Consider the following 208,799-nt stretch of genomic DNA (forward strand, 5'->3'; position numbering starts at 1 on the left):
AGAGATTGTTGCACGTCTTAAGTCTTCATTAGCAGCATGACTGAAAGTCTCTCTCCTACAGGCATGAATGATTTATCCTGGCCAGGGCATCCATATCCACCCTGCTGTTTCACCCCCTCATCAATCATGCACTCCCACACAACATTATTAATTGCTTCATAATTTAGTGGGCTTTGTATGTTGATGACTTAATGTACGTTTGAAGGAATAAGAGTGCTGTATCTCAGCAGAGAACAGAGAAGGACGCATAGACTCTTACTGGAGCTCTGTTCTGCTGGCTGGTTCTTCCTTGTTATTAAATGAGGTGCATTTTATTCATTTTCCACTCTGTTTCTCTAGTTCAGAAGTTCTGTTTATGTCTAAAAAATCACTTTAACAAGGAGTCTTAAATATCCTCATGTGTTTTCTTCTATAAAACTTGGAAAACGTATGGAGTAACATGCAGCATCTCAACTTTCACTGGACATCATTGACTCACATTGGAACCATTTCTGCTTATTTGGAATTTCTTAGCAGTTTGATCAAATACATTCACAAATCATCTGATAGAAAATGGCTAGAGCTATTTTTCTTTCTTTGATTTCTTTGGTCCTTTGGAATGTAAAGTTGCATTTACAAGCTAAAATGTGAACAACATGTTCCTGTTATCCAGCAATTAATAATAAAATTATGGAGAGGAGTGTTACAATCTGGCGTATAGCCAAATGGTGAGTTCACATATTTTCCCATATTTTTTTAGTGCTCTCTGCACTGAAGGATGCTTCACCATTATTTAAACGAGTTATCTATAGTAAATTATTGCTGACATACTGAATAAGCTGCCCTTAGAACATCATAAAATGAACTATAGCTAAATATTGTGCATGTTGGTCAGAAAGTCTGTTCTGTTCATGTGGGCAGCTTTGGCCAGAATAAGCTGCAAAGTAAACCAACCTTTACGCCAAAATAGAAAGTTTGGCTCTGCAAGATGTTTAGTATGTATTACATTTCTCACACTTGTTTATCTGTGATTCAAACAAAGATTTAAAACTAAACAAAAGAGTCACTTAGCAGCCCTCAATAAAAACACTAAAAAACTTTGGACAAACAAAAATCACAAGAGACAAGAGTTGCAGAATATCCATGCATTTTCAATGATATTTTGTGTGAATAAAACAGGTACTGCATCCGCAGCTTTTTTTAATTACAAATTTATTGCAAATATAGAAATAGATCTTTTGTACAGAATTTGTGGTGAAGATGTAGGATATAATTACCAGCAAAATAAATGTAAGTAAACCATTTCAGAGGCTTTTTTTTCTCACATCAAAGAAATTGTGTCCTTTTTTAAGGTCCATTCCTTAGATAGAAAGAGATGCAAAGAAATATACAGCTGATCTCTCATTGTGGATGAGGCTCTTTAAAATTGCTGAAATTCATTTACAATTCTGTTTAATCCTGTAGCTGAAGGCTCAACTACTTATGATGTCTGGTATCAAACTGTTAGAAAGCTCACTCACAGTTGGAGATGTTTTGTGTGTTGCCGTGGAAAAGCTTTGGTTTCCACTTCAAAAAAAAAAATCAATCGAATAACTATTTTTTTCTCTCACATTTAGGCCTTTTTCAGAATCTTTCTAGCCTCGACCAATAAAATGCTATATTATTTGTGCATGCATAATGTTCTAACAGGACAGTGAACTGAAGAGCCATTGGCAGGAGTTCAGACATAATTAGCTTGGTGTTGTGGTTTGGCTCAAGACATGCCGTTGTGGCTTCACTGCCTTAAATAATCAATGCAGGCCTCTTTCTTCAGTCAGGCCAAATAGAAAATGGCATCTCTTACAGCCTTCAGAGACTCCAGCGTCCCGAACAGACCAGCCCCTATCTAAGTACCTCTCTTTCACTGCCCATAGACTATTCCACCCACTGACTTCTCTAAAATGCTGAAACATTTATTCGCTGATGTTTACTTCATCATTGATCCAATGAGCAGCCGTGCACGGGAGAATGTTTTTCTCCAGCAGAGGCGAGGGGCTACAGTGGGACACCTGCAAGGTTAATGTAGTGGATGTGCCATATACTCTCATTTATTGATCTGGAGTCTGTTAGGTGGAACTGAGTTCTGCAGAGGATGAATTGACCCAGCTAGGATCTCGCTTTTCTTTTTCATTGCAGATCGAAATAACCATAAGAGATAAAGATCTTATTTTGGCACTAAACAAGACAGACCAATACATTCTTTTTTTCTTTTTTTTTTTTATGGCAGAATACAAAGCTTTCCCATGGCATTGTTTCAGGCACCTTTTTTTCTTGGTTTAAAACTGTATTTCAGGGACAGTTCAGCATCACTGAGATATGAATAAACCTCAGTGCCTCAAAATGATGGCAAGTTCTGACAACATTTCAATGCCTAATTTTTGCTTCATTTGCAACATATATCCACTCAGTGTACACAACAATATAATTCATCTCTTTGAAAAATACAGGAAATCATGCAAACATAACACTTTGTTTCTTTTTCTGCCACTTTCTCTGGTCTCAGATTGAATCAGATCTGGATAACGTGGATCACTTCATTAACCCAGTCCAAAGCTATACAACATGTTACCCTAAGATCACCCACCCCGATCTCCCACCCTGAAAAATAGTAATAACAATTACAACTACAACTTCAGTGATGAAAAAAATAAATAAAATAACATCTTTTTACAAAGTTTGAAATTCACAAATATAGCTATTTGTCTACTATTCACCTCCTGTTTTTTTGGAATATGAAATCATATTTGTGAAAGGAGGGCTACTAAAGCAAAAGAGAATAAAAGGAGATGCAAGCTAATAATTGTCATAAATATTCCTGAGCCATATTTTGGGACAGGTGAAGGCTCAAAGATGCTCAAGAAAACAGAGACAGACCCGCCAAACTCATGCCAACATCATGTGAGGAGATTATTATACTGGAGGATTAAAACAAAACAAAATTAAACACAAAAGGCCATTGTCACCATTTTGAACATTTTACCCTCAGGTTTGGCAAAACAGTTTTTGAGGCATTATTTGAGTATTCAGATTGACTGTAAAAATAATCAAATGAATGACAGAGAAGACCCAAATACCACCCCTCCAAACCACCCACTTTATAAAGAGCCAAAGTCCGACTGCAAGACACATACAGTGAATCCTCAGCAATTTATACATAAAAAACACTCTAAGATGTGCATTCTGTTCATTAGTGCCTAAATCCCTTCCATGCTGAAACATTTTAGACTTTAAACTAACATAAGGATGTACTGTTACACTAACACTACTGCTAGACTACAGCCAGCAAAACAAACTAAGTTTAAGTGCACCTTTAAATATATGGATTCATTAAGTGTCCTCTGTTCTTCTCCACAGCAATGCTCTAGAGATATCTTGATATGTTGGCCTGTAGACAGAGAGTGAGACTACAGAGGGAATGAGTGAAAGAAAGGACATCAAGCTGGTGGAGTCTGAAGTTAATTGAGAAGTGAGTGATGGAGAGGGATGAAAGAGTACCCAGGATTAACTGGTGTGATCTCCTATTGTGAATCGCTGGGAAAATCCAAGTTAGCTCCTTTAACATTCCCACATGTATTTTTAAACATTTCCCACGATTTCTGAGAGGAGAGTGTGAAGCTGAAAGGATAGTTAACCCGAAAATGACAGTTCTGTCATTATTTGCTTTCCAAAATGGGGACAACGTTATTTTTTTCTGTGGAACAACAACAAATAAGTTGTATTTATAAAAAATAATCTTCATACAGCTTTTTCCTTAGTGACCACCGCTGGTTTCTTTTTTTTCTTTTTTGTTAGGTGAACTATCCCTTTGGAATGAACCAATAAACATTTGTTACCCTGGACCACAAGACCAGTCATAAGGCTCAATTTCTTGAAATTGTGATATATACACAATCTGAAAGCTGAATAAATAAGTTTTCCTTTGATGTATAGTTTGTTAGGATCAGACAATATTTGGTCGAGGAAAACTGAGAAAATCGCCTTTGAAGTTGTTCATATGAAGACCTTACCAATGCATATTACTAATCAAAAATTAGGTTTTGATATATTTACGGTAGGAAAAGTACAAAATATCTTAATGGAACATGATCTTTACTAAATATCCTAATGATTTTTGGCATTAAAATAAAAATTTGATCCATACAATGTTTTTTTTTTTTTGATATTCCTAAAAATATATCCCAGCCATTTAAAACTGGTTTGGTGGCCCAGGGTCACATTTGGATTTAAATCTGTTAAAGGCAATTCAGACCATCTAATCATCTAAGGTAGGCTTTCCCCACTTCATAACATTACAGTTTGGGAATGTTGTTTATTCATTCATTATCAGGTTGATGCAGCTTGCATTCTCTGATTCTCTCTACTCTCAAAGTACTCCTACACACTTGCTGCATCATCTTCACTCCTGATTTACTGTCTCCTCCTGATCCTGAGTCTTTTCCATCATCATACATTCTCTGACTCACTTTGATGAGCTCGTTCAGATTTAACCCCCTCTCTCCTGCACTTGCTTCATCACTCAACACACGCTTTCGTCTCTTTCAATCACAGTTTAATATAAAGATTTATTTCTTAATTTTTTCTTATTTCTCAAAGCCCCTGGGCTGTGTGTTTGAGAAGCACAGAAACTGGCCCTTTTATTGTCTCCTCTAGTTCGAAACAATTGCGGTTATCCAACTTGAAGCCTGTCTCTCACAATCCTGCTGTTTTCTACCTCACCGTCAAAACAGAATTCAGAGAACATTTGAGAGAAAAGAACAAGCAATTGGAAAATATCAGAGGGAAAACATGCCAGTGTGGAGCTCTTCTGCACAAAGAGGGAGAATAGACTTAAAAGCTTCATAAAAGAGGCACAATTATCCTGACTCCAGAGACCCTCGGAGTGATTTTCTCTAAGCTTCTTTTGAGCATGAACAAAGATGGGCAAAGCCAACGAGTAGGACCTTCAAAGACACCTCAGAACATGTTGACTGCATGTAGTCCTTTTTGGATTTAAGAGGCAATAATAAGCTTGACAAACAATATTTGGTCCTGAGAAATTATTAAGTCAGTTAAATATGAATGCTATTCTTGTAAAAACAAGTAATTGAATTTAAATGTGTTCAATACAAATTGAGAACAATACACATAAGTGAAGAGTTTGGACCTTAGTTTCAAAATAATTAATAAATAATGGGGATTTATGTCAGAATTAGTTAATAACCTCCAAAAGTTTCACCTCTGTCACTCTTGCAATTCAAAGGCTGTTTCACGAGTCCGAGGAGAGGGCTCTGAGATTGGTAATTGTTCCCGAACCTGATTACCTCTGCATCCTCCTCCCGAAATTTGTTAATAAATCATCACTAAAAAGAAAGGAGGTTGGAGTGAAAATCTTGTTTCAAAGCATTAAATCATATCTCTTTAGCTCTCTTCAAGCCAATCTCCTTCTGTAGTGTCTAACACTAAGAGGAAGCTAAAGAGCTTAGAAAAGTAAAAACTGCTGTGGAAGAGTAATCCACTTTACGCTCAATGTAATAATACTAAAATATGACAATGATTAATGTCAAAGTATTTTCTACTCTTAGTACAACCAACTTCCTTAACACAACTCTTGTCAGAGGGCCTACAGAAAGAACATATTAATATAAAAATATGACACTTTGACCGAACATAAATTAAGCCACACTTTTAAATATCCTATGCCATGTGATACTGACTGGTTATAGGTAACAGAATACCGAAAAAAAAAAAAAACAGCCTACAGTCCACTACAGATCACTATTTCGTTCAACCAGAGCTGGTATCAACAATAGTCAACGTGGCTTTCCTGGTCAAAACAGGTTATTCAGGAACTTCTGAACGTTGAATTGTTAACAAAATCTAAATTTTTACAGCAAAGCAAACATGGAGCAGGAATATAATAATACTTTAGCACCGGACTGAGAAGAAGAGACATACACATGCATTATTAAACTCCTCCAAAAACAGCGGTAGTGAAACTCTGACCCCCAACTATCCACTACGATCATTTCAGCATAAAGAAAGTGGCACTGCCATGAAATGACTATCTTTGCCTGTTAGTTCTGTGGTAGGGTGGTAAACAAACGTTGTTTGGCTGAACTGGGTAATTATGCATGACTCGTCAAGTCAAAAGTTAAAGGCCAAGTGAAAAAATAAAGAAAGAATGAATTAAATCATGAAATAGCATATGAATGGAGGTCTGATATAAAAATGTGATTTGGTGGAGGGAGACCTTAACTTGAAATAATTGAATTGTCAGTTTGTCCTGAACGAATGGGGGAAATGTTCAAGGGAGCTGAGGGAATGTTCAAGCTTGAGCAAATTGAAAAGGGAACACCACAATCTTACTCCCCAGCAAAGCATGATAAGAAAAAACAGTAAGCACACATTTTCTAAAACAAATAATACATAACAGAAAAATCTTATAGATGCCATGCCAATTGTATTATTACTTCCCTTCAAAGTTTTTTTTTCTTTCTTTTTTGTTGCTTTCTTTTTTTTTCTTTGTCAATGAGGGGAGGCACAATAAAAAAACATATCTAAAAACATAAAGCTGGGCATCAATTTTTACTGTTATAAAAATGAACAGTCATTTAAGATTGAGTGTTCATTGTTAGTTCCTTAATACCAGTCCAAGTGGTTTTAAAATCAGGTTCATAAAGTGAGGAAAATGTCACAGTAAGCCTCCGGTAGCAGTCCTTCATTGGTCCATTTCAGTTGCCAGAGAACAGTTTGTTCGGTTAAGGTCCAACTTTTCTCTCTGCAATGTCTTAAGCACACAAGTAGTGCCCTAATAATCCACATTATAGCTGCTGCTGTCCCTTCTTCTGTAAACCATTAAGCATCCTGTAAAATCCTTGAACACATTTTTTTTTAAAGCCACCAAAAACAGACAACCAAAGAGACATTCTGCCTGAGTGTATGTCCAATGTTGGCAGGTATCTGTTACATATTTACAATGAAAAAAACTTAATCGAGAGAAATGGTAAGAAAGATGAAGAAAGATGGTATATGAACATTTATTTACAATGAGCCCCTTATTAAATAAAGGGATATATTATGATTTACAGAAATGGCTCTTTATGTGGTACTACATCAAATAATGGAACCTTTTACTGAAGGCACAGAAACACCTGATGCTGAAAATGGGGGCAAAATAAAGAGGTTTGCTGGCTAATGCTAACCCCCATATGAGCTGTCTGCATTTTGTTTCAATTTAATAAATCTAATTTTCAAACTGGACATCTCAGACATGTTTCACCAGAAGTGATGTCAAGTTAAGTGCCTGTTACTTGTTAATTTGAAATAAATAAAAAAAGTAAGCACCTTCATGTTGTAACAAACACATATAACACAAAGTGTCAAGTTTACTATGCTCTTTCCCATGCAATTATAATCAATCATGACTGCGGCCTTTAAGCTCTAAAAAGAATGCAAAAGCATAAAATTATAATGAAAGTGGTTTATATTACTTGAATGCTACATACAAAGCCTTCTGAGGACACACAATAGCTTTGAGAAACACGCTTTCTTTTGCGTCCTTTTTGAAATTTGTGAGCTCAGTCCGCATTCATTGTACAGTATATGTACGGAAAAGAATATGGGAAACAGTTCAAAATGTCACCTCTTGTGTTTTGCAGAAGAAAGATAGTCATACAGTTTTGAAACAACACAAAGCTGAATAGAGAATTTTTATGTTTAGGTGAAACTATCCCTTTAAGCAATGTATTTAGTCCTAAATATTGTAAAAACTTAATTTTCTGTAAAGTTGCTTTGCTACAATTTGTATCATAAAAAGTGCTATACAAATAAACTTAAACTGAATTGAACATTTAGAGTGGGGTGGGGGTATAATTATAATACACTGAGTAAACCCAATTCATTTCATGTGCCTGCTGGATATCTCATATTTCATACTTGAGAATATGTTGTAAACGGATGTACATTTTCCCACAGAGCCACCAATCAAATGTTTTGGTTTATTGGTCCATGAAACTGTAGGCTGAACTTGGTTGCTGAGAAAAGAAGCAAGAGTGATCTCTTTTAATCAAATTGGAGGTCTTGGATGCTTACCCTTGCACACTAAAGGATATAGCCTGGCTAATTGCTAATTAGTTAGTCTAATCTAACTGGACATTATTAAAATAATTGCTGACAGAGATAAAGTGGGAAGAGCTGTAATCAACATTGAAACCAAAAGTTAGTAAGCGATAACAAGAGCATAAAATATTTGTTCATTAAAATAAATTATTTGTATTTTTTCTATAATTTATTAAATCAATTATTGCTACTTGTTATGTTGTCATAATTTCAGTATCAGCATCATGGATAATAATTACCCCAATAAATAAATTAATGAAAAAAAAAAAAAAAGCCTGGAGAAACATGTCATATAAAGCATCAGTTTAAAAGTGTCACAACAGGGTCTAGGTTAGTTTGCCTGTTGATTGCTCAGCTGGCAGCAACAGGCTTCCAAAAGCCAATTAATGGACTAAACAAATTGACCTTAGGGCAGAGGAACAGAATACATAAACCTCTACTGCCAACAGCCACTTTGTGCTCATGCTGTGATACAGGTGACAAGGTAACCTCTGATAAAGAAATGCTAATAATAATGCATCAGTGATGAGAGAGGTACAGAGCTATGTCTGTTTAATCTCAAACACAGATTTTCACATTTTCCACAGACGCTAGTAAATATACAGTATTTTCTCTAGCACTCATTGCACTATTTATGTCATCCTGCTCAGCACAGCAAGCAGCTGCCATACAGGGAGTATTTTCTGTTTCATTTTTTTTATCTTTTCCTTCACTCCATTCCTTTATTTTCTCACATGAGTAGTGCTATTGAAATGTAAATTTGGTTGCCCTGTGTATAGTCTCTAAAATATGGAAGGGGTAAACTGCTTTTGACAGGTTTGTAGAAAATGAGTGCATTATTTTGTTCTACTAAAACACACACTCATACACATTCCCACCTAACAAATGAATGAGATGGCCTTTTTTTTTTTTTTTTTTTTTTAAGTGGGAGGATAAACAGAGATTCTGTCTCAAGCTGAATGAGGACTCAGGTTACAAAGGTCTCACCATATGAATGATGAACACACTGATGAATGCTGAGTAAAATACAATTATTTCAATTATTGACAAATGATAAGCCCATCTGCCCTTTTTTACTGAGTACGACAATTGTCACCCTCTCAGATAATATCTCTGAATGTTATCTTATGTGTATATTGTATCCTTAGGCTCTTTTACTCTCTTTTTGGCCCACTGTACAAAAACAGATTAAAGTAACTTGTCCTCAAACCCTGACAAACTTGGCTACGCTTTGCACATTGCAGCCTTTACCCGATTTCTTTACTACAGTCGCTCTCTCCTGGTTTATCAGGCAGTGAAGGAGACTTGCGCTGTGTTTCCACGCAGTCGCATAGATTACAGCTTTTGCTGTGCTGACACACCCTTCCAGTAGTCAAGGATGTCATGCAAGTCCTCCCCCTTGGCAAACTGGACCTTTTTGCGCAAGGCATTTCCAGCTGTTACATAACAGGACTCCTCATGTGGACCCTTTCTGTGGGGACGGAAGCGCTCCCAGATGCGCAAGGTGCTTTCAGAAGAGTACTCTGGACTCGAGGAGTAGCCAGAGTAATTGTGGTGGCGGGGAGAGAGTTGAGAGTAGGAAGCAGCGTCTCTCTTGGTGCGTGACAGAGGCTTGAGAAAAGAGACCCTTTGGGCTGGGGAGTCATGAGAGCCCTCATAGTAAAGGGCAGGGACTGAGTGACGATGTTCTGCACAGTGGTAGTCTGGGTGCACCTCCAGGTGCTGCTGAATGCCCATCCCATCTAAAGTACCACCATCAATGCTACAACCACCACCACCACTACCTACTAAAGGGAGCCTCTCCAGGGGCTCACCACACCCCAATGGGCTGCCCTTGTCTGGATACTGGCAAGGATCTGGGCTGTGGGGTTCTGGAACATCTAGGCTGTAAACCCGACCTTTCCCACTGGAAGGGCGGCAGTGCCTCTTGGAAGAAGAGACAATGACAGCTGCATCGGCACTCATCTGTCTTTGTATGGGCCTAACTGCAGAAGCTGGGGGAGGTGGACGGTATGGTGGTGACACAAAGCCACCCCCTGTGATCCCAGGTCTCTCTGACAGAGGAGCTGTGAAGGGACGAGGGGGTGGAGGAGGAATTTTTGGGGAAGGAAAGACTTGGCAAGTATCATTGACACTAGTAGAAATGGGAATCAATCCTCTGGTCAGAGAGGAGGTAGAGGTAGGTGGGGGTGAGGTTGGACCACTTGCTGTGGTGGAAACAGATGTTGCAACAGAGTCCAGCTTAAGTGCATCAATGCAGTTGTTAATTATCTGGTTGACCTTGTCAACCTCCATTGCAATTGTTGAAATCTCAGATGCCGATCCACGGCCATCATCATCTGAATCGTCACACAGGTCACTTCCATCATCTCCACTGAGATCTTCCTCCCGAACACCATGTAACATAGCTCCATCTCTCCCCCTTTCGTCTCCTCCTACAGAGGTCCTAATATCCATATAGTTGCCCTTAGTGGCCATGGCCTCGGAGAAGGCAGATGCCATCTTTTCTACTTGAGGAATGGAGGACAGACGTGAGGAACTAGTGTTAGCGGAACCATGGCCAAGCATGGCAGAGCTGGATGAGGAGGACATGGGTAATTTGCCATGGTGATGCTGATGGTGGCTTTGCTCATGAAGTTTCTGGATAGCTGTGGGGTCATTTGCAACTGCCGCTGCCACCTCTGGTCCATATCGCATTTCCAGAATGGTCTTCTTCACACAAATGGATTTTTCTTTCTCTTCTTTTCTGCGACGTCTTCGCAAGCAGTAGTAGATAAACCCGAGAATAATGAGCATTCCAAAGAGGCAACCAACAATGGTCATGATGTAGTGGGTGGTCGTGGAGGGTGGAGGCATCAAATCATCTGGATTTGGAGCTCTGGTAGAAAAGTATAAACAAGTGTGGTTGTAGCGCTGTGAATTGCGTATTGATGCCACGCAGAAAGTGTAGTTGGTGTTTGGTTTGAGCTTGTTAAGGGTGATCATTTCCTTTTTATTCTTCAAGTTCCTCACAACTGACACAAAGCTCTGATTGTACTGTACCAGGATGTACATCTTGCTGTATGGCTTTGGAATCTGGATAAGAAGGGACGCAGAAGAAAGAGACACATGATGCAGTTTGATGCTGGGACTAAATGCATTCTCAGATGAGGAGGAAGTTGTGGGCTGGTGGTATGGTCCAAAGTGTTCAAACATGTCAGGACCCATGCCTGAAGAATCAGGATCAGGTGGAAGAGATGTCATTCCTGGAATCCGCACCCCATCCCGGCACACAGAGGAAAGAATGTAGCGAGCACTCCGTCCGTGCCCAGCCACAGGACTCAGCAATGGATAGCCAAACAACTCCCGTGGGGTCTCGCATTGAAGTCGATCATAGGTGTGTGTGACATTGTTGAAGGCCTCTAACCAGGTGAGGAAACTATAGAGCTCACAGCCGCAGTGGAAAGGGTTTCCCGCAAGCTCACATCCCATGAGCCTGCCCAACACAGTGAAAGTAGAGGGGTCTAGTCGGGCTAGCTTGTTCGATGACAGGTCGAGGTTGCTTAGGCTGGGGCACTCCCAGAATGCATTGGTGGCAATGACTTCTATGAGATTGTGCTGCAAGAAAAGACATTGCATGCGTCCCAGACCTCGCAACATACCTTCAGTCAGGTTGGTTAACTTGTTATATCCAAGCTGCAAAACCTGTAGATTTGCTTGGCTTGCAAAAGCACCATCTTCGATGTATGAGATCTCATTCTTGGTGAGGTTGAGGTCAGTCAGATTTGTGAAGCGACTCAAGGAGGTGAAAAAAATAGCTTTGATCTTGTTCTCATTAAGTCGCAAGTCATGTACTGTGTTGTTGATGTGCTGTGGGATTGTCTCATATGGTGGCTGGTTCTGGCTGCAAATGGCCAACCACACATAACCTTTATCCCCCTCGATGAGCCAGCAGTCACCTCTGACCAATGATGGTGGGCATAAGAGCATAAAAAAGGGAAGGAAAAGGACGGTGGTACAGGAAGGACTGAAGGCCGTCAATACACTCATCATGATGGGAGTGGAGAGGAAGGGGATGTTTTAAAATAAAGGAAAACAAGGTTAGATTCTTATGGGAGTTTTCTGTTGAGAGTAAAAAAATATCTTTCACAAATGCAAAAACAAATGGATTTCCTTTTGGGCTGTCAAAGCTGTTGACTTGTCATGGTTTCTTGCAGAGTCCCCATATTTGCTCATATCCAGTATAGCACAGTTAGTGCCTGATACATTTTTCACACCAATCTTGACATGAAGGACAATTGCTGAAATCTTCCCTGATGAATCTGTAAAATAAAACAAAGACAATACATATGAGCTTAATTTACAAGGAAAATATAAAAGTATAAAACATCAAAAGTCTACAAATACAAAATTGTATAATATTGTATTTAATCTTATGTAAAATCAAACAACAAACACAAACAAATAAATAAATAAAAATATTCAACGTAACTTTAAAAAAAAAAATCTACACACGATTTATAAAATCAAATTTGAAAACAATTAATTTGGTTATCACAAAATACTAAAAAAATAGTTTTTTGCTTTTTTTTTGGGGGGGGGGGGGGGGTTAAGTGTAAATCTTAAAAGTTTCTATTATCAAGGCAATAACTAAGAACTAACTAACTAAAAAAATGCAAGAATTATGCGAACACGTGAAATTGTTATCACATGTAATTGGCATGTTATGGAATTTAACTATGTCAATTAAGTGAAAGGAGATGGAAAGCTGTGATGTCTACACTTTCCTGAATAATTTACAAGGTCAATTCTTTCTTTTATGAAGATAGTGGAAAAATGTATAACAAAAAGGTTTGTTGTATATGCAAACATATATACTGTACATGGATATATGTACCTATATAGTTATATGTATGCACGTATATATGTGCATATATTTACATATGTACATATAATATAGGAAAACGGCCAATTGTATATATGTCACATATATTAAAAACCTATATCAAAACCTATATTAATGTTTATAACGTTTATTTCATGTGGGATGCTTTAGTTCAAACATTTAATTGGTCCATATTTTCATTATAGCTAATGATGAGATAGCACAAGCGATTAAACAAGTTGGCACAAATTCATGAATTTGTGTATATGTGCTTAGTTGTTGCAGGAATCTCTTGTACAAAATCAGAAACACTCCCTATATAAAACCAGGGAGACCCACTTCCATTTGGACCATTTCCCAACAAATCATTAATTAGATGTAAGAACAAATAGTGCCCTACCCTTGGATTTAATCGTCTAAATCATTAGAACAGAAGTAAATGAGCCATGCACTGGCTTTCAAGAATAGGGCTCATTCATCTCACCCTGCCACCTATCAGTCAGGCCTCCATACAGACAGCGAGAGGGGATCATGATATGACAAACGTCATTAATCATCCACCCATGCTTCCCATTTCAGGAGTACTGTATGTCATAGAAGAAAAGGTATGTATAGAAATAGGGGATTAAAATGCTTTTGCACTGTGCCAGGAGCCATCCTCCTCTGAACGCTATGGAAAATGGAACACATACTGTATGCACAGACTCCAATCTGCCCCTCAATCCAGATGAGCCTAACAGTAGCTTTAATTCTTATGTTCTAGCCACGAGTACAATCGGTAAACACTCAAGTTACAGTTACAAGAATATAATTTAATCCTAAAATTATATATCATCTGGAAAGAAATGCATGGTTTCTCTCAGACAACAATCTACAGTGGCCTCAAGTATTAGCTCTATGTTATAAAAACGTTTGTAGCAAGTCCTAGTTACGAATCTATCTCCACTATGAAGGCCAAGGTTGTTAAACCCTTCTTTGACACAGATAAAATTCCCTCTTTTTCTTCTACTACTTTCCGTCATTGCATTTTCTCTCAGTCTCTTTATCTTTTGCACCCGCTATGTTTCATCATTTCTTACTGTCGCTCAGTTAATTGTACAAAAGCAAATTTTGCTAAAACTGAATGAAAATGTTTGCTAATCTGCATTGAAACGTGCCCTGAGAGTAATTAGAGATCATCTGCTATTGTTTTTAGATCACTACCGAATCCCACACTGCAAAATATGAATGAAACAAGAACAATGACAGTTTCAGTGAAACATGCAATCACAAACAAGTCCTATTAAGAGGCTACCAGGCAACATTTGCAGTCTGATCATGCCTAAATCGTGATGCCCCTCCACCTTATCTCAGTGTTCCTCTCACTTTCTTCCTCAGCCCACCAGAGATGTGATCTGGTTTGGTGCTCCACATAGTGAGGCCCAAAGGAAGCTTTAATTAGGGCTGGGCCTAAGGCAAGGGGGTGCATCCCGATGAGAGAGCAGTCTGTATGTGTGAGAGCGAGACCAGCTAAAATAAATGAAGAATTATAACAACCTCAGTGGGATAGAAATCGTTTGTTTGTTTTGTGACTCAATACCTTTACACCATGAGATATCGACCGATTGTACACAAAGCGTTTGCTCGCCTGCTCTCATTAATTTGGTACAGTCGTCAGAGCTACATACAGATTGGCACCTGGTCTAAACTTGGAATGTGCTCTCGTTATGATTGCCCATTAGCAATTGGTGTCTCTCCAAGACTATTACCTAATTAGTTATGATGATATTCCTCTAAATCTAAATGACATCTGTGTACACAGAAAGGGGCCTACATTTACAGTAAGCACAGGTAAATAAATTTGATATCGGCAGTGTTTAAGTATATTAAGTTTCTCTTTACCCCCCTTAATCTTTCCGTCTGCCAACCTATTCTTTTAGTAAATCCTAACAGGTCCTGAGTGGGAGGTTTGCTACATGAAAGTGTAAGAAGTCTCATTTCGGATTGGTGTGTATGTGACCATATGTCCCATGATCACATGTGATATTATAAGACATACCAATACACAAGAGCGTTTAATAATTTGTGCACTACGTAGGCGCAGAACAACACACATTGCCACAGTTCTGCTTTGTGTGGTGGTATTGGCTAAATCTGAAATCCCCAGAGAACATCTATATTAACATGCATTATGTACTTGTGGCAGACAATCTGGCAGTCGCACTATATGTTTCAGATGTGTTTTAACTTTTCCAAAGACTCAAGTGCAAATATCTTTTGTTTTAAAGAACATGTATATGAGAAATATAGGGTGAGAAATGTGAGGAGGAGGAGGAGAAGAGAAGCAAAGAAAACAAGAGCTTATTTAAAGATTTGGCAATGGTTTATGCTTCATGAGGTCTGTAGCGTTGGTGGAAGAGTATCTCTAGATGACTTCTAAGAGTTGGAGAAGGGTTACGGCACCGTAACTCTGATGGAGCCTCCTCCTCATTGCTGCTGACTAGAATGGCACTGAGACCAGCTGTTATATGGACAGCACATCACCATGGTCTCAATGTCTCCACTGACAGGTATCTGGGACAGTGTTGACACTGATGCAAGGGAGCAGGCTGGCCATGCTTTGCCGTATTTGGAGGAAATGTCAGGCAGTGCAAAGTGATGTGAGGCAATGTGAGGTGGTGAAAAGTGATATGAGTCGATTTGAAGCAGCATGAGGCGGTACTTTGCGAGGTGATCTGAAGCAATATGAGCTGATACGGAGCAGTTTAAACAATGTCAGGTGGCGTAACTTTTGCACAGTCTAAAGAAATGTTAGGCACATATATGTTCACATGCACTTTAAATCAGACTAAAGCAATAATTTATCCTGTAACTAAATGTCCTGTATTTAGTCAGACAGAAATCGTACCTGTCTGTTTTTTAAAGAAGAAAAAGAAAAACCTATAATGTAATTGACCTAGACCTACATAATGCAATTGTATTTCAGTTTTAGACTGAATTTATTCATATATATTATATATATATATATATATATATATATATATATATATATATATATACATATACAGAGTTGGCCTTTGCAGAGTGCAATTGCTCTGAAAGACAGGCTAAATTGAAAACATATTTCATTTAATCCTTTCAATGTGAAAAACAATTAGATGCAGACTGAAGCTCATCTTCACAAAAACCTTCTATAACTCTATTACTACCATGCATATAAACATTGTGAAACTAATAAAAGTAAGTTTAAAGCAATGTGAAGCAGTGTGGCTTGATACAAGCCTTTTTGAAGCAATGTGAGGTGATGAGAAGCAGTTTGAAGCAAAGTAAGGGTTATAGAGAAATAATGTAAGGTGGTATGAAGCAATGCGAGGCAACTTGAGGAAGAGAAACATGATGTGAGACAGTCTGAATCAATCGATGTGAGGCATGTAAGGTGATCTGAGATTGTGAGAGGTGGCTTGATTCATCAGGTTTGTTTGTCTGCTGTGAGCCCAGAGCTCAGCCAATACTGCTTAACATCTGCAGCAGGAGCCATGCCAAGCCTCTAACAAACCCACAGGGAGCATATGTTTGTATACCACACACCTGTTGTTGCAGCAGCATCACACAACATCACAGCACTTAGACTTTAGAAATGTCTGTGTATAGACACATGCACACACTGTGTTTAGTCCATGGGGATGATTAGTAGTCATTATGAGATTGGCACCTGTATGGGAAAGTAACAGTATGTAGGAAAAAGATGTGCGTGATAAGTCTGTGCTAGTGGGTTTTATGAGTGGGGTAAGATGTGTCAGTGAGTAAACTGTACATTTTAATTGTCAAATGTCAAAAACGTATCTAGAGCTACACAGTCCATGATGCATTGTTAATGGCATGATTTAAATTATGTCAAAATTTAACTGTGCCTTAATTAAAAAGGTTATCTTGAAAAAAAAAATGTAGGTGTATTTATTCATTTATTTTTTAACCTCTATTTTCATGCCTTTAGCACAACTTAGGACTGTCTATCCAAAGATTCTGTCATCATAAAGAAGATATTTTGAAGAATGTTGGTCTCTAAACAGCTTTGGTTCCAAATGACTTCCAATGTATACTTGTCTGTACAATGGAAGTCACATGGAACCAAATGGAACCATAACTGTTTTTATGTTCCACAAAAGAAATAGGTCTCACCAGTTTGGAATGTCTTGTATGTGTAAATTATGACATAATTTATGGGTGAACTATGCCTTTAAGTAAAAATGGCACAGCTTACCCACACTCCCTTAATCTGAGAAAGACAAGTTCAGTAGGCTGACCGCCACCCCGTGACCACGAGTCGCTCAGTTAATGCTTGTACCTTCCCCAGAGACAAAGTGAAGGACAGACTGAGAAACAGCCAAGAAAGTGAGTCTGAGAGTGTGAAAAGCTGCCCAGCCTCTGATCTGTGAGTGAGGTTCAGACTGTGTAAGTCAACTTCATCCTTCCCGCGGGGAGTGCGTTCTGTTCAAGACTTAACGTGCTAACAGGCAACACTTTGATAAACAGACACAACCCTTTTCTTTGGCTTTGTCAGTGGCACATATACTACTGGAAACACTCTCGCATACCAACATATACACAAGGCCTCCCGCAGTAACATGGCGAGGCACAATGCGGATCTTTCCAGCAGGGAGGTCTGTGCTCTCTTCTCCAATTAGAGCAGATCGATCCCTGTAAATTGTGACTTTGTATGGTCCACTGCAACTTGATTATGTTTGGCCCCTATTTAGTGTGCATGTATATATGTGTGATTGTAAAAAAAAAAAAACAAGTAGTTTCTTTTAGAAATCCTGGCCCACACGCAGTGGTTTTTCTGCCCTGAGAAAGTGTTCATATAATCGTGAAAGGTTTTACTTTTTAAGCTGTAGTTGAGGACATTCTGTGCATGATTCTTTAATATGAATGCTGCTCAAAAGCAAGGGAAACTTTCTCTTTGTGAAATCTACCATTCCTGGAGCTCAAAAAGTACTGCATTGTGTTTACCACATCAAGATCAAACTTTTAATTCCCAGACATTAACTCTTAAAATGTATAACTTAAATACAACATAAAATGCTTTGGATAAAAGTTTATGTCACATAGATGTAAATGTGGGGGTTTAGCTGACTGATGGCTTTCAAGTTTCATCGGAATTCAAAGGTCTGATTCATCTCTCCAGGCTAAACTAGACTCAAAAGAGTTGATCTTGAATGTAGTATTTGGATCTTTCATAATTAAAGTGCAAAAGTAACCACCCAGAAGTTTTGGAGCTAGGAGTATTCCTAAAAAAATAATAAAAATTATTTAAAGTTTTAAGCTTTTAAAAAGTTTTAAGAGACACAATTTCATCCTATGCAATACGTTATAGAAGTGGGTGGTCATTCTATGTTCATCTTGATTTTTTTTGCCATGATCCTCTGACTGGTGAATGTTTATATTTCAGGATTCATGTGCATGTAGTTCATTATCTGGAATTTTTTTTAATATACATATGTATATATATATATATAAAATTGCATGATGCCCCTGGCTGAAATGAAGTTACACTTCTACACTTGATCATCTGTGGCTGCAGTCAACATGCATGGCTAACCAAGCAGACAGATGCAGCTGAGCACTAAACCATGTCTATCTCCCACAGTGCGGGGCTGTTCATGGGACAGCCACCCATTCTGTTGAGACAGCCCCTTCTGTGGAGAGGTTTGGTCTAGCAGGGGAATCCAGACACCAGGGATCAGACCAGGGCAGCACTTTCTGCCCCACGGGAGAGGAGGAAGAGAGCGGATAAGGGAAGGAAATGAGGTCTACATGCCCCATCATGCCTCACTAAAGGACGGAGCTGTGTGACCCAGTTCCCAGTGTCTCAGGTGTCCACAGAGAGAGAGAGAGAGAGAGAGAGAGACGAGGAATGTCCCAAATCCTGCATTTAACCACACCAGAGAGTATTTAGCATACATTCCTGCCCTTCACTTACACTTCATGACACATATGCCGTGTGCTCCTGTCTGTAACTTTACTGTCTAACACACAGTGACTCATGCTTCACACACTAACTCACAGCTTTCAGATCTTAAACTTTGCATTTCTTGTCTGTAGGGTAGTATTTAACTTTTCATGAACTGATAAAACCTGAAACAAAGTACTTATACTGAAGTAGTTTGGTTTATATAATTCATCCCATAGGGTAAGACTAACAGCAATTCTTTTACATTTCAAACCCTTTTTTTATTGCAACTATTGAATAATGGCGCACATTTAATGCCAATTTCATTGAAAATCTCTGTCTTGAAAGTCTGAGTCGTGGCCTAGGGGTCAGGTGCTAATGTGGGTGCTGCGGTTCAGGTTAAACACACATAATTTGCTGATACAGCTGACCCCGTCATTTTTTGTTGTATTTGTCAATAAAAGTGGAAAAAGACTTCAATTCAAACTGTTACTGTTAAGAGTAGCATGATGCTTCAGGTTTAATTCTGAAGGAGTGTAAGGTAGAGTAATGTATAATTCATAATTGAACCAGGCCAGAAACAGAGCCAATTTCAAAATGATATGTATACAATTAGGAGTAAATATGTGTGTATTTTAAAAGAAAAATATTATTTGCAAATAGTTCAAATGCATTCTGTTTATTTTACTACTATATGCCCTTTTTATCCACTTACTCAAAAAACATCCATTCAATGTTTAAGACACAGTTGCTTTGCAGCAATGCAGTATCAAAATACAGTACAAGTGACCGAGTGGATTTACCATCTCCAGCCACCTATTTTATTATGTCTTGCTCTTGGGTTTATCAAATAGTAATGTAATTTATTATTTTGTAACAGGAATCTTTGCTTTCCGAGAAGCATCTGACTCATGCCAGGAATGCAGTAACAGCAATTGCTTGCTCATTTAAATAGTCTTAAAAATCAAAGTTCATATCTACTATCTTACTGTTTTACATTTTGTATTATTTGTACTTTTTACATTCACACACTATTATCTCACTGAATTGTAACACAGACTCCAGTGTTTTCATTGTCAATACCGATCTCTCTTCTGCATCAAACCATGCTCACCCCAGCTTATTCTTCCTGTTAATATTTAACAGATTATTTTGGCTGTATAATGTGGCTTTTTCTGGAAAAAAAAAAGATTATTTTATGATTATTATTTTATTTTAGGAAGATAATTTTATGTTCCACCTTTACCTTTGTCAATGTGATAGCAACACTGCAGTGATATCTCAAAGCTCCGACTGAATACTCATAAATGAAAAGATGAGCATAATGCTGAACAAATAAGAGTGAGAAAGACAGAGATTACTCCCTCGGCAGTGGCTATGATAATGTATTCTTAATTGTAGAAATGCAGCCCTCCACTTTATAAATGTATTAAATAGGAATGAGCAGAGATTGATCGTAACAAGATAAGTTCAGTAGGATGTCCAAGCTGATCAAGTTTTTAGTCCAGATGCAATTTCTTAGTTGTTGCTAGTTTTGTTTGGCATGTCACATCCTGTACATTTGATGGTCAAAGCAGCTTGGACACTAAATTTCTCCTTTTGGTTTCCACAGAAGAAAGCAAGTCAAATGGGTTTGGAACAAGTCAGTGATGACAGATTTTTCCTTTTTATGGGAACTATCCCTTTAGTTGAGATGCACAAGAAGACTCTGGGGCGTACCGTTCAGCACAGTTTGAGCTGAAAGTAGCCGCCTATGTCCATATGTACATTCCCTGAGAGCATACATGGCATTTTCTCCTAAATCTGCTTGTGTGTCTCTAAGGGTTTGTGTGCTGATATCTTTAACTGTGTGTACCTGCGTGGTTGGATTGGCTTGTCTTGTTAGCCGTGGAGGGGTATGACAGGGTTAGGACATGCAGCTGCCTTGCTGTCTGAGGCTCTGCCGCAGAAAAGGAGACTATATGTCACTGTCAGGACAGCCTCATATGGTGCTGCCAACCAAACATGCGACATATCCATAAAAAAAACATCCAAACCATTATAAACCTCACATCAGACACTCTTTATGACTAAAAGATCATAGTGTGAATGTTACTGTACTGCAGTGCACCAGTGCACCATGATAGCTGATGCTTTTAAATCATTGTATATACAGTATGTGTAAACTACACGGATAATTATACACATCGCATTGTCTTTAAGGGAGGCTTGTCAAGTGAATATCCTGCAATTAAAAGTATGTATGCTATTAAAAAAAAAAAGATCATGTAAATGAGCACTTGCATTGAAAACAGGACCATGAATTAAACTTTATAATGCAGCTCACAGAGGCCTTGTTGTTTCTTTAAGTCTTATTTTTAACATACTCAGAAGTCTCAGATGTAGCACCGTCCATTTATCCTAGTACAATATTTGATGTATTGGATAGTAATCATTACATTTAATAAAATACAAAATCAGTGACAAAAACCTGCATGCAACTTTGTACATATAACTTGGTTACAGTGCTTTTTTTAATATATATATATATATATATATATATATATATATATATATATATATATATATATATATATATATATATATATATATATATATATATATATATATATATATATATATATATATATATATTATTATTTATATATATTACAGTATTTTACTTACATTTTAATAATTCATTAAGTCATTTTAATATTTTTATATTTGTTAAGCTTACTTTTTTTTCAGGTTTAGAAATTCTACTATTTACACTTGCTTCAGTCAGTTGCCAATGCCACATTTTTTAATTTTCTTTGAAAATTTGTTCTAATATTTATCTATTAATATGCATTTTATTTATTTCTCATTTTAATAGTTCAATTAACAAAAACAAAAACCTTTTTGCATATAAATAATTTGAAATGTTTCAGCAGAGATTAGCTGATGATGTTATTTGAACTAAGGAGAACGTTTATATAGTGTGAAGTACTAAAAAGGCACTGATGATAAGGATTTCTGTGTGGCTTTAGCCATTTGGGTCAGAATGGTTCCTAAAAGAGCCCAAAGGCTCATAGCTGATTAAATTTGCTGAAAAGTGCTGTGAAAATCTATTATTTTAATAACAGCTCTCTCCTGGTGCACAGTTACACCTGCTCAAAGTGGACTGAATTCCTGCAGGAATGGCCATTAGACAGACAGGTTAAAACGCAATATCTTTTATAAGTCATATAATGTTCCAGAGAATTAAAAGGAAAGAAGCTGAGTTCTTAGAAGTTGCAAGAGAGAGAGATTCCATTATCATTCTTTATGATTATTATTGTTCTTTCTTGCATTTTTCATTATTTACTGTTCTTCACTCTTTTCAATCTTTTGTCTGCAGCTAATCTGTTTCAGCTTCGGCAATACAAATTGAATTGTGGGCGATAGAGAGAGAAAGAGTGAGAGAGGCAGTTTGAATGATAGACGAAAGATGATGGAACCCCCACCCATCATCCTTTGCTTCACTAAGTGATTACTGACCAAGAATGCTAATGAGGAACGAAAGGGTGAGTCACCGCTCTTGTCTACTAAAGCACACAAATATGAGATAACACGCACACTCACTAATACACTCACATGCTGGGATTGCTGACAGGTTCCCCCTACACTGCTGAAATATTGGGAAAGCTATGAGGAAGCACAGTCATTTGTCATGATTCGAGTCAGTTCGGTAGCTCGTAGTCAATATACCGCAGTGCGGCCAAATACATATGTTATTTGTGATTTCATTAATATTATATACACTACTGTTCAAAAGTTTGGGTTGGTAAGATTTTTTTAAATAAGTCACCAAGGCTGCATTAACTTCAAAAATATGTTTAAAATAGTAATATTGAGTAATAAAATAACTGTTCTGCTTTAACATAATTAAAAATGGAATTTATTCTTGTGATGCAAAGCTGAATTTTCAGCAGCCAATACTTCATAACTTAAATCCTACATGATCCTTCAGAAATCAATCTAATATGCTCATTTGGTGCTCAAGGAACATTTCAATGTATAAAACAGTTGCTGCTTACTACTACTTCTGTTGAAAATGTGATCTTTTTTTTTTTCACTAGGATTCTTTGATAAATAGAATGTTCAGAAGAACAGTGTTTATTTGAAAATTTTACGTTTTTTTTTTTTTGCAACATTGTAACAAGTCTGCATCATCACATTTGACTATTTTAATGTGTCCTTGCAGAATAAAAGTACTACTTTTTATTTTATTTTTTTATTTTAAGAAAAGTCCTACTGTCTTCAAACTTTTGCATGGTAGTGTGTAACACATAATTACACAATACTTTTAAAAAGTTTGGGGTTGTAAAGATTTATATAATATAAGATACACATGCACATACATGTAAAGTGCAAAAGAGGTCCACAGTACACTAAAACTGCTTGATGTGATTTCATTAATAACCTTCCAAAAAAGTCTCTGCCTTTGATTCGGTGTTTGTCAGGTCTACTTGTTTTTTATGTGTGTTGCTCAAGCTCCTGTTGTAGATTATTCCCAGTGTTTCCTTAATTAATTGAAGACTTTTAAACATTTCCTCGTGCCTCCAGGATGCTCCCTGAACAGTGAAGAATGACAGAAGGCCCGACCAAAACAGTTACCTCCGTGCTACCTGAACAACGTAGCATGACAATAATTTTAATATCTGGTCACCAATACCATGACAAATGTATACTGTAATGAACATCAAAACTATTAAAATATCCTAATAATCTGAACTTGAACTGATTCATGGCTTTCTTTACAGCAGAAATGAGAAAATCTTTACAGCATTGTCACATTTTTTTTTATATCTCTGGAACATAATTTGGTTGTGAAAGCGTGAAAATGTTTCCTCTCTCTGTCTGTTTTTAAGCTCCTTTTATTTATTTTTCTCTCTGCATGGGCATCTGCATCTTAAGAACCCTCTTCTTATTTTTCCTTAATCCATTTCTCCTTCTCCATTCTTTCTTTTCTCTCTTTCTCTGAAAGCACATGGCATACTCTGATAATGATGGCTCTTATTAATTCTCGTTTCTGCGGTGTATCAGAAAGGCACTGTTCCAGAGGGAGAGCTGAGATGTGCTTTGACTTTGATAGATTGTCGGCTATTAGTGGGTGGGTCCCAGCATGCTGTCCGCATCCATGACACGCAAACACACACACACGCCGCTACTTGCCACAGAGGACCAAGCCAATGGCACACTCGCACAGTGGGGGAATACCTCACTAATCTGTCTGCCATGCATTCCAATCTGACTGAGAGTGTAGTGAGCAGCCTAATGCTGCCTGCTCCTCACTTGAGTGAATATTTGTGTGCTCTGCATAGCTTGATAGCAGAGCCACAATATCTAATGGCGTATTGAAAATGTATGATGACATTCACTGATGAAAAAGCGCATTACATAACAGAAACCAAAAACTCACTTACCTTTGCCAAGTGAGCAATGATGTTTTGACTGATTTATTTGGTTATTTTGGTCCTTTTAAATTCAATATCTCAGAGATTACATGAAGCCATCTGGCCATTATTGCAAAATAGCCCTGGCGGGATGATTATGTTGACCTGAAGCTTATTACCTTCCAAATAAATGGACGAATTAAAATTATTTTATGATGTATTATATTTTATCATTAGAAAAAATTAATCACAGATTGACAGAGAGACAAGAGAAGCATTAAACAAGCACTGCTATGCAGGAAAACACTTACTCTGGACGGCGGTCAATTATACAGTCATTATGTAACAGACTATGTACAGTCTGCTGGTCATTATTGATACATTATTTATTTGATACTCACCAAATAAATATGCAGACTTGGAAATATTGAGTTGAAACTATTTTTTTAACCCAATCTTATATTTACATGATCTTAAAATGTAACATATATATATATATATATATATATATATATATATATATATATATATATATATAAATATATATATATATATATATAGTCCCCACCACAATGTACAAAACAATCTGCCTAGAAACAAGATGAACACTGCAGCATTATTACAATAATATTAATATTGAAGACCATTTTCATGAATCAAATATTCCAGAAAGCTGTGTGATACTTGATTCTGATTGGTCAAATACAGGTAAGTCAGGGTTTATTTTAGTGCCTGTACATTTTCCCTTTGATAATAAAAATAAATGTTACTTGAGCAGCAAGTTATAATAATTGCTGAAGGATCATGTGACACTGAACACTGGACTAAAAATTCAGCTTTGACATCACAAGAATAAATAACTTTCTAAAATATTATAAAACAAAAAAGAATGTTTTTGCTGCATTTCCTATCAAATAATACAGTCTTGGGGAACACAGGAGATATCTCACCATCCCCGAACTTTTGAACATACTTGACCACAGAATGCTGTGACTGACCAATCTGAATCATGTATTATAAAGAGCCATTTAATAATGTGCAGTTATATGGATTATTATTAATAAAATAATAAATATCTAAATAAAATAATAAAATGTTGATATAAACAGTTCTTAAATATGTCTGAAGCTCTCTAAAGAGAGGAGTGTCTCTCAGAATAAGTTATGGGATCAGGTGTGCGTTGTGGGCCAACTGGGTACAGCAGTACTGCCATGAGAGCAGATTGGCCTCTGAACAGATTGAGAGAGAACAAGAGAGGGTGATTAAAACAGACAGACAGAGTGAGTGAGAAAGAAGAAAAGAATGATTAAACGAGATAGAGAGGTTGAGATTTGTAGTCAACGTGTGTGGGTGGGAGATGAGAAGTCTGTAAGAAGTATTTTCTGTCTAACTGGACATGACAGACAGGGAAATGCTCCTCACTACCATGAGGCCACAGTCACTAATCAGAGCAACACAGCCGAGGTCAAAGATATAGCCAGCTTTACATGATCAAACCATAGTGGGAAACTTACACAGTGTTACAGGAGAGAGAATGAAGGTGACATCCTTCAGTAAAAAAAAAACGCAACAAATACGACTACGGTTTGTGACAGACTCAAAAAAGCCCTAAAATGGTCTAAACTTTGTCAGCACAAGGACCCCTTTGACCACAGTAGAGACCTATGATCCGTGATGTATAAAATTGCATAAGCGTTCTAATCCTGGTCTAAAATAACAAAATAAAATTTTAATAGAATGCGTTTAATTACTTTTACATGATGCTCAAAAGTTTGGGGTAAGATTTTTTTATACTTCTTCAGAATCAGAATCAGAATCAGAATCAGAATGAACTTTATTGCCAGGTATGTTTACACATAGGAGGAATTTGTTTTCATGACATAAGCTCAGCGAAGGAATGACAGCAACAGAAGAAAAAACTAGGCGAAAAATACAAATACTGTAAGTAGGTAAGGAATAACAATATACAAAATGACAATTGTATGTGCAGGTATATTAGAATAGGCAGTTTTGTAAGTACAGGTATATTGTGTGCAAAATGATGCATTATTACTTCTTTAGCAATGATGCATTAAAATTATCAAAACATTTATATATTTTACAAAAAATACATTTAAAATAAATGCTTTTCTTTTGAACTTTGTAGTCATTATAGTATCCTGAAAAAAATTATCACTATTTCCACAAATATATTTAACATTATTATATTCTTATTGTCACAGAGTCACCAGCAACACCAGATCCTTCAGCTCAAACCCACTCGTTCACAATCGACAGAATTTTGATGCATTTCACCTGTCTCCACTCATCAAATCATAGTATAAAGCCACCAACCCATCACCATCTCAGTGTGGAACCTTGAACCTGGCTGAACATTACCACCACATGAAGCCGTTCCTCCAGGAGTTGAGAGAGCACCATCTGTACCACAAACTGGAGAAGTGTGAGTTCCACTGTGACATCATCCAGTTCCTCGGTTTCATCATCGACCATCATGGCATTTTCAAGGACCAGAGGAAAGTTGTCAGAGATTGGCCTCAACCTACCACCATCTAGTAACTCAAAAATTCCTGAATTTTGCCAATTTCTACTGCCGATTCATCACTAACATCAGCCAAATCTATGCATCCCTCACCTCACTCCTCAGTCTCTGTCTCTGTCCTGGATGCTTGATAACATCAATGCTTTCCATCAGCTCAAGGAAACCTTTTGCACCATTCCTACCCTGGCACATCCTGATCCTCAACCCCCTTTTGTCATTGAAGTAGATGCTTCTACATTTGGAGTTGGAGCAGTCCTGTCTAAACGGCATGGAGAGCCTCCCATCATCCATCCATATGCTTTCTACTCAAAAAAGCTATCCCCAGCAGAGCAAAACTATAACATTGGAAACCAGGTGCTCTTAGCCTTTCAAGCTTGCCCTAAAGGAGTGGCAACACTGGCTGGAAAAAGCCAACCACCCATTTGAGGTAATCACTGATCATCATTATCTGGAATATTTTTGCAATGCTAAACAATTCAATCCCAGACAAACTTGTTGTGCATTATTCTTCACTCGATTCAACTTTACAGTAACTTACCAGGCCGGATGTAAGTACCAAAAATCAGATGCACTCTCCCATCTCCATCACCTTGAAGACTATAACTCTCCACCAGAATTCATAATCCCTCCAGCCATCATTATGAGTCCTATCCAGTGGTCCTTCAATAATCAGATCTTGGAAGCCACTCATTCTGAATCTGCTCTGCCAGAGGTCCAGGAGGAAAGGTTTATGTACCATCGTCCCTATGGCTGTCCCTTCTGGACCTTCATTCGTCTCCAGGCTCTGGACACCCAGGCAGCCAGCAAACCCTCTTGCTCCTCCAAAATTGCTACTAGTGGACCAACTCTGGAAGTCTTATGTCAAGAGCTGGTCAATCTGTGGCATCTCCAAGACTCCCCAACACCTACCACAAGGAAAACTGGTTCTACTGCCCATCCCTCGCCGGACCTCGTTGTCGACTGTGACTGATCTACCTCCATCCAGCTCCCATACATGCATTCTGGAGGATGTAGACAAAAAGCATGCAAACTCATACCTCTGAAAGGACTACCCACTGCCTTTGAGACTGAAGAACTACTCTTTCAACATATCTTCCATAACTTTGGACTACCCAAAAACATCATGTTAGACTGTGGTCTATAGTTCAGTTTCTGGTGAACCTTCTTCCAACTCCTCAGAATTTTCATCAGTTTATTATCTGGATCTCATCCCCAAACCATTGGCCAGACTGAGCACAAAATCCAAGAGATCGGGAGATACCGGAGATCCTATTACCATGATCATTAGCACAGCTGTAGCCATTTCCTACCCTGGGCCAAGTATGTACAGAATTCACTATGGCAAAGCCACATTATAAATAATTAAAATAATAATTATTATTAAAATAATAGTTAATCTTTCCAGTGCATGCTCGATTTCCAGCCGCTCCTGTTTCCCTGGTCAGGTGAGCCACCGGATATGCCAGCTGTGAACCATTGGATCCAGGGGAGCAAGAGGGTCTGGGACTCAGCACATGTTCAGTTCAGAGACAGAAAAGCCAGGAAGATGCCCGCCTCTCCAATAGCTTCCCACCAGGGACATTCATCCCTGCTACATAGGTCCCTTCACAATCAGGAGGCAGATCACTTCTGCATAGCACTAGGGCTGCAACTAACGATTATTTTGATAATCGATTAATCTGTCGATTATTTTTACGATTAATCGATTAATCGGTTTATGTACTTATATTTTAGTTTTTTCAATTTTTTCCCCAAGGAAATTATTAATAAAGGGTCTTTATCATTCAGCATAGATTTTTAAGAGATTTTAACCATTTTGCATTGTCATATCCTCATCAAAAATATACCTGGAGTTGTTTTATTATGTTAGTAATCCTTTGTCGAACTCTTCTGCAATCAAAACACTGACCCATACTCTAGCAAAATTCACAAGGAGATTTCAAATATTGTTTTCACCATGGCAGTCCTTAGAGCTCCTAAAGTAGTTTAACATCCCAAACAAAGCTTAAGGAATCTTTGAGAAAATATTTTCACGAAGTATATGGATAAAACAGAATAAAATTGCAGTGCATTGTATTTTATTATTTACTGGGAAAAAGCTTTATAGCTTATGCTGTGAAATTGTAAACAATCCTTCGAAAAAAAAGTGCCAATGGCATGAAACCTGAATGGAACTCACAATTTAAAGTAAAATCCATCAGAAGGTTGTCCAGAAAAAAAAAAAATTGGGACACACACAAAAAACCTGCTGTGTGAAAAAGAGCAGTGAATACTTTGAAAAGAAGTGCATTTTAAATATACTCAAACATTTACCTCTCTCATTCAGTCATAATTAGGCTGCAAGTCTGAATTATGAACTGGTAAACGACAAACTGATCACATAACATGTTTGTAAAGCTTTAAATGTTAACTGTTAAAAAGCAATGTTATCAGCTTTTACGACTAAACATTTGCAAACAACCTTGTACTGGAGAATCTGCACAAATAAAATTCTTAGGGGCCGTTCACATATCGCACCTGAAAACGCTAGTCGCGCCGCTTTCTCCTTCTTTCCAAAGCGCTCGGGCAGAAGCGCCCCTGAGGCGTCTGTCTTTGCTAAGCAACCATGACGTGCTCTCTCCATGACGTGCCCTCTCCATGAAGACCCGGAAATTTCAGCAAAGGATAAATGGATGCGGTGTGGACGCGCCTGGAAAAACGGGCGCATCGCACCGCGTGCGTGTCGCGACCGCGTCGCTTCCATTATGAGAGTGCATACTGCGCGCCTACATAGGAAATAACGAACTTGAGCACGCAAAAGACACGATATATGAACGGCCCCTTAAACAGTTCAGTAGTGCAGAGTTTACAGGTTACTCTTCATTTTGAAGGCTCAAAGTAAAGTACTCCCACTTCCCGCTGAATGCTGCAGAGACGCTGTTCGGGAAGCACGTGACATAAAACGAGGCCAGCTATTGGCTATTCGCTACTTCACCTGCTGTACTGGCTGAGTAAAACCTCCGGTGGCTCATTACTGCCACACTTTGGTCACCACAGATTTGAAATATGCACGAAATGAGCCGCTTATGGCAAATAAAATTTATTTAGCGACGAATCGATTACTAAATTAGTTGACAACTATTTTAATAATCGATTTTAATCGATTAAATCGATTCGTTGTTTCAGCTCTACATAGCACCTACCTTTTATGTTTCCTTTTACTAACCCTTTGGATCTGGCGAGCCTGATGTAACTCCTCCAGAGATTGCCAATGAACAACTCCTTTATCGAGTCAGCGCCACCTTGGACTCCCAGTGACGAGGCGGCCGCCTGGAGTATTTTGTGGATTGAGAAGGATACGTCCCTCAGGAGAGATTGTGTTTGCATGTGATGACATCCTAAATACTGCCCTATTGACTTAGTACCACGCTCTTCATCCTGATATTTCTGCACTCAGGGGCCATGGCAATCCTCATCGCCACATTGTGCAGGCATCTGGAGCTGCCCTTGGAGGGGGGTGTGCTTTCACAGAGTCACCAAACAATGCCAGATCATTCTGCTCCACTCACTAATTCACAATCCCCAGAATTCTGATGTCCTTCACCTGTTTGCACTCATCAATTCTACCGCCAACCCATCACCATCCTAGTGTCTGGTCTTGTTGTTCACTAGAATGCTTCAATTTAGCTGTCTTCTACTTAATTTTTAACTTTTAATTTGACTAAATACAGTATATTTTAATGTGGGAAGTAAATTTTAACTGCAGCTTTGGTTAAATATAGCTTAATACTGTACTTTTATCACATATTCATTTTTTTCACAAATGTCTAAAATTAAACATAATTGGTGGATCACTACAGTACAGCTACGGACCCCCATTGGTTGTGGACCCACTATTTTATAGATATTGAGTAAACTGCCTTCAGTATTCATAACCTTCTTTTTAGTTGTACGGTGCGTTTAAATGCATCTGCAGCATATATCTGAGGCGAAAGCCCAGTCAGCTGAATTTGAGCTTGATTCAGAGTGCAGGAAAACAGCTTGCCATGTGTTTCTGCTCTGCAGTCTCATATCATAGAATTGTTTCTGCTGTTTTTTTCAGGGGTGATGGTAGAAAACCTGCTAATAAACTAGGGCACTAACTGTCTTCAGGCAAAGAGGGGAAAACGAAGAAAAGAAAACAGATAGAGAAAGGGGAAAAGAAGAAAGGGAGCTAGAAAATAGAAACCAAACAAGATAATGTAATGGAATTTAAGTGAGCTACATACCGTTTATTAAAGTACAGCTTTAGTGAGACATAAAACATAGACTATTCCTTTTATTCCTGTTGACTAAATGTCAATGCTTATATTTCAACACAGATTTTTCAGTAACCACAATCATCTACAGTCATTCCCAAATCCATCAATTGCTTTGCTTATTATGAAATGTGACTAAATCAACAAATAACTATCCTCCATTGGAGCAAAAGTTTAGTTTCCTAAAGTCATTTGAGTATAATATGACTAAAAGCAAAGGCAGACGCTTGTGCACTTGTAGTGTACTTCAAATCCTAACCAAATATTTTAAAACTAAAACTGTGCTTGCAGATCCCACATGGAAAAAAACAGAGCTAGTACAAAACAAAAAATATGAGCTAGGCATTATGTATGACAGTCAAAAATTAGATATGAGCTAAAAAATGACCAGATCCTGCCATTAGCTATATAGAAGACATATCTTGTATGTATAGGGCTAATATGTGGATACGAAGAAGCAATACAGGAGACCTATATTTCCTGTATATGCACATATGTGCACCTCAATTTTGCCTATATGTGGCATATATATGCATATATGCAGCATATATATATATATATTATCATATGTGCATTTATGCAGCATATATATATATTATCATATATGTGCATATATGCAGCATATATGTGCATATACACTGCATATAGGTTTCATATATGCACATTTATCCACATATAGGTTCTTTCCGTGTGGGATGATATCATATTAATAAAATAAAAGGCCACTTGAGTACATTTTAGAGGAAAAAACTTTAATGACTGTTTCTTAACACACTTAACTACAAAAACAATAAAGATTCGCTCAAAAGTCAGAAAATTACTTTTTTTTTTTTTTTATAACTGTCAATCAGAGGTGTTGTCATCATATTGTACGTTGCTATGGGTTTGGTGATTTTTGCTTGATAGACTGATATTTCACAGTCTGTTCAGAAACCTAGAATATATGGTTCTTTCAGTGAATGCCTATGGACCGATGGTCAATTATTATTTATTTATTTATTTATTTATTTTTATCAATAATCAAAGCTAGTGTGTCAATTTAAAAATATACACACACACACAAATTTGGTTTTGTCACATACTTGGAAATTTCCAATCTGGCAACACAAACAGCTTTCGCGCGTTGGCTGGCACTGAGCCAGACATGGACGCGCTCAGCGCTTGTCATATATCACAATTAATATGCAGTGTTTTCAACAACATAATGTTTATTTTAGGTTTCATACATTTAAATATACATAATCACTAGTAAAATAATACATTGGTAGTTTGTAAAATACACACTGATGTCTATGGAAGCAGCAAAAACTATCTAATCAAATGTAATTTGCAGACGTGTTTTATTCATATATCAGACAGACATAGCAGAACAATAAAGTTTACTCTATTCTTCGTCCAGTTCAACAGCCACTTGTATTTCGGGAGAAACTGGGGAATGCAAGTGCTGTACGTTAAATCCGGCTGACAGGACTCTAGACTGCAGCGCTTATCTCTTTATAGATCAAGATAATTTATAAAGGTTTTTAAACGAAGAATCGGAATATCAGATAGTTGACATGGTAAGCAAGTTTGTGAATATATTTTAATAAAAAATAAATAAATAAAACTAAATAAAACGAATACCAATTCATCTGTTAGTGGCTGCGGTGTGTCACGTGACAATCATGATGCGTCGCCATGGAAACAAGGGGTCAGTTAAAATATTTGTAATTTACGCGTGTAAGGGTTGATTTAAAAATATCTATATATTTTCTAACTAAATAACAATAGCCCAAGTTTAGTAAACATTTTTTATTGAGACTATAAAAAATAATTCTGCATCTATTTTTTTAGGTGTGCCAGCTGCCACTGTGGGTGGCACAGTGGCTAAGCCACTGGTGTAAAAAAGGAAGATAGAAAGGAAAAGAAGGGAGAATGTAAGAGTAGGAAGAGCTATGAGAAGACAACAGGCTCTTATCAGGTTGTTGGCATTGTGCGTGCAGAGTCATGAGCTGAATTACTGAAAATCATGCCTAGACTGCCATGATTGGCCTAGAAAAATTAGAATTCATCCGCTGAGGTCATTTTTGATGATTACTGTAAAGCAAACAGCTGTTCTTTTGGCTTGATGAGAGCTAATAGTATTTGATGACCACATGCACACACATAATCACACGCACACCTCTGGACAAGCATGGTTGGTGTCAACTTACGCCTCACTTTAACATTTATCATGAGACATAAAGACCATAGATGTGGAGTGAGAGGCCAACAGATGTAGATAAAAATAAATAAATAATAATTAATAAAAATAAATAAATAAATAAATAAGTTAAATTCATTTTATTTTAACTTAATTGAGAACTGTATATTAAGCCAAATTAGAATGATTCTCCAACACACACTTATAAACAAACATCACTCTACTTACTTTTATTCTGCATTACCAATAAATAAATAAAAAAAAGAAATAAAGAAAGAAATGTTACTCTGGTGCAGTTCATTATTTTAAAAGTGTGTAATTTTTTATACAATCGTATAAATATAAGTTTAAAAACATTTATGTTATAAACATAATGGGAAATACTGCTGTTAAACACATGCATGATAAAATTCAAAGATTGTAGAGAATGTGATGCACTTCTCCAAACTGAGATACAAACATCAGCAAAATAACATTACTATCATAGAGCAATGTTGCCCCATATAAGACTACTCTGGAATAACACTGATTCATATCAAAGATCAAAAACTGTTAACTAAAGACAGACCACAACCTGCAAATTTCTTTGCTAGTTTTACTCGGACAATTTGGCAAATTTTATGATTGTCTGCTTACCCCCAGTGCATCCAAAATGTACAGTAGGTGACTTTTTTTCTTCAGGAGAACACAAACAGAGATTTTTAACAGAAACCACTGCAGTCTGTCAGTCTTATAATGTCAGTGGATGGAAATCACGTCTTTGAGAGTCATAAAACATGCACAAACAAAACCAAATGAAACCCTTTGGCTCGTGATTATACATTGATGTGTAAAGACACAAAACTGGACGCTTGACAATCCTAATTGAGATTGTAGATAGAGTGTCAATGGTCCATTTGAGAGATAGGTGGCGGTAATGCACTTCCAAGTCTTCAATCTGCCGTAAAGCAAGAAGAAGAAGATGCAAACCCACTCATGACAGTTCAGACATTGCGGTGAAAATCAGAGGTAAAAAACAATATAAATACTGTTCAGTTTCATACACCCACCAATTGTTTTGTGTCTTTACACATCAATGTATCATCATTGGTTTTGTCTGTGTATGTTTTATAACTCTCAAAGTCGTGATTTCCATCCACTTGCATTTTAAGACTGACTGTAACTTTTTGAGTTAAAAATCTCTGTTTGTGTTCTACTGAAGAAACAAAGTCACATACATCTTGGATGCCCTGGGGTTAAGCAGATAAACAGCAATGTTAATTTTAGGGGAACTATCCCTTTAATGTATAATGTTTTTTTCCCCCAACTTAATTACGTATTGATACCATCCTGAAATTCATGTTTATTTAACTTTTGTCGTTCATGCTAATTTTACACACTGACTGAAAAGGTCAGCGCAGCTTTGTCACTCGCTGAGACAGACAGCTGCAAGATAATAGCAGGAATCAAGTGAGACGTCAGGGTGAGCTCAGCAAGACAGTACAACCCCATCCATCTGCCCTGATCGTGAGCTGTAGTATGAGCCGCACAACCCCATAATCAACAATATCTGCAATAAAACCTGCAGAGCTACAGCTACACCCTGACATTAAGTTTACAGTATCCAGGAATCGGTTTATTTCCCAACATGAGAGTTTAAATAACTTTGTGAGCAGAGTGTGTTAGGTCATGTGCAGTTTGTCGTGATTGAGGTGAGGGATAAAGCGAGACCTTTTCAAAACCCTGACACAGTGGGTGCAGTTTCTCATAAACTATCAAACAAACAAATTAAGCAAACAGACATGCACATGTATACCACAGGAACACTCTTACTTACATTCCCTCGATCTTATTCCACTAGTAACACAAAGTCTCTTTTTCATCCTATAAGAGACCCCACAGACTATTGATCTGATGGTAAACACTGACAAACCTGCAGCACAGTTAATCGCTTTCTGAGCGCTGTAGAAAAGCTTGTGAAAGCAAATTCTCACAAATATAGTAAAACATGTCAAAGGAAAAAAACTACTTACAGAGACATCAGATAGTGGTGCTCAACAGGCCTATTCGACTACGTCACCACTAATTATATAGTGTGACACTAAAGAGGATATTCTTCACACAGGCAGTTCAAATAAATGAACTAGAAGCCAGAGTACAAATGGTTGACACCTTATTATTAAAATATTATTAAAATTAAACAATACAATCTTTTAATATTCTAATACAACCATGCAAACAAACAAGGGAACAAAAACTGCAAGAGAAAAAACAAACAACAGCTAACAATCGTTGGACAAAAGAAGTTCACCTTAACCTGTGACTAACATTAGACAAAGGATAGCCAGAAAAATTTAAGCACACGCACATCAATCAAATCGTAAAGATAGAACCGCCCATACAGAGATACACCAACCAATCAAATAAAAGATTTACACAATAGTGAACAAAAGCATGAAGTATTAACAAATTAACTGTTTATAAATATATTAAAATATACATACTTCTAAACACACTTCTAAATGAGCAAAAATAAATAAACAAATAAGCAAAATAACAAAACAAGCTAATAATCTCTACATTTAATGGAAATAGAAAACAGTGGCCTCTGAGCTATATACTGTATGTGAGTGCTCAAATGTCTCATAATGATAATACAGTTAACCAAATCAAAACAAACTATAAAAACATCCTGTGCATGTGTTTACAAATCACAGATTGTCAGCACTAGAAGATTCCTAAAGGGAGATGGTTTAATTTTACAAACACCACTTTGTCAAAACTCGTAAGACTTTAAAAGTCATCTGCCCTATTACCTGACCTACCCACTAGGTACAGTATCCTCATTCCGGTTACACAGAAATCACAGAAATCATGTTTGCTTCAAATCTGATGTCAATGTCAATAGGTTTCTATAAAGATTTTTTGTTATATGAAAATATGTTATATATATATATATATACAAGAATACATTGCTTTCTTTAAATATCTTTAAAATAAAATAAAAAATCTATATTATATTTTTTTCCAAAATATTATTGTTTTTACTGTATTTATGGTCTAATAAATGCAACCATCATTTTCACTACAAAGAGCAATATTTGCATTTGGTTTCCAAGGCAACAAATAAATAATAAGCATGCTTGCGATGAAACTAGAGACACAAACTATGTGATGAAAAAGGAAAATCAATGTAAATACTGCTTGAACAGAATATTTCATTTTCAACAATCTGTAATTCTGCCAAATTTTGCAAAGAGTATGAAAACATTATGTAATGTATCATTATTAATGCTAATCATTCTTTCTATGATAGTTCCTCACTAATATATCTATAACTGTCTGAGTGTGTAGATCAGATTTTGCCTACATTGTGCGGACCACAATATGAATATACCACCCACATGCTACATCTTTAACCTTTAGATAATCTCTCCATCCAATAGCAGTAGAGACGAACTGTTCACTAACAAAGCCCCTCCTACTTCTGCATATGCTTCTTCCCATTAACAAACAAGCAATAAGATCCTTGCTTACAATGCACCATACAAATTAGAATGAGCACAGTCAATGTGAAATCCTCAACCAGAACAGCATGTTCTTACCAACCATCTTAATAAACAGTATTATGTATTGAGTATGATGCCAGACAGTGAACATCCATCCTGCAAACACCTCCCACACAACTGCCCCCCAATCCTATTCAGTGCCACCATGAAGCCAAGCACTGCAGCCATTACCACCAACAGCAGGAATCATAGTCACTGGATTAGGGACCATGATCATCTGCTAGATTGCTTTAGATTAGGGGTGCATGATAAATGTCGGCCGATAATTAATGCGCATCTCGTCGGTAAAGCCGGTTCTCTAAACAGCAATAAATTCCATCAGGTTCGTTATTTCCCATAGAGCAGCTGTTACTACACAAAGCTATATTGTTAATTGACAAGCTGCGCAAATCCACGTTTATTATGACCATTGATTTGCGCATCTTGTCAGTTAACAACGGCTTATTAGGGAACTGGCTTTACTGACGAGATGTGCATCAATTATCGGCCGATATTTATCGTGCACCCCTACTTTAGATACAGCCATTTGAAGTCCTTCATCACTTTATGCTCTACATGTCGCATTACTGCAGCAATCCGCTTGTGGAAACACACATGGGTTTTGTTTTGTACACTCCTGTCAAAGGAGGGGAGGAGCATTGTGGATTGGAGGCGGATCTCAGAGGAAGGAACGAGGGAGGGAGGGAGGGGCCTGTGGTAAATGTGTGAATGTGATTGGCAACTTAAGTATAGCAGTGGAATGTTCAATACGTGCTATGCAGAAAAGACTCTAAGTAACGAAAAACCTCTCTCTGTTTCTCTCCGACTAGCAAAACCACTGCCTTCTGGTGCATCATCTGAAGTGTAATAAAAAAAAATACTTGGAGGTGACATCTGATTCCCACGCTGCTTGAGGAGAAGAGCTGCATGCTGTGTGTGGACATCCAAATGCTTGAAGCAATGCACACAATAAGAGGTGGTCAGAATTTTCTAAATCATAACGTAAAAAAAAAAAAAAAAAAAAAAAAGAACAGCCTGAGGTGGTTTGCTGGTCTTTTCTGGTTTTCACAGTTGTCCCTGTTAAGCCACATTTTGCTTGTTTAACAGGTTTGCCAGTTTGTCTCTCCACATTACAAACTCCCCCCATTTTATCATATGCCAGGCAAAATTTTTTTCGTAACATAGGAAATAAGGTAAAAATAACAAGCACTTTAGCAACCACTTATGGCCTCCATTTAAGATCAAACAACTGCCCTTAAAGCCCCAGTGAAAGGTGAGATAAAAACTCCCGATGAACATAACACATTTTATTTCAAACAATTAAAAAAATATATCATTAAATTCTTAGTATTCATAAAACAGTTGACAAATAGTATGCAAATAACCTACTACATCCATAAAATAACAACAAACAAAATTACGGTCGGTCAGGAATGTGATCAGCCAATCATACTAGATTTACAGTAAAATATACTGTCAGTTTAAAAGAACACATTTCAGATGTGGTGTCCATGATAGGCTACTTCAACCTTACTGATGACGTGGTGGGTGTAAGAAAGACAAAAAAAGGCATTTTAAATTCAGAGACTTTAGTGCTAACAAAGGCTTTACACTACAAAACTGGCATATCACTGCAGAGCCAAAGAGATTGAGAGAGCAACGAGGTAGAAAGGAGGGACTACAGAAAAGAAGGCAAAAGTTTCCTGTGGACATGGTGGAGGAGAGATTGCTGTTTGCTGCTGCGCGATAAAACATACACCTCAGAGGGATAAGCCTCGCTTAATCTCCTCGTCTGCCATTTTTCAATTACAGGAGGCTGCAGCCAGGGAGGTTTGGTAGAGGAGAAGAGAGGATTACAAGGATATTTGGTCTCTTATATTGAAGGGAAAAAAACTAACTGAGGCCTCCTGCAATGGGGGGAGGTGGGACTCAGTGGACAAGTGTGCGAGGTAGAGATTTGTAGTGCTCACACACAGAGTTGCTTTACTTATCCTGGAGTTAATGTGAGTCTAGTCTAGTGTCTCCATCATAGTGCCAGTGCTCTGGGGAATATGCCAGCGAGAGCGAGGTAAGACAGGGATAACAAAAGATACAATAGCTCATCAAACTAGTTGGCAGGGTTAAGAACCACAGGAGCAGTGAGAGACACGCAGATGTGAGGCATACAGGATGTTTGGGGGCATCCACAAGCACACACACTCAGAATGCAATTACGAACGGCCTACCGACTGAGCGAAGATGTTTTTTAGCGATCCCCTGTGGATTTCGATTGCTGTACAAGGATATGCGTTTATAGTGGTCATGAATTAAACATTTTAATACACATTCAGATCGCCGTGCGGAGAGCTGTGTGTGTGGTTTCATTCCATCTGGCTACTTCCATTGGATACATTCCAACAGCAGAACACGCTGTGGATTTAAGCATGCGAGTTTCAGGTCTGAAAAATTTAAATGTGGTTCGTGGAAATGATTTGCAGCCCCCACAAACAGAAAGGCCTAAGTTAAAGTCTGCTGCAAGCTTCAAAGTGAGCAAACAGTAGATGTGTACTTACATGTATGCATGAATGTAGATTTTGGTATAGATGGTGAAGACAATAGTAATCGCAGCTGACAGAATATTGACTTAAGGCTCGTTCAGACTGTCAGTCCAAATTCGATATTTGTTTATATTCGATTAGAATCCAATCTAAATGACTGCCTGTCCAATATGGTCTCGCAACTGCTCAATTCCAATCTGTGTGTCCAAGGCACTCTTTAGTTTTACTAAATTTACTCAACATGATGTTGTGTTGGTATGTCTGCACAAAAAACAACAGATGTTGCCATCACGATGAATTTTAACAAGGGGTAACAATACTACGCGTCGTGAGGCAGCAGCATAAAAGTAGGAAGCTGCATGCGTGGCTTTTTTCTGCACTGCAATCTCTGCCGGCCTCAAAACTCTAGGCGGTGGGTAGACTAGCAGTATATTGTCATTTTTTGCTTATCTTGCTATTTGCAACCACACAACCTTGTTTCAAGGAGGTTCAACATGTTTTCTAGAAACAATTGTTTGATTTGTTTATTTTTTTATGTTTTGGAAGAACATGAAAAATCTATGCAAAATCCGATCTGAGCAGTCAGACTGAAACGAATTTCCAGAAATTTCAACACACATATGATTGTAGCTTGAAACAGATTTGCAAAAACTGGATTTCATGCAGATTGTTGCTGTTCAAACTATCTAAATATGATCTGATTTCATTCAGATTTGCACAATAATCAGTCTGAACAAGTCTGAACAAGGCTAAAATGTAATATATTTTAGCTATTAAATTCAATATAAATGTAGTTTCTAATACAAGTGTCAATATAGTGCATGGTGGCCAACTTCAAGATGGCATTAAAGGAGGTTGATAAAACAACAAATCATGACAGCATTATCTAAGCTCCACAGGCAAAAGCACAAGACATCTCTGACATTTCTTAAAAATCTCCATGTTCCACAGAAGACAGAAAGTTTGCAGGCTTACAATGACATAAGGGTAAACGATGACAAATCATTTTTTTGATGAATTATCCCTTTAAAGAGTGAAACAGTGATTGGCTTAACAACAATAATATCTACAGTCTAGATTTGACATTGCATGCTTCTGGGGAGTCCTGCGCAAGCCAAGTAACTGCCATTAAGATGACTGAGAATGCTTATGGATAGCTTTCCCCAAGTATTACCGACATCCGAGTCCTTAAATCTAAGCTGGCTGAGTGTCTTTGATTCTAAGTTGTTGTTGTTTTTTTGTGCATTTTAGAGCTTCAAAATGATGACTTTTACATTGAACATAATTTTACAATATCAAATTGATTTGTGAAGTCAATCATTTAAGATTATCTTAGGCTCATGACATCAAGAGTGAAGCCAAAACCTCTATTAGAATGGTCTCTTTCAGTTAAGTTTCTCAGCAGTCAGATATAGTGACAACCCACATAACGTATTTAAACCGATTGGTGAAACAAACCTTGAATAAACAAAGAGTACAGGATTCGTAGCTGTGCATCTGTACAGTTTGACTGATGTTTACCAAGCCCACACCCTTGCTCATGCGGTGGCTGAGTCAGACGGCGCTGTGCACGTCTGCAGGTGTACAGTACATCTGTGTATTTATGAGGCACTGCTCAGTATGAGAGTTTGTGTGAGGCGGCACAGAGCACCTATCTGGAGGGCTTCCAAAAGCAGGTTTGGATACTAAAGAGCACTCAATCCTCTGGCCACATTCATAAGAACATCTATTTGATTCATCACTGAGAATAACTCCCCATATCTCACTCTAATGCTCTCTCTCTCTCCCATTACGGCTCTCTTTCATTCAGCTCAGGACCTCAGATTCCCTCTACTTGTTCATACTGATCTCTCGCCGACTGCACACTTTATGTTTAGCAGGGATTTCTCATAAAGCACACACATACTCTACACACACAAAGTGTTTTATAATAAGTTGATGATATTTTCATCCTTTTAAAGGGATAGTTAACCCAAAAATTAAAATTCGGTAATAGTTCTTTCACCTTTATGTTGTTCTATACTTTATTTTGTGAACCAATATTGGTAACGAAATAAAACAGACCATTGACTTTAATTGTATGGATAATACTTCAGATATTATTTACCCAAAAATATTTTCTGTTTTCCACAGTTTTGGGTCATCTTGAAGATTAGTGTTGTTATTGTTAACTGAAACTATTAAAATTGTTTTTGGTAACTGAAATAAATCTGAAATAAATTAAATATTGATATTACATGAAAAACTTAAATAACTAAATAAAAAAAGACTAAATAAAAGTCCATATTGCAGGTTAGAAACCCAGTGAGTCAATGTATATAAAAAATAATGTAGGAACTAAAAAGTAATGTAGGAACTAGATTTAGTTTAAAATATGCTACTTGAGGCATCTGGAGACATCTCTCTTAACTCTCTAGTTTTAGTTTAAGTACTGAAATTACAAAAACTAAAACTTAAAAATTAATCTTTATACAGAAGTTTGAAAAAATAATACAAATTAAAAGGATAAAAAATAAAATAAAAAACAAAAAGGATATAATTTAGTGGGCCCTATCATACATCTTGCGCAATGCAATGCAAGGCACAGCACAAGTGTGTTTGCTAGTTTCAGTTCAGCGCCGTTTGCATTTTCCCGTCCAGCGCCATGTTGTTTAATAAGCAAATGCATTTGTGCCCATTTGTGTGCCCATGGGCGGGCTGGTCTAAAAAAAGAGGTGTGTTCAGGCGCATTGCTGGCGCATTGCTATTTTAAGGAGCTGAAAATAGACTGCGCCATGGATCAACTCAAACCTGGTCTAAAGTCTAAAGTCAATGGCGCAATATTTTTTTTTGTTATTTAAAGAGCGTGTTGGTAGAAAATGCGCCTCCAGGTGGGTCCACAGTGAATGTTGACTTTGATTATTACACACTGGGATGTGCATCACACAAACATGCCAAATATTAAAAACAAAAGGATTACAGTATAAAAGAATATTATTGTGTAGGCTACATAAATATAAAAATGTAATGATGGATAGTCATTGCGTGTATTAGAATTATGTTACCTATTTGCAAAGACTATTACTACTTATAATGATGAATTAATTTCTACTCCATCCCACGCCTTCTTCACCTTGGGAAGCTTTAACTTTAGCATTAATGCACGCTTTAACTTTGCGCACGAGCAAATCGGTTTCTTCACTTGGCTTTTCCTCCAACAAATTCCGTCATGTATATAGCATCTCGCTCTTAAAGGGAATGGGAAATGACACTCTGATTGGTTTATTGAACGTTACGCCCATTACTTATTAAGAGAATAGTGACAACCCATTCCAAAAATGCGCCCTGGCTCACGGACCGTTTTTCTGGCGTTAAAATAGTAAAAGTGGATTTGGATATGCCTATGCATATGCAGCTGAATGTAGCAAGTGAGCTGCATGTTCAGTCCACTTCCAATGAACTCTGCATTTAAGTAAACCGATTTTTTGCTTAGTGGCCAAATCAAAAGAGACCACACCCAAGACTCTTGTCAATATATATAGATCAGGTCACCAATGTCTGACGATCCAGCAGGAATCCAAAACAAATAAAAGTTTAATAACTACTAAAAATTCCTAACTCTAATAATAAGCAACACTTCCCTTAGCAAACATCACTAATAAGGCTTCCACAGAACATGGCCATATGATGAGCCAAATATAACCATGTTAGGAGAATAAGAGCGAGAGGGAGGAGACTGAGAGTTTGTGACTTGCTGAAATAATGATCATAAGCCACCCGTGCTCCTAAGATGAAGTCAAGTAAAGGCATTGCTTTAGAAATAAATTATATATCGCTTTTTACTCTTCTCTGAGGATCAGACTTTCTTTCCTTCTCCCTCTTCTGATCCCAACTGCTGACCAAGAGGGCTGTGGCAGTAATGAGGCCAGAGACAGCAGATGAAACGATGATCATCGTCTTCAGAGCTTGTTTCTGACATGTGAGGAATCATTAAAGCACAGTGTCGGCAGGCTGCCTGTGATCACAAGACAAGCCATTCTTTCTTTCTGTCTTTCTCCCTCTTTTGCCATTTCTAGTCCTCTATTTATTCCTCCCCCATCACTTTCCATTCTTCTGCACAGTTTAATGTGTACTTCATGAGTAAGGGGTGGATTTCACATGTAAAGCATTTGTGCAGCACAAATGTACAGTGTACAAATTTCATAATGCCATATTCATTAATTGCTGTATATTTTATTCTGAAAAATGCATTTAGTAACAAATACCAGACAATACAATATAAAATGACAAAAACTGTCAAAATGTTAACTTACACCAACAATAATGTAAATATATTTCAGCTTAAACATATTAAATTATGTTTTATGGAGTTGTGTATTTACCTTGCTTTACTGTACAAAGTAAATACAACTTCCTGTGAGGTTTCTGACTTCAAATAAATAAATAAATACTAAATAGTTCAGGTTCATCTGTGTATTTGCTTCAATGTCTGTGCAAGTCTTACCTTTATGTAGTGAATATAGCTTATTCCATCTCGTATAAACATTAAGGGTGAGTAAATTAAAACGTCTCTAGGTTACATATGTAACCCTAGTTCTACGAGGGAACGAGACGCTATATCAAATACGCTTTGGGAAATGCGCTTAGCATGAGCGACTCTGAATATCGTGTGTAATCAGTCCAACGGAAGAGCGTGACGTCACAGGCGGGGTGACGTAAGCGACCAGGAAGCTATAAAAGCACGTGCCCACAGCTGGCGTCAGCTTCGAGTACCAGCGAACGCCGGCAGGGGTGCCGGGGGTATGGCTCCGAGACGCAGCGTCTCGTTCCCTCGAGGAACTAGGGTTACATACGTAACCTAGAGTTGTTCCTCTTCAGCCTTGGCTCCTGACAGCAGGGGAGGACCAGAGGACTCATAGGTGGCATTTATAACCTTGACTATCCAATGACTAATAGTCTGCTTAGAAGCAGAAGAACCCCTCTTGGGGAAATCTGTAGCATACAAGCAATTGGTCAGTTTTTCTCCACAGGGCAGCTCTGTGGACGTATAAGTCCAGCGCTCGAACTGGACACGTACAATTTAGCTTTGCTTGGTGGGGCTCCCCGAAGGGAGGAGGACAGAAGGCCTGCAGCACTACAGGTCATGGTGTAACAGAAGGAACCTTGGGAACGTATCCCGCTCGCGGGTATATGAATGCTTTGGTCATACCAGGTGCAAACTCAAGATAAGTGGGGGCCACAGAGAGGGCCTGAAGATCTCCTACTCTCCGCAGTGAAGTGATAGCCAACAGAAAGGAGGTTTTAAGTGTAAGATGTCTGTCTGAAATATCTTGAATGGGTTCAAACGGGGGTTTACATATTGCCTCTAACACCACAACCAAGTCCCACGGGGGAATACGGGACCGTACTGGAGGTCTCAGCCTCAGCGCATCGCGGAGGAAACGTGTAACTAGTGGGTGTCTTCCCAGAGACTGGCCATCGAGAAGGGTGTGGTAGGCCGCAATGGCCACCACGTAAACCTTCAGTGTGGAGTGGGTCAACCCTGCAGAGAGCCTGGCCTGTAGAAACTCCAGAACTGTACCAACTGGGCAGTTTGCTGGGTCTAGCTGGCGGTCTCTGCACCAGGAGGTGAAGAGATTCCACCTCAGGGCGTAAAGTTTCCTCGTTGAGGGAGCTCTGGATTGGAGGAGGGTCTCAACAACCTCTGTTGAGAGACCAGCTGCTAGCACATGTGCCCCCTCAGGGGCCACACCCTCAGCTTCCACAACTCCGGGCGAGGGTGAATTATCGTGCCCTGCGCCTGTGAGAGTAGGTCTGTCCTGATCGGTATCTCCCATGGAGAACCGTCGAGGAGCGAGACCAGGTCTGCAAACCATACTCGGCCCGGCCAGAATGGGGCTACTAATAACAGACGGACCCCGTCCTGGCGTACTCTCGCCAGAACTTCTGGGAGCAGAGCAATAGGGGGGAAGGCGTACAGACGAAGCCTCGGCCAGGTCTGTACCATAGCGTCCAGTCCCAGAGGAGCTGGATAAACTAGAGAGAACCAAAGGGGACATTGTGATGTCTCTTGAGTCGCAAAAGGTCTACTTGAGACCTGCCAAATACTCTTCATATCTGCTTCACCACCTCTGGGTGAAGCCTTCATTCCCCGGGCCTCGCCCCCTGCCTCGACAGTATGTCTGCTCCCATTTTTAGTTTCCCAGGAATATGTACTGCTTTTAATGAGAGGAGTTTGTTCTGGGACCACACCAGGACCTGGTGCGCCAGCTTGTACAAAGGGTGCGAACACAGACCTCCCTGGTGGTTGATGTAAGAGACCACCAATGTGTTGTTGGTGCGCACCAACACATGGTGACCCCTTAGGTCTGGGAGGAAGTGCTTCAGTGCACGATAAACTGCTAGCATTTCTAGATAATTGATATGCCATGTTAGATGGTGACCGCTCCACAGACCACGGGCAGGGTGGCCACTCATGACTGCACCCCAGCCGGTGAGAGATGCGTCCGTCGCTAGTATTACACGGCGACAAGGAGCTCCCAGCACCGGGCCCTGATTCAAGAAGCAAGGTTTCTTCCACATGTCTAAGGCACGGAGGCAGCGCTGCGTGACCTTGATAGTGCGAAGTAGATTGCCTCTCGGGGAAAATCCCTTGGTCTTGAGCCACCACTGTAGGGTTCTCATGTACAGCAGGCCAAGAGGTATCACGTTGGACACAGCTGCCATCAGACCCAACAATCTCTGAAATTGTTCGACAGCAAGTGACTGGCCTTTTCTGACTCTCTCGACTGAGATGAGGATTGACTCGATACGAGCAGTGGACAATCATGCCTTCATCGCGGTTGAATCCCATACTACGCCTATATAGGTGGTTCTCTGAACTGGAGAAAGTACACTCTTCTTGGCGTTCAGTCTCAAACCCAGCTCCCCCATGTGTGCGAGAATGACATCTCGATGCCGAGCCACAACCTGCTCTGACTGAGCTAAAATGAACCAATCGTCGATGTAGTTGAGAATGCGGATGCCCTGCATGAGCAGGGGAACCAGAGCCGCTTCTACACATTTTGTGAACGTGCGGGGTGAGAGTGCAAGGCCGAAGGGAAATACTCGATATTGGTAAGCTTCGCCCCCGAAAGCGAACCTCAGAAACTTCCTGTGTTGTGGAAGGATGGATATGTGGAAGTATGCATCTTTGAGATCTATTGTGACAAACCAGTCCTCCGACCTGATCTGAGCTACAACATGCTTGATTGTGAGCATTTTGAACTTCAATCTCATAACTGAACGATTTAAGACCTTCAAGTCTATAATCGGACGCAACCCCCCATCCTTCTTTGGAACTATGAAATACCAGCTGTAAAATCCGGACTCCCAGTTTTGAGGAGGGACCACCTCGATGGCCCCCTTCTCTAATAGGGTTTTCACTTCCTGTTCCATAACCAGACCCTAACTGGGGCCGACTATCGTCGGGATGACCACGTTGAATATGGGCGGCGCAGAGCCGAACTGAATATGGTAGCCTTTTTCTACTGTGTGCAGGACTCATTGAGATACATTTGGCAGTAGTTTCCACGCTGCTAAATAATCTACTAATGGAATCAGTCTCTCAAGACTGACTTCTGGTGAAAGAGGCCCCCGAAGGGGCGGCGAGCGTCTCAGCCCCGCTACGCGCATGGGAGGAAGATAATGAGTGGAGGGAGAGATCAGCGGTCCTTCTTAACTCAGATATATCATGTGACTTGATCTCCTCTCCCTCGTCTAGCTCTTTAAGCAGGTCAGCTTGGTACGCCTGTAACACTGCCATGGTGTGCAGACACGCACCAGCCTGACCTGCAGCCGCATACCCTTTGCCCACCAAAGCCGATGTTGTTCTGAGTGGCTTTGAGGGCAATGCCAGGGCCTTCAGAGACGATGCCGCACCGGGGGACAGATAGCTCGCGAGCTTCTGTTCCACCCGGGGCATCGCTCTATAGCCGTGCTCTCCCATCCCCACCACATTGCCATAATAGTCAGATGAAGGGATGTAGAGGCGGGCCGAGAATGGGCGTTTCCATGACCTGGCGATCTCATCATGCAGGTCGGGAAAGAATGGAAGGCCCCGGCTGGGAAGTGGCTGACTCAGGCGCAAGAAGCTTTCATCGAGCTTGCTTTGCTGTGGTTTGGTCGTATTTTCGGCGGGCCACTCAATGCTTAATTTAGCCACCGCATATTACAGCAAATGGGGTGGCGAATCCCTGTCGACCGACTCCACATTGACCTCCTCTGAGGAAGAGAGGCGGAGCGTCGATACCTCTCCCTGGGTGGAAGAAACCGCAGAGCGTGCTTCCGACTCCAGGGATTGGGCGCCGGATCTGGTAGAAGTGGAAGGAGATAGGGACTGGCATGTCTCCATTCCCTCCACCAAATCCACTTGTGAACCCCACGAGTGCAGCCATCGTTCTGCCTCGGCAGAACACACAACCTATAACGTGATTTGGAATTGCCTTCGCTATGCTTTGATTTCGCCTTGCTCTTAGGCATGTCTAGGAGCTCTAACTGGACAGACAACAGTAAATAAGACTCACAAGACAAACAAGTGACATTCACACTCAGAGCGCTTGCTGAAAGACGCGAAGCTGACGCCAGCTGCGCGGCACGTGCTTTTATAGCTTCCTGGTCGCTTATGTCACCCCGCCTGTGACGTCACGCTCTTCTATTGGACTGATTTCACACGATATTCAGAGTAGCTCATGCTAAGCGCATTCCCCAAAGCATATTTGACGCAGCTCGAGTTCGCCAGAAAGTCTTATCACAATTTTGCACACAACGGTTTTTAATAAACGAGCCGAATCGAGTTGAGAGTTCATCTGTCAAATCTTAATTAACTGACAGTGGCTATGAATGTTCAGATATCAAATCTTGTGGGGATAGACAGTAAACAGATCTAAAACCTTCATACACAGTTCACATGTCCCTCACTGAGTTTCCAGAACCCATCATGGAAAAATACAATACACAAGGCAAAAGAGAGGCACAACAGACATCTAGTTCTCCAACACTGTTCTTGTCACAGAGCAACAATGCGCTACTACAGAATAAGGGTGTAGTTGCAGATTTGTGTTGATTACAACAAACCCTGGTGCAGTTTCTCTTTAAGTGTGGTTTATTTTTAAGAAGTGTGAATAAAGGCATTCGTACGTTTGCACCAATCAGGTTGACTGTGACCCCCTGAAAAGGTCAGTGTCGGTTCACATCCAAATTAATTCTGGTGCAGTTTGACTGAAAAATATGAATGCAACAAAGACCAATGACATTTAAACAAACCAAAAACATTCAAAAGTATAATTTTCTATTACATTACTTACATGCAATACTGTATATATTGTATATACAGTATCTATTACAGTTACTAAAGGGATAGTTCTCCCAAAAATAAATATTACCCCATGATTAACTCACCAATAAGCCATCCTATGGGTATATGACTTTCTTCTTTCAGACGAATACAGTCAGAGTTATATAATAAAATGCCCTGGCTCTTCCAAGCTTTATAATGGCAATGAATGGTGGTTAATATTTTGAAGCCAAAAAGAATTGCATCCATCCATCATAAAAAGTACTCCACACGGCTCCAGGGTGTTAACAAAGGCCTTCTGAAGCGAAGTATTATGTTTATGTAAGAAAAATATACACATTTAATAATAACAATAATAATTCCTTACATTCATATATTTAGATATGTTGTCTTTTTGTATCAATTATGGCAAAACAACTGCAATAAAATTACATAAAAGGCTACCGTTCGTTTTGAAAACAACTGATGAAACTAATAAATTAAGGTATGATTGTATTAACTTAATGCGTAATGTTTTTAAGTTTGACACGAGGCAGTTCTACACACAATGCTCGTTGGATGCGGTGACATCAAATGGTGCATCTCACTGAAGTCGGGGTTGATCGATCTGACTTAAGGTAAGCTGCCAGATATTTAACTTAAGCTTTCTAGATGTTATTTCCAAGGAGGTGGGAAAAATCTGAATTTCGAGTTGCCTGGAATGCAACATTATGCTACACCTATACGTCACATACCATCCGCCGGAGGCTAGTCTTTGTGTCCTATGTATCATTGTTTCATTTTTGTGCCACGTAATGTGCTAAAAATGCTGATCAAGATGACTTTAAACTTGCTCTCCAAATTCAGTACTGCACATGTGTGAGAGGAAATTAGCACTCCAAACAGGTCTGACACTAGTGTTCTGCTTCTGTGTGAACACACTGAAAAGGAGCCAACAGATTTAAAGGCAGAAGAAGTAGCTACATGAAAATAGAGATGATGATAAAGAGGAAGAACATATAGAACAGATACTAAACAAAAGGTAATGTTATTTTATAAAGAAAACGTAGTTCCACTTAACACTTAAAAAAGAATGAGAAAACAGCTGGGAAAAAAACAGGCCATGTTTGTGTTTTTGCCATCTGTTAAATTTTCTGTCTCAGAAATCTCAGGAAGCTTTCATTACATTTCAAACCCTCCCAGCCTCTGCCTCTCAAGTGCGTCTCTATGAACTGATGTTTTAGTATGCAGCAGGAGAAGTGGGCGTCCTCCGCCCTTCAGAAGTGGAGCGTGTGGAGCACTCTTCTTTAAATAATAGTGCTAAGACCCTGCTGGGTTCTGCACCGCATGAGGCACAAGATCAGAGCAACGAGGAAGTCATATTAGACGTTTGCTGTGCTGTCTAAACCCTATTCCATTTCTCTACCTGTACCTCTCCCCCAATATTAGTTTTCTTTGCTTCCTTCTTTTGACCTTTTTTATTGCTGCCTATCTCGTTCTCTCCCTCGCTTCTGTCCCCTCATTCCTCTGCTCTTTGAAATGTTAATTCTGTCATCAGGTCTCTTGCTTAATTGGCTGCCTCCTTGTTTTAATTAGGTGTGTATGACTTGAACTAACAAGAAGCCCCTAGACTGCAGTGTGCTCTTTGTGTGTGTACTGTATGTATGTTTGTGTGGGAGCACAAAATGGGTCAGAGTGACATCATGCATTTCCTGTTTTCAGGTCCCTGTATTATGTGTCTGGCACTTGCGTAAGGTACATCTCTCATGTTGTCGTAGTGGTGGCACGAGTTTCTTACGGCTGTGCTGTTGTTTCCACAGAAGCTAATCTGAGTGTATGGCTGAGCTGACGGTCATGAAACTGGACTGAACAGGATCAGGATGCTGCCATTTAAAAGTGAGGACCTGACCTGAAGTAAACTTCATCATACTTTTAAAAGATGCACTTATTATAGAAATAGTGCACTTTAAAACCATATAAGTGAACTCTGAATGTAATGTTTGTGGACATTTAATTGCATTTTAATTGCAATTTAATGAAAAGGCACTTTAGTTTAAAATTATATTCATTCAGTAAGATGAACTTTAGAGTGCTTTATGAACCTCTTACTTTTATCTTTATATGCATTTCATAATTACTAACATTGTCTTTGAAATATGGTTAAAAGTGTACTTCCAAAGGTACTGACAAGCATTTATGGTACTCTTAACAGTTATATGATTTCTATTAAAACTTTTCATATACTGTACAGTGTGTCATGTTTTTAAATATATTTACAGTTACTACAGATTTGTAATGATGAAATTGACATTCTGTATATTTAAATGTAATACTGAATTACACAGTAAAGTTAAAAACATAATCACAGTATGATTATAAGCACAGTTTAATAAAAAATACTTCTAAGATTTGAAGTACACTACAAGTGCACATTCAGTTCAGTTAAGCACACTTCTTTTTCTCAAGGTTATACCGTATTTTTCGGACTATAAGTCGCCGCTGAGTATAAGTCGCATCAGTCCAAAAATACGTCTTGATGAGGAAAAAAAACATATAAGTTGCACTGGACTATAAGTCGCATTTATTTAGAATTAAGAGAAAACATTACCGTATATAGCCACGAGAGGGCGCTCTATTCAGTGTATTCAGTGTACATCTCGCGGCTGGAGACTGTATTGTTTTGTCAAATTAATTTTGATAAATAAGTCGCACCTGACTATAAGTCGCAGGACCATCCAAACTATGAAAAAAAGTGTGACTTATAGTCCGGAAAATATGGTATGCCTTTCTACAAAGTCCTTCTGGTGCAACTTGAGGTGTCACTGTTTAAACCGAAAACATTTGATTACCAGACCAATCTTTAACCACTATTCCAAAAGCTGTATGCATTTTTTTTTTTTATGTAAAAATTTTGTACAAATGACACCATAAGCGCTCTCCTGTGACAATTCATATTTCAGTGGTATTTACAAAAACTGCAAATGGCTTTTGTTAAATGTCCCATATTGGTTGGTTGGATGTATAAATAAATTTGCCTTTAAGTCGTTCTCAGAGAAATGTTTTCTGCATGGTTGCCCCCTGAAATGTCAAAACTTGTGAATGCTCAGACAGATAAGATCAGGTGTCTCATTACAGAGAGAAAATGCTGTTTTGCCAGTCTGTTTTTCACCAAAAATATTGCTTAAAAGCAGAAAAAAAGCCACTGTTAATAAAAATGATAAATTATAAATGGTATATTATTTGTGTACAGCAATACAATACATCCAAGAGCTATAAAGACACAAAGAGTGAATAATTGTGGAAATGATGGGAACTGAGTGATCTGGAGGGAGTGTGAGCGAGAGATCGGCAGGAGGTAGAACTGCTAGAACATGGCACAGATATGCCCATCACATGACAGAAAGAGAGAAAAAGACAGATCTGAGAGTGGAGGAGTGAGAGATCGCAGAAAGAGTGTCAGCTTTACGACTTCTAATAACTAATGCATTAATAAGTGTTTCTGGAGTGACCATATACATCCAGTTGTCAAAGATGATTTATGAAGATCATACATTAGTGATTTGTTCACATCATGTGCTGTACCTTCTATCTGTCACATCAGGCTGGAAATACTAACAGTTTTTCTTATGAACTTGTATGATGTATACTGTATGTTGAGTGTGTGATACGTGGAGAATAGGTTGTTGTTGTTGTTTTTTTTATCTAGCGAGCTGTGCCATTATGTAAGTTGACCTATCTTTTTTATAATCAGATCAGTGCACACACAAAATAATCCAGGAACAACTGAAAAAGCAATGCAGAATTCACTCAGCCAAAGAAGAACAAGGAAGAAAGCAGGAAAATCACCAGACCCGCTGGTGAAAATGTGCAGAGGATGAGAGGTTACTGAAGTTCATGCCTTAGGATGTCTGCGTTCATCTAAGATGCATATTTCATGCTTTGTCAAGCTGTTTATGGCTGCTTGTGGCTCACTTTTTCTTCCATCTCTGTCTTTATTTCTCTCTCTCTCTCTCTTTCTCCCTGCTCTTTATCTTCTTTAATGAGGGCATGGGGGGAAATATACATTCTCAGTTCACACAACTTAACCACAAAACATCACAAAATTTTTAAGCAGCATTAGAAAACTGCGATATTCTGTGATGAACAAACTGCATTTGCTGACTGTATAAAATTCTGCAGTATAAAGCATTTTAAATTAGCTGACAGCTGAGTATTTGCAGATACACCGAAAGACAGAGGACATGGAGGTGTGTAACATGACTTTAAAAAGCTGTGTGAGACTGCGAGGCTATGTACTTTATGAATCAGACGATGCACAGGGTAATGCATTTAAATCTTCTTAGTTGGAAATGTATGGCATAACTGTTCAGATTGTATAGGATTCTGCAGGGTTCTTTGAGGTTATCTTTCTCTTGCTCATAGTCGGCCTGTGGGGCCCTAGGTAAGATTTAGAAAAATCACTATAATCAGAATCATAGAACCAATGTAACATGATTAGAAGTTTTTATCAAGCACTAAAATAATCATAATAAAAAATACAACTCAGAATTAAATTAATAAATGTGTGTGTGTGTGTGTGTGTGTGTGTGTGTGTGTGTGTGTGTGTGTATATATATATAATCTCAGTTCATTTGAATTCTATATTTGAATTCTTCCCTGAATTTTAATTCAAATTGCAATTCTGCATCCTGTTTGTTACCTCAACACAACCTCGATTCAAATGTTGGAATTCAGTAGGAATTTATAAAGCAATTCTTGATTCAATTCTGAATGCAGCACATCCCTGATGTTCAGATCTATGCTTATAAATGATTTACTGCAACAGACTTTGCAAAAAGGGCAAATTATACATTTCTTGTGTTTTCACTCTGCAAGTCAGTGTCGTTTTAAATCTGTGCCGTCAATCATTTATTATAGTGGGAACTGGGAAGGATATAGTCACGACACACCACGCTCTTAGTGTTCATTAAGTGTCCTTGCATTGAAAATGATCATCTACTTATTTTTTTATAAACCATCTGACTGGGCTTTTTATATCTCGCTATGTGTCTCATGCTTTTCATTAAACAAAAATTACTGTGCAAAATGATTCTACTGTCCAAATAATAACACACTACACACTGTATATCTACATACAGTACTTCCAAAACAAAATATGCTTTGAATCACAGTGTGAGTGCTCGTTTCGTACCGTATGACTCCTGCTGTTTGATGTCATAAATCATTGCAAAAGGGAGTGTGAAAAGGGCAGAGGTCAAATTATGGTTCGTAGCCACAAATCTTTAAAATTGTAGTCATCAGTGCACATGATGATCAGGAAAAGAAACACGTCATGTGATTTGGAGTGAATGAATGACCTGTGAATTAATCACAATTAATATCTTTACTATCCTAAAATACTATCTCAGTGAAGTGTGTCATGTACCAATTCTCTTGTCCAGAGCTCGCTTTATAAAGTCAGTTCTACATTCACTGACTCATCAGCCCACTTGTGTTTTGACTCAGGGGTCCACAGGTCTACCGAAACCATTTAGTCAGCCTTGGTTTGCCTAATAGAGTCATTTGTTGAGCGGTGAGGTCATGCAAAAGAGGCTGTTTCATGAGAGCTATAGGGGCTCCACAAATGCTCCCCTGTGTAGTTGGCACAGTGCTCTCGGAAACAAAAGCTCAACACAGCTACCATCCACCTTCAGGCCTCAGATGTTCTCCATTAATAAGCAGAAAAGCTCTCTGGTCCTTCACTTCATAAAGGGACAGCCAGTAATCACCACAGAGTTTGGAGCTCTTAATGAAACACCAGAACACACATTTCCCAGACCCTGATATTAATTACCACCTCAGCTATGGAAAGACAGTCTGTTTCCACATCTCACAAGTGCTCTCACCTCAAGATCAATCTCAGCGTGTGGCTAAGACTCTGTCATTTCAGAGTGCTCACTTAGAGCTCAACTCACCTGATTCATTCTGGTTTCAACATGAGAGATCATCTCATACTGAGAACAGATTCTGTCACGTTTACATTAGTTCGCCGTGAGTTTATTTTTTATTTTTGACATGCACTGTAGAGAATATGGTGTAGATTCTAATGTAATGTATGACGACAGACATGTAACCATAAAATTAAAGATCAGGTTGAAATTTAGTCCCTTTAAGGGCACTGAAATGTAAGGTACTGTAATGAAAGAGAAACACAAAAATGTTTTCAAATCTGATAATAATAATAAGAAATGTTTCTTGAGTAGCAAATTACAATGACTTCCGAAGGGTCGTGTGACACTGAAGATTGTCATGATGCTGAAAATTCAGCTTTGATATTACACTAATGATTTACATTTTAAAACATATTATAACAGACATCAGTTATTTTAAATTGTGACATTTCACAATATGAATGTTTTTATTGCATTTCTGATTGAATAGAGGCAGCCCCGGTGATCATAAGAGAACAGTAGTTAATAATTTTATTTTAGCAGATATATGCATTTAATACATTCATTTTCAATCTGGAAAATGTAAAGCCAAAACTGTATAATTCTCATTCCAACAAATGCTCAGTAGAATGAGAATGTTCCCCTAAAGTAAAAAAAAAAAAAAAATACTTGTCTCTAACAAGCAACAGCACTTGCCCATCATGTGTCTATTGTAAACTAAAAGCTGCTGGTCACCTGAATAAAGGTGTATTCAGTCTTTTTTGTAGATGTTGTGGTAATTTGGCAGCCACGCTGGAATGACACCTAGTGGTGTGGATGAAACATCACACATAGCCAATGGTAATAGAAACACACCATTCACAGTTAAATCATAATTAATATAATCAGCAAGCAAAAGTGTCTGGTGAGAAGAGGGTTACAGAGCGTACTGACTAGATCTGACTTGCGATCTTAAAGATTTATTTCAATATTACTACTTAAAAACCACCTTGTGCTGTCGCAACTTTCTATGAGCTAAATTACAGTTACGAAACAAGCAGTTCAAATGGCTGGCTCCCATTCTGTATATCTGGCAAGCAGTGCTGTACTCATTAAATATATGTTGGGAGAGAATAAGCAGTTTGTGTGTGTAAATCAGCCGCTGTAGAATGAGCTGTACAGTGCTAATGGAGAATGTTGGCCTGTGGAGCTGAGTAAACACGTGGCTATTTTTAAAACACAGGCTCTGGATCAGCAACAGTGGCAGACAACAACTCATAACACCGCATGCATAAAGTACACATCATTCATTATGTGCTCCATTAAAAGAAAGCACAGTGTGGTGCTGTGTTCTGTGTGTTGAATCTGCAGTGAAAATTACATTTCCTGTATAGGATGAATAAAGTATCAATCAATCAATAATTATTTTTTTTTACAGTCAGAACTGTATTCAAGAGTTAATTTGGATACATGTAAGCTGTATGAACATATCTAAATGACAACTCTGAAAAAAAAAGCACAAAAAGCTTCTGTCAATGTTCATACATTCACACTATCATTACACTTTTAACAGTTTTTCACCACATACTGCTTCTTAAAGCTGCGGTAGGGAACTTTTGACGCTCTAAGCGATTAATAAACAGAACTGCTTGCGTCTTGTGGAAGAACATCGTAGCCGGAACTACTTCTCTCTGTTTATGTCTATGAAGAATCACAAAGGTACTGGGTTACTCCGCCGCGGTACCCCCGAAGCAATCTAAAATAGTCCGAATATAAACACTCATTATAGGTGCACCATAGTGATTCAGGACAGGCCAAAAACACGGTTTGGAAAATGGATTCATGGTGTACTCGCTTATTAAATACATTTTTCTACATTTTGAACACAAACAAAGTTACTGACCGCAGCTCTGATTGGTTGTTTTCTTGCCTGGAGCGGTCTGTAACTGCAAATGGCAATAGGACCACTGGGAGGAGCCAGAGGAGCTTGATTTTTTTCACAGATTATCTGTCTCATATTCTACTGTCAGGACACAATGACAGGTTTAATAAATATGTAAAAAATTGTTTTTTTTTACAAAACTTCCCTACAGCACCTTTAAAGAGGATCAAAAAAAAAAAAAAATCTGAATCCTCAAAGATGCAATTTAAAGTCTTCATATTTACTATCGTTACCTGTCACTATGTTTACAGCGATTACTCAAGGCTATCCAAAGAAGAGGATTAACTTTGATTACTCATTCATACAGACAGCATTCGATCTGCTCCTATCTTCTATTGTATGTACAAGGCAAATTCACAGCCACACCTGTCAATCCCAAACACTGACAAAGCCTTTCAAACCTCTTCCCTCACATTCATTTACACCAGAATGCGTGTAATATAGGCTTTTGGGTCCTTTCGACCTTCGCTTCTCTACCTGTCATTTCAATTGAATTACAAAACCCTTCCTTCTTGCAAGCTTGTCACTTAGCATGTGGAACAGCTGAGAGCATGAAGAGCACAGTTTACACGCACCTCTGATGATATGTGTGTGCTTGTGCACTTTACTTGCCATCGAGTCTCTAAGGACTGATTGATTTTTACAAAATAAGTGTCTATAAGCACCTGCTCAGTCACTTTTGGCCCTCTAATCTACAACATGTGTATCAGTGCGTCTAACATCTTTCACAATAGCATCAATCACAGCAGAAACTGCTGTTTACTCTGTCTGTCACACTGATATGTGATCTGTACAAACTCTCAGGAGAGATTTTCACCAGTCGTTTCGTTGCTAAGCCATGTGCTGTGTAATATAACGTCCTCCCCCACCATCTAAAACCTTTCTTAAATGCAAAGCCATCTGCTCGTGGATTCGAGAATAACACAGGACCAAGGGTACACATGTGAGGATAAAGAATTAATGTTTTTCTTCTGACAGTTCTTTGTAGCTCAAAACCAAAGCTTCGGATTAATCTTCCGCATCGACACAGAGAGACGGCACATGTTGCAACACTTCACATCAGTGGATGGAGATGCACACGTCAAAGTACCACACATCCACCAGATCTGAGAGGGTTTGTGGAATATGACAAGAAATTATGTAATACACACATACATACTTTTAATGAATATACTATACAGCATCATTCAAAAGTTCGGGGGCTTTCAAATGCTTTAATGTTTTTGAACAAGTCTCTTATGTTTACTAAGGCTGTGTTTATAAAAAAAAAAAAAAAAAAAGTAAAATCATACTATTGTGAAATTTATTTTAAATAACTGTTTTCTAGTTTCATATATTTTCATGTATACTCTGAAAATAAATGCTTCAAGAGGTTTTTTTTTTCCAGTATTTTGCAGTGGTGGTCAGTAACGGAGTAGCTTTACTTTGTTACTGTACTTAAGTCAATTTTTCAAGTATCTGTACTTTACTGGAGTAGTTTTATTTTTAGTTGCTTTTACTTCACTACATTCAAAAGCATAAGATCGTACTTTTTACTTCACTACATTTCAGAAAACATATAGTTACTCCTTATATCACATGCTCTGAGATGCATAAGTGGTTTCTGATTCAAGAACAAACTGATTTTTTTCAATGAACCTTTTAAAACGGTTCACAAATCGCACCAAACGATTCATTCAAGAACTATAATGATCCGACTGCAGCTGTTCTAAAGTCGACAACTCACTGATTCGAATGAAACATTTAGTGCGAGTCTCCAGTGAACTGAATTCACAAGTACGAAAAAGTACGTGCCTGCATCTGATGGTGTTAAAAGTAAGTTATTAATGTCGAAATGTAGGATTAATTATTGTAACTGAAAATCATATTTAGGTCAAAACTGTCAGTTGTTTGTGAACTAAATCTGCTGTAAAGAGAGAGATCTATTTAAGCCCACTGAAATGCTTGAATGCAGACATATCAATCAGTGTCTCTATGTTTTAAGTAAAAAAATAAAAAATAAATAACAGATTAAACAAAGATATAAATGTTTATTCATAATGCTAACTGTCTAGCTAACAAGCTTGCAGGTGCTTAATTTAGGTTTTTTTTTTTTTTTTTTTAATAAAGTCCAAATATTTTTATTCAACCACTTGTGATGCCCTCTGGGGGCGTTTGGGCAGGGGTGTTTTTACACCACAGACAAGGTTTGAGAAGGAAAAAAATAATTATGAAAATATAATTATATTTTCCTTAACATGTTCTTCCTAACTTCAGGCCTTATTCTCATGTCATATATAACTGTGAAGTTCTGCAAAACAACAAACTTTAAAACACTTTTTTCTTAGTGGTGAAAATCAGATGGTCAACTCTGTTTTCTCTCAGGTACATCACAGTGTAAGCTTCACAGTGAACATTATTCTCTTCAACGTAGTCCATATCAACAACAAAATATATATCTTGACTCCATATAGTGGTTATTTTGGGAGAATCCCAGGTATTTTCAGTAGTAGGATTATAAAAAAATGTGATAATATAAAATTAAATTAAGTAGCCTCCTTGCTCCTCTCTTGCAAAATCTATCGTTTTGTACTTTTTTACTTAAGTACATAAAAAATCTAGTACTTTTGTACTTTGACTTGAGAAAAATAGCAAAACTTTTACTTTTACTGGAGTAATATTTTATTATATACTTTTACTCAAGTAGGCCTACTTGTGTATTTTGTACGTTACGTGTGCACAACTGCGAGCATGAGCACAAGCAATAAGTTGCTGACTGTAGTTCACTTAACAGCCACAGCTATTGCTAATAACATGGGTTTCTTAATTCTACATACAGTCCCTTGAAACAAATACATTTAATGTGACTATTGGGAAATACGTGTTTGCACAGTCTTTTATAGGCAACAGAAAACTAATTCAATAATTGGCCTTAGCTACAGTAAATAACACCACATAGACTCAGGGTTCAACAAGGTCTACATAAATGACATCACACCTACAGCAGCACCAGTTAAAACCACCCTCACCCACACTTATATTGATTATGAATGGCACACAATATCACACATAGCCTATATACTATATTAATAGCACAAGTCACACAGGACCACTACAAGACTTTAACTACACATTTTTTATATGAACACCAATTAGTAAATGAGTTTTGTTTTCATTTGATTTACTAAAAAGAACCAGATAAGAGTCATTTGCAGTAGCTGCGCTGCATATTTTTTGATTCACTAAAAAGAACCAAACTACATTTGACATAATATTTCATGCTGTAAACCCAGTTTCAGTATTCCAGTGCTGCAAAATAATTATTGTAAGAATCTCTGCAAAGTACTTAATGCATCTGTGAAATAATGCATGTGTGAGAACTGTTAATGGAACTATAAGAATATGAATGGTTTCACAGATCCCAACCCTAAATTAGACTTGTTCAAAACTTTTATGTCTGCTATGAGAGAGCAGACTCTTAACAGTCTCACCTTCAGTACTCACAGCTCATTTTTGAGTGACTGGTTGGCCATTATGGATAAAATTATCTGGGTACAATCTAGCAGGCACACGTCAAATAGCCACATTGACAGTCTTACTGTGACTGATTCTGTGTGAGTGAAATGAAAGCGCTTCTCCTTCTGTAAGACAGCTATATTCTCTCCAAATGGCTCTAGCTAGCAAACCAATCTCTATCGTCTATATTACCAAGTCAGATTCATAGACTGCTTTCAATCTACTCTAAATCCTTTTTTCTTTTTTTCTTTTTTTCTTTTTTTTGCTTGCATGTGACATAGACCTGATTATACTTGACCAGTGTGAACATAAAAATCCAATCTTTTAAAATACAGTTTGGGCTACTTTCTTATGTTTTGCTAACTGTGACCCTAAAAATCCAGTATATGAAGCTTTTTAGTTACAGAGATAATAGAATGTGAATTACTTTGTATCTTTGAAATTAAAACACAGTTTTTAGCAACGTTCCCCCAAACAGCCCCAACTAACCTAACGCTGTCTGTTAATGCTTTGCCTTGATATTTTTATTTTATTTTTTTTTTCACCAATTAATTTTTTATAATGCACAGATCATTTACTGATGTATATATTAGTTTCAACCCACCACTTATTAATAGCTGGCAAGGAAAATGGAGAATACACATAATAATAGAAAACAGACATGAGTCAGCCTGAAATGAACTGAGCGAGCACAAATGCATATGTAACATGGAAGTAGCCAGATATAGACTCAGTACTGATGTCAGCAGAGAACCATGGGGACGTTTTTAACATGACTACACAATATAGAACCATTAAGATAAAGAAAAAACAAGAGCTGCAACTATGTACCAATCAAAGTCCATCTACCTCACTGGCTTGAGACGGGCCTGTGATCAATACTTTCATTAGAACGCTCAATTGCTGTCTTTTGTCTCTTAAGAAAGAGCATAGAATGACCAAAATTGGTTCATCCTTCCTCTAGAAATCTTTAAGTACATCTTATAAAAAAAAAAAAAAAAAAGTGATTTGACTAAAAACCATTTCAATGCAAGTTGCACAGCAGTTTCATTTATTTTTCTTGTCAGGCCCCTTCCAACCACAGCAACTTATCAGAATGATGTTGAATGTTGCTTCTAAAGCATTGTGTAATTAAAGAATTAACTGTCAGTCATGAATGAGACAGATTCATTTAAAATGTGTCTCTGATAGTGGCGCAGTACAATAGATGGTTCTGTTGCCAGAGCTGACTGACTGGAGCAGGTTGGACTGAATATTTTCAGTGAAATTAGGCTTTTCAGACAAACACACAGGCTTTTCCCAGAACACATCCTGTAGAGCAGAAGGATCAAACCTATTTAAATATTAGAGATGGTCAAAGTGCACCATAATGCTCCTATAATAAGGTCAACGATAGAGACGCGATACGATTTAGCTGAAACGATCTCACCACACGTTGTGACACGCATTAGCTCTCACTGAGAGACAATATCACAGATGATGCACGTGTCCACATCTAAATGAGATAAATCAGACACACATGCATATATAATATTTGACAATATGACTGTTTTTACTGTATTTTTGATACAGTTTGTTGAGCTTCTTTCAAAAAAACCCCAAATGATATATACAGTATGTGCAAAGAAGCGAGTTGAGTGCATATATGTCCAAAGAAAGTGCACGTATCATTCTCACTGATGGAAACCCGTCTCCAGCTGTGTTCCAGGAGGCAGGGAGGGAGGGATAGAGGGCTGTAACAGTAGAGCGGCAGCTCTTGTCGATGTGAATAGAGCAGGGCAGGGCAGGGCAGGGGTGGAAACAGCACTTTTAAGCACTGTTGTCAGCCAGTAATAATAGAGTTCCTGAGTTAATCGCTGTTGGTGGAGAGGCTGCCATTATGTTCTTCTCAACAGTACAGTCCTTACTCACATGACACGCTGAACCACACATAGACATTCATTCTCACTCATTGTGTTTGTGTGCCTTCCCTAAAGGTCCTGGCTTAATGCGCTCCACATAACCGACCTTTACTGTCAACAGAGTGTCACAGCAGTCATTACAGAATAGCCATACACACATTCACCTCTCATGGGCCAAGGAGAGACACTTCACGCAGTATAAGTTTTCCCCTGCGGTGATACAGCCAGAGGGAAGATCAGCAGATGATCCTCTTATTAAACATTTATTTCTACACATTTAACCTTCTCCATTTTTTGCATGAAGGTATTTGCAATACAAAAATCCAGAACAAGTGTCATGCCCCTGAAGCATGTAAAAAAAAAAAAAAAAAAAAAAATCATTTTAGAACTTCCCAACAGCAACAAAATTCTGTATTGTTTCCTTTATTTGATTTATCTACAAGGATTCCTGAAAAAAAACCCTTAGGAAAAATAAAAAAAATATGGCAGAAATGAAACTATTTTTGTAGCAGACTTTATATAAACACACACACACTATATTTTCTTTCTGCAAGTATTTGTTATGAGGGAAACAAGAAAGCACAGTGTGTGATTTGTGGACTTGCGCCATAATGGTCTTCATTATAGGACTGAGGGGGTAAAGATGGTCACAGCTGAGCTCCAGTGGTCCAGACTCATTAAAGCCTCTCGCTGCCATTGAGCTGACTGCGGAAAGCTTGATTGAACAGGACCTTTTTCAAGGTAGCAAAGCAAGGCTATTTAACCATTTCATTGAGTTAAAGAGGGCAGAAATCATCTGTGGGACTCTTAAAAACCACTGTAGACTTCCTAGACCGAGCTAAATGAAAAATACAAGTCTTGAGTGACTGAATTTGAAAACAAGAGGGGGCAGCTATCGCTCTTTATGCTGAGTGTGTGTTGATGTGTGTGAATAAGAGAGAGGGAAAGACATGACAGGGTCCATCATCATTTACAAAAAATCAAACCTGTCAGCCTGGGGCAGGTCTGATGCAAACGGATGGAACAAATGCTTTTGCAGTGAATTTGCACAGAGACCGTATTTCACATGTACTGTTTAGCAAGGTTGTCTAGAAGCTGTTAAACAATCAATACACAAGAAAGGGACAAAAACTGCATCACGTCTACAAGTATAGTGAAACTATACCAGTTCTCACCTGCTTTCCTTCCTTTGACGCTCCGTGGTTTATTGTGTATGAGACTGTGGCGGTGTCGTGTTCTTGTGCAGTGGATCAGGTGTGATGGTCGTACCAGGTCTGCAGACGTCACGTATAAGCGACCCTGATGCTGCAGTATTTAAGCCTGGGTTGAAATCCACTTGTCGCAGGGAACGGGCTGGGGACCGATGAGCTCCGAGCTGTAGATAAGGGATAATGGGAGAGGGAGAGACAGTTAAAGAGCTGCTGCAACTTCTGAATAATGTTGTTTGCGATGCTGCAAAACCCACTTGGATTTCTTAATTAGCCTGAATCTAAATAAAGTGGCAGGCTTGGCATAGTCTGTCACTTAATGCATCAGGCAGAGACATCAGAGAAAGAGAGAGAAAGAAAGGAGCAGAACTGCTGACAGGCAGAGCAGGAGCGATGAAAGAGTGTAGGGAGTATGAAACTACATGGGGAAGCTGAGGAAAGACAGACTTTTGACTTTTAGCACTCTTTCATTCTATACTTAGAACTAGACTAAGCGTTATGAGCCACCAACTATTATTATTATTTGATCTCAAACAAATATATACTTCATATAGTTTTTATATGAAAAAAATTGCTCATAATAAATGAGTGCAGTTAACTTCATCCAAAGTTAACATTAAGAAGCTTCAAAGAGTTTCAAAGAACCCCTGTTGCATTAGAGGAACAAGTTACAGAAAATGTAAATTTGCAGAAAATGTGTATTTTTTTATTTATTTTTTGGCCTCTGGCTAAAATATGAGTCCTCAATCCATAATACTGTTTTCTCCAGTGAAAACGTCATCTCATTTGAATCAGGAGATTAAAATATAGAAAAAAAACAGGCAACATTTAAAAGAGAAAAAAATTATAAACAAATATGTTGCTGGATTTTGATGTGAGAGGATAAAAACATGAGAAGACGCCTGTGTTAGACAAAAAAATAAATAAATAAAAATGAGGTACAAAACAACCAAGTTACACAATCAACATTACCAGCTACAAGACTCATTTCAGCAAAGTGAGAGAACAGAAAGACAGAGGAGCACTGGAGTACTTTGTAGAGAGAGAATGAAAGATAAGTGCGGTGGAATGAGCCTGGGGAGATCAGTGCATCGCCTGCCTGCTAGATGCAGTAATTTAGCAAACAAAAGTTCTGGCACTGCTATTGGAGAGGGATGGTGGGAGAGACAGGAATGATGGGGAAGATCTTTCCATCAATCACACACCCAAATCAATGATTCAGGCAACCGCGAGTGGAGTCAGAGGAGATGGAAAGATTCAGAGGAGGTGGAGGTAGATGTGGAATGAAAAAGAAAGAAGCAAGATAGAAACTTATCGGTGAACATTTGAGTATTTCTTAGGTTCATTAACTTTATTCAGGTAATGTTCTATTAAATTAATACTTGATTCTGTTTTTAGCCCTGGGTGAAAGGGTGAAATAGATTGTAAACAGATTCAAAATTCCAGACTCACCCATACTGACTAATAATGTTAAAAATCATTCCAGATGAAAAAAACGTATCAGCTATAAATGCATCAAAGTGTCGTTGCCTGCTGAGACAGTGGGTGGCAGCCAGACCAACAAAAATCTAAAGAGATGTCTGATAAGTCATTTATTTTATTGTATATATGACTTTCTTAATTACACTTTTTTTTTAAATGCACTTGGTAATAATGACACATTAAATGTTTTACTATAATTTTCTGTAGTGTGTTATTCAATATTACACATATTTTAAATGCACTAATTGCAACTTCAGCATTATTCATGTGTGTTTACAAATATATTTAAATATTTAAATGACATGAAATTGCATATAAAGTATATTTAATTTACCATGCATGCTGATCAGTACATTCAGCAGTACTTTAAAAATATTTCAAAAACAACAGAAATAATTATGACATTACAGATGAAAATGTACTTTACTCCTAATTAAGTGGGCCAAATAAACACCATAAATTTTAGCTAATTGCATATAATATACATTTAAACTATAATGCATTTTCATGTAATTGCAGTGCAGTTAAGTGCTTGAAAACATTACATTTAGTTTAGACTTAAGTATATTATTTCTGTAACAATTATTTTTTTTATCCTAAAGTGTACTTCTTTTCCGCACGACACGTTCGTTTTGTTTGAACAGCTCTCAAATCAAAGTTTTCAAGTATTTAAATATGATATAAAAACCAAGCACTGGCATAAACTTCTGTTGTAATACTTTTTTGTCATGATGAAACTTGACTGTCTCTGATCACCACTCACTTTCACTGTATGGTAAAGAGAAGAGCGATCATTGTTAATAACATGCTTTGTGTTTACCAAAAGATTTAGAATGTCATGACGGTGAGTGAACAACAGATTGTCACATTTTGAATGAGCCGTCCCTTTAACAATGACGCCAATACAGCACTGTTGACTGACAAGGTCCACGGCAGACATGACTTGAGGAAGGTAAATGGAGGGAGAGATAGAATCAAACCACAGTGAAGGAGGAGGAGTAAAATAAGGCAGAGGTTGTGTAGGAGGATCGCTCTCTATTATGCTGTTGTCCCTGGCAACAGCCACTCTCTCTCTCTCTTCTCTCTCTCTCTCTCTCTCTTCATCTTTCTCTTCCACACCTCCTCTTCCTCCAGCCTCTTCTGTACACCGTTAGCCTTTTCTGTTTCTGGTCTCAACCTCCCTCACTCTTTCTGCCTCGATCGCTCATGGCCTGCTGCTAATACGCCATATTTGCCTGTTCTGTTTCAACGCCATCATGTTCATTTCTGTCTTAATTCACTCTCTCACTCTCTCTTGGTCCGTGAGTGCAGTGAGTTAATGAGTTCTCAGTTGTCTCACAGTGGCACTGAAGGGAGGAGAGATTGTCAGTCAGTCTGTGCATCTCTAACACACTAATCCCTGAATTTATCTGCACAGACATGTGCACTGGCACAGCATACCATGCACTCTTTCTCTTTCTCTCACACATACACATGAATATTCGCCCCACACATCTATATTATATCGCCACTGACACTCTATCACGGTAAATAAATGTGCGAGATGCCTCTCAGCCAAGGTCTCAGTGATAAACAATAATACACTTGGTAAAATGTAGACAATAACAGCCAGAAAAGAGCTCTAGGAATGATTGGCAGTGTTAAAGGTGTCCGTTATTATAGGGATTTGACTTCCTGTCCGAGTCCTGTTCTGTATCTTGGCCCTCCGCTAGCCAAAAGCAGAATAACTTCAGTCGCACTGTGATTTCCAGATGAATCAAATCTCGGACCAGTGCACAGGTGTGGTTCTTTTCCAACTTTGTTTTGGCTTCTGACTTCTGTCTGGTACCCTGCGGCCCCCTTCAATTTCTGTCGCATTCTCCATTTTGTCCTCTCTGTCCTCAGGGATGTACTTTGAGAGTGAAATGTTGAATTTTCAGCAACGGTGCATGGATTCAAATACAGATCACCATGCTTTAAAGCATCTTGGTGTTAAAATGACCATACATAGAGAGTTCATCTGCAGTACAGTGTATTAGATATTGCTTTTGGCTGGGATGATGAACAGATCAAAGAGCTCTTTATACAAATGGTCAAGCTGAGGATGTAGATTGTGCTCTTTGTCAGCCTGAGATTGTAATTTCACACATGCTACCTTATATACAGACCTAAAAGTGGACCTTTTGTCAGGGTCTCAGAAGAAACATGACCTGCATGTTGAAAGACTCAGAAGGTCCAGATTCCCTCAAGGGAAACTCATTATTCATAGTAATTATGTAATTAATCTAATCAGCCCCATTTCTCCATCTCAGATCAATGGCTATTGATAATGTCTCAGTCAGCCCGAGGTGTTACTATCATCACACCACCCTCTGCAGTCTCAAACACAATGCTTTTAAGTCTAAGTGTTCCTCGTGTGCTTCTGTTTCGGCTCAATCTTACAAGAACCTTCTGTTGACATTTCAGCTGTTTAAACAAAAAAAAAACAAAAAAAAAGCAACAAAAGTACAATATTTGTATTTATACTATTAGGGGTAAATTATAAAATGTTTATCAGGGGTGGGTAAGTGGAAATTATTGTGAACTTGAACATCATTAATATTATTATTTATTTATTTTTTACATGAGACATGCCATATTTTACAATAAATCACGTTTACATCCTAATGGTGATTAATTTTAATCCGAGCCCAAATTAATTACCAATATTAAAATTTTATATTATTTTGTCTAATTAAAATAAAATAAATCAAATGCTAAAATTATAACCCAAAATTATAACCCACAGTACACATATGGATTTTCATGTTGAGATTTGCTAAAAAGTGCATCTAAATGTGTTATTAAATTAATACTATCATGATAAATATTAAAATTGAGCATTAAATTATCTCTAGATGATAATCTAAATGTAAAAATATGGGAAATGAGCACAGTTTAATATCCAATATCGGTCAATACTAGAAATATTAACAGCAAAATAAATGCTCACCACTTCCACATATGGCGTAAAACAAGACTAATGGTTGTTGATCACACCGAATGGCTTCTCTGTGGTGTCTCATCCGTTTCTATTTCTCTGTAAAATGAGGAACAGAGTTTCTGACTCAACACTAATGGGCTATTATTGTCCAAATTCTCAGCAGAACAAAATGAAATTGCAATAAGTCACTATGTTCATACTTCAGCTAATGACTACTGCCTCCTGTAAGCATCACTCACAGCTGCAGTTAAAGTGATTGATGTGCCCTATGTATATTTAAATGTTACAACACAGCTGTTATTTTAACTTGTTCACCCTGCTCACAAACACAAAAACCAGCAGGCTGCAGCAATCAGTTCAGCAATGCAGACACATAATGTTGAAGTATTTTTTTACATTCATGTGAAGTAGCCATTGTAAACACTATAAGCTATGAGTCAAAAACATAAAAACAAACATTGTACATTTATTTAAATGTTTAATGTATTTAGCTTAGTGCTGCTAGCCTTAGATAAAATGAATTGAGAGAATATTTTAAATGGATTTAATGTGGGGGAAGAAGCCCCTCTCTGTAACTATGTTCCTGTAATTTACTTGTCATTATGAAACATTCAATTTCAGTAAATTTATTCAAATTACATTGCCAAGATCCACAACTTTACCAGTTTAATTTATGGCATTTTTTTCAGGAAGATCAACGTAATCTCAGCACACCTGAAACAACGGTAGGTAGGAACAAAATACAAAAAAATTGTTGAATCAAAAAAAAGTAACGATAGCAAATATTGATAGTGTGTGGGTTTGTTACTTATTTTTTCAGGAAAAGAAAATTATTAGGATTAATTTGGCCTTAAGATAAAATGTTCCGTAAATGGCAGATGCCCCCGGGGGCTTCTTGTCCCAGGTACTTTCATGTTTTAAATTTTTGTGCCATTACAACTCAAATGTTAATTGTTTGCATTTGATTCCCATAAGAGTGTATTGGGTGATGCATAATGATCCCTTACATGTTAAACATATATGTAAATGTGTTACAGTTTATCAGTATACCGTGACTTAGTGGTTAGAAAGTTTTACTCCTAACCCTAAGGTTGTGGGTTCGAGTCTCGGGCCGGCAATACCACGACTTAGGTGCCCTTGAGCAAGGCACTGAACCCCCAACTGCTCCCCGGGTGCCACAGCATGAATGGCTGGCCACTGCTCCAGGTGTGTGTTCACGGTGTGTGTGTTCACTGCTGTGTGTGTGCACTTTGGATTGGTTTAATACAGAGCACGAATTCTGAGTATAGGTCATCATACTTGGCTGAATGCTACGTCACTTTCACTTTTGTATATGGACAGTATATGTTCTCAAAAGGATCATATGATGTGATTTCTTTGTCTCTGGAGTGTTAAAAGCTGTTTGTGCATACAGAAGATCCGTAAAGTCTTGTTTCGCAAATAGGTGAAAGCAGAATGCAGTTCAAAAAAAAGAGAGAGAAAGCGGGAGAGAGCGAGACTGCTGAAATGCTGAGGGAAAGCAGGAGGATGTTTGTATAGCAGCAGTCAAACTGTGATCTGTGAGAATGGTATTTTTCCATCTGCTAGGTGAGAGCAGGACATCCAAGTCATCAGGTGTCTTAAAAAAACACACACACATACATACCATCACTATGTCACATTTGAATTGTTCCAGTACACAGGGCGATGTGCCAAATGTTTATAGTCATTATCTATTCATCAAGTTTTGCACCCAGGACACAATCTGTTCCCTTTCTGCTCTGAGGGTGACTCATTAACTACCTGCAGTATTAACCCTGCATGCGCCCTGATACATAATGAGGTGCAGGAGGAGACTTAAAGAAGAACAATGAAGAATTTCACTCGTTATTAGACATTAAGGAGGTGCATCACACGGATGTATGTCTATGTTTGTGAGCCAACATTTAACATTGCATTATGAAATACACCAGTGAGCCAAAATATTATGACTAAATGTCTAATATGATGTACGTCCTACTTGTGCTGCCAAAACAACACTGATCCAAGTCATGGACTCTGAAGTTGTCCTGTGGTATCTGGCATCAAGACATTGACAGTAGATGTACTCAAGTTGAGAGTTTGAGGTTCTTTCCATCCCCATTATTCCTGAACAGTGTGTGTATTATCCTGCTGAAAGTGGCCACTGCCATCAGGGAACACCACTGCCATGAAGGTCGTACCTGGTTTGGAGTGAGGTTTAGGTAAATGACATGTCAATCTGACGTCCACATGAATGCCCGGAAACAGGGTTTCCCAGCAGAACATTGCCCATAGCATCACAGTCTTCCCATAAGTGTATCCTGATGCCATTACATCCCCAAGTAATTGCGATGTAACAAAAAAAGGACTCATCAGTCCACACAACCTTCTTTAATTTCTCCAAGGTCCAGTTTCATTGCTTGTGTGCCATTCTAGGAGCTTTGTGGACAGGGATCATCAGGGATCACTCATGACAGTCTGCACCTACACAGGCCCATCATTATAATATAATATAATATAAATCCAATAAGACCATATATAATATAAATGAGCCTTGGACGCCCTACAAACTATCACCAATTTGTGGTTTGTGCCTCTTCGGACCACTGTTGTAGGTTCTTATAAATGCTGACCAGGAGTACCCCTTAAGTCTCGATGTTTCAGAGATGGTCAGACAATTTGGCCATCGTCAGACTCACTAAAAACTTCATTTCTGCTCATTTCTCCTGCACCAATGGACTGACTGCATGAATTGATTTTCCGTTTACTATTTAAATTACCCAGTCCTTCACATGGAACATTGTTATGGTATGATAAAAATTTTCACTACCTTTATGTGTTCATAATATTTTGCCTCATCAAGTGTGAGCAATATCACACGGATAAACGTGAGATATTGCTGAATATCAGCATGGCTGTGATTCAGCTGTAGATAAGAGCATTGTGCAGATATAAAGCCATATCTCATGGCTATGAGTGTGATATTGCGTTTATACAACAATTCTATGGCAAGAGTGTATAAATATAAGAAACAACACAGGTGTCTTTAAAAAGCACTCTTTTATGTGGAACTACTTCCTTTCGCCATGGATTCCAATCGCAGTTTGACAGTTTAACAGCTGAGCTCAAGTCTCTGTTACTAATTTGAGAACGTGACTTTAGAACTAGTAACGAAGGAAGTTGAGTTGCTTCATTAAAAGCTTATTGTATTACTGTATTAAAAACAGTGTAATGTGTGGAGTACAGTATTATGAGAAAGATGGACTGAGCGAGTGTGATTACCTGCAGCTGGCACAGAATTAATTCTTAAGCCCAATCTCATCTTCATAGTAAAACATTTGCTTGAGTTTCTGCTGAGGAAAGCGTTATATTTGTCGTACTGTCTTTTCATCTGTTAAGGGTGATCTCCGATGACAGTGCTGCTCACTGCATTTGTTGGCTGTGTCTCACTGTTGTAGAAAGTAAAAAGAACTTTCTTGTTTACAACAGCGTTTCAGGGTCTTTCAATATAAAATTCTGTACTGCTGACTCATAAAAACTGTGTCTTGTTGCAATCTACAGACGGAACAATGTGAATAAAATCACCATCAAGAAAACACACACCATTTTCCAATATTAAATACTACAATTATTTACTACTATTATTAATTATATCTCATGTTTAACAACTGTAGAGCCAGCTACATATTCCAGAAGATCTGGCTGACGTGAGGCTGATGAAACACAGGGCAACGTTTTGAGCAATTGTGCTGGGCCACTTTTTTTGGCCAATGTTGCTTGGCCACTTTTCCATTGAGAATGGGTATCAAATTTGGTTGTGGGTCGTGGGCCCTGTGTCTCACCTGGTTGCCCGTTGAAGGCAACATTGACCAAAGTTTCCTGGCAACATTGCTCAAAATGTTGCCCCATGTATCGTCAGCCTGGGGCTGCTCTCGGCAGGTTCATGAGCGCTGAATGGCCACTGATGCCCTGGAGCCCACATCTCCGATAACTTTGAAGCTAATTTTCAAATAGACTTTATCTTTATTATCAAACCGCATATTTGAAGTCCAGACAAGTACATTCTCTCCTAAACAACTCTTAAAACCACATTCTATGACACAAAAGCAGTATTATTTTTTAAATTATAGTAGATTTGGGCATCCTTCATCACACTCGCTGTGAGAAATACCGCAAACAGAGTGAAACAAATGGTGAAACAGTTGGAGTTCTGTTATCATTTCATTATTACATGGCTCTAGAATACTTGATTCTGATTGGTCAGTTGTGACATTTCAAGGTGTGTTATCACATACATATCACACTCTTATCAGCTAATCAGAATTGAGATTTAATATATATATATATATATATATATATATATATATATATATATATATATATATATATATATATATATATATTTATATATATTAAGAGTTTCTATAAATATAAATAATGAACACAATGACCCAGTACTGAACAGTTCCAAATCACAAGTGTCAAAAACATCTACTTTTTTAAAATAAAAATTGTTGTTAGTTATTTAGAAAGCACTGTTCCCTCAAATGTTCTGAACGCCTTTCAAACAGGACTTTTACATTGTATAAATAAATGAAATTACAATTTTATATCACAAAATGATACGCATGCATATGTTGGAAGAACACATTAACATTCAACTTAAATTATTGTCATATAATTCAAGTCATATAATTCAAACATAGAAAATGGTACAAAGGCAGATACGAATCTGGGTGTCCCTCCATGCAAATCATTGCTCTGGATAACTGTGTGTAGATGACTCAACATCCTGGCCAGTGAATAAACAGAAGCACATGGCACGCAAGTGAAGTGAGGAAAATTGGTTCTCAGATGTTCTCAATCTTTAGACGGGGACCACAGGATCTCATACATCCTCTTTTGGAATTTAAGAATTGCCCAGAAATCCATCAGTTTGACCCCTTTTAAATTACTCTTTGGCACAGACAGCTTTCAGGATTCCCTGCCAAGGAGGTTTGGAAACAATAATCATAATTTCTCTGCCACTCCATTATGTAGGCCATGAGGAAACTGATCAGCTCAGCATTTCACCATATGCTAGAAGTCATGTGTGTGAGCTTCATCCTGACCGCAGAGTGTTTGTGCTATACAGTATTGTGTGGAATGCAACATTTTCTTGGCCAAAAAAATGTGTTACAGCAATGTCAACTTGTTTATAAAGTGGATAAAGGCAGATTCCCAACTTTGCTTAGGACTCATGACACCATGAAGATGTGTGAACAACTTGCTCCACACCAGGAACACGAGGACAAAATTTCTTTACACAACTAATGCTTATTGGTTAATATCCTCATTTTCTCATATAAAGTGCAGAAAGAGCTTCAAAGGGCTAGACACACTGCCAAATTTCCCATATACTCAATGGATGAGTCAGATTCATGACTGAGCACTAGTTGTTCTTAAATTCTCAATGACAAGGAGCATCCTGTGGTTTTAATCAACCAAGAACTGGCATCTCTTAAACTCTCAAAATGTCTCTTTGTAGACCAATTATTCAAAGTTTAAGGAGGAAAGTCACCTATTCTTAAGCGGTTTTATTACCTGGGTCTTTTCTTCAATTCATCGCCTTTGGAGCTTTGAACCCCCTCCCAAAAATAAATATATTTATACATATTGTAAATGATCTTGTATGCAAAGCTGAATTTTCAGCAGTCATTTATCCAGTCTTCAATGTCACAGGATTCTTTAATGAAGAAAGTTCTATAGAACAGCATTTATTTGAAATAGATAACTTTTGTGAAATTGTAAATGTCTTTACTGTTGATTAGTTTATGTGTCCTTGCCTAATAAATATGTTCATTTTTAAATTAAAAAATAAAATAAAAATACTGACCACAAACTGACTTTTGAATGGTAGTGTAATTTTTTACATTAATAGAGTTAATGTGTTCCTTCTTGTGATGCCATAAGAGAGATAGTCTATTGGAGGAGGAAAAAAACCTCTTGATACAAGACACCAACAAAACAGGCCTCTCTAAAGAGATAATCTCCAAACAAAACATAAAACATAAAATTAATTAATGAATCATTATTAATACATCCAGTTTTTGTAACAAAATTATATTAACATTAACATTAGATAACACAGACCTTTTGAGTGCCAATCAGAATCACTCTCAGTGCTGGTGCCACTGCACCCTGGGCAGGTGATAAAGAGTGACACATGGCTCATAGGCAGAGTGGGGAAACTGGCATCCAGCTGTTTTCAAACTCATGTCAACAACTGTGGAGTGCACAATGACCTCTCACTGCATTTGAGAATCACAAGGATCTCCAGGCTTCAAGCAGCAAAAAACTTTGTCATTTACTTTATACTTAGCTGAAATAAAACTGAAAAATGTATATTCTTCATCTGCTTTCTTCATGATGCTTAGCCATTTCCAGAGGTGGGTAGTAACGAGTTACATTTACTTGAGTAATTTTTTGGTGTAACTAATACTTTTTGGAGTATATTTAAAGATGGGTACTTTTATTCTTACTTGAGTAAATTTTAGGGGGAAATCTGTACTTTTACTTGTGGGCGACGCTCCTCTTGTTACTTTATCTTAATGCAATAAATGTTATAACTGCTTCAGTTTATTCCAAACGCGCCGTCTACTTTTCTCTGGGCAATGAGCGATGCCCATTCGCGAATGATTCCTTCTTTTGAGTCATATCTGTTCAAAGGCTTGATCAAACCAATTGGCAAACGAGTGAATTGGTTCATGAATCAGTTTGAATGATTCGTTCAGTTCCCTGCTGCAGGTGCTTAGCGTCTGTAGCGGTTCACTCAGAGTTGTAGCGTTTAAGAATATCAGCAGCGTTGAAAACTTGAATTGAAAGCAAATCTGCAAAGGCTATTGCTTGCGATGGAGATCCTTATTAGATGAACGCGTGTGCTGTCTACTGTTTAACAGGTAATAACTTGGCTACATTTGATTACAGTACACGATACCACTGTGACATTAGTTTGTTGTATGTGTGGCTTATAACAGAGGGGAGTCAAGTTGAATGCAGCTTCCAAAAGACAAAAAATAGACGATAAAGATTTTATTAATTTTAATACAATCACACCGGTGCGAGTACGTTCAGCAAGTCATATCATCCGCTGCTAAATTCAGATCTGTGATCGCTTGCTGGCGCTGAGCCAGAGATAGATGCGTGTTTACAGCACTGCTCATTATAACCAATCAGACAAGATTATGTTGAGCTTTTGAATGCAATGGCCAATCAGAGGCATTCAGATGAGTCATCACTAAAATGCCGGTGCTTCCTTCACTCTCGCTGACTGGAGACCTCTTTCCGGCGAATTCTCTCGTCAGAAACAACAAAGTGCAGATGTGTGTATGAATCTATAATTAAGATATTGATTTCACAGTGTTAACAGTTTCAGTGATTTTAATGGGAGTTTCTGAGAGTGATTGAACTCTAGACTGTCAGTGAAAATGATCTTTGATAATGCAAATGTTATTTGCTCTCTTTCTGAACAATGAAAGATTAGTAGCAATTTTTATATCACCTTTCAATGTTAAATTCACATTTAATATAAAGTCAGTCGTATTAAAAATATGTTATGGCATGACACCTATATCTGTTACTTAAGTAAATAGACAGGGTTTTATAATAAATTACATAATTAGGCTACTTTGACCATCACATATTATCATTATTAACATTCTATGAAATGTGAGAATCGAGATATTTCATTATATAGTTAATGTGTCTGGGAATGTCTCTAATAAAAAAAAAAAGCTTAATAATAATTTGCCAATATGCTGTAGTGGCTGCTGCTTGTCACATGACGACTCCCATATGCCTAGACACAATTAATTATGATATTTCCACAATATTTACGCTTGCAGAAATATACTTCTGTGAGCAGACAGTAGAAGATCTGTCAATGTGCATTTGGTTCATTATGTTCAGATGTTCAGTAACTTAACGGTCTCTTCTCTGTGTCAGAGGTTATTTATACATATATAATACATACTTTAAAATATAATTTATTTTGTGATGCAAATCCGAATTTTCATCAGCTGTTACTCCAGTTTTCAGAGTTATGATCCTTCAAAATATAATTCTAATATATTGATTTATTACCAGTGCTGGAAACAGTTTTGGCACTTAATATTTTTTTGGAACCTGTGACATTTTGTTTAGGATTATTTGATGTATAGAAAGATAAAAAGAACATCATTGATAGTAAATCAGCATATTGGAATATATATTCTACTTTTAGCATTTCGTCTTGATTTTCTAAAACAAGCTATTATATAAATAGTGGTTGAATTTATGATGAACTAGCACCACTTTTTAAATTTTATTTCAAATTTAAATGCGCAATGAAACATCTTTTTATTTTTGTGGGTTGAAATCAAGGGTTCAGTGTGGCAGTCACTCTTGAGATGAATGGAAATTCTAGTGGATCGATTTAATAAGTAATCCACATTTTGACCACATTTACATTTTTTACAGTGATTGGTTAGATTCTCTGTTGATTTTTACATTGATTTGTTAACTTTAATATAGTGAAGGAAACTGAAAATCACTCTTACCTTGTCCTAACTCTCTACTCCATCTTTTCTTCTTTTTCATTGTCCCCAGGCACTCAGACGCCTCCATGCATGCGGTCATGTGGCACTCTGGGGTGTTAGTGAGTCAGTAGGGCGTGAACTGCTTTGAACAGGCTGCATCTCTCTCTCTCTTTCTTTCTCGCATGCCCTCCATCCCTCTTTCCTGATGATTTAACTCAGCTCTGAAACTGTGCGCCTCTCCCTCCATCTCAGTTCGTCTCTTTCTCTCCCTTCTTTGTCCATTTGTGCCATCTGTTTTTAAAGCCTTACACTAACCCACCACTAGGAATTAATAAGCGTTACATAACCAGGCCACACTTGCTAATTAAACTACTGTAAACCAGTTATAGCATTTACAAACCATCATTTCAAGCTAAAACTTCTTGAAAAAGACTCAACACAGTTTTTAATACAAGCCCTAAGTACTTTCAACATGGAAACATCTCTAAAACAAGTACTGTATTTGCAGGCTTCTTCTTCCTTCATAAACCTCAACAAAGGTAAGCCAGATCAATGTAACCTAGTGTGCATATTGCACAACAGCGCCTACTATATCAACCCATGCACAGCCTCCTCCTGCTCCCTGCTTCTGCATTTGTATAGTTGGACCACAGTGTGTTACAATCTCAACACTGCAATAATCCCATTTTGCACAGTCATCACAACTGTTGCCATTGTAACCCCTGCGAGCAGCAGAGCATGACAGCATGCGCTTATAAGAACCTTTCTTTCAATGCTCAATCTCCCTCGACCAGACTGAATACTCCTGGCTGCCCAGCGCTGGCTCGCCTGTGATAATCAAGCAGTGCAGGGAGGTAATATGGGAGTGAAGAAGGATGACCAGACTGTGAACAGGGTGTAAAGAGACTGAGGTGTATAGATATTAAAAGGAAATCAGTCTTTGAAAAGGAGTTTAATTAAATTTACATTTCTGGTCTGTGCATTGCTTGGCAGTACACAAAGCTTGATGTTTTTAATATTACACGATATATGAGCGGCGTCCCAAGAGTGCTAACACAGCACCAGGATTTCCACAGCTTGTTTCACTGTTCATGCTGTGGTGGGGATTTATCAGTGACTCCTTCTGCATTAACACTGTTAGGCCAGGAGGTGGAAGTACGTTATCGACCTTATGAGTGAATCGTTAAAATTAATCAGTGCACTGTTTTCAAATATGAAGATTCATTCAGGAACATAACAAGTGGCTATTTTATGAGTGAGTCGTTGAATCACTCAAGCGATTCATTCAAACACATTGACTTCAGAAATCCTGGGCGAAACAGTTAATAATGCTTTGGGTTTGTTTGAAACTATATTTATTGGTGGTGCAATAATAGTCAATGTAATTGCCAATGTTGTGTCTAAAACATAAGTAACTCAGTATCAACTTTTGTTAAATGAACTTCTGTATTAAAACTATTTTACACTTACAGGAATAATTGCACTGTATTATTATTATAATAACAGGAAACAAACAAACTAACTAAATAAATAAACAAACAACAAGTGTAGGACACTTATGTAATCACAAAAAAAATGACATTAAGAATCACATTACAATATTTAGCCACTGCAAAATATTCACTTTTACAAGGATAAATCCTACACATTTCCCGTTACAAATTACTAGCCACACTTGTATTCAAAAGAAAAACTTTCTTGTTTGTGATACTGGTTAACAATACTCAGTGAAAGAACTAGTGTTTTAGTCAGAAATTTTTTTGGCTGATTTTCAGTGTCAGAAGGACAAAACATGAACCTCACTAATGTGTGCATGAAAACACACACACACAAGCAGTAATTCAAGTCAACGTGTCAGTGACATATGACTCACTCAGAACAAATTAGGCATGCATCTTGCACAAGTAGCATAATGCATTATGATTGCTTATCATATGATTGTGAGTGTGAATAACTGCCCCCGAGGCTCTCAAGTCCCCCTGGTTTGGCATGGAAATCAACATTTACCCAGAAATACAAAGGCTGCTGAAATCTGTGTATAATGTTGTGGTGCCAGACAAGAGTTGACCTGATGCTTTATCCGCTGACCCAATCACATGCGAGAGGGAAGCCCATTTGGCAATGCATCATTACTAATCCACTAATGCTGAATCACGGAATAGATCAAACTTAGAAATTGCACAAAGAACAGCTTATAGAGGGGCTGGCCACTGACAGAGAAACTGTGCAAAATTAGTAAAACACCCAAGGTTTGTGTTAATTCTGGTGAACAATTTGGCGTGGAGTGAACAGTAAAGGGAAGGCTAAGCTAATCATAATCAGTTATGTCACTCCTCTACTTCACCCCTTACTGTGAATCTAAAATCTTCAATAGGATTCTATTAACTCTGGCCTCCTCCATTACAAAGATTATTTTATCAAAATGTGAAGGAAACATTAGGGTTTGAAAGGGGGGAAAAAGTCCACTATTTAAGTTTAGTTATCTAGGATTTGATTTAAAATCAGAACCATATTTTTAAAAGAGAAATTAGGGTGGCACACCATGAACTACCAATGAATTCGAATACATCTGTCTTTCAACATTCAAGTCAGCAATACGAAGTGCAAAAGAGTATCAAATCAAAGATGTGGAAATCCCATGGTTAGTGAAATCTGTTCAATTCTATATTCAGATGTAAAAGGGAAAATTAACCAATGCAACAGTAAACAATGTAACACTGTAATTTAACACACACTTATTCTTATATCTTGTGAGATCTAAATGAATGAATAAATTCTTCCAAGAAGTGAACTTCTATACATATCCCCTGCTCAGTGTGTGAAACCCTGTGAATCAGAAAGCAGTTCATCTCTGCATGATGGGAGCATGTCTGCAGCATGTGATGTTTTCCTGATTGAGCACAGAAGTAACTGAGCTGTCCATGGTTCTGAAAATAGAAGTAAGTCATGACTCACAGACAGAAAAATAGCAACAGATAATGAGAGTAAGATAGTTTAATAGAGTTAATAGATTAATATATAAATTGGACTTTATCTGGGCTGCCACTGCCCAAATGGGCAATTAGATGACTTGAAAAATGCAATGCTCAACATGGTCGCTCTATCAAATTTTTACATTTATTTCTGTATTTTTTATCAAATAAATGCAGCATTGGTGAGCAAAAGAGACTTATTTAAAAAAAAAAAAACATTAAACATTGTACTGATCCTAAACTTTTGAACAGCAGTGTATATAGACTGAGTTTAAAAAGCGCCAGAAGAGAAGTGTCCTGATAAGTCTCAGCGGACACATTTAGCCCCACTCTGGCGGCTGTGTCTCCATTTATGTGCCTCAGTAACTGTGTAATACTAGTGTGGGTCCACAGGGAGAAAAAGAGTTAGAAATGGAAGTCCCATTGGTGACTGCTGACCTTGCAAACATGCTGTGCTTGAGTGAACATGTCAGTCTGATGAGGGCCTGAGTACAGACCAGTAAAGTGACCTCTTCTGTACACACGTTCACACACTGAGATTTGTGTGCCACTGCGTCTGCCCATTAAGTGACGATGCACTTGTCTCAGAACTTGTTATGTTTCACTTTTACAGATATATCAGAGTAAAAAAAAAAAAAAAAAAATCCCAGTACTAAAAAAGGGGGGAATTACTGAATTAACAACACTTAAGATACCCAAAAAAAAAATATTATTGGGATCGAATATTTGCACAATGTAATTGTTCTAAAAAATTTGAAATGTTGTCACAATACAACATTTATAAGAAGTAATAGGAAGGTGTGTTTTAATACATCAACATGTCATTTAAGTGAAAGTAAAAGTGATAGTGAAGTGAAGTGTGTGGCCATGTATGGTGACCCATATATACTTGGAATTTGTGCTCTGCATTTAACCCATCCAAGTGCACACACAGTAGTGAACACAACCGGAGCAGTGGGCAGCCATGTAAGCAGTTTGGGGTTCAGTGCCTTGCTCAAGGGTCTCACCTCTGCGTGGTACTGAGGATGAAAGACAGCGCTGGTTTTTCACTGCCCCCCACCAAAAATTCCTGCCAGACACGAACCCACAACCCTCAGGTTACAAGTCCGACTCTCTAACTATTAGGCCACCATTAGGCAACGACTGCCCCCTAAATTTAAGTTATATTTAGTTATATTCTGTTCATTATAATTACTGTGCCCAGTCAGCCTCTTAATTAAAAAAAAAACGAAAAACTATATTTGCTGAGCAACAATGGGCATAACAAATCTAATGAGCATATGTAAAAGGGAAAGGAACATTTCTGATTCACTCTTCAGTGAATGAATGAATCTCTGTAAAGGCTCTCAGTAAAGCCGACTCCAGTGACCTCAGAATGTTACTGTAGGTGACATGTTTGAAACACACATTCTGATTACATTTATGCATGTGTATAAAAGAAGTTTCTGTCATTCAAATCAACCTGAATGACATTCAAGATATAACATTTTTCAGTTTATGCATTCACAGGGAGAAAACCCATGACCTCTGAGTTACTTCCTCTACTGCATTCTCTACTGCTTGAGCTATTTACACAGATGTGCACCTCTTAAATCTGTGTGAAACCTGGAGAAATAGCAATATATATTTTTCTATTTGAGAAAATAAAAATATGCATTTCTGTTTAAGCCCACATAATAGTTTGAATAGAAATGTATTAATTTAGAGAAAAAGTTAGATGAAAGCCAGTTAGATGTAACCAGCCTAAGGTAAACTCAGAACACAGATCCTGATCTTTTAGTAGCACTATGTCTCAATTTTCTTTTACTGGATTCAGCTCTGAACAGGACTATGAAGACGTCTAAGATCCTGTTTGACTCAACTTTTCGATCCCCGACAGAGGACTGCTGTGGAAAATGTACACACATAGCGAAAGCCATTCTTGTAGAATCACTGCACTAATGAAAGACCAAAAAGAAGCAACAAATCCAAGTGGGAGTTGTGGGATCCTGACAGTTTCACAGACTATGTGCTTTAGAAGGTTATCAAGTTTGTGTTATCAAGTTATTCTCTGGAGGACTACTCTAAAATTAGACCTTTATGTGTCTTCAGTTATTGTTCACGTTATAAAAGAAAACCCACATGAATATCATAACCATTTTCAACAACAATCAAGCTCAAACAAAACCAGTGTTAAGACCATTTGCATTCTCATTTAACACACTGAACAAATTACTCCAGCACGCATTGAAGTGCACAAAAGGTATAAATATTTATGGGAGAGAATCAGATCAAACCAGAATGCAGAAAACAGGCTCAACCCTCCCTTTTTTTTCTATCTTGCAGTGATACTGCAAACAAACGCAAATGCAAACAGGCAGTGAATGGGTGGTGAATTAATTCTCACTTCACGATACTCTGTTTATTAAAGGGTCCCTTAACTATCCAGGGCATGCTGTGCACCAGTCCAGGGCTGGGGAAATCATTATGATTTAGGTAATGAAAACACTACTGTGTAGGGCAGGAAGCTGCATTTACTAATTTTTCTGCTTCTTTGCTTCTGCATCATTAAAGCATCGTTACAGAAAATGTCCATTTATAGTTCAGTGAAAGTCTCCATTGTCAGAATGTGGAGATAAGTGACTTGTATTGGTTGCACAAGCCATATGTAAGGTCTTACTTAAAGTGAGACATAGCTAACTTTGTGGGAAGTTGTGGCCTAATGGTTAGAGGGTTGGACTCCCAATCGAAGGGTTGTGAGTTCTAGTCTCAGGCCGGACGGAATTGTGGGTGGGGGGAGTGCATGAAAAGCTCTCTCTCCACCTTCAATACCACGACTTAGGTGCCCTTGAGCAAGGCATCGAACCCCCAACTGCTCCCCGGGTGCCGCAGCATAAATGGCTGCCCACTGCTCCGTGTGTGTGTGTGTGTGTGTGTGTGTGTTCACTACTCTGTGTGTGTGCATTTCGGATGGGTTAAATGCAGAGCACAAATTTGAGTATGGGTCACCATACTTGGCTGAATGTCACTTCACCTTTTTTAGAGTTTGCACTAGAGGCTACAAAGTGAAAGTTAGTTTGTAACTAACTCAATTAATTATCTTAATTATTAACAAAGTCTCTTTAAGACTTTAAGGATATTCTCTAGTCCCTATAGTCTTGTTACATACAATTTTAAATTACAGCTTAAGAAGTTTATTTAAAACTGTAAATAAATTTTTAGAAACTACCGGTATCTAAGTTAAACGAGTGTAAATGTGAACATCAGCCTTTATGTCTGAAGGATTTAAGTCTTTCATACAGAACATGATCTCATGTCTGTAATCCAATCACCAAACATTTTGTTCCAGACATTACACATGATTGGAGGCTTCTGTGAAGATTTAGAAACTCTGTAGGGTTATATTTTAACTAAGTTTAATAGTGTAATCCTCAAATATTTAGGACTGCAAAAGTTGTATCGTAGCACTCTAATTCCCAACTAGGCTGAGTTATAAGTTATTCACCACTGGTACAAACAGTCCATGGTGAATTCTGTTTCTGCAGATTCTGCTCTTTCCTTCAACACCATTAAATGTATAAACTATATATCAGATTAACCAGTAAAACCACAGAAAGCTTGGTATTCACAAAATTGAGATTGATTCTTACATGCTGCTGGTGGTAGATAGAGAGAGAGAGGGTGGGAGTTGAGATGTGGGCAGAGACTCAGATAAACTTTATTGCCAAAACATTGAACTGGGACAGGCAGAAAAAAACACCAGTATCTGTGATTCTGAGCTGCTCTCTGAACAGTGGTTCGTCTAACTGAAACAGGAAAAAGAGAAGAAAAATCATCAAGACATTCCTGGTTACTTGTTGCTAAAAATCCTCAGCTTCTGTCTCGTTCTCTCGTACTCCCAGGTTTGTATGCTTCACACACTCACTAGTGGATGATGGGGGGTAACGGGCCTGGCATAGAGTACTGCAGATGGCAGATGGTACCCCTTCAAACACACACACAGACTAACACACAAAAGTCTCTCACCATGCACACCTTCTCTTGCTCATATTTGAACATGCAGTCAGTTTCTGTATTTACAGCGTGAACACTAACCCCGGCTGTGTGCCTGTCTCTGACATATTTGGACGTGAAGGTCTCTGAATCAAGGATTTGAACATCTGTACCAATCCAGGCACCAATAAACAGATCTGCCATATTGCAATACAAGAGAAAGATATACATAAAATAATTATAATGCACTAATTTTAATGCAAAATCAAACTTAGCTAGGTGATAAAAGATCAGTAAGCATGATGAAAATGCTGCAACATTTTAATTGGCATATACATTTTCACATAAATCTTTCCATTAATACAAATGCATTATATCACTAAAGGTAAAATGGTAAATAATTATCTATTTCAGATGTGAGAAAAAGCAGAAATGATGCATACTGCTCGTATACAAACAAAACAATTAAATTAGTTCAGGTCAAGTCACTAATGTCTCTTCAAAATGATTTTGTAGTGCTCATAATCATCAAAGCATAAAACGTAAGTTGTTTGTTATGGTAAGAGAGGCAAAAAAATAGCCAGCAACATCACACAAAATAATTTTATCAAATGCTTCAATAGGGGGCAAACTGCAGGGACCTTAAATTGAATGTGCATTTTACACATCTGCGTATTTGACACATTCAAATATCTACGTTAGTTCCTTAATCTCTTTCTCGCCCTCTTCTTCTCTGTCTTTCTGTTTCTAGTTCTCTCATCAGGGTTGTGTGGTAATGTTGCTGCCTGTGTTGAACACTTCTCTTCGGACATTATCGTCACAATGATCTTCAATTTAAGATTGTGAGAGTGATGGACCATTTTTTTTTTCTTTCTTGAGATGGAAAACTCTATAAAATAAAATCTTACTTAACCAAAACGTGTATAATAAATAAATGCAAGATCCCTCTGGCTGTACATTATCCCTCTAACTGCATGGCTACTGTCCGTATAAATAGATATGTGGATATGAAATACTGATTTGATTATTTTATAATCATCATAGGCCCAGTTAATTTTAGAATTTATCTCTATATTATCTTAAAACTTCCGCACATAAAAAATAACCATTACAATAAACATCAAGCGGCGTGACACTGCCTTCTCATACATATATACTGACTCGCATAATAATTAAAATGTCTGTTTAATTTTCATGCTTTCCAAACTCAAATTATTGGTGATGCTTGCTAAAGCATTCATTATTACTACTGGTGCACAACTCAAATTGTTTGTAGTATGCACATGAAAATCCATGCAATTATTGAGGAGAAATGTGCTTTTACTTTTCCGAGGAAAAATACTTATTTTCTGTCAAAAAGACTTACACATGCAAAAAAATTCCACCAAAATCCCATAGACTTACACTGAAAAGGCACCTTACACTCATCACAGAGGTTTGAAGGTGGGCGTTTTTTGATGTGGGCTACTAACAACTAACAACCATCCACATCACCAGAGTAAACATATAGCAACAAGTTATTAATCATATAACAACAAATAAAGCACTGAAAGGCAACGCCACACAGATATAACACAGAAAATATATCAAAAAGAAGCAGTTTCATACAACAACTTTAGAAAACATTTCCATACTTTGATTTTAATGTATTAATTGAAATATATAAATGTACAAAAACGCAGTAGACTGTCTGCAGAGAGTCTAACAGATCCATGTTGTAAATGACACAACTTGGTTCGTTAAAAGCACACGAAGAAGAAGATTCAAAAGTCTTTAATAATCCAAACTGAAGAGAATCCAAACAAGGCAGGCAAACTAAACACAATCAAAACACAGATGAGACCGGACAAATAATAATTTGTTACAGTAATAGTGTAACTAGTGTAATTAGCCCCTAAACCAGCCAATAGGAAGTGACAGTAAGGTAAACAGGCAAGCCTCATTAACCCATCATCATAAGACTCTGTAATGAAGAGACACACAACAATTACAACCAGCACATCATCATAACACACTCAGACAGCCTGACTGGCAGGAAGTTGTAGATCAACTAGAGGGAAGAGTCTTCGCCGGGCAAACGCGTGAAGATGATGAGCATGTTTAGGTGGGAAACACGTCCATTATATCGTCCAGCTCACAGAAATAAATCTGCTTTCACACACACAGGTGCAAATTCATACCAATGAATGCAAATTATGTATGGATTTGTGTGGGTCTAATAACACATATTAGACAATACATGTAAGGTATCTGCATGTGTGAATTTCTCTGTCTCTTAAAATGTAAGTAAATTAGGAATGGACTGCAGGGGGGAAATCATGTACAAACACCATCCTACTGAGATGACAGCACAAGTTGTAAAAACTTGACATTATAGGACTAAATTACATTTTAAAATATTATTTTAATAATAAATAAATAATAAATATTATTTGCACAAATAAATGCAGCCTTGGTAAGAATTGGACACTTTAGTCAAAAGCATTAAAAATGTGTTCTAACCCCAAACCTTTAAACAGTAGTGTATATATTGCATTATTTTACATTACGTATATTTGTTTCTGATTTGGTTACTGGTCTGAATTCAAATGTTCCTACATGCTTATATTTGAAATGCTTAGGATCATGTCGGGTGGTGATGGCTAGTAGATTTGATTTGGTAACTGTATATAGATAGTTATAGAATAATATCACTTAAGAAAAATATCTAAGAATACCTATCAGCTTGGTTTAAATGTTAAAATAGTGCTATGGTGTATAGTTACTACTTTGTCATCACAGTCATGGTGACTCTCATTCAGTTTAATCTTCAAAAAAAGAAAAGAAAAAAAAAGAAAACTCTGCTATTACATAAGCCAAATAATTTATTAATTACCAGAGCCTCATTACTCCGACAAAATTTGCTTAAATGCTAGATAGACTGGCTAGATGAAACTCTAACAACATAATTTACCACTGAATCACAGCAAAACTGACTTGACTTATATTTAATTTTACACAGAATTAGTGTGCGGCCTAAACTTGATGAGATTAAAAACAACTATTACCCCCCAAAAGCATAACAGTTCTGACATCATACGCAACATAGCCATAGTCTTCATTACTAAATCAAAGCAATTATTCATTAATGTGAAGCAGAAAATAAGACACCCCTCCCTCTTAACACACATACTTTCTCCTTCAGTCTCTGTCTCTCTTATATCATTATAAGGCTCTAATTAAAAGGCACATTGAAAGCCTTTAGGGATTCGATCTTTAGGGATGAATGTGGAGCAAAGGGACAGCTGAGCTTGGCATCACAATAACTGCCTCTCTGTGCAGTGAGGAGAAAGATGCATTAAGTGCACAAGAACAACATCAACCATAGTGCCCATTTCCTTCATTATGCTTTCATACGCCACACATCAACCACATTTGGCCATTTAAAGACCAGGTTGTGCACCCTCAAACCATGAAGCTTGAGGGAGGTAAAAACAGAGTCATGCTGGTAGACATTGTCCAAAATGTCCTTGATTTTGAAATGGCTTGACCTTTGTGACCATAGCCGTTTGAGCCCTGGGCTATCTGTGCAATCACAGAGCTCATGTAGCTGAGGAACTGAGCTAATCGCTCCAAACATCAATGACTGACAGAGTGACATCAAACACTGCGGCACCCACCTGTGCAAACCAATGGGACCGTAATCCTGCTAAGCTCTGCTATAAACCCTTTCACTATCACTTTCAGGTCATTCATTGACATTAATTAGCCATAACTTTTCAGTATTGAGATGTTTTACTGGTGAATGTATGCAATTAAATCTTTAACTCCAGTCAGGGTATTGTGATATGAATCGACTGATACACAATAGAAATTATTACACAAGACCAACTTACAATCTGTGCACTTGGGAACTCATATCAGGATGCTTTGACAGAAATGAAATATATTATCAAACTGTCCAGTTTTTGTATTAACTGTAAATTATCTGTCATTAAATTATAACTTATAAATTAGAACACATAATCTAATTTATATAATATAAAAGCAATATCACACTCACAATTATGCTGTAATATTGAATATCAACACAGATGTAATTATCAGTGAGTGGCCTTGCGCATATGGCTAAATTAAACCATGCTTACATTCAGATCAATTGCTCATGCTGTATTTAGAAAATAATAGTTAATTATAAAGAAACAGCAAGTAACCCATTGAATTATATAATTTAAAATAAAATGTACACTATATATATATGTAGGCCTATAGGCCTATATATAAATCATTTAAGAATTCAGTTACATAAATAAAAAGATTGTATATAATGCGAGTGCATTTATACTGCGTGTATGTGTGTGTGTGTGTCCAACAGGTTATCCTGGAAATTGGACCTGTACTGTCATAGAGACAAATCAAAGCCAGTGCCTTGTTACTTCTCGAAGCATATTTAAAGAAATACTAATCATTGTTCAAAATCTCTCACTCTCTCACCCGTACAAACACGTAAACCCTGTGAGCTAATGAAATTCCACCACACAATTCTTGGAGACGTAATGCTTTCCAACATTCTTTCTTACGAACATACAAATGCATAATACATGAGACAAAATGAGTCGTGTCAAAGTTATGAAATACTGGAGCACAATCCCCTTCCCGTCTTTTTTTCCGTGAGCCGAAACCGTGTCACGCAGTTCGCCAACAAAACCCCGCCATGGTATATTAATACCAAATCCCCTCCGCACATCTGTCAGTGGCGATCTAACGGTGTGTCTCCTGCAGTCGCTCTGCGTGTTTGTTACATGCCCACAGATTAAGCCCAGCTCCAAGTGAACTACAGCATATGCAGAATCTTACATGACACCACACATGAAACATTCGCGAGAGAAATCACATCAAGCCTACGCATTTGAGCTTTACAACACACATGCTTTGAGACGCATGAATTTGGACAGAAACCGCGCTGTGCCAGAAACGCATGAAAGCACGATTTCACGATACACGATTTCTGGATAAAGTGCGTGAGTCGCGGCTCGTGCAGGTGGCTTCTCATAAGAGCACTGCGTAGTCTGGGCACCCACGATGCCTGACCTCCGATACAGTGTAACGAGGTGCTCCATCTATTTCGCCCAGGCATTCCTGCCATCGATTATTGCAAATTTAGGTGGTATGAATATAAAGTTTCTTACCTCTGTCGCTGTCTTCACTGAAAAGATTCCGCTGTTTGTTTAGCTGCCTTACACTGTGGGATCAGTGAGAGATACAGAAAGAGAATGGGAGGGGGAGTGAGAGAGTGAAGCTCGGGGTAGACCCCTCCACACTGGGATGATGCCACTCCTGCGTGATTTCAACCGCAATATGCAGCCACCCGTTATGTTTGGTTGCTGCTAATATTTTTCAAGTGTACGCACGAAATAGATTCTTTAGGTAGTACTTTACAATATTAACAGACTTTAATGCATTAACTAACATTAACTAATCGAACATAATTGTAAAGTGTTACAATTACTTGTTAATAATAATATATATATATATATATATATACAGTACAGTACAGTATATATACAGGAACAGTAAAGACAAAATTGTTCTTTTTGCTTTGGAGTCAAGAAATCTGTAAATCTGATGTAAGCAAAAGTATTGGAATAGTTTCCTCACAGGTAAGTGTTCAGCTGTGTCCTGTTGCATTAATTCTTCAGATATTAAAAGGGAAAGTGTTTTATCAGTTATATCCATTGCTTCTGCATTCTAAGTCTTGCATTCCATGATGACACAAACCAGGATGAAGCCGAGGAAGCCGACTCTGAAAGAAAAGCAATCAATTTGGATGCTAAAAGAAAAGAGGAAGTCAATTAAAACTATAGGAAAATCAAAGGGCATGGAGAAATCAAGAGTTTGGAAACTATCGTTGACATCAGCAATCAACGATGACCTGATCGGCTGAGAAAAACAACAGTAGTTGACGACAGACAAATCATAAAAGCTGTGCAAGTGAACCCTAAAATACATGTCTGTAAAAATCACCAACAACTTTCAGAAAGCTGGGGTGATGCTCTGTCAATCTACAGTCCACAGGAGAATTTGACACAGAATTACAGAAGCTAGATGCAAACCTCTCATCAGCACCAAAAATAGAAAGGCAAGATTCTTCACAAATGTGAGCCAGTAGAGTTTTGGAACTGAGTTGATGGACCATTGAGACAAAGATTAACCTTGATCTAAGTGATTGGAAATCAAAATTGTGGAGAAAAAAAGCGAAACTGCAAATGACTCTAAGCATACAACCTCATCTGTAAATTGCCCAAATCAATCTCCAGATTTTAATCTGATTGAACATTAATTTCGCCATCTGAAGAGGAGACTAAAGACAGAAACTCGCCCAAAACAAGTAACAGTTGGAATTGGCTGCATTAAAAGCTGGGTAAATAATTTCAAAGCATAAGACCAAGAGTCTGGTGATGTCTATGGGTTGCAGACTCACTGCTCTGATTGCATACAAGGGATCTGCAACTAAATATTAGCTTTCAATCTTTTACATCTGCCTTAAATTCAACTGTTCCAATACTTATGCTCACATCAAATAGTGGGATGAACTCTAAAAGTGCTGTGCTTTTATTTGGTAAAACATATATGTGTTGAAAGACCTAATAATAAAATGATTTCCTCAGCAACACTCTTGACTGACTGGACATTTTGAGCCTTAGTTCAAGCGTTCTCTATTGACTCTATCCATCACTGCTACAAGAACACGTTATTTTAACGATAACGATAATTAGACAATATTATGCTTAGTGTGTTATATAGTGCTGATATCTTAAGGACTACTGTGGACAGCTCACCACCTTTTTGATATTCTGCATATTCCGTGGTGATCAGTTCACACCAGTGATAGAAATTAATCTTTTCCGATAAGTTTACACGGATTAATCTTTGCAATTCAGAGAAAACAAAAGCTACATTAGGTATTTAGATGCATTTAATGCAGGAACATGAATGCATTTAACCTGCAGTACACTTAAACATAAAACATTGAATACAGGATATTTGAAATTATAAAAAAAAAAAAATAAATAAAAAAATAAAACGAAAAAATACTTTTAAGGGGCCGTATGAAGTTTATTTTGTTTAAGGTTAAAAAAAAAAAACCCTGTCTTTTTATGCATTGCATTGCATATCGTGCTGCATAAACATAAAACAAAGTCTGCATCTGTGATCAGAGAAGCAACAACAACAAGCCTACTCTAAACTGCTTAAAACTCCCGTTTGAATCATCAGTGGCAAATCCTTTACATATGAAAATGTACTTACAGGCTGTGATTCAGAAGCACCAGACTGTCCTGCAAAGTTAGAACTGCCCCACAAGCCATTTTAGGAGGGCGTGATTGACTCTTAACTTTTATAAATATCTCTTTGGATTTTAGACTTTAGTCTTTGAAACGTTATAGATCTTCTTCATGCACCAAGAGCTTGTAACACTCCAAAGAGAAAGGAAAAATGTAAAGGGGTCATATGATGCGATTTCAATGTTGCTCAGAGAGTAAATTGGAATTATGTTAGTTTGTGAAATAGAGCAAAAATAGTCCGTAGTTTGTCTAAAATGTGTCTTAATATTAAATTCTTGTTTATTTAATTGCTGTATAAAATCAAAATCACATTTATAATCATGTTGCTTTTTGGTGGAAAACATCAGTCCTCTTGTGATACTGATTAACTTAGTTTTCCTGTAGCTCAACTGGTAGATTGTTAACATATCATACCAACTTTATTTGACCAACTTTGGATTGTTGGGGGTTTGATTCCCCGGGAACACATGATAGGGTAAAAAAAATTATAGCCTGAATGCACTGTAAGTCACTTTGGATAAAAGTGTCTGCTAAATGCATACATTTTATTTAAAAACTATGAAATTGTATAAATGTATAAATTTCTGCCCCCATATCTTGAATTTTGTGATCATTCTAAATGCATTTTAATAAACTAAATCATGCAGTGAAAGAACACAAACTGGTCTAACCTACTAGATTTTCTACTTTAGCTAACTTTCACGGTAGCTCTCTCATGAGTCATGTTAGCCAGACAAATTAACTATTTGCCTTTTGTGTTTTGGATAATTATCTGTAAATCTGAGGCACAGGTAGCCTAGTCTTTTGTTCATCACCACTCACCTTCACACCAAGACAAACACAACTGGAAAGGGAGGGAGGGCTTCACTTCTTCACTTCTGCAGCTCTCTGCCTGTCAGTGATGTGCTGATCAATATGTGCTACACTGCTGTGCTGCGTGGAGACGCGGAGGGAGAAAGGCATTGGAACTCGACAGACCCTCTGTTCCATTTGGAAGGGCACATCCCTATGCCCTAATCCCTTGAAAGGATTTATCCTCCGGAGTGAGAGTTTCAAAGGGTGCAGGGGACCAAACAACTGTTTCTCGAAGTGCCCTTCTGCGTCATAATCACGTGCTCATGCAAAGAATCTGTGCAAAGTATTATGGGAGCCCAAAGTGTCCATCAGTTGTACCCTTTGAAAACCTTAATTCTAAAGGGCCCTTTGAAGTGGCCAGGTTTGAGCACTTTGGTTTGGAATGACCCTTCACTTTGGCGGCCATGAGAGTCTCAACATTTCCTAAGCCGACCTGATATTTAAAAAAAAAATTAGTGACATGACATACAGCAAAGTATGGTGACCCATACTCAGAATTCGTGCTCTGCATTTAACCAATCCAAAGTGCACACACGCAGCAGAGAACACACACACACCGTGAACACACACCTGGGGCAGTGGGCAGCCATTTATGCTGTGGCACCCGGGGAGCAGTTGGGGGTTCAGTGCTTGGCTAAAGAGCACCTCAGTCATGGTATTGCCGGCCCGAGACTCGAACCCACAACCTTAGGATTAGGAATCAAACCACTAGTCCACGACTTCCCCCTTGACTTTTATTTGTTTGACAGGGAAAGCTGTGCTCAAACAGAAACACACACACAATACATATTAATTTATTTACAAAGAAAAAAAAAAAAAACGAAAAAAGTGCAGGTGCTCAAGCCCACTTTGATGTGTGCACGTGCCTGCTATTGACATTATGCCATGTGCATGCCTGCTGAGAGCTGGACTCTTAATCAATCCAAAGAGGGAGAACAACATAGTATGGTGACTGTATGTTTGTTATGTGTTTATATTAGTGATGACATTCTTATTCACCACAGTTAAAGCTGTCAGAGAGCCAATACAACAACAGTGATGCATGAGAGAAGAAGATAAGTGAGAAGATGCCTTGTTAGATGATCTTAAAGGGATAGCTCACCCACACTCTCAAAAGTAAAGTTTCCAGAATATGTTTTGCAGTGATAGAAGAACTATTTTGGGTTTCTTAAAGAACATTTTAGTAAATAGATCTTAAAATAACCTCTTTTTATAATGATCTATATATATATATATATATATATATATATATATATATATATATATATATATATATATATATATATATATAAAGATCATTATAAAAAGAGGTTATTTTAACATATACATAACATATATATAACATACAGGACTTTTTTCCACTTTACAGAACCTATTCTAATGGTCCCGTATCTGTTAAATGTTCATGGAACCATGCATGGCAATAAAGAAACTTTGTTTAAGTGTGGATAATTTTGTCATCATTTACTCACCTTTGTGTTGTTCCCAAACCTTTATGAGTTAATTTCTTCTGCAAAGCACAAAAAAAGACATTTTGAAAAATGACTGAATTCACTGATTTTGTCCATACAGTGAGAAAAACAACACAAAATAACAACTGGGACATTTCCACAAAACAACGAATAACATGAATAAGGGTGAATATATGATTTTTAGCTGAACAATCCTTTCAAAATGTGTGCCTCGAGTCTGTTTAATAAATTTGAACATGTTGGAACCCAGATGTAAGCAATAGAGATATTTGGATGAACTATGAAGTGATCCTTTGGAGAGCTGACTTAGACCCCTCTAAGATGAGAACATTTCAAGCTTCTAAGTGAACACAAAATAACACATTTGCTCACAGTATTGGCAGAGCTAAGACTGTAGGTTCTGTAAGCCGTATTTTTCCTTCCAACTTGTTAAATCCAATGAAGAAACGCGAACGGGTTTACTAAATAGCAACCCCCAGCCTCCCCAACTCACGACTCGAGTGCTGCAGCTGTGTTCCCATGGCAACGTGCCGCAGAAGTGAGGCATGCTATGAGCCAAGGTAGAGCGAAAAAGCTTAAAAAAGGCAGATCTTTCGTCTAATCTCACACTCTCACTCCATCCCTCCATTACTGTCAGTCTCCAGTCTCTCTCGTCCATCTGTGGGAGTGGCGGAGGCTCAGACACAGTGCTTTCATAAACGGCGACCAAACTATGTGTAAAACGGGCCAACAAAATACTAAAAACGTACAATGCTGACGTACAAAGGTCTTATTTTTTGTTGAGTGAGGAGTGCAGGAGGGCTTTCTTGGAGAAAGAACATCATGTTCCTGTCTTTCACAGAGGAACTTAGAAATTCACTTTGAAAATGGAGACCAGGGTAGAGGAGGAAAGATGAATAAATGATGGCGTGAATAAATGAACATGCTGGGATGAGTAGCAGCGGCTGTTGATAGACTACAGGCTTCTTCTGTGGTGGAAAACTCACCCGATCCCTTGTTCATTCTGTTCTCATCCATTCAACAAGCACCTCCTTCTCAGAAATCGGAACACTTGTGAATTTTAACCAACAAGTCCAGCTCACACCGCTCGCTCCATCTGTCTGAATGGCTCTGAGTGCTTGTTTTTCTCCTTTAAAAGGTCTTCAGGAGTTGAAACATGGTATTGAGGACAAATTCTGGGGTACACTAAATCTGAGAGCTTCATAAGTAGCCAAGAAACAGAGATCCGTGACCTGAGCGTCTCCCTCAGTGCTTTCTGCCTGCTAAGGTGAATGGGAATTATTTACTTGTTTTATAGGCAGGATGCTCAGTAGCATCTCCCATCTGGCCCATCTTAGCCAGCTCTTAAATTCACACCAATCTTTCATCGTGGTACTTAATAGCTATGCTGAGTTCATTCTTGGAAAAAGGCTATTAGTTGTCTGCAGAATGGGAAGACATAATTAGCACTGAGCAGATACAAGAACTGTTTGGACGACTGATGTGAGGATATTTCAACAATCATCTGAGAATGGGAGGACTAGGAGAATTGGTTCATATTGAAAAAGCTTTGAAAAAGATTAAAAAGTAAACAGAAGCTGAATGTGTTTGTTTTCTAGAGCGGGAGGCCGCAAGGGAGTCTAAGGGGGTCTGTGAACAAGTTTTGAGAAAAACAGAGCAAAAATGTAAAAATAAATCAATAATGAAAATAAGTTCAAACTAACTAACTAAAAAGACAAATAATTAATTATAATAAAATAAATGAAAAAAAGATGAAAATAAATTTAAATAAAGGAATAAATAATACATCTAACAGTAAAGTATTAGACAAAAGTAATATTGCAATGAAATACAAGCTACTATTTTCTAAATAATATTTTACATGTTATATATATAGGTATATATTAGTATCAGTACCTAGTATACATATTAGTACTTTTTGAAAACCACTCCAGTGACACCTTGTTTTCTGAGAGTGTATTAATTTGGTCTTTATTAATGAAAACATATATTATTTACCATTTAAATTGTGGGCCCTCACACCAGGGTTGTCATATTTGGGGTCTATGGAATCTGAATATTAACAAATGGATCTATAGCTAACATATTTCTACAGATTATCAGGGTCTTTACATAACTCATATGACCCATAAAGTTAATTTATTCCTCATTCCAGTGCTGCACGTCAGCGGCTTAGAGTCACCAAGTTTCACTGTACAAATGCTGCCATCAAGTGGAGAGCAGAAGTAATCAATCAATTTCCTACTGTACTGTGTGATATGGCTGCCCTCAACTGAAGCGATTTCCCTCTTTACCCCTGCCATCTGTCAATTGAGGACTCTTTTCTTCAGACAATCTGTGCTCAAGCTGTGAATTAACTATGGGTGTCATTGTCATCAGGCAAACACTTCCACACGGCAGCTGCCGTCAGTGGTGACAAATTTACAGAAGTGAGTGTTTTCTGCAGATGCTAAAGCACACAAAAACGGTGGAGGCTGCTTCTCACATGGAAAAGAAGCACACACATAGCATATAACCAAACTACTAAAGTAACTAAAGGAGTGAAATATTAATAGTAACATAAAAAGCACCACAAAAACTAGTGCTCAGTAAAAGAAATGTACTTGTAAACGTTAATACATTTGATATAAATATAAATAAACATATACATGCCGCTCAGTTTTTAAAATAAGCATTATCACATTACAAATTGATATACTATACATAGTACATAGGATGTAACAATGACTGAAGGTCTCTGTAGTAGGATTGAGCTTGAAAAAGGACTGAGATAGGAACTTAAGACACTGAACCCCATGATGCTCGTGTAAATAATAACTCGTAATGAATTTTAGTTACAAATCACAAATCATTATTGAAATGCATAAGATGAAGTAAGAATTCATAGGCTAGCATAAAGTGTAGATTTTTTTTAGAGCTTCTCAAGGAGAAAAAAAACGTTCTGCATCCCAAGATACTGTCACTAGAGGGCAGTGATACTTTTTGTTTGAATTTTCCAATGTTTACATTTTACATCGTCACTTTCCACAAATAAATTACATACTTGTTACAGATTATGGGTACAAAATGGAGTCTTTTTTTTTTCTTTTTTTTTTTTGCAAATGGATATTTATGGTCAATTGAATTTTGAAAGTGTTTAAATCCAATTCAATAGAACAATATGATTAAACAGAAAAAATTTATTTACAAATATATATAAAATGAAAATGAAAATGAAATTTAATCTGAACTGAGATATCGGTTAGAGCAATTGTTGGTTTGTAGTTATTTATTTTTTTATTTTTTTTATTAAGTTCTTTAAAAAAGTTCTTACAATGTCAATTGAACACATTAATCCTTACTATATAAAGTGGCAATTATGTGAAACACCACATGAGTTATCAAAGACTATGGATAATGTGTAAGAATCAGGGTCATAAATTACAGTCCTCGGGGCAAAAAATCTCATTGAAAGTAACAAAAATGATACAGAAGCCAAATTACACCAGTTCTCCAGCTGACTAATGAAAATGTGTTCACCAAAAATAAACCCCCTCGCTTGAAAGGTTATAATGTGGGCATGTCTGGTTTCAGTGCTTCTGTACAAGTGGAGACAGAAGCATTAACGAAAAGAAAAGCGGTGTAATAATACACATACACCAATCTGGCAACCCAGTGATTTCACTTTCACCACATCGTGACTACGGAAGCCCGTGCGCACGTTTTTCAGACACACACATATGCAATTGTAAATGTAGCTCACCGGGGTAATGTAAGGACATCTATAGGGTCAGCAAGTGACGTCACGCTGTCGTATAGTTTTCCCTGTAAATTCAGACACATAGATGTATATGACCTGCAGATTTTGGCCTTGTTCACGGTGCGACCATACTTATATGGATTATTCGAGTTTACAGTAAGTATTTCATGCTTCACACTTAAAATGGACTGCTAAACAATTCTAATCAAGAATCGCCCACTAGCCTAATTGACGTTGTCAGGATTACACACACACACACACACACACACACACACAGACAGACAGACAGAGAGAGAGATTATAAAATTAATTATACAGGAATTCTAATGAAATTTGTGAGAGATATCAAAAGCAAATGCGTTACGAATAACTACAGTAACGTTAATCCTTAAGCAACGCAGTAAAATTCTCCAACACTAAACGTCGATTTAAAAAAAGCTAACTTTATTTGATATTTCCGTTCACGTCGTCTCGAGCTCATGGTGTTCTCTTTGGGGATCTGTCTGGCCAGGCGTAGAGGCATGGCCTACTTTTTGCGCACGTATGGAAACGAGGCGGTGGCTCTTTTCGCTGTTGCTGTGCCAGCCTATGCGCAAATACATCTCGACGCTGGATAGGTCTCCTGGCATTGAGGCTGCGCCTGTGATGATCATGCGATTGAGTGACGATGGGGAGTCATGTCTAGTCTATGCATGATCAGTGGTTCTGCGCTCCATATCCCGCTGGAAAAAGAGTTCGCGCTCGATGGCTCTGCGATCGACTTCGCGCCTATGCCCACAATGAATGGCTGTTTCCAGCGCGAGACAGACCGAAAAGAGTGAAGGAGAGAGATCGCGTCGGACTCCATTGAAACACTTTGTAACGGCCTCCAGCTAAGGGGTGAGTATCCCGCCTTCGGATCCCCACAGTGGGTAATGTGAGGCTGCGTGACACTCGAACGGCTGTCCTGGCATTTTGGCTGAAATCTAGTAGCTTTGAGGTGTTTGGGGGCATTGTTTTGGGGGAAGGTGTGCGCTGGGGGATGGGCACAGACTAATGGTACCAACAAAAAGTTTAACCACTTCACCGACCTCACTGACATGGCTGAATGCGCATGCTGGCAGATGTTCCGGAGTCAGATCTGGCTAAATTAAAAACCCGATTTCCGGGATCTTTTTAATCTTCTTACCAAGAGGCTTCTATTTATGCATTTCATTTGAAGGTAGCACTTTGAGCGTGATTGATGTTGTTGTGGCCGGGAGTAACGTTAGTTCAATCATTTTCTTATTGGCGGAGTCTGCCCCCCACCCCCCTACTGTCAGCGCTGGTTCAGTCTGGCTCGCCCCCAGTTCGTGCATTTGTCCCGGGATGACCTGTTGATGTCTGTGAAATAAGATAAGGTGGGGTATCCGAACTCGCGCGGAATCGCCATGGAACATTAACTTTGAAATTCCGCGACAGAAAAGTATGCACTTGGCTATTTTAGGGATGCTAATACCGGCTGCTCATTGAATCGTTAGAGATTCTTGAGTGTTGCCGTTTAAACTGAGTGGCGTGGAGAACGGGGCGAACCCTCATTTCGGCGGTGCCGCGCTCGAGACGGACCCGTCTAGGCCCGAGGATGTAGGCACGAGCTCGCTCTCGGTGCGGTGCATTGGCAGAGACGGGACAAGAGCGGCAAACTTGCTCGTTTTGTGCGATCCTCGGTGCGTTGCGGCGCTTCCCCCCGCTGCGTCTGTGCTCGCTCGCATGTAGGTGCTGCATTTCTCACGGAGTGGCTCATAGTGGGCGCCTTTGCCATCGTTCTTCACCCCCTTCGCGGCCCGTGCCAGAGGAGAACTCCGGTCGGACGGGCAGATTGACAGACACACGGTTAACCTGCCACCGACACAACCTCATAACACTGTTGTACTGGCAGCTCTGGCGGCCAAAGGTTTGCTCTTTATTTACTTCTTCATCACTGTGCTGCATTGTTGGATTAGTGTTAGTTTATGTGTCGGCGTACGGCTAGTGGTTTCCATCACACAGGTTTGGCATCACAGTATTAGACCGGTTTCTGTTTTTCTTTGAAATGTATCAGTGGTTCTCAATTGGGGGCCTGCTAGGGCACTCTGTAAACTTCCTAAGTGGGCCTCAATCATGTTATATTCAAGAATTTTATTAAATAATGAAATGTTTCTTTGCTTAGAACAGATATTGTAATAAACATGTAAATGTAATATAAATAGTGTAACATGCATCCTGTTACTCTAACAGACTGCATAAGTACTGTCCTGCTGTAACTTAGACAGGTTTTTTAGTGCAGCATATGACATAGGCCAACAAAATTGACTTTTTTCACATTTTCTCACTCAAAATTCCTACATGAAACACTCAAGTGTCTGTGTGTTTTTTTACTCTTCATACATGTTTGCTTATATTTCCTTTACAAAAAAAAAAGTTATAGGCCACCTAAGCAGAATAGCTCTGTAGCACACAGGAAGCGGATTTATGTGTTTATTTTTTCTTTCCTTCAAGAAGGCACATTGTGGTAGTCTCCAAATCACCAAATGTGTAAATCTTTAGATGAATTAGGCTACCATGAATTATTTGTTATATATTGACAGCCACAGTGTATATTAGTAAAAGGGTGACAAAGCACCTCTGACTTTGACCATGGGGGACCTTGAAGTTACAAGGGTTGAGTCCCACTGAAAATTCTGTCACCATTTGCTCACCCTCAAGATGTTCCAGAACTTTTTTTTTTTTTTTTGACAAAAGAAGATATTTTGAAGAATGTATGAAACCAAACAGGTGATGGTAGCCATTGACTTCCATAGTATAGTAAAAATACTGTGGAAGTCAATGGGGATCACAAACTCATAGAGGATTGGATCACGTAGAGGGTAAGTAAATGATGAAAGACTTTTCATTTTTGGGCGAACTGTCCTGTTAATGAATGAATTTGTCATTGAGAATAAGTGCTTGAAATTTCAGGAGTATGCCTGTTTAAAATAATATAGGTGTTATGATATAACTTTTTTCTCTGTGTTTTTACAAGTACATGTGATCGATGCTCCAACCTCATTTGTTTTTGCATGTTGACTGTTTTAAAGTCTCATGCATATGGATTGGGTTGTGAATAAAGTCTTTAAAAGTTTGTGTTTCCCCCCTCGCACACCTAAGATGTCCTTCTCCTTCCCAACCCCCAGGGAAAGCTTCTTAAATAAACCCTGGGCCTCTCAGTGTGTATGTGTGCCACTGCTCTCTGGCCAACTGTAAACAAGCCGTTTTGTCTGATGTCTATGGCTTGTGTGTGTGCATGCAAGGGAGGGGGGAGCGAGCCTGGAGTCAGACAAAGAGGGTACTTCTTTTACCACGAACATCCTGTTAGCTCCGAATGATCAGATCAGATTCAGTGATTTTTAATGTGATGGCTTGTGTGGGATATGTGTGCCCAGATGTTCTGCCTGCCACTGTACAGCTAATCTTAATGTGTGAGGTATATCACATCAAAGTGTTATTCTGTCGTGCCGGTTGAGCTGACGTGGTTTGAGGGGTATTTTTACTTCACCAAATGATTGCTAAACAATAAGCCACAATTTTTGCACTGACGGTGAAATGTCAGTCTGTGCCTTCTCAAAAAGTTCTGCTACTTATTCTGCTGATTCACAAAATCTCCCCCAACAAATGAGAGTGTATTTGTTTCTTAAATATAAGGGAGTTGTAAGCACTGCAGTTTTAAACTCTGTAGTAAAGTTTTAAACAGCCCATTTTATAGTAGAAAGTGCAGGTTAACCGTTTGTAATGAATTTCCCCAGCAGCAAGGCTGTGAGCTGTAATGATGGCTTTGCTCATAGTGTCACATTTAGCAGTAATAAGACTGACTCTAATGTCAGTCAAAGCCCATTGTTTTCCACCATCTTCCTCAACTGTGACCTCAGTCACTGGTTTAGTATCTCTGGCTCTCTCCCCCCTCTTTCCCTCCCTGCTGTAGTATTGTAAAGAGTGCCATTTTATCTCTGTCTCAGCTGAATCACCATCTCATTCAGATTAGCAGTCACATCCCGCTCACAGGATTTTCTGAGGCGGATCGCCAGCCCTCCTATTATTTTTTCAGAGTTTGCATGTTCTAGGCCCGTCTGCTAAAGGTGCCTACAGGCTCATTTCTGGGGTTTCATATATTTAATCTTTTAATGTAACAGTCTGTTGCCGGTAGCCATTTGTGTCTTTGCAATAATTTGTCGGATTCAGTGTATTTTACTGCTTTAAAAGCAAATGATGGTTGCAATGAGTTTTCAGGGATGAACTACTGTGCTGCTGAGAGAATGCTGCTGACAAAGATCTCTTTCTTCCTCTTCCATCTGTCTTTCCCTCCTTCTCTTCCTCCGGTGCTGCTCAGATTTGTCTGGTGGTGCTGGCCATAGCGCCATGGCTCAGACCCTTCAGATGGCGATCCCAAACTTCGGCAACAATGTCCTGGAGTGTTTGAACGAGCAGCGGCTGCAGGGGCTGTACTGCGACGTGTCCGTGGTGGTGAAAGGCCACACCTTTAAAGCCCACCGCGCCGTGCTGGCGGCCAGCAGCTCCTACTTCCGTGACCTTTTCAACAGCAGTGCGGGCAGCAAAACCCCTACGGTGGTGGAGTTGCCCCCGGCCGTACAGCCGCAGAGCTTCCAGCAGATCCTGGCCTTCTGCTACACCGGCCGCCTCAGCATGAACGTCGGAGACCAGTTTCTGCTCATGTACACGGCTGGCTTCCTCCAGATCCAGCAGATTATGGAGAAGGGCACGGAGTTCTTCTTGAAAGTCAGCTCACCCAGCTGTGACTCACAGGGCCTCCATACTGAAGAAACTCCTCCGTCAGAGCCTCAGAGCCCCGTTACCCAGACGGCGGCAGGTACAGCGGCTAATGGAGGAGGTGGGGTGGTGGCGACGGCAGCCAGTCGACCCGCTTCCTGCTTGACCCCATTGCCCCTTGTCTCTCGGGTGAAGACCGAGCAGCCGGAGGCTTCACCCTATTCAGTGGTTTGCACGCCAGTGGCCAAGCGACTCTGGGAAGGAGGCAATCGGGAAGGTGGTGGAGGCTCGGGTGCAGCCGGCGGAGGAGGGATGAGGAAGGCGGCTCGCTTTTCCCAAGAAATGGCACGTGGAAGTGCTATTCAGCAGCAAGGTAGCATGGGACTTGGTATGGGTCTTGGAATGGGCACAGGGGGTCACGGTGGGGGCAGCAGCACCAATGGCAACGGCACTAGCAGTGCCACCCCTGAAGGCACCAGCCCCGGTACCTTGAGTGCCTACACCAGTGATTCGCCCATCTCTTACCATGATGATGAAGAGGAAGAGGAGGCGGTGGATGACGGCACTGAAGAGCAGTACAGGCAGATCTGCAACATGTACACCATGTATAGCATGCTCAACGTGGGTGCTACGGGTGAGTCCAAATAACTGCTGAACACTTGAAATAATTTACTCAACCTCATGTTGTTCCAAACTTGTATGACTTCTTTATTTTCAATGGTAAAGAACTGGTGGAATTTTAAGTGTACTTGTCTTTTCCATGCAATTATCATGAATGTAGACCGAAGCTTTCAAGCTTCAGAAAAGATGCAAATGCACCATAGAAGTTAACCATATGACTCGTGCACTATAATACAGATTTTCCATACTAGGGTTGGGCAATATGGTGGAAATATTATACCACATTTTTTTTTTTTTTTTCAGGAAAATCATGATTCATGATTTTATCATGATTCTGACATGTTGGTTTTACTATTTTGCAAGCTGTCTGAGCAGTACAGCCAAACTAATTGCCTTATTTTAAAAGCAAAGCCTTACAAGGTAGCAAAATATAAAATGAAGAAGAATGCCGACATTTCGACCAAAGTGGGCGAAGATAAAAAAAAAATCTGTTGACCATAAAAGTTATTTTAAAGAATGTGGGTAACCAAACAGTTGCTGGTCTCCAGTGACTTTCATAGTATTTTTTTTTTTCCTACTATCAAAGTCAGTGGGGACCAGCAACTGTTTGGTTACAAAAATTCTTCAAAATATCTTCTTTTGTGTTCAGCACAAGAAATAAATTAATACAGGTTTAGGCTACATGAGATTGAGTAAAAATGACAGAATTGAAAATTTTGAGTGGACTATCCCTTGACAAGCAGCAGCTATATTTAGTATAAGTCTGCTGTCTCTTTAAGAGTCTGCATCCGTTTTCCTCTCAACTGTTTTCTTTCATTTTAGAAATAACCAACTGTGCTTATATGTAAACTTTGTGTGTTTTTAACACTATTAGCACAATCAGATGCGAAAGAAAACTTAGTCAAGTAATCAGGTGCTGTTTTTTTTTTTTTTAGTGCGCGCACACTTCAGGTGTATCGCATGTCAGAACATCACGCAAATGAAATGTTTAACTGGCAAGGCTTTAAAAGCACATGCAAATAATGTACTTTTGTGATTGTGAAGTGTAGTGTCCCATGAGTGTAATTCTACTGCTGAGTAACATTTAATGTGAATGTAAGTCACATTGTACAGTATATTGAGACAGAAGCGCCAGAACTGAAACTGATAAAATGTGCACTGTACAACGATACTACGATATTTTTTTTAAAGCAGATCGTGGAGACATTTGAATCATCCATGATCAAAAATCTTTATATCCCACACCTCTAAGCCATACCATAGTTTTTTTTTTTTTTTTTTTGAGAAATGGACTGAAAATATATATTAAATGCATGCTGTTAGTCTTACTTTGAACAATTCAACCATGCATACGTTTCGTTCTTGTTTTGACCTTGTGGTTTTTAATCAAATTGTCATAACTCGTTCTTCTCTCTGGTGACGTAGTTAACTGCAGCTTCCACATCTCAAAATTCAATCAATAACCGTTAGAGAGAACAAAGTCCCCAAGCCTACATTTTCTATGTCGATAATTTGCAAGTCACATTACAGATAAAAATATCTGCTGCTACTTTTTTCCACAGCTGAGTTATTATTCAGTTATAGTCTTTTCCTTAACAGTTCTGATCAGGGAGTCAGTCAAATTCATATATGAGTTATTCATCATTATGATCAAAGGAGTCCTTAAAAAGAATGATTGATCAACAGAATAAAGACACAAAAAGCCAGCTCCAGTCCATATTCATGATTGCATGGTAAATAAACAGCCAGAACATGGTTAAAATGTCTTCGTCTGGTTCCACTGAAGAAATTAGAAGCCCCACAGGTTTGATGATGACAGAGTTTTTAAGTTTTAAATTAGCACTTCCTGAACCAGCACTTCCTTTGATCCTCTATGTGTTGTAATGTATATAGCCTCGTGCTTTTTTGGTTCCCATTTTAACAAGTTAACTAATGTCTACTTTCTTTTATGCTTCTTAAATAAGAATATCGTCATAGCTAAATTCACGCTTTTTGTTAAATGCTTGTTTGGAGCTCACAAATATTTTGTCAGAAGTTCTTCTCATCTTCTCTCAGACGGCATGAAAACGCAGTGTGTTCTGAAGCCTTTTTTCACAGCTCTTTTCTTAGTCTTGGTCCCAAGAGCTTTGCATTATCTGTCTGTTTCAAAAGATTTGGGAAGTGGTTTAATCTTCACTGCTGTCTAGACTGCATGCATGGAGATTTTTGTCATTTTTTTTTCTGTCTTCACACTCTACTCTTCATAAACTTCCATTCTCCTCATTTTCTTTCTCTTTTTCAGCGGGTGAACGTGTGGAGGCCTTGCCGGATCACTCCGAGACGCGGCCCAGGATGCGTGGCCGACAGGATCTTGCCTCTCTCCCCGCTGAGCTCATTGCTCAGATTGGCAACCGCTGTCATCCCAAACTCTATGAGGAAGGTGACCCTGCAGAGAAACTGGAGCTAGTTTCAGGTCTGAGTCTAATCGCATTGCGCTAATTAACAAAATGCAAGAGAAGAACCAAAGTATCATTTTTTTGTTCAAGCCATCATCATATCACCTTGTATGGATTTCAAGAAAACATCTGCTGATAAATCAGTGTTTAATTTAATCTATAGAAGGGAGGATAACCGGCATCATACAACTGAGTCATGTTCAACAGCCCATGAGAAGCAAATGATCTCTTGTGGTGATTGATAGGTCAACTGTGTTTGGAGGAGCCATGTTTTGGTATTGTGGTGTAGAACAGGTTTTGTTGAGAAACTAAGTTAATGGAGGCTTTTGTGAGCTGTAAAGCATGGCCTTAAGTGACTCTGAGCCATCCGACTGGATCTGTTCAGTACAAACAACAGAGGAGTTCCGCTAATCGCTGGAACTTTAAACAGCAGTCGCATATATAAACATGCAGCTCAAAGCGCTTTATAAATACGATAAAAGAAAGCATTCGGACAAGACCAAACATGAAGCAATATTAAGTGGAAAATAAAATGAGGAATTGAAACAGACGAGTAGACTAACGATAAAAAGTTGTCATTTAAAAGATGAACAAATACGAAGTGCTCGCGGAGTGAAAAGCAAAAATGTAAATGAGACAAAAATGTTAGATTAAGAGCAAGAAAATGGGCTTTCGAATTGTTTTGATAAAGGTGTATGTTTTAATAAAGGTACCTCCCATGGATGCAGAATTAGATTATTTTGGACTATATATATTATATAGACATAATAACCAACGTCTGTTAAAAAAATGACATTTTAAAATGTTAACTGGAAAGCAGTTATTTTAAATAATAATTTTTCACAATATTATTTCTTTTTACGGTATTGCCATAATACAGTCATGTATTTCATGTATTCATGTACAGTCATCCATTCAGAACGGAGTTTATTGTACTTTTTATTTGGAGCAATATTCTGTATTTGAAAAGTTGCATTTAATGAGTATTTGCAGTGAGCACATTATGCAGTAGAACAACAACCATATTTAATGAGGACGTAAGTGCAGAAAAGTTACATAAATAGAAAAGCAGTTGTTAATACAATAGTCAGCACTTAAACGTCACAAGTCTCAGTTAGCACTAACACGAATGATCTTTAGCACTAAAAAGGAAAGCTGAATTTCTCTCTGAGCTTTGTGTGATTAATATTCATTCAATTAGCATTCATTTTTGGGACTTGTATGCATTCATGCAAATCGATTAGTCACAAGGCATTTGTTAGATTTTCAATATGTATCTGCTTGTATATCTTGAGGACATGAATATAAAATAAGTTTTGCACCTTTTTAAATGAGATTGACATATATTGTCCACAGGCACCAGCGTGTATATCTCACGAGCTCAGCTGATGAACTGTCACGTCAGTGCGGGGACCAGACACAAAGTCCTTCTGAGGAGGCTGTTGGCTGCTTTCTTTGACAGGTGAGTCTGGGAAACATCAAAGATGTCTTTCATAATAGCGGAACTGTATGACGTCTAACTTTCTGGTTCTGTATGATGTGCAGGAGCACTCTGGCCAACAGCTGTGGAACCGGCATCCGTTCCTCCACCAATGACCCCAGCCGTAAGCCACTGGACAGCCGAGTGTTGCATGCAGTCAAGTGTGAGTTCCCGCTCTTTTATATTATTTCAGCCAAGAATGAAAATTCTGTCATCATTTACTCACCCTCATGTTGATTAATTTTTAAAAATGTTTATAACCAGATAGCTGCTGCTAGCTATTAACTTCCATAGTCATTACAGCATAGTATTGCAATATTTTGCATGCCAATGTTGTATCGAGACACAGACACTAAGTATGATTCATTTATCAGGGCCTGAATTATAAATGTGAGTTTGCATATGCTCCGTGCATAATATGGGAAAACCGACCAAATAAATTATTTAAATCTTTCATTCAGACTGTAATTTTTCAAACAGCACAAGTGAATAAATGCCACCACATGTCTATATTGCTTTTTTTGTTCTAAATATATCTTTATACATGTTATCGCAATACTCATCATATCGCAAAATATTTAAAATTGCAAAAATATTGAATTGGGATAACATCATGTTGTGGGTCCTTTGGTGATTCCAACTCTTGTGTACATTATGATAACTACAATTATAGATTTTTAATCAATCAAATTCTGTGAGAAAGGGTTAAGTCCACTGCAAAAATGACAATAGCCCCTTTCACACAGTAATACCAGAAAATTGCAATAACACTACAAAAATGTGCCATTCACACAGGCAACGACATTCTGTCTTTTTACCGATAAAGCACAATTCACACATCGGTTTCAAATTACTGGTAAATTCTGTGACATCATTAACCAGAAATGACCTCTAAACGGCTGCACCTCCCAGTGTTGTGTTTGTAAACATGGAGGACTATATGAGGTCAGTGTTTTTGTGATGTTTTCATTTTTGTGTCAAACGTTCACATTCATGCAGCTGCTTTCCGCCCAGAGACATCACATTAGACGACTTCAAAATGAATTACACCGTGCAGAGTAAGTGCGTCAGAATAGTATGATTGGCCCAAAATAGACTAGCGTTCTTCATGGGTCTACTTGGATTCAAAAACCAGATTTCCGACCTGAGGGGGTTTGGGTCCAAAACTTTTACTAGTGCCTCAGACACCGGTCGGGTTCAGTATTCACGGCCTCGGGTCTCAGGTAATTTAAAATAAATGTGCTTTTTCCAAATGGACACGATAAGACTGGAATTCTTTGAAACTATCACAGAAGTGTGCTTTCTATGTGAGGAGTGCACATCGAAAAGGAGCATTTGTTTGTAACAGAATTCACCTTATGAGATCCATCAGGAAAATCCACTATCAAACTATGACGTTTATTTTTAAAATCCATGGTCCAGTCGGGTTCGAAAATAAATGCCATCAGACTTGGGTCTAATTTCATCTGATCTGTCTCAGGTCGGGCTTTTCTTTTAAAAAAATAATTTATGCACGTACAGATTTGTGAGCTGAGTGTTTAAACTGAGCAGATTACTGGTAATTAATTGGTAATGATACAACTTCTCATAGTGGTAAATTTCCCCCTTGAACGTATTTACATGTTTTTTGAAAAGGTGCTGTTCACACATGATCTCTTAAAAGTAATTTCAGGAGTTCACGCTTACATATAATTAGCTGAAGTATGGTATGCGTATTTGGCGTGTTGTCTGGGGAAAGGCTCCGAGCTCGGGAATGGCCCGAACCTAGAGTACCCCCCCCCCCTTCCTCGTCTATTTATAAAGTGAACTTGAAGTGAGGTGATAGGGTGTAGGAGGGATGCTGATAAACTGTCAATGGATAGAGGTAAATCAGCGATATTTATACTGTGGGATTGATTACTAGATTGTGGTCCACCTGTGTTGATTAGTATCTGACGCGCTCCTCCCGAATCTTGTTACGAGAACATCATTTACCAGAAAAGTCAGTATGTGTGAAAGGGGCTTATGACAAAGAGGAATGATGTTGTTGTAAACACTTCCAGATTTATTTTTTTAATCCATCTTATGAATGATCAAAACATTGACAGCCAATCAGAATCCACCCAGCATTTAAAGCACCAGGCGGCATACCTGAGCCCACACGTTTATAATAAACAGAAAGTTATCATGTGTTGGTGTGGACGCTGAAGGTTATCTTTAGGGGTGCTCCGATCACGATCGGCCGATCGTTAGGCGCATCTCGTCAGTAAAGCCGGTTCTCTAATCAGCGGGCAAAGCCGTTGTTAATAGAGAAGATGCGCAAATCCACTTCATTTTCAGCGTTTATTGGCGCATCTTCTCCGTTAACAACGGCTCTGTGTAGTAACAGCTGCTCTATGTGAAATCACGCACCTGATGGAATGAACCGATGATTAGAGAACCGGCTTTACTGACGAGATGCGCATTAACGATCGGCCGATCGTGATCGGAGCACCCCTAGTTATCTTTCTAGTTATGGTTCTTGGTGTGATCTGGTTTTTAGAAATGTCTCCTTCCCTTATGCCTACAGTTTACTGCCAGAACTTTGCCACCAGCTTTAAGGAGAGCGAGATGAACGCCATTGCGGCGGACATGTGCACTAACGCTCGGCGCGTGGTGAGGAAGAGCTGGATCCCCAAGCTGAAGCTACTGATGGCGGAGGGCGACGCCTATGCCAATTTCCTCCCCGACAGCATCAAGATGGAAGCGGACGGCCTCAGCGGTGAGCCTACCTTCGAGACGGCGAGCCTGGAGGGCGGCGCTTCGGTGGAGACCGGAGGATCCTCGGGCGAGTCTCTGCAGGGTGTGAGCGGAGATAATGGCACTTTGTTTCAGTGAGTGACCGGGCGAGGAAAGCCCTGCCCCATCCCCTCTACCTCCCCACCTCCTACCCACCTCCCACCCCGCTGCGTGACTCTAGGCACTGCTGCTTCTGCCTGGGATGGGAAAGGGAGAGTCGGGTAGGAGATTGGAGGAGATTGCACGGTCTAGTGTCAGGAGGAACACAAGGGGTTTAAGCCAGGGGCGACATTTTATTTTCAATCATTTTTGTTTTTGCTGAATAACCCTCTTTTGCACAGAAGATCCCCTTTGCCTCTAGTCACTGATGCTATAGGAATGCAAAAATAGGAAAAGTTATTGCGACGGGAGGTCCGAGGTTCCCTGATCTCACTCTACTGAATTTGAATGTATTAGTGTGTAGCACCTGGCTATGTCAGACTAGCCGATTGTATTTGGCCCAGGAGAGAGACAGGAAAAATGCTTGTCATAAGATCTGAAGGAGCAGCAGATGGAGAAAGTAGTGAGGGAGGAGAGGAGAAAGAGAAGTAGGTGGCATATTCCGTCTCTCGTTCTGTCTAAAATGGAAAGAATCTGATATCCTCCTCTCCTTCCATTCCTCCCAAAATATATGTGGGATCTTAGTCTGCCACGTTCTTTGTTTTTCATGTCGCCGTTTTCTCCTTTCCCCTTCTACTTGTTCCACTGTGTGATTTTGTATGAATCCAGAGTTGAAGAAAGCTGATTAAGGACTGTAAAGGATAAAAATATATTTATCTGCTCGCACCTTCAGAGCTCAAGAGAGAGGGATTGTTTTAAAATCTCTTTTTGTGTTTTAATTTTTTTAAAACCTTTTTTTTTTTCCCTTCTTAAATGTTTCTCGAGAGACACCTTGTTATTGGGCTTTAAATGGAAATTGTGAGAAAAAAAAGACTATTTTTGCAAAATAATTATCTTGCATTTCAAAGGCTTGGCTTGTATCTCGATCACGATCGTGTCCGTAGCTGAATTCGATTGGCCGTTTTTACCAGAGACGTACGATTTGCGGCCCTCAACGATTAAAGGGATAGTTAATCCAGAAATGAAAATTCTGTCATCATTTACTCACCCTCATGTTGAACCAGACCTGTATGACTTACTTTTCTTTTGAAAGAACAAAACACTAGAGAAGGTTTTATTTGTTTAGTTTTTTTTTATTCAATGAAAGGCCATTGGGACTGAGTGTTGTATTGGACTTTCATTATATGCACGTAAAAGTGTTCTTTAAAAATATCTTCTTTTATGTTTCACGGAAGAAATAAATTCATACAGGTGGGAAAAGACTCAAGGTTAAGTAAATTATGACCGAATTGAATAAACCATCCCTTTAAGAGAAACAAATAGTGTAGGACAGTTATCCCCTAGTTATCGCACACAAGCACGCTTTTACAGCCCAGGGGGAAGGGAGATTGTGCTTCTTATTGTTAGTCACTTTACTGTCTTAAGGTTTGGGCCTGACTTACTTTGTGTGTGTTTGAGAGCGGAGGAGGGTTTACATTGCCTGTGTCCCAGGAGAGGAGGAGCAGAATGATTAAGTCTCTCCATGTTGCCCATGTCCCTGTTTGGGCAGCTGTGTGTGCGTGTGTGTCTGTCTGTGCTCGCTTAGGCAAGCATGTCTGTGTCCGCACAAGTCACCATCTGTATACATTCCTTGCACATAGTTGGCACTCTGTCTTTGCATGTGGGTGATCTGTTGATTGGGGGATTTAGGCTATGATTGTTTCTGCGTTTATTCGCTTTTAAGGAAATTCGCCTGTCTGAGGGTTTGCCGTAACCTGTGTACTTTTGCATATCCCACATTTCCATGGGGATTTGAATGGGATTGCATGTGAAGTCTTAATGTGTGCTCAGGCATGGGTTTTAAACACACATGCCTCACGAAAACAGAAATTCGATACCGTAGGCTATTTTAATATTTCATGCCGAGTTATTAACACCATGAGTGTTTGTTTGTTTTTGTGCGTCTGATCTCCTGGGACACATACAGTAGCTGCCCCCTTTTGACAGAGGAAATGGACCTCTTTGCACCTTTTCATAGACTGAACTAGAGCTTTTTGCACCTTTTTTGTAGAGGAGAGTGGTGGATTGTGCACCTTTTTTTGTAGAGTGTAATCGATGGTTTTTGGACTAAACTTCATGGATGTGTATGCGTCGGTATCTGGCCCGGAACAGAATGCACGTCTGTGTCTGCGGCCAGCCGTGCTGAATACTGATGTAAATAATGAAGAGACTGTTGTCAGATTTTGACCACGTTTTTTAACAGGTCACTCGTCTTTTTAATTGATGGCTTGCATTAGGTCTTTCACCCCTTTTGGTTTAAGCTCATGTTTTTTAGTTTTTTTTTTTGCATAACCAAGTCTGGCTTACCTGCTGTTTGTATATTTGAAAATTGTTTAGTTTTTTTGTTTGTTTTGTTTTGTTTTCTGGCTTAAGAGCCGTAGCAAATAAAGTGAACTCCTGGCAAGTTTACTTACTAAATGCAATCTGGTTCAGGTCTGACCGGCGACCTCGTTTCATTTATTTTCTTTTTTTGGACCAGAAAACAATGATGCCTCTTGTGTAGAAATGTATAACATTCGCCAAGCCTGCAAAATCAACATCTGGGAACGTGCATGCATCCATCTCCTTCTCAGTTTTATTTCTCCATTCTTTTAGCAGACCACATGTACTGTATTTACTTTTCAACTACTACTACTAATTCAAGGTGAAAGAGTTGACTTGCCAAGTTTTTTAAGGATACAATATAGAGTTGTTTGACTGATGATAGAGTACTGAGTATTTTTTCATTTCTTTTTATTGACTAATGTGCTGGGAAAGTGGGGGCCATGGTGAGCGACGTACTGGTGCTATGTGTGCTATTCTTTAGATGTTAAAGGCCTGCTGGGTCACTGGTGCCTTTTCAGGAGGACTGCGGGAGACGAACTGCGTGTGTATCTGGGTGGGGCGCGGAGCGGCAGTGCTCCTCTCTCTCCTCTCGCCAGCTATGACTGTGCCAGTGTTTATGCGTCCTCCATTTTGATGGCACAGATCACATATGCTGCATGTATCGCTGGAGAGGAACTGCTGTGTCTATGCGACACCCGCTGTCTGTGTGTTGCTACTGCAGCTTAGATTTACTACTTAGTCAACACCAAGGGGGTGTTCATGCCTGAGAAAGATGACTCTTGATGGTCACAAAAAAATGGCCTTTTTCTTACTAAGAAATTGAAGGTGATGTATACATTTTTTTTTTTTGTTGTTGTTTAAAATACTGTAAGTAAGCCAATTCTAAGGTTGATTCTGTCCTGTAAGGTGTAATACTGTGGCTCTGTGACGCTAATGAAAAGTTGCTCTGTTTGTTTGAGCATCACAACCAGCCTGAGAGAGCATCAACCCATGGAATAAGTTTGAAATAGTTATTTTTGCAATTCCGTTTTAAATGACACACCTCACCTCTAAAGGATTTTTTTTTTATTTTTTTTATTTAGCCTCACCTGGTATGAAAGGTTTGTTAAGGAAAGTATGTAGTGGGAATGAAGGGCCCAGTGTTGATCAAAAAAGGCCGGGATGTCCATATCACGCTGCCTATCTGTCTGCTCGCTGTGCCCGAGTAAAGCACCTTTTCTGGGGTTTGCGTTCATAGACGTGCTCCTCAGCACCTTGCAATTCACTCTGACTGTGTCACGGAGTGCAGAGAGCAGATAGATGGCAGACGCCTGAGCGGGTGAGAAAGAGCATGAGAGTTGAACTGCCCATAAGTCTTGTCATTCTTTTCTGGTAAAACAGTTTGTTGGGTTACTGTACATTGTAGATTATTGTGAATTTGTAACCTGGTGGATCGCTGACAGCATGCCAGAGAGAGCACAGAAGCAATGTATTAAAAAAAAATTTTTTATAACCTACTGTCTCTCCTCTCTGCAAAGGCAGAAACCAGGCCCATCTGTATCGGAGCGATGGACTGGCTGTATTTTGCAGGTTTTCCTTTAGCTTGCAGTTTTCACTACGTTTTTTGTCAACCTAAGCCTCTTTACCCAGAATGCAGCACTGCTATTCCACTCTAAATAACAGACATACCACATAAAGATACTCTCACCTCTTTCTCTGCGTGTTGCGTTCTCTTCCAGCACACCCAAACACTCTGCTTTCAGTCTTTCCCTGAAATGAGATTATGATGATTATAACCCAACTTTGCAAATGTTTTGGTAAAGTAACGTGTGATAGCTGGAGTAATTGACATCCGGACATGTTATCACAAATTACAGAGAAATACAGACAGGATGGGGGATGACCTCAGCTCGCTTGAAAAATCCAAACAAAAAACTGGTTGTGAACCTTTTTTTACGATGCAGTGTCTCACTTTCTATGAGTACATCCCTATACAAATCTATATACTGTATATTACATAGAAGCACTAATGAAGTTTGATTGTTAGTCGTGCACTCTCAGCATGAGTTGTAACCCATCCCCAGCTGTGCTCATGCAGTGACCCTGTAACGCCAGTGCTCATCCACTCCATTCTGTCTGTGTTCAAAGTGCCAATAACTTTGTGAATCCCTAACTGTGACCCAATATTATCAAAAGTAATTGCACATTAACTACTGTAAAAAATGAGTAAGAGAAAAGTCAAAGGATACAGCTGAATATCTTAATAAAAGTTTGTAACAAAGGATTGTGTCTTTGGCTCTTTGTTGGTGTATTAAAGTAGCCTAATACTTAACTTTTTTTTTCTTCAATACCTACATTATACTATGTAGGTTTTTGCTTAATTTGAGATGTTAAAAAAGGAAAACGAAAAATAGGAGTGTCAATAAAAACATTTAAACATTCTGAAGTGAAGTGTGGCATCCCATACTCTGAACTTGCATTTAACCCAACCAAGTGCACACACACACCCACACCCGGAGCAGTGGCTAGCCATGTGCTGCAGCACCCAGGTTCAGTGCCTTGCTCAAGGGTCTCACCTCAGCCATGGCACTGAGGGTGGAAGAGAGTGCTGGTCATTCACTCCTCCCACCAACAATTCCTGCCTGACCTGAGACTGAAACCATGACCTTTGAGTTACTAGTCCGACTCTCTTACCATTAGGCCATGACTGCTGTAATTTTAATTCAAGATTTACTTGGGAAACAATTTTTTTGTTTGTTTTAATTCTTGAATTCTTGGAAAACAAAAAAAAAAAAGATCTGGCAATAGTGCAAGAACAGTAAACATAAGTCTTACTTTCTAGAAGAAGAATTATCTGGCTATGGGATAAGGTAAATATTTTTGTTTCTCCAAAGAAACTTATTTTCATAAAGACATATGATGTCATTTTAAGACATTTTTACTGGGAAGCAAGAGAAAAGTACTGAGTAAGAAAATAATTGTGCCGTGTAACAGTTTTAGCATTTTAAAGTATTAATAATGCTGATATAGCCTGTATATTGTGCTGTAAAACAATTAATCGTGATTAACTGCATCCAAAATAAAGCTTTTTGTTTACAATATATATGTATGTGTACTGTGTATATTTATTATTATATGCATCTATATATTTCAGAAAAATTTGTTATTTTTATATATTAAATATATGTATTCATAATATAAATTATATTAAAGTAATTATAGATGTAAATACGTGTAAATATTATCAAAATATATAATGTGTGTATTTAAATTGCAAAGGTTTACTGCAGATAACACCAAAAGACACTATTAAACTGGAGCCGAGTGAACAGATTTTCTCCTACAGCTAGACTCTTACCTCGAAATAACTAATTGTTCTCTTTCCATATTGTTATCAGGCTATTCTGTATTATCATGCAGACCTTAGGTGGTTATTAAGAGCTTTATTGAGACCTAACCACAGAGAAATGTGTGGAGCTTATGCAGCCTTTCTTCAACACAGCCTGCAAACCAGAAACCGAGTCTGAGTGCAATTTTGTTATTTGTTTTATAAAATGTCCTTGAATAGATCCACTGCACCATGTTGTATGAATAAAATAAGTCTATTACCCTATCTTGTCACACATACGACATTAACTCTGTAAATCTATAGTTTCTTTCACCAAAATCTAAACTGAATGTGGACTGAATTCAGAAAAAAAAGAAACGACTTTGGGAAAGCAACATTAATTTTAACAACATCTGGCAAACTGTTCGATAAAATGGTGCTGTCACACGTTTTGCGCGAAAACAGCTGGATCCCACCGTAAATGGGCAGCGGAAGCCAGACGCGCTCTTGTTTGGGAGGTTATTGGTTATGACGAAAGCTTTTGAACCAAATAAGGCAACAGGAAGTAACCCGAACGAGCCACGCATCATGGGTTCCCTATCATAGGTCACTTCGATGCTGCGGTGACGTCACCACGTATGGGAACACCTCCGGTGTGACGAATGTCTGAAGCCCTATACCATCCCGCCAATCCTATTGGCCAAATGGCGCATAGCACCACCCTACGCATGCGCACGCATGATATACCTGGGTGCAGCGCGCCATTTCGCTCAGATTTCATTCCTTCAGGAATAGCGAATCTTCTGTGCCCTATCATCTCGCGTTCTCCAGCGATTTTCTTCGAGCAGTGTTAACTCCTCTTTCGCGGACGCGATGAGTCAACGAAAGGTAAGAGCCGTATATGGGTTTATCACAGGGAGGCACTCATGAGAGATTCGTTTGCAGCCTCTCTCATGTTCTCTCTGTGATAGCCTACGGCTATGGTAAAATAAGAAAAGTATCCGCGCTCTGGAGTCTATTTCTTCAGTCGCCTCGCGTCTAACCCCCACCGTTCGCTTCTGCGGTCGCCGAGGCCCCGCACGAGGTGTTGGTTAGGGGCGATATGTGCGGCTTGACTATGAGTACAGTGATGCACTGGATTTTTCCACTTGCTCGCTCTCCCCTACTCGAGCGCGTTGATCAGAGCAGTTTTGCTTTATACTATGTTGTCTAACCGCAGCTTCTACTCAGAATAGGCTCTGACCTGCATAAGCGGTTCTCTCCCTCCGAGCGGACAGGAGAAACGCGCTTCCCCTTCCTCAGTGTGCTACATGGCGGACTGCTATTATATAGCGATGCCGTTTGACTATCTCTCTAGCCGAACGGATCGCGCCAAACTCCGCCGCGACCTAGTCTCGTCTAGACGTATCGAGTCGTGTCTATTTCGGCAAATTTTATTCTCTTATTACGGTTCTTTACGAGAAGCCTCTCGTTCTTTCCCCACACTCTAACATTGACCGTCTCGCAGCGCAAGCACTTCGAGCGTCACTGAACTGAGCTGTTATTTGAGCGCCCCTCAGACACTGCACAATTCAGTCTTCAGAGTTTGAGGGACGGCACAAGAGACTGGCGAATTTGGCCAGTTTATGACGGCTCACACAGCTGCCGCGTTCTCGCTAGCGGCGTGGCCCTATGTTTATCTTGTTGGATTAAATCCTGCCGTGGACACGCTTCAGGATTATACACAACGAAACACAGCGAGTTTGACGCATGCATTTCCTTCTATGTTTGCCGGGGTCTGCGCCCTCCACTGAAGAGTGCTGTTGGACTGCTAATGCACATCCAACCCTCTCACTGCAGTCCCCACGCTCTAACATTGACTGTCTCGCAGCACAAGCACTTCGAGCGTCACTGAACTGAGCTGTTATTTGAGCGCCCCCTCAGACACTCTGCACTATTCAGCCTTCAGAGTCTGAGGGACGCCACAAGAGGCTGGCAAATATGGCCAGTTATGACGGCTCACACAGCTGCCGCGTTCTCGCTAGCGGCGTGGCCTATGTTTTCTTGTTGGATTAAATCCTGCCGTGAACACGCTTCAGGATTATATACAACGAAACGCAGCGAGTTTGACGCATGCGCTTTACTTCATGTTTGCCAGGGTCTGTGCCCTCCACTAGAGAGTGCTGTTGGACTGCTAATGCACATCCAACCCTTTCACTGCAGTCCCCACGCTCTAACATTGACTGTCTCGCAGCAAAGGCACCTCGAGCATCATTGGATTGAGCTATCATTTGAGCGCCCCCTCAGACACTCTGCACAATCCAGCCTTCAGAGACTGAGGGACGCCACGAGAGACTGGCGAATATGGCCAGTTATGACGGCTCACACAGCTGCCGCGTTCTCGCTAGCGGCGTGGCCTAATGTTATCTTGTTGGATTAAATCCTGCCGTGAACACGCTTCAGGATTATACACAACGAAACGCGGCGAGTTTGACGCTTGCGCTTTCCTTCTATGTTTGCCAGGGTCTGTGCCCTCCACTAGAGAGTGCTGTTGGACTGCTAATGCACATCCAACCCTCTCACTGCAGTCCCCACGCTCTAACATTGACTGTCTCGCAGCAAAGCCACCTCGAGCATCATTGGATTGAGCTATCATTTGAGCGCCCCCTCAGACACTCTGCACAATCCAGCCTTCAGAGTTTGAGGGACGGCACAAAAGGCTGGCAGAGATGGCCAGTTTATGACTGCTCATACAGCCGCCACGTTCTCGCAATGGCGACGTGGCCCGAATTTTATCTTGGTGAATTTAATCCTGCCGTGGATACGCTTCAGGATTATACACAACGAAACGCAGCAAGTTTACGCATGCGCTTTACTTCATGTTCGCCAGGGACTGTGCCCTCCACTAGAGAGTGCTGTTGGACCGCTAATGCGCATCCAACACTCTCACTGCAGTCCCTACGCTCTAACATTGACTGTCTCGCAGCAAACAGCGCTTCGAGCAGCATTGGATCGGGCTGTAACGCCAGGCGTAAATAATAAATAATAATCCCTCAGACACTGCGCAATCCAGCTTTCAGATCTTGAGGGGCGATTCAAGGGTCTTACACAGAAAAACGACCCGTTTATGACGGCTCGCACAGCCGCCGTTTTAGTTAGCGGCAGAGCCTGATGTTCAATTCGTTGGTCTAATTCCTGCCGTGGACACGTTCAGGAATATACACAACGGGACGCAATAGCTCTTATGCATACACTTCCCCTGTGCACGAATGCCGCAGGCTTTTCCGTGCACGGACATTATGTGTATGACAGCGTTGCAGAAAGCGGAAATTTGAGACTGCTAGTATCGTTTTGGGTCGCGTGGAACGCTTGCCCGGCATTTCTCAATGGGTGTTACGCACAATTGTCACGGATACACCAATTCGTTTTTTAGAGGCCCGCCTCTTTCCGCTGAATTCTTTCCACGGTGGTAGACTGATGGTAATAGCAGTGTTGTGACAGGAGATGTCAACTCTGCTGAGCAAAGGGGCTATAGAAGTCGTAGACCCCGTACTTCTCAATGCATGGATGTAGCTCTGGCCCCGTTGCGGCTCCAGGGCGTCCGTCTGTTAACCACTTGGACGATTGGCAGCGGCATTCCCCGTAATTTGTCTGGGGTTACTTCACATGCGCCCTTTTCAGTGGAAAAGTGGGCGGAAAGACGAAATATTTCACCCCGTTGTCTTCCGCATCCGACGATTTCGGTGACACGGAGTTGTGTGATGTCATTAAAGCTATGGATGCCAACCGAGTTTCTCCTACCGGGGTTCGGCTGGGGATTTGAGCTTTCCCAGAGACCGTCACGACGGATGCGTTTTTGACCGGTTGGGGAGCTGTTTGTCAAGGGCTACCAGCCCATGGAGTGTGGACAGCTGCACAACGCAGTTGGTATATAAACCGGTTGGAATTACTGGCAGTTTTCTGGCTCTCCAGTAATTCGCGAATCTGCTGATCGGCCGTCTTGTGCTGCTCAGATCAGACAACACAGCGTTTGTCTCATACCTGAATCATTAGGAAGGATTACGCTCTCGCCCCCTGTGCAGGCTGGCGAGACATGTTCTTCTCTGGTCTCAGAGAAAATTTCTGTCGATCCGAGTTGTTCATGTCCCCGGACGTTTGAACTTCGGAGCAGATATGCTATCCAGACGGGCTCTGGAACAGGGAGAATGGAGATTACACCTCCAGACGGTGAATCTTTTATGGCGGATATTCGGCAAGCGAAAGTGGATTTATTCGCGTCAAACATGACTACGCATTGCCCGCTATGGTTCTCCCTATGCCCCCCATCGCCCCTGGGCGTGGATGCATTAGCTCACAGCTGGCCCACGACCAGTCTGTATGCTCTTCCTCCGATTCGTTTGATCCCAGCGGTATTATGCAGAATACGGTGGGACAGAGTGGATCAGCTGCTGCTGGTGGCTCCGCGATGGCACACGCAGCCGTGGTTTGCGGATCTGATCAGTCTGCTAGCGGGCTCTCCTTGGAGATTCCCCTCAGACAGGATTTATTATCTCAAGCACAGGGGCTGATTTGGCACCCGAGGCCGGATCTGTGGAAACTGTGGGCGTGGCCACTGAGCGGAGTGCATTAGTATGTCCCAGTCTTTCTGTTGAAACCACTGAGACTATATTGAATTCTAGAGCAGCTTCTACGAGACGCTTATATGCTTTCAAGTGGAGACTGATTACAGCCTGGTGTGGCAATCGTAATGTGGATCCAGTTTACTGCCCAGTGGCTTCAGTGCTGGAGTTCCTCCAGGATTGTTTTTCGGATGGCGTAACACCAGCCACTTTTAGGTTTACGTGGCAGCCATTTCAGCTTACCACGAATACATAGGCGGTGCCTCTATGAGGCGTCATCCACTAGTTTCTCGTTTCGTACAGCGTGCGCGACGGCTGAGGCCTTTCCGCCCTGTGCGAGTTCCTTCATGGGGTTTATCCATTGTGTTGCTAGGTTTATCAGGGCATCCGTTTGAGCCCTTGGAGACCTTATCGGATAAATTCTTGACACTGAAGACACTTCTTCTCATGGCTTTATCCTCCCTCAAGAGAGTTGGGGATTTACAGGCTCTTTCTGTTTCACCCTCATGCATGGAATTTGCACCGGGCTCTGTGAAGGTGCTGCTGCGGCCCAGGCCTAACTATGTTCCTAAGGTCGCATCTAACCTCTTTCGCTTTCAGCAAGTGTTCCTGGAAGCTTTTTCACCTGCTGAGGCTGGATCAGAAGATCTAAGTCTTTGCCCTGTGAGAGCTTAAAGACTTATGTGGATCGTACAGCCCCTTGGCGTGAATCTGACCAGCTGTTTGTCTGTCTTGGACATAAAAGTAGGGCCATGCGGTTCCGAAACAGCGCATGTCCCATTGGCTGGTGGAGGCAATTTCTTTGGCCTATGAGGCGCGCGGACTCGCTTCGCCCTTGGGAATTAAGGCTCATTCCACTTGAGCTGTGGCTTCTTCTCAAGCTTTTCTCAGTGGATCTTCTATGGATGATATCTGTGCTGCGGCAGGATGGTCCTCACCGAGCACTTTTATCAAGTCCTACAGTCTGGATGTGAGGATGGCTCCTGGCTCCCGGGTTCTCTCCGCTTGAGCAGATGCTTCCTCGGATCTCAGTTATCAGGTACGTCAGGCGTTTTGGTATATCGTTCCCATACGTGGTGACGTCACCGCAGCATCGAAGTGACCTATGATAGGGAACATCTCGGTTACGTATGTAACCTTGGTTCCCTGAATAGGGAACGAGATGCTGCGGTTCTGGCCGTTCCGTACCTTGATAACTTCTTCATCTTCAGTCATGAAATCTGAGCGAAATGGCGCGCTGCACCCAGGTATATCATGCGTGCGCATGCGTAGGGTGGTGCTATGCGCCATTTGGCCAATAGGATTGGCGGGATGGTATAGGGCTTCAGACATTCGTCACACCGGAGGTGTTCCCATACGTGGTGACGTCACCGCAGCATCTCGTTCCCTATTCAGGGAACCAAGGTTACATACGTAACCGAGATGTTTTCCACTGAGAGGACCAACTAGCGGATGTTCCTTATATGGGCATAAGCTAACAATATCCGTGGGAATTAAAGTGTCTATTAACCCAGGCTAAAAGAGAAAAAAGGACAAAATCTTTGTCATTGTGTTGAGTAATAATATAATATAATATAATATAATAAAAAAAATCAAAATAAAATGGCTTTGTGTCAGCTAAGATATAATATAACACATTTTCATTAAAAATGACATTATTCAAAATAAATTTAACTAATTAAACAACAATAATAGTAGACTATTTTATTACATTGACGTTGGATTACTTCAGTTTCACCATATTTAAAAGGTCATTGTTCGCCTAGTGACAGCAAATTGATGACTAATTTAGTAACTAATCATTAAAAAAAATCCTCTGACAGATAACATCGGTAAAAGAATGACACACATTCTGACTTACTCCCCCAAACATGAGCCGCAAGTCATGGGCGGAGCCCGGGTGTCAATCACAACCGCATACGTCACCAAAACTATATAAAGCCCGCTGTCTTTACGCTGAGGTTTACTTCGGTGAATGAAACGACAGTGAAAGGAAACTGAGCTCAGGGGGAATTACCTAAACAGTGTTTGTATATTTAAAGAGAGAATCAAAGTTAATTGGACAATTAAGAACAATGGATATCACAGCGGAGGCCAAGCAGATTATGGTCCAGGCGTTGAGTAAAATCTACAGCTCGCGCACCCAGCGCGGTGGACTCCGGCTCCACCGGAGCCTGTTGCTGACGCTCGTCATGAGATCTGCAAGGGACATGTATCACTCTGCCCGACTGACAAGCGAGGAAAAGGGGCATTCTGACACATACGGTGTGACGGAGAGCACATCACAAGCACAAGAGCCCATGGACACAACGAGCGCCACGACAGAAGCTCTGCGCTCGGCAGAGACACAAGCTACCGAGGATGAGCAAAGGTCCAGACTCGAGGGTCATTCACATGCACCCGAGCCTGCAGGACTCACAGTGGACAAAGAAAACTACAATCCAACCAAACTGGACCGTCACTCTAGAAAGCGACGGAGCAAAACAGCCACAGATCCCGACTTCCTGCCGTGCAAAAAAGCCAAGCTGGAGTTCGTGGAGGTCAGAGGAATTCTTCAGGCAACCCAGAACAATCCCGCCATCTGCGGTAGATCAATGGACTCACTGTCACTCGTGCCTATGCCAAGAACTATTGTCACGTTTTGACAAGAATAACCGCAATGGCACATCAAAGTCGGCAAAGTCAACTTTGCGCACTATTGAGGGAAGCGTATGCTATTGTGGCGCACATCTACTACCGAGTTTCTGCTGTAGTACTCAGGGCACTTGACTGAGGTGGAGAAGTCAGTGGGTGACTACTCAGTGGAACAATGTGACAGCTGATTGCTCATCGGAGAGCGGCTTGTTTTGGAAATGTATAATGGTGCTTGTTCAAGCTACCGTGTTTCTCTGATTCAGGACATGACGCGGTACTATCATTTCTACGAGAAGTGTGATTGAGAGAACCTCATCGGATATCCACATGAACTTTATTATCTATTTATTTATTGGCCGAGAATGGTTTCTGATTGTTCTATGTGTGGATTCAGACTGTATTCGTCTAAAGTCCTGTCAGGATTGCCATACGGGGGTTTTTTATTTTATTTTGAGGTCTTCTTGCTGGAAAATCCAAATTAAGTTGTTTTTAGGAATATTGTAGCTGGTTTCACACTGGTCCAAGCTGGTAGAAAGCAAACTACTGTAGCTGGTCAGCCAGATAATGAGCAGGGATTTTCCAGCAGGTCGACATGACATAAGCTAGAACAAACAAACATCATGATGTTATGGTGTAAATCTACCTCACTTTTGTACAATAAAAGATTCTCAAAAATCTAACTTTTGTGTGTGACGCATTTTTGAGACCGGTTTATCTGGGAAATGAAATGCCTGAGTCAGCTAGGCTTGTGTGTAGTTGTACAAGCTCAGTTGAGGGTTTTTTTTTTTTTTTTTTGCTGTGCGCGGTCACGTGACCGGAGGCGCGGATGGCTCGCAGGCATGAGGTGTTCGCGGAAGGCAGGATGCGGTGAACACATCAGGCCGGATGATCGCTGCCGTCTCTTTTCACACTCCCACTTCTTTTCAGCCCCCATATCCGGTTCAGGATATGGGTGAACAAAAGAATACAAGCAGTAAAACGTTTAACCAATTCACAGGTTATTAATGGGCCATTAGCAAGTGCAGTTAAACCCAAACTTAACGCTTCTTTTGTTAGCCACTGTCATTATTCATATTGTATTTCCATATTTATCTTAGTATATGTACATTTGTGAGTCTGTGTTCAACCAACCTTACGTCACAATGCTTCCTGATCCAAACTGCACTGAGCGAAAAATGGTTAACGTTACGAACAATTTTCAGGGGTTAAAGTCTGTTGAAGTTCTTCGCTTGCATCCAACATTAGGCTATCTTGTGACGCATAGAAATGCAATTATCAAGTAATATATCGGTTTAAAAGCCGAATATATATTAATCTAAAGATTTGAAGTGATTACAGCTTTATTTTTCGCGAACAGTCGACGCTGGAGAAGCGTAGTTGCTATGGCTACCCTCGCGGATTTGTAACGTAACATCGTTACTATATAAGGCAATTCACCATATATATATATATATATATATATATATATATATATATATATATATATATATATATATATGTAGGCTATGCAGATTTTCTACAATAAAATCTTGTTTTAAAAAAGACCTTACTAGCACTGTAGCGCTATTTTAACAAACAATGTTAATTAGATGGGGCAAATACTTGTAATGGATATATCAATCTGCGTTTGAACCGTTTGTATATTTGTTGTTGACGCAACAGATCATGGCCCATGTTGGAAGGGGTGAGGGAGCAGGCGCGAGAGAGGAATGTGCGAGTGAGCGGAAGGAGGTATTAATAGACCAGAGGAAGGACAGCACCCTTCACACATCCGCACATCTGGCCGACAGCAGACAGTCGAGGGGGAGGGGAGGGGAGCTACTGAATGCCTGTGTGGCCCATCGATTGTCCTGCTAACGGAATGTGTCTCCCCGCCCTTCCCTTTTGGAGTCTGAAACCTGAGCCTGAAACCAGTGTCTGATACCTCAGAGGAATGCACCGTTAGCTCCTGCAATCTACTGACCAAACGACTTTACAACACTCGGATCAGCAATAGAACATATTCAGAAAAGGACAGAGCAAGGGTAGAAAGAAAAGGGACAAGCTTATCTTTTTTACCATGCCATCCGATTTAACTTGTGATATAGTGAAGGGTTACGTTATTTCGCCGCAAAATGAAAATTCTGTCAACATTTTCTCTCCCTCATGATGTTCTAAACCTATGACTTTATTTGGAAGCGTTTCTGCTACAGAATATAAACAATAAAAAAGGTAATCGTGGATTTTTATCTCACATTTTAGCCTTTGTTTCTCGCAATTATAAGTTAATATATTTTTTTCCTATCAATTCTGGAAAAAAAATACAGTAAATTACCTTATATATAGCTATTTATATATTTTTTATTCCATGGTGGCAAAAACTGAATTGTGTAAACTCAAAGTTCTGAATTTATGTCCGGTAATTTATTTCTTTGAAATTGTGAGATGAAAAATCACAATTACCTTTTTTATTCAATATTATTATTTATTCAAAATTATTATATGAGTGACATACAGCCAAGTACGGTGACCCATACTCAGAATTTGTGCTCTGCATTCAACCGATCTAAAGTGCACACACACAAACAGCAGTGGGCAGACATTTATGCTGCGGTGCCAGGGGAGCAGTTGGGGCCTTGCTCAAGGGACACATCATTCGTAGTAGTTTGGCGGCCTGAGACTCGAACTTTGTATAATGACATTGGTATGACACAGGTATTACAAGGAGAGGGAGACTTATGAGGACATAACCCATGTCCCCATTTTTCAAAACGCTTATAAACCATACAGAATTTTTTTTAATTTTTTCCCCTGTGTGTTGTTGTCTCTGTGTACTGGAAGCTTATGTCACTTAAACAAATTCCTTTTATGCACAAGCATACTTGGCAATAAATCTCTTTCTGATTCTGAATGAGTTTTTTTTTTTTTTTTTTTTTTTTTTGAGAAAGCAAAAACGCACAAAGTTTCCTGTGAGGGTTAGGGTTAGGTGTAAGGTTGGTGTAGGGCCATAGAATATACAGTTTGTATGTGTGTGTGTGTGTGTGTATGCATGTATATGCACACACAATATAATTTTTTTTATAGATTTGGAATGATGTATGGATGAGTAAATAATAACAATTATTTTTTTCCCCTCTTTGCATTTGATTTCCTTGTTACCACTTAAGCTTACAAGATGCTTTTTGGACCAATCTGTGAAATTTTATACAAACTATTGAAAACGCATGTTGCTCAAAGAAGGAAAATAGAAGACATGTCTAAGACTTTGGGGGCCAACTTGGTGCTTTTCAAATATTTGCCAACAGTGTGTGGGCATCTAACTGACAGCAGCACCATGAATGGAAAGTGTTCAGTCCTGCTCAGAGCACTTTCTACACACCATACTGCATTAAAGCAAGACACTTGATCTCTGAAGCTCTGGAGGTTTCCTAAGACTACTCCCATGGTCTTGTTGTGTCAGACGAGGCTGAAACAGAGAACAAGAGTAAATGCTCTGTGTGCTCGGAATCATGCCTCATTTTGCCAAATGCACATTCTTCTGGAATTGTGAAAGAATCAGAAATTTAAAACCATAGTGCTAGCAGGGGTTTAGAAACTAAACACCAAGAGAGCTTTGTGCACATTCCAGGTCTGAATCAAAAACAGCAAGGATTTTCTTCTTGACTCTTTTATTTATTTATTTTTTTGTGTGACAGTAGTCATACTGATGTGCCCTGAACATAGTGTTGAAGTGTCTCTCCTTCTAGTTGGCAGAAAAAAACAGCTAGAAACAGAAAGAAACAAACAACTTTCAAATTGCACCAAAGTGGTTTTCCTCCAAAGAATATGCTGTTGTTATATTATTTTTTGTTTTGTTTTAAAAATAGAGCATAAAGGAATATATTACTTTTAAAAAAGATTTATCTGTACTTGTGTTTTTTTTTTTCTTCTACAAAACATTTTTTTTCTTTTTTAATTCCTGCAGTTAACTTATTATAAAATGCTGTGGCATGCACATTGCACATGCAGTTCTCGAGGTAAAAGCTTCTCTCTATTTTTTTCTCACAAAAACTTGCTTATTTTTAGTTAATTATTTTTACAGTGCGACTCCCACATCAGCATTGTATTTTTAATTGTCACTTGTTTTGCCAAACATGAACTGAAGTTGTTAGTAATGATTAATTATGACAGACAATGAGAAATGTCAATGTCCTATTCACACTAACGCTTGTTTTTTCTCTCACAGCCACACACACATCGAGAAGTTGAGAGAGCATCATGCATGTTCTTTGTCAAATTTTGTCCAACACATCATCATGGACCCGATCACAAAAATATACACACACCATTCACAAACATATAGACACAACATTTCACATGATTTCCTTCTTGCAACTCAAAACAGGTTTGTATTGCATATATAGATATTCTCCTTATAAACTAAAGCCTTGAGAAGTTAAATGTCTGTTGTGGATAAAATAAATCAAGAGAAAGAGACTGCTTGACTGCAATCTGACACATTGCAGCTGTATAAATGTGTAAAAATGGGATGTGTGGTCTAAATAACAGTGAATAAGGCACTGATTATCTCAGTAATGCATTCCTAAGAATGCAGTTCTCAAAGAAACAATAACAACAAAACTAATAATGCTCAACTAGCAAGGGGAGACATGAAACTTTGATCCTGTATCTAATGTTTACATCCTCAAGGACAATATACTCACCAGTTGTGGGCACACTTAAACACAGTCTCAAAGGAGAGCCACAAACTTACCAGTTTCATCAGTAATGCTACATACAGGACTCACTCAAGTGGGATTGTGTGTGATAATATGTTAGTAAATGCTACATACATTGTCTAATTTGCACATGCTGCAAAGTTGGACTCTTACGGCAGCAGTCTGTATATGCAGAGTCATTCAACAGAGGATTCTGCCTCATAAAGAAGACTGAGATGACGATTGGTAGTATGGGCCGAAGAGACACAAAGATCAGTGGGACACAAGAGACAAGTTTTGGCAGAAAAGGCCTGGTCATTGTTTCACCCATGCAATTTGATTGGCTGTGTTACATGTTCCTGTGCAGTTTGATTGGCTGTGTTACATTTCCTGAACACAGAACCGTGCACCATCGGTGACAGACACAAAGTACTTCTTTCAGTGTACAGGTCATTGACATAAACACATGGAACAGAAAAAGGTGAGACTGACAAGAGCCAGAGCCACTGGCTGCAGAACAATGTGGATCACAGCGCCATCTGCTGCTCGAGTAGAGGTAGTGGAGCTCAGTTCCTTTCTCACCATTAGCTTACTTTAAAATGTCTTGGGGGGTACTTTTTAGGTTAGTTAAAGCAGTGGTTCTCAACCTTTTTGACATCAAGCTGCTTGTTTTGTAACTTTATTTATTGTTTTAAATTAAGATTTATTCTGTGATTGATTGCTAATCTTAACAATTAATTTAATAATTTGTCATCTTTTTTTTTTTCTTTTTTTTGCTTAGGACCCCTAGTTGAGAACCACTGGTTTAAAAGTTAAACAACAATCGTTCTAAATAGATCATTGATTTTTTTTTTTAAACATCCTTTAAAATAAATATTATTACTGAAAGTATGGATAAAAAAACGTGCGCATTTTATGCCAAACGAATTAATCCTTGTTTACTTAGCTAATATCTAAATGCTCTTTAAAGATTTACATAACATGTTTGTATCAATATGGTCGATAACTAGTCAGCTCTTTCTCTGCTTTCTTTTTTCCCTTCTTGATAAAAAGTGTTCACAGTTACAGAGACTCGAGATCAGATGCATGCTTCAAACTCTCATTAATGCTCAATGATATGGCTGAGAAACTGTTTCCATGGAAACATCCGAAGTTGTCGAACTAACGAGGACGTCGACTGAAGGTCAGATGGGTTTCTGTCATGGCCCATAACGGATCACTATCACGGAGCTCCACACACCATCTACACAAAACTCACATGAAATGGCAATACAAAGAGCAGCTGAGTCACATACAAAAACAGGTAGAAAACCAAATTAAAATCATCATCATCATCATCACCATCATCATCAATTATGTAATTATCTTTATACACACATTATCATCATTATCAACATGAAATCATATGTAAAGATGGAGAGGTTCTCTCTCTCTCTCTCTCTCTTTTCTACCCCCTCATCTCTTTGTCTCTGTATTTACTCTGGAAGACTGGAAGAGGCCGTTTACGGCGGTGTAAGGGAAAAGAATCACATGTGTCCTTTGCCTGTTATATGTTTATGTGCTACTATATCTGCATTTTGGTAAAGGTGAGCAAATCATCTACACACTGACAGAGGAATGTAAATAAAAAGGTTATAAAACAAAATAATTGTGCTATCCATTTATTTTTGATTCGCAATCATTATTGAATGTGGCCTTTGGCACCAAATCTGGTATAAAACATTGCGAACATCTCTCTGGTCACCCATTTACTTACATTAGCAATGGCTTCTTCTCCCCCTTCCTCCTTCAGGAGAGAGGGATCTCAGAGAGTCGTTAGAGAGAGAGAGAGAGAGAGAGAGAGAACGTCACGGACATGACAAAAGAGCCAAGGAACTGATCCCCCGTTTTATCCAACATTTCTTTATGTATTTGTTTTTTTTTTTTTACTTTTTTTTCATTATTATTATTATTACTTTTTTAATCATGCAGAATTTCCAAGGAATGTATTTTCTGGGAGTTCAAACAAAGCTGGGCAGTGCAACAGAAGATTCAAACTCCAGTGTTTCCAATGAGAAGCAGAAGACGAAGTCGTAGAAGAAGAAAGAGTGAGGAGCTTTTCATTTTTTTTTTCTCTCCTATTATTATTTTTTGTGATTCTTCTTTCTTGCGCTTAGGGGTCTGGAGTGCAGGGTGGGCTTTCCTATTTTAGTTCAGGTGAGTTCACCTCCGCCCATCTCCAACTTCCACCCACAATTTACCCACATGGACAAATGCCTCCCCCTCACCGGGATAATTAACAACAGTAAACACAGATGATAAAACTCATCGATATTTCCCAGCATCTGGACTGATTTTTGCAATAAACGAATCTCCAGTCAAGTTCTGTGAAATAAAAAGTGATCCACCTTCTTTTTTTTTTTTTTAAGAGTGCTAGAGTTTCTAGCGTCTCATATCCGGAGGGACTGCGTGAAATTTCCTGGGAAACAAAGTTCAGAGATTCCTCCTCCTTATCAAAACAATTTTTGTATTCTTCTGAAAAGGCTAAGAAGAGAATTTCATATTCAGAAGTCTTTATATTCACTGTTAGCAGACCACTGTTTCAGGGAAACACTCAGCAGCAGAGGAATCGGAAAAGAAACGAGAAATAGAAAGAAACAAATCATGCCTAGATTTCCTCTGTGGACATTCAGCGCACTGCCTAGTGTTTCCCCGGACAGACTGGCAAGTCCGGTGAGAGTATTGTTTCACCGTGACCCTGCGTTCTGCATGGTGGCAGTCCGTTCCAGAGAGCGTGGAAAGACTCACCCCTCCCCGTCCCAGAGGCTAGCACCAGTCATCCTCATCAGTCTCACTGTAGGGTTCATGGAGGCCCTTCCTGGGCCCTCTGGGATGAGGAGGCTTATGAGTTCCCTGGTGGTTGGGGGTGTGGTGGTGGGGAGGGGGCGATGATGAACGGTATCCGTTTGGCATGCGCCGCGGATTTGGCTGGCCATGAGGCGGGGTGCTGTGGCGTGAAGTCCTGGGGGAATGTGGGTGAGGGTTACCCTGCACAGGGCTTTGTTCATAGGATGGAGGCTTGTGGTGATTGAACTCATAGTCTTGGTCATCGTAGAAACCGTCACCCTCCACACTCTCCGCAGGGCTGGGGCCCCAGTGCGCATGACGGGAGGAGTGAGGAGAGCCATGGTTTGGGGGCGATGGATGGTGGTGAGGGGGAAGCGGGGGCTCTGGACCGGGCGGGCTAAACCGACGGGAAGTCGGAGCTGGGAGTCGGTTTTGTTGGCCCGGAGGGGGAGTGCCACCAATGGGCTTACGGACCACGGGAGAGTAGGTGACGTGGGGTCGGGGTGTAGCGGGGGTTTGGGGTAGCTGACGCCGGCCGCGGCGGGGCGTGCTGGTCCCAGAGGTGGAGGGGACTGGACTGCCACTTACTGAACTACTGCCCTACATGAAAATGGAACAAGGCAAATAAAACAGAACCACAAAATTAACCACACAACAAGAAGAAAGACAGTAGGAGATGAAACGTCCACCACAGTCAGAGAGGAAAGAGCGCAGTCATGAGAGAGAAAGAGATACAGGAATGAGAGACATTGAAAAGCAGTAAGAGCAAAACGACCGATGCAGACAGCCATAAAATAAACAACCAAATGTAAAGCAACATATCACAGGGAAAAGAGAGGACACAAGAAAGAAAAAACAACAAAAAGAATTGAAGAATTGAATTCTGTTTTCGGTGAAAATAACTTGATCTTGACAAAATTAGCCTGGGTATTGTCAATACAAATGAAACTGAAATAGTTAATTTAGACTGGTCACATTATTTTTGGTCCTGACTAGCACAATATTGTTGAAAATAATATTGTCACAATACAAATAAACAGCACAAATTACCAACGACAGATATAAAAACGTTTAGTTAAACATCCTGTTTTAATACAAGAAACAGATGGGTTCTCTGCAAAAATCCTTTCACTTTTCACTATCAGTATTTTCATTTTGTTTTTCAGTAAAAATACCAAACATCCTTAAAACAAGATTTACTTGAGAGGCAACAAGAGTTTTAAAGAGAGGCAACAAATAAATAATTCTAACCTCTAACTTCTGAATGGTAGTGCATATGCAATCTACAGAACCTACAGGAAATAAGTTTTTTTTTCTTTTCTTGTCTACTTTAACAATGTTTGACTAATGTTTATTACAAAAAAAAAAATTGATAAGTTAAAGGTACAGGTTGTAGGACCTGCCACTAGAGGGCGCACTAACAAAACAATAACAATCGCGTGGTTTGATGACGCTAAGGAGGAGCGTGGAATGATGGGATTTGTTGTCTTATACCCAACCGCTGACGGCCATCTATCAGACGGAAAGATAAATCACGGATTTAACCGATGCAAAGACACGATCAGACTATGGATCAGATGCGTCCTCGCGCATGTCTAGAGACACGATGCCCCGCGTTTGCTGTGTATGCCCCATAATACTAATTTGGTTGACCATTACAATAGCATATGTTTTCTGTAAAGATACGAATCAAAGCAACTCACCTGTCGAGTAAAACATAAGTGAGATCGGCGGCAGACGATAAACCAGCGGCAGATGGTAAACAGTATTTATGTGCCATAAATAAGTAACACAATCCACCATTAAACATGCCAGAAGAAGTAAATAAGGAACTGCTTGAAGCAAGCTAGTGGTTTGCTGGACGCTAGTCACTACTTCCGCATTTGTCCATGACACTGTTGTCATGTGGTTTCTACGTCAGTAAAGGTGGTAACAAAGGGTAACTAACGTCACTGACAGGCGACTGCACTGCTCCTTGTCACTGTTTAGAATGGTAATTTTCTCATGATTTACAAGTAGTTGAAAACATTAGAAATATTGTTAGTAATCAGCTAGACAAAATATATAATACTAGCCTAGAGGTTTTTTGGATATTTTACTGGAAATATCTTACAAATTGTACCTTTAAGAACAATATACCTATGATTAATATTTTAAATAATTTGACTAAATAAATATAACTTTTTTTGTAATGGGTGTTTGGATAATTTTACTGGACAATACTAAAGATTTAAAAAAAAGATTTTTAATGTGTCTGATATGTTCATTATGAAGGAATCGCCCACCTGTCTGTGTGTCAGGCACTCTCTGCCCTCACTCGGTGAGCGGGACCAGCGGCGGTCTCTCTCTCTAGACTGTCTGTGGCCATAGTCCCCTCGTTCTCGCTCATGTCCATAGTGCTCCTTATCTAGAGAACCGTTGTGGTGATGGTGATGATGGTGGTGCTTGCGGTCTTTGGCCCGGCCCCGGTCCCTCTCCGTGGATGGCAGGTCTCCCGACTGTGTGGTGGTGCTGAGGTCAGTGCCAAGACCTGCTGGGCCACAGCCAGACAGAGAAAAAAGGTCATTACTATTAGCTCTCCCATCTCTTAAAAAGAGAAAATGCCATCAATACCATTATTTGACATGTTTTTGTGTCTGACCTGTGTCAGCATCAGTGTAGCGGCTCAGGGAACGCTCAGACGCACGGTGATTGCGGTCTCGGTGGCGATGCCCATGTCTGTGTCCCTCTTCTGGGATAACCCTGTCCATGGCATAGTCCTCACCCCGCACTGAGCGGCCTTGACGCCCATGCCCCAAAGATGAAACTGAACGCTTCATCAGACTGTTATCAGTGATAGTCTGCTGAGAGAGCCGGCACAGGAGAGACAGAGAGAAAGAGGTAGGCAGAGAAAAGAAAAGGGAGCGAAGGAAGAGAGAGGATTCTGTTTATTGGAAATTAATGGGTCTAGAAGATTTGAGAAGGGATATTCATTTCCGTAGCATTTCTTAATGGCAGGCAAATGGTCGTGTGAATGTACGGCCCTGTTTGCTCCTGGTATTAACATCTGTCTTTAGTGATCCATCAGAAGCGGACAGCTGAGGCCACCCATGTCCCTATTTGAGGGAAAGCTCTCTGATTTTGTCACTGTAACTTACAATAATGTTCAAATGTTTGAGGTCAGTACTATTAAAAAAAAATAAAAAATCATGTCACACTGACGACTGGAGTAATGATGCTAAACATCCAGCTTTGCCATCACAGGATATCTTACAGTTTTCAATATATTAAATAAGAATAAAAAATATATATTTATTTTAAATTGTAATATTTCACAATACTGCTTTAACATTTTTATCAAATAAATGCAGCCTTGGTGAGCAAAAGAGGCTGCTTAAAAAAAAAAAAAAAAAAAAAAAGAGCAACTGCAAATTTATATAATCCAATATATACAGTATATTTATATTTTTCTAAAACAAGTCTTATTCTTAGATAATTTTCTTGGAAAACAAGGCAAGCCCTCTTCTTACATCTGTATTATAATGCTGACAGTTTGTGATCATTTTGGCCTAATCACATGTTAATTCCAGGTGTAAATGGGGTCTTAAAACTTGAGGGTTAATTCTGTAGGTCTGGGAGTTGGTTTGGTTTGATTGTGTATGACCTGATGGACACACTCAGCCGATACCAGCAAACAACTAAAGAAATTCACCATGCAGAATTCGCATAGAAGAAAAAGAGAGAGAGAAACTGAAAGATAGTTGCAAAAGTTCGTGCCTAGCATGCATCACCAGGACTGAATCTATAAAAACAAAAAAAAATACTCATCCGTGAACAGCATTTGAGAGAAGCACATTTCTTCAGCAGACCTCTCTCTTCATCACTCACAGTCATGCACACAACAGAGAGAGAAAAGAGAGGTCTGTCCAGGCTTCAGAGAGGATGTGTGGGTTAGCACAGATATATGGTCCAGGAAGAGGGACGTGCAGAGTGGGGTGCTTTGCAGTGGCACAAACCCTGGACCCCTGGCTTTCATCGGACCTTGTGCAATCTCAATAATCTCATTAGAACCTGCCCTTCTCATAAATGTTTGAATTTGACCCTTTTCACTATCAAACGCTATCAACACTGACACCTTGAGGCTTGGATGCAGAATTGCATACAATCAAGGGTTTTCAGTTACTTACTCATCTGTAGAAAACAACAACAACTTGGAAGTAAGATGTAAGATTTCAGATTCATTAGCCACTATGTAAATAAGTATAATAAGAAGAGTATGTGCAGTAAATGTTATTGGTATTTGTACTATTTGTGCTACAAAACTGTGTGTTTTTATCATAATCAGTGTTTGGGAATGTTACTTAAATTTTTATAGAAGGCAACAATATGTATTTAAAAAAAAAAAATAATATTTAGAAAGTTATTTTTTTGTTGTTGTTGTTGTTGTTGTTTTTTTTTTACTGTGGACTGGTAGTTGTTCCATCATCATTTTGCATTCGTACAAGTATATACCAGTATACTCAATAACACATTTAAACATTCATTAATATAAAAATATTAATAATATGTGACCCGTGATGGCAAAATGAGTCGGAATGCGGATGGGCTAATTTTGAGCTACCTGCAAAGAAAAAAAAGGTGAAAATTTTTCACAAAAATGTGTTAATTATGCCCTCGTCTAGCGATCCCAATGCTCCAAACAATAATTTGTTTCTCACACTGACTGTCATCATAAAGGTGTTACATGAAAGGTAATTTTCAAAAATCCATAATAGGGTTATTTTAAGTATCGACGCATACATAATCTGTTATGTCTTAAGTGAACATTCAGGGAACTGTTGGGAAAAAAAAAAAAACATCTGATGTGTAGCATTATATTAGATCCGTGTATTACAATAGGGCTTAATATAGGCCCCTCATTAATGTTAATCTAACAATAAAAGAATCTCTCGCTGCTTTTGATTAAACTGTTTTTGTAGTTTTAACAATAAATTTATTTGTAATGGACACACAAAAGGAATTTTTTACATTTGATTATTTTGTTTTTCTTAAATGCTTTTGTTCAGACGTGAAATTAAAAAAGGTAATGCACTTTTTTCTTATATTTGTTCTACTGTTTTTTTTTGCATATGTTCATATCTATATTAACAAACATAAATAAAAAATAGCTATATTGTGACTATTAATCTAGAAATTATTATTACGAGAAAAAGATGCAATGTTGCAGGTGATTTAAAGAAAACTTTAACTTGATTATTCTTGAAACTGACTTCAAACGGGTGTAACAGATATAACTCATTTTTGAAAAATTGCTCATTTTGACTCATTTTGCCAGCACAGGTCACATTCAATAACAAATAAAAACACTCTAGGCAGTCCCTCTTTCCCCCCTTTAACCCAATGAACATCAAAAGATCTCTGCATGTCTCTGCTCAAAAACACAGTCACACGTATACACACACACACACACACACACACACACACACACACATAACAGATAATTGCACTCGCAGAATGGTCCAGAGACAGAAAGACAGATGCTAGAGTCAGAGTCAAACAGAGAGTGATAATGGAAAGAAAGTAATAATGAATGAGAGGTTGCACATACAGTGAGATTATCTCTCCGGTGCCGTCCTTTCCTCCGTGGCTGCTGAACAGCCATTTCCATACAAACACAAGACACACCACAAATATGTCCATTCAAATACACACACAGAAAGCACATAGGGCCGCATTTACACAAGACAAAGCACATTAACAGTGGGTGACCCCAGGCATGAGAGACAAGGAGAGAGAAAGAGAGATTGTACTCAAAAGAAGAAAAAGTTGGAGATGGGGTTTCATGCAGGAGTAAACGAGGATGGGTAGGACAAAAAAGAGAGGAAAAGGGGAGGAAAATAAGAAAAGAAAGATATAAATGAGGAGAGAGAAGAGAGACATAGAGAACCTGGTTAGACACGGAAGCAGTGGAGACAGAAAAGACACTTACCACAGCAGCACACACACTGAAGACCAGAGGCAGTGTTAGAGACACGTCACAGTACACCACACAGAATGATACAGTGAGGAACAGTACAGTGATCACGACACACAGTGGCCATAGAGAGGTATACTACTACAACACTGCACACACATACAGTACATATAGCACGAGACCACACCAACAAAACTCTCTTGTTTCTAAAATAGATCTAAATCACTATTACACATTGAGGGTTGTACAAGGGTTTACGCGTAAGTACAACACATATACTATCGTTCAAATGTTTGGGGTCGGCAAGATTTTTTAAAATATTTTTGAAAGAAGTCTCTAATGTTCATCAAGACTGCATTTATTTGACCAAAACAGTAAATTAGTAAAACTGTGAAAATTATTACAATTTAAAATTATTGTTTTCAGTTCTATTATAATTTTTAAATGTTATTTATGCCTGTGATATAAAGCTGAATCAAAACTTTAAACAAACAAACATAAAAAAAAAATTAACTGACCTCAAACCTTTGAACAGTACTGTACTTACATAAACTCGGGAGACATAAACGCACACAGACACATGGTCACACAAATCCACATCTCAGTACCAACTCCCATGTTATTGCTTGCTTCAGCCTCAAATTTCACTGAGCTTTATGACCCTGAATGACACACAATTAAAACTTGGCCAAAGCTTAATCACAACAAAAATAGAAAGGAAGCACTCAAAGTAATACTGGGCTGTAATTAATTACTTAAAATAACATATTTTTATAGTAAAGACAATGCAAGAACAGTGATTTTTAGTGAGTATATTAGGGTCTGTATGAATGAGGAGGAGGCAGCTACTCAAAGGCCAGTGGTGTGAAACATGAAATAATAATAAATAAATAAATAAATACACTTAAATTATACCCTGCTATAGACTTGCATTAAATATGCATCATAAATAAGGAGGGAGCATGTTGTAAAATGCTAGATATCATCTATCTAGACAATTATTATAATTAAGGTTGTGTTTGAATGTGAAAAGATTTATTCTTGAATGCATCACATATATTCAAACACGTTCTGATAATCTTAAAATGCATATTTATGATGGCATGCAGATGAAACTATTTCATACTGACTGATCAAGCTTAGTTTCTTGTGGAGTGCCTCAAGGATCTGTTCTGGGCCCAATTTGTTTTTTCACTGTGCAACATTAAAAGGCTTATCCTATATAAACTAACATTTTTCTTCAGAATTATTCACTGTTCCAAACATTAATATACTACACAGTGCTGTTGCTAGGAATTCTGGGCACTGTGCACTGAATTTGCTATGGGGCTCCCTCAAAATCACAATTGGGTGCTTGCAATTCCAAAATCACATTCAGTTGATTCACGCTTGAACAATCATGTACAGCGTGGGGGCTGGGGTGTGGGGGTGGTGTATGTCGTCCCTGAGACTCAGTTCCACTATTACCCTATGTCTACATGCCCAAAGTATGTAAACATCTGAACATCTGTCCCTAATGAAAAATGTAATTCATGCTGCTATATCATTTTACACATTTCAGCTCATTTGATTGCACTGGCTGTATACTTGACTTAATGCACCATTTAGCCATGTAGTGTCGTTACGACTTAGCGTCTTAACATAATTGACTCGTTTGTGTAATTCACCCTCACGCTTGCCTGTAAAGGATATCAATCCATTGCATATGCTACAATGAGTTCTCTTTGCTTTATCTGATCAATGGGCACATTTGTTTAATGCAAAGGCAGGAATGAAAAGTGGAATGTTTGGAGGAAAAAGAAAGGAAGGACTGATGTGAAAAGGGGGTGGAAGAAAAGGAAGGGGGAAAACACGAAGGAATGACAGGATGAGGCGCTCACTTGGTTGTCTGCTGGGAGTCGAGGCATGGAAGCAGCCCTGCCATGGCCTTCCATCGGCAGATAGTGCTCAGTGTCCGAGTACTCGTCCTGCCCCATCTCTCTCATCTCTACTGTCTGCAGAAACAGAGGGAGACCATGCATGACTGCCCAGGGACAGCAGGCAAGAGCGAATGCCAGGGGCCTGAGAGACAGGCCTAAGCACAGTGGATGGAAGGAGGACATCTCCATCTTCATCTCTCCCTTCACCCTGTGGGGAGATGCAAGAGTAGCAGGACAGTCCTGCCCTAGCCTCTGTTTTATATGTAACGGCTTGCAAAAAGTAGGATCTGATGCTGTTAGCTGGATACAGTGTTAATTTCGTTGACGAAGACTATGACGAAAAATATTCGTCAACTAACCTTTTTCACGGACGAAAACTAAATAAAAACTAAATAAAAAGTCAGATATGATGACGAAAAACGTGACGAAATATAACTGACACTTTAGTCAACGAATAAAAATTAGACGAAAATATATGGGAGGGACGAATGGAGAAGAGATCCAATCAGAGCGAATCTTTTAGGGTAGGTTGATCTATGCAGAAGCAGCCATGGAAGCAGCCGAGCCATTTTAAAAAGTCGCGGCAAATGCAAGCGCAACAGCTAAACAAACGCAGCAGCAGTTACACAGAAAAGAGAACAAAGATGAGTTTGCAGAAATTCGCACAGTTTCGAGGACGTTTTCATAACAGTTAAGTTGTTTACACAGGGAACTACACTGCGACCTTTTGAAATGCCATTTGGACCCAAATTTTTATGGGGTCGTAAATGTATCACTGATTATTTTTGTACCTACTTATGTGTAATGCTATGTTTTAATATGAGCATTTATTAAAACAGAAATGTGTATTTTAAGAATACGTTTTATAACGTGCTCCGAGCATTCAACGCATCAAGTTGGCTTCAGCCCCGCGATGCAGGAACGCTGAACTGAGCAGATGGTTACGCGCAACACTGAACCGAGTTCTCCTTCAGGACATTTGCCTCCTCCTGCACCTGAACGAACAAATACAAATCGCATTTTAAATAAACATAAGAAAAAGAGCGAAAAGTGAAAAAGCTCAATTCAGCAGCGCGGTGTTCTGGTGTTCAGGGAGCAAGCAGAGACGCGTCTCAAAGTCTTCTTGCTTTTGTACCGACAACAAATACACACTAAATATGTCGAAATACCCGTCTTGGAAAGTGTGTTCGAAAAAGTCTGTAGTTATGTCTTCAGTGAAAGTAAAGAGTTGGAAAGAAATCGGATGCGTATCTTTATAATGGATGCATTTGTCTCTTAAAGTGACCGCGCCTAATTTACTAGCTCTGCTGTCAGTGTCTTTAATGTATGAAAATGAAAGTAAATCACTCACTGCTCTTGATTTAATTACTTTGTAGTTTTAACAAGAATTTATCCAAAGTCAATCCAAAAATCAGATAGAATAGATTATATTGTTTTACTAGTGACTAAAAAATAAAAATAATAGGGACCTGACCATGTTTTGCTTAAGTGTTTCTTTCTTTAATTGCTAATGCAACCTTTTCACACCACAGACTGAAACAAATTAAGCATTGCATCCGACATTATCAAGATGAATTTGTTGTTCTGACACAGTTTAATCCTGAGTTATTGTCATATTTTATTACCAATTTCTAAACTACAGGCAAATAAACTGTGATATTGTAAGAAACGTTGAAGGTGTCTGAATACATTTTGGTTTGATTGTGTATTTTATTTTACAGTGAAGACTATGCAGTGCTATTTTAAATGAACAAAAACAAACTTAAAAAAAATGTAAACTTTGTGTAAATAGCACAAATAAAGAAATTGAATGAACAAACAATACTAATATAATATATGTGGTTGTCTATTTCAATAATACTGTACTTCATCTTGAAAGAATGTCATATGCATTGCATATCATTCAGGACGAATGCATATCTTTTTCAGAGAGCATGTATATTTTTCATTGAGAGCAGGCCTTATGTTTATTTTATAAATACCATTCCATAACAGACTGATGGAAACATTTAGTCAAGTCAACTAAGTTGACTTTGTTCTACTAAAAAAAAAAACTAGACTAAGACTAAAAGACTTAAGACTAGACTAAGACTAAAACTCTTATGATATTTAGTCGACTAAAACTAGACTAAGACTAAAACATTTCAGATGACTAAAATGTGACTAAAACTAAATGGTGTGTTATTCAAAAGACTAAGACTAAGACTAAATCCGAATTCGCTGTCAAAATTAACACTGGCTGGATAAATACATGCAGGACTTTAATAACCGGATAACTGAGAGAAGATCAGGAGATGATGGTATTAGAAACTACTCTCTCTCTCTCTCTTAGATCATGAACAGGATCTACTGTGAACCAGCTTCAAATGCATAGACACTCAAAGGTCTGGGCGATTTTTCCAATTTAATGATTAATTCAAATTAAATTTTTGTCACGATTTAATTTTTTATAAATCGAGGAATCACTATTTTGAATAGAAATATTCCCAAACTTAACTACCCCCCCCCCCCACACACACACAAAAATACTAATAAAAATAAATAAATATAGGGCACAAATTGTATGGACCCTGTATTTGTTTTGTTTTTTTGTCATTTTGGAGACTAACAACCCCAGTCTTCAATTCTCTGTCATTATGTTGAGCGCTCTGGATATTCTTCAAAATTTCACTATGTTTCATAGAGAAAAAAAAAAGGAAATCAAATGAGCCTTGATTGACATTGATGGTGTTTTTAATTTTTCAGTTGTAATTTTTTTTTTGTGAACTATGTCTATAAGCTATAGGCTCTTGCCCCCCCCCCCCCCAAAAAAAAAGATATATATACTCAATGAGCAATATTATCGTACCGTTTCTCACTTTCATCTGCTCAGTAAGGTTTGACTTTTTCTAATCAATTTTAGAACGGTGTTTTGCAGGTTTTCTTTTGTTTCCTACTTCTTATGAATCACTTAGGCTGTCTTTCTTATTGATAAGCTTTGAATAAAAGTGACTGCTGTTCCTGACATGAATTTAATGAATAGTTGAGCTGGGTAGGAGTGTCTCACTTCCTGACAGTATAATGGCGCTCAAGACTGCAGAAGGGTTTAAACATCCTTCCCAGACAGCCAAATATGGATGCATATATTCAATGACATGAGCTTCACCATACAAGGCAGACATGTGAGAGATATTAAAAGAATATAAACAGTAACAGAAGGACACACAGACTGAAGGAAAATATAAGAAAGAGAATAAGACAGTGTGGACGATAGTCCACCGAATTCAGTCTTTACTCAGCAACAGAGAAGGGGCTTTGTTGCTGTCTGCCAATGAGATGCACATGGATGAAGGATAGACAGACCAGCCATTCAGGGTTATGAAAACACACCGCTCGAATGGACACCCTCCACAAAAGACTGTGAATATCTGATTTACTGTCTTATTAAGGCAGAGAAAACATTATTGATCCAGTGAGACGTCCAATGGTTTGACACTACAAAAACGTTCTGAACTCTAACAAATATAATCATGCTGTGAGGAAGTTATATACTGCTGGGGAATTCATAAAGTAACAAAAAAATGGCTCTCATTTCCCACACTTTATTTTTTTACAAATTTTTTTCACACTACCCTTAAGTCATTTTCATATAATTAAGCATTTACATAGGTACCCTCACCGAATATTGTAAATGAGGCTCTGTGTACCTGAGATTGTCTGCAGTTATCTGCAGTGTTGTCTGGGTTTTGGCCTTCAGGACTCCAGCTTCCTGCTTTCTGAGACATCTCTTGGGCTCGTGCCGTCACCCATGATTGGCTCTCCGGGATCCTGTCATCAACAGGCCTGACAAGACACCCATGTTTAGTCAGATTACAAACTCTCTACACTCCGTGAAGGGCTCAAGGCTCTGGTTTGTCACTCATTGTGGTTTAGATGATCTTTCTCATTAGATGTCTAGAGCCAGCGACAGGGAAAATGGTGCACAGTGGCCCAGATAACATTTGTTATTTGGGCATATATATATATTATATTATAATATATTAACATATTATATTTTTTTCATCATGTCATTAACTATGAAAATTATACTATATTCTTTAACATTGGGATAGAGACTAGGGAGGGAATGGAGAGGATGCTACTCACAGATGATTTACAGGTTGTTGTTGTGTTTCAGGAAGGCCAGTGAGTCCCTGTCCCACATCCTGGCTTGGAGATGGTGGCTCCAGACGCTGAAACATTAATGGCGTTCGATTCTGTGTAAGATACAACATGGCCTACAGCTGGTATCAGGCAAGCCGATGGGAAAATGGGGTTGGGGAAAAAATATGGGATGCAGAGCATCCCATGTGCGAATGGGGAGGGAATCCAGTAGCGGTCAGTCAGGAGGCATTCCAGGAGAATTATGGGTAAATGGGTATCCTTTGAGTTGTTTTGCCTGAAATGTGCCGATGGTAACATGCTGAGCATTCATTTACTTTCACTGTCCCAGTAAATGAACAGTATCTGTAATCAACTGGCTGCTAAAGAGTGGTGATAGATCATAATATCATTCAGTAGACAGTAGACAGTGGGCTGTTTGTTAGCTAGGAGCTCATCTGTATGATATAGTGTATACCTAAACAGAGACAAAATTAACTTTTAGCAGATCTTTCAAAAGTTTAGGGTCAGTAAGATTTAATATATACTTTTTTATATTTAATTTATATTTTTATTCAGCAAAGAAACATTGAATACATCAAAAGTGTCAGTAAAGACATTTATAATATTATGAAAGATTTATATTTCAAATGGTTTTCTTTTGAACTTTCTATTAATCAAAGAATCCTGGAAAAAATAAAATAAATCATGGTTTTGACAAAAAATACTAATCCGTTTTTAACATTGATAGTAATAATAAAAAAAATTATTGATGACCAAATCAGCATATTAGAAGGATTTCTGACGCATCATGTGACACTGACGACTGGAGTAATTATGCTGAAAATGCAACATTGTCTTCACAGGAATACATAGCTTTTTAAAAGTATTAAAATTGAATACGGTTATTTAACATACAAAATATTTCACAATATTACATTTACTTTTACGTCATTTGAAGTATTTCAAAAACATTTGCAAAAATCATACTGACTCTAAACATTTCAAATGCCTTTTCTGCGAAAACAGATAAAAAATCTTGATGTCTCATCCTGTACTACAGAGATTTTTTGTCCAATCAAATATTTTATAAAATTAGAATGTCCTTCCCCTAGATAGCATCACCAAAATGAGTAGAAAGTCACATATCATAGCTGTGATGTGATTACAACCAATAGGCTATTTAATAAAATAGGGGCAAGCCTTTTGATAATGTACCACCCAAACTTTTGATTTGAATGAATATAGATCAAACAACTACTATTAAAAAAATAAGCTTATAATACTTTGTTTCTCTTTACAGCCATTTTTTTGTGTATTCAAACAATAAAGCATGTAATGCATGTAGTATGTAAAGTCAGGTTTCATATTAAAATCTGATGAGAGGAATTAATAGTTGATAAAACAATGAGAGCTGATAAAAGAAAAGGAATCATCCGTGAACAACATGCACAGATCGAGTTTGTACTTAATACTATCTAATGGATGAGTCACTCAGGACACTGTATGAGAAAAAAAGCTTAGCAAGTTCAGTGATATCTGCCAAAACTGCTACATCCACTTGAAACCTCACGATTAGCACTAAGATTGTACATGCCAGCCCCATGTCTACAAAACTGTGTTTGACTTCATGTGGATGTATAGTTGTGGATCACACAAGAACAACACAGTATAAAATGTAGATAAGGCCCATGTTGCATTACATTCTATTATTCATACTAATATTCATCATCAATGAAAACACATGTACATAAAAATAAAATAAAATTAATCATATAATAACACACAATAAATCATATAAATCACATCATCATATAAACCGCTGAAGAAACTGAAGTGTATTTTGTGTTTGACTGCTAAAATAATAAATAACTGAAACAATGATTTTGTATACTCTTTCTGCAACCATAACCAAAGTAATGGCTAATAATCAATAGTTATTGAACCACTGCGATTTAATTACAGCAGGACACACACTGTTCTGTGATTCAGCTGGAAGACATACTTAAAACAACCCATCAGACATACTGAAATATTAAACCACCCACTCCAAGTGACTTCATAAAATGAGGAACTTAGCCACTCAGTCAATAAGTTTGTCAATGAATTATTAACTAGAGGTTTATGTGGAAGAGAGTAATCATGCAATGCAATACTTTACAGATTGTAAAAACCTTTTAAGGGGGCAGCCACTTACATGACTTCCCAGGTTTACTCTGTTTCCTTTCACTTCCTGGAAGGATGCCACAAATATCATCCATGTGATTTAAAAGTCACCGATGTGATTTAAATCCTTAGATATTGATTGTAGGTCCAATTTTGTAAGAAAGATGAGTTGTGGCCTTCCTTCATTAAATACATTTAGCATTTATAGTTGTTTTTACAGCAACTACACTGTGCATTCAGCATTCAGTGCAGAAAGAGGCCTGAGTTTTTAAATCCTGACAGAGCTTAAAGGTGATGTGCGTAATTTTATCAATGTAAAAACATTATACTTGTCCGAGCCTAAAGTAAAACAAAAATTGTGATGGACTTTCTTCTCATATTGTAATGTACATCCAAGAGAAACATGAGAGATGAAAAATGTATGGCAGGACTTGATTTTGTCCATCTAGAATTAATTGGATTGTTGTCGTTTGCTAATTGCTGTGATCTAACATGATTGAGAGGTTGCTGGGGTGTAGGGATTTTTGCCCCGCCCTCACACCAATACACACAACATGCTCCAGAAGAAACATCATTGGAGGAAAGAGGTATGTATTGTTTAAATATAAAAATTTGAGGGCACATAAACTGAGTTTGGTGTGGGACTGCCTTTTTGTCTGCCCAATAGCAGTTGACAAAGTTTGAAGCAGCCATTTGTACACAATTTCCATTTGGTGAAACTAAAAGTGCAGAAATTACACTAAGGACCTTCATTCGGGAACTACTGGCAAATTGAGGGTTAAAGGGATAGTTCACCCAAAAAATTAACATTTGATGTTTATCTGCTTACCCCCAGGGTATCCAAGATGTAGGTGACAATTGAGATTGCAGATATAGTGTCAATGGTCAATTTGAGAGATAGAAGACAGTTCGGACATTTCTTGAATCGGAGGTAATGAGACCCTGATATAAATACTGTTCAGTTTCTTGCACAGACCGATCGTTTTGTGTCTTTACACATCAATGAATCATCACGTTAAATTACATTTTTTATTTTTATTGTATGTTTTAGCCGTGACTCCCATCCATTTACATTATAGAACTGACAGACTTTTGAGTTTAAAATCTCTGTTTGTGTTCTACTGAAGAAACAAAGTCACCTACATCTTGGATGCCCTGGGGGTAAGCAGATAAACATCAAATTGTCATTTTTGGGTGAACTATCACTTTAACGGCTCACTCTCCAAGGTGCTTACAACTACCTCCTGAGTTAGGCAGGGCTGTGTTCTGGCCCCAGCACTTTTCTGCAGAGCCATGGATTGTATCATTAAGTGAATAGCATCACAGAATGGAGTTAAGTTGCCAGAACATGATTTCACTGACCTAGACTACGCAGATGATGTCGCATTGCTAGACAAATCTGCATCGGAATTGGTAACATCTCTTGAGCATTTTGAGTGAGAAGCTTCCCATCTTGGCCTACACGTTTCATGGCAAAAAAACTAATTGCAGAGCCTGAGGGGCAGTTCACATATCTGGGGAGTGTACAAAACTCAAATGGAAGGTGCATACTGAATTGGTCTGGTTGCTTCATCAATGAGGTTCTACTCCTCCTGTGTGTTGCCAACACTTCTGTAGGTTTACCAACAACCACAGACATAATTGCTTGTCAGCACACAATAATTTCTCAATAGCTTCTCACTGAGAATGTTCTTTAAACAACATCAGCACATCCACTGGCATGTAACTGGCTCACTATTTAAGATACAAGTGTGTTTACATTTCAGAGTCGATGGTGAAAATGTGCATTTAGCACAACTTAAGACTGCCATAGCTCATTGTGGGCTGAGATTGTGATTGCAGGGTGAGAGGAAGACAGCATACCTGTTCATCGTGGATAGCCTGTGTCCGTTTGGCTTTACTTTGCCGATAGTACTCCATGATCATCATGGCAGCATAAATCTTTCCCACTGTCAAGTCTGTCGCTGCTGAAAAAAGGACAAGTTAACCTGCACAATTAGACAAGGTGAGATGGACCCTGAGCAAGGAGGATGGGGGTGAGGACGGGACGTGCACAAGACAAACGCAGACGCACAAACTCACATGCACAAACAAAGAAAGTGTCAAATCGACACGTACACAGAGCCAATGGTCTTTTCACAAGCAGACTGATTAAAATGGCTAAAACTTTTTACACACTTAATTTTTATGATCAATATTTGAAATACTCTGTTTCTACTGTTTTAAGTGCAAAGGTATTGCAGGAACTGTCAGCAATCTACAGCATAAATCTTAGCTTTTTTTATGGAACCGAGTCCACATGGAGAAGTTACTAAGAGTAACTTCAGACTAGGTTTACATGCCATGCTTAGTGGTATTTAAAGCCATGGTCACCACCTCTGTAAAGGATCTGCATAGAACAATGAAAATAAAAAATTAGCATCAAACAATACAGTTCTAAATTACTACATGCTTGCTGCAAACTCGTCTAAAACATACTCTCATATTACTAGCATTATGACTTTGCCAAAAGCTTTATTGCCTAATGTGTGACAGTAATGCCACCTCATTATCTCATGCTTTATTTGTAGCATCTAGCTAGCATTAGACATGCTAGTTTGAAGCAAATCTCATACGATCAGCACATACATTTCATTTGGTTGCATATCAGTGGTGCATTATTTATTTATTTTATAAGGCCTATTTTATTTATTTTTTTATTAAATAATACTGTTTTACGTACATCTTGTCAGGAATCTCATAACCCTGTAGTGAAAAGACATCTATAGAGGGTTGATCTATAGTAAGGCACCCCCTGGTCTCAGGCATAGTGAGCTGGACATACACAAACGTGTGTTATCAATGTCTTTTGTAGCACTTAAACATAGACTGTCTTAAAATATCTTTGTTAACATGTTTGTGTGCAAATATGGAGTTGTAAGTAAAGGGAGGGAAGGAGCTAAAGCTAAAGGCAACACATGTGCTTGTAAAACAGATTTCAAGGTTTTTTTTACTGCACTATAGAACAAAGTAAGCACAAAGTAATTCAGTATTTATGTCCACATTAGGGTATGTGTATTTTGTGTACATTTTTTTCATTATGCTAGTACAGCATATTTTTCTAGCCGTGCATACGACAACAAACTACTGTTAGTATTGTGTATTCACCATGATAACTGTTGTTTCCATAACCCAAAAACACCATGTTATTTTCACTTTGTGTTATTTTGTATATGTTTAAATGACTGTTGTGGCTCATACCAACTTAACTGTATTAACAAAAACTAGTTTGGTACTCCTTTTTAATAGCCTGTTAATTAACGAGGAGACAGTACTGTGTGTGTCAACAATTTTTGTTAAAGAAATTTCCCTTTTTTATTTTTTTATTTTATCTTTTTTTATTCTCTCATCTATTTATACATTTGCCCTTTGCAAACTGCAATCAGCGATGTTAGTGCCATTATTGGAATAACTTTCTGCATCACTTTCAGTGTCTACGATTCATTCTCAGTGAATTTCTTCTTCTGTGATCAGTCTGCAGTCTGAATCTGTGTGGTATATATATCTATAAGGGCCTAAAATGAAACTAAGGGAGCAGGCCTGGACCATCAGGGGGTGCAGAGCAGTGAGTGGGCTGGTTGAGAGAAGCTGTCCTCGGGTGGTAAAAGAGAGACATTGTGAACACACCAACCTCCTGGGTAACTTACACTTGTGGGGTGTCACCAGAAGGTCCAGATTCTTCTGAGATAGATTGGGCCATATCGCCATCATCTCCTTCCTTAGTTCAGCATCCATCTGGTGCTTATCTACACCTCCTATTTACATAGCAACAGGTACACACACATATATGCAAACATCTTTCCACAAAAACACATACTGTACACACCAATTTTGTTAATGTTTGAACAACGTATTATCAAATCTTATGTAGAAGTACTGTGCACAAAATCTCATAGAGTCATTATATTAAAGTGGGGTCCCAAAAGGTTTTTTTTTTTGTTTTTTGTTTTTTTTGAGGTTTGACTTTCCAAGTTTAGACTAGATGTGAATCTCCACAGTACTTAAACGGCTATAGGAACAGCTATAGGCAAATATATCATCTGTTCAAACAACAGGAATGAATGAGGGAAGAAAGAAAAAAGGGGTGCCAAACCTTCCCCACCCTTGGCGATCTTGATGTCCAGAGCAGTTCGGATTAAGGCCATAAGGGTGGAATTAAAGTGCACTGTGTTGTCATCGGCAACTGGCAGGTCCATCCTCAACAGTCTCTGTGAAGAGCCAATCAGGACCAGTTAGAGCAGTGCTACTGAAATATATGTGTGCTTTGAACCTCCATGGAAGGGTGTGCTTTTGGTATGTGAGAGGAAATGGGAGGGGAAGGGAAGGAGGGATTTTCAGGATTAGCTCTGTGACCTTTGATACTCAGTGCAAGAATTAATTTAGAGCTGTTCTGGTGTGGTAATCATGGCTAAAGACGAGAGTGATTAATAGCTCTTAACTGGTTGGTGACAACCCAAAAAGGGGCTGCAGGTCTGTTCTCAGAGAACAAACATATATGCTTAATGCATGTAATACAAAAACAATTGCTTACAATCAGATAAAGCCAAAATAAATAGGCTTATCCACTTTTAAAAGTGAGAAGGAAATTATTTTCTTTTGTTATTGACCTCAAATGATGTTTAATCAAACAGCATTTTATTTTCTGCAAATTGCTGTTTTGAAATCTTCACCAAATTAGCAAGATGCCAACAACGACAGGTGGTGACATGACCTCACTCTCAAAAATCATGAACAAAACTGTGTCACTAAGGTTAAACAAATCAAATTGCATATGCAATTTTAATTTCAACAAGGATAAGATAATAAGTAAATAAAGGTAAATGCTTGTTTTAAAGGATTTTGTTGTTAGCTTTGTTCTGGGTCCTGAAGCAAAACCAGTCAAAAACCACTCATTCAGATTTCCATGAAACTGAGACTGCATATGCTACAAATCAGATGCATATCTATGGTTATCTTGTTTTGTATGTTGCATCTTGTTTTCATATCAGCATCTGAGATGTCAGTCAAAGGGCTTTTCCAGGAGGAGGTTCACATATTTAACTCAGACCAGCTGATGAAGTAATAAATTAAAACACCATTACATAAATGTCAGTGTTTTAAAGCATAATTCATCCTGTTCTGATCTGGGGAAAGATTATACTTAAACACAGAATTGCATTGCACAGAGTTCAATATTACCTCAATCCTTACATTACCACGACACCCTCTGCAATGCAATCACCCACGTTACCCAATGTCTCCCCGTCCCGCTCCATCCCAGTAGAAACACTCACCCTCCACCCTCACTACCCCATTTCCCAGCATGCATCATGCAGTAACATGCATCACAGGACAAGCACCAGAGCAGCCAAAACTGAAAGCATCATCTAGTTGTTTCATTTCAGCTCATTCATTTAGGTTTAGTAGTGGTTGCTGTCATTGAGAATCAATCATAGATGGACTACTGGATAAAACAAGAGCTCGATCCAGATTCTCTGGTCTCTCAATGCAAAAAAAAAAAAAAGATGGGTGCAAGCTATTGGTTTAGGTTAGAGCAGCATTCTTCAGTAAAAAAAAAAAAAAAAGAACAAGAAAAGGGAATGGCTTGTGAGTTGTTGTTGTGAAGAGGATGAGCTAAGAGTGAGGATTCGGCTACCTGCTGTGGAAGGGTAATACTTTAATGCTACGGATGAAAAAGAGAAAAGCAGTGGGCTGCCAGAGAGGAGTACCGGAGCAGGAATTGGTTTAGGACTGATAACTTTTACAGGACGAGTTTGGATGGTTGAGATGGTAATGATGAAAGAGACAGGACAGAGACAGTGACACCAAATTTAAAGAGAGCCCAAAAGCTTCACGAAAGTCCAAGGGCGAAGGAGAATGAAGCGAAAGATAAAGCTAGAGGAAATGTAAGAATAGAAAGCTCTACCACAGGCTGGTCACATTCTCTACAGGCGATCCTCTATTATGGGCCCTAATGTTTGACAGAGAGAAAGAGGGTGAATGCAATGGTCATGGTAAGATTCCACTGAGGTTGGGGGCAACAGAGTTCCCATTAGACGGTAAGTGACCTGTCTGATTGAATACACAGAGATTGTTGGTCTGCCACCACACGTTTATGTTGGTGGAGATCAGCGAACACTCTATGAAGCATAATATTTTATGAAATGAGAGTTCAAATGGGACAGAGAAAAATGAAGGGGGCGGGGCAAAGGTAAGCGAAAGGAGATCCCAGACTTGCAGAGGACTCATAAAGGGCGCAGATCTCCTTTCCTGCATATTATAAGCTGTCGTTCACTGACAGAAGTGTGAAATGTCAGTGTAGGTTTGCAGACAGACAGACAGAGAGAAGGAGATAGAGAGAAAAAGCTAAGGGAGTATTGTGTGGGAGGGGCCAGTGGCCTGGAAGGTGGGGCATGCAGATGATTGGCAGAATGTAAAGAGGAGGGGCTGGAAACAGATTAGAACTGCATTGACAGAAGAAAGAGAAGTGGGAAAAGGCTTATTTGTGCAAAAGAGTTGTAAAACGAGATTTGTTCCGTTGTAGTGCCATAACGCTACCCAATGATTATATGTGTGTTGTTGCATATGTGTGTGAATGTGTGCTTATCTGTGTGTAAGCGAAAAGAGAGAGACAGAGAGCTGGTCCCAAGAGGAAAGGGTCCCTAAGAGAGCGGCATCCACAGAGCTGAGGGACTCGGAGGACTAAAGCCCTTCAGGCCTTCCTACCACTGCTGCACACGCACATTTGGGGGTGTTTTTGAGCGTGTGTGTTTATGACGATTAGAATATAAATTATGCATGTGTATGTGTATGTGTTTACATGCGTCCCAATTTGCGTACGTATGCACTATTCTATGCCATTTTGTAGTAGTGTGTTCACACTGATAATTTCAAAAAGAGGTGCATTTCAAATACCCACATGATGCACTTACTTAACCGAAATAACGAAATGTGGAATGTTGGACAATTCATGCACTTAACTGTCGCCTCTTTTTTAACATAGCAAAGATGGAAGGACAACCAGCCTCCGAAGCTGGATTGCAAATTAACCTTATATAAGAGGACATAGTGCCTAGTATAAGTGCATAGTGTGTAGTGCATCATTTGAGACACATTTTTTGTGTTTAGTATCATACTGCATCTCAGATCTGAAATTCACTGATTGGTCACTGCTGTACATTAAAGCATAAGCATTGTGCTTTAATGTATTGATAAAAATCTGAGACTTTTACGTTTCATCCTTTGAAGTTTTATTGAAAGCTATGAAAGTGTGCGCTAGTGGTTTTGTGTCTGTGTATGTTTTCATACGGTGCAAAAGTGCTGAGAAGGTTTGTCCGTTCCCGCTTCCCTGTGGATGGGCCCGCCTCAATCTAACAGCCTCGAACCCGGCCCTGCCACCAGAATCACAATAGCGCCCTCCGTCAGACAACGAAGGAGGAAAAGAACGAAAGAAAATAAAGAGAAAACACCAAAAGTACAGACACAGCGCTGGCCACTCGGAGGCCCTCTACCTTGTAGGCAACCCGTGCAGGGCACTTCTTCCCCAGGCCTAACGGAGGAGACATGTGCCTGAGCATCTCATACATATCCCTGAAACTGATTCTGCCACTGGGCAACCGAAACAAAACAAAAACCAAATGAAATGTGCATGGGAGAGAGAGAGAGAGAGAGAGAGAGAGAGAGAGAGAGAGAAAGAAAAGGAGTAAATAAAAAAAGAAGGGATCAGGAAGGAGATGGGGAAGTGGAAGGGGAGGAGAACAGAACAGAACAGAACAAAAAGAAGGTTATTGGCCTGGACAAAAGGAGCGGTTTTGGTAAACTAGGCTGCCATAGGACTAATGTTGTTCATTTGTAGGTAAGGGGAGGGGGTGGTGGAAGGTGGGTGCTCAACGTCTGAGTGCTAAAACGGCGTTCTATGCATGTGGCTGGTTGCATAGAAGAGCATGCGGGCTTCAGAACAGGCATAAAGTCCCGCTGCTGGTAATGAAGTTTAATGTCAATGCAGTTTCTGTCCCCCTCCACCCAGAACAATGCACGCTACCATACCAGCTAGGCCTAGCCGTGCCTCAACAGCAAGCAAAACAAAAACATCAAAGATGGCTGATTCGTTTCGTTTTTTTTGTTTGTTTGTTTGTTGGTCTTTCACTTAAGTTGTTTTCTCGTTTGCTTGTTCCATACACGCAAGTGCACTAGTTCATGCCCCTGTAAGTGTCGGCATTGTCCTGCACATTCTCATTGTCATATCATGTTGAATGCAAGTAGAAATGGTGAGAGTACAAAAACATTGTTGAAAAGAAAAAGAAGAGGAGGTAAGCGACATTCATTGCATTCTGGATGCTAGCAGGTGATATTAGTTTTTAAGTGGAAGTCAAACCTTGCAGGCCACCCTATGAGGACATTTCTTGCCTAAGCCCAGAGGGGGGTCGATAACTCGCAATAAACTGTACATATCCTTATAATGAATGCGCCCGCTGTAAGAAGAATACAGGGAAGTTAGAGAACACAACTCAGAACAGAGACATCGGCAGGAAGAAGAGCACAAGAACAGGAAGAAAAGCACAGAATCACACACACATTTTCTTATTTGCTCGTCACCCATTTGTGCCGTAAAAAAGTCTGTTCTACTTCACTTCTTGTTTTTTTCTTTCCTTACTTCCTTCCATTTTTCAGTTTGCTCTGTTCTTTACTTTTCTATCTTAACCTTGCTTATTTGTCCTTTCTTCCTTCCTTCCTCTTTTTCATATTCCCTTTTTTCTTCTTTTCTGTTTTCCTCGCTTGCAATTTAGATTTAATCCCTCACCTCTTCATTATTTTTTTCCTTTCTCTTCTACTTCACATTCCTTAATTTCCCTCCATTCCTTCCTCCTTTCTTTCTTTTCCTTCCGTCCTTACATCTCATATACCATTTAATTCTCTTAATCATAATTTCTAGCTTCCTTCTTTTTGTTTTCCTCACTTGCTTCCTCTTTTCCTTCTGTCAGTTATATTCCTTCCTTCCTTTACCTTCTATTTTATTTTCCCCTTCCTTCCTTTTTCTTTACGTCCTTCTATTCCCTTCAAACGTCATGTCTTTCTTTGATGTTTCCTTCCTTTCATCATTCGTTTTCTTTACTTAGTTTTTCTGCATTCCTTTTGCTCTCCTTCATCTTACATTCTCTTCACCTTACATTCTTACTTTCTCTTTTCCTTCCCACCTTCTTCCTCCTTCCTTCCTCCTTTCATTTCATTCTTTGTTTTCCTTCATTCCTCTCCCCCTTTCTCATGCCCTTCTTTCCTTCTTTCCTCTCTTTCTCCCTTTAACTTTAACTTCTATTCACTTTTCCTTTCAATCTTGCTTCCTTCTTTTCCCTTTTTCCCTTTTTACATCATCTTTTCTTTTCTTGCTTCTCGTTCTATTTAATTTCTCTTCTTTCTTTTTTTCGTCCCCTTTCCTTTTTGCTTTCTTTCTTGTCTGATTGCTTCTGCCATTCAGAATGAAGACTCTCTGAAAAACTCTCTCTCCTCCATCTTTTCAGCATAATTTCCACTGGTAAAAAGGCTTTAATCCTGTTTGCATGTTAAGATTCAGTCTTTCCTATTCTTCTCTGAATATCTGATTAACTCTCGGTTGCCCGCCTACATTACTGTCTAACTTACAACATTAGGGTGACAGGCACTGGAATGCAGATACCAGGAAACTTAGCGTGTTCAGTAGAAGGGAGGGGGCTGGCACAGTAAGTTTGGCTTGCAGTATGCCGTATTCCAGAGTGGGAGGACTGGGACTCACAGAAGGGCATGTAGGAGGGTTTGGGGGGATTGATGGATTTTAGCAGAGCTGAGAAGCTCAAATCCATTATCCCTTTCTCTCAGCTGGTGCTGTGGTATTCTCCTCCCTGTTTGGTCCGAGGTAGGGTACAATAAAGCCAGGCTCTGTACTTTAAAGACTGTGCCAGAGGCCAGCTCTACACCGATTTCAAAAACTAAGCATTCCAGTTGAACACATAAGAGAGAGCCATTGTGTGCTGTTATATAGGACAGATGCTAAATTTACAGGTGTGAAAATGTATAGGTAAACACATTTAAAGCACTTGAGACCAAAAAGTGTTTTGCAAATTTAGAGGCCAAAGATATTCAAAAATTTAGGGTCTGTTACATCCAATTCTGCATGTTAAAAGATTGCGTGGTCTGAACTTTCGATTAATTATCAAGAAACATGTTATTCACAATCTAATGGCTTCTATTCAACGTGTATTAATAATTTAAGAAATACAATAAAAAATACAATTATAAGCTAATTTAATTTATAACTTCAAGTTATTTAGTACTTTTTACCAGTAGTGTGTAATATACAAGATTAGTATAAAATAAAACATTGAAAGAGGTTATGTGTTCATGTGTGCAAGTGCACATGGACTCACCAAGCAGCTGGATCATACTCTGCCCAGATTCTCACATACTCGTCCAGGTGATGGGGTCCCAGGATAGAGGAGTCACGTGTCAGGTACTCGAAATTATCCATGATCACAGCCACGAACAGATTCAGCATCTACACACATGTAAATTACAGGCTGACAAGTCGAGATTACACACCAAATGTACACTAGACCATGTTATTTCTTCACTTTTAAGCAATATTAAAACAGTACAATCATGGATGTCATGTTGTGACCTGTTGGTTTTGGTTTGAACAATGCCCAGCCATATATAATATAACTACATAACACAATACATACAGTAAGACCGAATTTGCAGCTTTACGTCAGTGGATATAATCAGTAGTAGGAACACAGTTTTGTTTTGCTGTTTCGCTGGAACAGATGGAAAAGCAATAGAGAAGTATGTTGCGTGTTTGAGTCACTTTTCACCACTGACGACAAATGTGGCGACCAGTCAGCAAAACATCAAAATGATAAATTCCAGATTCCATTTCATTATAATATAACGCCCACTAAAGAAATGGAAACTGCTGCTCAACAGTCGGAGATCTTGTCATTTCTATTTGATGCAAGCTCTGCATAAGATGTTTTGTAAAATAGTAGGGATATTCCAAAAAGCTGTGGATGAAATGTACTCACTATAAATGGAGTACAACGGTAGTAACAACAACAGTGCTTGTGTTCTCACCAGAAAGGAACAGAGGAAGATGAAGGAGACAAAGTAGAGATAGGCAAACTCGCTCCCACATTCTGGCTCCACGTTACCGAAGTGAGAATCACACTGCTTCTTTCCCAGACATGACAGCATGATTTCATGCCATGCCTCACCTGTAGCACTCCTACAAACACACAGTGTTGAACTACGGTTATAAAGTGTTCGTAACCCACACACAACATTCAATAGAGCCCGTCTGTGATTCACACACAAACCTGAAGAGCAGCATTAGGGCCTGGAAAAAAGTCCTGAAGTTGTTGTGCTGGTTTATGGCGCTCTCACCATCCTCCTCAATCGCAATGTTCCCAAACAGCTGGGAAACACAAAACCCACCCCAGCATAAGCCCACAATCTCATTGCCCACTACCTTCGAATCTAGCCATTTACTTATTCTCAGTATGTCCTGTGCAGTCTCCCACACACTCTCTCTCACATACTCACCTGCATGCCAATGATGGCGTAGATGAAGAACAGCATGGCGATGAGTAAGCACACATACGGCAGAGCCTAAGCAAAGCAGATAAGTCAAAATTAGCCAGCAATTAAATGTGTGTGAAAACCTGCTACCTTGCAGTTTGAGGAGAAATGTGCAGCGTATTGTCAAAATGATAGGATATTAGGACACTTTTTGAGATGAATGGGGGGGGGGGGTCCCCAATTAAGCTGAATTAACCCCTAAAAAAAACAATGACTACATAGAAAAATAAGTTATGAATTCTTGATAGCTTTATTTATTCATTGTTCGTGTTTTATGCAAGTCACGTGGTACATAAAAAATGTCTCACTAGCACATAGCATAAGTGTCTTTGCACCTTATCTGATTCCTCATGTATAATGATTTGTTTAGATTTAATGAATTTATGCCTCAGTTTCAGCTCACACAGCTCCAAGGTTATCAGTGTTAACTCAAACTAAATCTAAAACTATTAAAACACCTTTTAAATATAATAGAAAAAAAAAATTTGATAAAACAATTTTAGTTTGGCATTTAACTTTTTGAGTTAAGGGGTAAAATAACTAACTGGAAGAAAATTTAATAAAACTTAATTAGAACTAAAAATAATATAAAAACAAAACCTAAACAATAATGTAAAAATGTAAGAAAACTTACAAAAGTACATAATAAAATGACTAAAAAGCTAAAATTGAAATGAAAACTGAAAATATAAAAATAAAAGCTCATTCAAAATATTAATAAAAGCTATAATTATATTTAAATAAAAAGGAAATGACAATACACAGCTCAAGTAATTCAGTCTGCAATGTTATCGATTATGATTGGATTATTTGAAAGATTAATAATAAAAAAAAAAAAAACACTTTTTTTGTTTGCTCAACAGCATGCTTAAGTAAAAACAGATTTTACCTTGAAAGACTGAACGAAGGTCCAGAGCAGGATGCGTATGGTCTCACCCTGCCTGAGCAACTTAATGAGACGAGCAGCTCTGAAGAGCCTTAGAAAACTCAGATTTATGAAGTTGTTCTACAGAGACAGAAAGGAAGCAGTAGACAGAAATAGAGAAGGGGCAGACAGAGAGAGACAGCAAATGATGTCAGTCGAAAACATTTGTTTTCTTTTCAAATTCTGTAAAAATGATAAAGGACGGAAGGATAGAAAGATAGAAACCAGGAGAAAGGAGAAACAAAAAACAAAAAAACAACAAGACTGAACAGGCTCAGCATATCCAATTGTGAAAAAGGGGCAAAGACAAAGATAAAGGGAGAAGGCAGCAACTCATACAAAAAAATAATATAATTATATAATAAAATAAAATATTTTAAAAGAGTCCTCATTAGGGAAAGGGAGTGCACAGACCCTAACTTCTTGCTTCAGTCAACCAAATGCACTGATCTGTAGATTCACGTGGAGTCATGCCAGCCACACTAATAGCTTACAATGACCAACAGAGGACACTAGCAAAGACAAGGAACATGTGCTGGGTTAAAGGACACATTTCACAGGTCAGCTGTGGGAAAGTTGTGTATTTTGTATTTTGTATTTTTTTTTCTTCACTTTTATTAAACGCATCAGAAACTGAGGGGAAGAAACTGATTGTTTATTGTCCTTTAAGCAGCACAGAAATACAGGGAAACAAAAATAGAATATGAGATCACTGTAGATTTAACTCCATCTCATCGTTATGTAATTTAAATTCATAAGTAAAATGTCTTCCGTACGCTTACATCTATGTGTGTGTTGATGTATTTGAATGCATCTTCAGTATGAAGAGTGTCAGAAACAATAATAACTAGCGTTCCCTGTCAGCAAAAAAAGCAAAGCATGCATTCAGGAAACCTGCGGAGATGCACCCAAGTTTACACTGTGTGCTTCGGATCAACAACACCTCAACTGAGAAGGGTTTTGTCATACTGTTAGGCAAGCAGGGGTGAAAGGTCATCATGACTCGAGCACATGCATCATTATATTATCATCAGCAACAGGGAAACAGATCCATTAGATGCATTACTACAAAAAAAAAAATTACAAACCATCTACATGTAGATGTTGCAGAAGCATGGTTTATAGCAGTATTTTTGGAGGTTGTTTAAACAACCATTGTGATTGTTCAGGTCAGGTCATGGATATACACATGAGATTCATAGTGCATTTTGATTGGATGGAGTCATCAGAGAGCAAAGCCGCCATAAAGAAGAGTTTAAAGAAAGCATGTAAAACAAAGATAAAACAAGACATGAATTATCATTAATCATATCAACAAACCTTTCAATCAAATAAAGGTTGATTATAACAAAAAAACCTTTAATTCTTTTAAATGATGCCCTTTTCATATGCATTCAATGCAGTTTGAAAAGCTTTTATCAATACATATATTTGTCAGTCATGTAACTGGAGATCAGATAATTTTAATGAAACTAAACTCTTCAGATGGATCTCCAGGAACAGGACTGGGGCTTATGGGATTCAAAACAAAACAACAACACCAAAAACCACACCATATCGTAAAGTATTTCACATCACATGTCTGTTAAAAGGTCATCAATATGCTCGTGCAATCCTAAAAACTGATAAAGAGTAGATTACATAAAAAATTTAAATTCACAGTTTTTCTTTGCTGGTGAAATGAAACAAAATATAGATGACTGTAATGTACGCCAAATAAAATGCTCTCTAGAATGTAAATGTCCCTTTCCACTAATGCAGCCTGTCGTAGATAGTATAACCTATGGCCTACTGCCATTTAAAAATATAAATAAAAAAATTAAAAATCAATTTAAAAAATAACCACATAAAATAAAACATTTCAAAATAAATAAATATCAAGATAAATACATAAAAAATGTTATTTCAAATAAATAATAGATAAAAAAATTAAAATAATTACATAAAAAAAATTATATTTCTGATGTTTTATATATACATGCTGATGATCTGCTGTGAAACCAAGAAAAATAAAAGACATATACACAAACACTAACATGTTTTACCAATTTTTAGAGATGACCACTTTAGTTTGCTGCATTTTGAATACATGTTAGCATTTGAGAACATTGTTTTTACTGGTAGGTCACTTTAATCTGGCTCGGGGATAAATGACAAAGCTGGAAGAGGAACAGACCCCCGTCACCACTGAGCACCACTGGCTCACTGATCTGCCTCACACACCAACTGGGACGATTATATAAGACTTTTAGGAGTTCCTTACACCTCAGTGAGCAAGAGAAGATCCTGCTGAGAGTCTCTCAATCACATACGGAAATATACACACGCGTACAGACAGGATACACAAACAAACACGCACTCACAGATGGCAGCCCTTCTGCTACACACTTACCCCTAGCTCTGTGACTAAAATATCAGTGATGCTGCCAAGTACAGTCACACAGTCGAAGATGTTCCAGGCGTCTTTGAAGTAGTTCTGTGGTAAAAACACATAGATGCATTTGTCAGTTGGGCTTAAGGAGGATTGCGCTTAGCACACACACACACTCAGTGACTCGCCGACATAAAAAGAAGCAAACAATTAATTTTCACTCTCTGGTGCTAATGAACCATCTCCTTTCCCCATCTATCCCTTATTCCTTCACTGAGTTTTGCTCTCCTTGTACGAAAGGGGTAGATGCCTAGAAGACTAGTGGCCCAGATCCTGAACATGACGGCCTTTTTGTGAGCTGCCAAGTGACTGCCTGCAGGAAAACAGTGCATTAGGCCCATTCAGTACACCAGCTGCAAGGGAACAGGGGCAGTGTGTGTGTGTGTGTGTGTGTGTCTTTCCATCAACCACTCACCATACCAGTCATCTTAATTCCGCTCAAAATCTGTCCTTCTTTTTCCATCTTCCACTCTTAAACACTTCAGTGTGCCCTCTAGCTCACTATCTTCATGTGCGTCTCTTACTAGCATGACGCTGAGCTGACTATAACTATTTCCTTCGTATCCTGTGCTTCCATGTCCCAACGCTTCAGACCAGAACCTCTTTGATCTCTTTCTCACGCTTGATCTGTTCATAGATCTGCTTATGCAATGCTGGGTTTCAATAATACAATGTGATTTCTGTATGTACATTTGTGTAATTGCGTCTCTCAAAATGAGACCTTTTCGCACACACACTTAAACATGAGAAGACTGTACTGTGGACTCACCAGCACTCCGAAGGCAATGATCTTCAATATGCACTCCATGGAGAAAAGTGAGGTGAACACCATGTTCAGGTTGGCTAACACAGCTTCATAGGTATCTGATGCTCCATCATACTAAACAAACGCAACATATTTAAACTGTATTAAACCGTATATAGAAAGGTCTCAAATCTTGGTAACTGGACTGCAAAAAAACAAAACAAAACAAAAAACATCGGTAATGAAAATTGTTTAGTTTATTTGCCCAATGTGCTGGTTAACTAACAATGCTAGACACTATAAACCCCAAATTGATAGTTTGCACCATCACAATCTTTTGAAAGCAATTTTACTATACACTGGAAGTCTGGTTCTCAAAATATATAAAGCCAGATTACTAAAGTACTAAAGTGAAATACTGCCACACCTTCATCATAAGGACAATGGTGTTGAGGGCGATCAAAGCCATGATGGTGTATTCAAACGGAGGAGACACCACAAACTCCCACATGCGGTACTGGAACGTTTGTTTGTTCTGAGGCATGTGGCGCGTGAGCGGTTTAGCATTGATGGCGAAGTCTATGCAGGCTCTCTGAAAACAGAACATGGATAATACACCATATAAATGAGACCAATGCCAGCGCTATGCATAAAGAAAGAGCTAGACTGATAACTTAGCTTAAAAACCAGCCATTTGATAAGTCCTTCACCTCATTCTTTTCCAGGCTATAATCCTCCATCATTTTGTCTCCTTGCTCCTGGAAAGTAATGATGATAAGAGCCACGAAGATGTTGACGAAGAAGAAAGGGAAGACCACGAAGTACACCACGTAAAAAATGGACATTTCCATCCGGTAACCTGGACTCGGGCCCTGATTCTCGTAGGTCGCATCCACTGAATGTTTCAGCACCCTGGAGAGTGGCAAAAATATGAGACATTGATAATAATGGCAAATCTTTTAGGTAACTGTAGCAAGTCCTTAGATATGCCATGGAAAACAACTTCAACTTTAATCAAATTGTAATTTGTAATGAAAACAATACATTAGAAAACAGAAGCAACTTCACCATTGGCTTAAAGCATTGGATACATACACTGGAAACTAGGTTAGGTATTGAGATGTATACATACTGTGGCCACCCCTCTCCAGTAGAAACGGTGAAGAGGGTGAGAAGGGCCCAGAGCACATTGTCGTAGTGGAAATCGTATTTCTTCCATTCCCGCTTCTGCGCCCGCACTTCATTATCTCTTTCATAGACAAGATACTCGCCCCTAACAACAAAATGCTTTTAGAATAACATGCCAATGTGTCTGTTTATCAGTGTGTTTGTGTGTGTGTGTGTGTGTTTTGTCTCACCTGCAGTCACGCTCAAGCTCTTTGGATTCATCGGTACAGTAAAAGAAACGGCCTTTGAAGAGCTGCACAGCCACCACAGCAAAGATGAACATGAACAGCATGTAGACAATGAGGATGTTCAACACATTCTTCAGAGAGTTCACCACACAGTCAAAGACAGCCTGAAAATAGACAAAACGGTGAAGAGACAGATTCAAATGCAACCTGAAAACAGAACACAAACTCAGCCTTATAAGATAAAACACAAACCAACATATCTTCAAAATGCTAAAATACTGAAAATAACTGAATAAGGCTGTTAAATATGCATAGAAACTGAATTAGCCAACTGAAAAAATAAAATAAATAAATGAAATACCCTAAAATGCAGCAATAAAACAATAAAAAAGCAGTTTGAAAAAAAACAACACAGAAACAGAACGACAGAAATTTAATTATAGACTGACAGATATGACAAAAAAGCATCAAAACTGTACAAACACATTTAAATAAAACTAATAAATGATCATAAAAACGGGAATAGAATTATAGCAAACTAATCGAACAAACTAAACAAACCAAAAACAAATAAAAAACACACACACACAAAAATAATAATAAAATAAAAAAGCCAGAGACAAGAGACAAAAGAAAATGAAAAACAACCCTTAGATAAAACAGCATCAAAATAGTTTTGAAAAACGGCATCAAAATATACAAAAATAGATTAACTCTATTAAAAAAATAAAAAAAGATAAAAACTGAAATTAATAAACAAATGCAAAAAAAGAAACACTTTAATGTACGAAACACAGCCAAAGAAAGATACATCAGTAAGTGATGCAAATAAATACACAAAGTGAAAGAAGGTCTGAAAACCAGACAAAATAAATAAATGAATAAAATAATTTTGTCAAACACAACCCGAAACAGAAAATATATGTAGTGAAAAAACAACCATCCTCTCTAAACAAGCAAAACTCAGCACAAGGAGGAACAAAAACAGCCAAACACAGAGGTACCTTCAGCTTTGGCAGACGCTTGATGGTTTTCAGAGGCCGAAGTACTCTGAGCACACGCAGGGACTTGATAGTACTGATGTCTTTCCCCTTGCTGCTTCCTCTGCAAATACACAAACACACACACACAAACACCAGTGAGTAAGAAAGTGAACTGGCAGGAAGCATTAGGCTACATGGGTAATTGCTCTTGCACACACAAAATTTAGGGGTGAGTTAGTAGCTCAGGCTTTTAAAACCATGAAACATGCCTGCTACATCCACACATTTACTCCCAGGCATTCAGGGATCTCATCTGTGTCTCATCACTGAGAATGTAGCATGTTGTAGACAGACAATCAATCCCATTTCACAGCACTTAGGATAGACACATACTAAAATACACACAGTCAACCTCACAACACACACTCTCAGACAGGCTCGTCGGTGTGGCTCATGCTGTACTGAAAACTAGCTCAGTGGATGTAATATCCATTGTACTGTCTTAGCTCATGCTGGAACCACCACTGTACCTCTGATCCAAAGGAACACTGGCTGGTTTCATTACAATGCCATGACGACAGCATGAAACATACAGAGCAGATTCAGGCATCCCTGCTGCAGAATGCCCAGCCAAACCTCTTTCTTTCATGTTTGTGGGGTTGTCCGTTAGCAAACACAACATAAAAAAAAAAAGAACCTGGAAACACACATCCAGTCACTCCAGAGAGAAGGAGCTTCTACCAATCAGCCCTGGCTTTGTAGTGTGAGGAACCGTGTCACCCTGAACCTAGTCAATCTGAAGACTTTCTGGCATACATTATCACAATTTGCTCATTGCTCTTGTGGTACCCAAGCACAGCCATCCACCAGATGTGTGTACAGCTGTTGCACGGCAGATGTGCAGCTAGTGACCAGTAAGCCAAATGCAAAAGTTGTACATTGAAGACTAAAGTGTGCGAATGTGTGGTTGTACACTGATTTATATCACTACAAACAAATTTATGTAATGATGCTTCCCCCCACCCCTTAGAATCACATACAGTGGGGTCTAAAAGGGATTTTTATTTTGTTTTCAAAATGAATAAAAAAATTTAAGCTTTTAAGGTTGAATAGAAATGTTTTTGGAAGCAGTCTCTTACGCTCATCAAGCATTTATTTTATAACATACAGTAAAAACATAATACTGTGAAATATTGTATTTTTTTTTAAGCTGTCACATTTAATCAGTTTAATGCATCCAAGCAGAATAAAACTATTAACTTCTTTAAACATTTGAATGGTAGTATATATAAGCAAATAAAAAAATGAGTAAATGCAGTAAAAATACATTGTTTGTTAGGCTAACAAATGATTAATATTCATTAACTAATACTGATGCACTCATGAATTGGATACCGCTGCTTCTTTCATGAAGGAATGACGCCTTAAATGTGGTTCTGTTCCACATGCAAAGCAAACATTTATTTATTTTAGGTGAATTCTCTTTATATAAAATTTGTCTACCCCCCTCCAAAAAAAAAAAAGAAAAAAAAAAGAAAAACATTCTCACACTTTTGGACCTCACTGTATGAAATATAGATGTATATTTATCTCTCTCTTTATATATTTTGCATCTCTGCTGTCTTCCCTGTCCTCTCTTCTCCTCTTCTATCTGTGTTAAGGACAGAGGGCAGCGCTCTAGATTTCCAGTCCCGTGCCGAATCCTGCCCCCTCAGCAGATGTGGTTACACACTGTCAAGCATAAACAAGCATCCATCAGAGAAGCGCTGTCAGAGTGACGGATGCAGAGGTGAGGGACCTCTCAAACCCCGCTATCAGGACTACGTGGACTGAATGATCATCTACAGGTGGTTTACACAGAAACAGAGACAGAGTGATAGAAGAGATGGGTGACTTGCAGACAGAGATTGAGACAAATCCCAAAAAGAATGAGAGGAAAGCTGTGTAATTGCCAGGACAAGCATTAAGAGCAAAAGAGAGAGAAAGAGAGAGAGAAAGAGAGAGAGAGAGAGAGAGAGAGAGACATTACCCGCTGCCTCCGCTGTAGGTGTGAGCAGTTGAAGAGATGAGAGAGGAATCAGACACACATTCACACACACAGGACACGGGGGAGAAAGGGAGTTTGAAGGAAGAAATACATTAATATGAGACATATACAGTAAAGAGAGAAATAAGGATGCAAGCTTGTGAACTGTTACACTTTGTGCATCCACAGACTCATACATCTGTGTTCACTTACCAATTTACATCATTTACAAAACTCTAAACAATACATAAGCTACGTCAGCAGAACATTTAGCCTTATATAGCCAGACTTTTGACTTGCGACCAAATGTCTGGTCCTACTTGCAGCTTATTCTATTAGGCAGGAAGTGACCGCCTGACTGACATGTAACGTGATCAACCACAGTCCCTTTTGTTTTTATGTTATGCTTAAGGGCGGGTTTAAAAAAAAATACATTTTACCAAAATGGAGTGCAGCAGACAGGTTCCAGAAATAAAAAAACTAATCCTCAAAACCTTTGCATTATTCTGCTGCATTATTATGTTGAAGCCCACAGTATTTAACTGTATTTTGTAAATTAATCACATCTAACAGCAGAATTTCTTGTGAAAGACTACATTGCCAGTGATTCTGATAAATCTTGGGAAAGAAGTAAAATGCACCAAAGAACTCTTTAGAGCCCGCCAACTCCTGCAAATTACTGACATCAGACACTTTTCCACCGGCGGGCCCAACTGGAAAAATAACCGGAACCATTCCTCTTTGTTCTTAAAACTGTTTGTCTAGACCGAATCAGTCCACCTAAACTCACTCCTGGAAGTTTCATTAAATGTAGTCTATCAAGTCTGAACTTGCCTTTTGTAGTGTACAATATGCATCAGGTGGTCAGTGAACAGACTGTGGGTGGTCTGTAGGCATGCCATAATGAGCTGAGACTAGCTATTGTACACATATGCACACTTTCACACATATCTAAATCTATTTGAGTAGTAAACATGCATTGGCATATTGTATGTGACTTCATGGCTATGGTGACAGCTTCTGGAGTTAGTTGCCATGCCTTCTTGTTCATCATGACCATGATCTAGTGCTTTAGAGCTCATACTGTCACATGGCATATGATAGTATGTCACATGGCACTGTCATATGACCATAAGCACTTCACCATCAGAGCAATGGAGACCCGAAGCTCTGCTGAAGTCTGAAATTGATACAGATTTATTCTACATGCTACTTTAATTGCAAAAACTATATGAAAAATAATAAAGAGCAGATTTCTCAAGATAGATTCACCCCAACTTATTAAGTCCAAATCAAGTGCTCAGCAAAAAAGATGCAGGTTCAAGTCTGTCATCTCAAGCAGTTTACGGGTACAAACCAGGAAATGTGGACAGCTGTGTGGCCTAAACACATACAGATCTTCTCAACAAACATCCCTCTAAGGCATGAGAAAAGTTAGTCTCAGTCATGTCTTTTTATTCTCTAGAGAGGACCTGGATCGAGTCCATCACTAAAAACTTAATTGTCTTTGCCACTAACTCACTCAAACCTGCTGTATTTCCAAAGTCCTATTCCAAAGTGTCTTTTTTGTCAATCAACCCTATTAGTAAAAGTAGAGTACACCTGTTGAATGGTGTGTAGTAAGCAGGGATGAGACGTTAAAGCAAAGACCTTTGTATATTAACTGTCCCACCAAGAATACGTCATCACCAATATGAACAGATAGTTAAGACTCATTTCTGATTGGATGAGCTGAATTCAAAGCTGTTTTAATGCACACCGGTGATCAAACATTTATATATTATCACATCAAGTGATACCAAACCAAGACCAGCCTAATGGTAAATATGACTGAACTCTGCTTCTTGGCATGTGAATGAATAATTCTGACAATTATTATTATTAATAATTATTATGAATATATTATATGAATATGAATATAATATGAATATGAATATATGATATAGTTTTCTTATTATTGTTTAATTAAAAAATTGAGTCTCGTTTTATCGTTTCTAGAATTGTAAAGAATAGAAGCAAATAGCCAACTGATTCACTATGTTTTAATACATATGTTATGTATTTGTTATGCAGCTTTCTGACTCTATATGGCAGCACGGGGAAGTGCATGCTGGCATCTGTTTCTTTGAACTTTGCAGCTATGCAGTTTCTCTCTCTCTTTCTCTCTTTCTCTCTTTCTCGCTTTCTCTCTCAGCCGACTTTTTGCCGCAATAAATAGACTAGCCTAATTGGATCTTGCGTTCATCAAAATGGTGATACACATCTCAATTGGACAGTGTCCTTCTAGGAGGTGAGCAGTTTGATTGTCTGTAATCCCATTATGGTGTTATCTTTCTGGGCAAAGACCCTATCCATGCCTAAGAGGTTCTAATGTATTCTGTGTAGTCTTGTTTCGCTGCTTTACATGGGCAGCTCTGTAAAGGTGATCTGTATATAGAACTACAGATGACATGTCTCTTTATGGCGCTATGAAATCACTCTGCAAGTGTATTGGTCTAATCTATTACATTTTGTATATGTATATGTATATCAGTCATACCACAATTATAGGAAAATGTTAGAGAAATCGTATTCGAAGGCCGACACGAAAACAAAGAGACACAAGTGTACACATAGACACAAACACGTATGTTAACACATTTAGGTGTCCACATACTGCAGAAAGTACCAAGAGATGATTAGCTGTAAGATTGAGTAACTGCAGCTGGCTAAAGAATGACATGGCTTTGCCCTTGGCTTGTGTCCTATGTGTGAGGGACGTTTGAACGGACAATCAGACAGACAGATCGGTCTACAGAAGGAGAGGACAGGCGTGTGATGAGAAGGACAGGCAACAAGAGCAAACAGAGGGGAAAGGGAGAAAGAAAGAGACATTACCCCTCTCCTTCCCCACCGCCTCCTGCACTGTAGGTGTTGAGATGATCAGAGACAGGAAGACAGAGACAGACAGAGCCAGAGACACATACAAAGACACAAAACACACAGACACAGAAAAAAAGGGCACAGGGAAAGAATGGGGGTTTTGAAGCAGGAGAAATATCAATATGAGACAGAGAATCACAATCACAAAATAATGGCAGAGCTCCTAGTTTGTTTTATATGTGGACACCTAATCTAGTGTGAACACTTGAAACAATTAAGATACAAATACAAAAATACATGTACACAAACAGGGTCCAAAATTAACCCTTTGCTACACCAAATTGAGAAGAAATAACCGATCATAAATGTAGGCTTTTATTGCTCTTCAGTAACATTTGAGTCCCCCCCCCCCCCCCCCCCAAAAAAAAAGAATTGGTTTTTTTATTGTTCTTTTACATACTTTGTAATTTCAACCATGCATTATTTTCTGCGGTGGTCATCAAATTACATTTTCCAGTATGGGTCATTTACACCTTTACACTTTACTTGCATCCGATGCTCTGCAAGTGCTAATTTTGGACTCTGTACACAAAATACTAAATAAACATGCACAGATACACAGATATGAGTCACTCCCTGAAATTGACTGAAAGGTTAAAAACAGACTGAGAAAGATAGCAGAGATATGGGAACTGTTCCCACGCTCACAGCCAGGGAGCACCAGTCACCCCAGAGCGCCTGCCGTTCTGAGCGCACTATCGCTGTGTGGAGAGAAAGAAAGGACTACTGGAGAATCTAGCCATGATAGGAGAGACTAGAGTTTTTTTAGGACAGGCAGACACATCCAAATGAACCTCTTTATATATCACCTAATAAGAAACGTATTTCATGCAGGAGCTAAAGATGTGGGTGCAAACGGAAGTGAGATTGGGTGGGATTGGTGGTAAGGGAAAAACAAAGAAAATGATTTCTTTAAGAAAGTCATGCTGGGAAAAATAATCAATGCAGTTTGCTAGCTCTGTTTGTCCCATCAAGCAATTTGTATTTTTTCTTTATATGTTATTGTTTCTACTGCTTCATGCCCTTTTTTAAAACAAAATACATCTCCATAAACTACTTCACACAAAGTCTGAAATACTGTATTCAAATTTTTAGTGTTCAGATGCCAAAAAAACCCACATTAAATGAGAATGGGAATTTCGGCATCAGACTCCGCATGAACACCTATGTAGTGCAGAATTATTTGCAGGTATTTTGCACTTTCACATTTAATTTGTCAGACTTGTGTGAACAGGACTTTATTAATATGATTTTTTTCTATCTGGCAGCCATTTACATTGCGTATGCATGGTTCATGTTATGTGTTTTTGTGTATGTCCACCTAAAGGACCAAACCGGTCTGGAACTGCATTGCATGTGGACCTTTTTGTGGAGAATCCTTTGTGTGCAATCACATTTACAGTTGTTCAGGGACTGAGGAGGATGTACACAAACACACAGACAGAACCATATTATATTACTCTTTCAAAGCATCCAGATTCATGCTTTCATTCGGGTCATCTGACATGTCGATTCCCAGAATCTGTTCTCATGCTCTTTACTAAGTCTGGAAAAGAGCCTTTTGCATGCATTTTTTTTTACAGTTTCATATTAACAGATGCACCTTTCTGACCTCTCCCTCAGTCCAGTTGCTGGGCTGTATGCTTCCGCTGCGATCAGATACACGACCTGGAACAGCTTTATTCATCTTGTCAGCTATCCTGATTGCCAATCATACATCCCTTCTTTGTTGTTCCTGCCTCTATTGATAGCAGTTTGTTTAACAAGATTCCTGATCATTTCAGTGTGATCTTAAGAGTTTAAACAGCTAATTTCTGCATGGACTGTGACAAAAAAATGTGCTACACTGGACCCAACTGTAAACCCTAAAAAAAAAATTAAAATAGTTTCAACTAATTATAAATTGACTATCAATGCTACAAAACTGTAGCATAAGGTCCCTTAAATGTTTTGCCCTTGCTCTCTTGTTTATTTCTTCTTATTGTCTGTTTTCCTCATGTTTGGCTCCAGCTGTGAATGCGTAACAATGGAGTGCACAAATACCTGAGGTGAGTGTGGCTGGATGCTCCAGAGATTCCTGGGCACTAAAGGGTTACAGGTGCCCAGGTAGGGTCATCACCCTCATGGAAATGGGCCCAAGCGTGCCCATAGGGTAGGCATTGGGCAAAATGTAGGCATGGTGGGGCAGGGTGGGGATATTCAGTAAGAAATGACCAAACTGGGGCTTAATGTGAGGAAGGATAAGGAGAGGAAAAGACAGGGTAAAGATATGGCAAATGCAAATGCAGAGAAGGCAGAGCAATGGTGAGAGAGAAATGAAAGAGAGAGAGAGAGCTGGGTTTTAAGGGTAGCAGGCTGGCGCTCCAGGGTGGCAGAGAGCTGTGCTGACTGCACAGGCGTTTGACCTGTAGGGAGCAAGACGGGACAGGACGAGGAGAGGCAGCAAACAGGAGAGGAGAGAGGAGTGATGCATGAGCGCTGGGGCCTTGATGACACTTACGTGAAGGCGAACGCCACCAGGGCACCACTAACCACTATAAAGTCCAGGATGTTCCACAAGTCACGGAAATATGAGCCTTGATGCAGGACAAGACCTAAATCTACCATCTAAAACAGAGAGAGAAATATTTAGTAAGTGTACTGCTATTCAGAAGTTTGGGGTCAGTGAGATGTTTAAGTTTTTGATGGAGTCTCTTCTGCTAACCAAGGCATAGTTAATTTGATCAAAAATACAGTAAAACATTAATATTGTGAAATGTTATTACAAATTAAAATAACTGTTTTCTATTTAAATGTATTGCAAAATGTAATTAATTTCTATAGAAATAGAAATCATTAAAATCTGCGGATTTGCTGTTCAAGAACCATTTGTTATTATTATTAAAACAGTCGTGCTGCTTAAAATTACACAGAGCAATATATTTTTTCTGGAATCTTTAATGAAAAGAAAGTTCAAAAGAATAGGATTTATAGATCACAGATATTGTTTTATAATAATTTTTTAATGATTTTCCAGGAATGCATTTCCCTGTTGAATAATAATAATAATAAATAATCGTTATTAATAATCGTGCTTATAATTTTAATCAAAATAATTGTGATTATCAGTTTAACCATTATCGTGCAGCCCTACTTCATATTATTGCATGAAACAACTCTGTACAATATACATATAATGTGTTTATGAGTGAATCACAGACCATCCTAGCCCAGACAGATGTGCAGGACAGGTAAGTACCTTAATGAGCATCTCAAAGGTGAACACACCCGTGAACACATAGTCAAAGTACCGCAGGACCTGAAAACACAAATGAGCAACACAGTGTTAGCAATAAAATGAAGCCCTTTATGACAAATCAATAAGACAAGAGTAATACAAAGAATAATAACTAAAGAGATGAAAATGATGGAGAAGTGAACTAGTAAATTACAAGTGTATCTTAATAAATTAGAATGTAGTGGGAAAAGTTCATTTATTTCAGTAATTCAACTCAAATTGTCAGACTCGTGTATTAAATAAATTCAGTGCTCACAGACTGAAGTAGTTTAAGTCTTCTTTTAATTGTGATGATGTTGGCTCACATTTTACAAAAACCCACCAATTCAACAAATTTCAACAAATTAGAATACTTCATAAGACCACTTAAAAAGTGAATTGTTGGCCTTCTGGAAAGTATGTTAATTTGTTGTACATGTACTCAATACTTGGTAGGGGCTCCTTTTGCTGTATTTACTGCCTCAATCCGGTGTGGCATGGAGGTGATCAGTTTGTGGCACTGCTGAGATGGTCTGGAAGCCCAGGTTTCTTTGACAGTGGCCTTCAGCTCATCTGCATATTTTGGTCTCTTGTTTCTAATTTTCTTCTTGACAATAACCCATAGATTCTCTCTGGGGTTCAGATCTGGTGAGTTTGCTGGCCAGTCAAGCACACCAACACAATGGACATTTACCCAACTTTTGGTGCCTTTGGCAGTGTGGGCAGGTGCCAAATCCTGCTGGAAAATGAAACCAGCATCTTCAAAAAGCTGGTCAGCAGAAGGAAGCATGAAGTGCTACAAAATGTCTTGGTAAATGGGTGCAGTGACTTTGGTTTTCAAAAAAACACAATAGACCAACACCAGCAGAAGACATTGCACCACAAATCATCACAGACTGTGGAAACTTAACACTGGACTTAAATCAGCTTCTACACCCTTCCACCAGAAGCTAGGACCTTGGTTTCCAAATGAAATACAAAACTTGATCTCATCTGAAAAGAGGACTTTGGACCACTGGGGAACAGTCCAATTCTTCTACTCCTTAGTCCAGGTAAGACGACTCTGACGTTGTCTGTGGTTCAGGAGTGGCTTAACAAGAGAAATGGGTGTCAGTGATTGTCTTCTGGACAACTGGACAACTGTCAGATCAGCAGTCTTTCCCATGATTGTGTAGCCTAATGAACCAAACTGAGAGACCATTTTGAAGGCTCAGGAAACCTTTGCAGGTGTTTTTAGTTGATTAGCTGATTGGCATGTCACCATATTCTAATTTGTTGAGAAATGGAGGGTTGTTGTTAAATGTGAGCCAAAATCATCAAAAATTGACATAAAGAGAGGATGTTGAGATGCGGGACTGTCTCACATTGTTGCGGGGAGATTCGGGCCAGACAGGGTCTTCAGCGGCCAGGGAAATACTGCTCATTGCAATGACCAGCAGAATACACATCTCAAAATATCGGAGCGTGACGATATAGTGGCACAGCCTCCGGAATCTATAATGCAAGTTCATAAAAAAAGACCTGTTAATAACAAAAACAGCAACAACAACATCTTTTGAAAGAAAGCTCATTTAATTTCATTTAAGAGGTGAAACCAGGTGACTTCAGTCAGTTTTGTTAAATGTCGACGTAAAAGAGTGAACCCTATTTTACTTTTGAAAACTTTTGAATGAAACAGGATATTCAAGTAGGTAATAAGTACGACAGAAATGAACTTATCCAATGGAATTGACTTTACTTTGAAAAGTGGTCATTATTATTATTACTTATGGTAGTTGGAGGAGAGGGTTAATGTGCACCATTATTAATGTTTTAAAAAAGCTATTTTGAATATTGCCCAATTGCAGAGTCACAGTGCCAGGACTTCACTCACGGGTTGGTGGTAGTCAGAATGAACATTGAGGTGTAGGGTGGCATGGGTTTAGGCCCCCCATCATCTTTCTCATCATCATCATCATCAGCCTTTGTGTCCTCCTTCTTGGGCAGGGGCTCAGTGTTTGCATTCCTATTGACTGTGGAGACATGAGGAAGGGAAACACCATAGTAAGACAGATGATTAACAAAATAAATAAAAAAGGTCAGTTGTTCTTTTCAGCTCTTTCTCTCACCCTGTAAGACGGCGTTACTGGAGGGGAACATCGGGGGGATGTCCACGGCAGTGTAGTCAGGGTTCATGCCCAGGTGACCAGTGCTGGTAACATTAGCAGGGGTCGAAGAAGGGTTGGTGGGAATGAGGTTGCTCTCAGTGCCAGTGTGTGTCAGGCCGGCAGTATGGGCACTGTTGGCCAGATTGAGCAGACTATCATGAGGGGTGGAGTTCCTAGGTGGCTGGGTGGCGAGCTTGTTGTTCATGGCATTGTCCAGGTCCTCACTGTACTGACTGTCCTGCCTGGACAGAGTCTTCTGAATGGGACGGGTGGTGGAGAGAGTGAGACCACTTCCATGACCATCCCTGGAGAAAGAAGACAGCAAGATAAGAAGTTTAGCAGTCAATGCTCCAGTCTTCAGTGTCACACGATCATTCAGAAATCATTCAAATATGCAAGGAACATTTCTTATTATCAAAGTTTGAAACAGTGGAAAACAGAAGCTGAAATAAAAAAAATCTTTATTCTATTTTGTATTAGATTTGGATAATGAATAGAAAGTTCAAAAGAAAAAAAAACTTTTTATCATTTGAATGTATCATTGCTGAAAAAAAGTATTATTAATTCCTTAAAATATTACTGACCCAAAATATTTGAGCAGTAGTGTAAATAACTAAACATTATAAATAGACATAATTAATTACAAATGTACAAATGTTTCCATTTAAAAAGTGTGAGATGCAGGGCAGTGAAATTAAGTTTTTTTTACCTGCTCACTACATTTTTAAACTGTGTGTCAGGTTAGGCACTGCAAAATATGTGAATGCAATGTGTCCACTAAGTGCATAGTATAAAAAAGAAAAAAAAAAGAAAATCATTTGACTAAACTTACTTCCTTGTACGGTGACGGACCCCTCTCTCTTTTCTTCCTTCGCCCTCATGGCGATGATGCTTATGTTTCCGCTCTTGCGTTTCAGGTCCTCTTTCCCTGCCCTTACTCCTGTGTCTCCTCCCTCCGCCCTCTCCCTCTCCCTCATCCTCTGCGGCTTTACGATGTTGGCGGGCCTGGCTGCAGCGCTCGCTATGCTGATGTCTACGATGACACTCTCTACCCTCCCCATGGTTCTCAGAGCCTAAAAGACTCCGACGAGATCCAGTGGAGTCGCCCCTCTCCAATGCTGTCCAGGGCCCAGATCCTCCACTCTCCCCTTCATTGAAGCTGGGCTGTTTGTGCAGGAGCTGATGAGTGCGCCGGGGCTGGCCGTCACCTGGACGGGTTTTGTTGGTATTGTTATTGCGGTTCTCCTGAGGGTCCACGACCAACGGCCGGTCCAGGTGAGTCTTCATATCAGGACGAATATGACGGGAGTACGCGACCTAGTGGCATGATAAAAACACAACAAAAGTCCACACACTTGTCAATCAAACAAGAGATGAACTTATTTCAAGACAAATATTAACCTAAATATTAAAGCTGTATGACCTTCTTTCTTGTTTGGTACAGTACATTAGTTGCTGGTCCCCAGTGACTTCCAAGTATGAAATAAAAATATATATAATAAAACTATGAAAGTCAATAGGAACCAGAAACTAATTGCTTACCAACATTCTTCAACATTTATTTGTATTATTATATATATATATATATATATATATATATATATATATATATATATATATATATATATATATATATTTTTTTTTTTTTTTTTGCAGTGAACCTTTAAACTGTGATCACTGTTTATATTATTATTAGGAAACATCTTAAAAACCATCAATATCAGTATTTTTGTTGATATGATAAGATTTAACAGTGTTAAGATGACATTTAACAGTGTTATTAAATTATTTGTGTTTTAATTATTCACGTAACATGAACGTTAGATTATGCAATATCGGCCGATGCTAAAAAAAAAAATCAGCTGATAATGGATACATAAATCCATCCTCTTTGACCAAGCATCTCTTTCTCCTTCATTTCTTCTCACCTTCCAGCGGTCTTCAGGGTCCAACTCATTGTAAAGCACCTCTCTGCTGTTCACCAGGGTCTGTCTTCTCAGCTGAGTAGTGCGCTGCTCCCATACCGACTTACACCCTATGTGGTTCTTCTGTTGCTCCATACTGCAAAGAAACAGAGACAGAGAGAGAGACATTTACAATAGATCTGAGATTAGTAATCATCAACAGGGAAAAGTGAGGTTGCTGCAGCTACCACAGGCTGAAAATGCCCACCTACAAGCTACCAGCTACCATTTGTTAGAGAGGATGATTGCACCGCTTTGGTCAAACTCACTCACAGAACACACACACACACAAAGAAGATAACTATAATAATTCTGGGACTGAACACATCACAGGCGCCCAACCCTTGGAGCGAAGCATGTGAAAGAGAGAAAGTAAAAGAGATGAGAAGAGAACAGCAGGTGATGAGTAGCAGGATGAAGAGAGAAGAAGAGATGAGGAGTGACAAACCCGCCCCATCCCACCCAGCGGTCTGGAGAACAGAGCGGGGAGCAGGAATGCACATGTCTAAAAGGCTGATGGGAGAAGAGTAGGAGGTGTGGGGCGAACAGAGAGCTATTTTGAATGAACAGAAAGTGTATAAATGAATAAATACCAGTCCAGAAAGTGTTCTGTTGCATCAAGACGCTCAGAGCTTACTGTCACGCTGAGGAGGAAAACAGCATGTGAGAAACACAGAACATCTCTTTGCTCTTCTCCCTCATTCACAAGCTCGTCCTCATGATACACACATATTCTCCTGTGATTCTCTCGTCTTTTCCTCACAAATACTTGGATGCATTGGCACACTGACAAACCGGAATCATCTTTAACCATTCTGTGCCTCTGCATGTCAGTCGTGTGTACTGTATATAACTTTGAGAAGATCACAGAGCTTGTTGATGGACATAACAGATATTGATGTATGTTTCTCTAAATCTGTGCTTTAGATACATAGTTAAGTTAGTATTTTTGTAGCTGATTAACCATGTTCCAAAAAATAAGCAAATAAGCAGTTAGAATCCAGTAATTACTGTTTGTTCTGAAATACACTTGTCAACACAAACTGTATTCCTAGTAGGACACTTTTAGATAATATGAACATTAAAAAACATGATTTTTTATTTATTTTTTGATTTTCTACAAATAGTTTGGCCAGGAGAGTCTCTGTGAACTATAGTTTATGTTTAGGGACAGTAATATTTAATATTTTATATTTATTTATAAATTATTTGGACAGAAATGAATACTTTTATTCAGCCAGGACATATTGAATTGATGTGACAGTAAATACATTTATAATGTTACAAAGGATTACTATTTCAAATAAATGCTGCTCTTTTGACTCTTGATTGATTTCTATTATTGACCATTATGTTAATTTTGCTGACACAAGAGCAACACAAAGTCTGAACACATAAAAACAAACATAAAAGGAAGACAAACAAATTGTGGGAGAGAAAATGTGGCGGCAAGACAGAAAGAGAAAGAGGTGAGAGAGAGAGATACTCACGCAGCAATGGAGAGGTTGGCTGCAGACAGTGGGCTGACCTCTGCTACTTCCTTGGCTGCCTGAAGAGCCATTTTCTTATTGGCTGCCTGCTCTTCCTCCTGTTCATCCTATACATGGAGAGAAACATGAAGCATATTGGTTAAAGTGTGATGCATGCTGATGCATAGGAGTGTGAAGGATAAACAGTCTGACAGAGAGAAGAAGAAACATGGTCATTTGGTTAATGGATTCACCATAAGAAAATAATAAAGAAAGCATTGAAAATTATCTAACCCTAACCCTAACCCTAACCCTAAATTATTATCTTTTAAACATTTAATTTTACATGAGCATGGCTGTGTGTATATCAAGCTTTTCTTTTTTTTACTGAATGTTACTTTTTTATTTGTTTACTTTAAACTCTTGTATCTATTACCCTAAAAGTGTGGCAAGTTGTTACCTTGGTCAGCTCTTGTGCATTGGCCAGATTGTCCACAGCGATAGCCAAGAACACATTGAGCAGAGTGTCTGTTCACAGACGGGTTCAGGAACATCACATCAATGCATCACTGGAGTATGTGAAAATTAACAGCGTGTCAGCATGCAATATTTTGTGCTTGGATACAGTTGCCGAAGAGCGTAAGAACGATGAAGAAGACTGAGAAGACCATGCCCTTCCTGACTCCGCCCTGAGACTCGATCCCATCATACATGACCATGTTCCAGTCTTCACCCGTCAGGACCTGAGGTGCAGAGAAATGGTCAATAATCACAAAGCCATAGAAAACACACAGAATTATTGCATACTGTTCGATGTGCACATTTGCTCACCTGAAACACTGTCATTATTGCTGCAGGAAAAGTATCAAAGTTTGTAGGTGGTGTGCCGGCTTCAAAATTAAACCTGAAGAGAAGAAAGTGTGGTTTTATTATTGTTACCATCCCAATGCCTTCTTTAGGGCCTGTACTGACTCTGATGACCCATAATAAATAAATAAATAACATTTTCTATTATTATGTGTATTTTAGTGCTATACTGACTGTCCTCCAAACAGCTGCATGCCCAGCAATGCAAAGACCACGATGAAGAGGAAAAGGAGGAAGAGTAAACTGATAATGGACTTCATTGAGTTAAGCAAAGACACCACCAGGTTCCTCAGAGACGCCCAGTACCTGATAATGGGAAAGAGGGACACTTAAAATGCTTAGTCTTTCTTAAAACATTTCAAAGGGACATGAAGTGGGACAGAAAGACGTGAGAGACTCACTTGGTCACTTTGAAAATCCTCAGTAACCTAAGAGCTCGTAACACACTGATCCCAAACGAGGTTCCTGGCTGGATTATAGCCCAGAGCACCTCGAAAATGCTGCCACAAATGACCTGTCCCACACACACACATAAAACACACATTAAAAGCTCATTCATTAACAGCAAGCCACAAAACTAAAACCCCTTTACCCAACGTCAAACACTAATAGATATATCTGTTTCTTACAATTCTCACAAAATTATTATTTATCAAAACATCCAAAACATTGAAATAACGATTAAGAGACTCCTTTATTTTACAATGCAGTGGATTCCGAATTATACAAACTCTTCAGTTACACACAAACTAACTTCAGTAACTTTATCAACAAGAAGACCTGAAAGAGGAATGAGCAGCTGGTTCAATTGTTTGGTTTCCTTCAAATGTTTTTTGGGTTTGAGTAAAAGAAGAAGGAGGGATGCGAAAAACTCACAATGCAGTCAAAACAGTTGAAGGAGGAGTGAAAATAAGGACTGGTCCCCAGCCCATACATCTTAATACACATCTCTGACATAAAGATCCCCAGGAAGATGAACTCAGCAAAGTCTGGATTGAGGAGAGAGAGGGATACAAACATAAAGAAAGAGCGTCGCTAAGTTCAAAGATACGTAAACGTATGCATTAGGTAGAAAAAGGCATATATTTCAAATAAATAGAGCACAGACACGTTTAAAATCAAGGAACGTATGCTGAACAGATTTACTGCTTAATACTATGATTAGATTTTATGGTCAAACTAATTGAATTGTTAATTAAAATATTTTTAAGTGTCCAAAATGTAATTTGTTTTAAAATGTTTTATGGGGCATAATACTTCACATTTATGCATTTTATCCAAAGGGATTTACAGTGTAATCAGGCTATACAATTTTTTACTTTTTTTTTTTTACCAGTATGTGTGTTCCCTGGGAATTGAACCCACAACCTTTTACGTTGCAAACACAATGAGCCATAGGAGCTCATACTTGCTAACAATTAATGAATAAACAAAGATAAAAGAAGAGAAGCATCTTCAGAAAATAAAATAGGAAACCATTAACGATCAGGAAAATGGGGAACAACATTAAAACATTATTATCTCTCCATAAACTAAACAAAAAGAAACTCCACAGGTTTGAGCACGTCTGCTCATAATATACATGCAAAAATTACTGGCGATTTTCCCACACAATAAAAAACAGAAAATTCTGAAATATTCCATGTGGGTCTACTGTTAGTGAACAGGCGGGTGGACAGACTTACAGAGGAAGTCGGAGAGCGTTTCGGGCTGGTCGTAGTGCACAGCAGCCACACACAGTGTGTTGAGTCCCACCAGACACAGCACGCTCCAGTAAAATGCTTGAGTCTTCACTATGTGCCTGATGAAAAATCGCAGTCGACGCTCTTTTTTATGGAAGGAAGAGCCCTCCAGCTTTGAGCTCTTCAGACTGCCCCGTGCAAATGGAGAACCTGACAGAACAAGAAAACAAGACACAATAAAATTAAATGAAAACCGAAAAGTGCTATCTGATATGGCATTAAGGAAAAAATGATGATTATTTAATGTACAATAATAAAACTAAAACTAAAATTATACATACATGCACACATATACAATTTATATATATATATATATATATATATATATATATATATATATATATATATATATATATATATATATATATTACTAAAACTGCTAAAACAGCTAAAATTACAAAAACAACTAAATTGCTAAAATATTATACAAAAAAAGTGTAAAATTAAGCTATACCATCTAAAAAATATAATATAATATATATATATATATATATATATATATATATATATATATATATATATATATATATATAATATTTTATTATATTATCATAATATTAATAAAGTAACACTACTATGACATATACCATGCAACTATTTCAATACAATAATAATAATAATCTAAGAATCTAAAAAATTACTTTTTAAAGAATACCAAAAACTTACATGATTTTTATGGTTATTGTTATAGCAATACCCCATTGATTAACCTTGAGCCAACAACCAATGTAAGTGTACAACTCTATTTGTGCATTCTCTGTTTAACTCAAACGCACCTATATCTCCATCTCTATCCTCTGCATCAAGCAGGTCTGTTTTATTCTTCTTGATGGTAGGCCTCCTCCGCGAGCCTGTGTGTAACAGACAATAGTCACTCATTTATAACATATTCACAGACAGCTAAAACATTAATACATAACCAATAAATAGATTAACAGAAAGGAGACTAGATAACACAACTAGGAAGTGTAGTGTGTCTATCACATGTCTGCTACGGATGGAAGGCCCATGGAAATGTGCTCATGAACACTACATTAACTGGACATATGGACATGAAGTATACAATATCACCCCCTCAGCAAAGCCAACGCTATTGATATCTCTCTTCCTTACAATGGAAAATCAACACCTAGTCCCAGTGAGGGAGTAAAGAGAGGGGGATGAAAAGGAAGGAAGGATGGAGGAGGTCACGTAAATACCGTCAAAGGGTATCCGGTCATCTGGGTCATTGTCCTCGTCAGCCAAAATCACCTCTTCTGTACACAATCAAAAAAGATTCAAATCAAACCACTGGAAAAGTGGGGACAATTTCTGAAGCTTAATGAAACATTTTTATTTTCTAATACTGAGACACACAAGTCTAAAGACATGCGTATCAATAGAGACAAGCTACTATCTGAATTCATGGCTTTAGCTTCTTTCTGGAGTATTAAATGGCTCTTTCTACGACATTTACCTGCTTTGCAGATCCACTCCAGATATCCGTTCAGCTCTCTCTCTATCTGCTGCTGACGCTTCAGCTTAAGAAACTCTCTCCTGTTCTCCACACGTTCCCTTTCTTTAGCAAACTCTCTGTATCACATACACATGCAAACAAATGCTAATCAAAGAAAGAACACAAAATTCACATACACATTAGTTAAATGCATATTCACTTGCCAATCGTTGGCCGTTTTAAGATCATCAGAATTATGGGATAAATGCATTTTTGATTGATACTAAGAAGGTCCATATATGTCATGGGGACATTACAAGATATCCTAGCCACAAATTATCAATTCATTCCCACTACTTAATTAATTCCCTCGTTTTAGTTAAACTGTGGCCATGTTGTAACAAATTATTAAAATTTGGAACTAATTCTATTACACCTATTTTTTCTTTTCTTCATCTCAAATGTGGGATGAACATATGATCTTTAGGCTTAATTCTAAGCACTTTTTTGCTTTGGATGTCAATATTTTATTAGGTTTTTCTTTAATAAAGAATGTGCAAAATAAATGAAATTCACAGATTTTATGTTCATCTAATTAATCAACTTAAATTAAACAATGTCTGATATAATGCTATAAATCTGGGATTCAAAATGTAATTTAGATCTGAAAATAAAGTATACATATAAGTATATATACAAGTAAAAAAATCCAACTGTGTCATTTTCATTTGTGGTGGTGTACACTAGATAGTTGACTCTGCATAGGCCATTAAAATTCATATCAAACAATACACAATAAATGAATAAAAATTTTAACACATATATTCCACAAACTGTATATTTTAACAAATAATCCACAAAACGATCATAAACACTGTAATTCATAAGACAGTCAGACAATGCACCAAGACTGTAGACCTGAATAAATGACATGAATTTGAGCTGAATTTGAGAAGAGCTCACACTCTCTGAGACATGTCTCTTACCCTGACAGCACACCCAGCACAAGATTGAGCATGAAGAAGGAGCCGATGATGATGAGGGGGATGAAGTACATCCAGTTCCATGCACTCCCTGAAGCATCATTGCTCTGTAATGGCACAAAACAGCCCAGTCACTACCAACATTTTTACTCTCTCCAGCTGAGAGTACAGTTTGATCATCCCGTTTTCTCTGTGTTTGTCTTCCCAAGACTCTCCACATCTCAGTTCCAATGGTGTTTATTTGGTCATTTTTATAAGGTGATGGAAAATTTGACCCCACTAACAGAGGATGAGAACAGATGACAAAAGCATACCAGATCCTAGGACACCATGTACCATGTGACTAGCAACCTGAGAATGGCAACCATCTGGCTGGGGCTGCTTCATCTGTGTTACACACAGCACCGCTGCACCCTCTCACTGCAGAGAGGAACAAATGGGCAGCCATATTGTGTGGCATTGCTCAACTGGCTGCCTCTAGCGAAGAAGTCCGGATGAAACACTCCACAAGTGCTGCTTTAGGGAAACCGCAGATGATGTTACAACCTTTGCACATTTTGGTATTTAGGCATATCAAGAGTACACATTTCATTTCAAAGAGATAGCTCACCCAAAAATGAAAACTGTGTCATAATTTACTTCCATTCATGCCATTCAAAACCTGTACTGAAATTCTTTTTTTCCCCCATGAAATGCAAAAGATGTTTCGCAGAATTTCCAGGCTACACTGTTCCATAGGGAAGGTGGATGGAGAACTAGGGTTGTCAAGCTCAAAAGTACACAAAAAGCACCATTAGAGAATCATAAAAGGATGCCATGTGGCTTGTGCATTATTTTTCAAGTGTTCTGGGGACAGTTGCACACAAGTTACAACTTAGCCTAGTTTCGTAGTAAATGAGCACTAAGTTACAACTTTTGCACTGCTAAATATATATATATATATTTTTTGCACAATTACACGTAGTTTAAGTTTAACCCTACGTATAAACTATATATTTACAGAAGCGTCTGGTCAGAAGTGACAGTTGGAATAAAATAGCAGACTGAGCTAACTGCATCAATATGCTCTTCTTTTACCAGACAACCTTCAGTCCTTTAGGCATATACAGTACGATGCTAATGACATTTACACTCACATACACATTAAGAGAGAGAACAATGTGAATACGATCAGATGAAATAATAAATAAATGGCATTTCGTAGGTTTTTTCTTTCTTTCAGTATTTGTTGATCCTTATATATATTTCAGTTACAGTTTCTGAATGTCATTTACATGTAAAAATAGCTTACATATAGACTAATGTTATTAATGCATGGTTCTTAATGGAAACTTGTTCATATTTTTACCATCATATGTGAGGCAAAAGAAGTTAGAATGAAGGATAGATTAAAATCCATAGCATTTAAACAAGTTCTGCTCGTGTTTTCTTTATAATGTTTACACTGGATGATTTAGGGTAAATGTCATATTATGCGACTAAGTATTACTTTACAGAGAGTTTACAAACTACTTTCTACATCCTGCATTATGAAAAACTGGTGCAACCAAATAATGTAAAGATTTAGTTACAAACTAGCTAGAAGTTACTAAGCCTCTAGTGTGAACTTAACATTCGACTTTAAGTAAGAACTTATGAATGAAAATCGAATACTTTCACTGATTGTAAAAGGCAACCTGGAAATTCTGGTAAATATTTCCTTTTGCGTTCCAAAAAAGAGAGAAGTCATATGGTTATGCAACTCATATCTGAAATAAACTATCTAATCATTTAAGGATATTTTAAAATAACCCAGCCAAATCTGCTGAGATCTTCAGATTTTATTTTCCATTTACATGTGTGCATTTTGCAGACGCTTTGATGCAAATCGAAAAGAAGAACTAAAGCAATTTGTCAAAGAGCCAGCAATATTTGTAATATACTGTACAATGGCATTTTGCTGTAGCTATGCCCCATAGTCTTGCTCCGAATCCCTTTTTCTGTCTCCCTTGATCTGCCCCACTTCCTTCCCGTCTGCTCCTTCAATCTCTCTGCATATCTGAAAGCTCTGAAAGCCCCAGTATGTACTGCAGCTTTTTGGCAATAAAATTTTCATAGGGTTCTTTCTCAGCAGCTGTAAGAATAACTTCAGCTGAGCAGGGTCTGTTATATAGAGAGCCCCGTTCACCGGAGAGAGGAGGGAAACAGAAGGAAGAAAAAACCTGGGGCAAGTAAAAAATTGGGTACAGTGAGCCAGTAATAAAAAGAAAACAGGGATAAAAAAAAGACCAAATAAGAGATGACATCTTCTGATTGGGCAGTACAGAACTGCAAGCATTAGTCATATGGAATCCCCTTCCTCAGGCTAATTCTCATTGGAAAGATAATTTCTAAAACAAGCCTTTAGTCCTTCAGGTTAAATCTGCTGTTGATTTGTGAGATGGATTTAGGTGGCATTGGGATTAAACTAGTCCCAGAGGTTACATCATTAGTTTGCGAAAATCTTGAACACATCACTGCCCTGTTTTCTGTGGCAGAGGGCGGGTGAACTCTCTGGGAACAGCGCTCTCTGTTCAGACTGAACAGGCTGGCCACGAGCGATAAGACTATAAATGCACTGCACCGTCTTTGACTCTATAAGGCGAGATTTTGCTTACTGTATGTCTGCCACTGAAAGGTACAGGGGATGTGGATTAGGTGGGTTATTTTTATCAGGTGGTTATTTTTTTTTTCAACAAGAATGCAATTGATCAAATATGACAGTAAAACCTTTTACACTGTTGCAAAAAAAAATTTTTTTTCCAATACATGATGTTCTTTTGAACTTTCTATTTATTCAAGAATTCTGAAGGCATCAGTTTCCACAAAAATATTAAGCAGCACAACTGTTTTCAACACTGATTGTAATAAGAAATGTTTCTTGAGCAGCAAATCATAATATTAGAATGATTTCTGAAGGAACACGTGACACTGAAGACTGGAGTAATAATGCTGAAAATTATTGCCGTCACTGGAATAAATGACACTTTAAAATATAATAAAATTTAAATTGCTCACAATTTCACAATTAACCGTTTTTTTTTTTTATCAAGCAAATAAACAGTAGTGTGTGTGTGTATGTATGTATGCTTTCATATAAGCACTTTAGAACAACCCGAATTTTTATTTTTTCTTGAAACATTCTATTGTTATTCATGTGAATAATACTTTATATATTCAAGTCATTCAATCATTGAAAAACATAACATTTTCTTCATTAAAAGTGACTCAAAATAATCAAAATCAAAATAAATCATTGCTTAGTGCTGCTCCTGGTATGTTCTGTTTGGGGTCTATTTAAGCATAGGTCAAAAAATCCCAAAATGAAATTAGGAAGCTCTTTAGTGAAGTTATGTAATGTGACTTACATAGTATAACAGGTCAGTCCAGCCCTCCATGGTGATGCACTGGAAGACTGTGAGCACGGCAAACAGGATGTTGTCAAACTGGGTAATTCCATAGTTAGGTCCAATCCAGTACAGTTTACATTCAGTTCCATTAGGGCACGTTCGAGCAGGAGCCTCTTTTCCACACGGAAACTCCTCCCGGATCTCATCTATCAGAGAGTAAAGTTTTCTTTTCAGACATAATCAAATTGGTCTATTTGTCATAGTGACCGCTTTGCAGATCATGCACGAAGAAGTCTGCGAGTGAGAACAAACACATAGAGGCCTACCGGTGATTTTGTCAAAGCAAGTGGTGTGAAATTTGCCCATGTAGAACTCCAGACCAATGATGGCGAACATGAGGATGGCAAAGAAGAGCAACAGACCGATCTGCAGAAGAGGGATCATGGCCTTCATGATGGATTTAAGCACAACCTGCAAGCCTGGAAGAAAGAGAACAAGCATACTGACATTGTGAAAGGCTTTAGGTTTTTTTTTTTTTTTTTTTTTTTTGCAGCATAAAATTTTATTAAAAAGCTTGGCAGAGGCTATAATGGGCACACAGAGTATAATGTAAACTGATATCATACTTAAAATAAACTGGAGCAGTAACATAAAAGCAATCCTTATTCTGCACTATATTCAACTCTACTCATGTCATGTGAGTTCAATTTAACACGATTTAACCCTTCCCTTTAACCGATCTCTCATATCACATTTGCAGGTGCATTTTAAAACACATCAAAATGGTCTTGTGACATGCCATGTGTCTTCAGTGAGATCAAACATATTGTTATGCATCCAGTGAAGGCATTTGTTTTTTTGGTTTTTTTTTTAATTGATTAAAGTTTTTGAAGTGTGTCTTGGTGCTTAAACTGTCCAGGTTTTATGATCATGACACTATCTTTTTCAAATTGTAATATTGGTGCCTGTGATTAAAGTTTCATCGGTTACACTCTTTCATTGATGTTGGCTTTGTGAAGTTCTCTGTGGATGGTTTTTGTGGATACAATGTTTTCAAGGTGAAAAATAATGGTTTGTTGTCACTTTCCTTCAGAAGTAATGTGTTGTCTGGACACAAACCATTCTTGGTGTTCAATAGTCCCTATTATTCACTTTCAGTTTTCACCCACTATTCTTCTTTGCTGATAAAGTCTTGCCATGCTTTGTGTACACAGTTATGATAATAAAGACTCCCAAGATTTGTCCTTTCTGGAAGTCTGACAAGTCACCCTTTCACCCACAGCTTGTACTAGCCTACACAAAATATATTAGCCCCTATAATAATGGGTGTTCACATTAGTTTATCCATCACCTGTACATATAAATAAGCAAATGATGACAAAATGTTACTCACTGGGAATCCCAGACACCAGTTTGAGGGGTCTCAACACCCGAACAGCACGCAGCGTCCTCAGATCAAGGTCTGTGCCCACTGTGGACAGGATTCTGGAGAAACAAGAAAAGACAAAGTCAGTTTATGTTTAACCTAGAAAACTGTGGTAATCAGCAGCCCTTCCACTCATACAGGATTTGCTTTTAGTGACAGTTTAGCTTTTTTTTTTTTTATTAAAAAAAGCATTTGTAAAGGCAGACAAAGGTGCTTAACCCAAGCTCATGTAAGCCTATTCGCATCCAGACTAAACTAATGCCCATTCTAACAATGATAAAGGGAAAATCCTAAATGACCATTCAGTATTAACACTTCCCCTAATCAGACATCTACTCAAAAGACTATGGGCTAAAAGAAAATAAGCAGTGGGGACTAATGGTTCAGAGAGGATGGCACACACTGCCCGTCCCCCCCGCAGAGTGAATGTCAGAGGTCCATGTGCAGAGAATAGAGATAAATGTGGATACCGCTGCTTTGTATTCATATGACCTTTATTTGTGCAGGAAAGTCACTGGAAACTGATTCTCTTCAGTGATAACATGCAGAGAAGAACAAAGACGCAAATCCAACTGAATCGATACAGCATCGCTGCTAGTGAAACATACGACACAGGAAATTTAATCAACATTCATACCCACAGCCGCAGCAGTAAAATATCAGTTTTTAACTCCACGTGCTTCTGGAGAGAGCTGGCAACCTAGATCAGCTTCACTGGGCATGGCATCTAGGAAAATGACCCTTGACATATTACAACCTGTCTAAAACTGCTTTGATATGAGTGTCAACTGTTGCCTTCATCTTTGTGTTCAACAGAACAAACTAAAAGCAGAACAAGACAGAAAAAAGCAACATACGGACACAGGAGAGGCTGAAGGAGGACTGGTTTATGCCGTTAATATTAATGGAAATTACTGAGGATAGACAGAAAGCCAAATGAGAAAGACAGGGGGAGAGAGAGAATGAACAGAGCAGGGGAGGAAGTGAAGAAAGAGAGCCAAAGTGGGTTGGAGGAGGAAGAGGGAATAGTGAAAGGGGAGGAGCTGGATGAGAGTGAGAGGAAGATGCTGACTGGCTGATTTATTCCCATCTCTCTTCGTCTATTTATGGAGCAGCAGTCTGAGAGCCACCACTGTCAGCTGTACCTGACGACTTATACAACACTTTCTCTCCCGTTCTCTAACACACTCACGCACTTGTTTTTCTATGAGGGTGGGGACTTTTCATTGACTTCTACTGTTTTATAATGAGCTAATGATACTTTTGGTTCGTAACCCTGTTCCTAACCTTCACACAAACCCTTATAGTTATCCTTCATTCTTCATGATTATCCAGATTTTTTCAAAATATATTCTGTTGTGTTCAGTACAAGAAAGAAATTAATACAGGTTTAGGGCAATATGTGAGTGAGTAAATATTGACAGAAATAAAAAATTTTGGGTGAACTATCCCTTTAATGACAAGAGGCAGCATGTTTAGTATTAGTATACTGTCACTTTAAGGCATCTAAAATACAGGCTCGGATCAATTTTTCTCGCAACTGTTTTAGAAATAACCAGCTGTGCTTATATGTAAATCTTGTGTGTTTTTGACGCCATTAGAGCAATCAAATGCAAAACATTTTTTTATGTCCAGTTATCAGGTGCTTTTGGACAGGTGTTTTAATGTGCGCTTGCTTCAGGTGTATAACAAACTCAGAAAAATTACGTCAGAACAGAAAGCGAGTTAAATGTTTAACCAACAAGGCTTAAATGCACATGCAGATAATGTACTTTTGTGATTGTGAAGTGTAGTGTCCCATGAGTAAAATTTAATGTGAATGTAAGTCAAATTGTACAGTATTGTAACAGTTCTCCTGTTACTAATATATATACCAGTAGTTTTATCCAGTGTATTTACCATTATTACTCACCTGGTATAATGTACCAATAATGCTGGATGCCAATCGCCGTTAAACATTAAAAAGAAGAAGAAGAAGAAGAAGAAGAAGAAGAAACAGCAGGAAGTTTGTTCTCTCTCTGGAAGGAGAGGCTTGCCTTATGGTGGTCGTGGCCTTTTTTTCCTTTTTTTTTTTTTTTATACCCTGGTTGAGGAACTTTAGAGTTCTAAGCTCATCTGTAAGTAGTTGTCTTTGTTTCTATTTTGGTTTAACAATTTATGTTCCTAGCACATGGTTATGGTGTTTGTTTTGAAATTTGTTTACAGAAGGTTTGTGTTCTAAATGTATATGGAGCAAAAACAACTGAGAAGATTGGAACTAAGAGTTGATTTGCATTTATTACTTGAGTGTTGCCTGTTGCAAGTCAATGTTTTACTTCAAGCATGGACAAAGCTCTCTGATGATTGAGCTCCCCTTATGAAACAAAAATATATTGCAGTTTATTGGAAAATATCATGTAATATATTAGGCATATATTCTTAAATATATTTATTTTTTCCAATACATTGCAATATATTGAAAGCGGCAATCATTTGTATATTTTGCAATATATAATATAATATATGTATCATCAATATATTATTAAATGTATTCAAATATATAATATATTAGAAAATAAAAAGGGAAAATAATATATTACAATATATCACAATATATTTTAAGAAATATAGGTAAGTATATTTTCCTTTCGTAAGGGTCTACTGTGGATCATCTTGTCACTTAAGTGCTGTGTTCTCTATTAATATTCAACAAAGACTGAGAAAAGCTTCTGGTCCTAATTGATGAGAAACCAAGGACTGTGCTTTATGTGATGGACTGTATTTCTTATCCACTGGTTCTAACTGTTTGATGTTGATTTGTGTCAGGTTGAATAACAGATGTTTTGTGTGACTATGTTTAATACATTTGACTCATGAGTGAGATTGGTCTGGTTGGTCCCTTATTTTATGTAGCACTAAGTACAAGTTAACTGGATAGGTGTTACAGTATATTGAGACAGAGGCGCCAGAACTGCAACTGATAGAATGTGCACTGTACAACGATACTAAGATGTTTCTTCAAAAGCAGATTGTGGAGACATTTTAATCATCCATTATCAAAAATCATCATATTGCACACCCCTTCCTAATGGCTTGATTTAAAATTTTTAATGACCCTAAACAGATGAGGACTCACAGGTGTTCATGCTGCACTGACAGGGGGCAGCCCAGAATGTGTACGGCTGAAAGTAAGAGAAAATGGAAGAGAAAGTGAGGGAAGGTTTTTTTATTATTATTATTTGGTAACAATGGATGTAAATGTATATCTGTGCTGCTACAAGTCAAAGCACTACCGATTAGTTTCCAGTGCCCTACAGATACTTTACCAGCAGTGAAGTCAAAAATACATTCAAGTGTTTTGTTTTGTTTTTTTTGTTTTTTTTAGAGGGCTGATGAGGATGACTCTCACCACAGACTTCCTCACCATACACCATATCCCCATAGCAACCGGCCATTCCTCATTCAGACAGTTTCTACGGTTACTGGGGACTTCTCATTCATAACTGTTTCCATGGGAACAAGAGCCATTTCTCATTGATAGAATCTGCGCATCACTGCACTAACAAGGCAAAAGGAGGAGCTTGATGGATTTATAAACATAGCATTGACATGCTCCGCAAACTGTCCAATACACAGTCAGATATCATTTTTAGAAAATTAAACCGACATTATAAATGATCTCTATACGTAAAAGGGGAAAACAGCCACTTTGTAATATCAACTAAAACATTCTACACAATTTTATATGGCCATACAGGAATCAGAAATGTTATTTATAAGCCGTTTTCCTCATGGGGACCTAAAAATGAAAAATTACTGATATTACTATCCTTTTGGGACATTTGGTTTCCGTAATGTAGAAAATAACAGCTACACACATAGATTAACAGAAGACTAAGGTTGGAACTTTACACTAATAAATTCCATGTTAAAATAAGTTAGTACCATCAATGGCCCCTTTAATATATGTGATAAACTGCATAATAAATACCATAATTTGGTTTGAAGAAGCATTTGTTAACACTAAATGTGAGATTAATAGAATGAGAAGAGGAGTAATTTGTGATTATAAATATAATTTATTTACATTTCTTTTGAATGCAATTGCAACCTTGGTCAAGAATTACATATTTTTTGCAATAGCTGCATTTTAGCTAATATAACCAAGGACATGAAGGTCTTTTTACACGTTTTTTTTTTTTTTCTAATTCAATCATTTAACCATACAGTGTATATGTAAATCATGTATTTATGCCCTCTGTGCTTGATGTTGCAGCAGTTTTAAATCAAATTACGATGTTTTGCTCAGCATCTTCTATCAGAAATTAAAGAGAAAAAGAAAAAAAAGGAAAAGGGTTATCAATGTGAATTATATCAAAGGACCAGGGCTGAGGTGTTGAGAGGGGACATATCATTTCATCTTCAAAGACACATCCGCCATTTACCTACCACAGCAAAGAGAGAACAGCTGTGAAGAGAGAGAGAGAATATCAGCGTGTGAGGAGAGAGGAAGAGTTCTTGTGTCTCAAGGCTTTGCTGGATGATTGATCATCTGCAGTAGTGAAAAACAGGTTACTGCAGCAGCTCCTGCATAGGCTGCTCTCATTGGCTTGCTCTATTTCTCCTCTCTCTCTCTCTCTCTCTCTCACACACACACACACACACACAAGCCACTGCTTGTTTCCAACCGCTTCTCCAGTTGCATCTTTCCCTTTCTCTTCTCTTCCTCCTCTTTTTCCTTTCTCTTCACTAAACCCTGGCAAACATGGATAGTCAGACCCAGTATCACACTGCAGTTCATTCCACCAGCCACAGCAGCTGCTCTTGCTCTCTTTTTCAGTCTCTCTTCCTCGCTTCCCTTTTCTCTTTCACCCTTGCTTATGATGTATTTGTTTTTCATGTAAATAAATTTTGAGGCATAAAAACACATACATCTGTGAAACATAATAACTGCTCAACCCACTTCAAACGTTCACTGAGCACATGATCCAGACTCAGAATGGAGTGAGAAAAGAAAATGGCTGCAGAAGGCAGACGGCTATACCTCCCTACTGCAGCCAACACACCCTCTGACCCATTTACACACACACACACACACACACACACACTCAGAAAGACCGAACAGGAGAATCTTGTTCTATATGTACACATATAAACACATATACTGTATATACAACACACATAACAACTAACACTCCTGCTTGTGCCCTTACAAAAATACACCATTTGTAACCAAAGTATAGTGTTAATACGGACATTTTCTAAACACTTTTTTTTTCTTTTTCTAAGTTATATTTTTTCTTTGCTTTATTAGCAAATATGCACATAATAATTCATGATAATTGAAAATTAATAATAATAATAATATTTGTTTGTGTTGTTCTTATTGTGGATAAAATTAGAGATATTAATACACTGAAACTATTTTCTAGCAAAAATTGCTAGGAAATTTCACAAACAATGACACCGAAATGCAAGTTAAATATTGAATTAAACATGTTATGAAATAAAGGAATTAGTATTTTCTTGTGAAAAGAAAGAAATACTTCAATAATCTGTTTTATTTACAACTTTGAAAGATATTTTTGCAGTAATGCTAATAGCAGTAGTATTAATAAACAATATAAACTAGCATCTTATCTTTACTCTCTCTTCATATATTTTATGCTTTTAGTTGAAGACCTGTGTTCTCAGGTTGCATCTGTTATCATCATATTTATCTTTTTAAAACAATTATGAAACGTGCATATTTCCATGTTATATACATAACTGGACGATCGTAATGTCAAAACTGCTACCATGATCTTGTACAGTAAAAATCTGATCATTCAAAAGTAAAAGTCTTCAAAAATATCGGCCTTAAATTCTCTGTGAAACGCCTTGTATTATAATAATGTCAATTTAAAACAAAACCGTCAATCCTGTTAGAATGTCGTTAACGTGTTAAAATTTACTTTGAGTTGCACAACGCTATTTATTAGTCTAACAAAACATTAGCAAAAATATCAGCATTAGATTCTCTACAAAACACCTTTTATTTTCATGCCCTTGAGCACAATGTAAATGTAATAATAATGTGAATGTTAATATAAAGTCAAAAAATCAACTCTGTTACCTTTTCTTATAATTACATGTTCTTGCATTAAGCTTGAGCTACCTTAAGAAGAAACAAAACTATTTATTTCTCTAACAAGCATTTAAAATCACATAAATGTACTGGGAAAGGCACCAAGCTCATAGAATGACGTGACCACGAACTGCATGGAAACTCACTAAACACACCTACAAACACATCGACCATCTTCAGGCAAAATGGAATATACAGCATCCCAGTCAGAGCTGAGAATCAGTTCACTGCAGATGTGACCGACCACGTCACATGATTCATGTTTTTGCCACACATACGTCATTTTTCACAACACCCATCATGCATTAAACTACCAATAACAGCACATGAGACCCAGCAGTTTATTAGCAATTATGTTAACTGAGCTACTATAGATGATCAGTCAAGCTTGTGGATCGTAAGTCAAGTGGCAATAGTCTGAGCCAACCTATTATCACCTATGCGTTCAGTCCTAGTTCTCAAAATTAATAAATAAATAGGATGAATGAGTGAATTTGATGTGTGAAGAGAAGGATGGAAAGGCTACACTGGAGAAGAGGCATATTACTGTAGGCACATTTCGATAACTATAGAATATCACTGTATTTTTCAACACAACACATACACATTTCTATAATGCTTTTATCATCAAGGATATATTACATCAATTAAAATAAGTGTAAAGATTAAGTATTATGTGACAAAAATGTATTTTGCATAATTGTTCTTTGAAAAATTTCTAAAGGATCATGTGACACTGTACTGTAAGTAACGGCAGCATAGTATTAAGCTTTGGCATTACAGGAATAAATTGCATTTGGAAATATATTAACATAGAAAACTTATTTAAAATTGCAATAATAGTTCACAATGTTGCTGTTTTGACTATATCGGTCAGACAAATGCAGCCAAAACCCAAACTTCTAAACTGTAACGTACATCATCATCAGAAGCAGAAAATCATAAGATCAACATTTAATTTGCTAAACTGATTAAAATGAGTAATAGAATCTGAGCCTAATCATCAGCATCTACGAGTCAGTGCAACATAAAAAACGTCTGTTCACACCAAATCGAGTGCGAATAAATAAAGACATTTCCACAGAAACATTACACATCGTTTGTTTTACCAAAATAAAAACCTATTACTGAATTTTCATTATAAAAAAAAATAATAATTAAAAAGTCAGCATTAAACTTTAAAGGGGGGGTGAAATGCTATTTCATGCATACTGAGTTTTTTACACTGTTAATGAGTTGGATTCCCATGCTAAACATGGACAAAGTTTCAAAAATTAAGTTGTACGTTTGAAGGAGTATTTCTGTTCCAAAAATACTCCTTCCGGTTTGTCACAAGTTTCGGAAAGTTTTTTTCGAGTATGGCTCTGTGTGACGTTAGATGGAGCGGAATTTCCTTATATGGGTCCTGAGGCACGTCTGCCAGAAGAGCGCGCGCTCCCGTATAGCAGAGCAGAGAGAAGCTGTGCACAGACAATCACTCATCACAGCGAGAGCGTCGCGAAATGTCACAAAAGGAGTGTGTTTTTGGTTGCCAGGGCAAGACAACCCTGCACAGATTACCAAAAGAGAAACAGCATTAAGGGACCAGTGGATGGAGTTTATTTTTTACAGAGCATCAACGGAGTTGTGCAAGTGTTTGTGTTTGTTCCCCTGCATTTTGAAGATGCTTGTTTTACAAACAAGGCCCAGTTTGACGTCGGATTTGCACATCGTTTATTTCTTAAGGATAATGCAATCCCAACGAAAAAGGGTCACGATCGTGTGTTGGAACCGCAGGCGGTGAGTAAAACTGCTTCAAATATCTCTGTGTTGTTTACTTAGCTATCAGCGCGTAAGCACATCAAGTAAACAACATGCGATGTTGTTATCAAACTGCACTTTCCACATGTACAGCTTAAAAAAAAAAAAAAAAAAAGACGACAAAGTGGAACTTAGTCATTTTCCAAAACCGCTAAACAAATATATACAGTTTCAGTCCATACCACATAGAGAAGCCTTTGCTGATGCTGCTCTTGTTAAATTTCAGCCTCTGGATCTGTGTCACAGCTTCCAGACGCTCTCAACGCAAAAGCCTACTGGCGCTCGTGATTCTTTAGCTCCGCCCACACGTCACGCCTCTAGGCGCTCGTGTTTTTCTGTGAAAAATCGGTACAGACTATCTTTCTCTTATGAATATAATAAAACTAAAGACTTTTTGGAGTTATGAAGGATGCAGTACTACTCTATAGGTACTCAAGATTAACAGGATATTGAGTGAAAACGAGCATTTCACCCCCCCTTTAAGGATACAGATGCAGCCTTAATTCAACTGTATATTACCATTAAAAGAATTAACTGAAGAATTAAATATAGGTGGATTGATTCATAAAATCTTGATGTGAATAGAGCTTATTTACATAAAACAAAAACAGACTAACTATTGTGTTTAAACCTAAACTCTTTACAACAGCTGGAAACAGTCAAGATACTTCTTCCAGACAAGATATTGGAGTAAGAGGACAACAATCTAGGTACAGTGTGTCTAAACATCAGATTTTCTTATGCTCCTCCCTCTTTCTTTGCAAACAATAGTGATTGTCTACATCCTATCTCCCTGTCTGTTTCTCTTTTTTCTGTCTTGCTCTCTCTCTCTCTGGTGACATTTGTAGCGTGTCCTCACTGCTTGTATCCGCAGTGCTGCTCTGATCTGGGCTCACCATGAGCTCATTAGGTCAGGAGAACACAACATCACTTGCCGTGCAGTTACAGCTGACATACATACGATACGTGGTCTACACAAACACATGAAGAATTCATATAAAAAGTAAAAAATGGAAAAACATTCACCCATTTTAAAACAGAATATCACAGCAGGCAATTTTCCATATTATGAGCATGTTTAAAGCACCAACAGAGCGATATTATGAAGCTTGTGGGGTAACTTCGCTAAACAGTTTTGCACCTGCGTCTTCTTTACTAGCCACCTGTAATCCAGTTTAACCAGGCGTTATTTGAGCTGGTTTAGCACTAAATCAGGTGTATTTAAATGAACTCATTATCATTACTTTCAGCATAAACACACCTTCTTTCTATGCGAATTAGGCTCATTATAGATGCTATCATGGTGCAATTAATGCTTTTACTGCACGTGAAAAGCAGGTGACAGGGACAGGAAAAATATAAGTATTTCACAGCATAACAGTGCTTGCCATACCAGAAGAGCCAAGTACCAACTCAGTTTGGACTGCTTTGAAACAATGTCATGGGCTATGAAAATTGGTATGGAGAATTTCAAAACCTGATTTGCTAAATCCTTTAGTGAATCAGGTGCTAAAACAATGCAGACGACGTATGCACATAATTAACTGTCTCAGTAGGCGCAATTTATTCTGAGTGAATGATTCAAGCTAGCAGATATGTTTGTTCTGACTTACCCAGTAAGCACCACTACAAAGTCCATGACATTCCAGCCATTGCGTAGGTATGAGCCCTTATGGAAGGCAAAGCCCAAAGCCAAGATCTTAATGCCTGACTCGAAACAGAAAATGCCGATGAAGTAGGGTTCTGTGTCTTCCTGTGAGAGAGGAACACAAAGAGACGGACAAAGAGAAATAAGAGTGTGTAAACATGAATTAACCACTGGATTTCTGCAACAACAAAAAAAACAAAAAAAGATTGATAGATCAGAGACCAATTAGGTACAATATACGGAAACAAAGAAACACTGATCAACACAACCAGAACTCACCAAGCGCTCTGACATCGGTGTCTTGTCCCCGTCTGGAAGGTGCTGTTCCAGGGCCAGGACGATGCAGTTAGCGATGATGGTAGCCAGGATCATGTACTCAAATGGAGTGAGAATCACAGGTCAAGGAAAACGTTTAAAACAACATGACTGTCAATTACAGATGGCTGACATTCCAGAAAACAACATTAATAAAATATAAACAATATAAACATAATAATGAATAATAAATATAACTTCATATTTAAAAAAATATATAATATTAAATAATAAATAGATCCTATTTATAAATTCAAGTACTATTCTGAATTGTGGAATTGAAAAGCAGTAGTAAAAAAAAATTGCGATCTTATTCATAAGGTTTAATCCCTTTTTTTTCCCTGTAAAACAAATGTCAGACTCTTTAAGGGATATGTCAACTTAGGAGCACCTGCACTGGCTGTATTGAAGAATCAAAACATCTGATACTGTGAGGACAGATATTCAAACAATCTCTTTAACCAGATCACTTTGCAAAATCACATTAAGTCCCTTACACTAAATGCAGGTCAAAGTCAAATGTATCAGTTTTCTTTACAGAGGTCAATTGAGAATCAAGATCAACCTCACTGAGAAAATGCTTCACAAAGCTAGCGAAGCATCATGCTCACCCTGAATGGACCAAACAACATCAAGCATCTTCTCCTTACGGCTGGTTGAGCCTCTGGCGAATAAGCTGGTATTCATGCTGAAGTAATACTGTCCATGCCGTGGATGAGTATGAGTCAGGCATATTCTTTATGCTTTAAATGACCTCATCACTCGCCACTTATATTTACTGCAGGCCAATTTGTGTATGCATGCATGTGTGTTGAGAGACAGGACAAGCTTAGGAGGTCAGAGTCTTCTGTGTGATTCAAAGTGGCATGCCTCTTTGGCTCACTATACACAAGAACTTCAGGGTGGGTAGGATTTGGCTATCAGGATTGTTACACACACACACACACACACACACACACACACACACACACAAGCTCTGTTAGAAAACCTAGAGAGCTATATAGATGGTATTTTTTTTTTAAACTGCTACATAAAATAGGGAGCAACACATAGTTTATTTTTATGTTACGATATTTGGAATAAAAATTGGTAAAATAAAATGCACAGATGAATCATTCATATTAACATAAATAACATGCATTTAAAGAGTAAACAGAGTGTACTTTCATTTCATGCCTGCAAGTGAAATGTTATTATTATTACTATACTATGACTATACTATTATAGTTTTTTGTATAATATTTAAAATTGTTAGATTTAAAATTTGAGTAATTTGGTTACGTGTTTTTGTCAGTTTTATTCATTTTTTTTTTTTTTACATCTGTGTAGTTTGTTATTTTTATGTCCATTTTATTTTTACTTATTTGAGTAATTTAAACTAAACAAAAATGTGAAAATTGCCTTGGTCAGTTTTTTATTTATTTAAATTATATACTTTTCACTTAAGACTTAATTCACTTATTTTATTTTAAGAAATTAAAATTCTGCTATGATTTTAGTTTAAGTTAACAATATAAGTTGATATGATGACTTTAAGGCATTATAGACTTGCTCTCAATGCAAAGGCTTTAACATAAGGTAGGCAACTTAATTTTGCCACTTACCAAGAATTTTAAAGGTATTCTTAATTCAGTTCTGAATTACTCAACCCAAACCACAGTGGCATGTTGACCTCCAGAGACAAAAATCACCATCAAAGTGAACAGGCTGTAGTGTGTAAAACAGCATGAGGCGTTACGGATAAAAAAGGGAAAATGATTCATTAAAGTGTGGCATAAGCTGAAATATCTGTCAAGGCAGATAGAGAAGGAGAGATCAGGCCAGCTTTCAAAGGCTCTGTAGAGTAAAGACTCCAGCTCCAAGACCCAGCAGTCCATCCAGCATTACAACACATTAACACCCTCAGTGCCTTTTAACTAGCCTGCCTAGCCTATGTTCCGAGTGTGTGTGCATGTTCTTCCACATGCATCCGTAATAATATCAGTGTTGTCATGTGTGATCATTCTAGTGTCTAATTTAAATACTACTGTTTGTGTGCATGAGGGTGTGCGTTCTCATGCCCACTAGGATAATGAAAGCAAAAGTGGCGCACTCTTCCTCTGTCTCTAGAAGGGTGGATGAATGGACATCCTGTTCCTGCTCTAGAGGCCTGTGTGTGTGATATGGCCGCAGAGTGTGATGTTTTGCCGATACATGTGTTTTGGTGCTTTGAAGACCCGTCCCGCTCTCACTCTCTTGCATTGTTGACACATCCCTCCCGGATGCACTCAACCACTTTTATTCACGGTTTGAAATTCAGAATGACACACCTGCTCAATAACTGCCCATACCTCCCAAAGACAAGGCATTCTGTCTGTCTCCAGCCGACATAAGGAAGACCCAATCTAGGATTAACCTATGCAAGGCTGCGAGTCCTGTCGACATACCTGGCTATGTACTGGGAGACTGTGCTGCACATCTGACAGATGTCCTAACAGATATCTTCGACACCTCGCTGAGACAGGCAGTCGTCCCCACATCTCAAATCCATAACATTCATACAAAAAAAAAAAAAAAAAAATCACCTGTGTCGTTTAAATGACTACCATCCCATAGCACTGACTCCAATCATGATGAAATGCTTTGAGAGGTTAGTCATGCACAACATCAAGCCTCCACAACACACTCGATCCACTCCAGTTTGCATACCGTCCAAACTGCTCTACAGACAATGAAATTTCCTCCACCATCCACCTGGCTCTTACCCACCTAGAAAAAAACAACAAGTCATTAATAAACTAAACCTGCTGGGCCTTAACAATTCCCTCTGTAATTGGATGCTGGACTTTCTAACGGGAAGACCTCAGTCAGTCTGTGTCGGCCACAAAACCTCGAGCACTACTACACTGAGCACAGGTGCTCCACAAGGCTGTGTGCTCTGCCCGCTGCTCTTCACACTACTGACCCATGACTGCACTTCCAAGTTCCACTCCAACCACATCATCCAGTTTGCTGATGACACCATATTATCATATATCCTCTATGCATACTAGACATTTTTCACACACACTGGTGTGTATACATAATCCAACAAAAGACTAAGTAATATGTGTTTACATGCTCATGCACTACAAATCATCTTGCACTGTTCCCCAGCCAGCTGCTTGACTTACGATATTTCTCTTTGAACATGTACAGTATCATGTGAGACATTTGTATATCTAAATATTTTTCTTTTTCACTCTATGTATAGGTAAACATGTATATTTAGTATATTTAAAAGCAAAATCTGTCAGTAGGTTAGTTGTATATGTTTATACTGTTTTACTTCATTTTAGTATGTTTATGCAGCACTGTGGTCCTATGAGGCATGCCATTTCATTCCACTGTATGTCCACACATGTAGCGGGATGAAAATAAAGCTCAACTTCAATTGTCAAAAAGGTGCCCATTTGAAGACAGGATGATAAATATGAGACAATGCTTTGAAGTGCTCTGCCAGAAAACTTTAATTATGAATCTACCTTCCTCCCTCTGCACAACACTATATATAGCAATGCCATTGAGATAAAAGAAAGCGAGAGACAAAGGAAGGGAGAAACATTGCCTGTGTTCATGTGTTTGAAACAGCATCAGTGGCTTGTGGATGCTCTGAGAGGTCATTCCTGTCAGGAGTGAGGTGACAGCTGGTACAGGAGGTCATGATGAAAACTCTCATAATGCAGGAGTCTTAACATGGTAGGTTATTCTGACGCCTCCAAAGATACCTCGTTTTCAACAAATTCTACAGCAAAAGCAAATGTATCCTTTGTGGAAAAAAAAAAACAATTCAAGAACACAATGTGCAGAGATTATTTACAAAAAAAATGAATCCAAGGTAATTGAAATAAATGGTGGTCTTTCGTACTTTCTATTTATCATTCTGAATTTTTTTTTTTACAATATATAAACATTTTAAGCACTTCAGCGGTTTTTAATGTTGACAATAATAAAATAAATGTTTCTTGAGCACCAAATACTGAAGGATCATGTGACTAAAGACTAAGAAAATTCAGTTTTGCCATCACACAGGAATAAATTACATTTTAAAATATATTAAAATATAGAACACTTTGATTGTAATGATATTTGACAAATTATTAATGTATTGAACAAATAATTGCAGCCTTGGTGAAAATATGACACTTTCAAAAACATTAAGAAAAAATAATTCAAATGTCCTGCCCTCATCTTTTCCCTATGAATATGTCACTTCCAGCATCCAATGCATCACGTCAATCTCTCATTCTCCATCCCTTCATCCCTCTGCCCTGTCTCCTCAGTCTGCTGTTCCCTCGCTCTACTTCTCCCACTGAACCTGTACATTCATCATCTCCCTCATCAGCCCATCTTCATTCAGCCAAGTGCAGTCTGCACCGTCAGCACGGCCGCCTGACACACCACTCCTCAGAGAGATAGATGGAGAGAGATGGAGAGACAAGTTGAGACAAGAAGACTGAGTGAAGGAAAATAATATAATCAGCAATGGGACCAAAAGACAGAAAGATGCAGATGAAGGTGGAGGACACACACAGGGAGGTATTAAACAAGAGAGACAGATTTTGATCTTTGAACAGTTTGAAAAGTGTTAGTAAACTGAAGTTGCAGAAGTTTAAGTCAGCATGAAATTCAAATGTCCTATTCATAATTTTTTCAACTGCATGTGTTATTTATTTATTTATTTAATTTCATTTTGACCTTATAATTTTTGATTAAGCTGTATCTTCCACTGAAATGACAGACTTCTCTCTGGTGACACATGACATGCCAACCTCCAATCGTTTAGTTTCTATTAAACTCCACACCATTCTTACAATTGACTGCAACCTCACATTCAAATTAAGTCAAGAGCCAATAGAGAGGACTAAGTCATGCCTTTATTTATTTTATTTTTTTTTATATATATATATAATTATTATTATTATTACACAAAAATCTAAAATGATTAATAGCAGAAAGAATTATTTCATTTACTGACGTTTGTCTGCCCATTTCTTTAAAGGGGGGGTGATATGCTATTTCATGCATACTGAGTTTTTTACACTGTTAAAGAGTTGGATTCCCATGCTAAACCTGGACAAAGTTTCAAAAATTAAGTTGTACGTTTGAAGGAGTATTTTTGTTCCAAAAAAACCTCTTTGTCACAAGTTTCTGAAAGTTTTTTTCGAGTATGGGTCTGTGTGACGTTAGATGGAGCGGAATTTCCTTATATGGGTCCTAAGGCACTTCTGCCGGAAGAGCGCGCGCTCCCATATAGCGAGGCTGAGCACAGACATTTCACTGATCATCAGAGCGATTCACTGATCAGAGCGAGAGCGTTGCGAAAAGTCACAAAAGAAGAGTGTTTTTGGTTGCCAGGGCAGACAACCCTGCACAGATTACCAAAAGAGAAACAGCATTAAGGGACCAGTGGATGGAGTTTAATAGAGCATCAACGGAGTTGTGCAAGTGTTTTTGTTTGTTCCCTGCATTTCGAAGATGCTTGTTTTACAAACAAGGCCCAGTTTGACGACGGATTTGAACATCGTCTATTTCTTAAGCATAATGCAGTCCCAACGAAAAAGGGCCACGATCGTGTGTTGGAACCGCAGGCGGTGAGTAAAACTGCTTAAAATATCTCTGTGTTGTTAACTTAGCTATCGGCGCGTAAGCACATCAAGTAAACAACATGCGATGTTGTCATCAAACTGCACTTTCCACATGTACAGCGTAAAAATAAAAATAAAATAAAAAGACGACATAAAGTGGAACTTAGTCATTTTCCAAAACCGCTAAGCAAATATATACAGTTTCAGTACATACCACATAGAGACGTCTTTGCTGATGCTGCTCTTGTTAAATTTCAGCCTCTGGATCTGTGTAACAGCTTCCAAACGCTCTCAACGCAAAAGCCTACTGGCGCTTGTGATTCTTTAGCTCCGCCCACACGTCACGCCTCCAGGCACTCGTGTTTTTCCGGGAAAAATCGGTATAGACTATCTTTCTCTTATAAATATAATAAAAAATAAAGACTTTTTGGAGTTATGAAGGGTGCAGTACTACTCTATAGGTACTCAAGATTAACAGGATATTGAGTGAAAACGAGCATTTCACCCCCCCCTTTAACAATCCTAAAGAAAGGGATGCCATTTCTTACATTCATTTACAGTAAAAGGCCAGTACAAAATGGCTACATTATTTAATTCATTTAATCTCTCGGATTAAATCTAAAATATCTTAAACTGTGTTCCGAAGATAAGTAGAGGTCTCACAGGTTTGGAACGACATGAGGGTGAGTCATAATTGGCATAATTTTATAATAATTATTTCATACTTTTTTGGTGAACTAACCCTTTAAGCAGACTAAGTGATTGGAGAAGTCCAGCATACGTCACCAGAGAGAAGTCTGTCATTTCACTGCATCTCGAGTTAAGACATATTGATAAAAAAAAAAATCACAAGGTCAATTATTTTTTCTCAAGAACATCAATAACATGCATTTAAAAAAAATAGATAGAGTGAATATGATATGGAAAATAATGCTGACAACCAAGATTTTCAGAATTCCAGAGATGTTCCCTTGCACTCAGAACAGTGCAGAACATTTACAGTAAGTCAGATTTGCCTCATCAACAATTCCTCACTATAACTTGATTTTATTGAAGAGTTGCAATCTATGAAATCCTATACAAGTAGCGGTATCAAAATGTCTGACAAGACATCAGACCTTAAGACACACAGAAGCAGATTGAGTTGAAGCAATCAGACTTAGTTATACAAGACGCTAATCCACTAATACAGTACATGATTCAATGGGCATGTCATTCAGTCAGTGAATATGTCTGTGTGCGTGTGTGTGTGTGTGTGTGTGTGTGTGTGAGAGAGAGAGAGAATCACTGGTGTGGTAATTAGCAGTAGTAGATGGCGAAGTGCTCTACAGAGTGACCCGAGAAGCCCAGCCAGTGAAATGTAAATACGTATTGATTTCCTCATCTGGCTATAAAGTCCCAGGCTGTTTGCTTTTCTAATTCTATCTCTTGCATTCTGGCGCTACAGCCTGAATAATTTATTAACTAGAAACAGCGGTGGTTTTCCCCTCTCTTAATGCAGCTATAAAAGATAGGTTTGTAGTTACAAACGCTAACACTCTTTCCATCGCTTTCCATTCACTCTAATCGCATTTTTACCCTTTATATATCCTTAGAGCTCAGAAATCAGTCTAGGACAGGATTAACATAGATACCGTTTGTGTGCGTTTAAGCAGCATAAATGAAAAGTGCAGTAGGCTAATTAACCTTACAGGAAGTTCTAGGCGGAACATTCTTCTTAATTCCTGTAGCAGACAGAATTCTGCAATAATTACATAAAATACATACACTAATGTTCAAAAACTGTTGGGCCAGTAAGGATGTCTATGTGCTAGACGTAGTAAAACAGCAGCATTGTAGACAGTGGTGATATCAGTCATATGTGTTTGCGTGTGTATCTGGTAGAGAACAGGTAGTAGGTAAAGATGTGAATCAGCGGCAATAACATTAGCAGTAGCAGTACGTGACATGAGTACCAGCAGGAAAATTCAAGCCACCACATCTTTTTTCCTTACCCTGCACCCAAAATAGATTCTGCCCAAGTCAGCATCACACACGCATACCACCTAGCCACAGAAATTAATAATTCAATGCTAGAACACAAGATACAGAACCATAGAGAAAGAGGAAATACATGTGCAGCTATGAAGTGCAATGCCTAAGATGCAAGCAATGCCAATTAAACAACTGACAATACACCTCTAGGAATTGAGTTTGAGACCAATGCCATAGACTGTAAAAAAAGATGGACGACGCATCTCCACTTCCTTCCACTATAGAAAAGTGAAGCCAAAGCATCTCAGTATGGCCGCTGCTATCTTGATAAATCACGTCATTTGGAGCCAGAGTCTGCGCAGTAGTGTCATGAGGTGGAGGCGCGGTATCAAACTCTCGCCCAAACTCCCGCAGACCCAATCAACCATAAACGACACACCTTGTTTTTATAGCATCAAGTTGCTAGCTAAAATCAAACTTATCTCAAATACAAACAATTGAACAACAGCTTGATAACAACTACCTTAAATGACCATGACCATATTTCAGAAAATTGTATTGGAAGTGTAATGTCTTTCTTTTTTTTTTGACTCAAGTCCCATTTGTTTACATGGAGAGGGTGGGGTTTAGGAGCTGTGCTGCAGCCATCCACCAGGGGGCGATCAAAGAGCCCCCAGCTCCAATTTTCAGGACTGTGAGGCAATGTTAAAACATGACTTAAATGCCACTTTAATTTTCAGAAATGTTGTTGCACACCTTCTGAATACACATTTCCACCTTTATGTGAAAATTCTAAACCAAAATGTGGGCAGATTAATGCAACAATGGTCCAACACAACCTAAATACACACACACACACACACACACATTTATATATAAATATATATCTTTTACAATCACGTCTATAAACTGAGACAGAAAGAGAGGGTGAGAGAGGGAGTGAGTGGCAGAGGCAGAGACAGTGACAGTTGTGTGAATGAATCTAGAATGACACATTTAACTCCCTGATGCCCACTGAAAGAAGGGATCTAAAATGACAAGACAATCCTATCATCCAGTCATATCCCATCATACCCACTGTTGAGACAAAGAGGAACATGTTGTTGTGATGCTGTGAACCAGGGGAGAAGAAGAGCTGAAGTGTCCATTTTTTAGCCAAAAATCAATCAACCAATGTTTAACTGAAAACCGTATGCTTAGTGTAGCCTTGTGATATGTTTGCATTAAGGTGTGTGCATCTGTATGCCTCCATCCTAAATAGTTTAGACACGGACATGGACATGGATGTGTCAAATACATCAGTGCAAATATACAACTACGAAAACACATCAGATGTTATTAAAAAGTGTTGAGTAAACATGAACTGCCAAGAAGTATCAATACTACAATCCAGCCTGTACACATAATGCATAACCACGTTACATTTGTGTCTGTGGCCCATCTGTATGCTTACAACAGAGGACTGTCTCCAAGGAGGCAGAAGAGCGGGAGGAAAAGAGAACATGCCATTGACAAGCGCTCTTTCAGTCCACCACTGTTATTTTTAGCCTGACAGGAACCTCGAAACAGGGGAGAGCAAGAGACATACATGTGATAAAGAAAATATAGGTTTGATATGTCAGAAAACATGTCATTTAGTGTGTACATACCAGACTGTACCAGAACTCTTTGAAACACTGAAACACTAGACCTGGATATGTCAGTACCTGCTAATACACAAAACTAGCTTGATTCTAGTGCTGGCAATGATCATCACTGAAAGAAATGCATGCCAGTTTTAAGAAAACAGTAGAGGAGGAGGAACTGAGAGAGAAAGGGAAAGAAAAAGGAGAATGAATAATTCAAATTCCGCAGACTTGTCTCTACACATGGAAGAAAACTGCAAGGGCTCACGACTCACGACAACGTTTTTTTTTTCAGTCTGTCTCCCTCTGGTGTCCACTCTACCACTCTTTCTGCCTTCTCCTCCAACTCATCTGTTTATAGCACAGTGCATTTTATATTATTCATTTCTCATTATTTTCTATCTGTCATTCTTGGGTGGAAAACTAGACTTGATGGTTGAGTTCAAAACTTTCAATCGCCTTATTTGTGGTTGAAAACATTCATGTGCCTCTCTTACCTCAAGGAGACCAAAGGAACAAACAGGTTTCATGACTAAATTTACATTTCTTGACTTTAAAATTTTTTGAGCGAGAACTGAGCACATATTTAGGGTCTCTTTGGACAGATGTGCATAGCTTTTTGCACTCCATATGGGCTACAGTTTCACAGTCGTCAATGAAACTAAAATAGAAAACACAGGTATAAGGTTACATTCCATTTACAGTGCAGAGAGACAGACGGCCCATAAGAGTAGAGAGGCTCAGACAATGTAGGAATCGCAAAGGTCTTTTTAAACTTTCATTATCTCAGTAAAGAAGGTGAAAGAAAGGATTCAATGTTTGGCAACCATAAACTGAGTTTAACATTTCATCTAATCCACATGTGACACATTCTTTCGTACTTCTGCAATTCATAATCACAAGGCCTCATTAGATGTTTACATGAGATAAATCAGAAGAATGAGGCTAATGGAAAGAGAGGCTTTCAGGCCACTGAAAGCTCTGGCAGATCAAAATACAGTGTCAAAAGAGAAGTGTGTGTGGGTGCGATTCTGTGCACATTTAATGATTTTAAATGCTTAGAGGTCTATAAGAAAAGGCCGAGAGTGAACTTCTGGAGTCTGCCTTTTTTTCTGCAGCTGAAGATTTGTTTATATAAAACACTAAGCTTCAGTAAACCATTAAAGGTGAAACATGGTCTTTTCAGGACATGCCAAGTCAAAAATACATACATGATTCAATGTATCTGCTCAATGGTTGCACACTTATAAAATGTTATTATTAGTTATTTAACACTCAATAAGTTAATTCTTCATAGAATGCAATCTATATTCTAACGGTTTTATTCTATGCGATTTTAGAAGTAGCCAACTCTATGTCGCTCTTCTCCACTCAAATACACCATTCCAGAACAGCTTTCGGTCTGTGTGCTGCTTTATTTTCTGAACATTTTGTTGCCATATGAGGTAACTAGCCAAATTTTGTCAGAAATGCAAAAACAATATCATGGTCACGTAGTGCTGTATTTAACATCAGCACTGATGTGATTACCTGCGGCCTTGTGATAGTGATTTAACATTTTCCAATTCTCTCTATTCACATATCTCTTTTGTCTTCAAACACTCAATAGGTGCACTATGAAAGATGCAAGTGCATACATGTATCTTGTATTCTCAGGCAGCTCTTAGAATATGGGAAATGGTGGCTTTCCACCTCCCCTCACCTCCCCTTTTCACCATCGCTTTCTCTCGAATGAGACCGAGCTGAGAGACGGCCCATGCTGACATCAGCAAGCCTCCGCGAGCCACAGCGCCGCCCGTTATCGTCACACAGCACCGCTCACCTCACGCCCGTACGTAACACACCGAGCACACACCAGAAATAGACTCGATTCATTTTGCCACCGAAATAACTTGACAAATGAACGCCTGAAAATATTCTAATGAAACGTCTGCCATCGAATCACCAGCTTGCTCGCGATTTTCTTCAAAGCTTTCATTAGGCCAGCAGTAACCTGATTCGTGTTTTAAGACATTTTCAGGTGACCTTACATATTGCCACACTTAAATGCACTATACCTGCATCTGGAGGCCTCAGGGTACTCACTGAGGGGGGGTAAAAGGATATGGCCATTCGGTGATCTTTTTGGCGTATTTTCTCACAAAGTTGTCCTCACTGAAGATGAACAGAGATCGGTTGACAGTGAAGCAGTTTTGCCGCACTGGTATGGGGTTGTAGAGGGCCATAGTTCTGGCTCGCTGGGCCATTGACTGCTTGTACATTCTCTGACCCGGCGGGCCCCCCTGTCTGCTGCCGCCGCGGCCGGGGCCCCCTTGAGCGTGTCCCGGGCCTCCGCCATACCTGGACGGCACCTCGTTTTCGAACCGAGCCATTCTATAGACACCAAATGGCAGTCTTCAGCAAGCAGGAAAAAAGGGGACGAATATTCAGCGCGACCACACCACATTACATCCCATCTGCTTCAGAACTTAATACGTGTATAACTGGAGTAGGCTACACATTTGTCTTCATGGCTTTAATATGTGCCGTTGCGCTCCAGGAGACGATGGTAAGATTTTAAACAAACAAAGAATAAAACAAACAAAAAAACAAAATTTGAAATAAATAAATAAATAAAATCGTGCCTTATATTTTATAGTTCACAGGTTCGTTGTCCACTTCAAACACACAAAATGGTCCATCGTCATCTCGTTTTATGTCCAAAATCAACATATTTCCACGGCCATGTAATTCTTGGGTAAATCTCTCGTTTTCTGTGGCTCCATCCTCATATTTCCCAGAACTGTTTTCACTCCAGTGCTTTTCCTTTAAAATTCAGATTGCAGTTATCATAGCTCCAATCATTTATACGATCTAGGTGTGATAACCAAGTGAACCAGAATGAAAACATTTAAAATAATCGTTTGAGTTCAGTTTTAACTGTACGTTGTGATGATTACAGCAACCGTGTCTATTTAAAAGGGGAAATATGATAATGTTGTGATTATTTATTTATTTCGCAACATCCGCAATATTTTGGCACGGTGTAGCTATAATCTGCCTTCGGTCACTTCGCGATCACGTTTCCTCGCATGTCTTTGCATCTCAGCTACAGTAATGTGCGATAACCGATGTACATTCTGTTTTCCTCTTCTTTACGACACAGGTAGCCTAATTATTCGGATGCAAAAACAGATCATCACAAGTATAGATTGATTTTTTTTTTTTTGTGTGTGTGTGTGTGGCTCACTGGTAAGGTGTCATCCTTTTCGCAAGACCCATCACCGGCATTACAGTGCAAAAGAACCAATCCAACCGTGATAAAATCCTATGAAGGAACACACAGTGACAGAAAGTAGAAGCATCAATCGCGAGGGGACAGCGGCGACATCTCTGTGTTCCCATCGCCGCTTCTGTTCCCCTGCATTGGGCTCTGGGCCGCCCTGGATCTGTTCATCTTCACCGAATGTAAGGGCAATCCGTTCGTGAGAACACTCAGATCCCTCTATTCCTTAATTCTGCCAATGTTGAGCTGTCTGTTAGCCTCGTTACTCTCCGTCAAGCGCCCCTGAGGAAAAAAAGAGGGGGAGGAGGCAGCTGAGGACGAATGTGGGGTGGGGGCTCGCAGGATATCAGTTTGTGAAACACAAGCTGAACGAAACAGTTAGCTCGATCAGCTGGCACGCTAAGCTATAATGAGCCGCTGATCAATTCAGCGCTTTGGCCAGTTCTTCTTGCTGCGCATGACGCAAGGCGCACGCACCCCACTGATTAATTATTCTTCTGACTCCAGTGTAGGCTACCTTCAGTCCCTACTGAATGTGTTCTCAGTCTCAGTCTCAGTTCTCACTTGCGTTTACCGCATGGAAATCCTGTCGGCTTGTTCATACGACACAGAGGGGTTGTGCAGTTTTAGAGATAACGAACGTAACAAACTGACAGCGCGTTGCCAGGTTATGTCTGTTTGTGCCAGTGGTCGGGATGTGCGCGCTGGGAGACAGCTGCGCATTCAAACGCGCGTCTCTCGGGAACGGCTCCGCTTTGCGAGGGCACGCAGGGCGAGGACCCACAGGCTATTCTTAGACGCAGACATTTCGGAATTAATCGAAGGAAATTTCCCATAAGTACAGTTGACAACTCTTTCATCCAACCCATCCCCTTTTCCAACAATAGTCAAAAAGTCTATGAAACCTGTGAAATGTAGCCTACCTTACAGAAAAATGGTGTAACATACTTATAACGATGTTACAAGCATACGGGGATGGCATTTTTGGTGACTGTATATTTTATACAAACTCTTGGTGGTCTATATGTTCGCAAATTAATGTTAATACCTACCACTTGACATACTGTAAAAGATAGAATAGCAACGTGAAGCATGTAAAGCCACACGACGATTACAAATTCGTCCAAATTAGTCCCTCTAATTAGTAACACCTAACATAAAAGTACATAAACATAAACAATACAATGCAATCCAATGTTGGGCGACTATTTTTACTTGTTAAAAAAGATTGTAGACTATTGATATTATTTTAAATAATAGCTAATAAAAAGATGAAAATGTAAAAAATGAAACAAACACAGAAGGAATCGCGAATTTAAAATAGACATTAGCCATGTGATGTGTTTGAAAAAGGGGTTTGAGAGTGAATAAAGCAAGAACAATACTTAGGACGCGGCTGTTTGTGGCAAAAATCATTAGACCCGCGCGACCTTAACAGTGCCCACCTATCAGATAGCCTATCACGCGAAGCAGTAAACAGAGGAGGATATACAGAACTGGTCCTCCTAAATGCCCCATCCCGTGTCTAAAACAAGTGGACGCAGTCGTGGTACGGCGGACAGCGCCTCTCTCACGTGTAGTTTTAATCATTTATATTCCTGTCCACCTTACTGCTAAACTCCCCCTGAA

General features: G+C 38.7%; 4 protein-coding genes across 14 annotated transcripts; 2 read left to right on the forward strand and 2 right to left on the reverse strand.

Moving 5' to 3' along the window:
• Window positions 1–1,109: 1,109 nt before the first annotated feature.
• On the reverse strand, window positions 1,110–88,300 carry LOC127950536 (protein phosphatase 1 regulatory subunit 29-like). Its single transcript, XM_052547662.1, has 3 exons — window positions 88,231–88,300; window positions 63,087–63,286; window positions 1,110–12,416 (listed from the first exon to the last, which is right to left on the reverse strand). Exon 3 carries the CDS (start codon window positions 12,145–12,147, stop codon window positions 9,451–9,453), a length of 2,697 nt encoding a protein of 898 aa, XP_052403622.1. The 5' UTR covers window positions 12,148–12,416; window positions 63,087–63,286; window positions 88,231–88,300; the 3' UTR covers window positions 1,110–9,450.
• An 8,104-nt stretch (window positions 88,301–96,404) lies between these two features.
• LOC127950544 (nucleus accumbens-associated protein 1) lies at window positions 96,405–113,224 on the forward strand. 4 transcript variants are annotated; one of them, XM_052547690.1, is made up of 6 exons: window positions 96,405–96,606; window positions 100,811–101,842; window positions 104,111–104,281; window positions 105,621–105,726; window positions 105,810–105,907; window positions 108,293–113,224. In XM_052547690.1, the coding sequence occupies exons 2-6, from the start codon at window positions 100,840–100,842 to the stop codon at window positions 108,598–108,600; spliced, it is 1,686 nt and encodes a 561-aa protein (XP_052403650.1). In that variant the 5' UTR covers window positions 96,405–96,606; window positions 100,811–100,839; the 3' UTR covers window positions 108,601–113,224. The 4 variants fall into 4 exon arrangements, with proteins under 4 accessions (XP_052403650.1, XP_052403633.1, XP_052403642.1 ...); XM_052547673.1 differs by lacking the exon at window positions 96,405–96,606 and adding an exon at window positions 96,935–97,329; XM_052547682.1 differs by lacking the exon at window positions 96,405–96,606 and adding an exon at window positions 97,436–98,362.
• A 7,601-nt stretch (window positions 113,225–120,825) lies between these two features.
• Window positions 120,826–122,183, forward strand: LOC127950568 (immediate early response gene 2 protein). The gene has a single exon (XM_052547708.1). The coding sequence runs from the start codon at window positions 120,945–120,947 to the stop codon at window positions 121,512–121,514; it is 570 nt and encodes a 189-aa protein (XP_052403668.1). The 5' UTR covers window positions 120,826–120,944; the 3' UTR covers window positions 121,515–122,183.
• Window positions 122,184–126,470: 4,287 nt separating this feature from the next.
• LOC127950577 (voltage-dependent P/Q-type calcium channel subunit alpha-1A) lies at window positions 126,471–207,711 on the reverse strand. Of its 8 annotated transcripts, none has more exons than XM_052547720.1 (49): window positions 207,135–207,711; window positions 206,012–206,278; window positions 194,665–194,770; window positions 194,351–194,490; window positions 184,799–184,890; window positions 183,732–183,884; window positions 183,424–183,611; window positions 180,041–180,144; window positions 179,076–179,191; window positions 178,819–178,875; window positions 178,396–178,470; window positions 177,563–177,769; window positions 176,754–176,866; window positions 176,279–176,391; window positions 176,052–176,183; window positions 175,842–175,914; window positions 175,636–175,753; window positions 175,471–175,538; window positions 175,032–175,138; window positions 174,135–174,185; window positions 173,506–173,638; window positions 172,410–172,894; window positions 171,539–171,882; window positions 171,304–171,442; window positions 170,795–170,924; window positions 169,413–169,472; window positions 168,675–168,781; window positions 161,248–161,347; window positions 160,247–160,407; window positions 160,021–160,161; window positions 159,599–159,800; window positions 159,316–159,480; window positions 158,913–159,023; window positions 158,105–158,188; window positions 155,677–155,793; window positions 154,752–154,817; window positions 154,526–154,623; window positions 154,284–154,434; window positions 153,578–153,705; window positions 151,555–151,651; window positions 147,295–147,409; window positions 146,849–146,956; window positions 145,026–145,129; window positions 141,003–141,112; window positions 140,564–140,699; window positions 136,839–136,952; window positions 131,647–131,848; window positions 131,291–131,538; window positions 126,471–129,605 (listed from the first exon to the last, which is right to left on the reverse strand). In XM_052547720.1, exons 1-49 carry the CDS (start codon window positions 207,287–207,289, stop codon window positions 128,985–128,987), a joined length of 7,212 nt encoding a protein of 2,403 aa, XP_052403680.1. In that variant the 5' UTR covers window positions 207,290–207,711; the 3' UTR covers window positions 126,471–128,984. The 8 variants fall into 8 exon arrangements, with proteins under 8 accessions (XP_052403680.1, XP_052403696.1, XP_052403687.1 ...); XM_052547736.1 differs by having other exon boundaries at window positions 131,291–131,535; window positions 207,135–207,709; XM_052547727.1 differs by lacking the exon at window positions 174,135–174,185 and having other exon boundaries at window positions 207,135–207,710.
• Between the last annotated feature and the right edge of the window lie 1,088 nt (window positions 207,712–208,799).

Source organism: Carassius gibelio, chromosome A3 (assembly GCF_023724105.1).
Source record: "Carassius gibelio isolate Cgi1373 ecotype wild population from Czech Republic chromosome A3, carGib1.2-hapl.c, whole genome shotgun sequence".
Taxonomy (NCBI): domain Eukaryota; kingdom Metazoa; phylum Chordata; class Actinopteri; order Cypriniformes; family Cyprinidae; genus Carassius; species Carassius gibelio.

Coding starts and splice junctions, on each gene's coding strand:
- LOC127950577 (XM_052547720.1), bottom strand. CDS start 207,289: ATGGGAACACAGAGATGTCGCCGCTGTCCCCTCGCGATTGATGCTTCT. Junction 161,348..168,674: donor CTGGTGGCGTTCGCCTTCAC/GTAAGTGTCATC, acceptor GTGTATTTGCAG/AGGAAGCAGCAAGGGGAAAG. Junction 131,539..131,646: donor CTACACTGATGCTGACACAG/GTCAGACACAAA, acceptor GCTGTGGCCCAG/CAGGTCTTGGCACTGACCTC.
- LOC127950544 (XM_052547690.1), top strand. CDS start 100,840: ATGGCTCAGACCCTTCAGATGGCGATCCCAAACTTCGGCAACAATGTC. Junction 101,843..104,110: donor GCTCAACGTGGGTGCTACGG/GTGAGTCCAAAT, acceptor TCTCTTTTTCAG/CGGGTGAACGTGTGGAGGCC. Junction 104,282..105,620: donor GAAACTGGAGCTAGTTTCAG/GTCTGAGTCTAA, acceptor TATTGTCCACAG/GCACCAGCGTGTATATCTCA.
- LOC127950536 (XM_052547662.1), bottom strand. CDS start 12,147: ATGATGAGTGTATTGACGGCCTTCAGTCCTTCCTGTACCACCGTCCTT.
- LOC127950568 (XM_052547708.1), top strand. CDS start 120,945: ATGGATATCACAGCGGAGGCCAAGCAGATTATGGTCCAGGCGTTGAGT.